Raw genomic sequence first — 245974 nt, 5'->3', positions numbered from 1 at the left:
CTATTAATCTATTATTTTGGAGAACCTCCTGAACTCTCCAAAATAAGGGAAACCCTTATCAACAACCAGCTTCTGGGCTTTCTATAGGGCTTGCGCCGTGGTCGTTATACCTTTCACATAGATTAAATTGAGGCAATTGAGTGCGAGGGGGACGCGCTAGAGGTTAGTTTGTATATAGCGCAAGACTTAGATCGGGTGTCGCATTTTGCGCTACTTTCAAAACTTCCAGCCGCAGCCAGTTCCCAAAAAAATATACAACTGCCTCCAGCCATTGTTACAATTTAAACATTAACTGCTCATTTCCAATCCGCATTGATTATATTATGCGTTATTTCCGCTAAAAAACACCCTTTGTCACTATACCTCTTTTTGATCACACTACTCTTCTCTACTTAAAGCCTCTGCTATCATCGGGATACTGGGCGTTGACATATCAAATGACGTTCAGTTTCGCGGTCATTTGGAAGGAAAAGCTCAGTTAGGCTGTAAGGAGCTTGGTGTGCTCAGCCAGGCGATACGAAACTTCAACCCGGGCCACCGCTTGCAATTCGGCCCCACATGAAGTACTGTGCTCACCTCTAGACGGGAGCTCACCAGTACCACCTCCTTCCATTTGACCATATTCAACACAATACAAAATACCATCCGTATCACCTCGACGTCCGTCGTTCCACAATTGAGCGTTTCTTAAGGTAATTTCTGCCGTGCACTACCGCTATGTGGAACCAGCTCCCACTGAAGGATTTCCGAACCAATTCGACGTAGGGCCCTTTGAGCTTTCGAGCCTTCTGTCAGTGTGAGTGTTCATCATGATCATCAGATGAGCCTCCTGCCTCCTGTAACATACAAAAAAGGACTGGGATACTCTACTCTACGACACTGGCCGTGCAGATATTTCACAGGCAGCTGTTGATCAGTATGGAAACAAACTGTTGTCAGAAGTTGAAACTCTATTACGTAGAGTCTCGGACTAAGATTGTCTTTATCTTTATCGCTACTCCTCGAACGAACGCGTTCAGTTTCCCGGTTATTTGAAAGGAAAGCCTGATTTGGCCTTCAAGATTGTCCTTGGGTTGTGTTCAGAATTGTTCGGAAAAATACGTTTACTGAGTTTCGTCATCTGACGATGATGCAAAAAAATATATACAAAAAATATAGTAAACATATTTATATATATATATATATATATTCTTTCCACGATGGAGCTTCCTGTCGAGGTGTTTCCGAATAAATACGTCTTAAGGACTTTCAAGAAAAAAACGTCCCAATAGTGAAAACGTCAGCTACGCCCTAGCCAGCCCTGTAGTACTAAGAGTATCCATATTATTACTTAATATTGGGTGAGCCTTCTGCCCCTTTTCTCCCCGTATATAAATAAACATACAACTATCAAAAAGTATAGACCGTATGGTCTGGTATGGACCGTATATACTTACCTTTTGTAGTTCACAGTAAATATCAGTATAATATTTGCCGTCTCTTTGTTAGCAAAGGAAGCTGTGTGTGCTTGAGCTTATAATGGGTGTTAAATGGGTAAATGGTGAAGGATGTACATGTATGTACATCCTTCACCATTTACCCCTGGAGGACCAGGATGCCATTCCCGAAGTATGATTACTTAAGTACTCTAGTGGCTAGCCACTCCTTTGTGCCTGAATATCAACTTTGGTAGGGTCAGTATAAAAAAAGAAATGCCATTAAAGAAGATGTTTTAAGTTAGATGTATGCTAGTTACCATCATATTATAGCTCCTATTCTTAGAAAGCTATGGCTTCAGAAAATACGTCTACTTTTATACTTAAGTTGATATCAAAAGTAAAACAAAAAATTTAACATTACTTCTATTAGAATTTTTTTTCTAATAGAAGTGATCTTAATTGAATCTGATTAATCGACTACTGTAAACGGAATTTTAAAAAATCAGTCTTCTAACTGGAAAGTAATAAACTTCACTAGAAACCAATTACCGCCAACCACGTTCCGATCGGAAAAACTGATAAAGTCGTTTACCTTCATCAGAATAACTCTAATACATAGTAACACATAAAATGTTTAGAAAATGAAAAACGGCTTAATGTTGAAAGTTGACAATACTTTTATTGTTTGTCGAAGTTAATCTCCGTTCCTCTCTACACATCGTCGCATTCGATAGAACCACTGGGCCCATTCTTCCTTAGGGGTATCTTCTATGGCTTTTTCGTAGTCATTCACCGCTTCTTCAGGGCTCGTTCGTACTCCTTGTTTCATCCTTGGTTCTCAGTCACAGGGTGCCAGGTCAGTACTATATGGCGGATGACTCATTATCTCGACACCTGCCATAGTGAAATATTAACCAGTCCATGCAAAGGTGTTTCTGGTCGTCGGTTAAAGTATGGGGAATACATCTGGTACAAAGGACGTTAAAGGACGTCCCTCACGCGGATCATCATCAGATTGCTACGTCCACGCTTAAACTCGTTAAACCAATTGTAAATAGTGGCACGAGATGGAGATTCATTAAGAAATGCTAATCGCAGCCTATTATAGCTTTGTTGTTGAGTAAGCCAACAACGAAAGTCATAATAAATCATTGACAAAAAAAATTCTTGCGTTAGGTTCATTTTCACGTGTAACAAGAGTTTTAGATTTTCCGCCAATTCACAGAAACAAATGAATGCAATATATTACATTAGGTTATAAAATTGTTATAAAATTGAAATTAAAAAAAGTTTTCATTAGCAATGTTTCTAAACATTTTCAGTGTTACCCACGTACGGATTCGCTGGAGCTTATCGGAATGCCCTTAATGCAAGATCTACCTAATAAGGACAATACAAAATATCCATTCATCGTGGATGAAGTTATTAAAAGAAAGGAAAAGGAACATTGTTCGTCACCAAAACATTATACTATCCAACTATATGATGGAAAAAATAGGATATGAAGCTCACGCACAAGCACAGAAGTACTATAGCTCGATCTGGGGGCTACCATGAGCTCTTATTTCGAGCCTATTGACAGCCTACAACTGAGATGCTTGCATACCAAGACGTCGAATAAACCAGCCAGTTAATGTTTTCACGTGACGTTTCGATAAATAAAACATTTATTTTGTTAACCAAGCTATCTAAATATATATGTATGAATTTATTATATCTTCTAATTTGTCATATGCAACCAATATATATTTTTACGTTAGCAAGTTTGACAAAAATTAGTTCCTACCTAGTAGGTACATGACGTACAAAATAATAGTATGTTTAAGTTTTAATTTGCTTCATGTCCGGAGACAAGCTGTCACTTGGCGGACAGCTAATAACTCATCGGTGGCCGTAAAAGCATCTAAAGATAAACATACTGTCAGTAAATAGAAATACGCCATTATCCATATAACTGTGTACCACGTAAAATATTTTACGATAAAATATAATAGGTACCTACTGAAATAAAATTTTAGCTTCACAATGATAGAGGTTATTTATTACCGTGAAGCGTATATAAATCATTGGTGGCCCTTTTAAACTTTTATATTACTCTTTATAATAATTATATATCACAATTTTATAATACAATAATGTATCCCGGTTCCATTATATCGTAAGCATATGAAAAATGATTGTACTGATCTTTGTTAAAATCGTACCTACTACCTACTTATAATTTTATATATAACGAACAAGAAACTTCAAACAAAAACCACAATTTTTTTTTATTTTAGTTTGAATTTCCGTAATCTGTTGGTAATTATTATTTCCCTATTAATGTTTTTAAACTCTTATTTTGCATTATCCTTTGGATTAATCCGCGAAGACCAGTAGTTATATAGTCAGTAGCATTTCTTCTTAATAGCCTGGAATGTAAGAGTATTTTACAAAAAATATACCTACCTACCTTAGCCAAGAAAGACCTGTTATAGGTTGCTATAATTAGATAAAACTTTCTTTTAAATGTATCTTATGTATGTATGTTCTTTTAAAGTTATCCAAGCTAGACTATTTTATATTAGTAGGCACCGAGCTGATGATCTGATGACATACTTTTTTAATATATAAAAGAAACTATACTATATACATATATCTCTCTAATAAAACTAGAAACAATGCTAGAGAGTTTCTATAATTAAGTATTGTTTTCGCTGGTTCAATTGATGATACTAAATATTGTGGATAACCATTTCAAACTAATTGTATCAAAATAAATATCAACTTCATTAATGTGTGCGAGCTCGCCTAGAATACTTAGCTTTCTCCTAGGCTCACCGTCCTACGACGTCAATACCCGTAAATAATTTATTAAGAAGTGTATTTTTCATTTGAAATCAGGCTTCTTTCCATAATAACATCGCCAAATAGAGTAATTATACTCTAAACTGAACTGCAGAAAAGATTTATGATAACATATTGTTTAGTTCCTACGAGTATATACCTTCTAATTTGTGTGGGTATAGCCAAAACTATAAGTCAATAATATACTTATGACGGACACGTACGCTACATAATATTCATACTTCCAAATATTATCCATATTTGTAAGAAGTGTAGGTTTTTAACACAGAAATATTAAAATGAACCGCAAAATACAAGGGGCCATAAACTTTACAGCTTTCGTTAAAAGCAGCTGCATGCAGCGTCATCCTCTACTAATTTACAAAAACAAAAGTAACTGTATTATCATAATTTGCTACTTTGGATACAATAACTTTTCTATACTTTCGGCTTTTGCCGAATATCAATCATATTTTATTGTTTTGGTAGGTAGTTCTGGATAACGATAATTGGCACGAGTCGTTAGATGTGCATAATTAGGTTTTAGGTCGAATACCTACTACTAACATTAGGTACACGCGCGTTGTCCCTACGCAAAACTAGGAGTCATCATAAACATATTGGATTATAACATACGGGGATTATAGTTCGCGTTGAGGTTGATATTTAGAAAGGATTTAGACCTGACCTACGGGAGACATAATTCACACAAAGTCTGGTTTCTGAATTCCAATTTGTAGTAATATTCCTCAATTACTTGAACATGCGAATACTGTTTTCTCCCTCGGCAGTTGAGTCGTTATATGGGACTTTGTATGTGTAAGAAAGTATATAGGAAATATTAACGTATCATTTTGTTTTATGCACTGAAATATCTTTGCGTTGTCATTTACACGAGATTACACGAGAGTCGTGTAATTTTATAACAATTAGTTTGCGGTAATCTATTCATTTTTATATTAAAGTACACCATATCATACATAATGATATATATGTATATGTTACAAGTTATATTTTCTAAAAGACATGACAATTATGATGAATATGAATGTAAAAAAAACCAATTCTAGATTTTACTACATCAAAACAAAATGAGTAGTATAATAGCGGTTTAGGCATTTAACGATGCTTTTTTAAAATTAATCAGCCCACTACCGAATATGTCAAGCTATGTAGTGTTTATTCCGTGATATTCGTGAAGAATTCGTTATGTATCTATATCATTAATCTGTGATATTATAAAAATTGTCTTGTTGCATTATACATTCACATTTTATTTTTAACGTATACCAACTATAGGTTACAATCTACTTGACTTACCATTAACAGATAGTACTCTGTCAGAGCGCACTGAGCTGAAATCCGCATCATTCATTAGAAGTCACCGCCACGAGGCCTGCGCCGGCTCATTCAAAACAGATGCGGCGTTTCAAAGGCCCGTCGTGACATAAACCAATATCGAATAGTAATAATATTGGAGGTTTTTTGCACGGAATGATATCATCTTATTTAATTTAACAGACTAGCTAGACCTCGTCTATATAATAGTATATCTATATATATATAAGGAATTTTATTACTCTTTGTAAATTGTTACAGTGAGGAACCGAAAGATGACCTACTTGCCATGTGTATAATGTCGAAGTACATGTTTTGTGGGTGATTTTAGAGTAGAATCTCGCATTATTTTTTATGAGCACAATCCCATTAAAACTTAATAGCTATTCTTAAATTACACAACTTTATTATATGATATAGAGTTCATCTTTACTTATAGCAAAGATACTTAATTCCTTGATAAGTACATTATAACAGGCCGTATATAGTTGCCAGTGTATAACACTGTATTAGTCATAATATCCGTCAATGTCGTCTTTTGTTTATTGTACATAATAATGCACATAAAGCAAGAGAAAATCTTTGAAGTTTTACGTGTTAATTCTAATTTAAAAATAAACACTTTGTGTGCAATGAAACGGGCGCAAATATGATACAAAATTTTATATGCCGTTGATATCTTTGGTACTATAGTCGACCGGAAGAGTTAAAAGTATCAACGCGACGCTCATTTGCTTTCACAGTAAATATGATTATTATTTCACGACGATTCAAAATATTCACCGCTGAAAGACCGTTATATAGACTTTAAAAATATCATATGATTCAGGAATCATGCAGGTCACACGCACAGGGGTCCGATCTATTTTTAACTGAGTTTTTCTACCGATACTTCCTGACGCAAAAATTCATAAGAAATAAAATCGTGCATTTTGTTAGTTGTATTTAAGCAGAAAAAAATTATGATTAATAATAACTAAGTAGTATTTTATTTATTTCAAAAATCCCGAAGGTCCTTCTAGGAAACAACCTTATACAGAAAAGTTTTAAATTTAGTTAAGCCAAAGATTTGATTATGATTGCCCTATGATCCTTTATCAGTCGGTAACTCGGCAGAGTTTGTCCTTTTAAATAATAATTATATTAATCGACTAATAAAATATGGTTTGATGACTGACACTTAACAGCGGGATGTTAACATAGCAGTACGAAGTTTCTATGAATGTTCTAAACGAAATCTAAAGTTTATGTACTTTTTGTGATTATCCGTACGTTCTTCAATCTTATAACAAACTTATTTAATTGGGTGTCAGTCAATAACTGGCTGCTACAGACCTCAGTAAACCAAATATCATAGCTTTTTCAAGTTAGTTTGCAGTTATTACCAAAATACCTACTACTTTGAGTTAACGTGCGCAGGTGCTGAGCAAGTAGGAGTACTAAAATTAACTTTGCGATACACGTTGCAATACGTGGCAATAAGTCAAAGATACGATAATGATCGTTGCATAATTTGAATATATGTGTACAGTTTCGACTACAGTAAATATTTATTCCACGAGCAGTGTTGGCTTAGAAGCTTCATAATGCATCTCTTATCCCTGAGATCGTAGGTTCGACCCCTTCTGTGCACTAATGGACTTTCATTCTATTTAACATTTAACATTCGCTCGAACGGTAAACGAAAACATTGTGAGGAAACCGGCTTGCCTTAGACTCAAATTCGACGGCGTGTGTCAGGCACAGGAGGCTGATCACCTACTTGTCTATTAGATTTACAAATGATCACGGAATATATACAGAAATCTGAGGCCCAAACCTAAAAAGGTTGTATAGCCACTGTATTTTTAAGGATTTATTAATTTAAATTCTAAAGATCTAAATTATATTTGCATTCTAATTTAGACAGTTAGAAAAGTGTCTTTGACAATTGACGTCAATTTGGAAATAATAAAGTAAATGATTTACGAATTTTTTTTGTATTTTGCAAGTTAGCTAACGCTGCCCGCGTTAAGGACTTAAAACTTTATTAACAAACGCGGATTTATTTCTTTTACAACTTTCCGACGTTTCGTATGCTTTACGTGAGCTTTTAGTAGCTATGTTTTAACGGATAAATAAACGAATTTATTGTATTACAGCAAGATACTTGTGTAAATATAATTATTACTGTATAGATTCTACCACATGCCATAAATACCACGGATCACAAGGGCGACCTGGTGGGGAGGAACTATTGGGAAACGATACAGAGTAATTAATGTAATGTAATTGAAACTATTCTCATATATTCTTTTTAATTATAATAGGCTATGTTTTACCTGATTTAGCTAGAAATAAAAGGCTTTTTATTTTATTTAATATTTTATTCTGTGTATGGTGTAAATTATTTGATAAAAAATACACGTAAAATGTTTGGAATACAAGATTATTGAATTGGATTCCTAATATCTACACTCTATGAGCGTATATTTAGTTGCCATTTGGCTACGTTCCGAGTAGGTAAGATTGATAGGAATGCTCGGGGTAGCCTTACCTAAGAGTAACGACTGAAACAAAACAATTCGTGTGAACCGGACAACACAGGGAGATGGTGTGACCATGTTCTAATCTTAATTAGGACTTAATAGAAATATCAACAACACAAATTATATATTCCTATCAATAAGTTATTTTATTTATTAATTTGATTTCTACAATAACCACAGCTCCACTTATAATATCTACTCAATTATACAACACATATAAGCCAAAAACGGTATACACAGCTAACTAATATATAAAATGTAAATAATTCGCTGAAGCGACAATAGGGCAGTTAAACTAATAAAATTAGCATGTAAGAACATTAGGTCGTTTTATTTACGTCTATATTATATATATACAAATATATTAACTATTATTATATATTGGGACATAGATTTTGAGTAGGCTGAGACTAAAAGATCTTATATTGAATTGAAACTGATCAACACTAATAAAAAATATGTATTATAATAAATATATATATATATATTTATTATACTCACACTATAGATATTAAATATTAATATGTTTTGAGTTTGTAAACACAATTACTTTGTCTATCTAACATTGAAATATATATGCGGAAAAAGTAAATATTATTCTAGTAATCCAAATCCATCGAAAATAGGAAATTAATAAAAGTATTTACACATATGACTCATTATATTGGCGTGCAACACAAAACAATCATTATATACAATATTATCTTACTTAAACGTACTGGTACGCTTATGCTAGCGAGTACAATTGTGAAAATTCCTACATATTTAGTATATTATGGTCTTAATAGCGAGGAGCTTCAGTCGCCACACATGGGACACATCTGTGCGATCACCGAGCCGCTGGAGGTACACCCTGAAACGACAATATATAGACCGCGCAGATTATTTATAAATATTTATGATACATTTCTATTTGTCTAAATATAAGAACATTAAAGAGACAAGTAAGTCAATTAAATGAATTTGTTTCGTTTTGTTTTATACAAAAAATGTTTAAATAATATCTGAACACCATAGACATTCGTCGACTTCTATGAAATCTATGTATTCCATAGGTTATATCTATCATTGTGCATAGATTATAGTTTCGACATTGCTTATTGATTTATAACATTTATTAAGTAACTAGACAAAAACGTTATAACGTTTTTCGATCGAAAATTTACAATATACGAATTAGATTAAATATTTACCAAAATGATACTAAAATACAATTGTAAGAATATTTTCCATGATTACCTTATATTATTTTACCTGCTTTCTCCCGGACTGTTGCATAAAGAGGTTCGCCGAATTGTAGTGGAATTCACAAATAATCCGTTTCCAAAAAATGGCAACAGATGTTTCGTATTAATACTCTAGAACAATGGCTTATCAGTTGAAACAGGTAACCGCCTGGACTATGAATTGCTCTCGCGACGTATATTCTCAACCCAGCTGCAGTTTATGACTGAACATTTAAAAACGTTATTATTTATTGCAGTTTAGAACCTAATCTCCATTTTACTATCCGAAATAAAACAATGGTCAATCGGTCACTATTTTGGCATACTGCGCGCAGATGTTTACGTGGGAAAGTAATAAGACAAAGTCGAGGAATAAATGTTTTACGATGTAATATTAAATGTTGCTTTGCGTTACTTCAAAACGCTCTGCCGAAACACACCAATGTTTAAATACCACTAGGTAAAATATTAAGTTTAGCCTTATGTGGCCAAGGATTGGACATATTTTTCTTCTTAGCAAAGGAAAGATTTAAGCGGTTTTGAAAAAGTACTAAAATTTATCTAAGAATATGCCATGCCGTATATGCCTGAAACTACTTATGATATTATAATAGTAATTAGCATCTATATCTTTTTATAGTGACAATATCCTGTATACTAGATGTATATAAAATATATACTCAAGAAATTAAAATATGTTTAATAAGTAGTAATAGATCACTGCTGAAATCATCGAAAAGTGATAAGATAGATCATAAGTATTTACAACATAATTTAACATAAGTGTAACTATGTATCTTGTTTAGTATTTTCGGGTCATCACTGAAGGCAGTACTCGGTCCTTTAGAAGGCTTACGGGACACAGGTCCAACACGAAGAGTCCGTTTTGTGACTCACAATTTTTAATAGCATGACTGTACTATGGCATTATCCCATTATAGTATTAGTAAAATATAAAATTGGCAGGCGGTAGCTGCGGAGGATAGGCTCTCGAAAAATTATTATTATTGAACTTAGTCCCTACGGCAGAGATTCATTAAAATATAGGTTTATTTTACCGCAATACGTATAGTTGGATGAGATTAATGTACTTGAACGAATGTCTTCGCTAATTCTTGATTTCAGATATAATGAGCAAATGTTTTATTGATCATAGACTTTCTATATATTTTCCTTCGTATAAATAAGCATTTGTTCATTCTTTACCTTGAAAGTTAAACGAGTAAGCGTTACCATCATTGTCTAAACGGTGTTCTGGAAGATGCTTGCAAAAAACTGGTCTTGTAAAAATTACGAGTATGCAAACACTTTCAATGCGATAAAATAATATTGTTATCTAAATCAGGTGTCACTTTCAACCGCGAACCCGAACAAATAGAAAATAAACTAAGCCGTAAAACTCTTAACAAAATAAACGAACGCGTTAATCTCACAGTTAAAACATCTGTGTTCTTAAAACAGGGGGATGACAGGATCTTTACCCTACTTTAGAAGGGATTATCGTAATCAATAAGTACCTAGGTAATATAAATTTCACTAAAATTGATAATAACTTAATCACGTATCTACCGTTTGGTCTCGATATAGTCTTTTATGGGCAATAAATAATTGCTAAACAATGGCGTGTGTTGTAATAGTGTCAGCAGACAATTGAGTTAATAATCCTGAAAACCTCCTATTTCTTTCCTATACACAAAAATACAATATTTATTAACACACTAATAATAATAAAAATGGATAAATAGAAAATTTGGTCCCTGAGGCAGTGTACCATTAATGCTTACAGATATATCACGAAAAGTATATCTCAGGTTACAAAGAGCATTTTTCATCAAATCCGTAACAATTCTTTATCATCCAGATAGATGGCAACCTCCTTCTTCGGGAAGTCTGTTGAAAATTGCAGTTTTCTGTTCTATACGTCTAAAAGCATTACAAGTGTAATAAATATGGGAAATTGTCCAAATGCAGGCATTTCTATTCTAGAACCAATGGCGCACCTTCTCACATCTCATAAATAAATCAATGGCGCTACAACCTTTTTAGGTCTACGACTCAGATTTCTGTATCTGTTTCATGATCATTTGTTAATTAAATAGGCAAGTAGGTGATCAGCCATCTGTGCCTGACGCACGCCGTCGACTTTTTGGGTCTAAGGGAAGCCGGTATCAACACGATGTTTTCCTTCACTATTCGAGCTAATATTAAATGCGCACATAGAAAGAAAATCCATTGATGCATAGCCGGGGATCGAACCTACGACAACAGGTATGAGAGTCGCACGCAGAAGCCACAAGGCCAACACTGCTCTTACATCCCATACACGTAAAATCTATGAAGTATTTTATTCTTACCGCAGATTGGTTAATATTATTTTATGATACTAGGTTGTTAATTCGAAGCCTAACGTAATAACACATGCAACGACACCTACTTAGTAGTTTCTTTTTTTAACGAGAAATGCTAGTAGCAGGTAGTAATTGAATACCATTTTAAGGACAAACGCGGCTTACGGTACAATCGGATTACAGGAAATCTAAGACTAGAGCAATAAAACAATATAATTCTTGTCATAGATTAAAAATTTCAAACTACATCCACAAGATTTATTGGCTTCTTATTTCCAGTAGTTTTAAATACATTTCTAACAACTATGTTATATGAAATAAGCTATTAAAAGTTAATTATGAAGCCGACTTCTTTCGTGTGGAACATATCCGTCATATATTTTAATTATCGTACTTGTCTGTTTTTAATATGACGATGAATTTTGAGGCATGTATGTAATACATCATGTTTCTTGGTTGTATATGTGGCTGCGTGATCGATATTGATTCATAGTTGGTTGTTCTATGAATACATTAATGTAGAATAAAATGTCATATTTGAGTAATGTCTTTGGTTAACATAGCTTTTACACATTGAAAGAAAACAATTTTAAGTTTATAATAATTGTATAGCTTAAATCCGGTTAAAAAATTGTTTTCTTTCAATGACATATTTTGTTCGCTTATACTGATACATTTATATTTGTAAACGGATTCCTTTAATTCCGCCTTGTTACATATTGGACATTCAAATAAAACTGCTTAAGTAACCGAACTAGATGTATCTCTTCGCTAAGAAACTGGTTTACTTAACACATATTTTATTATAGTGAGGACTCTACTGAGCACATAGTTTAAATTAATCAATTCCAGTAATCTAAAACCTTTTTTTTTATATGCAGAAAGAATCGCGTCGAAAGTTGCAAGGACATGTCCGACCCACCCATGAATTTTTGCTATTTAGAGACTGGGTTAGCAATATCCACTAAAACCACCTCACGTTGTGACTACAGCCGCGTTACAGAGGCTTCAGGGTCGCTCTCGCATTCGACCAGGACCTCAACGGCATGTTACGCTCGAAAACATCCGGTGCAGTACACACTACATAGGAAATAGGTGATGTTCATATCTTCTCCTATTTACTCCGCGTTTTCTAACCCTAAGTTTGTTCTATTCGTCCGCTGTCTCCTTCTGTAGCATTACTTGTTGACATAAGGATAGCACTGAACTCCATACCTCGTCACTGCCGACCATTTTTCGGACAACACAAGGCAGAGCAACCCATCACAGAACAAATATTATAACGTATAGTATTGTCTTTTGTATAGCTTTTACACATTAAGAAAACACTTTTGCACGCGAAATGTCGGAAAAATTTAAAATTATATAATAATAATACATAGCTTTTTCTTAATTATGATGTAGCACAGACCACCGCGGAGATATTCTAAGACCTAGATTAGACGTTTGGGTATCTATTTTCTACATAATATGTATACACCAAAATCAAATTTTGCGGTTTATTCGTGATAAATGTGGCAATTGTTAATATAGTATTTACCTACATACCTAACACAATATTCTATATGTACAATTATAACATTTTTCAAGCCCTAATTACAACTTCATTGACAAAAGTTTATCGGGGTGTTTAAGTTTTAAGATAACGGTATAAGTATTATGAATGGAAGTTATAGGCAAGTGTTCAACAGATGTTGCAATGAGTCAATGCAAATCTCCGAGAAAATGCGCTTAATTTTTTTAAATCATTTTGAAAGGACTTTGTGATCACAATCTCTTCGCATTACTATAAATTAGTTATTTGGACAAATGAGGCATGGGATAGATTAGGTTATTGTTCTCTCATTGATCATTTTTACACATTCGTGGTCTGGAAATCGCATTATGTACGCGACATATTGGTAAATATTTTTTGTCTTAAGCCGGTAGTCGTCTTGCGTGAGCTACATGTTATGACGCTGATAAAATAACAAACAAACCAGTAGCGCTACAACCTTATTAAGTCTGGACCTTTCAGTATATTACATGATCTTTAGACAATCTAATATGCAAGAAGGTGATCACCTTCCTGTGCTTGACACACGCCGTCGGCTTTTTGGGACCTAAGGCAAGCCGGTTTCCTCACGATGTTTTCCTTCACTGTTCGAGCGAATGTTACATGTGCATATAGACAGAATGTCCATTGGTGCACAGCCGTGTACCGAACCTACCATTTCCTAGCCTCTAGGACAACACTGCTCTGTTATTCGCTGATACAGAAACTTAAAGGCGTGAGAATATATAAAATCGGAATTACAAGTATATCAAAAATTATATAGTGTACCTACCAAAAACTGTATTAATTGCGTAGATTCTAAAGAAACATCAAGCCCTACTTCAGCACACATTTTTTTTATTTATCTGTAGCAATAACCCGCTTTCAAACACTTACAAATACTTGTGTTACAAGATTAAAATCTTTGGTTATTCATACAGAATTTTTATAGGTAATCGAGAAATACGGCATTGTTTAATTTTAAAAATACAGTATTGAATAATGATGCTATTAACATATCGTCACTCGTCGATCCTGCGGTTGGTAATTATTCCCGAAATATACCAAACCCCTTTTGGGTGTTTTATATTTGGATGTTTATATTTCATGTTTGAAAGTTTGATAAATCTTCAACCGAAGTTCAAGGTGGGTGATGTGATGAAAATATTTTAGGATATTATTTAATAGATACAATGTAATTGAGTTCTACATTTAATTAAATCTTCCTTAGTGCATATGCCAATTTATTCATCCCCGCGATCTTCGTTTCGCCTTCATATGATTTATGCAATGATAGCATATGGAACATTTTGCAATGTTCGCTATTCCCAACATTGCAAAATGTTCCATAGAAACTGTTCGCTATTCCAAATAAAATACGAAAAAAAACATATTTATTCTTATACATATCTCCATAAAAACCTTCCCTCAGAGTTCAAGGAATAAATAAAATAAAAATTACTCGCATTGAACCAGCCGTCTTTGAGTTTTGAGCTTGGGAACATATTTTGCGATTTGTATTTAAGTATATAGGTTAATATAACTTGATAATTTCCTATGTTGAGAGTGTTTATAGATAATTAGTTATAAGACAATTTTTGTTGTTACACATGTTTTAAATGTTGAAAATTTATTCGTTTGTATTATATAATCTTCAAAATCTACGCTTTCAAGAAGGAAATGATGTTTTACGCAAGACAGGTGTAGAACTGAAATATAGCTTTAAAAAACATATTGATATATTACTATGATATCAAATATTAAAGGTCGTGTGTGAGTAATTATTTTTATCGTAATCAATTGCTGAAATTAGTTTCACCTACTACGCTTTACCTATATTTGGTGTACTATATTAATTGACTATCAGACTCTAGTAGTTAAACTCGCATGGCCATTATAAAATGTCAGTCATGTAATAACACTATCCAGACCACGTCAAGGCGATCTGTTAAGAGTTAGACGATAAACATATTAAATATTTATATTATTGTAAAGCTTGGGTCCGTGGGATCCCTGATTACGTCAGTATTATTTTTAGTGTAATCGGCGACCGGCCGACGAGACACATAAAAACTTAGAAGCAAGGGTGGCGCCGGAACTCTGTCACCTAGGCTAAAAGTTAAAAAATAATATTTAAGTGTTATTTCAAGCCCTATTAACTTTGCAAAACAAGCCTAGCCGTTTTATTCAGACAACTCATTTCGCAATGTCTTATGCAAGTTAAAAACTGAAATATAATGCCGGACTGTAAATCAAAGACAGGATGCTTTATTGATGAAATCAATATGGCGTCCGAGCAAATATACGAAGTACATAATATAGGTAAATGCGACCCTAAAGACGGACAGGACAAGATGAGCATTGATGGGCCGTATCGCCATCTCGCTCTAACGCATTCAACCCTGCAAGAGTGGGAGGTACGCCGAGCGGGAGGCGCTTGCGCCGAAACCGGTCCGTTTTTTTGTCTTGTCAATGAAAAGATCGGGCAGGGGCAGGGCGTCTCAAGACAGTCAGTCAGTTCTAGACGCGCAATAACCGCACATGTTGCACGACGCTACCCACCTTGCGCCCGCGTTTCAAACTATGAGTTACGACTGTGAAAGAGTGCCTATCAAACGCGAAAACGAATGTCCTGAAGAGGACGAATACTACGGTTACACGCCGGTCCGAGTCAAACGTGATACGGAAATGCAGGGTTTCGTGTCATCGTCACCAACACACCTCATGGACCTCAGCAACGGCTCTGAACGACCGCTTCAACAGCCTTGGCCTGCAAATGTTATATTCGATAACGAAGAAAGGGATTACCAACAACAGTTCGCATACGATCCCATGTACGGACAGCGTCAGTACCGAAACTTCTATTTTGAAGACTCAAATTCCCAAGACAGACTAGGCCCTTACTACGAAGCAGAGGCACCTTCCGCGGAGTCAACGTACCGCGCGTCCACTGAAGAACACAGCGAGGAGAGCGACGAGCATAGACGAACAAAGAAAAGATCATCAAAATCGTCTCGCAAGAAAACGCATTCCTTCGAAGAGATGCAGATCCAACGAGTGATGGCGAATGTGAGGGAGCGGCAAAGAACCCAGAGCTTGAACGAGGCGTTCGCAAGTTTACGACAAATCATTCCATCTCTGCCCAGCGATAAACTATCCAAAATACAGACCCTGCAACTGGCTACCCAATATATAGAATTTTTGTATCAAATCCTGTCTAACAGTGAATCTACAAGTAGCGATAGCAGTGATGCAGGGAGCGAACACGGGAAATACTTAGCACAAGATAAACTAAGCTACGCGTTTTCTGTATGGAGGATGGAAGGCGAGTGGACAAATGGTCAAACGTGATAGTGAACAATACTTCTGTATTGTGTAAAAAGACGTTATACGGTAAATAGTTTGTAAGGTAAATTGTGATAGTCACGAACCAAATCTAGCTTTTAGTATTAAGCTTTACGCCTGCATACCAAAAATGTAATATTCCAGTTTTGTACATTTTATCATAAGTAATAAAAAATACTTTCATAATTTTTATCTTTTATTTATATTTGATTATTATTTACAAAAAGTTTATACAAACATTTACGTAAAATACATTTGTTGCATACTTATTACAAATTTCATTCTATACAGAATTCAAAATGTTTAGATATATACATACATAACCAATTGAATATTTGGGCACAAAACAGCACAAAATAATACGTTACCTTCAACAATAATTGAAACATTTGGCAAATTACAATATGTCCAAATATATTTCATACGGATAAATGACGGTATTTACGCTCATGAAATCAGAAAGTGTTTTAAGATAGATTTTTTTAGAACTTTCGAGATGTTGAACACTGAAACTTCTTTTTATATATATACTCTTATTAAAAACATTGTTGACATGTTGATTGTGATACCAATCAAAATTATTCCGATATATCTATATATAAAACAACTCCAAATTTCCAGACTTTAACACAATATTTCAAACAATTGATTTTCTATACAATTCAAAATTTTAAAGATAAAACTAATATAAAATATAAGTAACTCGAGTCAGTCACTATGCAGTCAAACATTAGATGTTTTCTAACAGACGTTTGCAATAGCGTCAAATTATACTCCGACATATATATATTTAAATGAAAATCCCGAACTTATTAAATATCCAGCGCCATTATCAGCAAATTCCAATAGATATTATTGAATAGTTGGAATTCGATTTAGTACTTTTAATATCATCTGTAGCAATTTATAAACGCCTGGTAACAAAATTGAAATCGCCGTAATAATAGACAAAATGCTCAGAATATATTAGAAATAAATTATTCGTTTACAGATTTCATAACTGTCAATAATTACACAAATTATCCCTTGAGTAACAAGTTAATAGTGTTCATATATACCAATTCAATGTTACTCAGGTATGTCAAATTTATGGATCACACACAGAAGTCGTAGCTGTAAGTCACGACTCATCCATGGATTAATAGAAAGGAACTCTTTTGAATAAAACTAATTTTTTATAAAAAAAAAATATTTGTTAATCATAATTTGCATCTTTCAATGAGAGTAACTGCTTACTTGTGAACTTTTAGATCATCAAGTTACTACGATGAATAACACTTGATCTTTTTTTTTAAATGGAATCTCGCTGTTGGCCTTAAGGGCCTTTACAGTTACAGTTGGCCTTAAGGGGCTGTTTTGCCGAGCTCAGCCTGAATTAGTAAAGGTCCTGAGGTACGTCGAAAAGGTCCTCACATTCCTCGGTGAAGGCGGTTTTTCCATAATCTGATTAAATTGGATTACAATTGATGTTATTTTGAAAAGTTTATATCTCTCCTCAATTTAAATACGCGTTGCAAAACTTTATATATACCTGTCTCTTTTCATCACAGCGTATACACATTTGGCAGAAAGAGACAAGACTTTCGTTTAGAGTTTATATTGATTTTATGAATTTAGGAATAAGAATTTTAATATACAACAACATTTAACTTATATTTGGGATATTTTGGTAATAAAATCAGAATTATCAACTGAAAAAGATAACATTTTTAATTCCAAAATTACAATTTGTAGACCGAAGATAACAAGAAAAACTAATGAATGGTTTAGCTATAAATTCAGTTAAGACTTTGTTTATGAGAATTCACTTACAAAATATTTAACTTATAACAAGTTCAGTCGAATTTAATTCGCTTATCTGAAACAAAAGCTAATATTAATTATGTAGCTAATATTAATAAGCTAATATTAAAAAAAATGTGTGCGTGTACTAGTGTACACACGTAAGAAGTGAAACTTCTTTATGACCTAATTTTTGAAAAATTATCTACTATTTTGCAACTTTACAGAAATTGGTTAAATAAAGTTTAACAAAAGGCTTTTATTATCATAGACATGAACACAAATAATACAATTATTTCATTTTACCTTATTACTACTAAGATTATTACAAAATTTCATTAATTGTAATAGAATTATTATTATCATTGTTATCGTTATTATATATTTTTGTTATTAATGGCTTCGAATCAACCGTGGTAGGGACAAGAAAAAGATGGCGCATAACGGAAAAATGTGACGCGTAACCGAAAAATGTGACGGTAATTTTTTTTCCAACGCCGATCAAGAAGTTTCACTTCAAAAGCTCGAAGATTTAATATTTTTTTCTATGAACGAACAATTTAAGTATATTCAAGATATACTAACTTCAGTGTCTTGTGATTCAATTCCTTCAGTTTCGTCTATATTTCCATCCCAAATCAGTTTAGTCTCTTTCTGTTCAACCTAAAAACATATAATGTTTAGTTTCATAGATTTCAGATCTGTATGTTTTTGTAATATTCAAGAGTTCAAATGATCAGACTTTTGTGGCTTACATACGACTTTGTGGTTAGTCATTCATGGCACTTAATGTCTATGGTCCAACACTATTTAGGGAGCGTTCAAGTATTACGTAACGCATTTTTTCCTTTTTTAAAACGTTACGATGCGGGGCGGGGATTGAACGCGTTATTGTTAATATTATTTTTCCACTTTCCAGTACTTTACACCACATAATGGTAAGTTTTAGGTTTAAAAAGTCACTGGAGTTGGTCACGAAACGTTTTACTATTGGAAACAGAAACGTTATGGCTCGTTTCATGGGGGGGGGGGGGGGTGTCAAGAATCTCCAAAAATTAAGACGTAAAACATACAAATTTAACCAAAATGTGTTTTTTAAGTGACAGCGCAGACTATTCCTTTGCTAATCTGAGTGTCTCATTCCATGACCATAATTGACAGCTGACAATTGTTATATGACAGTTAATAACAGTTGAGATTTGAATTGATTGTTTGTTCTGATGAAAATTCGTCTTTTTTGGTTAACGTAAATTTTTGTAATACTTCGTAGTGAAATCTTATGAAAACACATTGATACTATTTTAAAATATATACCCAACGCAAATGTTATCTAAATTTATTCATCTACTTTCTTTTGATATGTGTGCGTCTCGGGACGCCCGACAGAAGTTGATATTTAATTCTGTAAAGTTCCATGGATAATCTTCGGTTTTATTCATCATTTTTCTATAATAACTTTCAAAAACGGTGGTAGTTAGTTTGAGGTTTGAGTAGATACTTTGAGGTTATAATATACTCACTGTCAACAATCTAATTCACACAGAGAGAGGGGAAAGCGTCTGTCCACATATGGCTGCGGGTTAGAGTGAGAGGTCTACCGATGCCTTATGCGTGAGAGAAATAGAAGATAGTCGACTGGCGCCGTAACGCGTTACGTAACGAAGCAGTTTACCCTCCATTAAAAAGTCACCACTTCGAAATATTGATAAGTGTTTTCTACGAAAACAAAATGGTATCTATTACACTAAAAAGCGTTTTTTTTATACATTGACTCTAAGGCTTTTTGTATTCTCAATATTCAGTGTTTTTCGTTTTACATCGTTGGCTGGAAATTATTAGCAGAACAAAATACTCACCATATTATCAACACTGGCCTCTATGTGGGAATGTGCCTGTTTAACATGGTCCTTAAGGGCGAAGGCCCGAGCGTAACTAGCACCACACTCCGTACATTTGAATTTTAGGCTGTTCAATCGCGAGTGTACTTCCATGTGTAACCGTACCGCGTATAAGGACGCGAATGGCCTAAAAACAATTTTTTTTTAAATATAGAAGAGCAAAATAAAAAAATAATCAATGACGCTATATCCTTTTTAGGTCCAGACCTAAGGCCCAGGCCTCAGATTCTGTATCTGTTTCATGATCATTTGTTAATCGAATAGGCAAGTAGGTGATCAGCCTTCTGTGCCTGACGCACGCCGTCGACTTTTTGGGACTAATGCAAGCCGGTTTCCTCACGATATTTTCCTTCACCTTCGAGCTAATGTTATGCGCACATAGAAAGAAAATCCATTAGTGCACAGCCGGGGATCGAACCTACGACCTGAACTACGAAATGAACTGTTTTTTCTCGTTTTTTTACAATATATATTTAAAAATATATACCAGCCCTCCGCCCCTATATTGAATATAATGTAAATTACAGTTTTATTAGCTTTACATTTACGATTTTTTAAATCGCTTCGAGGCAGAGAAACATTTCATCACCAACATCACAAAACATTCCATTTAGCTCAAAACTTAGTAAGTAATAAAAAAAGTTTAACTTATGTAAGCAGTAATGAGTAGTAAGAAAAGTAATCATATCGTAGCGACATCTCATCATCATCATCTCAATCATGACGTCATACACTGAAACGCGCACACAAGTTACTCTGGCCGCTATGTATATATCCTTCTGGACCTTCAGGTCAATCAGTGGTTAGACAGTTACTCCACAAATACATGGTACAATTTAGTGTGTGGACTATATGTGTGTGTGTGTGTGTGTAAAACTGAATAAGTGAAGAATTTCCGTTCTTTCTTGATTAAATTAAATAAATTTAAAATTATTCCCAATTACCTGTAATTAATTTGCTTCTACAATGTTTTTAAGACATTTTACGTTATTTTACGGTAAATTGCATACATATATATTTTCCATAAACATTAGTTAAAGATTAATTTCTTTAAAAAACTTATAGCTTAAGAATCGAGCACAGGGATCCCGTACTATTTAGTTTATGAAAAACGAAGTTAAGAGTCTATCTATATACAATAGAACCCGTTTAAGACGATCACGCTTAATACGATTTCTCGCATAATACGCCACTTTACGCCAGTCTCTGCGACTTGAGACATATTTTCATACATTTATTAACGCTTAATACGATTCGTCATCCCGTTTAATACGCCCAAGCCCGAGCCGAGAGGTCTAACCGAGCGCTCTAACTCGAGCCCCCAGAAAGGCACCCCGCCCTAACGTGAAGAACCCCAGATTCTGATGGTTTTCTTGGATATTCTTCCATATCAACGTACGAAACTCAATCAATTGAAGATCTTATTGAGGAAGTGAATAAAACACAAAAGCCGGTTTTGTCAAATGTCCAGGCTGTTGCTGTTGATTTAATACGCTATGTAGCTTCTTTGGATCAAAGCGAAGATGTACTGCAAAAGTTGAATTATGTTCAAAATCTTTTAATTGCTAATGCATCAAAATCTTACTGTCAAACCAAAATAAGTGATTATTTTAAATAATGTAATTATAATTACAAAACGTATTTAATGTTATACATAAATGTATAATTTGATACCTATATATACCAAAATTAGACCATAATAGTATGTAGTACGTTTTATTCTCCCTATCCCGCATAATACGCTTTCTCGCTTAAGACGCGTTTTTGGTAGGGTTACTGAGAAATCGTCTTAAGCGGGTTTTACTGTACATTTATTGCCAGTTCTTCTCTTCCGTTCTACGCCCTACGAGAACTGGCAGTAAGTGTTAAATTAGAAGGAATTAATGAATATTTCTTTTTTGACGTTCATAAGTGTACATTGTGTTACCTATATGAATCAATGATTTTTGACTTTGACTTTATTCATTACAAAAAAAAAACAACTATATACATACCTATTACAAATTTGGCACTGAAAAGGTTTTGTGTGAGAATTTTTGTGTCCGGCAAGTTGTACTGAGGTCTTGAACGACTTTGGACAGAACGGGCATTTATACGCTCGTACGTCCGAATGCGATAGTATGTGGTGGTGGTATACGCTATGCGCTTTGAATCTGTAAAAAATATACAAATATACTCTATGGTTTTAAATCAGTAAATTAAATGTAAGCTCGTTACCAGACCATAGACATTTTAAACTACTCAGTGACTTAAATTAAAAACTTAATATAATAATAGACAACTCTATATTCTATGGTTTGTTTGTTTGTAGAAAACAAACAGTTTATAATTCATAATATACAAGAATCAACAGAAATAATCCCAGTCGTTTTCACAATAACTTACTTTTTATTGGTTTCTATAGCAGTTGCTTAAACACTTAAATAACATTCGGCCTTTGTCTTTGGATTTTATGTATTTTATAAACATTTGCGACCTCTTCAACAATATATTTTTCAATCAATTTACAAATACCAATGAGGTATTAACATTAATAGTGAAAACCAGTTGAATTTTCAGAGACAAACAGACTTCATCACATGTAAGGTTTATACTCTATGGCCACACGTCGTGTATCTGTGGCTGTACCACAATTGACAGGCATTAAAGGATACTTCAGCAACTTCACAAGCAATGAAAGAGTCTTGCATCAAAATATAGTCCCAGCAAATCAAAGAACGTACAAGATATAGTCTATAATGAAGTCTCTTTCGTATTTAGAGATATAAGTAATATAGTATTGTCTTTTATTAACATAACTTTTACATATATAAAGAAAACACTTTTTAACGGATTGAAGATATGTATTATTATAAAATTATAATTATTTACATAAATTTAATTTTTTCCGACATGTCGCGTGCTTTACAGCGTGCGTGGTCACGGTGACTGAAGACAAAAGGTGTTGAATGTCTGCTGCTGTGATACTTTTTGAAATTCAACACGTTTTGTCTTACTAACAGTAATACATAGCTTCAATCCGTTAAAAAAGTGTTTTCTTTAGATGTAAGTAATATTAAAAAGAAGTATTAAAAGCTAATTTAAAATATTTGAATGCAAAAGCTCTTCTGTCAAAGGGTAATAATTAATAACAATGCTACTTAAGCGATTGCAAATTAATAAATATTTGGTCTAAACCGAATTGCATTGTTACAATGAAAACATACCTTTTAGGACAATGAGGACACTCGTATGGGCGTGCGCCCGTGTGCGTTCGCATATGCAACGTAAGACAATACGAAACACGAAAAGATTTTCCACAAATTTCACAAATATGAGGTTTTTCACCTGTAATTTTAATTAATTTATAGAGCGTATGTAATACGTACTAGAGAGAAAGTACCCAAAACCTACGAGCATGCATAGGAATGTCAGGAATATATCATATATCAGGGTTAATGTCGTAGCGAATGAAGATCCGAGTTGATCTGTCTATCCCTTCGGGAAAAAGGCGTAAATATATAGATAGACATATTATTAAGCGTTCTCCGCATTCCTCGACTAATGAAGTATACACATTTAATTTAATGGGATCCAGTTATTTCTGATATTTGTATTCCCAACAAATAAACACATCAGCTTTGGGATCATCGTTTCTCAACCATTTTTATGCCGCGACCCACGAAAAAGCAATGTATATAGCGCGCTCTAATCTTTTAATCTATACGTAGGTTGTACGTATTATTCAAAAGACTGCGACCTACTTTTAAAACGACCCCGCAAGGCGACTCCCCGCTTGAGAAACAATATTTTAGATTAATGGATTTCACGAAAATTTTAGCAAAATATGTAATTGGATTTACTTGCGGCACGTTAGAAAAAGTATCGAGAAATTGCCATTAAAATTGAATATAGATTTGAAGAAAAAATATTTTGGGCCTAAAACACACTGACGACTTTTGGGAAATGCGCACAAACACAGAAAATACATTGGTACAAAGCCGGGTCGAACGCTAAAGCCACTAGGCCAAGACCAGGAAATACCATAACATGTATACTGACCAGTATGAATCCTCTCGTGTTTCACCTTCTCGTGCGGTTTCGCAAACTTCCTCACACAATAAAGGCACTGGTATCGAAGTTCATCGTTCTCTTGCTTTTTTGTATTTATCTGAAAGAATTAAATAAAATGTAATGCTTACAAAAATGGAAGTAATCTTTACTAACAGTTCCCAAAACAGCGGAGAACTTGCAAGAGACACTCCGGCATCTTTTGTAATCGCTCTTGGTTTACAAGGAGTAGACATCTCCCAAGAGTACTCGAAGGAGTTATTCGGATTAACTGCGGCTGAATTTCATCGGACGTCGAGGCAGAATACCGTATACGAAACCCTCGATGTCCGTCGTCGTACATTTTCGTTTTTAAGGCATTTTTCCAACTGCCTACTAAAGTATTTTCGAACCAATTCGAGTTAAGGTCCTTCAAGAAGAGAGCGTACCAACTCCTAAAGATTGACAAGGTGAGTGAGCCTTTTTGTTTCATAACACTTTTTGAACAGATTATCCAGGTTACTCTTAATAACGCTATAAGCCTTACATTTTGATGTCGATTTTCCATCAAAAACTTCTCTATGCGGGACTAAACATTTCATAAACATACATAAAAATCCGGGTTGAATCTTAGAAAACTGTTGGTAATGGAAATCCCTGCAGAGCTTTCAATGATCACGATGTACCCACCACCCGTGGAAGACCCCCCCCCCCCCCTACCCTGCATCTCTATCGAGAATGGATGTTTTTTTGAACTAACCTTATACATATTATGTACATTCGTGTGCATCTCGAGCAGCTCCCGCGTTGAGAATTTCTTATTACAAATATCACAGGTCAAATCATCAGACAATTTATGCGAGTTTTGATGAATTAATCGATAGTGAACAGGTATCTCCTTCTTGCAAATGGGACACACAAACGTCTCTGTATTAGGGCCTGTTGATCCCACCGGTAACTGAATAGGACGAGGTCTGGAATTGATAAGTTTCTTTCACAATATGCACTTCCAATAGTTCCACCACTTCCGAACCAATTCAACTTAGGTTCAAGAATAGAGCGTAACAATTCTTAAAAGGCCGGCAACGCACTCGCGAGCCCTCTGGCATTGAGTGTCCATGGGCGGCGGTATCACTTAACATCAGGTGAGCCTCCTGCCAGTTTGCCCCGATTTATAAATAAAAAAAATCTCTGACCCGAAGACTCTAGATAGACGTCAATTTACATATATTCTTAGCGGCGGAAATAATTGATGCTTTGCTTGATGTTAAGTGGTATACCTATGAAAATTCTCAATGCCAGAGGGCGCGAGTGCGTTGCCGGCGTTTCATGATATGAGGTCATCACGGTGATCAAATGGCATAGAGGCTTTACCTATCAACCCTCAAGGAAGATTGTGATATCTTAAGATCTTTGGCGTGTCTCGGGTGGACCAAAGAGTAAATTTGATGTGACTTCTAGATATAGCCTTCGTAAACATAAGCCGTTTCGGAAGCGGGTTTTGAATAATAACGATATTTAGTTAATATTTGAGATCCTAATTGTTCCCCTCACAATTTCAAATAAATTTTCCTTGAGTTTTAATTTAATTTTTCTTATCTGTTGTTGTTTTTTATCTGATGCTTGTCACATTGAAAATTGTAATTATTTTCCCTTTTGTACCAATGTATAGGAACTTATGGTATACGTAAATATAGACCATATTCATAGTTACTATATGGATAAAAAGTTTTATATCAGGTTGAATAATTTATCGATGAGGTTAAGTCATCCAGCGATATGGGATGCGAGGTTAAAGTAAAGAAATATAATTGAATTGAAAAAGGCATGGGAAGAAATATGCAATACATTTTATTTATTGAGAATTTCACAAACAAAACCGCAAGTGAAACAAAAAATGTGAGTGTGTACTAGTGTACACACGTAAGAAGTGAAACTTCTTTATGACGTTATTTTTCGAAAAATTATCTACCGAATGCAACTTTACCGAAGTTGGTTAAATAATATTTAACAAAAGCCTTTTATTATCATAGACATGAATACAAATAATACAATTATTTCATTTTACCTTATTACTACTAAGATTATTACAGGATTTCATTTATTGTACTAGAATTAATACTATCATTGTAATCGTTATTTAATTTCTGTTATTAATGGCTTCGAATCTCTTCGAATCAACCGTGGTAGGGACAAGAAAAAGATGGCGCGTAACGGAAAAATGTGACGCGTAACCGAAAAATGTGACGGCAATTTATTTTCCAACGCCGACAAAGAAGTTTCACTTCATAGAACTAAGAACAGTGTTTCATCAGAGTCCAAAGTGAAAATTTGAACTACTACGATTTTCAAGCTAATGACAGCGGTGCAACTGCAGCGTTGCAGGCGCCCTTATAGTCAAACAATGCTAGCGATATTTAAAAGTAATCATTTTTTATATAGATAAAAGTTTTTATTTAAAAAATTGTCAACCTTATCGGATGTTATAGAGCATAAACAATGAATGGGCAAGATAAACAAAGAATTTTTTTTTAAGATAACTGACTTACTTAATGGGATAATGCATTCGCCTGTGCAGCTTGAGGGCCTTGGTCGTCGGAAACCAGGTGTTGCAGACCTCGCAGTGGCATTTAGTGCTCCGCGCGGTTGAGACACAGTCAGCCGCTGTCAAAGTTAACATATGTATTACGAAGGACTAAGTGCGTTTTTCAGTCGTAAAATATAAGATTCAGAAACTATACTTGACGGTAACTGAATTCAGTACGTCAAAAATATATACATAAGTAGGAAGTCATAGTCACTGAACATATACAGAAATCTAAGGCCCACATCTAAAAGGTTGTAAGCGCTATTGGTATATATGTCACAGTGAAGTACTTAAATCAAAGAGTTAATTGAATCTCTAGACAGTTAATTAAAGATTCAATCAAGTCGCTAGAATTTTGATTCGAAAACGTTTAACCATCTATCTGGCCGAAAGCCAGCGTGTTGATTAACAATGTAAAGCAAGACTCCGCCATGATTATTGTATTTGTTATTGTTATTTCGGTGTGATCGTGAAGAACTGAGAGCTTGGAAATTCCGTGTTTTGCTTTATTGTAAATGGTTAGGTTAGTCTTCGCCCTTGGCGATCTAAAGGCATCTGTCGGGTTTTAGTGGCTTGAGTTTATTAAGTCTGAGTCCCACATTATACCTGCTGGAGTAAAATACCGCAGGTATATGCGTAAAAGCATTTCCTGACGTTAAAAAAAAAGGTTAGTCTTGTTGCCTAGGAACGTTTAGGAAACTCGTTAAACGTTTCGTTCGCTCACTTGTGTAACGGAACTTTAGCGACTTGATTGAATATCGATCTTTAATTAACTGTCTAGACATTCAATTAACTCTCTGATTTAACTATTTTACTGCCACTTGCTATTATACTTAATGTATTTAAGACGACATTAGTTACAAATTGATACATAATAATAACATATAATGTTGTTTTAGTGTATATATTTCGGTATTCGTGTTAATTGTTTTCGACTGCCGTTTTCTGTTAAATATTAAAGTTAGACAAGATTGAGTTAAACTTACATGGTTTCTCCTTATGAACTTTCATATGCGCACACAGAGATTTGGGATTATCGTAGCCTATCGAGCAGACTGTACAGGTATATTTTGCTAAAAAAAATATTATTTTATTTTACAAAGTTTGTCTTAAAACTTCAAAATGGTTTTTATACAATTGTAATTTAAAATTAACCAAAACGTCACGACAACCTAATATATATGTCGCAGCCAACTAGATTAGCCCTTCAATTAACAGCCTAGCCGTTTAACTAACGGCCTGAATATTTAGCCATTTGACAAAACAGCTAGGAAACTCACTTGGATCGATGACGTTTCATAATTGCCTAGCATGTTGAGTGTTCATTTAGATTTTATTCCACTTTCTGCCACTCTCAAATACAAAACGAAACTCTTCAAACTGTCAATATGGCGTCGGCAATAATGATGTGAATTTTACTTAAGCAATATAATTTTAAAAGAAATATTTTTTAATATTTATATCGTTTTCTTTATTGATGCCAAATAATCACTGTATCGTACGAATAAGCATTAGCCAGCCCGTTTATTAAATGTTGTAACAAACGCTACGGCTAATAATAATATCTTTCAGGCCGTTAGTTAAACGGCTAGGCTGTTAATTGAACGCCTAATTAAACTAGTTGGCTGCGACATATATACACAATTAAATTTTGTTTTATAAAATGATTGATCTTATAAATAAGTTGTTAATATGGTCGATGTACGAGGTATTTTTCGTCACAGTTCCCATTCGTTCCACATATGGTTTGATGGTTATAATATTATAGTGTATATGTTACTGGCTTTAGTATATACGTTTATTATTTAAATAAGTTCGACATCCTGGTGTACGGAAAACTGTGTCCAGTTTGTGTCTGTCACACCAACTTACTTTTCCCTAAGATCATTTATACAAAAAATAAAATTTAAAAAAAATCACGAAATCAATACATACTTAAGTATAATATAAGTATATATATAATTTGACAGTAAAAACTATTTCCAAGGATTTTATATTATTTATGTACGTTGTAAGCCTTAGCTTAACTATTACATAAAAATGGATTTAAAAAGCTCATTAAATAATAATTTAATTTTCTAACAGAGAAGAATAAAAAATGGTAACACACATACACTTAATTAAAAAAGTGATTTTGTGAAACATTTTCGTATTAAAATGAAGTTTTATCAAAATATTTTGTAAATAATGATTTTTTAAACTTACGAGGTCCATTTGTGTCTGTACTGAGCGTACAAGGTAGTTGCTTGAATTCAGCCAGCGAAGAAACCACAAGATTGCAGTACATACAACTGTAAACTGTACTTTTCTTGTCATCCGTATGAAGTGTTTTTATAACTACCTTGTGGTAGGTGGGATCGCTATCTTTTTCTGGAAAGTGAGAATATTATTATATGAGAATAATATTTTCTATTAAATTCAATATTTGAAACTTTTATAAACAACCATAATAATGTTCTTATGATTTTAAATAAAATAGATAAAAAATTATTAAAACCGATTTATGATACTTAGTAAATCTAAATTAGTTCTTTGTTTGAATCAGTAAACATCGTTTTGAAACTCTGATTTTTCATTCCATAGAATTCTGACATTTCATAAGTGTTGCTACTAAAAATATACACCGAAAAAGTGACAAATTTCACCCATTAGAGGGCAATAAAACAAACTGCTACATATTTTTTATGTTTCGTCAAGAAAAAGGTACATCTAAATATTTACTTAGTCAAGCGACAAAACTAACAAATATTCCAATATGACGAATAATGTATTGAATTAACCACTTTATTTTATTCTTTAGCTGGCATCACTGCCTACTAATTCCAGGTTTAGTAAAACTTTTAAAAAAATGTTACATTTACTTGTGAGTTTTTTACGGTTTGTAATGAAATTGTATCACTTTCCGTAAAACCCACTTTAATGTGGAACCATTTATAAAAAATGTGCCCGGCCAAGAAGGTTTGTAATCTCCGACAAATCAAAAATGATATAGTTCTACGGAATTAAAAATCAGAGTATAATTTATTATATTTTTCCTAAAAAATGGAATGACATTACTAAACATTTGACAGATCAACTTAGTCATAGACAATAGAAATCACATAGTAAGCTTTAAGCTATCACTTTTGTTTCGCCGACCAGTGTAGTACAATCCAACTTATGTAAACATTAAAATTAAGTGACTCTAAATGTATTTTACCTTTAGAACTAAAATGATGGAAATGACGAAGACAGGGAATTGGCAAAAACCTCTCCACCCCTTAAAATATAAAACTTACCAATCAACATTCTCTGTTCTTTTAATTTATCATTTTCATTTATATTTGATTTATCAACCATTTCCAACCGGACAAAGCATTTCTTGTTTTTTGATTGTTTGGGTTTTACTTGCTTGGCAACTTTTTGATTTACTGGCACTGGAAGTTAAATTAAACGAATTTATAAATGTTTTCAACAACAAACGCATGCACAATTGTTTGTATGGTGAAGGTAATATGGAAACCAACATAGACGGTAAAATTAACAAGAATTAGTAAGAAAAAGTACACCTACTTGAACAGTTAAAAATATACCATCGATTATAATTTATTACATAATCTAAGAGTTGTGGCATATTTTATTTCTCTGAGTATCAACTACCAAAAGAAGAAATTGTTGATAAAAGTTTTTAATAAAATGAAGAGTCATTAATTAATTATTCTCATTGTTCAAGTTTTGTAATGCAACAAATGTTCAAATAAATAAAAATCATTATTAAATCAAGTAATCTCAAATATTTATATAATATACTAGTAAGCACAAGGACTTACGATTCTCTTGCGTCATATCCTGAACAATATCTTCCGATATGAAATGGCTGTTGTCTTCTGAATCTTCATTATAATTTTGATATTCCTGTATGGCATTAGAGTCAATTGGTTCCTGTATAAAATTATTATTATACTTAAATGATCTTAATAGTAAAGAATGATGTCACATTCAATATATCAATGAATCTATCTTAATAAAGTATTTTGTTTAAGTTTTGTTGTGTCAGCAGCAAAGATTTGGTACATAAAAATAATATAAACTCAACCCAGCTGGATTTCTTCAGAACCTCATACCTTCAACAACCCTCTTTAGATTTTAAATACCTTAAATAAACATTAACAACAATTAAGGTGTTACCTCAACAACTACATTTTGGTCTGTATGATACTGCTTTATATGATCAAGAACAGAAGAGAATGTCATTGAACAAGTGTTACAACTGTATATCTCTTCAGATTCCTCAACACTGTCTTGACTTTCTTCTTCCACTTTTGTTACCAGCTCAGCATCTTCCTCTATAGGTTGTTCAGCTTCTGAAATTAAATATTAAGCAATTTAATAGTACTTTATTTAAAACTAGTATTACATATTCTCTCAAAGTTAATGTTTTATGTCTTACATTTTAGTATTGAGCCAGATAATATACACACAATGGTTATAGGCTACCCATACCAACATAAAAACTTCTCTACAATGGAGGTCACATTTAAGTCTTAATTAAAATTATATACAAAACAACAACCACATACCTTCAATTTTGTATGATATAGTACCATCCTCATTTTGTGTTGACACAAAAGTATGTCCAGTATTAATTACTGAACCTTTATCATCTATTATTACATATTTCTCACCACACTCTTTTACAATCCTCAATTCCTGTATATGTTCTTTATTTAATATTTCTGTATACAATGTGCTGACTTCAGAAATATCTTCAATGTTAGTTTCTATTACTTCAGTATTATCAGAATTTTGAGTTTCTGTAATAAATAAACACATTTCCAAACCAAATTTTAAGTATTTTATTAACATATTGTTTTAAATTTTATTGTGATAACAAAATATCAAAACAGATATAAACCTAGAGCAATCATATTCTACATAAGTGGTAAGCCATTGCTTAAAGCACTGAGCTTTCATGGACATCTCAGAAAAAGAGTAATGTTAATCTTTGAGGCACATTATGCATTTATATTTGTCTGTGTATTTCCATAAGCAATAGGTACTCAACCTTTATATAAGTCAGTTAAAACCAATCTCAAAATATTATTTTATTCATGATTTCGTCAGTCGTTTTACCACAATTTTAGTCTTACCATTGCTTATTGACTCCGAGTTATAGTCTGATTGTTGTACAAACTGGTTCTGGTGGAGGTTAAAAACTATTGCGCCTATACAATTGTTGCTCTTGAGATGGTCAATAAGACAATCAATTGATGTTATATTGACTGAGCATATCGGACAAGGTATATTATTGGTAATTTGAGTTAGATGATCAATGAGCAATGCCTTGGTTTTGAATGCACTACTGCAACAGAGTGGACAGGAGATCATTTTGCCTAGCCTATTTACATAAAACTCTACTGGCCCTATAATTTGCAATGTTCTTTCTCAATAATAATTTAAAACATTGCTATGGTGTTTATGTCATTTATCATAACAACATTCCGATTAAACTGTTTTGAAGAACTTCAGACTAATTTACTAACTCAAAATTTTGCACACAATTCACAACAATCGGACTTAGGAGTTTACTTCACGCCATTGAAATAATCTTGAGATGATGTTTGAAAGTATGAGACATAGATCAAATAGAGTTAAAAGTACGAATTTGACTTAGACGTCACAACCACAGACTAGTGAGACACATAATAACAACATTATTTTCGGAATTTTAGTAAATTGTAAAAAAGATGGAAAAGAAAATCATTTTGGAGCTTTGGTGAGGCATCTATAAGTGTGCTAAGATATAAATACTAACCAAGTGGAAACTGACTACTAATAAAAATGAAAATAATATATGCTATGATCTTGGTTTGGCCTATTAATAAGTAATTCAACAACTTTAGACAACAGCAGCCAGATACTTTATGGATTGGAAATGTTCGCAAGGTTCTATGAGTACAAGCATGCTCTCTCAATCGGATAATCACGTGGCGGGATGCGGACAAGAAAGCTACGCTCTTAACGTGTCCTGCCCTGGGTGATTACTGGTAGCGAGTCCCAGATGGCATATACTCCTTTCAACAACGCAGTCGTGCAGCGGTAGGGTTGCGTAACGCTTCTCTGTCGAAAAATTGTACGTCCTCGTACTGATTGTAGGCGTCACGACTTACATAGTCTTTATTATCATCATCATCCAAAAAACCAAAGCCAAATCTCGGGTTGAATATGTAGTGGGTAAACGTTATTGTCTGTAATTATAAGGCTCTATGGTATACATGAAAATTATCCGATTATCTTAATATCGAGTGTCGACTAAGTACTGACTCCCATTACTGTATAATCTGTATTCTGTGCGAATGACGCAGTGACACCATTTTGTTTTTTTACGTATTTCGTTTTGTTAAGTGATTAATTAAAGAAGTCTTCTATGTAAATAATTAATTTAATTTCTTAGTTAGTATTTTTAATTTTCGCTATTATATGAATGTGTGTAAGATATAAATTGTGAGAGTCGCATAAGTTGGCATTATTTATTTGGTTTGTCAAATTGACTTGAACATTGTGTATTTTATCGAAACATTTACGCGGGTAAATAATTAACAAAATGTTAGGTAAAAGAATGCATCATAATAGTAAAGGAAGATTAGCAAGTAAAAGTCATGATAACGGAAAACCGGCTAGTCCTGGGTTGTCGCCTTACAGTAAACCACCTAAAGTACCAGGTTCTATTTCTGTTGGTAAAACTAGAGCTGAAATATGTCCAATACCTTATATAAGACAGCAGGATAACTCTATTATTCTGCCGAGATTAACAGCAATTTCAGCTAGATCAGCAGATGAGCCCATTGGAATGGATGAATTAGATGCTTTACAACTAGAGCTAGAGTCGCTGCTTTGTAACACTGCACTACGGATTAGATATTTTCAAGGTGAGATTGAGAGTATTGATACCAATGAATCAAAGAGAGAGAAAAAGAGTAAATCTGCTGGAAAACAGTTACAATATCCAGGTAAAAGAAAATTTACAGATGACAAATTTGCTAAAACAAAGGACTATGCTAAGTTGTCAAACCAACCCAAAGTACCTAAATTCAAAAATTATAATGCATCAGGAACTTCTCAAGGATACTCAAATGATCCAGCTGGGAATTCTGACAACTCAGTTAAATTGGAAATTTCACAGCTTGCATTACCTAAGAACAATATTCCATACAAATTCTGGAACTCAGTAGATCCATTCTGTGCACCAGTAACGATGGATGATATGAAATTTTTAGAATCACTTCTTGTTCAAAGTAGTAATACCACATTGCCACCAATACCACCTCTTGGAAGACACTACTCTGAAGTTTGGGCAGATGAACATATATCAGAAGACCAAAATGCCTCAAATCCAAATAAGAAATCCCCAGATGTAACTAACATTAGAAAGAAACTTGAAAAGTCTTCTGAAAATATGATCACAGGCCCTCTAACACAGAGGTTAGTCTCTGCACTCATGGAAGAAAATGTTATGACATATGATATGCCAGATATGAAAATTAAACAATCCACCACTACTAAGAACAGTTATAAGAACTCTTTAACATTAGAAAAATGTTTGAGAAAGGAACTCGTAGAACAAGGTATTTTGGACCCTGAAGATCTTCCTCCATTGACAAACCCAGCTGATGATGAAATATTAGCAGAAATAAAGAAGTGTCAAACTGAATTAACAGCTGTACGCAAGGAAAATTGCAGAAATTTAAAAAATTTAATTGGATTATGCAAACAGGAGATGATAAGACTCAATTTGAAAAAGCAATTAGATCAAGTTGATATGGAATGTATAGACATTTATAAGAAAATGGTTGCAGCTAAGCAAAAGAAAAGACCAATCACTAAAAAAGAAAAAGAAGATGCTTGGAGGGCTATCAATGAGCAGATAAGACTTAACAAAGAAATAAATGCTTTACCATTAACAGGACCCAACTCAAGTTAATTTTATGCGTAACATTGACTTGCACTTACATCCTACTTGTCTCGTGTACATTGAAGTATCAAAATAAATGCATGTTAAAACTAGATGCACAGAGTTTTTTTCCCTAAATGCTGAAATAGCGTATAAGGCATGTCATCTCAATGCAATTCCCCCTAAGCTTCTTTTTTAATTTACAATTTATAAAATATATTTAATATGTAGCTGTAAATTAGAAAATATTGCATTGAAATATCACATTTGTCACAACTATATTCTATTATAGTATTTGTTAAAAATTCTGACACCATATAGAAACATGAAACAAAAAATGATTACTTGTTTATAACCAACTGAACAACACAAACTTAAGACATGCTAAAATGTAATTATATGCTTATTAAAAAAAAATGTTGATTTTCTTTTATTTCGACTTGACTTAAACCAAACGGAAAGGGGTATTGTCACACGAAAAATCGTGACGCTTCGTCGCGATTAGACACTTGTAGGTTGCAAGTCCATGGTTTATAAACCTATATCGATAAATAAAACGGTTTTAAATTTAGGATGCATAGCGACCTGCAGTGGTGTAAACTTAGCTTGCTTAACAAAGGTTTATTTAAAAAAAATATGAAGATTTCTGACGAATGAGACAACCAAGTCCTATTACTTATCTAACAAACCCATTACTTATAAATTTATATCAATATATTATATGTTTGAATTTGTAATTTAGGTACGTCTTAGGTCTATCGATTATTATCCGATGTATCTCAATAAATACTTAAAAACCTGCATCATGCGTAATCGCTTATAAGTTAGTGGTTTATTAACCTTTGTACATAATTACAACCAAATTCCATTGAAGACAAACAGAGGCGTACAGTGGTTTCTATAGTCATAAAAAACTGTTTATTGTTTCAGATATATAGAGGGTATCTTACAAAAAAATCTGAGGTTGAATTCATTATCGACCTCAATGATTCAATAAACCATAACTCCTATAAGTCAAAGTACACTTAATTTATTGCTTTGTATATTGAAATTATTTTGACTTAGTTTCATGCAGATTAGAACTATGAAAAGTATATGTGTGAGATAAAAACGTCTCAATCGAGAGCAGTGGAGAACGCTAACTTCGAGCTTTATTTACGATGGGTATAAAATACACGGAGAGGAGTCGAAATAGTTCGAACACATTACGTTTTTTAAATTTATAATTAATTGGCGTATATAGATTTATTTATGACACATCTCATAGTCCTAGCGATATTGATATCTCGGAAAATATCTCCTGTCCTACCACTTTAAAGGGCTGTTGGGGTCGATCTGACGATTTGACTGAAGGGTCTCTACACCTTTAACTATCAGCAAAAAATCTGTATTCCTGAGGGTCCTTTATAGTTGCGCCAAAGATATCTGAATCCAATCTTTTGTCAAATGATCAATTGTCATATTTGGCAGTTATCAAATAAATGACAAGAAGCATCCATCAAGTCGGATTCAAAAGTTTAAATTTTAACGATCGAGTAAAACAACTGACCCAGCTGCTATTTATTTTGTAAATATATTAAAAGTATCTTATTTCTTTTCCATTCAAGTAAATGTGATTATTAAGCCTCTCGTGAAAAATGGACGAAAATAACTATTTAACACCTAGTAAAATACTACGTTTACTTCATTTGGCAGAAGATAGATCATTTAATGCACCTAGGACAATTCTAAACTATGACGATGAAATTAATAGGTAAGATATCCTTTATGTCCGAAATATTGTGACTCCTCCTTTAAATTAAAATCTACTTTAGTATGTATTGGTTTTTAGAAACCTTCAAAACCCATCCCCTTATACTGGAGAGTCGTCTTCTGGTATTTTGGATTTGGAACGATTAAGAGGTAAGTTTATATTTTTATAACTAGTATTATTTAAATGTGAGTTAAAAGCATATAGCGTAGTACTACATCAAAACTGTTTGCGTTTTTTTTCGAATTTAAAGATATTTTATATTTTCAGGCTTTGGTGAAACAAGCACACTTTCTGTAAGTAAGATGAAATTGAATAAATATGCTCTAATGTTGTATGCGTAAAAAACTTAATAAATTGTATCTAGTTGTCTTGTCATCATAATCATGTCATGTCTTGTACATTTAACAAATAACATTAATTTACTTAAAAAACTCTGATTTCAGACTGCATTCAATCCAGGTGAAATGACTGGCAGGTCCACAGAAGCAGTTGATCACAATGAAGCATTTGAAAATACTGGTCGGCATTCTGTTGCTCTGGAAAGCTTGACAAGCCACATGGAAAGACAGACCCAGGAGGTTTCCAAACTTATAAGGCACTCTGTTGCAAGTTTTTCATCAAAATACAATGTGGGTAACTAATTTATGGCCAGTTATATTATTTTAAAACATGTTGACCTAATCTTAACTGATGCTACTGCATTTGAAAGCAAGCACAATTCTGCATCTATTACTAGTAGGAAATCTGTATTCTTAGCCAACCCAAAATAGTTTTTTAATTTATATTAAAACAGCCCTAATTTCAAAATTAATTGTATGTGAATGTCTTTGAAAGTAGATATTTTTTATATAAAATCAATATTACAGGTAGATCTAAGCGCAGATGAAAACCAATTAATCAAGGAAAAATTCAATTCACCCCTAGATGCAACAACAACTTCCGAGTTAATTAAAGATATGCCTCAAAGTATGGTGAATCTGCAAGATGCAAGCGTGTAAGATTCTGTATAATTAATCTAGTATAAATAATTTTTCAATGCTTGAGATTTAGGTTTTTGATTTGCCTCTTAAGAAATTTGGTTCAGTTCATTTTTTGGATCATGTTTTGCATAAATAAGTTTACAACGAAAAAAAATTAAAAACTTATCTATGTCGCTTTAAAATATTTTCAGGGTAAGCAATTTCAATATGTCTGAAAGAGAAGTGTATTTTAAACAGAAGTGTCCTAATTTCTCTGAAATCCTTGGAAACGCAGATAGTCCAGACAGATACATGAGGCCAAGCATTTCTGAAGGTAAATAATATAGAATAATAGTAAGAAAATATAGATAATTGCAATGAAATATTAAATAATGATTGTTTACTTAAGAGATAGACAATTAAATAAAGTATTGATTTTTTCATTTTTATAAAAAAAAAACTATACATACATTTAACTGACGGAGGAACACAATTTAATCATAATTTCTCTGTCTACTGAAGCATCAAAATTAATAACAACGTTATTATAATACTTAATATAAAATTTACTACTGGCATTAATTACTAATTTCTTTAAACTTAATTTAAAAATCCTTTATTTAAATAAGGCATAATTATTGGTTTACAATCTTAATGTGTTATGCGCAAAGTGCGACTATAGGAACCCCTTATTGCCGCTAAGTGTAAAGGTACAAAATATCTTTAAAGGTACGTAAATATAAACGAATAAAAAATATAAATTTTGATAAAAATAGTAATAGTTAATATGTAATAATTTTTTAATTATACTTTGTTTTACCTTTATATGAAAAAAATATTTATAATTTTTGGTAAACTAATGTTTCCAACATATTCAATTTCAGTATCATCTCACAAACCAATAGATACACCAAAGAGGCAACACAATACATACAATGTTGATCAAACTTTAGACAAAGTGCCAGTGAGACAACCAAAGCCCACCGCTTTAATAAAGCCAAGTGATTTAGCCAGCTTTGAGCCAGAAACATCGGTTATGAGTGAAATGGGGAATTATTTCCAACAGGGCCCAAATTATTCTGTCACACCGTCCTTTAAGGGTCAAAAGAAAATAACACCGACTGATATTATGTTAAATAATTTGAAATCCTCATACCGATTAGTGCACGAGGATACGGAGACTTCTCCGGATGAATCTATTAGTGTGTCCAAGATTGCTGATTTTTTGAGTAAGTTTATTTTTAAAATTTTTGTTTACAAAGTGTTTTTTATCGACGCGAGAGGTTCGCGTCTATATATGTTGGTCAATTTACGCGCGAAAATTAACGAAAATATCACGTATTATTAACATGACTTTATATATATAAGACTTTTTACTATACATTATCTACAAAACTCGGCGTTTATCAAGAGTTTAAAAACATTGTTATGAGCACTTGAAACGTCGAGGGCCAGCTACTCTTCTAACGGGTTCATAGTTCTCTCTGTATCTTCTACAGTATTTACAATGAGAGTGTTGAGTTGTTCGGGTATACCTGCATCTGAGGTTCATGATCGAATGTCGCGGCAGAATACGAAATTCTACCCGTATCACCTCGATGTGCGACTAAGTTAAACCCGAGTGTATTTTAAGGCAGTTTCTGCCGCGCACCACCACTATGTGGGACCACGTGCCGTCGATGTATCGTAGATCCGATTAGACTTAGGTTCCTTCAGGAATAGAGCGTACTAATTGTTTAAACGCCGCCTTCTAGCAATGTGAGGGTCTATGGGCGGCAGAATAACTTAAACATCCTGTGAGTCCATTGGTAAACCTTTTTTAAATAAATAATTGATCCAAACTCAGGTATGACAAAATCCAATAAATTTTAGACACACACGCAGTCGTACTCAGCACTAAGTCTCGACTCTGAATCTTATCCTTAAATTATTTATTACATTTTTCTAAATTGGTAAGAGATTGGTAATATTTTGCCTGTGAACGTGTAAATTTTTTAAAATACTTTTTTTAGAGGAATGACTTTATCAATTTGATTTCAGACCGACAGTCAACTATATGCAAAGTATCAGATATAATTCAAGTAAATCAAGTGAAACCAAATAAAAAACCGTTATCAGAGCTTCAAATGAATATAGATCAAGATATGTATGTCACGAAATTGAAAGATACAAAAAAGATGAACACTGCTAGCTCCTCTGGAACACTGAGCACTGTGATCTCGTTGGATAATTTAAAAATATCTGAAAAGATACCAGATGTGATTGTAACGAAGGATTCCCTAACTATGGAGAATGAGAACCGAAGTAAGGCATCAGTGAAATCAAAATCTCCTTCCAGTCAGTCAACCCGAACCACTGTACAGGAAAATAAAAGTTTCAAAACATCGAACAGTCCACTGCATTCCAGTAAAGGTGATAGTGAGTATTTTCAATTCTCAATTGTCATTTTTGGTTTCTTCAATTGTATATTTTGTTCAGCTTTTGAATTATCTTCTGCAATTTTCTTTCTATTATCATATATCATATATTATCTATATCATATACTTCGCATATTTCTAATAAAATAATGTAGATTACACATGCATAGCAATTTTTTTATTGCACTAAGATTAAATGTAATATGTCCGAGCAATGGCGTTACTGTCAGCTGCCATTGTCATTATGTCTGATCTCATAAATTAACAACATCAAATTCTAATGTTAAAATTATTGCCATAATAAAAAAAACGTCAAAGTCAAATCAAAACCGTTATTAGTAGTTTTTAATTTTCCAATATTGCTAGATTTATAAATTGAGGTCTATTCAATGGTCGATATTTAAAAAAAATAACACAACGCGACTATAAAGTCGAACTGCAGTTGTAAAAATATGTATGTAAGTTATTACTTTAAGTTTCAATGGTAATAAGTGCTAAGTGCTCATTATTATTATGAATAAGTCATTTATTATTATACTATGAATCACTATTGGGCATTTCACGTGAAGTGGACAGGGAATTTTTTTAGGGTTTTTTTTGATATTGGTATTCTAGTAGGTAGTTAGATACGTATCTAAGAGCTTGCGCTAACAGCCGCGTTTTATTACTTATCACAAAATTTGTTTTTCAGTTCACGTAAAATAAACAATAAATTAATATTATAACCGACAATTAAATATGTTAATTTAAAGATCTAGTAATACTAGCAAATTAAATAAATTACTAGTACCGGTTTGGAACTAATTTGACTTTGTTAATTAAGTGTCTATGACACATAACAAAGTCAAATAATATAAAATAACAAAAATAATGACAGTGGCATCTGACAGTAACGCCATTGCTCCGACATTGATATCTCGTTATATATTTATCTATTATATATTTAATACAGTTGTTGAACACTGTTTTAGTTAAATCACATTTCGTATTAAGTTCAACGGTACATCTTAAAACAAATATATTAATTTTTATGAGACATTACACTCAGATATATTGATAGCATTATCATGAATCAAAAATGTTCACTTATTTTTATATGCGTCTGTTTGTAAAAGTAGTTATTTTCAGGCGAGGCTAATACATCTCACATTCCATCCCCAAATGTCGTTTATAAAGAGTTAGAACAGTCAGTTGATTGGCAAGACGTGATACAATTGAAACGTTACAATGAAGAACGCTTTGCAAAAGGTTTGTGGGCTCTGCATGAGACTAACACGGCTTAATAAACTGTGCACTCGTATTATTAACATCTCTATAGTCGACGTTTTAAAAGCAATTTAAGGTTAAAGGTCAATTTATGTTCTATAATCATTTTATATTTATTTATTTTACATTTAGTTATTTACACTTCGTTATATTGTGTACATTTATAATTAGGTAACAATAAATAGGGCGGGACTTTTTATCTCTAACAAACGAGCCCTTCCAGGCAATCTTAGAAAAGACTAAATACTAAAGGGAAAAGTGCAAGTGCGTAACTAAGTTACCTAAAATAAAATTACAAGTAAGAATTACTAAACTAAAGTAAACATAAACATAACTAAACTACACTTAACGTTCATGAATAACAAGTTATGAAAAAAAATGGTAATTACAAAATCACCCATGAAAAGAAAGGCAATGAAGTGAAGAGTTTTGAAGTAGTATTTTCTATTTCTTATTCTACACCGATAGTTGATATGACGACGGTGAAAGTTCGCATAATTCAAATGTCAAAACGATTATCAAAATGAAAAATAATGCATTGAAGAAAGATATGCAAACGGGAGCTGTCAATGTACGCTCTGACATATTGAGTCAGAGTTTGATGCCTTGTGGAATGTCAATCAAACTTCTAGATTCGAGAGCCGTCAAACCATTGAAATTTGACGGCGCTCAAGATGAGATTATGACATGAGATATGAGATAGATTAGGTACGTGAGGCCACAGTTATTCGTGGCGTGCAAAAATATATAATACTAATCATAATTGAGTCCAAAATAATTTAATTAACAACTCAACTTGACACTGTTTTTTTTTTATTAAAATACTAGCTGCCCCCGCGAACTTCGTTTCTCCTTCATGTGGTTTTAGTAAGCCTTAATACCGTGACACGAAATAATAATTTCACTGTATTATCGTCACTATAATTTGAATTTGATTTACACTTCGGTCTAAGTAACATGTGGTTGGCTATGCTAACACCAAAACTTAAAGAAGTAGAAATAATTGAATTTCACGGTATTTCGTTTACTACAAAATAAATTTAATTTATACTTTAGCCTCAATGACACGTGGTAATCATGATATTGAATTGTAGCTTATATCAATTGATTACTTACGCAATCCAGTCGAAAAGTATCGACATCTGTTAGAATCTTTTGAAGCTAACAGATAATTGTGACCGTCAATTAATTATAGATAAATAATTTGCAATTAAATAAAATTGCGACTATAATTAAAGATCTAAGTTATCCTATCTTTTAAGTTGGACCAGACTGCTCACGGTGTGCCAATTTAATTTAAAATCTTATTCAGAAAGAAGTTTTATTCAGAAACATTTGTTAACTAAAATTATTTTCAGCTCAATGGATCGACATTGTGGCGATGCCTGTTCAAGGATACGTAGGTACGTAAGTTTTTTTCTTCATATAACAGTGGGCAAACGGGCAGAAGCTCATGTTATGTGTTACCTTCGCCCATGGACACTCAATGCCAGAGGGCTCGCAAGTGCGTTGCCGGTCTTTTAAGAATTGTATATGTAGATAAACAAAAAATACTATTTTGTATATGTAGCGTCAGGCCCCGACATTGTTAAGATAACAAACACAAAGTTTTCTCCCAATCACTTGATTTATTCCAATTCTAATTTCAGTGTCTTAATTCAATACGATTTCAATAAACAAATTCAATAATTACGTAACGTGTGCACCGGGCAATGGTCGATGAACGACTGCTTGAGTTGTGCGCGCGCGCTGCTTTCTATTGGTTCTGTAGTGGGGATCGAGTGACACATCGTACGATCGTTCGACTAATCGCCCGTTGCACGTTGTTTTACAAAACATTGATAGTGGCGCCGTCGTATATATTAATTATAATTCAATGTTTCATATAACTATCATATAAAACTACCAGTGGCTACAACTCGTTTCTTGACACACGTCAGATTTTTTTTCCGGTTTTATTACCCTGCCATTCAATATGCCAGTGTTAAATTTGCATTGACAGAAAGTCCATTGGTGCACAGCCGGCAATCGAACCTACGACCTCAGGAATGAGAGTATGTTACCGCCGACTTTGATATTTTATCATAAATAGTTTACATGTAACTAAGATTCTCGTGTCGCATCAAAATTCCAAAGTTTTTTAAAATCCTATTTTAACAGGTATTAGTACACCTGTGACTATAAACATAACGACTCGTGTAGACAGCTGGCTGACCGCGAGATTCGAACCGAACGCAGTCAAAGATATAAAAATTGAATTACCGCGACAGCCGTTCCTCCTATCACCTGGAAAGAACGAAAAATTCACATTCAACATCACATGCAACAAGGAAACGAAACAAATATTACCATTCTCCATACATTTGAAGGATACGTCGAAGGATGAGATGTGCGAAGAGAAAGACGCGGTCGAAATTGATGTTAAGTTGCCATCAATACAGGCAATATCGAGAGATGGAATGAACAAACTTATATTTCCGATGGTACAAGAGAAATCACATATAACTAAGTATTTTGTGATTGTCAGCGATTGTCCGGCGGAGTTGGAGTTGGACATGACAGTTGCCTCAGATCTGTTCGCGATAATGAACGTTCAGGAGATTAAGAAGAGCGAGATGAGTAAAGTGTTGATGGAGTCTAATCTGCTCCAGGGAAAACCGGAGGTTGGAAGGAAGTTCTGTAGGCTGAGTGGGGGCAACGCGGTTAAAGTTACGGTCATGTTTAAGGCGCCACAGTTAACGGATTTGGATATTGGTGAGTTTATTTATGAGACAACGTATATTTAAATAAAAAAAAATAAGAAGCGAAACTTCTTTATGACCTTATTTTTCGAAAAATGATCTACTATATGCAACTTTACAGAAATTGGTTAAATAAAGTTAAATTAGATAAAGTTTTTCAAAAGGCTGTTATTACCATAGACATGAATACAAATAAAACAATTACTTCATTTTACCTTATTACTACTAATATTATTAAAGAATTTCATTAATTGTAATAGAATTATTACCATCATTGTTATCGTTATTATATATTTTTGTTATCAATGGCTTCGAATCTCTTTGTATCAACCGTGGTAGGGCAAGAAAAAGATGGCACATGCCGGAAAAATGTGCCGCGTAAAGCGATAAAGAAATTTCACTTCAAAAAAAAACCAATACGTAATATATAATAATATCTGAAATAATACTTAACAGTATTAATCTTAACTTTTTTTGCTATGTATGGTATATAAAATGACTTACAACATAAAATGACTTCAAGAATTCAAACCTAAACCCAAAATTAATAATAAACGAATACGAATCTGTGTAACGAATCTTACAAAGTCACAGATACATAGAATTTAATATACATAATTTCACAAGAAAACAATTTATCAGCGTCTAAACTTTTTATGAGTGTGTGATATTTTTCCAATGTCCGTTAAATATATATGTGTATGCTGGTTAATCAGTACATCCAAAATACAAAAGATTATTAAAACAAAAGTTTTATACCCGTTTCAGATAATTGATTTATCTTTAAATATATAAATCTTCTGTGCGTGTGTTGGTGCAGATGGCCCGTTTTCTTTTGTTTTTATGACGTGTGGTTTTGTAAATTTTATTAGTTAAGTGATATTTATATAACACATTGGTTTACAGAGGGCAAAATGGCGACGTTTACCGGAAGTTTAAATATTAACCTGACCGGTGTGAACACTGTCCTAAATAGAGTGGATCTCATTGGAACTGTTGGCACTGCGCAGCTCGAAGTGAAGTCAGCTGGTAAAGTCCAAATTGCTGCTGGTAAGTAAAACCTTTTTTTCTCTTTTTATATGTTATTGGTATACCAGGTTTAACGTGTTCAATAGTGTAAGGTATTTATTAAACGACTTGGATAATCATTCGACTTTTCAGTAAAGCAGTTCTTTAATCGAAATTTCAATTTCAGAGCCGACCCCTATAACAGTAACGAATATAGGGTCATTAACGGGTGTATGGCTTGTTAAGTTCAAGAGTTCTACTGTGGAAGAAACAATTCCTTTTAAAGTGTCTCCGGGCAAGTTTGAGCTAAGACCGGCTGCGACTAGAGTCCTGCAAGTTGTTTATACGGGACCACCCGATGTGGTTTATGAAGGGTAAATATTTTATTAATTGAATTAACTAATAAATTATATTTAACAACTGTATGAAGTGTTAAATTGTGTTCAAAGGCAATGTGTCAGGAACGAAAAAAATGTGTGCGTGTAGTAGTTAGTGTACACAGTAAACAAGTGAAACTTCTTTATGACCTTATGTGGAACCAGATGCCCACTTCAAGAAAAGAGCGTACCAATTATTGAAAGACCGGCAACGCACTTGTGAGTGTCCATAGGTGGCGGTATCACTTAACATCAGGTGAGCCTCCTGCCCGTTTGCCTCCTATTACATAAAAAAACCTTATTTTTCGAAAATTTGATCTCCTTTATTTAACTTTACAAAAATTGGTTAAAGAAAGTTAAATTAGATAAAGCTTAATAAAAGCTTTATTATTATAGACACGAATACAAATGATACAATTATTTCATTTTACCTTATGACTAATAAGAAGATTATTACGGAATTTCATGAATTGTAATAGAATTATTACTATCAATTATATTATAGAATTATAACATTGTTATCGTTATTATTCGAATCTCTTCGAATCAAGCGTGGCAGGGACAAGAAAACGATGGCGCGTAACGGAAAAATGTGACGCGTAACCGAAAAACGTGACGGGAATTTTTTCCAGCGCCGATAAAAAAAGTTTCCCTTGATATTAACAATTAATAAATAATATAAACTATAGTTTAAAAAGAGAACTGTATATGTTTTAATGTGTATTGTATTCAATTCATCAATTGGTTAAGGATCGGTTATTAAGATTTTTTTTAATTTCAATAAATGGTTACCATGGTAACGGACAATATTATCGCTAGTCCAGGTTTTATATTCTCTTTATGGCTTATATGAGCGATATGGTCAATTGTACTCGGTTTCTGCTAAGACTGGATGCTAAGCACGATATCAAAAATTAAGCAGTTCAGTACAGTACGCTGAATCTTAATATATATGAATTACGCGTCACGTTGTTTGTCCGCTATGTACTCCTAAACTACTTAACCGATAGTCTTTTGTTAACATAGCGTTTACATATTGAAAGAAAACACTTTTTAATCAGATTGAAGCTATTTATTATTATAAACTTATAATTATTTTACATAATTTTAAACCGTGACCGTTAAATTTAAAATTATGTAAAATAATTATAAGTTTATAATAATACATAGCTTCAATCCGATTAAAAAGTGTTTTCTTTCAATACTTAACCGATTTGAATTGAATTTGCACACCGTGTGCATATATAATTCTACTGTACGTGTGTTTGTCACTGAACTCCTCTTAAACGGCTGGATCGATTTGAATTATTTTTTTGTATGCGTTTGGGTTGAGCCATGGATGGTTTAGATTCATTCAAGCCGAATGATGGCGATGTAGTCAATTTTTTTTGTTTAATATCCTAATCCCTTGAAACATCATGCAGGACAACGTCTGTCAGTTTCGCTAGTTATTCTATAAAATGTGTATTAGGAATAAGTGTTAATACATAAGTGGAATAAATATTGAATGAAGGGCAAAATTATATTAGAACCTTGTATATTACCTTCGACCAAGTATGGTGTAGGAAATCGCCTGGCTAGTAATAAAAAGTTGTATCATAATGTTCAAGTTGCAATATTTTTTCAGTTACCTCATATTGGAAGAAACAACAACTCTCGCGACAACTCATATCTTGATAAGTGGCGGTTCCGAAAAAGTTAGAACATTTCCCATCAAAACCAATTTAAACAATATCTCATGGGTCAAAGCGGGGAAGAAAGAGCTGAGTTTGAAGAACTCCACCAATAAAAAAGTGCAAATTCGCTGCCATATTGTCGGGGAAGGATTTTCTATAGGTATGTGATTAGTAACAATTTTATGAGATGGCTGTGATCTCTGTAAAAAATTCAATATTTAAAAATAAATACTAATGAAAAAACTGACAAGTTCCCAAATCATATTTCAGTTTACACTCTCATATAACTAGAAAAAAGCTTTGACAGCTCTTGAAACTAGATTTGGTATGTTTTCTAAAGAACAGGTTCTAATATTGCTCCTTGTAGGAGGATTCATATTTTTTTAATAAATACAAAGATATCATTACTAAATGTCTCCATACGCATATATCATTAATAATTATCTATTGACAGTATTGACAATAGACATTCAACCGTTCTATCTGACATACGTTGTTTTTTTAATTTTCCTCTAAAAGACGCGTTTTGCATGCGAAAAATTAATTGCGCATATAGAAAAACCCAGGGCGCTTACTCTGTTATTGAACTAAATTGGTAAAACACAAGGAATACAATACAATGGAGTACAATAATTGGGAATCGGCGATGTGTCATGTTATCTAATGCAAAGCTTAGATTGCGCAATTTGTCTAAGAATAATTATCCCGTAAAATAATAGGTTTGTTTTTCAACCTATTAATAATGTTTTTTTAAAAGATTTTTTTGGTTATTTTATGCCGTGAAATTAGTAAATACTTAATAATAATGAGCCATAGAATTAGCTAACGTTACACATATTGGAGTCGTCTTTTTCCAATTATTATACAAATTTATTTTTAAGTTAAGTCTTAATATAAACATGGACTAAAGATTTGTTACCATAGATACCATTTTTAACGAATAGTAGTAAAATAATTTAGGCTAAAATTCAAAATCGAATTATGTTTATGTTGACTATAGTAGGTTTAATTCAAAGACATTTTGACATACTACATTCATGCTAAGACACAACACAACTGTTGAATCTTTCTCTTTACTCCATGTTATGTAGTATTAATGATCGCAGGAAGTAGTTATACCAAAGATAAACAATTTCTCAAACAAAAAAATCAATGTCCAGAATCTTCGGGATCCCGCACATACATGATGTCTTTGGGTAGTTGCGAGTGTCGTCCGTTGTCTGTGGTTTTCTCGCCCATTTCAAACACACCACACGTGGCTGCCCTCCATCTAATTTTGGATAAAACGACTCAACTTTCCAGAAAGGTAATTTGTAAATATGCTTATTTGCGCGATTATTTTTTTTTCTGTATTTGACTGTCGGACTTAAATTAAATGAAATCCCACGAATGTTCACTTTCCGCACAGAATGGAAAGATTTTACTCAAATAAAATTTATTTTATAATTGCTTGCTTTAATATTTGACATTGTTTTAGAAAATAAGAATACAAACTACTCCTTTGTAACTAGCAATTTTACACATATCTTTCATAACAAGGCCTTTTCGCGGCACATTATATAAATTTTTGAATTATTCTGATAGATCAAACTTCACGGATGCGTAAGCGGTGATCCAATTCGATGGTCTGGACTAGTGACGTATGGTGAGACAGCGTTAGTTCGCGCCGTATTGCGTCGGCCTATTGAACTCACTCTGTACAATCGCGCATCTGTTCCGGCCTTTATTTCTGCTACATTGCATTTCAATTGTAAGTATCAGTGTTAGTGAACTTTGATTCTCGTCCAACTTCTATTGGACGAAACTTTCATTCGTTGTCGCTTAGAGTTATATACGGAAACTTTTGAAATCGTAATTACGTATTTATTAGTTGGTATTAAAGTGTACTTTATAATACATAACGTTTTAAGTATATGACTTACAGCCTTTGTTACCCCAATAATAAGAACTTACATTAAAACAGACATAGAAGTATGTCTGTCTACATTCCGGAAGGCTAGATCTTCAACAAATACCTATTATTTAAGCTCAATTCATCAATGTCTTAATTCCAGTACAATACAGATGTCTGTCATCAAATGCGGAATTACAAGGTGCAAGACGTATAATGGGAAAACGTGGAAAACATTCCATAATTTTACGGGTGGATTGGCCGCGACTGGAACGGAGAGCCCGTGCAGTTGAAACCACAACCCTGGCTACACTCACTGTACTTACCGGACCGGAATTTACTCGAAGGAGGATACTCAAGTAAGGCATAGTTTATTAATAAAATTATTTATTCAAAAATCCAGGAGTTTTACAATTCAATGTGTATTTTTCTTAAATATCTTAATATATATTTTATGTCTCGCGTGCCCTCTATAATCTATGAATACGCCGAGACACATTTACTAGATCATATAGCGGTTCTTATAGCTATCAATTTTAATATATGTGGTAGTATTATTAATATCATCAATTGAATTAATAAACGTAATGTAAACTACAGTTAAAAATAATCCGGCCCGAAGGACCACGTGCTGTAAATGCTGGCAGACATGTTATAAGGATTAATTTCATGAAATTGTGTTATAATATTTTTATTTAAATACATTTCTATTCTCGTATGCGTCTAAAACAAATTTTCGCTATTTACTGGCTTCTGTATCTATTTTTAGATTTTTTTTCTTAAACATTCATATGATCAGCCTTTTGAGTCTGATACTGGTTAGCAAATATTTACATTGACCGACGTCTTATCTAAAAATGCGTCTGTGTTTGACAGCTTAACCAAATTACAGATAAACAATAAATGAATAGTGTTGCCAGTAAATAAATTATCCTGCTATAACAGTGTAATAAAAAAAACTATATATTTTTCTCTTCTCCCGTTCTCTCAACCAACCACTATCTCCCATAAATGTATATATATATATATAAACCGGAGTATATATATAGGGTAAATAAAGTAAAACCTATTGGTGAAGCCAGGGGTTCAAATGCACCAGTCAGGATTGACAATAACTTTAGCAGTAGGCTAATGTGAATATAATATTGAATTTTCAGAATACTTCGCGATGAAAACAACGGACTCCTAGATACTTCGTTATTGCCGGAGCATCTGAAAATTTTGGCGGAACCTTTTGATGGAGAGGATCCTACTTTGGATAAATATTTGGAAAACTTCAGCGAGACAAAGGTAATGTAGTAGGTTTTTTTTATTAATTTGTAATTTTAGTTGATGAAGAATTTTTACAGGCAGCCTTACACGGCTCCATATGAATCCATAATTTATTTTTTAACATTTATCAATAAATAATATACACTTTGTATATTTCCAACTCTGATCCTTGGGTTTCATCTTTTGGTGAATTTTGAGGCATTCAAAGGTTTTTCGCCCTTGATCTTTGGATAGGCACACAATTGGACAGATTCAAATTTATAAAAATAAATAATAAAGTTACATGATATAATAAACTGAAATCTCTATATATCTTTAGAAAAATCTAACTTTTATACAGATTTTTTTAGATCAACATATATAGGCACTGTTAAGTAAGTTTAAGTTTGGGCCATCTCTAGGGTCGTAAGACCTATGCTTTTAATTTAACAACCGAAAATGGGAAATATAATGAGTACGGCATGCCTTCGAAGGCTCTACCCAAAAGTCGACATCAGGCACAGTAGGTCTAGTAGCCTATTAGAAAAAATCATCAATCCAGTGATCATTTATTATTTATATTTAGATGTTAAACTTGACATTTAAAAATTTATTTTAGGCATCTCTGAATGAGCTTATTGAAGGCCTACAAGAGCTGACAGCTCAAATTGACGTTCCACAGGACTTCGTCGATGACAACACCACTATTATTAGCGATGACACGATGTTAGAACATCACACACTTTGTGAATAATTTATATCGCCTTAGTAAAGAATATAATTTAACAACGCGACTAGCGGAATGTTATTATTTTTTATTTTAATATTAAATTCGTTTAGTTTACGTAATTACGTTATCGAGTTCTGGAATCGAGTCCCAGCGAAACAATTTCGGCTTAACATGTTTGTGATTTATTTTAAACTTAATATGTGTAAGCCTTATGTCAATTGAAATTTGTTTTGAATTATTTTACGCAATAGTTCTTATACAGGCGTTCTTTTTTCACTTTAATTTTTATGATTAATTTACGTATTAGATTAATCCCCGAAGATGACATGTACTTATTATAAGCTTTAACCATAAAAGACTGTTATTTTAATTATTAAACTCATACATTCCCTCTAAAAGAATGCAGAAGACAAAAGTGTTTTTTTATCTTAATGTTGCCAATGACAAACGGTGATTTGATTTTATAATTTTTAAATAAATGTATTTAAATTAATTAGTATTTTCATTTCCACCTTAGGGAGCGTTCAAGTATTACGTTACGCTATTTGACCCCCCCCCCCCCATGAAACGCGCCGTAACGTTTCTGTATCCAATAGTAAAACATTTCGTGGCCCCAGTGACTCTTTATATCTAAAACTTACCATTATGTGGTGTAAAGTACTGGAAATTGGAAAATTAACAATAACTCGTAATTCAATCCCCGCATCGCATCGTAACGTTTTACGGGAGGTAAACAGGTTACGTAATACTTGAACGCTCCCTTACTTCATGTAAGAGTTTGTTGAACTTAAACTAACCGTAAAGATTGAGTTGGCCAAGAAAAACCAAGTTGAAGATTAATTTTAGTATCTATAAAGTATTTTTGATACTAAAAAGGTAGATTACGCTATACGTTTTATCTCGAAGTCAGTGGTTCGACAACTGAGCGTTTCTTAAGTCAACTTCTGCCGCACTATCAGTATCTGCTACCTACACCAGTAAAAGGTACCAGCTAAGTTGTATTTGAGCCTTTGGGGCTCGACTCTAGTTATAATGCCAGTTATTATAAATATATTCCTTTTAATTCTGTTGTATAATAATTCCTTTATGAATTCTGTGACTAGGCCGTAATTTTTAATATATGGAAATGGTTAATGGGTGCGAAGATCATAGATAAAATTAGGTATTTAAAGATAAATTTAAGTATAAAATAGCCATAAATTTAGCTTTTATTAACAATATAATAATTATTTCATAAATTTTTACTTTTCTTAGTTACTAATGTGTCAGTGATAATCTTAACTTAGGAAAAAACTACTTCGTAAGATTACATTTTAAAGTCGAAAAAAAGGAACGTAAAGGGGCAAGCCGAGAAATCAAGATTTCAATCAGAAAAGTGGTAGTTACAACTGTTGTATTTGGTATATGTAAGTACATTTAAACTGAACTTTAACATATATAAAAACAAATGTTAAATGGGATCATAGCATTGGTGTTTTCGATTTTATATCCGTTAAAAAATTACCTATTTCGTAATAAAACCAAACAAATGTTTAAGAATAATATTTATTCATTATAATGTTGTAAATAACTCCAGACGTATTGAGAAACTTCCCATTTCGTTGGCGGAGATTCAAGAACGACGACACAGGAACCGGCCACTTCATTCACTCTTATCGTTGTATCTCTCTCCGTGTACATCACTTTTGGCTTTTCATCTTTAGTATCTCCCTTTAAAACCTCAACCGACGTTACATCGGACACAGTTCTTGTAAAAACGACTAGATTGTCACCTATAAAGATTGTTATTTAGGTAATACTTTAATTAAAAATTAAAAAATGGGTAATTAAGCGCTAATTTTGACACTCAATCGTATGACGTTTTGACATACGGGAGTAGTTCGTGCCTGTTTTAATAGACTAGTCTAAGACTATAAATCTTAGGGTAGGTGGTATGTACGATTTTGAATAATGATTATTTTAGATGGGTAGATATAAAAGCCATAAACAAGAATTGAATATATGGGTAGATGCAAAACACTAATCACTTTCTATTATCAGTAATTCCGAAGTAGTATAGTAAGTCCTGTAAAGGCAACTTATCTTTCCTCCCTTCCTTTTTCCTATTAATTTAATTTGTTTAATTATATCAAATTTAACAAAAATCTCTTTACTTGATTAGCATGAATTACCTCTTTAGTTGGTATAAGTACAGAGTTACTTGCATTACCAAAATTGAGACAAAAGTTACTTACGCATATTGCACATAGTCGATGGAGGGCTCGAAAAACAAGTAATTAATTCCAGCTTTTTATCTATGCCTGGCCTGAATCTATATAAATTGCTAAAATAACTTTGTATACAATATATATATTTTCTATATGACCTCATACAACTCATTCTTATCTCGGTACTTATTACAGTTTTCCATAGATCCTTTCCATTACCCTGGTCTTCATATTGGTAAATATTTTTATGTCCAGCTGCATAAATAATGTTGTCATGTGAGCATACTGCTGGATTCTGTATGGAGTCTGGGAATTTAGCTATTTTCCTAAATGCTCTCTGTTTTAAGTCATATATCATTGCTGTGTCCAAAACTACCCTGTAAAAAAATGTTTCTCTATATAAGACAGAAGTACTGGGAATTTCATAATTACAAAGAAATGTGCCTTTGTTAAAAAAAATCTAAGAATATTACACACTAAACATTAAGACAGTTAAGGAACATTTTTCTTTTTAAAACTGACCTAAACGCACCTACTCCTCCAATTATATATAAAGAATCCTCTATCACAGCACAACCGGCATGCCTTCTATGAGGAAGTTGAACTCCATGCCATATCCAGTCTTTTCTCAAAGTGTCATACACCTTTACATCTCTCATATATATCCCTGTGCCCCGTCCATGTTCACCACAAACAAGAACTATTTTACTTGGACCCCAAGACACAATACTCCAACCCCATAGATTCTTTTCAGCCACCTCCAACCATTGTTGAAATTTATTCTCATGAGTGAAAGAGAACAGATAATGCGGTAAGAACTCTGGTTTTGTGTCTTTTAATATCCAAATAGGTATTACTGGAGTGTACAACAGCTTACGAACTGAGCTATTTCTTATGTTATTTAGTACTTCATTATAGACACGTTCTGTAAACTTTTGACAAATCATAGTCTTATGATCCTGCAAGGTCCTGCATGACAATTCCCAGTTTTTGTCAAACAAATCAAACAAGCAATCAACAACTTTGGCAGCCAAGCTATTCTCATATTCCTTTACCAGGTTCTTGATTTCTTTTAGCTCTGTTAGGGTAATTCTTTTAATATCCAAACATCCTAAAATTATTAACAAAGCATCTGCACCAGTTTCATGATGAAGTAACCATTCATAGCCAAATTTAAAAATTGCTGCTTCACTTTCAGAATCCAAAAATGGGTGAGACAAATACCAAGCAAGTACATGTATAGAAGGAACATACTCAGGTTTCATATTTTGAAATGATAAAAGTCCATGCACAATTGCTAGCTTTTCTATCTTGGCATAAGAACATTGTTCAGATATTGACATTATTTGTATCCAATTTGATACTGAAATTTGAAGGTCCAATATGTATTCAATTTGCTTTATCAACTCAGTAATCTGCAGAAAGCTGGCTGCGATTGCAATCTCGCCTATAGTCGTTAAAGAGTGATCGGAAAGATCAATTAGACCCATGTGCATATATTTTAAAATAAGTTCCATCGTGTCCGGCTCTAGGGTCTGAAATAATAAATGCATATTATACATATTACAAATACGTTTCTATTTAAATTATTTAATAAGTACTTACATCTATTTTAATTTCTTGTTGTTTGTTTTCCACATAGTTTCCACTAAACATAGCCCGAAAGTAATCGCTATATTCACAGAGTATATCTTTACTTACATTAAAAATTCTACCTTTTATTGACAATGAAATCTGAGCCATTTTCTATAATTATTTTAAAACGCATTCAATTGTAATAAGAATTACAGAAGTATTCTAGATTTGATGTTGTTGGTGTTCGCGCCATTACGTCTCATGTCAAATTTTATTTATTCAGAATTAATTGATAAGTGCAAATTGTCATATAGCTGAATTAGTTATGGAGAAAAAGACAGTGCTACTGTGTAAATCTTTGCGTGTTAAATCGTAATCTATACAAATACTATTTGTGTTTTTGTATGTAAGTTTGTAATGTTGCCTATCCCTTATAAAAAATGCAATAAATGTCGTCGCGTGCGCTGTGGAAACAATTGTTGATAGAACAAAAAAATATTGTACAGTATTATAGAACGTATTATCTAACAAAATGAATGTTTTACCCATGGGCAATTGTATGTTGGCCTATGGCCTATGGCCTATGGCATATGGCCTATCCCAAGTCAGAACACCAAAACATGAAATTATTTTGCTGCCGCAAAACAAAACTACATCAAATGTTGTGTATAGGGAAGTTCTAAGACACTGAAGTTCTACAAATAAGTCTCTTATCTAATGAAATAGAAGAAACATTATTATTTTGAATTTTTGTTTTTATTTTTAAATTTTTTTAACAATCAAGCTTAAAATTCCTCACTGATTAAATCTGTATACCTAATAATCGGAAAGGAAATAATTAAAAACTAAGTAAAATAAAACTTTTATGATAACACAAATATACCCAGTTGCCTATTCTGATTTTCGTCCCATTTTTATCCTACGCTTCCTTTCTAAGGTTCTTGAATTCTTGTATTCTTCATCGGTAATTAGCTATCTTGCTCAACGAACACACCCTTTTAAATTCTTTTCAAACCGGTTTTCGTTCTCGGCACAGTACGGCTATTGCACTCACTAAAATTACAGATGACATTAGGAGTGGCATGGATACTAAAAAACTCACAATACTTACCTTACTTGACTTTAGTAATGCCTTTAATTCGGTAGATATTGATGTTCCTCTTGTCTTTCTACCTACTATTAATATGTGTCCATTAGGGATTAATTGGTTTAAAACCTATGTATCCGTTCGTCACAACACACGTCGAATTAAATTAGCCGCCCGCTTTAGCTCTAGGTCTCTTTAAAGCATCATTTTATGTTCCTCTCTGGCGGTGATTTTGATTTGCATTCAATGTAATTCTTGAAACTCGTACTCATGAAACTGAATTCTATCACTCCTCCTTTACTGTGCAAAGTATCCTACTATAGAATTCCTTACCTAATTATATTAAACGAGCTCAGTCTTTAAATTTATTAAGAAAAAAATCTTATCATATCACAGGTTCTTACCTAGTTTGTAAACCAGTCTCCCAATACCTTCTCAACTGTTATCTTATTTATTGTTGTAAATATTATACGGGAGAAAATAAATACTTAGTCGAAATAACTAACATCAAACATCGTTACCTTTTTATACTGCAGAAAATCATATCCAAGCACTAGGATCGTTTAATGAAAGTAAAATAAATATAAATTTGTATTATAATATCTCTTATCAAGCTTACTTTAGCGATTCTAGAGATTTTCTTGTAAAAACGTAATTATGAAAGATACCGCACATACAAAATATTCTCATAACTGTATTGACTTGTCAAAGTCAAAATATGTAATCCTTTAAACTTCCTTCGGACTGGCTCCCGAGGAATTATCCCCGGATGCGGTTTATGCGGATTACCACAGATCGCTCTTATAGCCCGATTTTGCACACCATATGACATAATACTATGAAAAAAAGCTGAAATAAACGAGCTTTGCTGTATTCTCATCAGTAATCGCGTATCTTTTTCACTGCGAACGCTGCAATACTTAGCCAATTCCAAAGACCTATGTGCAGGCCCCACTGGAGTTTACTATGTAAAGTAATTCCCAAGAACACGGTATTATCAAGTATATTTCCTCATCTTAAATTATTAGTAGCATTAGTACTTTTTTCATTTGTCCTTACAGATTTAATACATTCTGTCTTCTTTTCGTTTAGTTTAAGATTATTTGTATTAAACGAGTGAACTACACTGGAGATGATTACATTCTCAAGTGATGAATTTCGTCGTTTCACTTTAAATAAAAGCGAAGTGTCATCAGAAAACAGTACTATCTCGTGAAGCTCCTTAACAAGAAATGGTAGCTCATTTATATAGACGAGGAATAAAGGACCAATTCTGGAGCCTTGCGGTACACCCATAGTAACGTACGATCGATGTGATATTGTTCCATTTACATTTTGAATTATATCGCTCAGGTATGAATCCATAAGTTTTAGCGCTTTTACGCCAATGCCATAGTGTTGAACTTTTATGTTAAAAATTTCGCGATGGACACAGGATCAGAATTTTCCTAAGCATTAAAAATCTCGGAAATTAATTTAATACCAGCTGTGGAGCGATCTCTCGTAAAACCATACTGCTGGCTATGCGTACGTACGATTGATCAAGAAGAATAATTTTTTCAAAAATTTTACTCAATGATACGGTTCTAAACTTTCCGTCAGAAGTTCTGCCCGTTTTGAATAACGGTGTGATTTGACTTAGCTTCATCTGGTCTGGAAAGACTCCACAATCTATACATTCATTAAATATTATAGCTAACTTTGAACTGATAACAAATATAACTGAATGTAAAATGAATACATGAACCATAAAGATTTTTAGGACTTTTTTTTAAATTTGAGTTGTGTAAATGATTTTATAATATCATGGCTGCTAGTGCGGCTAAATATAAACTCATGATTGCACACAGGAACATTCTTTTGCAATAATAACAGGGCGGCTGATAGTGAAGAGTTTAGAGCGTTGGTTGTATTAATTGGAATGTTAGTAAAAAAACTCTTCAAATGCAGAGGCTACTTCGAGGCCGGAACTAATCGCTTCAATACTCAAAAGTCGATCATTCTGACACATCCAACTATCGTTCAATAGCCATAAGCCCTTGTACTCCAAAATAATGGAAACTAAGCTTGCAAATATATAAAGCGCATATTCATCCCCATATGCAGTACTAGTCTCACCTCTGGGAGCTCCCCAGGACCATCTCCTTCCACTTGACCGTATTCGGCGAGAAGCAATTCCTTTTGCATTGCGTGGATATATAGGGTCTCTCTGCATTGTCTACCATGTATGATTAGAAAAGTTGTTCGGATTAATACCTGCAGTTGAGATTCATTTTCGGACGTCAATGCAGAATACAAATTCCACTGGTAACATTTTGTCGTCCGTTCACGACGTTACAGTTATTTACTTTAGATCCTTCAAGTAAAGAGCGTATCAATTATTTAAAGGCCGGAAAAAGACTCTTTGAGAAGTTTTTATGTAAAAAAAAAGAAATACTTTACAGACCAGGATAAGATAATAGCGCTACTGGTGTTTTGATTAGAGTATGCGTTATTCCATACCAACAATTTGAATATTTATGTCATCGAGGCATAGTAAGAATGAATGGGAAAAGTACAAGTTTACGCTTGTAAGACTTTATGGTGGCGTAAATATCATGGAGGTGAATTATCTATGGGAGCATTCAAGTATACGTAATGTATTTGGGGGGGGGGGGGGGGTTAATCACGCATTATTTATTATTTTCCACTTTCCAGTATTTTCGTATTGGATAACGAAACGTTACGGCGCGTTTCATGATGGGGGGGGGGGGTCAAGAATCTCCAAAATTTGCGTGACGTAATACTTGCTTGCTTATTACTGTCAAATTCTTAATTTTGAAAGCCAATTTATGTATCAGTAAAATATAATGGCAAGTAAACTAAAACTAATGCCACAGATGCTGCATATGTTCTTTTTGACGCCTTCTTGGTTTCGCTGATTTAATTGCATTATCTAAATAATGAAATATATAATTTGTGACAAAATTTCATATTATTTTTGAGGTGCATGCTCCAACGTCTAGTTTTCACTTAATTAATGACAGTTCGAAGGCATCTAGGCTAAATTTGCAACTTAATATAATATACGGGTTCTGGATTGGCTCAGTAGACTGGTTTAGTTGGAGATACTCACGTTTTCCATACTATCGTAAGTTTGATTTACGTGTATATATGTCCTTATATTTATTTAAAAATGTTTCGTGGATATGAGGCTGTAATGTTAATGGTTTTGTACTAACCGAGCGCTCAGCAACTAATCTTATGCAGTAACGTATTCGTAAAAAGTATGTAGTGATTATTATTATTTTAATAGGCATACCATTTGGCTCAATGGCTGCAGAATATGAATTTATTGGGAAAATAAAAAACATTATCTAATTTCATATCATTTTATTTCTTAACCAGTTATATTTATGTATCCAATTGTTTTGCTATTTCTCAATCATTGTATCTAAGAGATTCGAATACCAATCTGAAATCTGTTTAGACATGACTTTAAAAATATTGCCTACAACTTATAAAACTAAAATGCATTTTCACTTATTAATAAAGTCATTGAACTCCGCAAACGATGTTTATTTTATATACAGGACTAACTGCTGTTCATAGAACTCAAATAATAATGTATTAATGTGTACAATCCTTCCGAGCGTAAACGCCCACATGATGATGCAAAAACAAAAATGCAACGTCTTGGTCGTGAGAGCATCTCAAAGGATTTCGACAATGAGTCGTTTGGTGTTTTACATTACCCATTTTTATTATCTCTTACACAACGAAAATTACCATTCTAACACACACACGCCGCATTACTCACACACTCATACACCATACGTACAATCGCATTTGGCAGTTTCATGATAACCCCAGAACCAATATTCATATCGCTCAAAATAAATCACACAAAATCATAGCATATAAAATATGAACGGCCGAAATGAATATTGGCCATTGGCCCGCGCGGTCCTACATGCGACATAACCTACGAAAGAAATCTATTAAAATGGAAGTACTTATTTTACACGTTCATAATAACTAATTTGGATCGAAAATGGCTGACATTTCGATTAGTATTGTGCTTTAAAAATACTATTCTCATTAATTTATTGCGTTTATACCTAATCTTATGTCACAACAGAAGACGTTATGAAGACTTACTCGAAATTACTAAACGATATTAAAATCGGCGATTAACGATTCGAGTATGCGTAGCCGGATAATATATACATCACACTCACACCATTTTACAATAGGAATTAATCACCTAAACTAAAATAAACCAGTCACTTAATATAACATAGTATTATCGCCAACGATTACACTGGCCTGTAGTACTAACGATAAGATAAACAATGACATTTCTTATTTTTAACGCTGGCAACTCAGGGAGCGACCTTCACTCGAGCGCGTTCCATTTTCAAACTCAAAGTCAAATGTCAATCGCTCCTCGAACGTTCCGGTGCGAACGGATACTTCTAGTTAAAATACGATTCCTGCATGACTAGATGCAGACCCCATACTGAGATCGTATCGAAAATTGAAAAATTAAATAAGTTTTGGTAATTTTCAGTGTCGCGTCTAACTTAAGTCTACCACAAAAAGCAATATAAAATTGTAAAAAATCGGTTGTGTATTTATATTTTTAAACTGTCATCCATTTAAAGTATAACTATCACAGACAATATAAAAATAAAAAATCGAGACAATGTATCAATTAATCGAATCGAAATTATGCTATAATATTACTAATTATGAGGATTGGAACGAAAGCGATTTTAAATATCGAACTCCGATAAGCGTGAAAAACCTTCGAGAAATAACATATGGAAAATTATTTTATTAGTTTCTATATCGAAGATACCAGTAAAAATAGTTAGTAGATATCTATAGTCAGAAATGGGGATTCCCCCTATAGAATAATCTAAGTCCGTTAAAACTAATATCTTTGATATAGAAATCAGGCATAATAAATTCTTTTTTTATTTTCGCTATTTATTTTTTACATCAATTCAAAGCCTGCGGTCACGTGACTATTTCCATACATTGTTCGCGGGTCACGTGACTCAGGATTTTCTTCCTTTTCTCGCAGAGAATCTTTCAGTTTCGAGTCTTATCTAGGTTCGACTGGTTGTCTCCACACTGCTATTGAAAAGCATGAAAAATATATAAATGAATAAATTAGCAATGTAAGGACAACTTCATAATGGGTTTTAGCTTTACTTGCTTGTAGGTAGCTCGTGTATTTTGTAGGCACAGCTTTACATCTAAACACCTGTAATTCTATGTCATCGCTATTATACATTGTATGGCCTATGCGCTTTTTGAAAATACCGTATGCGAGAAATTCAAACTACCCGATTAAAACGATGTAGTTTTTAATTCAAATGTTTTATTCTATCTTGTTTAATAGCGTTTTAACCCCGTTAAACGTGTTCGAAATAAGCTCTCGCTTTATATAAAAAGCCAAATATGGATAGTTCAATTTGAGAAACCGGTTTCTCATATACGGTATTTTAAGAACTTTATACTATGCAACGAAAATCGATTGTGACGTCACACGCTTCGCCGCCAGTACCACCATGAAATATATTTTAAAAAAAAGTTGCAAGTTTTTTGTCATAAAGTTTTTTCTTTGAAACACAAAATCAAACATAACCTCACTGTTTCGGCAAATAAATGTTTTTTCACAAACTCTGCAGTAATGGCGGTACTTCAACGTCCACGGACAAGTGTTTCAGGGCTCGGTCGGTTGAGGCGGTCAGAGCGTGCTTGCAAGTTCATGTGCACGTCACTAGCGTGCATGTGTGCGTGCACGTCACGTGACGTCACGTTTTGTGTCAGCACGCGCGCGTGTGTGTGTGAGGGTGTGTGCTACGGCGCCCTGTAGAGGAGGTAGGCGGTGAGGGCCGGGGGCAGAGCGAGGCGAGACGCCGCAGCCCTGAGCCGGCTACGACCCACGCGCTGTCTTATCACGCGTCTGCAGAGCTCCATCAGTGGGAGCGGTTCGGCTGAAACGAGAGTTTGAGGGTTAAATACTATATTGGAATGGGAGTTTCTGGATCAATTTCCCGACAGTAATCTAATTGGATTATTGCGTGGCTTTAAGAATATTAGATGAAAAACATTAGTAATAAAGTTATTACATATATCTTGAATAACAAATATATAATATATTATTTGTTATACCGATTAAGGTATGCAGTCATGTTGAAATTTTGATTTGATTGAATATTGTCATTCATTTGACAATTAGACTCAAATATATATATCAAAATTATCTCGCAAATAGTCATAATGCTGAAATATACTCACGATCGAGTCCGCCAATGTATTTCATAGTGATCTCGGCGTGTCCCCATACAGCGGAAACTATGGGGTACAGTGTCTTTCCGCGGAGACCTCTAGCGGCCACGCCCAAGTAACGACCATCAGCACAAAAGGCCAGAGTGCCTTCATCCATATCGAGGACCACTAGTAATCGGTCCGGTACTAGGAATTGTTCATCCGGTCGTAGGAGAGCCGGATACGTGGTACCACTGCTGCCTGTGCCTTTCGCATTGTGGTACACCTGAAGTGAAAAAAAATATTTACATTTTGCACTGTTACTTTCCATACACAATTCTTAGTATAAACCAGTATGGAGTGCCACCGATGGCTGATCACCTAATTGCATAGAAAAATTTCCCAAGATGGTGCCCTAAAAGATAACGGGTTGTAGCCATTGAAATTAGACTTTCACTGTACTAGACAGCTGCATATATCAAAAGATTGAAGTTCAAATGTATTGTCCGTAAGAAATATAGCGGAGGCAAGGCACAAGACAAGGCCAAGTTCAGATTCTTACAGCCCTTATTACACAGGCGCTAAGGCTTGCCGGAGACAAGGCGGAATGGAGGCAGATATGCGACACCATCACGACCTTCAATGATGAAGAACGCGACTCAAGAACAAAATAAAATATTCACGGGATAGGCGGCGCATGAGAAAAGGTTTAACTTAACATTTAGAAATTATAGTATTGTCTTTGGTTAACATAGCTTTTACACATTGAAAGAAAACATTTTTTTAAACGGATTAAAGCTATTAGTTATTATAAACTTATAATTATTTACATAATTTTAAATTTAAATAAATTTAGAAACGATATAAATAAAAGAACTAAAGTTTTATCTTTAGACATTTCCTTTATGGTGTAATAGCTGCCCCCGCGAACTTCGTTTCTCGTTAATGTGGTTTTCGTTAGCCTTAATACCGTGACACGAAAGAATAATTTCACTGTATTATCGTCACTATAATTTTAATTTGATTTACACTTCGGTCTAAGTAACACGTGGTTGGCTATGCTATCACTAAAACTTAAAATTGAATTTCACGGTATTTCGTTTACTACAAAATAAATTTAATTTATACTTTAGCCTCAATGACACGTGGTAATCATGATATTGAATTGTAGCTTATATCAATTGATTACTTACTCAATACAGTCGAAAAGTATCGACATCTGTTAGAATCTTTTGAAGCTAACAGATAATTGTGACCGTCAATTAATTATAGATAAATAATTTGCAATAAAATAAAATTGCGACTATAATTAAAGATCTAAGCTATCCTATCTCTTAAGTTGGACCAGACTGTTCACGGTGTGCCAATTTAATTTAAAATCGGGACAGGAGATTTATATATATTAAGATGATATGTTAAACGTCTCTGCAAGTAGCTCTGTTTACAATTTTTTCCAATATGCATATTTAACGTGCGACTATCTCCAGACCGTAGGTTCGATGTGTGCACCTGATAATGAACTTACTATCTATATGCGCATTTAGCTCGAACGTTACAGAAAACATCGTGAGGAAACCGGCTTGCCTTAGACCCAAAAAGTCGACGGCGTGCGTCAGGCAAAGTAGTCTTGCATATTAAATTGACAAATGATCATGAAACGGATACATAAATCTGATTTATTTTAGATTGTTATGTGGAGCTTACTGTGATCATCAGATCTGTTGACTGAATACAAGCTAAATGATAGCAAACAATTTGTTGTTAATACTCCAAGTATTAAACACATTTTAATAGTTGACTTATGTGCATGCTATCGCCTGACTCAAGGCTAGTTCATAATCTACTAAGTAAATATAACTTTCCTTAATATACCATTATACTGTAATTTATACTGAAACATTTATAAAGAACTTATTGTTTTGAAATGTTATTTTGTGACGAACACATTTTTGGCCAAAATTCGAATCTTAGGGAGCGTTCGTACGTAACGCATTTGGTGGGGGGGGGGTCCTTTTGTAAAACGTTACGATGCGGGGCGGGGTTTGAATTACGCGCCACATAATGGTAAGTTTTAGGTTTAAAGAGTCTTTGGAGTTGGTCACGAAACGTTTTACTATTGGAAACAGAAACGTTACGGCGCGTTTCATTGTGTCAAGAATATCCAAAAATTGCGTGACGTAATACTTGAACGCTCCCTTAACGAAAAATATTGCGGAAAATCTAGATATAATTTATAAAAAATAATAATTTTCTTGTTTATAACGTCGTAAAGATAAGCTGCCTCTTAACCCTGCAGTCCACACACAATAGTAACCGAATATTTCAAGATGAGAGTGTATTTTTAATCCAAAGCAGAGGGTTTATGTTCTAAATTGTGCTCTTGAGGTATAGTCATACTTTTCATCACCTTTATAAGAATATAAAAAGTAAACAACAACAATCATGATCGTTACCTATCTTTTTGGTGATTAAACCACATTCGAAATTCAAATCACCCCTTTAACAAAAAGCTTGTTCCATTAGTTTTGTCTAAGTAATTATTACAATTATTTAACTGTGTCGGTTATAAAATATTGTAAATACATACAATACAATACAAGAGAATATAAAAGTATTATTTTAATTGCACAGTATTTCTGCAAAGTGTAAAAATTATAAAAAATTATTAATTACCTTATTCCTACCAAGATCCCATCCCCAGCTCTGATCGGTCGCACCCACCAGGCTCTGGTACCCGACAGAGTGAAGCGGCGCGTGCGATGTTGCCACACCGACGACTGCGTGCGTGCCTCTCTGCCTCGCGGGCCATACGACCTCCCAACAGTGAAGACCTCGTGAGTAGCCGACTCTACCACGGATGCAATCCGTACTTTGGGCTACTGGGTGCCGGTGGAAGGTTAAAGCGTCCTCTTCTTTCACGAATATGTTAAGCGACCTGGAATTTGATTGGTTAGAGTAAGTATAATATTTTGTATCGTAGTATTGATATGCGAAGATAATACATGGAACAAATTGTTATCGTGATGTAATAAGGTCTTTTATAAAAAGTCACGTTTGTCAACCCTTAAGCAGATTAATTTAATAGGGCATATATCATGAGGACTAACCCTAAAAATGATGACTTTTAATTATAAGAACAGTGAAGAAAACTACTTGTCTTTTTTGTAGTTTATCAGTAAATTAAGGCAACTTAATTAACCAAGAATTTTAAATAACCACACACTAGAATCACTCTATGTATTTATAACATTATTCGATATTATGAATTTTGACACAAAAAGGTTTATCTAAACGAGACGAAATCATCCAAATCGATTGATTAATATATAAAAATTATTAATAATTATTCGTATGATATAAATTATGTTCCATTGGTAAATTATTGTCAATATTAAATTATTGTGCATTAATTACGAAATGAAGACCCATTGACCTACGACTTTATCGATAAGACAACCTTGTGCTGCCAAATACGTATGAGGAGAATTGGCTGTTAAATGGCAAGCGGCAAGGACACATTTGCGAACGCATACAAATAATTCTTTTTCTTAGCTACAATAGTGAAGGGGAACACACAATGGTATTGTGTAGTGGGAAGTGGCCAAATATTCGAGTGACTTTTCTCTTTGTACAAGGTTTAACGGAAATTCTCAAATTAAATTACCACGAGACTACTAGAAGAATATATTTTTTAAAAATCGAACATTACTGTGGACCGAGCTTTTTTTAACTACCACAGATACTATAAATATTTTTTTCTATAGAACGAGAATTTGACAGTTGTTCTTTCGCCTGTCATTGTAATTAAAGCGTATCGTAATTAAAGTAATATTTTTGAGAGACATGTCATTGCGAATTGTTACACACTGAAAGGACAAAGGAAAACTGAACCGCCGACACAAACTTCTAATATATAAGACTTGTGTAATTGGAAACTTAAAGTTCGAGTTGACTTGGATGCGCAGTGTGTTCAGTGTTTGAGTCAATATAAATATCCGCTTAAAAGCCGGTGACTGAAGAAGTAGTTTTAACGCATTCCGCTCGAATAACACGTGAGAACTTGGTGTTATGTTAAACGTGAAATATTAAAGATTTGTGCATACATTATATAACGCGATAAACTATTTTATTGTTTTATGTAACTTCACTGAATGATGAGGTGGAAAAAATCCATATTAAACTTTGCGTATTATACAAATTTTACATGCGATTGCGCAATGTATGTCAAAATTCAAAAACGTTAATAATACAGCCGTAGAGCGTGGTACCTGTTTTCATAGAGAATATTGTAAAGGATGATATGCCAGAAATTTCATAGGGGAACTATCCGTGACAATAGTTAGCAGGTAAGGCAGGTGAGACGTCAATCCTTCCCACGATATCTCTTTGAGACATTTCCTGAAGAACATTTGACAAAACTTGTCGGGCCATAGTTTAAATGTCAAAAAAGTTCCAGACCGAAATGAATTGTTAAAACCTTATGTATAATATTTACCTATCATCTGGGTTCCAGGCGTGCTTGACTTGCGTGTCAGGATGGGCGGGCGGCGCATCCAACAACGCGTCGAGCCTCGCTGGTCTAGGCGGCTCCGGGGCTAGTTCCCTCGCCACCACTGCTTTGAAGGGGGCCGTGCACTCGCGGGGCACGGACTTAACACCGCCGGAGAGCTTTTGCCCCATGTTCATTACCCTGCAGCGGGTTCGGGCGCGCTTCGGCAGCGCCTTGAGGCCGCCGCGCCGCCCTTCCTCCCCGCCACCGCCCCCGCCCCTCACTGAGCGCTCCCCGCTCTTGTACCTGGAATTTTACAAAGTAAACGTTAACACAATTGTCACAGTCTTATTATCTATTTCCATAACCAACTTTCTATACTGAGACAACGAAAAGAGGTTTGAGTGATTGTTTACCTAACAGCATATTTTTATTACATAACAATACCGTGCCCATGGAGAGAAGAATACAGTAAGACAATAAATGGAGCTGTTAAATGTGTATGTAAGAGAATTATGCTTTAAAAAATTAATGGCGCCAGAACATTTCTAGGTCTGAGCCTCAGATTTCTGGTTCTGTTTCATGATCATTTGTTATTCGAATAGGCAAATAGGTGATCAGCCTTCTGTGCCTGACGCACGCCGTCGACTTTTTGGGTCTAAGGCAAGCCGGTTTCCTCAACATGTTTTCCTTCACCGTTCGAGCGAATGATAAATGGGCACAAAGAAAATCCATTGGTGCACAGGCTGGGAACGACCCTACGACCTCAGGGATGAGAGTCGCATGTTAAAGCCAACACTGCAATTGTGAGTTTTAACAGTTGACAAATTATTCTATAAAATTTTAACTATATCTGTATAATTGCTATCAATGTAGCAAAATGCACTAAGAAACGTAACAATCAAGCTTGGTTATTGATCTCATTCGAAACTAAATTTTCCGTTCTTATTATAAAAATTGACTCAATTTCATAATATATTAATAAATCTATAAAAAAAACCGACAATAGATTAACTACTGACGTGTTACACATTAAAAACGTCTAACCACTTTGCCGGTTCGGCTAAGTCACTCAAAGACCGGTTAAACAATCACATCGCGTTTAAAAGTCGAATACTGACGTACTTTCATTGTATCAATATCTATATTCATAATGACTTATGCCAGCAATTATGTGACATTAAAAAACCTGTTTTCCAGTGTTAAGTGAATGGCGATGTCATCATATGAGATCGCGTTCGTCTCTGACACGAGCGTCCATCTTATGTAAGCGGTCTAACCGTGAAAGTCGCCGCTCAAAAGCCAAGGTTATCGTGGCCCTGGGTCTCTAACACACGCTACGAAAACCACATCTAAAACATTCGATTTTTTTGCCACCGTGATGTCATCGGGCAATTGCAAATCATTACAACAGGAAACCGCTTCCAAAAAGTGCTAACAACGAATTGTATGGTGTTAGACGTATTACACCATGCTTTATCGAAGGGATGCCTAGAAGGTATACAAGGCCAGAGTCTGGCTACAGCGGTAAATAAAAGCAGGAAGTGAAAGGCAGTGAATGTACTAATGTCGCGTTACCTCCGACAGCAAACCTCTTCAACCAAAACGACAATTCTTTTGAAACCCGTTTGTTCAACAACTCTCAATACAAAGTAATAAAATATACATCACCTCATCACTTCACATGACGTTAGGTAAATAATCAGACGTCCTCCACGTGACCAATTATCGTGAATATGCCGGAACACGACCACAACATTCGTCACTAATTATTTGAATAATTGAAAAAGCCAATGAAGTAATTCAGTACATTGGAATCGTTACAAAAAAGGTCGATGACTCATAATCACGATCTGTATCGTGGGAAACGTGTCTTGTCAGGTGCTATCGATAAGTTTAAAATTGGAATACGAAAAGTAAATGTAGGACCGGGTGCGGCAGCATTCAACATAACCGTTCACGCTCGGTGAGAGGTGAATGGATTCGAGCGTTGCTAGGCCGACTACATTAGCGTGTGCCAACTGCCAACGAACAATGAACTAGACAAATGACGATCATTCGCTGCACACCGCACGAGTAAATATTTCAGTTACACTTGCTAAGATAGCAACGCCAGAGGAAATCGAGCTACATTTAACATTCATATGTTTACATACGACCACGCTGTGCAACATATGTGGGTGATTTACAAACGTTTGAATTTACTTCTACAATTCCTATTAAGCGACAATCAGATGACAGATGTCCAACAACGGCAGTCCTAATAAAAAAAGTACTGTTTTATTTATTTATTTACACTTCATTTAAGTAACACAAAAATATTGTACAATTAAAATAAATAAAAGTGGGCAACTGGCCTTATCGCTTCCGAACGATATCTTCCAGGCAACCTCTGCAAGTAAAAAATTACTAAGATAAAACTAATGAAATAGAACAAAGCAATTAAAACACGTTAACAGCGAAAGGGACAACAATGAAAAATAAGGAAGATATTTCGTTTTGTACTGTACAACTAGAAACATTATTTCCCGATTAATCAGTGTAATACGTGACAAAATTGTCCTACATGTTATAGTCTATTCATCGACTGTCGAAACCTAGGCCCTGATTAGTGGTAAATACTAAATACCATTGGCATTGGCAACAACGCGGTTAGCCGGCAACGAGCCAGCACTCAAACGTCGTTAACTTTAAGCATATTGACTGCTTTACAGCCTCACTTCATTCAGTAAACCAATATTCATCGCCCATATTAAACCTATATTGGATTTAGTACAGATTCAAAATTTATTGAATGATCATATTATTCCTGACATTTATTTCTATAGCAAGAATAATCAGTAGACAATGCTTCACAACCTTATTGGTTTGAGTCTCAAAGTTTCGAGACACACGCCGTCAAATTTTGATGCCAAAACGTGCGGGTTTAAATGCGCACATAGGCAGAAAGCCGATTAGTACACAGCCGGGGATCAAATCCACAACCTTAGGGATGAGAGTAACACGCTGATCCACTATTTTAACGTCAGGAAATTCTACGCACCCTGCGGTATTTTAACACAGAAGGGGTTATGTAAGACTCAAACTTAATATTTACAACACTGTCGGACGCCTTCAGCTCATCAATGTACGGAGGCGGATAACATCACACTGACACACTATGCCAACACTGCGAAAGTCGTAATTGACCCTCTTCAAGACGAATCTTTAAATTTACTAAGCATCAAGTAGCAGAATATCCAGTTCCTTCATTAAAATTAGTACGGTGTCAAATCGATAAATTATGAAAACTCGGGCCATTTAAACGACACTTATTAAATACACCAATGTAAACAAAAAATGGCTCATTCATATCACAATCTTATGCAACCTCCTTAACAAGAAACAGCAGTTAAATGCTGAATAAAATTTTGATTGGCAACATGGCAACGATTAATTCGGAACTCAAATAAAAACACAACAGAAATTGAAACGTCCGAACTCGATTGAATAACGAGAATCGAGCGGATTTATTAATAATTGGATCAGAGAACCGCTTCATACTTCGATTAGGCATACATTATTCTTAATTAAAGGCTCTGATCAAAGCTCAACCCCTATCTGTTAAATATGTGTATATGCAAATGTCGAAAAACAAAGACGAAATTCAAATTATTCAAATTCAGAATCATTTGTTCATTTTGATAACACAATGTAAACTTATGAACGTCAATAAATACATATTAAACCCTAAATATTACATTTACCGCCAGTTCTCATATCAAGGGGAATGGCAGCTTGTTGATGCTGGACAGTGCTACATGACCCACGGAGGCAATTACAGCTTCCCTTTAGTTATTAATTTCGATACTTTCCCCTATTAATTCAGTACCAATAAACTTAAACTGGCTTAACACTTGCTTTACCATGTATGTAGGTCAGATTACAGCAATTGCAGACTGAAAGCGATAAATTCTCGCAGGTTTAAAGTTCAGTTTAAAATCTTACATAAAAGAGCATTTCACATTCGAAACGCGGAGAAAGTGCCGGCTCAAGGGTCGTCTTACGAAAGATTTAAACTTTGGGCCGGCCCATTACGAAATCTCATTCAATACTCAAATCGATCTGTTGTATTAACTTCTTGATTTAAACAATACAACAAACATTCACCATAGAAGGCACAGTGCTACGTCTCAGCCATAGTCGATCTCTACCATGTGGGTCTTAAAATATATTTCTATTCAGTGAATAAAAAAATAGATTCTTAATTTAGAGCATTATATTATAAATACAAAACCCCGTCTAAAAGCACAATTTTTTTTTAAATCTCCCCATATATACTAGAGAAGGTACAAGTTAAAAGTACCCATAACAGACGAGCATGCATGGTGATTGTGATGAAAGTTGATGAAGCGAGAGAGTAAAGAGAAGCATGTCAAGATCTGTGATCTCTGCCTACGCTTTCCGGAAAAAGGCGTGATCAAATAAATAAATTTAGTTTTGACGTTTCTAATTTATGAGCACTCTGACGTTTCTGATATTATATGCTGGCAGTTGACTGTATTGCTGTACACACATATATATATATATATATATAAATATTTTGCGGTTCTGCGCTAATATACAGCCCGATTAGTAGTCGTGAACCTGATCCTTCTTAGCCTGAACTGTGACTCCTGAATGTCAAAATTAAATAAGTTTTAGACATACTTAGCGCTACGTCTCGTATCTATATACTATAGTTTTAAGGTACCTACTTATTTTACGCAATAGATTTTTATAATTCAGCATAAGTGCGAATTACTTCCTTTAGAAGCGGATCAACCAATTTCTGTGAAATCCGGAAAGATGTTTCAGTTATAAATATATTCCGTGCAACAATTTTAAAGGTAAATGTTAATCAATAAATAATTACTTTTAACACATCTTACGTTTGTTACTTAAGAAAATAAAACATTTCCATAATCAAATGTAATCTTTATCCGACTTAGTGTCGTTGATTTAATGCAAATTAAGAACAAATTTTTACTTTTCTACGAATTATTACGAAAGCACAAATTAATAAAGAAACAAAATCTTACTTTTCAGAAAAAAAAACAACTAGTTTAGAAACAATTGTAGAAAGTTCGTCCTAATAGTTATGACTTACCTAATTAAGTACATTAAGTGCTTTCACCTAAGGAACTTCTGATTAGATTTTGTATTTTTTTAAATTCATATGAAAAAATTCAGGCTATAAATACAAGTTAATAGACAACAATGGGCAACCTGTCTTCCTTCAGTCTGTTACCAAATCATCCTGACTTGGATAATATTGTGGTGACTGGTATAGTGGAAGTCACGAGACTCAGACTAAACTTGACATCTGTGACGTTGAGAAGAATTGGAGGTAGAATATATTATCCGTAAGAAACTAATGGATAGGTAGAGTGAAAGGCACGAGACTCCCAGGCCGACCCACTAAGGGCATATCAGACCTTATTACACAGGCGGTGACACTTTCCGAAGACCACAGAAAGGCTATGCAAAACCAACACATTCACAATGAACAGTATAATATATATTAGTAATGTCACATACAACCAACTGATATATTGAAAGTTAAATATATGTTAACGGCGCCCTAAATCCTTTATCTCAAACTAATTCGCGAGTTGAACAAACTTTGTAATCTCATTGATAAGCCCCGGTATGATTTAGTTACGATGTTTCGATTAATATTGATGACTATGAGCGCAAACGATGTGTACGGGCAACTCGTGTGAACTTTAGTAATCCTTGTTACATAGCTTGATAATAATTATAACATTACTTAAGACACACACACTCACATGCACCATCACTCACACATGCATTCAGGCATGTTACGCATCGCGTAATTACTTTTTGGTTGGGAGCTGTTGTAAACAATAAAAAAATTTACAAACTTTCTTATGGAATAAAACATTAAGTTTGTTATGAAAACATGTATTTTTACTTAAAAGAGTTCGCAAATCTTACACATAATGCATTGCTATAACGAATAAATACATTTTATTTCATTTTACTATAATAATAGCTCACGATCTTTTGGGCGATTGAATGTTTTAACGATGAAAAAAATATACCAACGAATACAATTTAATAAAGTTGCTAAAATCTATTTTTTTTATTTCTTCAACATAAACTCAACTTCGCTGCCTCTGCGACCCAAAATCGATTCATCATCCCCCTTTATGTGATGATGAATAATAATAGCAACAATTAGTCTGATTTGGAGTTACTTCTTCATAACACCACGGCTCTAATAGGAAGATTGAAAGTGGAAAAATAGTGCACAAGAAAGTGTCTTCCTCTTTAATAAAGACGTAGTGTTATTGGACTATATCTTATATATATATACATATACACACATATATATATATATATATATATATATATATATTCATTTATATATATATATAAATGAACCCCTATTTCCCTTATTGCCTATATATGTAAGCCTTGATCATTATGTTAAATGGATGCCTTTGTACAGAGACGATAAAAATTTTTTTTACCAAAAGCGACATCAATTATACTTGACATACAAGGTTTACATTTTCTAAAGTTGTGATAACTTTCAATTTCATTTCATTTTACCTTCATAGAAAGTTAATCAGAAAAAATAATTTCTGTCAAAGATCGCTGTCCTTACGCGACATGACATGTGACAGCCGCTTGAACTCTGACAACGTCATTATCTGTCTGAAGTGTCCCTTTTTAATAACAATTAAATAATCGCTAGGGCGTGTCGCTGCAACCTTGTATCAGTTGCTACATTACAACAGAGCCTTGTGTCAAGGAAAAACCTACTTAGCGGTTTCCCTGGCCCTGAACGGACCTACAAAGTTATTTTCGCGAACTCTGCTATTAATACTAACTAATAAATACATACGTACCAGAAAAGCATAAATAATGCTACAACCTTTTTAGGTCTTTTTAGGCCTCAGATTTCTGCATGGGTTTCATGATCATTTGTTAATCTAACAGGCAAGTAGGTGATCAGCCTTCTGTGCCTGACACACGCCGTCGACTTTTTGGGTCTACGGCAAACCGGTTTCTTCACGATGTTTTCCTTCACCGTTCAAGCGAATGTTAAATGAGCACATAGAAAGAAAATCCATTGGTGCACCGCCGGGGATCGAACTTACGACCCTTCAGGGATGAGAGTCGCATTAGTAAACCTTAAATAAATAATTAGGCTACTATGTATATACATATATATAAACAATTACTCTCATAGAAAAATATATAAGTAAGGTATAATAATAACATTTCAACACATTTACGTTTATATTATATCATTATTTTTAGGTGTGCCCATTTTTGGCAAAGGCCTCCTCCAAATCCCGCCATTCCTGTCTACACAGTGTCTCGTGGCTATGAAAATTATGTATCCACAAATAATACTATATATACTAGCAGAAACATTTTTCATTTATTTAATCTCTTAACACGATTAAAATGTTAATACCACTTTCAATTTTTAAGTTATAACAACAAGAGCTATCATTGTGGTCAAGCGTGTGATTCTTAGCACTGTTATACGTTCGAACACACGTTACTTATAGATAATTCCTTTCTAAATACTCATTCAGGAATTGCTGAAGGAAAACACAAGGACCAGCCCTAAAAATTACTTAGAAATGAACGAGAAATCAAAAGTGTTCGCGCCAAGTCTCGTTTCTGAATTTTATCCCATTTATAACATTATTTTTTTAAATAATACTTAATTATCCACCGTAAGCCCGCATCACAGGCCTGACATGATTATGTTAAATCTGAGCATTAAAATTATAAATGCAAGACGTGTATAGCGAGTAAATGGAGGTCTTTTGAGCGTATCTCTTGTCAGTAACTACATTTTCGACCTTGGCCTGAGCAATTATGAACATCTCCATGGAAAACTGTTAAAAGATCTAAATATTAATATTAATAATAAACTCATTCATGTCATGGGTTAACATTAAATTAAGTTTAAGAATAATAAGTTTATAACAACTTGAATATCAAAATTTATTTTCGTTTACGAATTCATACCAGCCCGTAGACTGTTGTAAGAAAAATACAGAATTACAAACTTTTGTATGCGAAATAAGATCAGAATACGAGCAATGTATGTATTAAGACTTCCTTTAAAGGAATTGTATTAAATAAAGAATCAATACAATCTTCTCAAAAGGCAACTGACGATTCACAAAAGTATAAACATCATTGTGATGAATTCCTAACATACCGTACGCGTGATGATAGCTCATGTTATGATATGAGTAATAGGTAATATTTATGTAATGCGCCTGCGCCGGTGGCGAGCCTTGACTGCAATGCGCAAACGCCGTAGCATGTCAAGGGAGCGCTGCTTTCGCTGCCACGCCTCAATCTAAAAGGTGTCGCGAAAATTTAAGATTATCTAGACAAAACTGATTCAAATTTTGCCAAAATATTCCTAGTAATATTCCCTCCATGTTACCTGGTAAATAAGGCAAAATATAAATATACAATTAGAAAGGTTATCGAAATGTTCAAGTCCAGTCATATATATATATGTATATTTGGATTCTCATACCCTATTCACAATTTTAATTTAGCCAAAATGGTCGTTTAGGTAATGTTAAGTTTAATATAGGTGAGAGACTAACTGCTTTATCATCGCTTCTAAATAATAGTAATTTATTTATTTTCTCCCATATAAGATTTGAAACAAATAATAAGATTAGAAGGTATTGGGAGACTGGATTCCAAACTACCAATCCTTCCACAGCAAAGTCATACTGAGTGGTAATAAAAAGTACACTATGTGGGTAGGCAAACAAATTTAAAGTTTTAAATAAGGAAAAAGAAAACAAAACAGTCAACTAGTTAGAAGTTAGTAGAAATAAAGTTGTATGGATGTATGTGATAGAGAGAGAGTTTGAGTACGTGTGTGTGAGTGTGTGTAAGGAGGCCAAATATAACATCCAAAGGTAAAAAGGTACCTTTAATTCGAGAGATTCCTACTAAAATTGAATGTTAAGTTATTATTATTATATTTAATACGACACGACCTCCAAAGAAGCGAAGGCCTCCATCAAATTCTGACACTTGTCCCTCAACTTCGCATGTATTTTGCCGCCCTTCTGGGCGTTGAAAATCTATAAAGTATGATTGTGATTAACGTGACAGTATTAACACACGCCTCAATTTTGTCTCACAGTGAGGACCTACCCGATAAATAAAATGAAAAGCCAGCGTTAACAAAGGATTTAAGTAAATTGATTTAAGTTGCATTCAGTTGCGAAAATTGTTGAAAAAAATCCAAACGAGGAAATAAAACTTTGACAGTGTGAAGGAGAAACTGGGTCATTGAGTGTTTGACTGAACATTGGCGCACAATAGGTTATAACAACGAGCCGAAGGTAAAAACAATTTAAACATGACCTCCGCGCCTGGTTATTGTTTGAGTAGGCTTTAACGCAATGCTGTATTATCCGTTTGTTTGCGTATGCAACTATGTATTTTTTTTTAATTTAAAGCATCTTGACACTTTTAAACGCACACATATGAATGTCTCTTTTAGTTACCATATAACATAATAGCTAATATCAGCATTTTATGTTATTATTAAAAAGAAATGTATTTATTTATATATATATATATATATTAATTAACGTTCGTAAACATTGAGATAAAGTTTTTTTTATAGCACAGGGGGTAAACGGGCAGGGGGCTCAACTGATCGTAAGTGATACCACCCATGGATACTCTCAAGGCCAGAGAGCTCGCGAGTGCGTTGCCGGCGTTTTAAAAACTGGTACGCTAAGTTATCACTTTACTATGTTTCTTCTATTCCTTAATAGAATAAGAGCGCTCCACTATAGACCAGTTCTTTAAGTCCAGTATAATATAATTCAATAATTCTAAGTATTGTCCATGTCCACTGAAGGGCGTATCACTGTAAGGTGCCTGCTGTCCTGCTAATGATATCTCTCCACTTTGTTTGGTCCATAGCTTCCCTTTTTCTGCTCCTAACAGAAGACCCCGAACTTTTCAGGTTCCTAAAATTAGCTTCATACAAAGTGACTGGCGAGCAGTTTTTAGGTCACCAGTAGTATTCTGTCCACACTGTGCCTGGTGCCAGCAGGTGGCCAATATCAGCTTTCACACCATACGACCTAGATTTAACATAGCGCCGGGATGTAGCCGTGTGACATACATTTACATTCTCATAAGTGTTACCTTCCATGTGCTTTACCCTTGGCTTCTGCACAATAATTAATGAAACAGTAAAATTACGTAGTAGCAGTAACATGAAAATGTTCATTTATTCATGTTCTGTTAATAGTTAGTCTCGTCTTCCCAGTTGTCTAAGACACTATTCGGCCAGCGAATAACTAGCGTACGTATTTTATACAAAAATGTGTTTACTCATTATAACAATGCATTACAATCCCAGAGAAAAGAGATCCCAGCTCTTCCATAACAAAAGTTAATATCTTTATATATATATAATTATATTGTACGTGTGTATGTCACTGAACTTAAACGGCTGAACCGTTTGAAGGATTTTTTTTGTATGCTTTTGGGTGGAGCCCTGAATGGTTTAGATTCACAAATTAGCCCGGCAGATGGCGCTGCACTATAATACTCTGTTTAATATCCTAATCGCTTGAAATATCACGCAGGACAACGTCTGTCGGGTCCGCTAAATTACAATTTTGTTTTTACTTCTTATTTAATGATACTAATATTGATGCACGTAAAACGGTCCTTTGGATTGCTATAATTCAGTTACACTAACCCACAGATACAGAGGCGAGGCCTAGCGCTGTGTGACAATCACAGACTACAGACTGTGTACAAAAATACGTTTTGACATACGGGAGTCTGTATTCTATATTTAAATTACTCCACTTATTTTTCCACCACGGTTAGCGCATAACATGTTATCGTTAGACAATTTAATCTCGCTTATGCATATATATATATTTCAATTTTTATATAATAAATTTATTATACTATATTCCCTTTGTATTCACACCGTAAATGATAATGGCAGTCCTGGAATACCTGTCTCTGATTTCGGAACGAAGCGCTCTACAGACATGAATAATTCATGTACTATTTACCTTAGTCGTCACTCGCCTAATGTTAAGGCACATTCAACGGAAGATTAAAAAGAAAATGTTCAAGCTGATTTTTCGTATAAAATAATGCTTGGAAATTTAATAAACGTTAATAGATATTAGCCAGGCAACTATTAAATCGCGTTCACTATTGATAGAATTGAAAATTTATCTTTTACGGCCCTGTACTTCCTGAAATCAGTTGCAGAGGAAGACAGAGAAGAAGACTTTTGTAGAAGAGAGAAGGTATTATATTTAAGCTGCCGTAAGAGTGTGTGGCTAGTGGCTACAGTTTTCGACTCTTAACACTTGGCGGTACAGATGAAGAGAAATATCGTGAGACCAGCAAGCCTTAGAAACAAATCACCACAAAACATATAGAAATCTTAGTAGGTCTAAAATCTAATAGTTCATCTGATTTTTGAGACTACAACAAATTGGACATATAAAAAAAATAGAAACTGATTCAGATTTCTGTATCTGTTTCATGATCATTTGTTAATCCAATAGGCAAGTCCTATACCTGACATACCTGGGCCATTTAGCAATACTAGAAACTCAAAATATTAGCATTTAAAAATAATTGTTACGATGCTTCATACAAAACAGAACAATAATGTTAAATTAAAAAAATTAAACATATTATGAAGATGTAGTATAGTAAACTTGGAATCATTTCGTGTTGTGGCACGTTTGTAAAAAAAACAAGTGACTGTTTTGTTCGTTTTCTTTGTGAGTCTGCGCTGGAAACCGGTACCGCATGCCGTGGTCGGATGGGCCGAGTACCGAGCAGAACGTAAAACTTTACATTCTTCATTATGTATGGCGTATTGTATACTAAACCAGTTACATTTGGTACTAAGGGCCCATGCTAGAATTTATCAAAATATCAATAAGATTCGGTTGTGAATTGTAACAGAAACATATTCCTTTGAAATTCTCCATTTATAGATAGAACAAAAGCCAAATGAAACTTCAAATAAAAAAGATCGATTTTTGCAATGCACCATAGAGAATTGAGATAAAGGGCTAAACGAATCCTGATAGCATAATAGACAAAGGGCAAAGTATGGTGTGGCGTATAGGGCTGCGAGTGGGGTCAATGACACGCACCCTGGGTTAGATATACAGGACGTGAGTCACTACTGGGGGTTAACCAGCTGCTGTGAACAAAAAACCCACCCCCGAGTGTAATAAACACACGCATGCCCGGCGAATCTCATTAGAAAATATAACTAAGCAAAATCATTATTTTGCATAATCAAGCCATTCGATTTATTTCAAGAATGAACAAGAATATAGAAAAATATATCTAATTGGACCCAAAAAAACGGTAAATAAAGTCTTATAAGGAAATTACAAGTTTCATTGTGAACCCAGCATGTCTAGAGTTAATATTGATAATAATTCAAAGGAAGCATTGATTGTTTGCGATTAAGTCTGAAACTTTGAATACTACGTAACAATGATTGTGATGCAGGGAGTGAAAGCGGCAACATATGCCGGCCTCATTTTGTAAAGTGTGGATCTGACGCCATATGGTTACTACACTGGGTCACATAAAATCAATACCGACTGCTGTAAAGCACACAAGTTTATGGTGCTTTTAGATACGTTGCCGCTGAGCAATATCTTTCGCAAACTAGCGATGAAATATACTTGTCAATGAGCTTCAAAGTGCGAACAACTGTCGACCTTCACCTAGGGCTGGATGTACATCGATCCTACAGTTCTCGCCGGACGAGTATATTTATAACTTTGGCTGAGAATGTGAAAATCAACTTAATACAAGACAAAAAATTAACAAGTGGCTTCAATAAGGACATTGCACTCCGCATGGTTATTTGAAAGACTTTATTCCTATATATCAGATTGCTGACTCACATTAGTAACAAAACTTTAAAGGCGGAAACTAGCTTTGCAGTGACGTAATAGGCATTGTAGTTATATCTTTGTGAGAACGATCGCACTCAAGGCGACAGACATTAAAGTGATGTCGAATCTATTTGTTACGAGTTCCCATGAGGATTGAATAGTTGTCTCGAGGCGTCAATAACCTCGCCGGTACGGATCGTGGAGATTGCAATAAATACGACATCGGCGGCACTGGCCTGGTCAAGAGCCTTTCAAGGCCGGGAGGCGAGGCGGGGAGCGCCCCACATCTGTAGCAGAACCACTTGCCTTATTACAATCTCCTACATACCAGACGATATCCAACAAAAGGACTGCACTGGGACACAACCAAATCAAATTCTTGACCACGCTTTTCATCAAGCATGTGCTCACTTGGATACCGATTTCATAACATTATCAAGGTCGCGTACTAATGGTTCTGTACTTGAAATCGTAAACCAACTGGAAACTCATTGTAAATTAATTGAAGTAAATCCTTGTAGATTTAATAACACTATTATACGCTTCCTCAAACGTCTTCGCGATTAGCGAAACAATAACTATTATTTTGTAACGATATCTATTGTTTGCACTTTTCAGAATTAACACAAACACAAAGCATATGATTGCAGGTGGCCCGCGTGCGAGTGGGACGGCGTTATCTCATTTGTATGTCATTTGTATGTATTGTCTCATTTGGGAACGTCTTCACAGGAAGTGTACGGACTCACCGGAGGGCGAGGAAACGGGCAGCCTTTATTCTCCTTTCACAGGACATTGTTTTTGAATGGACACACACAGCGATGTCACTTCACAACGGTGGAGACACCATGCTCACTAAAGCGCGTGCGTGCGCGCACCTCGGACACTACCACTGGCGGCGAGTGAACGCGCGCACTGACGGGCCGACAATACGCGGGCCTGGCTACCTGCTTGGCCATTTCCGTGAGGTGAAGCGGAGGTGCGCATCGCGACGCCAGGTATACGTAGGTGCGTGCTCGCCCGCAGACGTCTGTCAGTCCTGACTTTGAGACGCATTCGTTTTGCATATTTCCTCTAACTAATTAGAGCGGGTCGGCAATCTACATGAATTTGGAACAAAGGGTAAACGAGTATTTTTTTTTCTAAAGAACAATTTTTTCAACTAGTACTTTTTGGATTTCTAAATGTTCGCTTAAATTTACTAAAAGTAGGTATCGACACAATTTCATTAACTAATGACTCAGTCGGCTTTCAAAACTCTATTTAGCGTACTATGTTGAAATGTAGTTAGAGTTCATTAATTCAGTAGTTAAAAGAAAGTTACACATTATTACCATTTGCAATTGGCCTAAATAGGTCGGCCGGTGACATTTGCCTCACAAGGGTTCACAGCTGTTTTAAATAGCATTACGAAACGGTTTTAAAAGAAAATTTATGTTATAAATTTTAAACATAAGTGCCTAGATTAATATCCATAGGTATAAGGTGTTTTTTTTTAATAATAATAAATCGTTTATTTGCAAAGAATGAACGTGATACTGTCAGATTGATAAATTTAAAAACAAACATCAGCAAATAAATACTTTTTTAATTGAATTAAATAGTCATGCTAATTATTATAATTTCATAATAATCAGAACACATAAGTTATTTATAATTGTTGTCAAACCTTATGGTCTAAAATCTAAATACTCTCAAATGATATAAACAGAAAGCATTACACGGAAGTGATTTATAACTTATGGGAAGGTGGTAAAATAGTTATTTATCCATGACGTAACAAATTATTAAATACATCGTGGTGGAACAAGTCTTTTGAAGCAGTCTAAAGAAACTATTTCGCAGATATAAATTTACAAAAAGATTGATGCAAAATAACATCATTTTTAACATAGGCTCCACCATCACCTGAATGTCAAGGATATTCAACCCCGTGACACCACGGGCTTAGTGAGAGAAGACTGAAAAGGACAAAACCATTTGAACTAGTAAATTAGTGATAGTGCGCGTTAGTATTAAGTGCTAAACAGTGAGAAAAATAGAACACAAGAACAGAGTGTCTTCCCGTTAATATAGACTGTAAGTAGTGTTATTGGTCACTTCCTTATATTAAAAATCCTTTTTAGTAAATTAGGTTAGACTTAAATTACTTATTAGAGAATTATTCCACGATGTCTTAGTAACACGTATAAAAAATTAACAATTAATTTGTGACATGAATTTTGGTATTCAAAGCAATCAGCTATATTTAAAAAAAAACGAGAAAGCAAAGGGCCAAGAGAAACTTGACTTATTAACTTTGTCCTAATTTGCATGTAAATATTGTTTATTGAAATATGAGTCATTTCGAGGGCTCGGCCAACTTTCACCATTGCTCGAATACAATTAACAAGTGAACGGTATGAATGATCCGAGTTGATGTTGCATTATTGTATTTTGAGTTACACATTTGTAAAGAAATATCGAAATGCATTTCACTATCAGTATTGGTGATGCTAGCAACATTAATATTGAAACACTATGTTATGATATATCAGATATAACTCATAATCTATATAAATAGTATTTTTTAAATGTATTCTTTAAGGAAGGTCACCTAAACTCGTAGGAAAAAAAATATTCAAGTTCAAGGAGTAGTATAGCAAAATGTTCCATATGATGGTATAATTATCATATTAAGGCGACACGAAGTTCGCAGAGTATAACATAAAGCTTATCATATGGTCCTGAATGGTCAACAAACTTTTATTATACAAATACTGCAGTGTCTTTAGCGCCTTGTACATGTAGGCGAGCAACTATTGTAACCTACCAAAGCTTGCACCTCTTCCGCTGGAGGCTTATTGTAAATTCTTGCGTATAACCCAGAATTTCTAGCTGCCTATATTCCATTTCGATTCATAGATGCCTGACCTGGTAGATTGCTAAGCCATGAGCCATCTTTATGAATGAGCACCGGACTTGGGATTACAAATAACAGCACAGACTATATAAAAATTGCATGAAAAAATGTCAATGCAACAGAAGGTAAAAAGTACGGGCTATTATACAAGGTTGTCTATTAAGGAGTGGAGTTTCAAATCAGAAATGTTTTCTCACTCCAACACATCAAGCCAAATTCACAGCCGCCGAATCCCAATTTCGTAAGACGAAACTAATCCCGAGGGTGTCGAAGGCTTATTTTTTCCTCGAAATATCATCGCTTGAAGTAATTTACTTTATTTTACTTTGTGTTTCGTATTTTCAAAGAGCAAATCTGCGCCAAAACGTCCGTAAACAAGTTCAGAAGGCGTTTCGGGTTGATAATTTTGAAAATAACGGCGTTTTATAGCCTGGCTATTTGAGAAAACTGTTGAAGAATTTACGAATAAAATATACGGTTAGCTTTTAATTTTTATCTTATACAGTGATTCGTCTACATATTGGAAATTTAAAATCTCAGTTCTGGGGTTTCATAAAAAGAATCAACATTATTTCTGAAAATTTTCTCCTTTCAATAATATAACAGACCTGCCCAAAATAGTATAATATATGAATCATAGTTAATATGTATATTGTATTACATTGGACTAAGTTAATATGTATCACCAAGTGCTTAGTTGAGTGCGCGGTTATTAGATGCCGTAATACATACTACGTATATATATGTAGTATGTATTATAATGTATTTGTTATTACATTGTTGCGACGTTGCAAAACACGTACGTGATCCACAAACACGGAAATTAGATATTTTAATATTAACTGCGTTTTCAAACGCATAAAATCACGCTTTTGCTAAATAGACATTTAGATATTCTTACTTGAATTAATTATAAGTTCTGTATTACAAATGAAAATTAATTTTTTAATGAAGTAATCATAAATGTAAAATGTAAGCAATACATACAACTTCTGTTAAAGGAAACTTATCTAATGTACGAGACTGCTCTGAGAGTATCTACCACCATAAATACCCATATATCTATAACCATAAATAAAGTCCCAACATCAGGTACGAGATAAAAGGTCAAACTTTTGTCTAGAGTTTCGTCAATTTCATTGATCTATCTTTTTAGGTTCGTTTTTAGTTCTTTCAATATGTTAATGTTTAATTGAATAATCGAAATTGCCATTAGTATTATAGAGTACCGGTATCATATAATATTCTTTATAAATCATAAACTTCATAAAGATACTTCGATTATTTGTATTAGAAATTTATTGACAGACAACACGAAAAATAATGTTGTAGTCTGCATTTTCAGCTCACGCAAAAGAGCTATTAGAAAATGGGCGCGCCGGCATACGTTAACGATTTCGCTGGGCGGCCATAGAATGGGGAAAATTGCGCTTTCCAGCGAAATGAAAGCCGCTCTGCTTACAAAATTCTTCAGATAAAAAAGCGTATAAATTTTCGGAAGCCCCTTTGATATAATGCACCCGTAAGCCGCAATATAGGCGTTGAAGTTAAAACCTTGGAAATTCCAATAGATTATTATATTACTGTTTTATATATATGAAATAAAAGGTATAAGAACTTAAATTAGTTTTAAAAACGCCGCATGTACACATTTTGAGACTGGGTTCATTAGTGATTTGGTGAGCGGCCTTTAAAAAACATTTCCTTGAAATACGTAATTTCCGAACCTATTAAACTAAGTTTTTCAAGAAAAGAGCGTACGCATTCTTAAAAGGCCTGCAACGCACTCGCGAGCCCCCTCGCATTGAGACTGTCCATGGGGGCGACGGTATCACTTAACATCAGATGAGCCTCCTGCCTGTTTGCCTCCTCTTACATTAAAAAAAACTCATACTTATTTCGCTAACAGCACCTAGTCTAGGATGGCACCTTTAATCGATTAAGAGGAGTAACAGTATCCTCAGTACTGGTGACTCAGTTGCAAACTGTAAGACATTTTGTACGTACAATTCTCGACCGTGGAAAACACGTGTAAGGCCATCCTTTTAAATAATTGTTTTTATGTTACTTTAAATAATTATAAAATACCGCGTCTAGTAATTTATACGACTGTCTGGTGTCAATTTCAATAAAAAATAAATCAATGCCGCTACAACCTTTTAGGTCTGGGCCTCAGATTTCTGTATCTGTTTCATGATGGTTTGAGAATTGAATAGGCAAGTAGGTGATCAGTTCCTGACACATACCGTCGACTTTTTGTGCAAGCAGGCAAGCAGGTTTCCTCACGATGTTTTCCTTCACCGTTCGAGCTAATGTTAAATGCGCACAAAGAAAATCCATTGGTGCACAGCCGGGTTCGAACCTACAACCTCAGGGACGAGAACCGCACGCTGAAGCCACTAGGCCAACACTGCTCTGTCAATTTCAATACCTCTGCTTTTTATAGTACAGGGGCAAACGGACAGGAGTCTCACCTGATGTTAAGTAACACCACGGCTCATGGACACTCAATGCCAGATAGGTCGCGAGTGCAGGCCTTTTAAGAACTGGTACGCTCTTTTCTTGAAGGGCCCTTTTTTTGTATGAGGTGAAAATGCGCTTGCGCAGGCCCGCGCCAAGGATATCGAGCTTGACGCGGGGACTGTGGGGCTGGCTGGGCTCTACACTCAAATCCCTCTGCTATTTAGAGGGGTAGCGAGACCCGACCCACTAAAAACACCTCAGCCCTTCACACGCCCTTAAGATGGGCCCTCGTGGTTCGCCAGGCATTCTACCCAAGGTTCTTGAAGGGCCCTAGACGGCTCAACATAGTTTATCCAATTTCCTCAATTCCAAATAATTCTTTCAAAATAAGCTTGATTAAACAACCAATTCTCAACTATCACTTAGAAAGTATGCACCAAAAACCTTTACAATTTATTTTAAATAAATGTTATCAGCACAAAAGTAGGGCTAACAATAAAAATGTAAATAAACAATGAAATGGCGTGTTATTACTAAAGCTGTGGCACAAATTGAAAGAAGTAGTTCAGTATTTGAACAAAAGCGAGCGGCTTCAGTTTTAAATGGACCAGGTATCGTGGCTAGAACAAGGAAGAGGAAACTTGAAGGCTTGAAAACAATGACCTAATATTAACATTTTTTTATGTACCGAAAGTATCGAATAAAAAGTTTTAGTGGTCTATTTCATAGAAAAAGACTTATTTTACATAACAAATACATCTACAAGGGAACGAAGTGAGAGCGCGGCAAATGCCATGGGCGTGTTCAATGTGACCCACCAATTTGTTAGCCTCCTCCATAAAAAAATCTCTTTTGGCTCTGTGCCTGGTCTAATAGCTTAAGGTCCATGATTGGGACAATTAGGACCCACTGTCTCCTTAATACACATTTCTTTGCCCTTGGCGCGACATTCCATTGTGTCAATCAGTCACCTATGTCGTCCTGGAGTGCGTGGATGTGGCTTCCCAACGAGCAGAAATCTATCGAGCGGTGAGGTCGCTCTGTAGAGTCTGTGAAGTGCCCAGGAAACTAATTAGCTTCTGGAAGGTAGGCTGGCTTAATTAGCCCTTAACGTACAACGGACCAAATGGGCTTCTAAATGCGAAAACCAAGTCCACACACCTAGCCTAAGGTAGATAGAGTTGGAGGCACTGTACTCTACGTGACTACCCTTGGTACCATTGGTTCTAGTAAAACTGAGATTACTTTGGACTTCCTCGAATACCTAACCTTCAGAAGAGCATCAATGCGTGACCAACTACGCTCCACCTTATCTAACCGTTATTTTAGTTGCCATCTAAACTTATTTCTTTACAATGCATTTAATTACGGCTACTATTTCCTAGTATTTAATTATACAAGTACGAAAGGAAATTACCTTATTATAATCATTAATTAAAAAAAAACACTATATAAGCCTAGGCGAATAAAAAAAACCTAATTTTAAAATAAGGTTAAGACAGTTTTTTTAATTGGAAAAATAATTTTCAACAAATTCATTCTAAAAACTCTACATATATTTATGCTTCCTTTTCATATATAATGGCCGATACGGTATAAATTATTTTTTTATTTAAAAAATTTCTTTTTCAATAGGTTTTTTGGTTACTTATTTAATTTTAAAAAATATCAGAGAAACTGATGCAACTGACATCAGCGACAACATCATACATTTTACTCGCAAGTATCAAAACAAGTAGTACCAAACCTTTTTAAATATTAAACGTATCCTCTTAACGAGTTTAGAGTCATGTAATATTTAGTGAGTATAATGAGATGGGGTCTGAAAACACTAAGTTCGGTGAACCCACGTATACGTGAATATGTTATTATCACTAACATAAGTACAGATTTTCCATTTAGATTATATTACGTCTTTTACCTAAGATTATATATTTATATGTTATAATCCATTGGTGCTACAACCCTTTATGATTGATGATGCTTTAGATTGCGTCAGTTTCTCCATAAATTAGGATATTTTTTTTATATAAAACTGAATGTATCACTCCTTAACGATGCAAAGTATCCCGTTTTGGAACTCCTTTCCTGTTGAAATCTTCTTGAGGATTTCTACCTTGTAATTAGGTGTATACATTATTTTTTTAAATTTTGGTTTAGTAGAATCATTCTAGTGTTATTTCATTAGTTTTTGTGAATGTAATTATTATACTGAGGCTAGCCGTATTTATTTTTCCGTACGAAGATTACCTGGATCAAACGCCTGTTAGCGATAACTGCGTCGCCTAAATTATGAAACCTGTTTTTTATATGTGTAAATAAATATTTCTTAGGTGCCTGGGTTAGATATGCCGGTTCACAACATTTACCCTCATGACAATCGCGTACATATACATGGTCAACCAGGAATTAAAAGCAGGGTTAATAAACTCACACTTGAACTAAGCCCTCTATAGCCACCTCTTTATTCGTAGACAAATAAATCTCTAATAAATCAACAAATAATTCATATTTACTATTGACGTTCGTCTATTATCGAGAATGACGTCAAAATCGTACAATCTCATGTGGCCGTACCGAAACTCGCAACTCGTCAGCCAAGGCTTTCCACTTTCAACATCTACTCAATACTGTCGAATTGTCCCGTTTTAGAACAGCTATTATACATTTAACACTTAAAATGGTAGTGGCGTTACAACCCTTGGCATTAGCCTCAAATATCTGTTTTCTTTAATATGCCACTAGGTGATCGGCCTTGTGTGCCACGCCGTCGACTTTTGCGTCGCAGCGTAAGGGTACGAGAGCGAGTGTTGAACAGTGTACTCCTTTGCAAAAAGAACCAAATGAGAACACTTAAACAATCACCATGACAACGGGAATCAAGCGATATCATGCAGCCAGGTTAGGTTAAATGAAATATGATAAGCGTAAGAAAAGCTTAAAATAATATACAATAACTTGAACAATAGAGAGCAAACTTTAATCCCCTGAGAAGCCTTTACGTCAAATCATATTTTTGAACACAACTTTCCCTCATTTTTCATCGTGTATTTTCACAAATTGTTCAAATGTTTCCCTTGGTTAAATCGTGGGTACGAATTAAAATAAATTTTATGATAATAATATAACTGAAAAGTCTCATTTTTCATACAACAAATCTTTTACATCCAAAGCTTCTAAAATATGACAAAGATTGTATAAATTAATAATTTCGTACCTGAAGGATCACACTTCATAACGCCAAAATGGCAAACCGCCATTTTATTGCTTCCTTAATTAAATATATTCTTACAAACAGAATGAAAATAGTATATTTCCGTAGTAATGAGCGCAATTAAATATATAATTGTATTATAGAACGTCTCTGTGTGGCCAGACCAGCCAGAGAGAGAAAGGTTCGATTCCCGGAAAAATAAAACCTAAATTCCTTAGATGGGTTTTGAATATGTCGACATATATAATAAAACTGTTATTAAAAAAAACTAAAAAAAATATACATTTGTTCGGATGGCAGTGTCGTTCACAAAATTGAAACAGACTCAAAAGCGTGTCTGTCCATTAGGACAGCTCCATTATGACGATTACGTCATAGTGGAGCTACAGCTGAGAAGCTGTAGGCTTCAATAAATTTACCACGCACGTCCTGGGCAGAGGTCGATGGGAGGATAAATTCTTCATACTTCTACAACTTCTCATAAATCATTTTTTGTTGTTAAGATATAACACAATTACACGGGAGTATTTTTTGATATATTACGATTGTGATATATAATTAACTGTGGTCCGAACGACTGCAACAAATTTGATATTTTTTGTCAGGACATTTGCCTTATAGAAAACAGTATTATTATCAGTCATTATTCAAGTATAATATATTGACTAATTAGTGGATAATCAAGGAAAATATATAGTATATTTCTTTACCGAATGAACGAGGTTGAAACCGCAACGCGAAGGTAAACAAATATAGACAATAGATCTAGTAACACTGTTCAGACTGAAGTACTCATTTGTCTCTTTCTGTTATATTGGTTTTACGTAGTGATGAAAAAAGACAACAGTTGCTTCACGGTGTGTTATAAAAACTACACCTATGTGAAATGTTTGTATGAAGAGCGGAACACGCATTTGTCATTATTCATACATATGTCAAAATAATTTCCAAAAATAAAAGCAAAGAAGAAACATATTCATTTTTTAAATTATTTAATATTTGGATTTCTTAACCTATTGTAATATTTCTTTCTGTTTTATTGTATGTTGTGTCACTATCGTGTACCTTTAAAAAACTGATTTAAATTATCAACAACACCTAGAAGTTATTGTTACTATTATTAAAATGTCGTTAAGTCAGCGGTGTAATCAGTCCGTATATTTATAAAAAAAACCACAAAAAATTAAATTTTTAAAGCAATAAATAACATCGACTACGTACGTTACTGCAATGGACAGGGGTCATAGATAACAAAGCCTGACGGTCCAGTTTTGTTTTGAAGATAACATTATCACACTAAACGCTAATGTAGATTATATTAAATATTTCTTCATTTTACATCTTCCGTGTTCACAAGACCAGAAACAATAAGCATTATATTCATCAAAGTATGCATTTATATTGGAATATTTTAGTGGAATATCTAATGACTTAACTATGAGTAAATTGAGAAGTAATGTGTTAATTAATCTATTCACTAATGACCTATGATTGCAATCCAATGTTCTCGTACACATTATGAACACCTTTAAAAATACTTATCAGCCTCAAAGTGGTATAAACTAAATGTTTCGATATATACATTCTATAAACGTATTTCTGTACCTTGTTTTCAAGTTCAATCGCAATATTTGTCGAACCATTTTTGTCTTAAGCAATTTTCACTGTCCTATACTTAAGATAAAACATACCTCGCAAGTATAATAGTCCACACATGTCGTATTATAAGCACATAAAACACAAAACGTCAATAGCACTAGATACAACACGTAATGCCAACGCGCCGAAAGCAACTGGGACGGTCTATTATAGCGGTCCGTGCGCAGGTTGACGGACCATTTCCCCCACACTGGCCCGTTAGATTTTGTCGCATTGATTTACGCTTACTAGATCGCGAACGTAATTACAGAAATTAGTTCCATATTCAAACGATAAGCAGTGTTTGCCAGTTAAAATTCGTTCCATTTTCGAAACACCGTAGAAAATTTTCAATTTACTTTATTACATATGATTTTTCTCGATTTCTTTACGCCAACATACAGTGGTATACTAAAGACGTACCACAAAACAAGTAATTTCGAAGGTATTGTGATCATTTAACCGTAGGTAGAATTGAATCGTACTTGAACATAATTGAATTTTGAATACCTGGAGGTATTACACTAAAATTAGTTTTTAGTTCCTCATTTTAACATAACTTATGGTATTATAATTAAATCAAATTGTATGTATTAATATATTGTTTTGAAGTATAAAACATACGTTATTTTATTTTTAAAGTATATGTGTACTACATAACAAACTAACTGAAACTTTTTTTAACGGACAGGCTGATCTGATGTTTAGTAGGATAAGGCTCCTAAGTCAAATTGGTTCGGATAGACATGGGTGTTAACTAGGTACTCCTGACGTTTATGATACGATTAAAGAAAATCTTCTAACGCGAATAAAAGATCTCTTCATCACACCAGAAAGGCATTATTTGGCACTTTAGTTTACAGTGTCTTAAAGGTCGTGCTTGTCTTGAAAAGTAAATAGTACAAAAGTAAGTAGTGTAAAACTGTTTAATTTATAAGGGAATTTATGATTTCGTATCTGATCAAATTTGAATCAATTTACAGACAAAGTATATACGATTCTTAGATTGTTCTCGTCTTTTAATCTTTAAATGACGCTTGATTCAAAATATCAAGATAAGTTGAAGACCGTGAAAATGTTACTTTTACATTCGACTTTTAAAGAAATATGTTAATAAGACTTGCATGCGGCTTGAAAGTGATAGGACCCTGAGCAAGAAATCTTTCGGTAAACATATGAAAATGTCATATGTAATTTATTTTACGCCAAAATTTGTTCATACAATCACCACGAAAACGAAAATTTACGGATTAATTTTGTCGTTACCAATAATAATAATAATTTATTGCGAAGAATATGGTACAAAAAGGTGGTACAATAGTAAGTTCGCATATTCTGCCACACACAATGGCGCACAATTGTCTTTAAAGGAGTGTTACATTCTATATACTAAATTTATATCAACTACAGTGTCTCACGCATATAATAATTTATTCAATAATACATTTTTCCAAAAGCAATACACCAAGTCGATTTTTAAGAAATTTTTAATTATTTGGGTAAATTAGTGGTTGCCTGGAAGAGATCGCTGGAAAGCGATGAGGCCGCTAGTTGCCCTCCTTTAATTATGTTCAATTTTTTTTATATTGTGATGTAACGAAGTGTTAATAAATGAATAATAAATAAATTATTGTAAACCTTAATAGCCATACACAAAAGGTGTTTTTCCTAAACAGTTCCAGATTGATTTTTGGCACAGCCAATTGCTCCCCATGTCTACTTCTTACTTCGACTTAAAAATATGTATGTTTCTGTGCACGAATACGAGAACCTCCGTTTCGTTTAACACATACAAAAAACAACTAAGCATGATTGTTTAATCCGTGATAAATACATCTAACATTAAAAGTAAATATTCAATACTTGATGAATTGTAATGTAATATAATATGCAATGTAAATAAATTATTAAAAACGTTAAAAAACATCTTTATGAAAAATAAAACAGTAACTAGATTACAAAAACTTAACATACACATTGGCAACATTTACAGGCAGTTCATTCTTATGCGGTGGTGAGTTTTATTGCACGAAGCTGATTGTTTTCATTAAAAGCAAATATATTCTCATAACTATTCGACTTTGTGTGTCTCTTTTAGCACGCCTGGTCCAGAAGAGACCTCTAAACATTACAGCTATACCACTTGATGTGCGTTAATAAGTAACAGTATCTAGAATACGCTTTGTAATTGCCGACGAGCTACGAAGGAGAGGTTCTGGAATAATGCCAGCTGGCCTGTACTCGCTACATCCCTCGCCCTTCTCACAAGTGCGAACCTGGATTCGTCGAAGATCCACAGAAATTTACCATCACCTATGGTAGCAAGACAGGGACTGAAGACAGTGAAAAATGGCATTGCCAGCTGTAAACTCGCTAGTGACTTTCTCCACAAAACTAATTTCAAAATAATGATAGGCCACGAATACGGGCCACTGTGTCCCTATCTCTTCTCCTAAGCGCGACAGATGACAGACTAGCTTTGTGCAGAAAACTCAGCGCAGAGGACCCTCGTAGTCCAGAATCCTCGGAGCAGTGAGGTAGCTCCGTGAAGCCTGCAAAGTGCCCAAGAAACTTCTAAGCTTCTGAAAACTTTACACCGTACTAAATGTGTGTCTAAGTGCGGAAATTGAGTCCACACAACGCTTTGTAAGCTTTCAAACCACAAATACTAGAGGCAATGCAATCCCATATAATAAACCAGTGTACTGAGGAAACAAACGACATGCATTTGCAGGGAGTTTAGTAGAGCGATTTGCTTAACCGTTATATGCACAGGCAACTTTTTCCGATGCATACGTTCGCAAGGCCGTTATTCACCGGTTCAGAAGCAGGTGCGACAGGGCTGCGTTCTCTTGCGCGTTCCAAGACCCATCCAAGTAAATGTTAATAATCACATCTAAAATGTTTGTTAGCTTAAAATCTTTTGAGTATTAAAATCTACTAATTTCAAATATATTTTTTTTTTATCTTAACATCGCAACATGACTGTTATAACTAACCACTAAAACAACAATTATGTACTTAGAGATATTTGATCGTTTTGTTTGTACTTAACAAAGAAAAAACATGTCGTAATAATTTAACATACCTATTTGGTAACAAAATTCGAACTCATTTTTGTTTTTATAGAGAGCAAACGGTCATGCTTATCAAAGGGCTTGCGAATGCGTGGCAGACCTTTTCAGAATTGGTACGCTCGTCTGCAGGACCAACTATTCACACCAACTGCAAACTATTATTATTTCTCCGTGAATCAAAACAAGACCTTCCAGTGAATACTTTTTGTTCTTTAATAGCCAAGGAGGCAGTAACTATACGTATAAAGCCCACACGAACGCCTCAATACACCCAGAACATCATGTGTTTCATTAAAATAGCAAGTATAATTACCTGCATTGTTCATATCAGTAGTTCTGAAGGACAACTTGATCAATTTATCGCCAGAAAAACCACATAATTTAAAACCTGACGATTCTTTATACGGCCTTACGACTTTCAAAATATTTTTTACCTAATGTACAAGAAAACCTTGCGACTCAGCCTCGGTGGCGTGTTAATAGAATTCATAAATTTTTGGTGTTGCGGCATTAATTATGTTATAAAGTATATAAACTTAATCAGTAATAATAATAATAAAATATGTTTATTCATTTTAAGTACAGTTTCATTACAATGTGTACGATTTGGGAACCCTTTTAAGAAAAAAATATACCTGTGTCAAGGGTTCCAGCTCTTTCATAACAAACTTAGTTATGCATTCCTTAAAATATTTAATTTATATATAATTTAGTTAAATCTTTTATTAATTTTTTTTGATTTTAAACTGTTATCAACACGCTTGAGTGAATAAGTGAGTGTGTGAATGCAAATGTGTGAGTGAGTCAGTGAGTGAATGAATAAAGTCTGTAACTATATACTAGGCCTCAGAAGAAGCTCTAACTCTGCGTAGGGTATGTTCATGAGCCAGTCCTTTAGTCGTATTTTTAGATTGTAGACGGTAAGCGGGTAGATGTTAAGCAGCCTATTTAATTTATTATAGATGTAGTCTGCTTCAGTATCAGTACATGTATATATAACCAAATACCTTTTATATATACGAGCAGTGATGGCCTAGTAGCTACAGCGTGCGAGTCTCATCCTTCAGGTCGTATGGACTTTTTGTCTATATTTAACATTCACTCGAACGGTGAAGGAAAACATCGTGAGAAATCCTGGCTTGAGATTGCTTTAGCCCGAAGAAGTCGACGGCGTATGTCAAGCACTGGAGGCTAATCAACTACTTGCCTATTAGATTGACAAATGATCGTGAAATATACAGAAGGCTTAGACCTAAAAAGGTCATAGCGGTTCGAAGGTACTGATTGCAGCACAAAATCTCTGTTCACGTCAGCATGTCATATGCACTCTACTCTAAGTTTTTTCTTATAACCATTTCTTTTCGATCCGTTTGAAGTCCGTAACATACCTGAAACAAGAAAATAAATTTGATAAAACCTGCTTGATTATAATAAATTAATACATTTTAAAATTTAAAATTTGCGTAACAATTTTTTTGTGTTTTCAAGTCGAACACAATCTTAGGCAAGAACAAAGCTACTCAATAAAAACTTAAAAGCTTTAAATTTAACTATGAACAAATTTGCATACTTAGTAATAATGGATTTCCATAATCTTAGATTAACATAACAAACATGTATTCCAGACTGATTTAGTAAGAACTATATTTCAATTTCAGCCTGGTACTTAGTTATATATATTTTTGGTAATAAAAAGAATTAACTGCAATTTTATTACAAAAAATCATATAATGTAACAAAGGCAGTTTAGGCAGGAATTATAGTAATATATTAGGAGACAGAAGTTATCATGTACACGTTTTAAGTATTAAAAAAAACAGCTAATTGTATATCTAAACCATTCTCAAAAAAATTATCAAATCCAGCCGTTGATTACACACACGCACAGAAGATTTATATATAAAAGGATTATGATTCAAAATATTGTCCATAAAGTTTTTATTGCTGAATCATAATAATCTATAATTTAGAAAGATTAAAAGCGGCAAAAACATTTATATAGCAAAACTAAGTAGCAAATTTGTTCAATGTCACCGATGTGTTATTTAAACATAAAAATCACGCTTTACGTCAATCAGCACAAAACAGATGACGCCCGTTAATTGCACATAAAACATGTTTTGTAAGGGGGTCAAGTTCGGATAATGGCATTGGCTATATAAGCAATAGATGCTTGAGGCGGCAGCTATCTCTGCCCACAAGTGAGTCAACATACAACCGCAAAAGATTAACACTTGATAACCGCGAAAAAGCCACCCATTTATCCTCTATAAACAGTTTTTATTAAAGTTCATATGATCCAATAAATTATTTTATATACAACGTATTTCGATAGAAACTGAATCAACAATATTGGGCAATCATCATTTTGTAACTTTCCTGACACCGTGATGTCACGGTCACGTCCTTTGGATGTAGCGAGATGGAAATGTTAGTTCATAACACACAATGTGAAGAAATCAAACCTTTGAGAGCGTGTAAGATGCAATAGTTATGTTATAAGCGGAATAAGACATTCTGAGTGTGTCTCTAATAAAATGTTGGGATGACGAGAAACGAAAAATGACTCATCGCAATAATACGATTCCATGAATTGTAATGCCTTTACTTACATTATTACAAATGTAGTAATCCAGTAGTAGTACTAGACCAATGTAAGGTTAAGTTCCTATATCAGTAGCACGACATACTGTATGCATACACAAATTTTCCCTATATACCGATCACTATGCCTACAAATATCTGTGCTAACCCGAAACATCCAAGCGTCAATCCAACCCGTATGGTTTAAGCTTTACTAAGCTTTTAAGACTCGTTTTCCATAAGACAGTTTCAACTCGGTGTCGTCATAAAGAGACCTTGTGATACGAGATGGTAAGCGAACGTTGCAAGGTCAGCAATCAAGAACAAACGAGGGTTACGTATGAAATAGCAGCTGTATTACCGTAATAGATACTCAATAATTATACCTAAGTTTAGCAATTATAATCTTGATTACAATACAATAATACTTTAATATAATTTGTTTCCGAGGTTGCAATTTTTTTTATTACAATTAATAAAAAAAGTTACAATAGTTAAAAGAGAAGGATTTCACTATTTTCATTTGTTTAAATGAAACTACTATTGCTCAAGAAGAATGCTTACCGCTCCAGCACAGGACAGGACTTCAAAATATAGTGCGTTTTTTGGGTAGATAATATTATGTAGGTTCACGTTGTGTATTGTGTTCGCTATTTCCTGGCTTGTTGGTTTTGTGACGTAGGACCTGTCCAAGACCTCCTATATGTCAAATTTTGTTTAGTAAATATGTAGTGCGTGTATTTGCTTTGGGTAAATAAGATTCGACATTGAGGACAATAATAAAACAGCTGACTAAATACAGCCAAGGATTTATCCTTAATACACTTAACAAATAACAAACGTTATGTAACCTACCACCTTAAATGACCAAACTACATTGAATTTACGCTAAGCTACGATGGAACGTAAATATCATAAACTGTTAGAACCTCTAGTTACGTTACTGTTAATTCGATGTATTTTTATTGTATTAAGATATTCAACATTGACCATGTTTCGTACGAACGAATTATCTGTTTTTAGCTTACTTACAATACACTTCATGAAGTAGACATTTTGCACCTTACCAGTGTGTGAAATATTTGAAGACGCGGGAGGACTTTGACTTTATTTAGCAGTAATTTCTTAAATTGAGGAAAATGAGCTGAGTTGGCCTAGTGGCTATAGCGCGAGACTCCCATCCCTGATATCTTAGGTTCGATCCCTGATATCTTAGGTTCGATCCCCGGCTGTGCACCAATGGACTTTCTTTCTATGTGCGCATTTAACATTCGCTCGAACAGTGAAGGAAAACATCGTGAGGAAACCGGCTTCTCTTAGACCCAAAAAGTCGACGGTGTGCGTCAGGCACAGAATGCTGATCACCTATTTGCCTATTCAATTCACAAATGATCATGAAACAGATACAGAAATCTGAGTCGTAGACCTAAAATAAAAGGTTGTGTCGCCATTGATTTTTTTTAATTTCTTCAATATTCATTTCAGTTTTTTGTTATTAATGTACTTAATTTTAATTGACTTACGTTTTCTTTCGTATATTTAATATACTTGTTTTGGTTTTATATATTGTCTACGTGTTTTCCTTTACAATATGTATTTGTGTGTAAGATTACTTATAAATAATTAAATTAACATAAAGTATTTACTCGATTTATTTAAAATCTAATTAAACTTGAACTTAACTCAAAAACTATCAAATAAATGTAACTAAGAAGTGCTTCTTCGATTTTGAGTATTTGACAAGGAATGTTTTATTAATATTCAACTCATAATGGACCTATTCTACTTGTTAAATTCTAATTTCATCCATCTTAACACAAGCGGTAGTCTTGAAAAAATTCAGAGCCGTCAAGATGGTCTGAATACCATAAGATGTCATCGATACGGCCAAGTGCTCACTCAAATTCTTGTGGCCGCCTCGTCGCTTCTGTATACGTATACACGAGCGTGCGCGCGCACAGCGATCAATATCCATGACTGCGTTACTTCGCAAACTAAAATTTCTGAACTCATTTGCTCTTAGTGACAATATGAAACTCAAATTTTAATGACCGCATCGGCAAGTGATACGTCGGCACTTAACTTTACTTGAGAGCGATACTTGTAAAGTCGGTTCCCTATCAGCCCGTATGTTCACTTAATGTTTCGTAGTTTTAATATATCTCAATACTCTCATGTACCAAACTTTAGCGAAGTGAATCAGTTTTAGGAATAATAATAATCTAATAAAGCTACAACGATACGGTCTTGGCCACAGAATGCATGCGGCTCTTTACCATTCCGGCACACACGATCAAACCTACGACCTCATGGATGAGTGCCGCACAGTCGAGTCAGTCCAACACTGGTTCACCTTTAAGGAATATTAGTCTTATTTTATGCCAATACGACTCAAATCTGTTGCATCTAGAATCTACTACAAAATATGTTTTACGCCAGAAAATATATGTTTCGTCTTCATTTTCTAAATTACACCAAACATTCAATATTTAAGCTTTTAATGAAAGGAAATCTTGTAAAAACCCATTCATTATTCCTACTTAAAAATTGTCACTACTGTTAGGAGAGTTAGAGAAAGATTTATTTTCGGCTTTTAGTCACGACAAACGTGGATTTCTATCAATATTTCGGTTTAACATTTAACACTTAACTATTTTACAAATATCAACATGTGTCAGTGTGTGTGTACATGTGCGTGTAAGTGTGCGTCAGGAAATATACCTAGCATTCATTTCTTAACTGTCTGATGAGTAAAGCAATCAATACTTATTATTTATTATTCATCAAAATAATAATATAGTACTCTTAGGTAAAAGTATTTACTACTAAATAATATGCCTAGATTAATCGAAAGCACTATCTATATATTTTCTTACGACTAACGAGATATATATAATATAATTATATTATAATTTTTTTATATTTAATTATTGCAAATTATTATGCGTGCGTACTCAGCAACACAAATACCTTCTCTTAGTAGTAGTAGATTATCATTTATACACAAAATATTCAATACTATGCAAGAATATTACGATAACATATAAAAATTAATTACTCTTTCATTTCACAGGAAAAATGGTCCAGTAATTTGACAGAATGGTTTTCACATTAGAAAAGGTGTAGTAGAGGAAATGTTTGGCGGTGAGGCCTTTCCTTGACAAGCGGATGAGGAGCTGGTGCTTGATATAATATCATGTATAAATACTCAATTATCCGAATAAAATGCTTTATTAACATCGTACAAAATTTGTCAACAGTCTACGAAATTTTTTTAAACATCCTCATTTTTAAAAAAAAAAAAAAACGACGCGAGCGTTTCCGATTTGGTACACGGCCAAGATGTCAATGGTAAAGTTTAGGTATCTGAGGGTAATAACAAAGAGTCGAGGCTATGACTTCCGTATGTCGAAATGTGAAACGTTAGACATATAGGAGTCATACTTAGCCCCGGATTTACAGTGTATATAAATATATATCTACTTCTAAACATATGTATCAGTTAAAATTTCATACCACGCATAACAAAAATGCTAAGTTTATATTGTATTAAATTACATTTGCCTTAATACGATTAATTTACGTATAAAGGTTAAAAAAGAAACATTAACCCTCTTGTAAATAAATGTTATTAATAAACATACTGTAGTAGGTTTGGCAAGTTCAGACTTCATTTTACAGGCGTCAAATCATATGCCTACAAATCAAGTGCCTTTTTAGTCACCTAAATTATTATATAAAAACTAAGTAGGTCCAAAAAAAATTTAAAAAAGGCTCTTTCAGCACAGCGTATACGTAAGTTGACAAAGTGACAAGATTATTTAAACGAATTATTTTTTTTAATATTTTTAAAATACGAACAAACATCAGCCAGTTACAAATAAATACACAATGGAGGTACGCGTCACCGTCATAATGACACGGGTGGGCGACGCATTGGGTTCAATGACCGGTGTTGTGCATCTTCCAGGTAGTTTTAAAGTGAGCATTCGCACTTTCAAGCGATACCAAAAAGGAAACCGTCAAAGCTTTGTTTCGTCACCTATCTATCATTTTATAAGTTCAGTAATCACTTCTTCAAGTAAGGTCAGGAAATATTAAAAATTTAATATGTATTTACTATATACAATATGTATCGTTGCTCATTCATAGATACATAACTCCTAATACAGATAATAAAGTAACTGTTGTCCTTTATAATATGCCACTTAAAAGAGACACCTTAAAGTCGCCGATAAATTTAAAATTAGAAAACACAAAGAACTGATATTCAACATTTTCAGAATATCAACCTTTCTCAGAAATCAAACCTATAGACTATCGTGAGTTTCTTTTACATTCTTGAAAGTTAAAAGGGATTTTAAAATACACGTTTCCAATATAGCGCTCTCCAACTGTGTCGTACGCACGTGGTGTCGTAGTTAAATATAAACCGTAGGTTCAACGTACGAGGGGGCGATACGGCTAACCTACAATGAACACTCCTTCACTATACACTAATCCATGTTTATTTACTCCCGTGTTTCGTACCTGCGAGAACTATTTAATGGCCTTTACTTAAATCTGAAACAAGTATAGTAACGCTGAAATTTATAATTAGATTACCTAGCTATAACTTGGCTTCAAGTGGGACTTATCAGGACTAAATTTTGCATGTTTATACAGTTAAAAAATAATAGATATTTCGCTTTGTTGGCCTGCCTATACTACTAATTTAGTGTATTGTAACGTAATATAACTCACAAATATCTATTTATTAACCCTATCAATCTTTTGTCCCTGAAAAAAGTCTTATGGTTAATTTATCTATATAGATGATTTTGTGATCACAAACAAAAATATATTTGAAGCTTTGAATCTATACCAATATTATGAAGAGGTCTCTGTGAGGTTAATGGATGTAAATAATGTAACTTCTGGATCTACAAAACTGATTTTGGAAATCAATAGAAATTCACGTTAACACGAGAACTTAAAAACTTTTGTGTTAGTAAAATTTGAAACGTATAATACGGAGGAATGACATTTCTTACAAACGCCTAACGATGAGAGATATATGACTGAGATCTAGGGGAAAATAGAGCTTGATAAGGCCTTTAAAAAGTGAACGACGCAGTCTAGCATTTATATTATATTTAAACAAGTTCTCCGCCATATACGTCGATACATTTGTGATTTTCACCAATATCAAGATAAAACCCATATTCATGTAAAAGGTCTCGGTATATAAATCTTCAATTTTACGGGTTTGCCCGTGCTAAACTGGGGTGTGTCGCTAGTAATGAATAAGTCGACACCTCAATAGACACAATAATTGAAGATAGCAGTTGGCCCTGTTCATCCAGAAACATTAGGAAAAGATTGGACTAACTTCGCCATTCAATATTTTTATTATAATTACTTTTTAATTACGCACATTATTTAATTTACGGTGGAATAAATACAAAGACATTGAGTTAAAGGATAAATTGTGATTTATACAGTATTTCCGCAAATAGAACTTAAATTGCGAAGCGATGACAAATATTTTAATTACGCACATTTTGTTAAGATACTGATTCAATGTTTTATATATAATGACTATTATATATTATATTCACGGAGATACTACAACAATTATCCTGACTATAGATCAAAAGATTATATAAATGTATGAAATTTGTTGATATTGAAGTGTAAAAAAATAATAAATAATATTAACTGAAATACTAACTTAACACACAGGTTTGACAACATGAAAATATATAATTACGTTGCGTTCTCATTTACTTTAAAATTAATTAAGTAGTGTACTTCTTAGTGAAACTGAAGCCCAAGTGGGCGAGTGCCTAGTGGTTAAGAAGAACTTCAAAAGTGTTCACAGTGCAGTTGCGTTCGAACGCAGGCTGTAAATGAACTTGAACGAGCAAAGTTCTCGCACATATCGTAAGGAAACTGGTGTAAACTCGAATGAGTTTCAAGCACATAAGGCTTCTTACTTAAATAAAAGTAATTGTAACAAAAACGCGTCCTTGGTCATGACTTTACATAAACTTTTAAAGTCATTTAGTACTTAGTAGAAATAACATTTAAAATGAACAGAAGCTAGAAAAGATAAATGGATTTTCATTTCAGTCACGTCCACAAAGGATGGTTTTGTAATAAGGAATTATAAAACTTAAAACGAACACAGACAATTCTAACATTAGTTTTAAGTCTAATACAGAGTTATTCAATTAATTGAATGAAGTAGGTTTCAGTGATTATTTTGAATAATATGAAAAAACATCGCTGGTATAAATATAAAAATGTTTTTTTTTTAATTTTACAGAAAACGTCTAATTGTTAAATATCAAGGCTTCTTCGACATCACAGATATTGCAAGTGTTTGACTTTGTGATAACGAATATGTGTTAAGCGCAAATAAAAATACAAAGGTACAAAGTCTTTACTTTCGAGTGTCGAAGGTAAGTACGCATTCCATATCAAACCCAATAGCTTTCTGATAAACGGGAATCGTACTTAGCGAATATATGTTGAACGCTTATGAGCGTATATAAATAAAAATGAATTCCAAATAATACTAAGCAAAACTCGAAGACGCCTACGACAATTCTACTAAGTTTAATTAATTAATTATGGAGAGGAAAGCTGGAACGCCTAAAAAACCAGTTTTTATTCCGGAAGAACGCACAGGTTCTTTGCGTTAGAATAGTGAAATGTTTCATATGTTAGTATGTAGCTACTAAAAAGGTAGGCTACGAAAAAGGCTAAGGAAGGTAGGTTAAGGAAAATCACATTAAGGCGAAACCAAGTTCGCGAGGGCTAGCTAATAAAATCATATGTTTATTTGTCAGGCGATAAAAGTGTAACAATGAGTAAAAAGTAAAGTGTAAACTTTGAATTTGAGGGTTTGTAAGAAGTGGTGCTGGTCACTTTTTAAGTTGAAACTTCTTTTTAACTGATCAATCTAAAGACAATTTATCATCTGATGTAATTTAAGGCTTATAAAACTGCATAATATAAGGTGTTCTACTGTGATCATAATAAAATAAAATTTAATACCAATATTAAAGTACTGTGAATATTTTCACAACATGATAACATCAAAATAAAAATATCATTTATTCATATAGGTTAACCTAATGTACACTTATGAACGTCACTAAACAAATGAATATTTCTAAGTTTACATTTAGTGCCAGTTTGCAAATCAAGGGCGTAGAACGGACGAGAAGAACTCCGTCACTCTTTTAAATAACTTTTAATTTTTGTATATAAGGTAACCATATTTTCCTTGTACATATTATGTTGTTCTTAAATAAAAAGTTGCACATTTTTATTAGTTTTATTTGTCTGCAATAAGATGACTTACGTATGCGAAATATAGACAAAGAACTGCGCATGACCTTGCTTCGTAGCTGCTCGTGCTTTGCGAACACGGAAGTGGCCAACGAAGCGACGCCACAAGTTTAGACACACGAATTAACAATTATTTTACTATAGGATTCTCGTTATTAACTTTTCGTACTGTAGGAAAATTTTGTGTATTTTATATTTATCATTTAAAAACCCTAGGTAGGTTGTGAAAAGGCTAGGAGGAGGACAGTTCGCGCATATACTTGTGCTAACCTCAAACCTCTAAACCGGAAGTGCTTACCTCCGTCTATTTGCTGTGTGCCCGACCTATGAGCCTGTTCTTGAAGGACGTCGTATCTGTTCCGAAATAACTCAACTGGGACCTGGTTCCATAAAGTGGAAAGCGCCTTAAGAAGCACTGTGTTGGAGTACATATAGATGCACGCTTTTATTTTCAATCAAATCAAAAAAATCGTCACAAATATTAATTTATTTTATTAAACAGCAATTAATCTTATAAAATACATAATGGGTTTTAGATAGCGGCTTGCGTATAAATTGTTCGTGTATATGACATGACATGACATATTACAAATACATCAATATCTATAATTGCAATATTCGGAACGTGCCTCTATCGCTAAGTAAAAATAGATTGGTATATATTTCGTAAACTTTTCGAATGATACAATATTAGTCACGTCTTGCAATATAGGCGAAAATAAATTTAAATGACAATACAAATGAGCAACAAATATGCAACTTTATATGTACCAATGTCCACTCTTATCTATGATGTCATCTACAAAATAATGAACGTACATGTATTTATTTCTTAATTCCATATAACAATTATATAAGAATCTTCCCTTTGAGCATTTCTCATTAGTTACTAGCTATTTATGAATATATATTAATTATTACTGATTAACCCTTAGATTAGTCTATTTTTCTTAAAGATTTTAGTTTACTTTAATTTAAAGTAATCATTTGGTAATTATTTATACTTCCTTGGACTCCCTCAGCAGGTCTTATTATTTATATTTCATTTTCTTGGAGCTAGAAAGAAATTGCTTGTTAGCGATAAGACTGCTTGTCCTGTCATAAAAACTCATTATATGAGGTTTTTATATATATGTTTAAGGTAACGAAGTGTAAATAAATCAATAAAAAATGAAACATTTATTGTAACTATTACTTTGCTTATTAACAAATGAACAAAGGTAATTAATATTTTACGTAACATTCTAAATAAATTCATAACAATGTATTTTTTTAATGTATTAATTTACGGAAGTATTTGCCAATAGAAGATAAAAGTGTCGATAAAATCGTTAAATATCTTGATTGTAGAAATTGTTAGAAGCTCGGAAATACTTTTGCGGAACAAGGAATATGTGGAGTTTTATTTGACACAACTGTTCCTTTGAAGATGGTGAGACTTAACTTTAAAATACTATTAAATGGCTCCTATTTCTTCCCGAACAGTATAAAACTAAAGGTATTGTTTATGTAACTTCTTATTTAACCTTTTTATGGATAAGTTTTTTATACACAGAAATTTAACGAGTTACCACTTTGATGTCGTACTTGATTAATAAATATATTTATAACAAAATATTAAGTTTTTAAGGGTTTAGGCCACGCCATCCAATAACGTGTACGATCTTTATGGTTATAGAAAAACAATATTATTACATAAAAGACGGTTTAGTAGGATAGTCCATGAATCTTCATGACGCTTTAACTTATTAATTTAAGTTAACATGTTAATGTTAAGATTTATTTTAGTTGTATTAAATCATATTATTGTAGACTATTTGTTTATTGTTATTTTTAGAAATATCCTTTACTAATTTGTTTTATTTTACATAATACTACAAAGTGCACGAGGTACCAGGCTCACATATGACGTGAAGAGGTTAATATAAATAGTCTAATACAAATTTATCAGTGCGACTCATTCTACTCATACACTGAGTCAGACTGCGTTTATGTTAAGAATTCAGTGACATTGCGTTTTTAAATTTCGAATGCCATTCAGTTTCGTGTTTACTCTGCGCGTACACTGAACCCGGCTAAAATATAACTAGTTCTCGGAAACAAAGGGACTTAATGGCGTCCCTTATTTAGTGATGATAATGGACGAAGAGGGTACCGCCTTTGGAGTTTGTAGATGGGTATAGAGTACCTTACGGTATCAATAAGAAAAGGGTTTATTTAAAAGCGAGATATAAAAAATTATAAATACCAAGTATCAAATTGGATATTACAAAGTTTTTGTATACAATTTAGATACTTAGATACAACGTCTGCCGCAACTTGGAATCGTGCGATACAAAACGAAAAGTACAAACCGCCCTATCAATGCTACACAATGTCGCAATACGAAATGTGTGGTATAAATTCTCTACACTTGATTTATTGATACAACTTAAACAACCCTTACATCATCTAGTGTAGGCCTCGGAGACACGAAGTTTGCCTTCACCGTACGAGCAAATATTGCATACATATAAAGAAAATTCAATTTTTTTTTATTGACACTCTCAAACATCATACGTTAAGAGTTAGGACAATTAAATGCTTATGAAAATATATTACAAAAAGGATATACACGTGTGAAAATAACATGAGAACTTCCAGATCGCGCTAACCAGATCCAAGGAGTCGCCCGCAATACTTGAGCACACAATTCCCAAGAGGAATCTTTGTATATATAAATTGCAATATCTTGTCAAAACAAAATAATAATAATAGTAATTAGCACTGCAAGGTGGCAAAGACACGGCTTCAGGGTTGAAAATTTTCGTGTTGTTCCCACGAGAATGTAAGTGCGTGCTCCTATTTCACTATGCCTCCAGCTGATAGAGGATCATTGACAATCTGAGACAAATCTTCGTTATTAATTAATTTTATTTATTACATAGGTTGTCATGTGTAATGGTTGTAGCTTCTTACAAACGTTGTGTAATACAAAAAAAACTTGGCAATTAAAAAGCGAGGCGGAGAGTTTATTGCCAGTTCCTCTCTTCCGTTCTACGCCCTTGATTTGAGAACTGGCAGTAAATGTAAAATTACAAGCATTTAATGTATATTTCTTTTTTATTGACGTTCATAAGTCTATCATTGTGTTACCTATATGAATAAATGATCTTTGACCTTGAAAGGCGCACGCTAAACTTAAGATAATTGTTTGTTATAAGTTAACCTATCAAAGGCCAAGTCATTACAAAAAACAAATTAATAAATAAGAGCATTTCTATCTCGCTTCTGAGTTCCTAGTAAGTGGAGTCACGAAAATATAAATAATACTATATTACTTATATAATAATATAGTATTTATTTACTTTCGAATTTCTGTGTATATTTAACATTCGCTCTAACGGAGACAAAAAATATAAATAATACTATACTACTTCTTTTTTTTTGTATGAGGTGAAAGTGCGCTTGCGCAGGCCCGCGCCAAGGATATCGAGCTAGACGCGGGGACTGTGGGGCTGGGTCTACACTCAAATCCCTCTGCTATTCAGAGGGGTAGCGAGACCCGACCCACTAAAAACACCTCAGCCCTTCACACGCCCTTAAGATGGGCCCTCGGGGTTTGCTAGGCATTCTACCCAAGGACTATATTACTTCTAGTTAGGTTACCTTTACCTCGATTTAAAGTTTGTTTTAAAAAATATTTTTGTAAATAGATGTAACATCAGCTCAGTAGTAAAATGATTAATACTTTGCTCATCCATCGCATACCGGCTCATAATAGATCGCGTGCCGCCCTCCACTTACCAACGTTTTTCAGGTGAATTACCTTCAATCGATAAATAGCGTTTGTACATTACACTATGAATTATATTCCATGCGTACATTTACTATACATATTTAACAACCTGTTTCAAATAACGAACATTGCATAGAATGAATATTGGCAATATTAATCATGTACATACAAGGCACGATACAAATCAAAAATAAGAGTACTTCAGAATTTAGTCCGTTTTGTTTTTAGTCTTTAACATTAAAATTGTGTATCATAGCTACTTTCACAGAGCTATGTCCTACGGTATTCTACTGCTGCTGCAGAGATTCAACCCATATTTGTGCTGCAGAAGCGCGTTGTTCAAGGTATTTGTGTTTCCCCAAGGGAGTCGGTACGGAATAACATTAAAGAATTAAATATTATGATCCTATCTGATCAATATATTCTTGAAGCCTTTGTATCTACAAAAAAAAATATAAACGATTTTCAAACAAATGGTGACTTTCACTAGTATAATACTCGAAACGAACTAATCTAATTGTACGACCAACCAGACTCCAGAAGATAAACCACTCCTTATATGGAAATTGTATTTGTTTTTACAATAAACTCCCAAGCAAAATTAGCTTGAATAAATTAAAAGCTCTCTCTCTTTATAAATTTAAAGAATATTTAAATGATCTGAATCTTCGGGATTGATTTGCTCTAGTTCAACAATTTGCATGACTGAAGACTTGGCTTAAAAAGAGTGGCGGAGTTTCTTCCCCGCTCTTACGCCCTCTTGCGTACTGGTAGTAAATGTAAATTTTGAATCAACTTAACATCTTTTCTTTTTACTTATATGATAAAGTTATTTCGAGTTTAAATTAGGATATTATACATGTACGTTAAAGAAGTCATGGATCGACATGACTTTTACCGACTATGACACACATACATAAACCAGAGGCCTCAGCCAGAACTGGTGGTATTAAGAAAACCGACGAGCGATATATCAATGGAGAGAGATAAATGAGAGTATAAAGAGTGTTTTTTCGGTTAACCCTTATCAACAATACCGTTGTGTCCCGCCTTCAAATCTGAATAAACTCTGAATTTTGCGTGGGCGACAAATCTAACTATCGACAGCCGTGAATAGTTTTGAATATTTATTTATAAGCTTTTATGAAATAATAAGAGCATTCGCTCGAACGGAGAAAATAATCAATGTGAGGAAACCGGCTTGACTTAGACCCAAAAAGTCGATATCTTTTATGATAAATATTGCGACACTTGTGGTCCTCGTCAATTCATCATTGTTCAGCTGAGCAGTGTTTTTCTTTGTCGATCAACCTCAAAAATACCTACTATACTGTTATATATATTTTATCGCATCACAAGAATTCATATAAAGCCTACAAACACTCGTTATCAAAGTAGAGAATGCTAAAATCGACCAGCAAATATTAATTCTCAATCAAAATTCCTATTTTAGCTAAAAGGCTAACTTTAACTTAATAAAGCCAAGATGAGTTCAGAAAATTGGATTAGGGCCTCGGTAAAAGGGATACAAAGTTTTAAAAAAGATACCACTGCGCTGTAACTTTATTACTATAAGTTTAATTAAAGTGAACGATAAACCTAACACTACCAGCCGCACTCAGAGACGTACATTATTTATAGATTAAGGATACAAATAAGTTCAAAATAAATTATTAGTGCTTAAGGAAGAAAAGGGCAGTACAAATATCTTAGGGTTTTTGTCTTGAACATATACATATATATATATTTATTTATTTGATTACATTTAATTAATAATTCATATTGTGTTTTTATTCATATAAACATTGACATAAACTGTTCTCTGAGTGAAAAAAACAGTCCTCTGCCGCATTTTTTTACAAAACTGCTTATAATTCGAAAAATAAGGGAAAATTACAATGGTTTCTTGTTTATATGTATTTATATTATAACTATCTATCGACTTAACATACTATATTTTTAATTTTCTACAAAAATAGGGTTGGGCCAACTGTCAATAGACAAGTTTCCATTTAGTAGAGAAAGGCCCATATAGCATATATATATAGAATAACAAATCGAACACAATTTTAACTAAAAAACCGTCATAATTGTGATAAATAAACCCTAAGATTAGTACATGTTTTTTAATATTATTTATTTTGTATTTTAGTTTAGTTTGAGTTAGTGTTACATATTATTTTATGTATGTATGTATTGTAAATGTAAATTACCTACCTACCCTCTGCAAATATTTATATAAAACCCAACAATACTGAGGCAGAAATGCGTCTTCTTCGTACCTCGATTTGCAAGGACATACATTCTTACACTAAACTGATATTTAAAAAATAATTGCGAGACTCATATTCCAGACCTTCGGTCTCTCGTCTCTTAACTATTAATTAAATTAAAAAGAAATAATAGCCGATACCACGTCAATTAAATACATTTAAACGACATTGATCGTTCAGTATCCATATTACTCAAACCGCTCTTAATTTTAAATGCCACCTTGCAAGTAGCGGATCTTCGTAATCTATGCATAACCAAGAGAATAAACGTAATCAGGTTTCAGATAAAGTGTAATTTTATTCATGCATAGTTAAAACGTTTTATAAACAACAAACTCAACGGTTCACGCTACTTGAACGCTACGGCCTCAGAGAACCGCTATTTATTTAGTACTGTTGTGTTTTGCCTTATATTAGCTTTAAAATCTTCAAGAATTGTTATTTTCGCGTATTGTTTGTACTGTTGTAACTAGTTGTCCCGTAATGCTGTCGTAGCATTATGTTATATACCTTTACGCTTAGCTATAAACTAGACCTTCCTTGATACATGGACTATACAAAACTAAAACAAATTTTATCCAGTAGCTCTGGAGTTTAACGCGAACTACACTTAGATTAATATCATCTGTATTAGATGTAAGAAAAGTTTATATCGTTTAAAAAAATGCTTCGATCGGAGTTATTATATTGATAAAATACATATCAAATAATTACAGTCGCTAATTGTTTGTGGCATTAATCTTGAAAATCCATGGCCAGTTGTGAGATAGATAAAGTCCCTGGACACGATGGCAGGGAGTAGAAAATTATTAATAAATAAATTAAAAAAAAACATCGGACATACTATTACACAAAAAGCGATCACGCTACGTTATAATTCTGAGAAGCCAGTCGTAATTGCCAATACATTTTTCTCTATAAATCTAATCGCATCTATCTAAAAGCAAATCCTTTGATTTATATCTGGTAATATATGGAATGGAACAGGTTAGAGAGCAAGAGACACCCAGAAAGTAAACAATTAAATTAAGGATGACCGCATCAAAATGTTATTGTAAAATTGCATGTATTAACACTATCATTAAACGTGCCATTGTTATCCAACAATTGAACTTGTACAAATATTGATTACGTCATGTATATATGAAACAAATTACATAAGGGGGGGGGGGGTTCCCCCTCTTGTAAAACGTTACAATTACAAATAAAGCGTTATTGCTAATATTATTTTCCACTTTCCAGTACTTTACACCACATAATGGTATGTTTTAGGTATAAAGAGTCACTGGGGTTGGTCACGAAACGTTTTTCTATTGGATACAGAAACGTTACAGCGCGTTTCATGGAGGGTCAAGAATCTCAAAAATTGCATGACATAATACTCGAACGCTCCCTTAAAACGCTTATATCAGATGGGTAGAACATTAATATTTTTTTCTTATAGGCAAAAAGTCTACCATTTTGATTAAAAGAAATCGTCTAAAAAACTAGTTTACTCAAAAGTACCTACATAAGTGTTGCGTACAACACCGTAACCATTTGACGTATTGCCGAGTTTAAAACATACGATTCTATTATTTCTATGGTGTATTAACAAAAATAGTTTTTATATATTATGACAATACTATAAGAAGGTCTCGACACGGTGGCATATTTTTAGTGCATCAAATATGGACACGTATGTCTATACAATTTTTATTATCGTTTGTGCTTTAAATGGATAAGACGTTGTTTGAATACCAATGTGTATTGACATTTTAACATTATTTTGCCTTAATAGACTTCAACAAAAACAAAAACTTTTCAAACCATCAACAAAATCTCAAAAAGAAGGACTTAATTAGCAATATTTTATCTTAGAAAATAGACTAGAATGTCAAATTACTATTATTTTTAACTAACAGACCCTCGTTCCAAACAAATAATATGTATTGGTACTATATTATTTTGTAATATCTTATTAAATATATGTAAAAAGTACTACTTATTGTAATTATACTAAAAAAAATACAATTATACAAACCCAAAAACATATAACCATGTCAAAATATTCCTTAACGGAATATATCTATATAAATAACATTTAATCGCATAGTATGTTGCCAAGTGCAAAACTCAAAGACGACTGGACCAATTAGAGTTTTATTTTTAATAAGTCATATAAAAAGAAATTGCAACCAGTCTTTATGGGGCAGCTTAGAAAAATGTTCCATATGTTGGTATGTAGCCACTAAAACAGTAGGCTAAGTGAAAAACGAAGTTCGCGATGGCATCTAGTTCAATAATAAAATAAAATTTAGGGTTACTAGGCGTCGTAAGTCGAGGAGCAGACATTGCTAAATGCTTATTTCCTAGTACAAATTCTCAGAAGACTATAACAATTAAGTGATAATTTACAATAGTTACAGATAATAACTAGTTTCCTTATTACAAATTATCTCAAAATATTACGCAACACGTGTACTCAGAATCAATTCTATAATTAATATCAGTCGATGTAATGCGTCAAATAATAAAGCCGGGTGATCCATGGCAATAAACAAAATGTATATAAATATTTGGTCAGAACTGGCGGCCTATCCAATATTTCTTACGCCTTCAATACATTCGAAATCTATTAATTGTATATACAGCATAATCAACTATTACGGTAACATCCTACTTTTCAATATAATTTAGACAAGTGTGTCCAGATTTAGCAAGAATGTGTAATTACGACTTTGAATAAGCAACGATGAAACAACAAAAAGCACTGAAAATTACACCTTAACACGTATAAATAAAGTGTATTTTACATTTTAACTTTAAAGCATTCCAGCTTTCATATGACTAGGCACCTTGGTTTGAGGTTTTCGGTTCGATTTTGAGTCCAGACCACCAGACTCAAATATCTGGGTCACTGATTAGCAACCCAGTTATGTCATATTTTATAACCAAGTCAAATGAAACGCTTTTTTTTCTAAAAAATAATTAACATACTAACATTCGGAGCAGGTATAAAATCGTAAACTCTAGAATAAGGAAGGACAAGTTTTACAGTATTTTAAAAGACGTCTATTTTATTTATTGCATACCACAGGATCCGGCTTGCAATAATAAATAACGATTATAGAATCACTAAGTAAATCGTATTATTTAAGATACAAGGTGTTTTGAAATATGTTTTGGTTCCTACCTACTGTAAATATAATAACATAATAAGGATATTATGAAATGATATGATTAGAGTCGAGAATCAACGTTGAATGTTATGTCGTATATTATTGCAATTGGAATGTGTTTTACAGTATATTAACAAAACCACCGTTATCATTATTTAGAACACAGTACTGTTGCTAAAATATATAAAACGCAGATTTATGTTACATTTTTAAATTAGTACGTATATAAAAGTTTAACCTCTTCATTATTGCAATATAGACAACAAATGTTAAATATTTTACAGTAATACACATCTAGCGGCGAGTTAATGGACTTCATATTCCCTGATTCAATGATAATATTTCTTAATAGACAATCGGTCAGCCTTTTGACTAAGACATGCCGATGTCCTTGACTATACCAATATATTAATCGACTTGTTTTAGCCAGGAAACAAACCACCTTTGGGTGAAGAAATCACTCGCTTAACCACATACACCGTAGTAATACTTCTTTATTACGATTACTTATATATCCCTACATTACTGTAATAATAATAATTCAGTTATAACGATCCCAAAACTTCAAAGTAACGTTTTCGTTATGATAACATTGACGTGATAAACGCAAGTATTATTCCACAACATGCATTTGTACTTACGTAATTTATTTGTAACTAGTTTTATTGCTGGGTTTGTTTAACAGAAACATTTTATTAATTTAGTCTGATTACTGTTAAGTAAAGGACACGATTAATATTTATTTTAGTTCTAATAAAACCCAGTGGCGCTGCCCTTGGTCTTGGCCACAGTTTTCTTTATCTGTTTCGTGGTAATTTATTTTCTATATAGGCAAGTTGGTGATCAGACTTTTGTAAAAAAGTTCGTTGAGTTTTGGGTTTTCTCATGATTTACTTTTACTGTACGAGTAAGTGTTAAATGAGCATAGAAAAAATTCAATTGGTGCATGACCCGAGTTTCGAACCTACGACCTCAGGAATGAGAGTCAAAAGCCCAAGCTACTAGGGCTACATTGCTCACTTGTTAGTTTGAAGGACATAGGATTAGAACTTGAGGTGTTATCGATAAATTAATCTTTTGATATCACATTGAATGGATATACAGTACAGAATTGATATAAGCAGTGACAGCTCATAGTGACTCAATTACAATTATTACCTATCTTTAGACTAGCTTTAGTAGGTTAAATTTTTTTTACATATTAAACCTAGACATTTAATGGATTTCATAATAACCAGAACGGATGATAAATCAAATGCCGCTGAGCGTGCATTTAAAAATGCTTATAATTTTCTATTATTTATTTCTTATATTTGATTTGTAATTAATGTAAACAACCGTGAAGTGTTTATTTGTTTTTGACTCAAGATAAAATATGATATACGGCAAATATTTAGAAAGAAATAGGACATATAAATATTAGACTAAGTCTACATAATACACAAATCAATTACTATTTAAATACATTCTAAATTATTATATTACATTGCTTACAGCTCTAAGTCGTTTCAGTTAGTTCTCGGTTATCTATATATAATAAAATTGTGTATTGACTGTGTAAGTACCTAGAAAGATTAAGAGCAGCTGGCATTCCAGCCGGAACGAGAAGACGGCAGCGGTGTCCACATCCACTGCCCCCACACCATGTGTACCACGATCCAACACAAATCACCACCCGCACTCGGAACTATTGTGTCAATGTCAACGCAGTGTCATGGTTCACAGATTCTAATTGACCCGAATATAGATAACGGTGACGCAAAACCGTTTGGCAATTTACGATATGGAACTTTCCGGCGACCAAGGATAAGTGACAGGCCAAGAAAACAAAGGGAAGGGAACTTGGTCAGTCGGATAGGGAAAAATGTGTGACACAGTTCGCGGAGATCGTGGATTTAGGGGAGCGGAATAGGGAGCGCGCAACAGGGGTCGGTGTGGGGTCGATAAACTTTGAGCTAAAAAAAATGGGGTCTGCCGAGCCAGGGATCTGGCGGGATGTGTGTTTGCGAGGGTAGATACCCGGTGTCGCGTGACGCGTGACGGCGCGAGGCGGTCGTTCGGTGCGTCGCTCCGAATTCAACTGCCGCACGCGACGCGCGTAGTTCGCTGCAGTCACTCTTCGCTAGCTTCGAGCGCGTCTCGCCCCCGCAAGCCGAGATAACACCCCAACACCATAATATCTAATTTAATGGGTAAAATATCTTTTGAATACAGCATCTTATTGATTTTAATTAGATCTGTACCGTTTCTAGAATTAAAACTCGTGAAACAAACGTTTACAATATAACTCTGTTGTATTGTATTATTAATGTAATTACTAATATTTATGTGCAATATGGCCTGACAGTAGTGAATTCCAGTGAGCCAACGACCTTGAATACGCCATACCTAAAACCACTCGGATATCGGCCTCACCGAACCGAATTCGATTTGAGATTCAGAAAATCGACAAGAATAAAATAAGCAAACAAATTGCAAATTTCCAAATCGTATCAAAAACGGCGTTCAGTTTTGAAATTTGAATGTTTTAACTCAATATGTAGACACAGAGTGTATTGGATACTATCTTATGTTAATTATTATTTTTAGAAAATAAGGTAATTTTAAATTACTTATTAGCCTTAAGGTAGGTTAGATTGTAATGTTAAATAGTGTGTTTGAGCAGAGACATTTGAAAAAAAAAACACAATACTACTATAGAACGAAAAATCCGTTTAGGAAATACCCTTTGATCAAATGCATTAGATTTCAAGCACAAAGAACCACAATTAATTCCTCACCGTAATGCAACTTTTATAAGCTTAATCTAATGAATTTTTGTATAGAAATATATAGACATTGATTTCCTATCAAGACATCAGTCATTCTGTATGAAGTGTTTGTAGCAAGCCAGGAGTGAAATATTGTGAAATATTATATTCGACGAGAACCATCTTTAGCAATTTTTATTTTAGTTGCCATCCAGCCCACCCGCGCCGCGTCGTTCGCAGGATAAATATAAAATTTCTTAAGCACAAAGCACATCAACCGTTTTTTTTATACACAACACGATTGGCTTACTTATAAACTCCTTTCAACAAGTCAATGATTTTACTTATGATCCGTTATTTATATTTTACTTCGTATTTTTCAAACCGAAAGAAACATTTTTTTTTTTAAATTAGTTGTCAAAAAGATAATGATTATACCTACGAACTGCCTTCGTAGTTGTTAAAGTACAAAAAGTATTCACTAGGTCTGGGTTTAATTTACGGAGAAACACATTTTTTTTGTTAGTGAGACTAGATGGTACAATTCCTTTATAGGGACAGTTCCTTTAAGAAAACGGCGTACCAATTGTTAAAAGGCTGACAACGCACTCGCGATCTCTCTGGCATTGAGAGACCATGGGCGTTGCTTCACTTAACATCAGGAGACTAACATACTAAAAATATTAAACAATATAAATTTATTTGTTTTTTATAAGCACGTAATTGTAGTAGCAAATGCATTATTATATATAATTAAATAAAAAGGAGCGCAACTGTCGGCCACATGGCTTTCCAGCAATCTTTACAAACCACTATACAATTTAACAATATTAAACATCGGGTTACGGTACAACAAATCTATTGAAATGTCATTAATTTTTCGTAAAATTTACACAAATAATGAAAATTAACAATCATGTCATTGAACAAAGTTGCAATCTTGCACGAAACTCTTATTTATTATGATTATTTTAATTGAATGACTATTGTTTTTGTGTCAAGGAGTGTTTTGGAATATAATAATATAAATACACCTGTACCTACTGCGTAACAAAAAGTTTATACATATCAGATGTGGCTCCACCTTACAATAACGCACATGGCGCCAGGTCTTGGATTTGATAACCATAGTATTGACGACAAAAAAATGGAAGGACCAATAGAGCAACGATTACATTCGATACAGCTAATAACTATTTTTTTTCCTTCCAACCGGTGTTACGGTCTACTCTATAGTTAAAGAAATAAAACCAACCGTGACCTGTCAACTTCTGGGTGATGTTCAGGCCACGGGGGAATCTCATCTCATCGCATCGACACAGATTCAGAGTTAAGCAAATGCTGTGTGTCCTTGTAACAATACAGCTGAAGCTACGACAGGTACAATATTGAACAAATGCTATTTTGCTAATATCTATACACACATAAGTAAACTATATATATACTTCTTAATCTTGGGTTCGATTGCGAGATGAACGATCCAGAACGACATAAGGTATATAAAAAAATCCCTATCACTCCACGGCCACTAGTAACGATAAAACCTGTCTAATAAAATCAGCGATCGAACGTTCGTTTCATGAAATTGAACGGGACACAAAATATTTGAACGTAAATCTAAAATTGGCTTCGAATTATTGCTTTGTTACGCGAACAGTGTTAGTCTGTGCAAACGATAAGCGTATGGCCCCGTATTCAAAGGATTTATTATAAAAATATATTTCTACTAAAGATTAGGTCGGAATCGCATCATATTTCAGCTGTTTAGTTTAGTATCTAAGAATAATGTAGATATTAAGAAGGAATTTAACTTTTACGTTTTTTTCATTGTGACCAATCTGATGAAAACTAATGAGGCGTTCTGGTATTTTTGGTATATTTTTACAATACCTTAGATTAATGTAAGCCACTGGAAAAGTGGTCTGATGGAGTAAAAGACAGTGGAGTATCTTGGATAGACTTAGACCGAGAACAGAGCGAAATGGAGCCGCCTTAAAATTAAGGATTTACTAGGTTCAAGTTATTTTAATTTATATTAGTTTAATTTTGATTCTATGCCTGATGCGATACATTTAGTTGGATACCGTCTCTAGGTATGCGTCATCAGATTCAGGTAAGACATCATACATGTTGATAAATAAATGCCTAATACAATCAATCGAAAATGACTCATATGTTAAACAAAATAAAATCGAATATTGCATAAAAAATTAAAGAAATCTGAAACCGACATTTTCCAATAAAACTAATTTCTGCACTTTGTATACTCGCAATTTAAGTACTGATTACAGGTAAAATGACAATGTACAATGATTCGAATTTCAAAAGGAAAACGAAACAATACATTTGGGTCATGTTTGCGATTCCATTTTGTCTTTTGAATAATTTTAACGGTTTTGTATGAACAGAAATTGTACAAATTACTTTCATACAAAATATCTTCACATAATTTTTTATATCATTATAAAGACAACATAAAATAAAGACAAAAATTCAAACAAAATAAAACTGAAAATACTACGAATGTCTCTTATAAAAAATATTTTTCTTTTACCAATACAAACAAATGTTCTGTGCCTTAGAGGCGTTGTTAAAAAGCAGTAAACGTTTCATTGAATCATTTTGTATTATATTTGGTGCCGGCAACAAAATTATAAATTCGTTTTAAGTATAACATCGAAACGGGAATTATGGTGTGGTTTGACCACAGATAACGACCACACTATTTGTATGAATTCCTATATAATCGTAAAATTATATTAAACGTGTATTGCAGTGCAGCGTGAAACTCTCTTCCCTGAGGTTGTAGGTTCGAGCGCCGGCCACCGGCCACGGGAAAATAGTAAGCAATCCGACATCCCCGAAACGTGCAACACGAGGGGATAGTTAAAGGGTAAAGTTAAATATATGAATATTCGAAAAATTATTAAAATTATTTAGGGATTCAATTTCAGTTTATTATTGTTTTTAAAATTTACTTGCTGTGTTGCGTTAAATTTTTTCCAATAATTTCTTCCTAAAACCATCATTCAAAAAGGCTAAGGTGGTGGACGGTACAATGGTTGGAAAACACTGCCTCAGACCTAAAAACTACGGTTTTGCCTACTGACTAAACCCTAAAAGGTTGTAGCGCCACTGTCTAAACATTGTCATCTACACGTGTTCTTTAATATGTATTTTTCTCTCGTAATTAAAACAATAAAATAAAACCTTATATATATAAGGTCTATTAACAATATAGATATATAGCAAACTTCGTTTCGCCTTAATGTGATTTTTTAATAGCATACCAATAATTGTTACGTATGTTGGTATGATACAATGCTATAGACTGTTCGCTTTCAGGGAATAAAAACCTAAGTACTTAGTAAAACAACAATTTAATTTTATATTAATTATATATTTATACTTTCCCAGTTTCTTCTCTAAAAAACCTTCTTCAGAGGTTTCTTGAAGAAATAAATAAAAAATAACTCGAATTGGACTAGCCGTCTTCGAATTTTGTGCTTAGCAACAATTTTGCCATTTATTTTTTATTTATACAGATCACGCGTACTCCTAAATGCAAATAAATAAATAACAATATTCCTCTTGAATCGCACTATCAAAAGAATTAATTAAACGATAATTTATATACAGGCCAGGCAAACCTATTAATCTAATTCTTGGAAGTTAAAAACGGAAAATTAGCCTTGCTTAGGTTTTTTGTGAAGTCCGTAAAAAAGACCAACTCAAAGTAATTTATAACTGCTCAAAGTGTAGGTATAAAGTTAATTCGAATTTATGAAATATTAAAATACGATATTAATAAGGAAATAAGAATTTTGCTAAGCAGCGTAATAAAAAACTTTGATAAATAAGACTTCCTATATTAAAATTTTTAGTTTGACGACATGAGGAACGATATTATCGTGTATAATATTTGAAATATACAATGACGCAATTTGATGTTCTAATTGTACAAATAGATAGATCAAAGCTCAATGGATATAGTAGCCATATTTAGATTCCCTCAAGTTCTAATTATTTATAAAAAAAACTATATCTATCTAACTATGTTTATATATGCGTAAACTGAGTATAGACCACGTCTAATGTTAATCAATCCGTCAATAATAATGAGCGAGTATGACATCGTGTTTATACTTTATGGCTTATGATTTCTTGGTGTCGTGACCCTACGATTTAGAAAAGCCCTGAGACTTTTAAAATATGTAGATTCCCCTACAATATGCATAATCATATATATATGTTTTTTAAATATATCATATTTAGTTTTATTGCATAACGTGTATAATATGTATTGGATTTGCATATTGTGCTATACCTCGACTTTTTAAACTAAGATCTAACCCAACTAAGAACTTAAAATTTACGATTCTAAAGTGAATTTAAAAAGTTTATTTTAATGAAGCTATTCACGATGAAGCCTAAACTTTTTCATACTACACGTGAAACGCAATGCAAATTATTTTTCTAAAGGTTCCACTAGGTTGAAAACATTTCAATAATAAATAGAACCAATTTCATGAACTTCTAGTTAAGACAGCAAAATAAATACGGGGCTTGTAAGGACATTTTAGATCGATGGAGGTAATAGATGAGCTTTGGAGTTCCAACATTACACGATAAAATTCAGTGGCTTTTTAAATTTGGAATAGGTACTCTATATACGGTAAACAAGTTATAGCCCGTATATATTTCGAACCAATTCGACTTAGCGTCCTACAAGAAAAATCGTACCAATTTTTAAAAGGCCGACACCGCACTCGCTAGCCTCTGGTAATGAGTGTCAATGGGCGGTATCACTTAACATCAGGTGTGCCTTAGCTAGGGGCCTCGTGCCACTGTTCTATAAAAAACCCGTAAAACATAAATATTATTATGTATGTAATTTAGGTAAACGAAAGTGGAAACTTCATTATAAGCATAGTTATAGGTAGAAAATTAATATTAAAATAAAACTTCTGGTTACATAAGTAAAACGTAAAATCAAGTTCAATTTTACAAGAAATTAACTACAAACAAAAATTAAAGGAAAATAATAATAATACCAAATTAATGTAATAACGGAAAAAACTTCCAAGGGTTTATTATTATATTATAATAATACTTAGGTACGTCAGAACTACTTGTAAACACAGTAATTTTTAATTTTGCTTCAGATTTAGACGGCTCAGGAAGCAAACGAACACGCGGGTCACAATAAGTTAAGCGCTACCGCTGGCATGGACATCCGAAAACCAAAAAAATACGTTGATGGCCTATATGGTGGTACGCTCTTCAGTTGTTCCATAAGATACGGTTTCCTAAATACCTGAACTGGCAGCCGTTACCATATACTGCTGCTGGCAAGTCGTTCGTTCGTTGTTTCACTGGAAAATACTTTGTAAGTTTTACGAATAACACAATATGTATTAAAAATACACTTTTGTCTTTGTATTACGTCTTAAATCGTATAAGAACGGCTAAGAAATCCTCAAGAGCGATATCCAACAGAATTCCTCATTTTATACGATAGTCAAAAGAATCTATACAAACACGTCGACATATGCCCTTGTATAATTTACCTCCAACCTTCAAGTCCACTTACAATTTGAGTATACCGAGGTGGTATTGCGAAAGTACGAGCGTGAGGCGCATACGCACGTCACTTGACCATTTGCATTGACGCTTTAAATGCATTTACAGTTCCATGTGTAGTGCCATAACATAAATTTTGTGACGATATTTTTAATATAAAAATACTTTACTTATATATCGTCATAATCTTTTATTTAACACAGTTATTACGATAACCACAATAAAGAACAAACAAAATTCATTTACCTCACATCACTAATCGAAAAAGATTTGTTCTCCGATTATAATTTGTGCACTCACCGGGAATGGAACGTTGCAGGATTTTGACGAAATCGCTTAGCCGTGAAACCCCCAAGAGAAACAATAAATAATAATCTAGTTAAGTAGGACTTAATAAATACGATACGATTTCGGGACATCACTCAGGGAACTCGGGAACTCACAACCTGGTGGTAAGAGAAAACCCGATAGACCGATACTGTGGCGTTGGTGTGTTGGAGTTGTCAAGGACGTCGAAACAAAAGGGGTGCGAAGTCGGTCGTAAGAAGCACGAAATAGATTGCGATGGTGAAACAAACTCGAGGGTAAGGCCCACAAGGGCTGTGTATCCATTCATGATGAATAAACACGAGTCAATAATAAACCTTCAATAAAATGAATTCCTCCTCGTATCGCGACTTTTATACTCAACAATAAGACATTATACTTCCCACTAAACAGAATTCATTGTTGCAACAACGTTGTGTACGGTGGGTGGTCCATTAGTTCGAATGTTACTATAACTAATATAAGGAAAATCGGAAAACGACTTAAGTATTAAAATTCAGTGTTTCTACTATACTTTTTATATATCTACCTACATCATTAGCAAACCTGTAAATAAAATAAAAATATAATGCAACCGTAACGAGTCTGCCTCATTTTTCTTTTCTAGACAAGGAAACAGTAAACCTTCTATGTCTAACATACATCACACAAGTAATTCAGATCCCGGAGGAATACCTCTGTCTCAGTGAAGCATAGTTCTACTCCAGCAATCACCAGTTCCGCATATATAGCTACTTAACCTCGGTTCTGCACCAGAACTATATATGTGGAAAGACTGACGAATCTAAGGTAAATTAGTAATATTATAACTATTGTTTGTAAATATCAAAATCAAAACTCGAGACTTGGTAAGTATGTCTTGCTTAGGTCAAAAACGACTTGAATTTTGATGTGCAGAAGACTTTCGTTTTAGTCTGCATCAAGCTCCAGGACAAGATGCCTTTTAGCGTGTTCATGACGCACATAGAAGAACAAACACCATTACTTTTAGGTCGGGATTCAAACAACTGTTCTCACTACTCGTCCACACGTTTCAGTGAATAACCTTAATAAGACTTAGGGTCTGTTTTACAATGTATGCATAAAGTACCAAATAGCAATGCAACATAAATTATTTCGAAGATAAAAGCTCCGAATAAGAAACTTCACGTTTTATCAGAGTCAATAATAGTGTTTATCCTATCAATAAGTAATAAATAGCTTATTTAGAACTTATCCGTACATTGTGAAACAGACCCTTAGGTAAACAGTTAATGATTTTGTTTATCGAGCTAATAATTATTTTTAATATATACGTACAATTTAGCTGTCAAAGTTTTAAAATTTATTGCTATTTATTTATTTTTACCTACAATTCTCTCAATTCCATACATACCTCACCCATTCTTGTGCTCATATAAGGGTATAATGCAATCGAATACCTAAGACAACATTTTTAAGAAAATTAATTCAATATCATATATAGATAAAGTAAATAAATTAACAGGGAATCTCGTGTATGCTATTGAATACAGAATGACGGACCGACTTAGAAGTCATTGTCTTTAGTAGTCTCAAATGAGGAAAAGTTATTAGAACAATGTATGTGTAACTACATACATTTATATAATTAAAATTAATCGCAAAATATACTGCAAAGCTCAAAACTTGAAGCTGGACCAATTCGATCTATTTCCTTTCTTGAACTCTGAGGAAGGTTGACATAGAGAAATATTGGAAGAAAGGCGAAATAGAAAAATCATAATCAAAATAAATGTAAAAATTAGGAATTCGCCTTCTTGTCGATATTCTTATAGAAATATCGTCAATATCGAAACCAACGCTTAGTGTATTAAAAATATATCAAGTTTGGTTAAAGTTTTTAATTTTTATTAAATTAATAAGATTAAAGGTTTCGTTAATTAAAAGTAATAATTCAATTTAAATAAATAACTGTTAATAATTAAAATTAACATTGCTAAGATTCTCATATTTTGGTGAGAAAGTCGGATACGCATGTATATCTGTATACGACCTAAAGTGGAAAATAATCACTCAAATGCAACTATCATTTGATTGTCATTAAAGATGCCTACAATAATGTGTTTCATAGTAGTTGTTCCACAACTGAGCGTTTTCTAAGGCAGTTTCTGCCGCGCACCACCACTATGTGGAACCAGCTGCGCACTGAAGTATTTCCGAACCAATTCGACTTAGGGTCCTTCCGATATCTTTGGTCTGTCTTAAAAATGTATTAAGTTTTGACACAAATATATGTGTTATATTCAATTGTACACCTGCGTTAACTAATCAAACATATATTGTTTGTCATGTCAAATAAGAACGTAACTATTTTTCAAATATATTTTAATTAATTGGCATATTTTATTAAAGATCTTCAAGGTGATGTATATCATAATTTTGCGTCGACAACTTGCGCAAGAGTCGATTATAATACGCCATTAATTAAAGATGTATATAGTTGTATAGTTATGTACATATATAAATGTGACAGTGGAAGCCTCTAAAGCCTATTACGAAATACTGTCCTCATATGTGAGTTATAAATACTATACAAACACACCGTATTTATCAATTTACATGCAGATCATTAGGAGAAACAAATCCAATGCAATGTTTAACAGAAATCTATGGAATTGTATGAGAAATAACTTCGTGTACAAACAAATAGCACCGAAGTTTATATATATAATTATAGGAAAAACTCATTATTAAAATGATGAAATGTCTGCCAATGTCACGTAGGCGGTTTGGGAGCCGAAAGCTCTTGTAATTGTCGTAATTATTGTTAAAACACGTGTCCGTCTATCATAAATTATCGTCAATATCAAATAGACAAGATACTATTGCGGAACGGAGCAATTGTCTACAAGTCACCTAGATACAATTGATCATTAATTGTCTGTCGACAACTTTCAAATTAATGCACTTACAAGTTTGGTACATATCTGGGGTCATTGCGATATCTGAAGTCTAGATGTCAAAATGTTCATTTCCTACGCGTTGTGGTTAAGCAATTTTTGTTGGAATATACAGATCTAATTCTTAATCAATCTGTTCATTTAACCAGACAGAATAACGCAAATCATACAGTAGTTTTTTAGTACCAAAAAGAAAACATGAATTTATTAAGTGGTAAAGTTCCTAGAGAACATACGTGTAAAACCTATTAATTTATTAGCTCAAGAAATTTATTGTAACAAATCAAATAAAATAAAAAATTGTTTATCGTATTGGTAAAATATTATAATTCACATTGTATACAAAAAAAAAAAATATGCTATTCAATTTATTTGTTCACCACTATAATAATTACAGTCTCACATATCGGAGGTAGAGGAAAATGATTTGAAACTTATCAAAATAACAATTATTTTTATATGTAACAAGCGGCTTTGTTCGTGTGCAAACAGGAATACACAAATAAATTTTTATTCATATATGTATTCCTGTGTCATCACAGGAATTGGAGCTTGCATTCATTTGTTTCATACTTCTATTTGTTGCAACTTGATCATTCATACAACCTAAATTGCTCTTTCGTTTCCTTCTGTCAAATTGTTTTTACGCTGCGATTAAGTGACACATGAGTACTTCAGTTGCAATTAACAATTTATTTTTAATCAATAAAAAAAAATCAATGGCACTACAACATTTTTAGGTCTCACAGTTCTGTATCTGTTTCATGATCATTTGTTAATCCAATAGGAAAGTAGGTAATCAGCCTCCTGTACGTGACACACCCCGTCGACATTTTTGGTCTACGGCGAGCCGGTTTCCTCGCGATGTCATTCCTTCACCGTCGAGTTGATAAATGCGCACTTAGAAAGAAAATCCATTGGGATCGAACCCACGATCTCAGGGATGGGAGTCGCATGCTGAAGCCACTAGGCCATCACTGCTCTCTTGGGAAAATTTCAGGGTAATAAAATTACCTATATTTTGTATTTTTGAAACATCATATTAGTAACTATCTATTGTACTTATTAAAAAAAGTCTCAATTGACAGACCGGCGACAACACATTATAAGAATTTCTACGCCAATCTTTTTTTATCGCCAAGTTTTGTACAAGGAATATTTCGGGAAAACATAACGCCATGCTTCAATTGACATATTGAAACAAACATAATAATACAAACGCTTCAGCAGGCAAAATATAAGCACCCGTATATATAAATTCTATCTAAAAGCAATCCATGATATATGTTAAGCCGTAACACGTAAGTAGTTAACGAATTCTATAACAGAAAACATTCATAAATAAAATAAAAAGAAACAAATATAATTAAATTAATACATAAAAAAAAACTATTGAGCATCTAATAACAATATCGAATAACTGGATTCTAGAGTAAAATAATATATATTATAAAGTATACGGAGACAATCAATTAATGAATACGGTTTCTACGTAATTAATATAATAGCCACATTGTCAGACAAGAAATAAGTTCAAATATTGGCTTTAAGCGTTTGTTTAACAACCAATTAGGTTCTCCGAAAAGAAAGACTGAAGATTCCACTTAATGGAAAAGGTTGGAGCAAGCCTTTGCAACTTTCAAATATTAGAATAGTTTTTTCAAACTTCTAGTACTTAGTTTAATTTTAATTTGTAATTTTTAGTAGTATAATGAACTATGTTTATGTGTGTACCTAAGTTGATCTGATTAAAGGGCTATACAGTCAAAACCGTTTACGACGACATCGTTTAGAACAACACCGGTTATATTGACGAAAATCAAAGGTCCCGCCGAGTAAAAGTATTAGGAACTTAATAACAACGTCATCGGCTGTTACGACTATCGGTTTTTGCCACCAAATATCCCTTCGATGTCGTTATCGTCGTCCTACTACTGTTAAAAAAAATGTATGTATACGGTTTCTATGCAAGAATCATATATTTAATTTTTACATAGCCCTGTTCGCTATAACTTTGCTGTTTAATATGTATTGATTTTGTGGACGTTTTGCTTCGACATTAATATTTTTTAAATAATTTTTTAGAATAGGTTGAACGTCCTAGACGTAACCAAAGACTTGGAGCTGCTAGATGGTGACCGCATCTTGGTTCAAGGGCGTTGGGTGAATGCCACTTGTTATTTTTTGCTTTCAAAACTTAGCCTACCAAAACCGGACTTGTACCATGTCAACTGTGGCCGAAAATCTACCCTTAATATGTTTATTGTTAGGAGATTTTAACTATCGACTATTATCGACTTAAAAAAAAATTAATATGATATCACTGTATGATCGGAGCACTTTAGCTGGTTATACCTTCTTATATAAACTGCTAAATAATCATATACAGAGCAGTGACCTCTTACAAGATATTAAAATTGTCGTCCCGTACTCATTCCCTAGGTCTAAAATCAGAAATATCTTCCAAATTCTTCCTACAAAAACCAACCTAGGAGTCCAAGCACCTCTCTTTCGACTTCTTCGTGATTTTAACGGAATGAATAGTGCTTATCTGGAGCTGGATATATATAGATATAGTGGGCTGATCGGTTTTAGAGAAAGCATAGTTAGGTGCCTATCTCGAACCTAATTCGCTGTTTTGATGATTATTTTTTTGTATTATATGTTTTAATTGTATTGTTTTATGTATGTGTGTATTTTTTAATTTCTTTTTTGAAACACTTATGTTTACTTCAATTGTCTTACATTTTAGATGAATGATTATATAAAATATGTAGTAGATTAAGTACAATGTATGATGTAGTAAGCTTTAATAAATAACAAAAAATAAACATAATGTGTCCGAGATCCCGGCATGAGTATGAAATAAAACTTTTCGTCTTATAATGCATATTGTCCTCTATTTATATAACCCCAATTCGTTAATCCATTTTTCTCATTCTGTTGACGATTCTACTATGCATACAAAATATTTTAAAAAGTTGACTCTCGTTTTCTATATATCCATGCCATATATTTCGTTCGTACAATTAAGTGTAATATTTTCTAAAATAACTGTGACTCAGTTATTCTGAATATAAAATGGGATGATGCACAATTTCATGTGCAAATAAGAAAAACACTAAGTCTACATAAAGATAAGTCGCACCTGCGACGTGGAATAACTATAACTAGGTAAGCCTTTGTTCTTCCAAAGCAGGGCTCTACAAAAATTATCCTTTCTTTTTTGCCACTGCCCGAGCAGGTAGGCTGAATACAATAACACTGTAAGGGTAACTATGATATGTTATGATGTGTGTGTATAAACTAAAATACTTTTATACGATAAGTATGTAGGTAATAGTAGTATGATTAATTTTAATAAAACACATGAGCTTTCAATTTAAAAAAAAAATCTATATCTCACTGATTATTTGCTATTAACTGATATTTAAAACGGTTTTTTCACTAAAAACCAAACTTCTCTGGCTTTTTGTATTGTACATATGTTTTATACCATAGAGCCACAATAGCAATAGGTACCTAACTTATAATTGAGATAACAAGGCTGTCCAAATTAGCCAAGAGGGAGTAATTTGCCATAAACTAAAGGTCAAACAATCAGGAAACACTGTATAATAATATGAGTTATGTATTATAAAAATCTTTGCAAACTGCTTTGACTACCTGAAAATATATCTATAATAAGAAGTCATTAAAAACATTGAAACCAATGTATTCAGAATTGTATTAAATATTCACAGCCACTATACAAATAGTAATCAAAAAGTAATTATAAACAAGGTAAAGACAATGGAATTATCAGTTATATTTTATAAAAATTATATGCAAACAAAATTATGGAATAAAGTCGTTATCATAAAGTCATTCAAAGGATCATTTTTTAGCAATCTTAGAGGTCATCTGTGGGTAAAGTGACTGTATCAAGGCCAGCAGCAAACTTAACAGTTTCCTTTGAGGGTTTAAATATTTAAATTCAACCTTTTGTTATGATAATGTATCTGATACATGTGTGACTAAGTTTGGAGTTGGATTAAATTGGACTCAAGTACAGATTTCGGAAACAGATTTGTGTGAAGTCCTTTAACAAAACCATAATGTTTGCATACAACTCATTGAGCAATCATTCAAGTGAATTCCCATTACACATTCCTAAGAAACACAAATTACTATTATTTTTCCCAAGGAATCAAAGTCAGGATGAACAACATTTATGCCTCAGCTACAATACAATGTATTTATATAATATAATATCTTGTATATAGTTATGTTTGTATGAACATAAAATATATTTGCAAGACAAACCAAATAATCATTTAATTTATTTCTCACTGTCCACATAAACATGTTCATAACATGTATATAGTACTTGCCACTTAGTTAAATAGACGAATTATGTACTTTTAAAGTATATGTTAGTCATAAATCCCTTATGTAAAATATTTTAGATTATAAGATTTGGAAATTTGATATATGTAGTTTAAAATGGTATTTAACTAAAGACAGTCATACTTTGCATTTCTCTCTATAGTCAGTAATAATAAATTAACATTAACTGTTTACTAATTAAATATTTAATCCCAATTAGCATAGAGTAGATAAAAGAGGACTCAATACCACAAAAAGCTATTACAGTCATAAGATGTCATTGCAAATATGTAAACAATAATTATATGATATTATTACTCTAACCATAGGTACTAAACCTGTTTAGTTTAATAACAACAATTTATAATATACTAAGATATAAATTTTATCTATAAAATATATAATTCATTTACCAGATGCTCTGTTCATCAAAACACTATCAAATTATTTAAGCTTTTGTTAAAATGATTTTTAAACTAATGATATTCCAATGTATATTAAAAATTAATAATCACACAGATTTAAAATTGCATTAATATAATATTTTATAGTCTTACCAAGTCATGTTCCTAAATTTTTATTCAATTTTACGTTAAGTATTATACGAAATAAGGTCTTATTACTTTATGAAATACCTAAGTGGTATTTTTAGATATATTTATAAAAAGATTACGGAGCTAATTCTACCTAACGTCTATTAGAAACATTAACTATAAACATTAAAATTATTTATATTTTAGATGAACATATTCTCAGTCAAATAAGATTTCAGCATTTGCAGCTGTCGGATCGATTTTCAATTTTTTCTTTGAAACCCAAGCGTCAGTAGAAACAATGAAACTTTTTTACCTTCGTTTTTGTGACTCCACGATGCCGCTTTAGGTTCCCAGCACGTACTACAGTTATTCACAGCACTTATCATCACAATTCTATAACTAGTTTGATACCAATTCTACCATAAAAAGATAGATGATAACTTATATATTCAAATAAAATAATATTTTAACTTAAAATACACAAGCTGGATACAAGCAAGGTTTCGAACATGACACAAAACCAGTGTTGCCATATGAGGAGTCGCAATTACCTATTAGTTATTACACCCAAGTAAACAAGCACCTTATAAAATAGCCAAGAAAATGTTTTTCATTTAATAACGTACAACCTTTAACTTAAGCATTATTTAAATGTTGATATACCGTATAGTATAGTCTTCCAATAAGCAAATTTTGATAATACACACTCTATTCCGATTTATAGTTATACCTAAATCTTGTTATTTTTCTATTTTATACTAACCAGGCACCAAATTTTTTAATTTTGTTTATATTTCCTTTTTATTAATTTTAATTAACCATTTTTTTTATTATTATATGGGCTTCAAAAATGTAAATACTGTGTATTTGACTGTTATGTTAACTAATACACATTTTTTTCTAAATGTGTAATTTAGTAACTTATTATTAAGAAAATATGAGAAACGTATTCGAAAATGTTAAATAATAATCTTAAATTAGAAAAAATATTTTAATACGACTTATATTTCGTTGAACCTTTTTTGATTGGGAAATAATAAGGATTCTAGCAATTAATAAGGACCTGAGTTTTGAGTGGAAAAAGTTAAGGTGGCAACATCAAACATAACAATTTAACGAAAAAACTAAAAGAGAACGACCGGAATACAACGCGCTTGCGTCAAAAAAATTTAAACTTTGGTCGGTAACGCAGTACATTTACAGTCGGAAGAATCGGTAAAACAGTCAAAGATTGGATACTTTACACAATTTATAGAAACAGCTGATGAACAGAAGACATGAGATGTATTTTAATAACACTAGTACCTTATAATGTGGTACTACTATAATTGCTGACCTAAAAAGATTAATCATTTTATATGGTTATAAAAATAATATACTCCTTAAAATACAAACATAAAGCTAACTTATCTTGAAACAATTTCAAAAATCCTCGTTAGATGTCACTCAACAAAACATAGCGATAATATAAGGAAACTTGGTAGTACGTACCTTATATGATAGATGTCGCTATCACAAAAAAACAATATACGTGGTTTAAAGAAGGTTAAAAATTCATAGCATAAATTATTGCATTTTTAATAAATTTATGATGAGCTAAATATGTCATTACAATTATTGTATATTAAGGGCAACTATTATGTATAATTCTTTATTCAGTTCGACGAAAGATGGAGCTATAATAACCGAATATGTTTGTCACCTGGCAATAAATAATTTTAAACAAAGTACAAAAATATTCGTCCATATTTTACCACATCTACTTTTTTAAGCTTAATTTCTAAAAAATATAAACACAAGATTTCTAGATACTCTGATAAAAAACATTTCAATATATCTTCCACGTGTTTGTCATACTATCTTTTACGAGCTGAACAAATGCTGAAATGTTATGAAATATGAACCACATTTTATTTATGGGTGTGCTCAATTTCATGCTTAATTAACTTTGAACATCCGACTCAATAAAATTTAGTTGGTGGCCAAAGTTATGGCACCTTGCATGTTAAATTATTAAAATATATACCGACGTTAAACCGAGTAAATATTCTTAAATTTGAAAATCAACCGCATTCATTACACAATTTTTAAATGGAAGAAAATGTGTTTGTGTACTAGTGTACACACGTAAGAAGTTAAACTTCTTTATGACCTTTTTTTAGAAAAATGATCTACTATATGCAACTCTACAGAAATTGGTTAAATTAGATAAAGTTTAACAAAAGGCTTTTAATATCATACATATATGTATACAATTATTTCATTTTACCTTATTACTACTAAGATTATTACAGAATTTCAGTAATTGTAATAGAATTATTACTATCATTGTTACCGTTAATATATATTTTTGTTATTAATGGCTTCGAATCTCTTTGAATCAACCGTGGTAGGGACAAGAAAAAGATGGTACGTAACGGAAAAATGTGACGCCTAACCGAACAATGTGTAGGTGATTTTATTTCCAACGCTGATAAAGAAGTTTGACTTTAAAAAAATTATATGTTTTCTGTTAACGTTAACCTAATAACAAAAATACATATGTACTGTTTGCCGTAATTACAAAATAATTTTCAATTTACGCAGCGCCTACAGCGTTATCGGAGTAGTTTTCACGCCTAAAATCAACACATAAAAACATTTCAACTTAGCTTTCTTTGTACCGAAATTTTTCGCTGACGCGTCAACGTAAGTCGGCGAATTGGCCTCGTTTTATGGGCCACGTCAAAGGACCAAAGGGCGTAAGAACGTTTGCTTCCTCAAGTGGCCTTATTAGGACCTTTGTTGAGTTACTGAGGTTTAAACGATGTCTTTGAGATAAATTGGGTCGGTGTTTGAGACTTGATCAAAGATAATGTTCCTACTTTTATACGGCTATTAAATTGCTTTAAATGACAAACTTAAGAAAATAATTACTCTGACATCAGGTAAAATTTGTTGGAATTTATACAGACTGCGACCTTTATACCAAACATATATAGATTATACTTAAAGGTAAATAAAGTGGCGCTACAATGTTTTTAGGTCTGCTCCAAAGATTTTTGTATCTGTTTCATGATCATTTGTTAATCTAATAGGCAAGTAGATAAGGCATGTCCTGTGTGTCCATACACACACCGATTTTAGGTCCAAGGAAAGGTGGTTTCCTCACGATGTTTTTAACGTTCGAGCGAATGTTAAATGCACATAGAAAGAAAGTCAATTGGTACACAGCTGGGGATCGACCTACTACCTCAGAGATGGGAGTCGCTCGCCTAGTATTTATTTTTAAATTGAAACGAGTGAAAATCTCAAGGACATAGTTATGCAGTTATTAATAGGGGGTACATATATATATTATGTTAGATAAACTAATCATTATTACACTTACTGCAGTATTTATTTGGTAATTAACTATTAAAAGACGGTAATCAGCTAGAGTTAAACAATTAACGGAGTAGATGTATGCTAACGCAGCACCTAAAGGCGCTTTAGGTGGTGCGTCGAAATCCCGTGATTTCTTCTATTTGACGATCGAAGGCCATGACGATGTCAGGAGTAGATGGATAAGTACAAGACTGGGTAAGTACAAATCTGTAACATTGGAACACTGGAAAGTGTATGATGAATATTATGTTATAATTGTGTCAAGAAAAAATGTTATTATAAGAAAATAATAGATAATATAGACGTTACGAAATTAAACAATATAGAAACTACGTTTTCTTCACCACATTCCTGAACTTTCTACTATTATTTCCAATGTGTTGAAGAAAAAAAAATAGATTTCTATAGAACATTAGTTAGGTAACATGTATAGACCTATTTAATCTTTGAAAACGTAGAGAACGTCATAATATTCTACTATAGTTAAATCTTAAACTTTAAGAAGTCAAACCGCTAAATACATAAGCATAACGTAATCCTATTCCTTAACACACAGTTTGCCTTCTCGGAATTAATCTAAGCAGGTTCAGTTAAGGCTTCGAATGACCTGGATACGTGAGGAGGCTGCATCGCAGGGCAGGGGTGCGGCGAATCGATGCGTTGCCATAGCAACTGCGACGTCTGCCGAGGAGCCTGCGCTCTACTATCCCTTTCTGTCTCGCTTCGATAATATCATATCACCGTCTTGGATCGAAAAACTCACTTAACCCTCCCAAGCTGCCGCTACGAGCGTCGAATTAAAGTTCAACGACGGAGGTTCTATTTTCAAATAATTCTACCTGCACTTAGGACGTTTGTTGTCGTAACATGCTACGATATAACATAAAGAAGAAACTGTTTCTGGAGTCAATAAAGACAAAAAGACAGTACAGTTTGAAGCATTTCCACTTTTAGCGTATTGGATATAGGGTCGAGTTTTATCTTTGTGCAGATGTGGAGTCACCTGTGTATGTGGTTAAGTTATCCGGACTCGGTGGGTGGCTTTACAAGATATTTGGGGCTTGTTCCGAGTCTGTTAACATCTGGCCCCTTGAAGGGTGAAGTCTACGTTTCAGGACGGTCGCTGTAATTAATTATTTATTTTCGTTTCGGTTTGTTTGCGGTCTAATTAGAAAGGGTAGATTATTACTGAGATTCTGCAATATAAACTCAATCAAATCTTAATTGAGATATTATATTTGTATGGATAGTATTTGTCTGTAGTTTGACTTACAAATATGAAGATTAAATATCACGTGAATGTCTAATTTATTTGCAATAGTATGGTCTAAAAATGTTATGGTGGTACAATGTAAAGTTCGTATATTCTGCCACACATAATGACGTGCAAATTTATCTTATATGCCACATATAATGACGTGCAAATAGTTTTTTTTTGTATTTTAAGTGACAGGAGAAGCGTAACAACATCTGCAGCTATTTTAAAAACTCGTATACAAATAAAACCACTTTCTCTGCAGCTGTGATACTTTTGACATTTAACACCTTTCGTCTTCAGTCACCGTGACCACGCACGCTGAAAAGTACGCGAAACGTCGGTAATTTTTTTTAGAATTATGTAAAGAACTATAAGTTTTAAAAATAATACATAGCTTTAATCCGTTCAAGAAGTGTTTTTCTTAAGATGTTTAATTGATTTTAAATTTACATTTACTAGCAAATTGCAAGTCAAGGGCGTAGAGCGGGCAAGAAGAACTGGCAAGAAACAATCAGCACTCTTTTTAATTGATTTAAAGAGATAAACATTTGAATTATCTGTGCTACATCTCAGAATATAAGAAAATGAGTGCCTAAGGGAAATATATTTTGTATTCGCTCCGATGTTACAAGCTTAAAAAATTTCCAGCTTTAGTAGGCTGGAGTTCAAGCTACTCCTACTGTACACAGATACATATTATTTATAACAAGGACTACGTAAGTATAAAGAAAGTAGCTTTTGTTCTCTTTGGCTAATTCCTTAACTATATTGTTTAACTATATTATATCAATACGCCATAAGCAAAATATCATTTTTAAAGTATGACTAGGTTCTACTTATTTAACAACTTTTTGTATACAGTATTTACAATTTTCTTACCCTACAGTATTAATATAAATAATTAAAAACTAATGATAACAAATGTAAAAAGTTTGGTCACTTGGCAGGCAGCATTTCCTTGATGTATTGCGATACTTATTCGTTGAGCGAGGGAAGCATCAGCTCTTGTGTTACCTATCGGTATCTAACATGCGTCAACCTAAATCTTTAATTAGCGCCTGTGCACTAAACCCCATGTCCCAATAGTCTCTACTCCAAACGTAAAAAATCGAAGTTGGAGGAAAGACTTGACGTATGTATTATTTTTGCAGCTAATTCTAAAAAGTTTTGACGGTTGTCCTGCTCACCGTAACACTTGTCCACTGATCGGTTCAAAATGTTACGTTATTTATAAGATCGAATTTAAAATAAAATACCAATATTTCTTCACCCAACGACGAATCCGATATAGTTCTATCTGTGGCGCTGATGTCTCAAATCGCTTGAAGCTGGATTTAGAAAAAAGTAAACCATTTATGCACACATAGATACAAAAGAAATACAAACATTTTAATCAGAAATGTGTCCAAATCAGCTTTAAGTATTTTCCAACAGCAACGCCGATTTTTAGTTGACCGATACCATCTTGGAGCGCTACGCTTAACAATTTTTTTAAATACAGAAAAACAATCAAATTACAAACATTTGTTTGTGTCTCATTGCATTATCTCATATTTTATGATCTATAAAAGATCTGTGACACCTGGGACATTCCAAAAGACATCTACATTTTATTATGAAAGACGTTATCAACGCATTACGTTAGTATGTCACGGATTGGAGGTTGTTCCAGCATTTAGTGCCAGCCAATCAAAAACTACCAAAAACACTGATCCTTGTTTGAGATGAATATTTTTATCCCTCTTGTATGATACGGTTGGCTTGTGTCGCCAGTCTATCCAGTACTATTGCTGATCTGTGCACTATCGAAAGGAATAAAAATATGTCTTTAATATGCAAACATAAATCATAAAAAAAGACAAAGCGATATCTACGATCGGGCTTCATTAAAAAGACGGAGCTTCGTAATGACCACACAGTCGTGTGTCACGGAACACGCTAATATTTATGTAAATTGCATAGAATATGATTAGTCCAAGTCGCCCCCCCGATAATCATATTTACGACGTCACCCCTCGTACCGCCTCAAGTAACACCGCAGACTGTTATAAAAGTTTAAAAGGTTTTTGTTTTTTTTACCTTTTAACTAATTTGAAATTTCGCGAATCTTCTAGACGCCAAACATGCCATCATCCCACTTATCCAGAGGAACGTTTTGGTCAAAACTTATCGATATCCAGATTGAGCTAATCAGATGCGATGGGTCTGAATTTCCATAGTTGATCGCTATTTGAAATCAATTTTAGTTTACTTTTATTGAAAGAAAAAATTTAACCAGATTGAAGCTATGTATTATTATAAATTTATAATTAGTATTGCCATTTGTTAACATAGCTTTTACACATTAAGAAAACACTTTTTAAACGGATTGAAGCTATGTCTATGTATCGGAAAAAAAATTAAAATTATATAAATAATTATAAGTTTATAATAATAATACATAACTTCAATTCGTTTAAAAAGTGTGTCCTTAATGTATAATTATTTTACATAATTTTATTTTTTTTATTTTATTTTTTCGACATTTCGCGTGCTTTACAGCGTGCGTGGTTACTTTTATTATTTAATTATTTAGTATAAATTCATTTTCTCCTAGTGTTTGTACTATTTGCCTATAAGTGCTACTCACATTTAATATCATATTTTATTTTTCATGTACGAAGGAAACAGTTTACCGATCGTTGGCAAGATTTTATAAATAAATATACTGTTGTGCAATATGGGTATAGTTCTAAAACGAATCCGTTAAAAACCAATTCAAACGGTTTATGTCTCATGAATTTTTATATTTTAAGTGGATTAGTTTTCTTCTAAGGGCATTGGAACAGTCCAATCCAATCCAAGTCAACAAAAATACAGATTTTTGTTAAAGGATAAATCGCGAAAACGCTTTTCGATTCAATGATCCACAGTAAAAAAAAACATGTTTGGGCTGGATGTTACGGAAACCTTGATAGCTGGCTCCCATTACGTACATTCAAGACACAGGTCCTGAGTTTTAATCCTCATGAATAAAACAAAAAGAAATCCCTAAGGTCATAATAAAATTTCATATTATATAATGGTTGTCTTTAAGTTTATTTCATTTTCGTAACAAGCATTTTTTAAGCAAGCAAACGTTACTATTATTATGTTTCAATTCAGTTACGTTTTAAATGTTGTATATATATACAAGTTCAACAAACTATATATAATCTACACATTAAGAACTTAATAATTGCTTAAGTTATAGATTATGCAACAGTACATGTTTCGAACAGATTGCATTAACTATCCCAAAACAAATATATAACACTTCTAAAAAGATTAATACACAAAGTAGTACATGTTATTTAAAAGTACGAAGTACATAATAATTTCTACAAATGTTACTTTTTACAATCACAACCAATGATATTATAATCTTTAAACGAAACGGAGAAATTCATATTCAGTTTTAAGCGAAATAAATTATAAACTTAGTTTTGTTTTGAAGATATATCTTATAAAATATATTTAGTATTACAGCAAAGAAAGAAAAAAGGTAATGTCTTCCGTAAACCGTGTCGAGAGGCGGGGTGCGGTGAGGCGGCCTGAAATGTGTAACTCAGTGACAGTTGAGAGCGGTGGCGCGCGAGACACCGCGGCCGGACACTATTTCCCGCGTGAAAATCATTTTCCCGCGCGAGAACCATTTTCCCGCGGCCACAGTGCCACCACGTGAGCGCAGTGTCACGACGTCCGTCTGCGGGACACGCCGCGCCATCCCACCCATCCTACATCCCGCCCGCCCAAACGCGCGCGCCCCAAGTATTCAATTCAAAACTTTTTAACTGTTTTGTGTCATCGATTTGTCATTACGGCGACGGGCTCGGCGATGCGGTCTAAGGCAGTCGCGAGGCGCCTTCATTCTCAAGGTAAGATTATAATACAAGACCCAACTAAAGATATGCCCTAAACAAACCTAAATAGGACAGAATACAGAGATTTTTGTCTGCTATATAAAACATCTATTTAACTATGTGTATGATATTTGTTTACACGAACATTTTTACGCTAACAACACAACATAAAACTGGTTACTTTTGAACAATTTATTAATTATAAGTTATGATCAAGATTGTTCTAAAACATAAAGCAAAGGAAATAATATAGAATACACGTTATTAATAATAAAAACTAATTTTATTCTGCTATATATACAGGGCCTTAGACCACTTGCTTCTGCGCGTTCGTTCGCTACAACTATCACAGTGTAGTTACAGAGTTCTAATGCTGGAAAGCCACTTTTATAAACAATGTATTAGACAAAGCATCATCTTGTGTATATCAATTCATTAAATGCAATATAATTTTATAAGTGGATATACTACTCGCCATAATACCTATAATACAAGTATAGTGAGAGAAGGAAAGTTGTGTAGGTATCAATAGAATGATGCGCAGATAGTGCTTCGCTATTGGCCAACGACTCCCCGCCTGACAAGATAGCAGCGGGCATCCTCGTTTCGCGATTCCACAGTAATCGACCATATGTACAAGCAATAAGGTGTAGTTTTGATTGTATAGCACCAGAGAGGGACGATCCCTCTAATGTCATTTGTCATTGGATGAGCACGCGGGCTTTTCATTGTTTATATATACTATATACTGTTTAGATTCTGCTCTGTTTTCAGATAAATTTTAATTTATGCAGTTGATAGTTCCAGTCCGTAATAAACTAGATGTTAGTGACTTTACTACAAGAATTTATTAACGTAAATTTTTAACACGTTTTTTCAGTTCTACTTATAAAAATATAAATAATAGTTTTCTAGTAATTTAAATAAATTTTTGATACCTTTTTGAAAGCAAGCGGCTGATGGTCTTGTGTAAATCTAAATTCATGTATATTTTATGCGCAATTTACACTGCAAAGGAAAACATAACAGCAAGGACATACTCTGTGACCCGGCTAAAGATATATAAAGCATCTTCTATGTAACCTATTTCAAAGGATTTTATATAAATTAAATGTTCTGGCGTCGTATACACAGCGCAATATCAATTTTACGACACATTTTATTGTTGAAATCTAAGTGAAAATATATCTGTGGTATGAAATGTTTTATAGCTGTACAGTACATACAGTATTTTTATATAACTATTTCTGGATACTTAATTACTTCTTGTTCAATGTATCTAATAACAGCTAGTCGTTATGACTAAAATAACGGACTCTTTTGATAATCTACGACTGCAATTACCATTAGTAGCTTATTAAAACTAGGAGTTCGTCCCACCAAAATTCCAACAACAAATTCAATATTCGTAATAATTCAACGGCATAACGTTAAAATATATTCAAGTTTTATTTTCGTGTTACCTCCATTTTTTTACAAATAAAAAAGTGTTAAGATAGTTTTATTGTGTATCCTAATTTATCTCACTTACTCTAATAATAAAATAAATAATGAAAGTCCGCATTGTGACATTTATTTACAATTATTGCTTACAAACGGACATTTAATACAAAAAAATTAACATTTAATACTAATCATAGAATCCCTTTTCATTAAGTTTTTAACTCTATTGTTTAAGTTTCAGTTTCTTTCCTCTTGACCTAATGAAGTAAATTTTTATTCACCGCGTTCAACTTTAACTTCAGTATTGTGGGTCAGGTTGTGCACTAGCTGTACATAATTGTAATGATTACGAATTTGACTGTAGACCTTATTTGGAAATCTCAAAGAATATAATGAGCACTGTCCAAAGCGTCGCATACATACAAACATACAGGAGAAATCGTTTGACAGCTCTGGAATATAGGCCTACGGTTGTCTCTGTAAAAAGGTATCTTAAGTTCCGTCGACCACAACAATCCTACTTTTGACATTTCGCATTCGTCAACGCCAAACGAACGTTTAGATCATGCCTGAGGCACGCCGTCGACTTTTTGGGTCTAATGCAAGCCGATTTCCTCACGATGTTTTCCTTCACCGATCGAGCTAATGTTAAATGCGCACATAGAAAGAAAATCCATTGGTGCACACTCTGGGATCGAACCTACGCCTTCGGGGATGAGAGTCGCACGCTGAAGCCACTAGGCCAACACTGCTCGTGGTTAAGATGACTATGGTTGATGCTATTTCAGTAGCAAGAAATATCCATTCCTGTTCCCTCAGGGCTGAGAATTAATTACAAGCCTTTCTAGTATAGGTCTCTCCACAAGAAGTCCGTATGCAAAGCAGCATTCTATTTCAAAATATTTGAAAATAAAATCCTGCGATATTTATAAATTTAACTCAAAACATACAATAAAATTCCGTGCACGTCTTTACGACCGCCATAAAACTGGCCATATCATCTGAGTGTCGTGAAATTTGATTCTGTCCCTTGTGATTGCCATTTCAGTAAATGGTCACCTTGCACAAGTGTGTGGAAGGGTTCTTTTAACGTATAAGACAAAACACGCATTCATTTGCAAACGTATGGAATACTTATACGCAATACTGAAGTCTAAAGCGCAAATAGAAACTCCTAAGACAGGAAATAATAAACGTAAAACGTCAAATCCAAGTTCCAGTTCTCTGGACAATGCTGATCTTCCGAAAATAACCAGAACAATATTCAATAACCCGATGTTTTCCAAGAATAGAAGTCGTAAAGCCGGCAGACATACCTATGGATCCTCGAATCACAATAACGCTGGAACTCAGCAGAATCCATAATCTTATTTTTGTACCGCACCACGAAGCGTGATTTTCGCAATTACGCGAGCGGTGACGATGCACACGAATAACCTCTCAACAGCTCCAATTTTAGTGGCGATTATCCTTTGCCGGTGCTCGCTGAAAATAAACACTTCTTGTCTGTACACGTGCGAATGTAGACTTTATCTCGGAGACGGAGTTGGCCGGGAGAGGTTTTCGAGCGCTTAAAAGCGGACTCTCTGCGTTCGGAAGAGGGTAGAGTCTTCGTCGCAGTTGTCGCGAGGCGATATCCATTGTGTTCCCTCCTATAATTTTATCGAAGCTGATTTACGATCGATTGTTCGGCCGGTGGACAGCGGCGTTCGTGGTGTGCGTGCGTGCGCGCATGTGCGTGTGGTGCGTGCTTCACCGGCACTAACTTACCTGCAGATGGTGATCGGGTAATGACGATTTTGCCACACAACGCCGTCGTAAATTAACTTTAAGCTTTTAGCTTTATTAGTGTTGAAGAATGTCCTGTGAGCTAACAATATTAGTATGAAGAACAATTTGCATTATTTGATTTCATACAATGATGTTTATACAAGGAAATTGTTTTCCGGCACAACTGAGTTACGGTTTCAAATGGCACATACCTTAAGGTGCAATCGATAAGAGCTGAATAGGTAACTTAAAACATAGAATTCCGCAGTTGACAGGCGTTTATAAACAGTTTTATGAGATTTTTGCTCCACAAATGCAAACAAAACTTCGTTGTACACTAGTTAAAATAATTTTATTATGGGTGATATTGGGTGCTAAGGTATTCCAGATTGAAGGCTATTATTGTATAAGCATTAATTATATTTATCACAATATAATATTTATTAATAAATAATATGTGAATCGCTAAAAATTATATTCATAAATGGGATGACAATTAGAACTATTTCTCATTGTTCTAAGCTTTCTGAAATTGGTTTTAAATTACGTCACTGAGTTTGATAATGATTAATCTGTTATTAGAGGTATGAAAATTCTAGGTACGGTTAAACTATTGTACTATGTGTCTTTAATTATTGTCCGCCGTGCTACAACTGAGCGTTTCTCAAGGAAGGTTTTGCCACCCACTTTTGAGCCTTCTGGCAAAGCCCGTCTGCCTCCTATTAGAAAAAAAATTATGTACCAGCCACAGAAGCAAGTAATCCCAAGTATATGAAAACAATTTATTGAAGGTTGATTGCGCCGTAATAATGTGTTAAAAGAATAAAGTTTAATCAAGCGTCGTCGAGTGACACTTTATTAATTAAAAGACAGTTACGGGGTCATGTGGGTGAGAGCTATAATTACTGAGAAAATGAGGTCGCCTCAACCTCACAGGGTTTCTGCGATTTTCAATTACATAACCTAAGAAAATAATTATTTATTTGCAGACTTTGATTTAATAATTTTCGCTTGTTAGCGATAAAGCCTTCATGAAATGAGCGTACCAAATATTCTATCATCTTTACAATTTTTTAGTCAATGGCAGCATACTATATGTCTTCTAGGTATTTATATGGCGAAAACCTAAGCCGTTAGTTTTCTAAGAACAAAGTTATATAAACGTCAACGAGAATGAAGACATTAATTTTTGTCCAAGAGGAAACAGTTATATGTAAAAAACGTTTATATATAACTGTTCGGTTAAAAAAGTTTAGAATACCATAAGTTTATTTATGTTTTATTATTAAATCACAAAGATTCTTTAACAAAGCAAATGATAGCATACATTTGTGTTGTAAGCATTTGTTTTGTAAAAAAATTCTACATATGGAGCTAATATTTATATTTTAGATTGCTTTTTTCAAATAATTTGTTAACATGATGTACATTAATGAATGAGAAAATAAAGTATCTTTGAAATGAATATTTATTCACATAAAGAAATAGCGCGCTATGGACATAATGGAAATTTCTTAATAGCAAAACGGTGATCTCAGCAAGATATGTTATCTGTGACTCATAAACCAATGTTTCATGCTTCAGATAAACGCATAAGCTACCGTATTTTCCTTTGTACGAGATTATATGAAAGTAGGGCATATAGGTGAGCCACTATCGGCATATAAGAATACTGAAACACATATTTGTTACCTAGGAATTAAAGTCATTAGTGAAGTATGCGGAATTTTGGAAAATTCTCATCCAATCACCTTTGTCCTTGGACTCCTCCGTTAATATAAAATGCGAACTTTTTTTACATAGTAATATACATAATGCAGTGTATATAAATACTAAGCTTCTCGTCTCGCATAGATGTATTCTGTTATGTGGTAAATATCGAAACTTTTTCTAGGCTTTGCCGCTAAAATCAGTCCAGTTTCAGTAACATACAAAAAAATTCTCATCCATTACGTAATACAAAATTCAAACTACAAATAAGCATATTAAGAGTTGACTCTGTGTAGGTAAAAAAGGCCGTTAAAAACAAAGCAGCTGGAGACAACCTATCGTTTCAATGACAGTAGTACATTTCCAGTGGTTCAAATCAATATACCAAAAAGGTTCTTTCGGACCTTGACATTAAACGATCCGTCCTAAGTGTGACCCCCTGCAGTCAGATCGACTCGCGAATTACCTCCATTGGTATATTCACTATACGAAAATGAAAATAGCATATTATCAGCAATGCGTTGGACATTTGGTCAAAGATTGGTTGAAGGTCAACGAAAATATATTACCAGTAGATTTTGGGATTGCCTATGTATGTAATCATTTAATATATATCTCGTTACAGTTAATATACAATATGAATTTCAAATAAATAATTGATAACGATATTGATTAGTATCATTAACATTGTTTTTAACATTCCAAGATTTACGAGTACCTATATCTAATAGATCTATAGATTTATAGATGTGATTCCTATTACAGTAATACAGTACAATTAAAATAATTCAAAAAAAGAAAGGCGGCCTCATCCTTTTTTAGCGATCTCTTACATACATACATACATCTCTACAGCTTTATAACATAGTATGACGCGGTAAATGTAAAACATTACAGTAAACTGTTTTTTTTTATCACAAAGTACATTTGTACATATACGTTATACAGACACGTATAAAATTATTTTTTTTATTGCTACGTGAGTATAAATTTCATTAAATCAAAACTTTTTTGAACAAAGTTGTGACGTTTATTTTATTTTATTTATATTACCATGCCTTTACCTCTAAGGGGTAGGCAGAGACCACGTATCTCCACTTGTAACAATCCTGACATACCTCATCCACTTTCATTACATATTCACTTTGCATAGGTACATGTCCCATCTCTAGTACCGCCTGGATTTGGTCCAGACAAGGCCTATCAAAAGAGATCTCACCATCCAGGGTACCCTTGTACCTCATCCTACTTGTCATCACCGTTCATCTATCCGTTCCAAATGATCAAATCTCCCAAGCATTCCCTTTCGTATGCGTTTCGCTGCGTCCTTTTAACCCACACTGCAGCATCTTTGCATTACACATTACGCAATTTTACACCGCACATACTCAACGATCTCATTTCTTTACAGTTATTGTACTTTCATTTTTCCACACCCAAACATTTTCGGTTTACCGTTCTATACTATCTCGCAGCTTCTACCGCGTTGATTTGGTGTTAAGATAAGTAATCAAATAAATTTAAACCGAGCTAATGTCTTGTTGTAAAAAAACATGACATATACGTTAATATAGGTATATCTTTAGGTTATTGTCCAGTGCGCGTAATACGATGTTATCTGTTGACGTCGCCTGCTTTGATAATGGCTACAAGACACGAACTTTATTAAAGCTTGCTAGTTTATGGCAATTTTCTTCATATTAAGGAATATTAAGTAGTATAAATGTATTTTGAAATTATACAATCTATGGGAAACAACAAAACGCTTCATTACGGGGTTTGAAGGAGCAAGAAAAATTAAAATTAACATATAAATGCAAAGATATGCTTGCCCCTAAAACCTTGCATGGAATATACACATATGTCCTACAACACAAATTAATAGAATAATTCAAGAAAATTGGAATTTAGACACGATTCGATCTCATCAATAAGTGTAGTGGAATATCAAGATGAAGGTCATCCATCAGTGGACAAAGCCACTCGCCCCATCTATCACTGATAAGGCTGATAACAGTGAGAAACGATCTTCTATTGTCAACTTGAAACTAGTCTGTGCACGTCGCAAACAAGGAAAGTGGAAGTGTGTTATTGATTTAGGAATTGATTGTTTGATCTGTGACGTTTTTCATTAGATAAGTTCCAGTTTATAAGTTTTGAATACATTCCTAATTTGAATCTCAACTAAGGTGGATTTTTAAAATTAGAATTTTTAATTTCTTTATTGGTTCTTTAATCTGTGGTGGTTTTCATTAGGTAAGTTTTGTATAATACTCGTAATTTGTATATTTTAAATTATTAGTTTTTAATATATTCCTTTTTTGAATCTTGATATTTTAAATTAAGATTGCCTTGTTCTGTGGTGTTTTCCATTTTCAATTGTGGTTTATATGACATTCTTAAAAGATTCTAAATTGAATTTATTACTGTACTTTGCAAGTAGATACATATTTATATTGTGTATATGGTCTGTCTTAACAACTACGATATCATAAAATTACAGATAAATAATCTTCTTTCACATTAGAATTTTGAAAAAATACAATATGTATTCGAAAATCCCTTTAAACAAACAAATAAACGTGTCACCCGATGTCTTCGAAATAATAGTGACATGGGAGAGTTAAAACCTCACAATTGATGGAGCCTAATCCAACGTAGACAAAATAATCGCTTATTTTTACTAGCAGCCAGACCAAACATTTCTTATTATAAAAAAGTCACGAGCGGATCAAATTTAAATGATACCAGTAATTCAAGACTTCGTCGTTAATATTTTTTAGCTAGTCACAGTCAGAAATGGATTGAAATGTTAATGAAGGCATCGCAAGCAAAAAATACTAGAAGAACTATGATGAAGAATTGTCATTATAATTTTTTATTTAAATTTTTTGTAATATTTATGTTCATCATATTTGTCATGTATTGTAGAATAGATACTGTATTACTATTAATAGTATGCATTATATATGTGGTGAACTGAAACAAACAAACAGTGAAATAAAAATCGATTTCGAAAAACTTAACTAAATAAGGTGAAAAATGAAATGATGGTTTTCAAAGTAAAGCTACAATACTCCGAAAAGAATCCAAAAATATCCCCAAGCAGGCGTTTGATTGGAACCCGCAAAATCCTGGCCTAGCAAACCTAGCGTACAGTTGTAGATGAGGCAAAGGTAGCTTTTAAGACTTGCTAGGTGAAATACGAAGCTCAAGAAGCAACACTAGGGAGATTAACTGGACGCCCTCTGCCCCATCTAGGGATTATAGGACCTTAAGTCAAACCAGCCTATTTATTGACGAATTTTACATAAATGGAATTTGTATCAGTGACGTATGGCGTCTCAAAGTTATGGGACATGAAGGGATTTCCTTAAATATCGTAGATGGGGTATCTCACTGAAATACTGCCCTTCAAGTCCCAATACTTTGGTACACCCTATACATAGTACTTATGAGTAAAACTCAAAGAAAGACCACACAATTAAGGTTATCTGGCCTTTTCGTAGCGATAAGCCCAAAAATTGCGTACAGAAGCGTAAAATATTAAGGACTGTATATAATCATGCTAGAGCCGAGTTCACAACGTTTAGCCCTCACGCAACAGATTCTACTGATAATTAATATTTCGTTAAATATTTATAAATATTCATCAGATTAAGTCCATGGCTCTGGTCTTCTAATGCTTTACAAATTATGTATATAGGTCAACAGATCTGTACAGGAACAGATTTCAGATTTTTATATCGAAATTTCAGTTATTTTTAAGCACTAAGTATAAAATATATAAATCTATTTATACATATTTAATGTTTCCGTTTCAAATAAAAAATAACTTCGAAACTGGTATTGAACATGATTGAAACGTTTATTAACTTCTACATAATAAAATGGGAAAGACGCTATTTTGGGCAATTTACAGCTTACACTAGCTTTTCTTAGATAAATAAGTCAAAAACAGCTATTTGAATATTATGCATATGTATCAACTCTTGCACTTGGCCTCAGATTGCCTTTAATAGGTGATCAGCATCATCTTACGCATTTTGGTACGTTGATTTTCAAGTTCAACGCCTATGAACCTATGAATTAAAAAAAAAAAAAACTATGAATCATAAGCTTGCTTTATCTTGACCAATTTTTATATTTGGGATTTGTCCGTTTGTATCCAATTAAAACAACAAACAAATGAACGAACTATTGAGAGCATCGTAAACAGTAATTGGTGGTAAAACGAGTAATTGGACGGTTATCGGCGCACACGCACTAATTAAACAAATCCTATATACGATATCTCAAATGCTCTATTTACGGCAAGCATGAATTTTATATGACAATTTGTTTCGTTTAACGGAACTTTTCATAACGAATTTACGAATTTTGGTTCCAATTGAAAGTCTTAAATTTACTTTCCTATTTCCAATTAGAACTTTTTTTAATTTCCAATCATGATATCAGATCTGGTAGGGAATAGAAAGAACTAGCGATCCAGCACTTGCCATTCATGTCCTCAACTGGAAATGTTAGGATAATGTAGTTCCAATGGTGAAAGATTCCGTCCAGTATTTTAGTTAAACAAAAGAAGTTCTCTTTGTATTAGTGATATATAAATTATTCATAAAATCTAAACTAGCCTAACCGGAGTCTCTTTCTGCCAACTGTCAAAATATTGTATGCAGAGACAGATGGTATCTTATAACGTATAAAATGGAGAGCGCTCTGAAGAACTGTTTGGACTACCTGCTTATCATGAGACGTAGAGACAGAATGCAAAATTCCTTTCCACCTGCTTGACAACACAGCAATTTTTAAACTCTTTCTGTTTTAACGCAGTTTTCAAGTTTCTACCATTTCAAAGGTCAGAAACTCGCAAAAAAGCAAGTGTCCATGCGATTTGCACTTTATTCAAAGTAAAGCCCGTTTGCTGGCGTTGTGTCTCGTAAAAAAATCAGTTCTTTATATAAAACTGTTTAACAGAACTGATTTATTTCTTAGAGAAATATTCCTTCTAAGTTCACCCTATAAGACATTACGTTGTATATAGGTTAAGTTTTTGATAAGCTTATAAGTGCTTAAGCCAAGTCACGTCAATTAACGTTAACTAGCTTCGTGACTTTTGACTTATGGCCGATCTTCGATGCGTGGTGGGCCGACGATACCATCAAAACTCATGAAATGGGCGTACCATAATAAATAAGACTATGTCATGTTGGGTCAAAGATATTTTATTACACGTAATTATATTATAGTTGTTCACGCAATTTTAGTTGACGTCCCTGGCTTAAGGATCTAGCTTCTAGTTTATTATTTATTATTGCACCACATGGTCACGACGTGACCTTCAAAAATGTTGGTTTCAAGATAATGAGACGAATGTAATTGTAATTTTTAAGTTAAATAGAAGATTTTTTTTTTCGTATTTTTATTTCAATTTTAATTTTTAAGTTTAATATCAATATTTAATTTTGTTAAAAATTAAAATAATGAAAGTGTGAAAAATCCTCCTCAAATTTTTTCCAGTTGTGAAATCTGCTCTGTGGAAAATGTTTATCTGCCTGCTTCTCATTCGTTTTCCACTTAACACAAAAGCCATAGTCTAGTTGACTGATTGCAAGTTAAAATATAACTCAACACAAAAATTAAATTTTTTAAATCAAATTTCCTGTACTTTACCCTCTGTTGGTGTTTCTTCTTTTTATTGTCCCATATTAGGGTTGCCTGGAAGAAATCGCTTGTTAGCGATAAGGCCGCCTGTTGCCTAATAACTTATGTAACCTACTTACTTTTTGTTTTTTGTTTGTATAATTATGTGTATTATGGTATCAAAGTATAAATAAATAAAATTTCTCTGATTTCGTCGTTTCTAGTGAATTTATCTTAAATAAATTGCAATATTTTATAAATTGGTTTAATATTTAAAATTCAAGTAAAGTTTTCAATTATTTCCGAACCAAAACAAGGTTTATATAAAATCGTCTTAAAGCAGATAAGGATATAATATTTTGCAATTATATACTACTAAATAAAGATAGAAAATCGTAATTCGGGCCATGGAAAACTAAATTATTCTTATCTTCTTTGAAATGTACGATATTATGTATAATATCCGAAGCGATGTCGCAAAAAAACTCATTATTAGGACCATGAATGGTAGTTAGAAAGGCTTTGTTATTCGTCATATCATTTTCAAATATCTATTGTCTAACATGTTGGTAACATAACCATTGACCATGATTTGTAAAATATACACCAATATAACTACGATACACAATCCCGCTATATAAGTAATTAATCGTTAAGCGAAAGTAAAATGTTCTTTATTATACTAAATTTTCTCGTCTTAGAAACGTGTACACAAGAAAATCTTAACAGTCTTCATAAAGCCTCAGCTAGCATCAGAATACTGGGCGTTGACATACTAGATAATGTGTCACCATGTCCATAGTTCTACAACTAAGTGTTTCTAAAGGCAATTTTTGCCACTCACTGGTGTGGAACCAGCTACCTACTGAAGTATTTCGAAACCAATTCGACTTAGGATCCTTCAAGAAAAGAGCGTATTAATTCTTAAATGCAATGAGAATGTCCTTGGGCGGCAGTATGACTTAATCAGTTGAGTTTCCTGCCCATTTCGGCTTATTTATTTCTATTTATAACAAAAATATAATTGCCTATAAAGTAAAATAAATCTACGAGTTGGAGCTATAGTGGATTGTAGCTGGATTATTACAGGTCAAGGTAAAGAAGTACAAAGAAAACAACTCTTTAGGCGGTCGTTTTTAATTAAAATATTTTCTTGGATAAGACACAATACGGACGTTACACACAAAGGTTCACGTGAGTAAAGGTTGTTAAAGAAAAATTGCCGAGTTTTTAATAGTTGTGCTACTTAAATACAATTTAGTCGTGGCAATGTATATCGTGCAATTAACTTTCAATTTGCAATCTTGCGCAAACAAAGGGATATTGGGAACGCGAAATTTGCATCTTGTATTAGTGTGTTTTTCTATGTAGTTTTACTAATAATTCATGTAACAATAATCTTATTACACAAACGTAACTTTTGAATTTAATATTACTGATCGAAGTCCTCAGAAAACTTACAAATTAATGTTTTTTTTACAGCAGTGAGCGTAGGTTTTAAGCAGTGGGTTTACATTCTATTTATGTATCGTATACCACATTTTTTTATTACCAGCCAACACTTTGTAAATAGTCTAAAAAGTTTCAAATTCAGTTAACAAACTTGGATATCCGGATTAAAATAGCAGACGGAATTCCTAATTCAAATGATGTTACAACTATTAAACGTTATTACAGCTAAGTGGGCAATTTTGGAAGTATTCGAATTGAATTTTAAGTGGAGTAGACAGCACTGGCGGTATTATCGCTTATCTGTCGAGTAATTTCGTGCCATTTTCTTACCTTCCGTGTCGGAATGCGGAATTTTCTTCCCCCATTTACACTGGGAGTTAAGTGGATTATTCACTTCTTTTGTTTGGTGAATTGGACACTTAAACCGACAGTACATGAAACGTTTCGAGATATATTTCAGTATTTGCGTAAACCGAAGACAATTTTATGAGATTTTATTATTTAAATAAATTTGAGTAAATTTATTTATTTGATTATAGCAAAACCTTTTTTAGGTAGCTCTTGAGTTCATCAGATAGATATGCTTGGCTGAGATTTTATAATTTCTAAGGTATTCGTCAGTAGAACATGATTTTATATTTGTACCTACATTATTTTTGAATTCATACGTGGAATTGTTGCAACAGAGAATAGATATAATTATTTCCCAATTCCCAAAAGTTCCTAAAAATATAATAGTCATAGACATAGACAAAAATTTTATTAGTAACAAAACAGACGCACAGAAATACATAAAATAACAATAATAAAAAAATAAATAAAAAATAATAATAATAGAGACATACAATATTTTTAAAGAAAAAGGTTTAACTGTGTAATGCGTGTGTGCTGTGGTTGTAATTGGCCCTGACTCAGCATTATGCTGAGGACCATAATGCTGAGCTATTCCATCTGGTCATTCTGCCAGAGACCACAGCAGCTAGTTTGTTAATAATATCTCAATTTTTAAAGTCAGCTGCTTTATCGGAGAATCAGAACTCAACATGCTAAAATCCAGATAATTCTTTATCTCGTTTTACACTCATAGTATAGTATAGTTTGCCTCCGGAACTAAACAACGATACCTTTGCGCGCTACCGCTTACCGTGTCTGCGTAGGTCCTTTATCACGACGGGGTCTTTCTAGAGAGTCTGTTCCGCCTATTTTAATATTCCAATCTTATCCCATTCAAGATTCTTAAGGCTTTATTTGCACTTCGCATTTTTGATATAAATAAATATAGTTATCATAGTATATAATAGAATACTATATGGACAATCTATTACATTTTATCTTGTAACTGTAATATTTAATATCGAGTCATCTATCGTGATATTTTTTTATGTATGTAAAGCAACCTTTGCGTGAGTAGTACCAGGATATTTAAAGACGTTATTATAGCCTTTTCTAGAATTGAAAGAAAACATGGTTAACGTGTGGCTCATTAAGCTTCAAGCGTGTAGCGCCACCTATCATACATACGCCTGTCCGCCTCTTGGTCTTTGTTCAAACATGCAATAAGTATAAAACCATGTCTGTGGCTTAAGAAAGAGTCATAATAAATCAGAATAAAATTGAAAATCCCTTCAGGACATCGCAATACCACCGGGAATCAGCAATGTAATCTCTATTTGACTTAAGTATCTTCGTGTGTGCCAAATTTAGAAACACACAACAACTGTCAAAATATCGTTCATATTAAAAAGTGGATTTAAAACTCGGAACCCTGCGCGTAATCGTAATGGTTGAGATTCCGAATCGATATTAAACATACCCTTACATATAGTACATTAGCGGACATCTGGAATCTTAGAGTTCGATGGTATCGCGATGCTTTTCTTTACCGAATAATCATTCTGTATTGTATTTTCAGCTACAATGTTATGTATAAGGTAGTATGGGCGGCCAGTTTCATATACCATCGTTCCATTTGCTCCCTGTTTATACAAAAAGTATTAGTATATTCGCGTGTGTGCCCGCGTAAATCAGTGGATTGTCACTGTGCTCGACTTATAATTTTATTGTCGGCCCGACACGCCGACACGCGAGCCTCGATCACACGACATGTCCAGTCTTTTGTCCCGTTTCTTGTACGAAAATTATAGAATCTATTGTTGGTAATAAAAAATTGGTTTACTAACTTTATACATATCATCCTATTAGTGAAAACCGCATCGAACGACTTGTTTTTATTAACAGAATGTACACTTATGAACGTCAAAAAAGATATAATAAATGCTTCTAATTTTACATTTAGTTCCAGTTCTTAAATTAAGAACGTAGAACGGAAGAGAAGAACTGGCAATAAAATCTCCACCGCTCTTTTTAATTTTTCGGGTTAATACATAGGCTATCACACTCACAAATAAAGAGGCTTTCTATTTGTAACAAAGGCTTTTGTCACAATCCAGAGATTACACCTTACTACATCACAAACTTTATCTCGTTATTGGTCAGTTTTTAAAACAGTTTTACGTCAGATTAAAACCTAGATTGGTAGTCTAGACTGGCCTTTGCAAGTTAATTATGTTTAACCATCGTGGTTATTAAAGCAGGTGATTATAGTTAAGATATTAGTCACGTCAACGGTAGCAATAACCAAAAGCATCATGTCAAATATTAGTTATAGTAAATATAATTACATAAATTTTAACTCTTTGTGGTACTAATAAACTTCTGTTCTGGATTCACACATCTTTTGAAACATTTTATAAACTTAGTTTAACCCACTGGAATTTAACTATCCCAAATCGCGAACACTTTGTGTGTTCGCGATGACCTCCATCGGAAACTTATTTATTTATAAGTTCTAAATAAACACAATTATACAAGAAAATATGGAGTCACAAATATAACACAGACATATATTATATTAGAACAAAAGTAACCTAGCAAGGGAAAATAGCACATCGTCAATACGATTGACTGAGATAGCTGGAGCTCAACGAAAGCTCCATCATCATGTTTACACACCAAATTCAACTTCTTAACCACACGGGCCTAGTTAGAAGGTTGATAAGGAAAAACACCTTCGTTAGTGAAGTAGTGTTAGTGTACGTTGGAGTTTACTGCTAAACAGAGTACAGAAAACAGTGACCTTCTTAATATTTAAATTGTGTTTGGACACACAGACATTATAAGCTATAATGTCTTACTTCAGAGACAAAAAACTTGAGAATTTCGTGTTGATATTGTAATATGAAAAATTGCTTATTTTAATATAAACAAATTAATGGTCGCTTTTCCGTCTCCTATTAAGTTATTATTAGCTGAACCTCGAACTTCGTTTGGCCTTAATATGATAATACTAAGTCTACCTTTTAAATAACTACATATCAACATATGGAACATTTTGCTATGCTACCCATAGAGCCCAATTCGACTAAGGTGCCTTCAAGAAAAGAGCGTGCTAATTCTTAAAGGGCCGGCAAGGCACTTGCGAGCTTTCTGTGTTTCTGTGAGTGTCCATGGGCGGCGGTATCACTTAACATCAGATGTGCTTCCTATTCTTTGGTTTTATGGAATAAAAACCTAAGTTCTAAATAAAACAAGTCTTTTCTTCAGTTCAAGGGATAAATAAAAATAATCCTCGTATTGGGTCGTTCGTCTTCGAGTGTTGCGCTTAGCAACATATTTCGCGATTCAGTTTTATTACGTACGGTAGTGACTTCTGCGTGCGACTCTCACCCCTGAGGTCGTAGGTTCGATCCCCGTCTGTTGACGAATGGATTTTCTTTCTATGTGCGCATTTAACATTATCTCGAACGGTGAAGGAAAACATCGTGAGGAAACCGGCTTGCCTTAGACCCAAAAAGTCGACAGCATGCGTCAGGCACTGACTGATGAAGGCTGATCACCTAATTGCCTATTCGATTAACAAATGATCATGAAATATATATAGAAATCTGACCTATAAAGGTTGTAGCGCCATTGATTTATTTATTTTATTTTATGTATGGAAATATTCTTGCTTATAAGCAATTGGACATATTAAACTAAATATTTATATATAATATACAATATTTTATTGAAGTTATTCAACAAATTCACCATCTTCCAGTGACGTTACAAGGTTAAACGTTACTTTTAGATCTGGACCTCAGATTTGATCTCTTACGTGAGCATTTGTTTTTTTGTAATAGACAATTAGGTAGACCTCCGCCTGAAATACACTGAATATTATGGAAAAGACTCGCAAGGTGTAGCTTCACACTGCATAACTTTGTAGGTCTTATAAAATATATCGGAGTAGAAGCACCTCACCTAACATAAAGCAAAATTCGTTCAAACTTATAAAAACTTAAAGTACTTTGCAGCAACGCAATTAAAACGTTTGACATAACGTGCTTCGAGCCCACTGAAAGTAGGTTGTGTTCGCTCCGCCCATGATGCGGGGTTATTATGCGACAGGATGGCGGGCTCTAATAGATGTCATTACCGTGTTCTGAAATTGCCCTACTATCGGACGTAACGTTTATAGGCCTAGATTACCTACGTCGGCCTATAAACGTTTATTTTATAAGAACTTCTACATTTATTAAGGATTTTATTTAAAATTGCCTTTTATGTTTTGAGAAAGTCCTGTAATTCCAATTGACAGACAGTACCGGTGACGTCAGAGCTGGTCCTTTCCTCGCTCAACGAATAAGTATCGCAATACAGCGACGAATAAGACGACATATATTGCATTTAAACACTGCCACGGAGACCAATTTTATGATATTTTGTGTTATGTTTGTTTATTGTAAATTACTTTAATTTAAGATTAATTATGTGCCATTTGTTTGAATTAATTTATTCAATAATTAACTGTACGTTTTCATGGGTTTTCTATGATTCGTTGTAAAAAAAAGTGTAATAGACACGTAATAAGTGAAACTTTAACTAACTTTATGACCTTATTTTTCGAAAAATGATCTACCATATTCATTGTAATATAATTATTACAATTATTGTTATCGTTATTATGTATTTTTGTTACTAATGGCTACGAATCTCTTCGAATCACCCGTGGTAGGGACAAGATATAGGTCGCGCGTAACGGAAAAACGTGACGATATTTCTTTTTACAACGTCGTTAATGAAGTTTCACTTCAAAATATTTTAATTGAATTTAATTACGCATATTTTAAAGAACATAAATTCTAGAGGTTAGAGATTTTTTTATTGAAATGAAAGCCTTGACAAATGGTACGTGAAACGAGCAATAGGATACAGTGGCAACAATATTAATGTATCCCATTCATATTCAAACTTCCGAATATGGTAATGAGTTATGATAGCAACACCACGGGTGATATATACCCACAGATTAGGTAAAGGGGTGTCTTTAGCCGAGATAGTAGGACCCACGAAGTCTCAAGTTACATTTTTATATGTTATATAAATGTATGTTAAGCTAGATACAGTATTTGTGAATGCTGATTAACTAGATTTGCAGTTTGTTATTTTTGATAAAATGTATATATTTTGACCCGGTAATTAATGTTTTTATACAATTATGTTGCCATATATAACAATAGTTAGACATATGTTGTTTCTAGGTGTTAGAGCTCTACAACTTTTGTCTAGAATTAGGTCATTTATCTCGCAATGTTAAGGCAGCGTTTTCGTTTAACCGTTTTTGGTTACCGCAAATTACAACAATCCGAAATGAAAAGGTATATTTTTTTGGTTTGGTTAATATGTAGAAAAATAACGTGGCTTCCTATTGGTGAATTAATTTTCAAAATCGGTTCAGTAGATCCAGAGATTATCCTCCACAAACTTCATCTCTATCATTTCTCGGAATTTTTTCATTAATATTAGTATTAAATGATTCGTGAAACGATGATAAACTTAAAATCCTGAACAGATTTATTGTTACAATTTCTCCCCCCCTACCCCTCCTCTTGTCAGCAGAAGTAAGCAAAGCTCTCAAAAATAATATTACATAAACGTATTAGTTTTTTTGTAGGAATCCTCAAAAATGCATTTCGTTTTCAAGCAGATAATGTGTGGGTAATATGTGCTAAAAAGTAAATAATTACTGTTCACGTAATCACCAAATAAGATAACCAAAATATACCCCCCCCCCCTCACCCTATAGTGCTTACGTAATACTTGAACGGCCCCAACAATAATTTAGAAAACGCTTTTTTTTATTTAGTTAGGAAGTAACACGGGGAATCTGAATTTTAATAAAATTTTGAAATAAACTGAAATTCAAAGAAAATATCGTCAAACGCTTAGAATATGTTATCTGTAATTAAGTTAATGTTTATAATGAATGTGAGGGAAATTATGTTTATGGTATTAAAGTGAAGTAGCAAAAATAGCAAATAATTGTCACCATTGTTATGAAATTAGATGTAAAGATACTAGATGTGACGAATAAAAATTTGGTAATAGCTTAACTTATACAGGCCTTTTATACTTTTAATTCATTAATAATAAAGACTTATTTATTTGAAACAATATTATTTACTTAAGGTACACACACACCTACATTTGTACATAACTAACTATATTATTCTCTCATTTAAGAGAAGACAAAGACGAAAAAAGAGACGGAATGGCTTCCTTGCTATGACAAAAGAACAGGGCGAAGATAAATAAAAAAATCACAATATAATATAAGTAGAGTAGCTGGCCCTACATGGTTACGGAAACCTAGACACCTTACCACACCACCAAAAGCGTGTCTCTTAAAGGAGACCAGGCCAAGGACAAGCTGTAAACCAAAAATAAACCGGCTTGTCGATTAATTATTAGTGTTTATAGTACTTCACATTTTTATTTACTAGGATAAGTATATAACAGCAATAAAGGCTATTTATAAAAGTATCTTATTTGCAAAGTCATCTTAAAGAGTAAAGGTCTCCAGCCAGTTCTTCGAACTTGATCAGTTTTCTACGTCTTCGTTCGTCTCACTTGCAAGAGGAGAACGTCCCTAGCTATACCCTGGCGGGTCTTGCCATCTTATTACCTGAAGATTACCGTCTTATTATATGAAGTCTGGATGAAAATGATTATTTACAGGAATCATATGTTTGAAGCAATATACCTCATTTATTTCCAACACATAAATATACAGTAGCAAAGAGACCAAACTTTTTAAAAATGACATAAAATTTTCAATTAATAAAATTTTATTTATGATTATTAATTTTACTATGTGGGTTAAGAATATTGTAAATACTGTATATTTGCACAACTAAAATGATTTTTTTGAGTTGTTTGTAAGTAAAATTTCTGTTCATATGCATGGTACATCTAGATTCTCTATCGTTACGTTTTGCCCATTAGTTCATTTTAGGGGTAGATGATGTTTCAGATAGGAGGGGTCAAGTGTCCCCCGGGGGGCGAAATATCCATAAAGGGGGCAAGGGGGCAATTTCTGACCGCGTCAGATTGAATATTATGATAACTGTGGTGGAAAACAAGACAGCGGTTTTATGTATTCTGAACGGCTTAATTGACTTGATATTATCGTTATTAAATATTGCAATTAATTTATAGGGGAAATTTTTGTATTTTAAGTGTATCCTATCAGATCACACTCATTCACTCCGCTGTCTTAATTAAAAAACTGTCTTGGCTCCCTAAACAAGGACTTCCGAGTCCAGTCACACTTTCCGCCAATTGCTAGCTTTCAGCTGCAGCAGGTCGTGCACCACTGTGTCGATCCAGTGGTATCAGAGGGTTCAGATTTAAATTGACACGTGGAGCAGACGTGTTTCACAGCGCTGACTATCCTGCCGGAGACCACAACAGCTTGCGTTTCAGATGCAAAAAAAATGTAATAATAATAGTAGAAAAATAATAAGAGTAAAAATTAACAGTGTCAGTAAAGAAGTCTTGGAAGATTTGTGTGTAAAAGTATATATTATCGTATCCCTAGCTTTCTTACTAACTACTAACTGACGTGAGACTTATCTTAAATTATCGTGATTTATGTGTCTTTTTACTTTTTATTTTTAATGTACCATCTTTTTAGTTTAATTTGTTTTTTGTTCCTGTTTAGTTTTGTCTAAATAACTGTGTGTAACATGTATTTTTGCACTTCTTGCTTATCTTATGTAATTTAATACATTTTTTCTTTACTCACAGTGGTTGCCTGGAAAAGATCGCTCGAAAGCGCCGCCAGTTGCCCTCCTTTTGATTTAAATATGTTAATTTTTTTATATTGTAATGTAACAAAGTGTTAATAAATAAATAGTAAATAAAAAATAAGAATAATTGTATATAAGAGTCATTAACAAAATTATAAAAATAAAATTATTTAAATAATAATATAAAGAAATATAACAATTAACACAAACACAAAACATGAGACAGTGTAACTAAAGTTTTAATCCAGCCGACTTTAAAATACGACTTTTTATACTGAAATACTTAATGCCTTGGATCTCGCGAAGGTGTCAGGTTGTTCCAGCATTTGGTTGCATGTTATTTGAAAGAAAACAATTTTTTAACCGGATTAAAGCTATTTGTATTATTATAATCTTATAATTATTTACATAATTTTAAATTTTAATTTTTCCTACGTTTCGCGTGCAAGCAATTATAAGTTTATAATAATATAAATAGCTTTAATCCGGTTAAATTTTTCTTTCAATGTGTAAAAGCTATGTTAACCAAAGACAATACTATGTGCATGTTATTTCTCAAGTAGTGCTTGACTTGCAGCGATACACTTTTAATAAAATAATAAATAAATCAACGACGCTACAAACGTTTAGTTCTGGGCCTCAGATTTCTGTATCTGTTTCATGATCTTTTGTTAATCTAATAGGCAAGTAGGTGATCTGCCTTCTGTGACACTGAATCTACCAGGTCTGAGTGAGCCCATTTATATTATACTCCAAAAACATTACTTGAGGTTTCCTATACAGCAATCATGTTCAGCAACTTCCAAAAGCTGACAGATTGATATTGCTAGTAACTAATAAATTTATTTTGTTGCCATTTTATAAATATCTACTTCCGTCAAAATAACATCAAAAAGTATGTATAACAATATAAAAACACTTTACAAATCTTTAAAACCTTTTAAAAGCTCACACCGCCCCTTAAATATTGCCACTTACAAGAAACTATCACATTCAATAAGGGTTGTTTTATAGGTTCGCACAGATGGCGCATGTCATTTAAACACCCCATGGACCAGCGAGATGGAGCTCCCAATGTCATGGATACATTTATATAAGGAACTTACACAGAAAATTTAGTCAAACACGTGATGCTTTTTGGACTTCGAATCCTATTCACGGACGTGAAACCCTTAAGGTGTTCAAAGATACTATAATAATAAAAAATAACGTACATATAGATTTTTGCTGACTGATATAATAACTATTCATAAATAATAATCCAGTGTTACAGCCGGTCTTGGATCAGATTGCATCCGTTTCTTTGATAATTTTTATTTTACAAAAGAAGAGGTGATCAGCCTTCTGACACAATTTTTGGATCTGACGGCCGGTTTCCTCACGATGTTTTCCTTTATGCAAGTGAGTGTTAGTGCAGTGTAGTGAGGACTCAGTTGCCGTATTCAAACGGCCATTTGGTCCGTTGTGCTTAAAGTCCTGGCTAACTAAGCCACTCTTGCTCCTTCCAGAAGCTCAGAATATTCCTGGGCACTTCACAGGCTCAGCGAACTCACTGCTCTGAAGATTTCTGTTGGGAAACCATAGCCTCGCATTTCAGGACTACGTCGGTAACTGATTCCTCTGCACCGTCTATTGGTGTCCAGCAAGTAATCAACCTTAGAGAAGAGAGTCACCACTAGGCCAACAATACTTCATGCGAACGATGCACATAAAAACCCATTAGTATAAAATACCGATATATATCATTAAAATATTATCAAGCATAAATGATCACGAATATCTGATATGAGAGGTCAACATAATCTGGTCGATGTCAGAACAGAGGTTAGATGTCAAAGAAATCTGCCACTCAGTTACAACGGCAATAAATGTGCGTAATTGATTACTGGATATAACAATATCATCGGTCAACGTGTTACATAGAGTATAGACAATATTATAGTTATCTATGATGATATTTTAGAAATACTTTTTATTTTGAAATAATTCTCGAACCATAGAGAAGAAGTGCAAAACAGGCGATGTGGTAATTGTCCTTCTGATGTTTTGAAGTCTTTAAACGGCATCGAAAACATATTTTTTATACCGTAAATTGTGAGGTCCGTGTACTACCAAGTCGGTTAATTTATTTACTTAGTCCCTAAGTCTCTTTAGTCCCTACTTAAAGGACCTTCTGTATTAAGTTATTACGTAAAAAATGTGTGCGCGTACTAGTGTACACACGTAAGAAGTGAAACTTCTTTATGACCTTATTTTTCGAAAACTGATCCACTATATGCAACTTTACAGAAATTGGTTAAAGAAAATAAAATTAGATAAAGTTCAACAAAAGGCTTTTATTATCATAGACATGAATACAAATAATACAATTATTTCATTTTACCTGAGTAATACTAAGATTATTACAGAATTTAGAAAAATTGTAATAGATTTATAACTATCATTATTATCGTTATTATATATTTTTGTTAATCTTAACTTCGAATCTCTTCGAATCAACCGTGGTAGGGACAAGAAAACGATGGCGCGTAACGGAAAAATGTGACGCGTAACCGAAAAATGTCCGGCCATGGATTTGCTTTGTTGGACTTGTTTCTTACCGTAGTCTGGTCTTGATTTTGTTTTGCCGCGCGAGCAGCTTTTAATATATCATTGGCCACGGTGATTGGATCCAGATCCGTTATGACATCTCGGGGCCTGGCTAAGTTCGATAAGTTATAGTGGAATAACTTCGTATGCACGTTTTAGGGTGTGACGTCATCGCAGTCATTTGTAAGCGGTTGTCGGTGTCGTTACTGGACGGATCAAACACTCTTACAATTTTAATTATATTTAAAAACTATATGTGGAGCTACAATCTTTTTAGGTCTGGGACTCAGATTTCTGTATTCTATCTGTCGATTTTTTGGTTCTAAGGCAAGTCGGTTTCCTCACGATGTTTTCCTTCACCGTTCGAGCGAATGTTAAATGCGGACATAGAAAGAAAGTTCATTGGTTCATAGCTAACCGAACCTACGACCTCAGGGACGAGTGTCACACGTGGAAGCCAATAATAAATACTGCTCTAAACTGCTCTCTTAGGTATCGCCTAAACATTGTGTCATATTATGAAACCGTGTAAAATTGCGTTTTTCTTTTAATTGTTAAAATTTTATATCCTCCCAACGCTTGTCCTGCGGAACTGTATTACTCATATATTGTTAAGCGAACTCGCGAGATTTTGGGCCAATTCTCAAATAATATTCCTAATAGATTCCATTAGGAAATATTCCTAGTTAAGTCCCGACTATTCCTGTTACGGCTTCTAATTGGAAGTATAAAAACACACGTTATTAGCTGGAACAAACCAATTTCAGATCGCATGCCATTGTACTATCTTATTCCCCTTAATGACACTGTTATCAACTTTCAGGCAATTTTGTTTGACTACACTAATTCTTAAGGATGGCTTTATTCTAGTAAGATATTTTAAATGTCTCTAATTATTTATTTTAATGTTTAAGGCAAAGGGGATTTTGTTACAGCTTATCTGATAATTCCGCATTTTAAAAGGTCAGGCATTTTCTAACAAAAACTTATATGGACGTTATTTTGCTCTGATTAATTGAATGAAAATTATTAAAGGGCCGGCATCGCACTCGCGAGCCCTCTGGCATTGAGTGTCCATAGTTGGCGGTATCATTTAACATCAGGTTAGCTTCCAGCCCGTTTAAAACCTGTTACATAAAAAAATATAGGCAAAAACTATCTAACATCGGCGTAAACATTCAAATTACATCGAGATGAGAATTGGTTCTCCAAGTCGTATTTTAGAAAAAATAATTTCCTCAGAAGTACTTAAGATTTTCTAAACAACAGGGGCACGGTCAGACCGAGTGTTAATTAAACAATAAATAGCCAGTTCCAACGATTATTATATTCAAAAGCGGCAGCTTTGAATTCGCATCACTCTCCGGTAATGTGTCAACAGAAACGCTAAACGCCTTATTCTGGATTGTTCTGGACGTTAGACAATGAAAAGATATTTAATTAGTTTTAAGATTGGAAATAATAACGATATTCTTGGATGTTATATGTTTGACTTTGTGCTGAAAATACTCCTTCAGTATAAACTGTAATCAAGTGTAATATTTATTTACATGTAAAACAAAGTACGAATTGAAGACCTCATACTTGGTTTTTTGAAGTATACTACATAAGATTAGCAAGTACTTACACTAACAGACGCAACAGTCAACAGGAAGCTACTGTCTATAATTAGCAACTTCAACAGATTTATTGAACTATAGTCAAAAGACATAATGACGATTTTGACGCAATCACATTTCCAAACTCAAAACGATATCGTAACGTTATCGTCTAGTTCTCGTCTCCAGAATAACGTCGCACAGTCATTAAGTCAGCTCGTTACCGTTCCCTAATTGCATCGGGTTAATATAGACTTTGTTAAATAAAATCTCTCATCTCCCCTCCAGTTCTTGTCGAGTTTTTTCGTTATTTACCGCTCTGCAGATGCCCTTAATGACGCGTTCTGAAACTTACGATGACACTTGGCGTTGCTCGGCTCCCGGATGTTAATTGCGCAAGAAATTAAAGAATTTTCATTCTTAATGCGAAGCCCGGGGTAACGCTTTATTCGACAATAGTGCGACTAGTGCTTTGTTTTTAACGTTTACCTGTTAAGATAAGGTGTTGATATTTTGTTAAATACATGTACGATACATCTTTAGTAACATTTTGTAAATACTTTATATGTACTGGATAGAAATTGCTACGAAGTTTATGGTTTGATAAAGTAATATTAAGGACAGTTAAATTTAATAAGCTTTCGATTGGAAGCTTGGATCTCATGGAATCAAGGACTCTCATCCCTGAGGTTATAGGTTCAAATCCCGGGTATGACCAAATAGTTTGTCTATGTGCGCATTTAACTCGTACGGTGAAGGAAAACATCGTGAGAACATGCCTTAGGCCCAAACAGTCTATGGTATGTCAAGTAAGGCTAGTACCTATACGTAGCTTCCCCTTAGAAAATCGAATGATCACGAAACAGATACAGAAACCAGCTTTTTTGGTAAATTTAATTGAATTTAATAGTATTTTCTACCTAACGTGTCTTTTTCGCAATCATATACTTAAGTTTCGACAACTTATCCTAATGGGCAAGTAGGTCAATCATTACGTGACGTAATTTTTAGATCTTAAAGCAAAATTCAGTCTGTACTTACACTCAATTCTTACCTATATCTTAAAGATTACTTATAACAAGTAAGCGCGCATAGAAAAGAATCTTTCCCAGCCGTTGCGCGGGGCTAAAGCTATCACTGTTCACTTGATTAAATTAATTAAAGGAAATTCAAGTGATTCGATGCGTACTTAAGATTTGTGAACGTGTAGTTGCGTTACGGAGGCAGGGCACCACGTGGTTAGAACATTATTCCGTCAATCGCGATCCGAATGATCCTTCTCGATTATTGCCGGGGCAATGACGAGGACATAGACATGAATATTATAGACTACCAGTTCAAGACGAAGCTGTTATTGACATTAGTTAACTTAATGGACACCTGTATTGGCCCAGCTTTATTTATTCTTGGTCTGTGGGCTGCACCTGTGTAGTACTTAAAACAGTTACCATGGGGTGTGTTCGGAGAAGTCTTTACATCTGTACGACGTCCGTCGTTAAACAACTGAGCGTTGAGCAGTCCACGGAAGTATATTCGAACGGAATTAAAATATTACCACAATATTTGTTGGTGGCGTAAATTTCGTTAGTATTCGTTTTTGGTTTGATAAGAAAACGGTGCAGTTATAAGCTTCTAAGTAACGTAATTACTACATCTTATCGTTGAAGGTAACAGTATCTCGCTGTTGTTATCACAATTTATATGATTATCTCAATTCGATTCGAAAATATACAAATTATGATTAGTAATATATAATATTAAAAAATGTTGTCTAACGAGTTCTTTATTTTCATACAAATTATGAATCCTGCGGCTTGCGACCTTAGACAAGACTTTGGATATTACGATGATATTTGGCTAGATAGGGAAAAACCTGAAAAATAAAACTCACATAGCCGATTGATAGATATATATTTATAGACTTTTAGGGATAGGCCTCAGATTGTGTTTTTTTTCCTAATAGGCAAGGTGGTCAGCCTTTTGTTGTGTGACTTGGTTTCCTCACGAATATTTCCATCATCTTGGTTAATTATTTTGTAACTATAGTCAAGTCTATTTATCGAAGCTCTATATCACGATGGCAACTAAGACGTTCAGTAAGACTGAATCGTGCGAAGTTGACGACGTGATTGGCGCCCTACTTAATTAATTCAAGGGCCCTCTCTAATTAATAACAATAATTCGAATGCGAGTTGTCGCTTTGATCCAACAGATGTCGCTCACTCGACAATCGACATTATCCGCGACGGTCTCGAAAATTAACTTAATTATTTTGAATACTGTTAATTGGATAAACTTTTGGGATGTAAAAGCTTCAGACGGTTATAACTTCTGGGACTTAGGGAGAATTGTATTGATTCCTTCTTAAATGGCGCTAAAACTGTATGTTTGGCGATATTTATCAAGGTGTATGCAACATCTTATAAATTATTAAAATATATTTGTATTAATAAATGGGATATGAAAATGTTAGAATTCCTCGTTCAAGTTTGTTGTGTTCAGATGAGTTGCAGCTGCAAGGTAGAATACAAAGTCTGTAACACCTCGACATCCGTCGTTCCACAACTAAGCATTTCTTAAGTTTTTGCCGTGGTCGATCACTATGTGGAACCAGCTGAACTGAAGTATATCCGAATCAATTCGAATAGGTCTTCAAGAAAAAGCGTACCAATTTTTAAAAGGCCGACAACGCACTTGCGAATAAATGAGGCACAACAGGGAAGTACAAAACCTGATACAATGAATGAAGAATGGTAATGTATTTCATATCAAGAAGCAAACAAGAGGTATCTTGAATTAGCAGGCCTCGATTTGACCTCCATATAGAAGATTATGTCATAATCCCCATGCTTCACAAGACGGCTTTTATTGATAATTTTCAAGGCAAGTAAGCCGAAAAAGGAATTCCCGCCAAATTTATTGGAACGCCGTGTGCGTGAAACGGAGTTGGTCTCTAATAGGTCGTGTAAGTTTTAGTCCAGATATCAAATCAGATCATATAAAAAGCTTATTTAAAACCTGAACGTATGTATGTAAAATAGATTTGTTTATAACGGTTTCTAATTATTTCGACAAAACCAGACTTTGTGGAGTAAATTGCGTATTTGAGGCCATACAAGTGACGAGGGTGATAGATCAAAGGGCTTTTGTTTTATCTCCACACGACAGACTCAAGCTTTCTTGGCTTCTTCTCTTTGATTTTGAAATTTTATTTCCATCAAGCTTTTTTAGTAGTTTAACGTCATCTGGTTATATAAACCTATATTTTTGAGATATTTAAATCATCCACATTTAACGAAGTATATATTATGTTATAATTTTTCTCATAACTATAGCTATATGTAGTAGCTAATAGATGCTTTTTGGAAAGTCTATTTCACAGTTTATCCATCTTAGGCAATTCGTTTAGGATGTCCGCCATTAACTTCCGCACCAATTTACATTAACATTTTTTCAAACTCTTCTACATAAACATTATATCCTGCTCAATCGAGGCTTTGGTAGTTCATGTATTTCTTATTTTAATAACAATACTGAAACCGTTTTCATTTTTGCTATCAGAAGGCTTCCGAAGCGAAGTTGCACGAAGCGATCAGAAGTGCCTCTATCTGTCTTATTTGCGTAATTTATTTATTTATTAACACTTCGTACTACTACAATATAAAAAAATGAACATAATTAAATCAAAAGGAGTGCAACTGGCAGCCTTATCGCTTTCGATCAACCACTGTGAGTAAAGAAAAAAATAAATAAAAATGTATTAAATTACTTAAGATAGGCAAGTAGTGCAAAAATACATGTTATACACAGTTATTAAGGCAAAACTAAACAGGAACAAAAAAAATCAAACTGAACTAAAAAGATGATACATTAAAAATATAAATTGAAATATAGATCTTCGAGCAAGATGGTTTAAGTAAACATAACCAAAAATTTCGAAACAAAATTGAAACATTTTTTATTTTTGCTATCAGTAGACTTCCGAAGCGAAGTTGCACGAAGCGATCAGAAGTCTATCTGTCTTATTCGCTCTACTTTGTGAATCGTATTTAAATCACGAAAACACATATAAAAATAAGTCTGTTCTTTGATGTATTTGTTAACACCAAGAGCGATTAATAGGGTCATTACATATAATGGATGCATTTATTTCATATCTATATTTGCACGGGACATGTGTAACTTAATAATTTTATTGTTCGGGGTTTGGCCCACAATTGCGTGAATTATTATCAGTAGCGAGACCATAGGGCTTACTAGGGTTGTCAATCCATAAAATTATTAAAATACATTTAACCAATTCGGAAGTTGTGTTGATTGAATTTGTACAAACCGTTGCCACACTGAATATAATATAGTTATAGTAGTTTTGTGTTAATTTCAGGACAATTTAGGTTAAAGTCAGAAATTCGTGTTAACTCTCTATATGAACCAATTATTGAACTATGAGGAATACAACCCAGTATCTCCAAGTAAAGTTCACTGTTCTACCCACTTTATACACTTGATTTATTTATAATTTTAAAAATTCCAAATAAATGCGTATGTCAGTTCTGGCAGCCCCAATTTCTAATACCAATTCGCACCCCTGCTCGCGGTTTAAATGTGATAAATGATGAATAGAGTAACAAGTTTTTGTTTCGGATACTAATTTTTATCTTACATTCAATAATATATTTGATTGCGGTATAAAATGAACGTCTCTCATCTGATCACTACGAATTTTTGTCTTAACGGCCCAGTAGGAATTATTACAAACGATTGTTTTGTCTCTTTCAAAAATTGTGTCATATCTATAAATTCTATTAAGATATAGACATAACATTTATTAATCTAAAAAATAAAGAATAATAATAGAGAGATAACGATTTTTTTAAAGAAAAAGGTTTAATTGTGTAATGCGTGTGTGCTGTGGGTGTAACTGGCCCTGGCTCCGCATTATGGTGAGGAGCAGAGTTGTTCCACAGCGCTGGTCATTCTGCCAGAGACCACAGCAGTTAGTTTGCGCATCAGTCGCAAGAATAAGAATCTAATAATACTAATTCTAATTCTACATTATTATCTATAGAACATAGTATGACATACTATTGGTATTGAAAAAATATTGTTATAATATAACAGCGGCAAACGGGCAGGAGGTTCTCCTCATGTTAGAGGAGGCTTGCCAATGGACACATTGCCAGAGGCCTCGCAGGTGCGCTGCTGGCTTTTGAGAATTGGTTCGCTCTTTTATTGAAGCAATCTAAGTAGAATTGGTTTCTGTAATATATCGCTGGGCAGCTGGTTCCACGTAGTGATTGTGTGTGTCAAATCTGTCTAAAGATCTGAATGCTGTACTACTCTACTAAGGTGATACGGGTGGAATTTTTTATTCTGGCTCCATTTTGGATGATGAATGATCTTTGTTTATACATGTAACTTTACGTAGATATCATGGAACATTACGACCTAACTTAAGACTATAAAGTAATTTAAGTCTAACCGAATTTACTAAAAAGGATTTGTCACATAAGTAATTGTCCAATAACAGTCTCTATTAAAAAGACACTTTGTTCTTGTGTTCTATTTTTCTCACTGTTTAGCACTTAATACTAACGTGTACTGTCACTAATTCACTAGTTCAAATGGTTTTGTCCTTTTCTGTTTTCTCACTAGGCCCGTGTCACGGAGTTGAATAGCCTCGACATTCACGTGATGGTGGAGCCTATGTTCGTGGGCTCTATCTAAAATATTTTGTATGAGAACAACTACCGCGCTTCAGTACTTCACTTCCGTTGCCTACATAACCCCTTTATTCAAAATAAAGACATGGTATAGAATTTGTACAACAAAACATCTTTAGGCAACTTTTTAATGTTCTAGTTTGAAATAGTCTTATCTAATCTTTGTAATAACTTTAAGCTATTACAAAGATTACCCCTTCCTTACGAATTAATCTAAAAATCCCAATTACAGGATCATTACTCTCGCGTCTCTAAATCGACAATATCTGTATCGTCGCGTGTCTCGTAATCCCTCAACCGCCCACAGTCGCGTGAGAAGTGATTCGCGCCGGGGTCCTATCGACCACTTAGCTGATCGTGTCTTACTTGAGGGTTGAAAGTTAATTCATGTTTGATGTCATTTAATGTGATAGGGTATGTCACTTCATCAATTCCATCTTAATAGTTTACTTACGAATAAACGCGACTGTAAGACTTTATCGTTTGCCCCGGGGAACTAAGTCGTAAAGCATGACTCGACTGTGTTAATGTTTTCTCATTTTTGACTTCCTTGGGTTATGTATAACTGTATTTTTTTCAAATACTTGCAAAACATTTTATTATAAAGGAAACACAATGTCTTTATTCCAGGGAAATTATTTTGTGCCTAGTCTTAGTAATACTTGTTTCCTGTAATAGATAGTAACAACCATATATACAGTTTTAGTTTAGCTTGTAATTCTAACAAATATTCATAAAATATAATGCGACATTGTCTTAGTTTCACCAAGCTATCATATATATCAAGACTGGTAATAAATCATTACGTTCTAGACATTCGTCAAAATTACCATCGTAATGTACGGTTAAAGTGTCACGTTCGTAATCATATTTAAACAGTAAAACAATCGTGAAACGTGTTTGCGTCAGTCTTCTTTCAGTCAAATTAGATAAACATTTTGTTTTTTAAACTATGTACGCTAAATACATAACAACTATAATCGTAGAAAATATCTTAAAGATCCATGTAATGTACTTCGTATCCTAGTAATAATAGAATACCTTCTTTTCTGAAAAGAAGATTTTACGACTTTTTAGACGGGGAAAGTGTTATATAAAATAAAAGGTCACTAGTTTTGATGATATACTTTCCTAACAACCTTAAGACAGAGTCTTTAAGACGACATATAAGTTTGATTTTGTAGACTATTAAATCAATTTAATCTATCATCGGACATCAGTCCATAAATAAGCGTTTAAAGTATGCTCTCATCTACACGATTGAGATGGCTTTTTTGGCTGTTTTTAGAGTTTGATGATAAGTTGTAGTGTTTGTTAGTAAGAACGTGAAGGTGAGTTGTGTCTGAGATAGGTCTAAGACATGCAGTATTTCTTTGAGTACCTTGAAACTATTAAGACTTAAGTTTGGCCAATACCGTTCTTAATTTAAAAAAATGATACTTGACCTATATGACCATCACCAAAAATGTATCTGTGTCTAGTGGTATGGCAACTAGAATGACAAATTGTGAAGCGCACAAATGCATTTGCATCAATCTATCTGTTGTAATTCCATACGATATACATCGTTATTATTGAAAACGTATCAAAATTATTATCCATACGCTTTCAAATATAATAATCGGCAAATTTTTGACAGACAAGCGTCCCCTTTATTTTTAAGTTTTATTACCCTTTAACATATCGCGAGGGTCATGAGGGATCTTTAAATTAGCTATTATTTAAACTTTTATAATAATTTACATTTTTTATACTAGTTGACCCGGCACGCTTACGTTTTGCATTATAGTCTCTAGTTTATGGCAAAACCATGTTCCATAGTTTATAAATTGTCGAGCCCTGAGAGTCATTAACTCTCAATACTCTTACAATAATAATTGCACAAATACAAAATGTAGTACTTTTAATGGATAACGCGTCGTTTCGAAGGAATTTAGTTACAAACATGACACGAGATATACATAAAGACCAAAACCAAATATTAATTTACATTTATTAGTAATATAAGAAAGGGTTTTTAATAGACAAAAGGAAAATATATCGAAAAAAAATTCAGAAATAAGTTTCACATCGCAACTGCAAATAAATATACATTTTGTCCTGTCCGAGTAAAATTTTCAGCCAAAAAAGCTCTCTCTGAAAGCCGCTGAAAGCTGATCAATGGAGTTATCAATAAAACAGATGTAGACATGTGTGTCCCCTGTTCCGAATATCAACATATAAAATTAGGGTGAAAAGCAATAATATTGTCGTTTGATCCGAGATGACAATAAATCATCTAATTTAGCGGCTAAAAGCGAATTCCGAACAATTCACAGTCGGATTTACCTTCAAATGACAGTTACACATGCTTATTACAATTTCTAAAATTAATATAAATGTTAGGGCTTTAGTTGCAGTTCGTAATACTAAATTTATATTATTATCTGTTTAAACCTCACCACAGTTTACTGTCTGATTTGTCTAAAGATTTATATTATTTATTAACAGATGTATGGCCAAATTTCAACTGAAAATATGATAGAACTATTAAGTTATTTTTATAAAATTAACAGTCAAAACAAATAGGTCGATGTCGGGCGAAGACTCTAGAAAACTTAAAAAAATATTAGCAAATCAGTTGATGAGGTTTGAGATAGGCACTTAACAAAGCTTTCTTTATAAGTGACCAAGCCATTACCGAATATTAGGTGTGGGTGTAATCAGAACGGACGCTTGTTGAAGCTGGACAGTGTGAGTAGTTGTACTCAACAAGCAAAATATTAAGCCAAATGCCTATATCAAAAAAAGTGGCTCAAAAAAGATATTATTTTATTTTTATTTATCTTACCATTTTTTTGTTTGTAATCAATAGTCCGAGAAAAAAGGCTATATTTATTTGATTCAATGCTTCACTAATATCAAATTTTAAAATACATTTAATATCAATAATACTACTGACAAAATTTTACAGTGAGTAGATTTTTCATCGTTTGACTGATATTTATTTTAAAGTACACATATCTATGGTATATATTACAAGTTATTATATCTAAAATATATGACAATTTTAGTGAACATAAATGTTACAAAAAACTACTGGTAAAATAGCGGATAACGTATAAGATAGACACTTAACAATTCTTTGTTTTTTGATTAGTACCAAATAAATCCAGCTCCGGATAAGTACTGTGACTGTGTACTGTAATCGATTACAATCGCAAAGAATTCGAAAGAGAGATGCCTTATATTGGATAAATACAATTCAGAAAGATAAAAAAAGCAAAGAAGCTAATTTTTCTATAAGTGTTCTAGAATCGATTATATAAGTGTGCATCGGTACGATCGCTTGTAAACATTGACTTGAACAATGGGAAAGGCGTCGATACAATGGACAATGCTCGATACGAAAACTACATCCATCTATACGTGCCATAACATTGTGTAATATGGGATCACGTTGCTACTTCAATATATAGAGCTATTATAATGGACGATAAATTAACAGTAGAATGTTGTTACCAAACTTCGTTAAAACAAAATTGAAATAAATGTTTTAAGACGAACGAACTGTTCAAGTCCAATTAAATCGGTAGATAGTCTAGACATAATAAAGCTTAATAAATAAATAAATAAATAAATAATAAATAATCTAGACATAATAATTTAATAATAACTATTATTACAATACTTAAAACTACTAATTGAGTGAAATACGAAAATTGTTATTCTTGTCAAAATATATAATATTTTTTTATCTTTCTACATTGCATTTATATCATTAAATATAATTACAAAGTATTAATACAGGTATGAATTATGATTTAGAGGGAAAATAAGATGTGGCATTTTTAAGGACTGAACTAAGGATACGTTTCGTGGTGATTTGTTTTTTCTAATAGGCAAGTACGGGCGCGTGTTAAATGCGCTTATATGAAGTCTATTGATACACAGCCGGTGTTCGAACCTACGTCCTTAGGAATGAGAGTCACATGCTCCCAGTAACACTGATCGTCAGATTTTAGAGAAAAAATACCCATTCAAATAATATAGCTGTTAAAACTACAAAAGAAAGTCCCTATAATTTGCAATTTTTTTATTGTAAACACAAATCTCAAGTATTTATAATATTCTTAACCTACATGGTAGTTATATAATAATCATAATTCTATTAATAATATTATATCATTTCGGGAGTGTTTACCATGCCATATTATACTCTTAGTTCCTATCTTTGTTAGTGACAGCTTATCACTACGACTGCCAATAGTTATTTTTTACACTAATTGAGTTAAATTAAGCGTATCTTGAAGTAGTCAGGGCTTATAATAGTAAATTATGAAAAGGTCATTGCACCGTTCTGATATCGCTATTTTCGTATTAAGTTTTTTCTTTGTTTTCATTTGAGCCAATAATAACAGATGTCTATAAAAGCTAATATTATCGAAGGCGTGGTCGTAGTAGATAAGTAGATTTGTGACAGTCCGGTAACGACAGACATAAATTTGTGTCGGTAAACATCGTTACTGGAGCTTAGCTTCCGTGCAAATAAGGGCCGAGCGAATGATATTCGGGGGTAAATATTGCAGCTAAACTGATGATATATATGAATAAAATACGTATGTATATATGAATTTAAAAAAAACATTGTTTTACTATTGAGGAGGAGTAAGAGGAGGGTAATCCACAAATACAATAATAATTAAAAATACAGACATTTATTATTAAATATTAGTGAGATAATTCATGATATAAATGAACAAGCGCACTAGATGCCACTTCGGCTTTCGAAGGTTCCCTGCGATTTCTCATCCATCATTAGATGGTATTCAAACTAAAATTGAATCATCAGAATCTGTATATAAACGACAAAGTTAACGAACAAATTGAGAAGCGTCCTTTTGTGAAGTCGGTTAATAGGAGTTGAACGATAAGAGTCTGTTGTAGCATTAAACAATGGTGATCCTAGATTATACCTAAAACGCATCATCGCTACGTGACAATTAGATTTTTTTCTAATAGGTGATCAGCCTTCTGTGCCTTAACTCACATGGCAGTTACCTTACGATGTTCATCATCACCGTACGAGCGAGGGTTGAATCCGTGCATAGAAAGTCCAAGTTTGAACCTACGACCTCAGGGATGAGAGTCACACGCTGAAGAACTAAGTCAATAGTACTCAAAATTCCTCAAAAATCTACCTAAATACGTAACATACATAAAGAATTTGGTTGGATCTCATCGAGAATGTTTAAAATCGAAAAATTAACATATAATTTGCATTTAAAATATCGTCCATGGTAACTAAGATACACACAATCGACATACCAAGAATTAATTAAAAAAACCTTCAATCAATACAATGCAAAAAGAGCAAGCGATCATATCCTCTGAGTTCCCTGACCTGGTGCAGAGGAAGACGAAATGACCCCACAAAAGTTTAAAAGAACATCCGTATTGCATACCGGAGCGACGCGTGCGCAATCCACAATGCAACGGAAGACTACCGCCCCCGGCAGATGGCGTGCCATCTTGAGACGGGTTTCTAATAAACTCGGTTGCTAAGTGGTTCTGCCAAACCGCCATTAAGGCTTTCAATAGTAAAAATGAATTAAACACATTTCTATATAAGTCTAGTAAAATAATATTATTCTAAATAAAATATAAATAACAATACTGCAAAAATAAATTAATAACTGAAATATATTGTTAAATGGAGTTCCTTTAGGCACCGAGATAGTCGTTTGTAGTTTGTCCGAGATTGTCCGTCCGTTGTATGACTTTTTATGATTCCTTTATTTATTGATCATATTTTATTGTTAGCTGCTTCTGACAATTGAATACTCTTCACGCCATCCAAGTACCTATAGTCCTCTCTGTTTCTTTGCTTCTTGTGCTTATGCATGTGCTTACATTTGTGCTAACACTCTTATTTGTGGTCTTCTCCTACGGAGACAGGTGAAGAGACGGAGTAGTTACTATCGGAGAGTTGTGTTTCCACATATTTTGCCCCTCGGTGTACTTTTCTTTGTCTTCAACGCTACAAATACTGTCATTAGGATACTTATTAATGATGTAGTAGATTAGTATTTACTTTTTCCTAAATGTTAGTCGCCTCTGGTTATGTCTCTCTATCCTAATAACCAATAGTCTGCTAGTATTTTTTCCTATTTGGCGATGAGGGCTGAAAACCTCCGGCAAAATGTAATTAATAAAATAATTAGCCCTCCCCCTAATAGAGACAGTTGCTCAAAACAGCTATATACTGATTTCCAATAAAAAAATTATAACAATTTTAAATATGTAGGCTATGTAGACACCATTATATAAGTGTGAATATATAGCTTACTTCTAATACCAATCAATATTATTTACCTATATATATATAATATATATGTCACAACCATATGAGTGGATATCTATTACATACCATTATACTCAACTGCATCCTAGTTGTAATATACAAAAAACGTACATTTATAATGATTTAGTTGTTTCAAAAATTGTCAAGATTTCGTACTCAACCCCCTTCCTCCGTAACTTCCAATAGCAATTCCTTTATAATAATGAGTTTTTGTTCCGATCCCGATTGTGTCTGCGGATATTGAGAGAACTATATCGAACATACAAAAACGTCGGCATATGTACCTTTCTTGCTCAGTATATAGTTTATTAGATTATAGAATAATTTGTATTCAAATACTAGTTAGAGTTAGAGTTATTGAGTACATTGATGTGATATTGGATTTAGATCCTTTGCCATACAATACACGGGAAAGAAACTCTTAAGAAAGGTAAGTAAGAGCTGAGGGCACAGAACATCACTGTCACTATATTGGCTTTCCGATATAGGCCATACATATAACATACGATTATTTTTAATACATTATTATTGGTCTAGATTTTATGCTTGCCACCTTGATGACATTTTATAGGAGGATTATAGAAAAGTGCTATGTATGACAAGTTTAAAAACCTCACATTATCAAAATACATTCTATTAATTGCTAACTAGCCCTTTTTTATAGAAAAGGGGCAAACGGGCAGGAGACTCACCTGATGTTAAGTGATACCGCCGCACATGGACAATCTCAATGCCAGAGGGCTCGCGAGTGCGTTGCCGGCGTTTTAATTATCGGCGGGAATTATAATATAAATCGTTTTTATAATATAAACTGATATGAGGAATCTCTTTAATCAAACACTGGAATATATACATTCACAATCGCTATTAATTACAATTTTTAAAATTCTTAAAAAGATGGTTATTACTAAGATAGTAATTTTTTTTATTTAGCTTCAGAATAAGGTCATTTTATTATTCGTTAGAGCAATGAAGACTGAAGACTTTGTTAGTTAGGAATTGCTAGTTGAAGTAAAAAAAAATGTGTTGTTCCAATAAGGACGGGCCATATAATCAAAATCATGTGACATTATTCTAGTTTAAATCTCCTAAAAACTATTTAAATATAAACCTTTTGAGTTTGACTTCCCACTTTTTACGTTAGTTAATTTGACATGGGATGATGATGAACAATGACCTCAGAGATACGGTCTTTAAATAATAAACCGAGCTCATTTATTAGGTGAAGTTTTCAATGGGAAAACGCCGGGAAAAGTTGTTATAAAAAGGATAAACACTTTCAGTGAAAATCTAAAACGTCTTCTCAACCGGTCCTATGCCAAAAGTATGTGCACAGCAATCAACAACAGTAGTTTAAGTATAAAATTGTAAAAGTCGTAAATATGTTCAATGGAACAGACTAGCTGCCTAACACAGACAATCCTGTATGTATGGATGTTTTTTTTTTAATAATCTTTTTTTATTGATGTGAAACTTTTTTATCGGCGTTGAAAAAAAAATTACCGTCACATTCTTCGGTTACGCTTCACATTTTTCCGTTACGTGTCATCTTTTTCTTGTCCCTACCACAGTTGGTTGGAGGAGATTCGAAACCATTAATAATCAAAATATATATTGACGATAACAATGATAGTAATAATTTTATTACACTTAATGAAATTCTGTAATAATCTTAGTAGCAATAAGGTAAAATGAAATAATTGTACCTATTATTTGTATTCATGTCTATGATAATAAAATCCTTTTGTTAAGCATTATCTAATTTAATTAACCAATTTCTATAAAGTTTCATATAGTAGTTGATTTTTCGAAAAATAAGGTCATAAAGAAGTTTCACTTCTTACGTGTGTACACTAGTACACGCACACATTTTTTAATGTATAATAAAGTCTTTTCTTTTTCTTTCTAAAACTTAGAAACGCAATCAAACGAAGAGTTATATAGCTATCGAAATGTAAGGTTCACTTTTCTTTTGTAGTTGTTCTACTTCCGGCACATTAATTTTTATATGTTACAAGGAGAAGAGGAAGACAAGAGGCATGTTTACTGTGACATTGATTTGACAGCTGCTGCTGGAACTGTGCATACTTTAAACTAAAGATTATAAGTATAACATTATTGTAATTATTTATCATGTACTCGCCTATAATCAAACCATACTTGAGCATATACTTTATACAAATAGTATTTATAACCAAGACGTTTCCGCCGCGTATGACATGAAATTACCTTTCACCCTAATCCGAAACTGGTTTATCATAGAGCGGCACGCGCAGACAAATGCGTAGTTACAGATAAGAACACGCGCCAAAAATGAGTGCCGTAATGAATGAGGTACAAATACAATGCGGACATCTTGTATTACAGCGTTTTGTATAAAGAGGAAGTAGGAAGGCAGCTGGCTCGCGTCTTTTTCTTCGTTTTCGTAATGATGGTTTGTAGTGCATTGCTTTTGTTTGGTACTCTTGTCGCGTGCCTTGACTATTTGAGTATAAGTGGGCGGTAAAGGTGTTCGGGCTGTATAGTCAAGATGTTTTGATAGATTATTAGGGCAACTGTGACTTGGCTAACGGTCGACGGCTGATATAAACGATTTTGGAAATGGGAATAAAAAAGTAGGATTCTCGAGGTTTCTTTCTAGAACGTGTTATAGGAGTCTCCTGTGCGATTTCTTGGTTCTTTAAAAAATGTTCTTATTTTGTGAATTATTGGCATTTTGCAAATATACACAGTATTTAAAATATCAGATGTTTTTAACGCCACACACAACTCCATAGCGCCACAATAGTGCCATTATATTTTGTTTTATTAACAGTTTATTAACTAAAAAAGCCGAGCGGAGATGGCTTATCATCGACTTGCTTATAAAAAGTAATTATTATCGATACAAATGTAATCTGAGATAATGCATGATTAATTAATTTGTAAATAAGATATACAAAATTGTATTTATGTTGCCTTGAATCCTGATGAATATATAAAAAAAATGTTCTTTAATTTCAGGCAAAGGCGAAGATGGAGAAGCAAGCACTGTTGACAATGAAGCTGGTATGTACTAAATCAATAGGTTTTGTATTTCTAGCTATAGTTTTTTCCGATACCTCTCAAAACAAAAGATCCCACTGACAGTTTTTTGTTAGCCAGATTTGATTTCTATTTATAATTATTTTTATTTTTAGTTTTGAATTATTTCCTAATACACATTAATCTAATTAGAGTTAGTATATATCTTTTACAGTTGATGGATGGCGTAGTGTCGCTCTTTGGCGAATTTTGTAAACGTTTTTGATATTCATAAGCATGCGCTGAGACACATCTAAACTGATTGATCTGATTTTGATTTATGAGTTAGTATGTATCACGAAACCTCTCCGATAAAGGCCTTCTCCAAGGATTGCCATCTTTCTGTATCCTGAGCTATTTGGATCCATTTAAACCGCAAGGTTTTTGATGTCATCATTCCATCGAGTATAGGGTCTGCCTCTCTATGCTTTGCCTGGTGGGCATTGTCTCCATGTAGGTGTAGTTATTGTTTTCGTCCACATATTACTGAGAACCTTCTACGGTAAAATATTTTGCACCCGGTATCAATATCTATCCATCAGTGATTGCTATGTCAAAAAATCAATAATGGCAGGCAACGCATTCGCGAGCAACTATTAGAAGAAACTAATAGTTTAATATTACAAAATAACTAATCTATAATTTTTATACCACCTATCAATTTAATGATTTTGATAATACATTTGATATTAGGATATGTACATGATAACAGACTTTATTATAATAAACAATACTTAATTAATAGATACAAAAACATTTAAAAATCGCAACGGGTGGCCTTATCGCTAACAAGCGATCTCTTCCAGGTAACTCTAGTAAGAAAAAAAAGTATGTTGGACAGGTCTACTTAGCTTAGTATATCTCAATACCAAAAATTTGATACAATAAGCTGGACATTATACATTCCAACTCATCTTTTCTCGTACTCGTCGACGTCCACAGCTGTAATAATTTCCAGTACATCCGATTGTCTCTGCAACCATTCGTACTAGGCTCTGCCTGCCTGTGTCGTGGTGTCACCATATTTCACTGATCCCAGTTTGTTTGCTCCAACGGCCATTGATTCTTCGGGCAATCTGTGCAATAAGCTCGACCTGCCCACTGCTGGGAATGATTGTTAATATGCTGCCTTCTGTTCATACTCTGGTATAAGACATGCCGGTTTTATCATGATGATTCCCTTCACCATGCGAGCGAGTGTTGGTACTCAGCCCGGGATCACACGAAGGCTGAAGCCACCAGTCCAACATTATTCAGAAAACACGTTTCACGTTTCAGTTTTATTACAAAACAGCTTCATTGTCAAATTTATAAGTACATTATGGTTTAATCACAATGATAACGCTTTTTTGTGTATCTTATATGTATTTGGAAGGATAAAACTGAGATACGCCGAAATTATCCTTATGTTTTATCTTTTATCTAATAATTTATCTTATTGATAGTGGATTCGCCAGTGATATTTTAGTTACAATTATAATAATTTAAGTGCGTGTTGTGTTTTTGAATCATTAAGGTATGTTTAGATTAATATTTAACTAAGTTATAAAAACATTAGGGTTAGTCTATGTAAAGTCGCTGTTAAGTTATATATAATTATTACAGACACAACGCACGCATGTACTCTCAGCTACACTCACAAATACAGACGCACACACAAACACTCATAAATACATATGCGTACTTAAACAAATTTTTCGTTCTTATACGGCTTTTGTTTCATTAGATACTACAACCTCTTCTTAAAACATGTTTATTAAACATGCACCATTTACTACGGAATCCAGATCTCACACGAATTTTGACATAACCGTTACTGTCATACATAATGTTACAGTGGCATATTAATAGTACATTAATTTGTACACATAACTAACGCTGGCCATAGACGGACCGTATGTTGCAGTCCAGACCGACTGCTGTAGAGCGGTTGCGTTGAAGTCGTACACGACTGCAACACGACCGCATAACGCAAGACTACGACTGCTTGGAGCAGTTGTGTTCGACCGCAAAAGAATACTGATGCTGCACGGCAGCAACCGCTTGTAGCTTTCTGTGTATGGTGGGTCCGGCAGCTCTAAGCAGTCGACCGCAGAACGACTGCTCCGACCGCTCAAGAACTGCTTGAGCAGTCTGTGTATTGCGCATATGAATTTCGCATGGAAACTGCAGATCGTCGTGTGGCGGTTTCTATGGACAGCGTAAGAATATACATAAGAAAATGTGTCCATGAAATGCAAACATATATACATAGAATTCAATGAACACTTTGGCTACAGATTACAACCAATAAAAACATTCTTAATATGTAATTGGAATAACAAATACTTATTTAATCTAGATTTTTACTTCAGTTACGTATTACACTGTTTTATTTATATACAGATGAAGGCATATACAGAACTAAACAACTATTACTTTGTAGATTAAGAAAACTGTAAATATTATTTAATTGTATATATTACATAAATGATAAGAGTTAGCAACAAGCCGTTGTTAGTACTCTTAAAGCAGCTGTCATATATGTGTAAGCTGTGAGCTTCTCAGTACTACCAGGCGCCTGCCTAACAAGAGTTACCCCTAAGTTGTACCAAGAATACTAGCTCAAAAGCTCAAGAGCTGAGCTTGAGGATTAAATAAGTGAATATATTTCGTATCCGATTATCTAGCAGCCATGTTTGCAAAGCATATAAAACGTAATGAATCACTCTCTCTGACTATAGTTTTGATAAACATCGATTTGTCATACCCCATTGAAAGGTTACACTTCAGGTTTTATAATATCACTGATATTGTAGATCGTAAAAATAGATTACACAAAAAATCACGGACATAGATACGTTATCATTCAATGTTATTCGTTTAGGAAAAACCCACGAAGTCAGGAATATGTGATTCCAGCCGCTTGGCTTCATCACTAAAAATGTAATATAAATAAATCTACCAAGATTCAAGTAGCTGAGTTACTAATTAGTATTAGTTAGTTCTTTAGATGTATTTAATAAAATGGACAACTCAGGGACGAAAAAAGCCTGGTTGAAGGACACAGATAATATTTGTATTACGTGAGACTTATCTTGAATTATCGTGATTTATGTGTCTTTTTATTTTTTATTTTTAATGTATCATCTTTTAAGTTAAGTTTGTTTTTTTTGTTCCTGTTTAGTTTTGTCTTAATAACTGTGTATAGCATGTATTTTTGCACTTCTTGCCTATCTTATGTAATTTAATACATTTTTATTTATTTATTACTTCTTTACTCACAGTGGTTGCCTGGAAGAGATCGCTCGAAAGCGATAAGGCCGCCAGTTGCCCTCCTTTTGTTTTATTATGTTCAATTGTTTTTTTTTATATTGTAGTGTAACGAAGTGTAAATAAATAAAAATAAGATAAATATTGATAGGGAATTCAAAATAGGGGATAAAAAAACATACGTGACAAATAAATATATGATAATTTGTTTTATCAAATGATTTATCAATGTGGCGAAGGATAAGAAGTTTCCTTTTTTTTTCAATTACGGTAATTACATTTATTTTTCATTATCGGGCATTATCTCAGAAACATCTTTTAAAGTTGAGAACATGCCAAAGAGGAATGGAAAGTGGCATGGTGGATGTAACACTGAGACATCAAAAAAGGCAGAAGATAAGATCAACGACTATAGAGGATATTATAAAGAAAATAAAAAATGTAGTTGGACCGGATACATGAGGAAACATTGTTATGTTTCCTGTTGGTTGAAATAGATAAAAGTTATTACAGAATGGCAACAACGCGACGGAAGAGAGCAAGAGATGGGTAGATGATAAAAGAGAACAGAAAGTACATGTTGGACAAGTAGAGCTAACATCAAAAAATCATGGAAGCAGCTGGAAGAGGCCTATGTGTCACAGGACATGCTGATTACCAAGAACGGATTATACGATCTATTAGATTAAATTAGGTTATGTAACTTAAGTAAAATAAATAAATCAATCAATGGCGCTACAACCTTTTAGGTCTGGGCCTCAGATTTCTGTATCTGTTTCATGATCGTTTGTGAATTGAATAGGCAAGTAGGTGATCCTTCTGTGCCTGACACACGCCGTCGACTTTTTGGGTCTAAGGCAAGCAGGTTTCCTCACGATGTTTTCCTTCACCGTACGAGCGAATGTTAAATGCGCAGATAGATAGAAAATGCATTGGAGCACAGCTGAGAGTCGCACGCTGAAGCCACTAGGCCAACACTGCCCTATGTAACTTAAGTAAGTGTTAATAAATTATAATGGGTGTCATCTATAAAGGCTTAATAATAATCGGTAAAGCATGTATCATTATGGAAACAAAGTCGGATTGCGTAATGTTACACACCGAAAGTACACCTAGAGGCATTTATACATTAATTGAATAGTATTTAAATTTAATTAGCGGCATATTATAGTGAAAATTATATTCTCTATAATGTAAAGCGTCTCCCTGACCTAGAAACTTAACATTTGGATCTTTGCTGAAGTATTTTATTGCCTTTAATAACACATTTACAAGTAAATAGAACACAGGTAACTCTTGCCATACTAGCCGGGATCTATATTCAATAGTAATTGAAAAATAATAAAAAGGATTTATTGAAATAGTCATAGATCATAAATATAAATAATATAGTATAGTGTACGATGTATTTCATTTCCGGTTAACTATTCTACTCTAACTATCTACTCTATTCAATTTAGATAAAAGATAAATAGCTGGTATTATTTTGCGAGTACGCAATAATTATATTGATAAGATTATTTAGACGATAAAAATCCAGATACGCTGGAGTTATCTATACTAATACTATAAAGAGGAAACATTTGTGGTTTTGTATGAATTTTTTTAATGTTTAACACAAATCTACTGGACCTATTACATAAAAAAATAGGAATCCCTAACAAACATTCATAAATAATCTAACTGATTAAAAAATGCTTTCATTGCCTACTTGAAATCAAGATGTTTTCAATTTGCTTATGTTGGACGTTCAACGTAAATGATGTTAGGAAATTAAAAATGTATTAGATATATATTCGTTGTAAATTAATATCTGTATATTGATTAGAATATAGGAAGTGTGAATCTTATAATCTCAAAGGAATTAATTGAAACTAAGCCAAATAAAACTTATATGATAACAAAAAAAAATTCTATAGTCCGACTTTGTACGGTATGCGCGACTGCAGGATCGGTATGAATGTTCGGGGCATTAGTATTATATAAGCTTATTGACATGACAGATACATATATCGTTATGACGTAGGACTTCTCTCTACTACATAGCATTTCATTTAGTAACTTTCTTTTGTTTTACTTCTGTGATTGTTGGTATCGAATGAAGTTTCCTATTATTAAAATCAAGAGCTGTGACTTGACCGTGTAACCCTTAACTCTAAACTCGTGTGTTCGAATACTGGCTGGGACTAGACTTATCCTTTTATATCCGCAATTAACTCACGTTCACACATGTTCTAGACAAAATAGATAAATCTGGGGTCTTCACAAGGATTGTAATGCCACTGGTTTCACGGCAATCATTTGATCCAGGAACCCATATAAAAAAATTCATATAAATTACATAACCACTGGATCTCCATCTTTCGTTCTCTTTCTAAATCCTCATATAAAAATTGCGGTCGTTGAGGTCGTCAATTCTCTTCCCGGTCGTTACCATGTGTCATTAATGTTGCTCGTAAAACGGCTCGGGTCGCAGCAACCGGAATGCAGTGTAGGGCACGCGTAGACGATAAAACTGTCTTATACAGGGTGGACTCGATCTTAGGCAGGAACAATATGGATATAAGGCATCACATACAGGATTGTATTCAAAGGCTGCCAACGCACTTTTGAACCTTTCGTGTTTAGCAGGAGTGCAGCGCAGTTCTGTTATGCATCGTTACAATAAATGAATTATACACAATGTGGCGTTTTCATTCAAACACTTGATTTTTATGAACGGAATAGATAAGCCTAAGTCTGTGTCATTCCTAACACACGGTTAATTACATTTTAATGTGATTTATAATTTCGACGCACAACACATTTGCATCATTAAATTCATAAGGGTGCTAGCGCGGCTTTATCGTTCACAAGCAATATATTCCAGGCCAATACTAAAATTAAAACTTTATAAACTGTATAAAGTCGTTATTGCAATTACATTTTTAAAATAATTTAAAATAAAAGGAAATCTTTATTAACATTATTAATATACACAATAATAAAGACTTTATTGATAAATGTTTATGCAAACATTCCTCTAACAAAATTCGTCATGGCGACTAATTAAAATGAAGAGCCCGAGACGCGATAAATTGTACTCTGCCAGCCGTATTAAATTTTATTTAATAAAAAGATATAATATATAAAAAAATACGATGTTATATATTATATGTAATGTTATGTAACATTAGTTAAGAGATATTGACACCTAGAGATGAGGTCGAATGCCAAAATTTCATCATGCACTAGTTAGTCTTCTTAATAGAGACTCGTGAAATTGGACACTAAATGTATTAATTTGTAAATTATGTTTAAAGTACTTATTATTGTTGAGTTAGATCTTAATTATCAATGGTGTGGAAACACAATGAATAAAAAAATATATTAGTAACAGTGACCAAAAATTGCACGACATCTGTCAGGAGTTAGTTAGTTACCGTTTGGGCTAAAACATTTCGTGTAATATGCTTACGAATATAAAATAAAAAATACATAGGAATTACTTATAATTCGAGAGCTTTCCAGCAGTTTAAGTGACAAAGTTTAGCGAGAGGCGACAACGTAAGCAAATTCTTGTCATTTTAAAGCCAAATGGATTTTACATAGTTATTTTTATAAGATTAGTTAAATTGCGTATATAAAGGGTGACGCGTGCAACAGTTTTACATGAGAACCAGCACCAATTAAAAGCAATACCCAAACCGTTTCTCAAGTACCATCATTATCTCGGCAGTTGCGTGGCATGTTAACTCTTCTGCCCCAACAATTAGGCAGAAAATCCAATAAAAAATTCACGGCTTTTCGGAGACAAGTGGAGTGAGCAATCCTGGAGTATGGGGTTGGGACATAGTTAAAGCGTTTAGGTCGAGAGTCGTTGAGGGAACAGCCTTTTGTGGATTTTTCTATCGTTTTTGAGGCAGAGCCATTTTATCAATTCGAGGGGAGTTTGACAAACCGTGAGGGAACATTTTCTGTCACATTACATCGTACGTTTGAGAGCTATATACACTAGACATGGGTAGCTACTAATATATCAACATAAGAACACGGTAATATATCTATAGCTATTTGTTATGTACAATATGATACTTTACTGTTCACCGCCAGCAGCACTTAAAAATAAGTTGTTTTTTTTTAAGTAGAAAATATTATTAATTATTTATGGTATGTTAGTCTATAATAATATAGCGGCGTGTAAAAAAATATTTCTTTGCCGTTAACGTGATGAAGATTTACAGCAATTTGTGATTACTTACAAATTTACGGTTAACACTGGCCTTAGTGGCTTCAGCGTGCGACCTCATCCCTGAGGTCGTAGCATCGATACGCAGCTTTGCACTTTTTTATATGTGCGCATAACATTCGCTCGAACGGTAAAGGACAAATGATCATAAAACTAAAACAGAAATCCGAGGCCCGAACCTAAAGAGGTTGTATTTAAATTTCTTACAACATCTGATGCAAAAAACTTTTGGAGGGTAATTTGCTAATGAAGGGATACTGACCAATCGTTGAGGTGATTTTTTTATGTGAGAGAGAGAGATAGAGAATAAGTTTGAATACTAAAGCATATTATCGTCTCGTTATTTAGGTAAAAGTTGTGTAAGTAAAAACTAAGAGTAGTATCAAAAGATGTACTTTGTATTTGAAACTAAATGGAAGCAATGTTCGACTAACATGGTATAAAAAATTATACAGATATTGATCGAGCACATTATTTTATCATTGTTTCACAACTGTGCGTTTCTATACAGTTTTTGCCGCGCATCATCACTATGGGAACCAGCAGAAAAGAGCGTACCAGTTCTTAAAATGCCATTGTGAGTGTCCATGGACGGATATCACTTAACATAACGTTAGCCTCCTTCCCGTTCGCACCCAGTTACTTACATACAAACACAAAAACATGACATTTATAATATTTGTGCCCTGTACAATTTCTCAGTTCGCATAAGCCTTGAGATCATCACGGTTCAAAGACTCAATTAAATCTCTATTGGCAATTATAGTCGTGATTGACTCGTATAGACGGAAAACAAAAGATTATAAAATATGAAATCTGTCATAAAACTTAGTTAAAATAAGCACAAGCATCCGTACTGAAGCTATAAAACCTATAATTGCAGTGAAGCATTCCACCTTTGATTGGATACCTATTTCTGCTTTATACGATTCCCATGTATCCGTGTAGCACGTACAACACCTTATAAGAGGAAGTTTTCGTATTTTTTTTAATTCTGATAAATTATATTTATCTAAGTTTATAATCGGTCTTTTGATATTTTACGCGTATGTAATTAAAAGCTATGTCTTATTATGCTTTAAAGCTAATAGTAAAGCCCCGTAAGGGCCTAAGCTTGGAAAGGCTACAAAACAGTTCAAGCTTCTTTAAATTCAAACAGAGAGAAAAGAAAACATTTTTAAATCTTTAATTTCTGTTAAGCCATATTTTTTGTCATTGAATCCGATGAAATATACTACTAAGTTGAAGTCTATGAAAAGGAAGAAGTCTAGAAAGAGGCACTGAACTCTTATTGTCTATTAAATAAATGCATACGCGTGCAATGTACGGTCGAAACAGTATTCTTATTTTTAAAATTAGAATGTCATTTAGTTTAATTGTTTAACCAAAGACTAACCCAAAATGGCGGCAAATGTTATTCCACAGAGTTAAAATATAAAATACCAGCGTATTTGGATCGTATCAAGCCAATTATCATTAAAACGCAAAAAACGTATAAACTCACGCATGGCCGGTAATTATTAAAGACTCTTCACGAGGGAAATGCTTGTTTAAATAATATTTCAATTTCATCAGTTCTTCCCATACTCAAATAATGGCCGACTCTCGTATTAAACTGTGACCATTGTTTTCAGCTTTTGTTCGTGCCCTTTGTTCGGTCCCGACGAGAAAAAGATAATTCTACATTTTTCAATGCAAAATGCAATATTAAGTGCTTTTGTTTTAATTGAGAGCATCTTAATTTGGTCGTATATGCAGGTTCGAATTTAATGTTAACATAACGATTTCAACACCTTTATTATTGTAAATTTATTTCGTAATTCTTAACAAAAATTATACTAGAGATATAGCCAAAGATGGAATACATAGATAATATTCAAACATTACGAAAATCAATAAAAAATATTAACCTAATTCAGCTTTGCTGTGTGATACTGTGAATGTGAGGTGTGCTCAAGATGCAGGTGATTTAGTGCTATGGATGTTGCTAATACTCTTTTTAAGCCTAATCCGCCATAGCTTAAACCTATAGTGGTTAGCCTATAGTGGTTGTGTCTGGGTTGCGCGATACAAAAAGAATTTTGAATACATTATCAATAAGAAATCGTGATTGTAAAAAAAATTGTTAATTTTTTTTCACGTAATGATCACGCAAAAGCTACAACCGTATATTATATACGGTTGTAGTTTTTGCATATGTTGTCATCTAGTTAAGGAGTGTGTAGGAAATGTGTTTGGTAACTAATATTTTATTGCGAGGGGGATACTGACTTTCAATTGTACGGTAATCACTGTCTAAATACAAAATATGCGGTATACATACTTTACTCATATATACATAAAATATCAAATATTGAAATACATTTTAAGTCTCAAATTCTTATTTTGTTCCAATTTACAATTTTTAATATTTAGTCACCTCAAGACTAAAAAATATGATATGTTTTGATGACGGAAATGGGATAACTTGCTAGCTACTTAAATAATGAAGTAATTTGTAACAATGACTTTGATGAAAAGGCAAACAAACGATAATAGAATGGAACCTGTGCTGTTTGTTAAGCTAACTAATAATCTACATTGATATTATAGAATAAAACCATTTTTTGTTGTGAATTCAAAACCACGTGGTTTTTATGAGAAACCGCAATACCGCAGTCGCTTGATCGCACTCTAAATTATTCTGGCTATATTTAAAGACTCAATCAAAAAAACTTAACGCGTAGGATACTTTTATTAGAAAATGAAATAATTAGAAACAAATGAAGAACGTATTTTGACATGCCTTGTGTCTGTGAAGTAAAAAAACACTAAAGAGATGTTGATTAGTTAAATTCCCATACTTCATAGATAAACATGTTCGTTAATAAAGTTATCGTATAGAGCTAAGCTGTTTGCGGTAATATGATTGTGTACATACGCCACGTGTCTTGGTCCGCTTGTTGTCAAAGGCCGCGGGCTATGTGAAATTAATTTCAACTGGATTTATGTACTTTGTTACGAACACTGGTAGAGGCTTGTATATGAGTTGTACATGGAGTTAAATGGTAGAATCTTTTTTTTTATAAAATAGGGGGCAAACGGGCAGGAGGCTCACCTGATGTTAAGTGATACCGCCGGCTCGCGAGTGCGTTGCCGGCCTTTTAAGAATTTGTACGCTCTTTTCTTGAATCTAAAGGAATTAATCTCGTATGAGGATTTTATAATTTTGGCTTACGCAAGTGAAATTACGCAATTTGGAAGCTGGCTTTCACCGTACAAGCGTTGGTAAATGGAATATTGAAAGGAAAATCCACACAGCCGGTATACGAACGCGGGACTTCGGGCTTAACCACTAAACTAACACCTTTACTAAGGTTTAATAATATGTTGATAACTTCCTTATCATTTAAGTTTAAATAATATTATTTTCCACTCTCAAAACAAACACATGCGTGATAATATTTTTATTCAATTTTTTTACCTTTTTTATATATTATAGTTATATTTAATACAGTGAGAAATATTTACACTTCCAATAGAATTGTTTCACTAAGTAGCGATGGTAACTTGCGTAAACAAGATCTGTTGAGCCTGAAGTTTAAATCACTAAAATAATTATAAAATTTATAACAAGCTATAAAAAGTGACTTTTTGCTAAAAAGTTCATTAGCGACAATATGCTCGCCATCCTACAGTTACAATATCTGGGGGATATTAACTCACCGTTGATATATTATCTACTTTCTAGTAATTTTGTTTATGTTATATTGTATTGTAATACAGAATGTGTAGAGCAAAACATTATTCAATTGTTTTATTTGAGTTAAATCCCAAACGTTCAAGATAAAATTAACAAATCTATTATCAGAAATCCACTTTCAATTGTCACCCACGTAGTCCTGGAATGCGAGGCTGTGACTAAACAACGTGCAGAAATCCTCGGAACAGTGAGGTCGCTCCGTGAAGCCTGCGAAGCACCCAGGAGGCTTCTGTGCTTTTGGAAGGAGTTAGGCTGGCTTAGTTAGCCAGGACTTTACGCACAATGGACCTATTGAGCGTCTAAGTGCGGAAACTGAGTCCACACATATGTACATACATACACTTTCAATTGGAACTACACGCCTTTTTCTCGAAGGGGTGGGCCACTGACCTCCATTTGCTCTCTCTCGCATCATCCACTTTCATGACATTCAAAATGCATGCTTGTCGCTTGTTGCTTGTATACTAACTTCTGTTCTGATAATCGTTACTAGTAATGTATAAAAGCACTAAGTAGTGTTGGGCTAGTAGCTTCAGCGTGCGAATCTCATCCCTGTGGTCGTAGGTTCGATCCCCAGCAGTGCATCAATGGACTTACCGTCTACGTGCGGATTTAAGATTTGCTCGAACGGTACAGGAAAATATCGTGGAACCGGCTAGCCTTAGACCCTAAATATCGACGGCGACTGTCAGGCACAGGAGGCTGATACCTAATTTCCTATTAGATTGACAAATGATCACGAAACAGATACAGACCTAAGAAATCAGATTTTTTCATATAAAATTACTACTAGAGGACGAATAATTCGTCAGCTATCAAAAAACTTTGACCAAATTTTATAAAATGGTTATTATTTAAGTCAAGTTTTGCAAGTTTTTTTTTATTATGCAAGTCCTGTCTTAAGAACGTTCAATAAAATGACGGCGATGCTATTGCGAGATTTTTGGTAGTATCACGGCGGTTATATATGCGCTGGAGAAGTTTTATTAGTATGTTTTGACACATCAAATGTGTATTATATATGAAGAGGTATAGACCTAACAAAAAATATGTTTAAAAATCTTTTCATACGTTAAATCTTAAGAATCAGCTACGCACGGCTACAACTCAGACACCTACAAGCACACATTGATCCCTCAGCTTTTAAGAGGAGTGGAGAGCGGTGTAGCGATAGGCTTCACTGCTCACCCTGACTGCGACAGTAAAAAATATGAGCCCCCCGCCATCTTGAAAAACTTTCTCACTTGTGGTCACAGATCGATGCTACGTAGTTCGTAGTGGCATTTTGTCACCTCGTTGTGATATTTTTGTTCCTACTATATACCGTTTAGTATTTAAAAACAAACATCTTAAGGTAGAAATACGCTTACGTAACAGGTTTATTCAACACGCTCTGAACTAAAAAAAGTCCAAGATTAATGACTTTAATATTACAGCAATTTTTAATCTAGATACAGTCAATACAAATAAACCACTGTAAGAATTATGTACGTCAAATGAACGCTATCTGGAGTGTCCACAGATTATATCTGATTTGATCTATATAAGTTTTATCTTAACATTATATATATCTATACCTCACTTTCCTTTTAAACTTAAATACGAAGCAATACACAGCAGACATGTATAAATAAACAAAGAGGTCAAAATATGTGTTGGTTCACAGAGACAGAGATGAGTAATAAACAAAATATTCAAAACAATTCTTTGGCCACAAGGCACGCTGTTAGATATATTATTATTACGGCAAAATTATTTGGAGTGGATGTTGTCCACAGATTATATCTGATACTACTCACTTTGTAGTAACTAAACGAAGCAACACATAGCGGACATATACAAATAAACAAGGTAAAGATATATGTTAGGTTACAGACACATAGATGTGGGTAATAAACAAAAGTAAATTTCTTTTATTTTTGTTTTATTTTGTCTATTAATGTACTTATATTTCATATATTTTATCATTATTTATCAATGTAATCTGTTTTGGCTTTGTATATTGTCTATGTGTTCTGTTTTATAATATGTAACATACATAAAACTGTTAGATTACTAATAAATAAATGAAATCGACAAAACTAGGTTAGATATAGCACATATAAACCAACTAAGTCATGATATAATGCTATTTCTCTAAATTAAGTATGAAGTTGCCTCTGAATTTCCTTGACTTTTAAATAACCATTAACTGCTATGCACATAGCAAAGATCGTTATAGCTGCCCCTTTGACTTGACTTTTGTCATTCAAATGATAAACACTAAAAGGATTTCTAAGGAGTTATTCACATCACTACCTTTATAGATACGCCCTGTGGCTACATTCTATAAAATGTTAAGGGATTTTAAACTTTAATTACGTTGTAATAAAGGCGTTTAAACTATAATGTGGTAATGACGTGACTCTGGACGCCTATGGATCACAGCGTGTGTCGAGTATGCGAAAGTTTTTATCTTTATTCGTGTGAGTTACATGAAGAAATTTTTAATGTTCTAGATGGAAATTTAAAGATTAACATATATATTATAGTTGACTTAAAAGCATAGATGTATACTAAATAAGGTGAGGAGACGATTGCGTAAACATAACATAGTACAGAACTAAGAAATAAAAATTCTTTAAGAATAGAGAGTACCTTATGGTGTTGTTACCGTCTTTGGACGTCAACTCCAGCCCGTTTTCTTCAGGATTAATTGGACAAGAAAGTCCAGGCAACCGAGTCTAGATATGTGTTATGATAGAGATATTTTATTTATTAAAAAAAATCAATGGCGCTACAACCTTTTTAGGTCTGAGCCACAGAATTCTGTATCTGTTTCATGATCATTTGTTAATCCAACATACAAGTAGGTGATCAGCCTTCTGTGCCTTACGTACGCCGTCCACTTTTTGTGTCTAAGGCACGCCGGTTTCCTCACGATGTTTTCCTTTACCATTCAAGCGAATGTTAAATCCGCACATAGAAAAATGTCCATTGGTACACTAAAGCCACTCAGCCAACACTGCATTCTTTTTAATGATTAAAAAACATTAATGTATGTAATGGTGGAATGGGTCACAATTTCTCATTCTCAAGGAATCATTACTATACTATTATAATAGGTAAATTTGTCGTTTTAAAAACACAGTTATATTTGAAGTAATTCCTAATTTAAATTAAACAAAATAGAAAATTCAAATGAGACATGATAACGCCTGTGCCAAGTGATAGTTATAAAAGTAGATCGTAACAATATCTACAATTACTCAGCTAACCGATTCAAATAAGGTTACAGCGTGAATTACGCAGATGTCAGTGACACAATTTTTTACCCTTTTTTTGTAAAAAAAGCGATTTTTTGTGCCGTTCTAATTTCGCACGGTTAGTTATGACAATCAATGTGTCAGATGAATACAAGTAATTTCGGTTGGCAAAGGGTTATCTTCGTGCTATCTTTAAAGGGTTGATCCCTTGACCTCTGGTAAAGGTTATTTTTTTCTTAAATCTGTGAATCTTCGGGTTAATCAGTGCCTATTGTTGTATTTTATCTCACACCTTGAATTAAATTGTTACGACGAATAGTTAAAATAAATTAATTTATATTTTAAAATGAAGGTACTCATAGAATCTTTTAACACATCGTAATTTTTCTACGAATTGCTTTTGGTATTTATATATATCTTATATTGATATAAAAATTGTATGTTATCAATGTAAAAGACTAATTGTTTTCAATTAGTATTTTTTATAATACAATTAAACAATTAATTTTTTTATTATTTTATAAAAAAAGTTTGAAGTGATTAGAAAACTTATTTATATATAATTTAGTTAATACTGCTTAATTTAAGAAAACACTTTTTAAACGGATTGAAGCTATATATTATTATTAAAATCTTAAAAATTTACATAATTTTTAAACTTTAAAACTATGTATATAATTTTTTATTTTAGTAAAATAAATGCACTTTAAACAAAAAATGAATTCCCAAGAAAATCGAGTAATTTAACAAATAAACTGTGATTTTATCAAGACATCTTTTGTCCTGCGATTCATTGGGGTAAAAAACAATTAACAAGAAAGTAGGTTTGATTCCCGACCTCGGCTCACAATGTTATACGTTTATTATTTCAAGGGCTTCATCAAGTTTAGTTTTGTTCTTCGATCTATATACAAGGTGTTCCACTACAGCTGCTGTTAGTTATATAATGTTATGTGACTGTTAGCAAGTTTTATATTTTATTTGCTATAGCTGAAAATTTTACTTATTTTTATAAATACAGAAAACATTACTTTTATACTTTTCGGGAGTTTTGGCGGCTAAATATCATGACAGAGGCTTTTCTCAAATAAACTCATTCGAAACACATATGCAAAATTATCGTTATGATACGTTTCATAACAATGAAATAAAAACAAAAATTCCGTAACTCAAAACATTATTCCATATATTTCTAAAGCAAATCCTCAATGAACACACTGTTTGGCCTGACATAGGTAAAGCATTAATTTAACTTTTTGTTTATTGACTATTTTCTTAAGCAGACACTCGACTTTGAAAAGCAATGCGTTCAATGTATAAAGAACTTTACCGCACAGTAATACGAGTTAATATCAACTGTCCATACCTTTCAAGGTAGGGATTGAGATGAATAGATATGGGGTCGACTTTGCCGATAAATTCTTTTGATTGCAAGAATCGTAACGGACCCCAACGTATATTTGGACAGCAACCTGAGAGGTTTGAAGTGGGCCCGTGGTTTATAATTACGATAATTTGACGGCAGATGACGAAAACTATATCATTACAAATACAATTGATTTTTGACTGACCGAATATTCCGTTTTCGCCGTTGCATTCAAGTGTCGTAGATTATTTTGTAAGGGCTATAAAATTCACTTTATAGAAAGCCATAATAATAATAATGAATCCATTTTGTACTTCTATATCCTTAACTTCCATTTCCAATGTTGCTAGTTTTTACTTATTGTTACATTTTAGTCGTCTGTGGATATGGCCCCTCTTAACGGCCTCCTCCACCCCTTTACAGTTGTCTCTGCTATATCTAACAAATCAGCATAACTTCTTTTTGGCCTACCCACTCTTCTTTTCTCGGATGGTTGTGTTCTTTAATTTCTAGACATACTAGGTATTGTGTTACATGACCAGCCCATTGTCAATTTAATTTCAGAGCTTGTCAGGCACAGAAAACTATAGTATAATATAACTAGCTATAGAGAGTTCTACTCTGCAGTTTCAAATATAAAAAAGCTTCAACCACTAATAAATAACATGCTAAAAGCCTTATTATTGATTGTTTCTTATTACAAATAAACAAACCATTTAACTTTTTAAATTACTTTGTATATTGCAGTCCAACCTTGTAAGGACCTCTTCACGAGGCCTTCAGATGACTCCATCTCCATTCGCCAAGTATATTTAAGGGGAGAACCGCTTGTCTCTCATATCTCTTACAATAACTAGTACTAATATAGTATCAATTTCATCATCATCGTACGATGATGATAAATATCATCAGGCATCAAACCGACATTTTAAAACTAGAAAGTCGACGGCGTGTGTCAGGTATACAAGGCTACTTGACTATTTAAAAAAAACAAATGATCACGAAACTAATACAGAAATCTGAGGCTCTGACCTAAAAGGTCGTAACGCTGAGCAAGAGAGGGCTCGTATGGAACTTGTTCCTAAGAGGCAAGCCTCTTACCAAGAAGAGACAAATAAATATCTTTGACTTTTTTTTACAATAAAGTACACATAGATTTTGACTTCTTCGTTGTTCTATCTGTATTCCAAATAGTAGAGTCAATACTCTACAATTAGTAGTCCAGTCAATAATCCATAGACTTATTTAGTCTGTGACATTATTTTTTCAAAATGAACGAATAAATCAATTACAAAACAAATATAATCAACCGGGAGTTCGCCTGAAACGGATTTTATTAAAAATGCGATGAGCTCCGATGATATATGGATGCAAGGTATACAGCGTGTTGTTGAACATATTTGAAATTCATATATGTATATAAAATTGTGTATACATTAAATATTTTAGAATATTGGCATAATGCAATCACTAGCCTAACTACAAGTGCTGTCAGTTGATATTTAGTTCGATTTCTATGGCGTTAATTATTGTACCATTACAATATACAAATTTCAGGATTAAAAATAAAGGAATCAAGTTGACATACATTTTTTTTCATATAAACGGGCAGGAGGCTCGCCTGATAAGAGATAACGCCCACCCAGGGATACTCAATGCGAGAGGGTTTGCGACTTTTTAAATAATTAGTATGCTCTTTATTGAAGGACCTTTAGTCGAATTGGTTCAGAAATATTTCAGTGTTCAAGTTCCAGATAAGGTACACATACGCTGCTTTAAAAAACGCTAAGTTGTATCTATGCAGGTGGAAATTTGTCGTATGATAAAACCGTAATGAAATGTAGTGCTCATGATATTTTATAGATTATTAATATGTAGTGTTATTTTTTTTTAAATAACCTTGCTTTAGACAGCCTGTAGAGAGGATGGAGTAAAATAAGCAATTTTTCACGGATCACGCGTCGCGTCATGAAATGCTATCGAGATTTTGATTTACTGGCGCCGACTGTGTGCAATATCTGTTTGAGTTATAACTTTTTTATTATCGTTATGTCGGTTTAATTAATATTTTACATGAAGTTTGAACATTGGTGTTTGCATATAGTTCTCGATTCAAATTCCAAACAATAATACTTTAAACGACGAAGATTTGCTTTCATTTGTTTTTCGGGGTGTAAGATATTGTTTACTTTACTACGAGTAGTTCTAAGTCTTCAAACATATGTTTATACCTGTAATAAACTACAAATATTTATTTATATATACAAATGTATTATGTGTTTTTGTGCATTTAATTCTGACTTTCCTTTGACGGCCCTATGAGGTAGATACCTGGAATTGCATCGGTTATGCATTCTGTTTTAGACAGCCTTTGATGCTCAAACAAGTTTTTTTTTTTTTTTTTATAAAATAGGGGGCAAACGGGCAGGAGGCTCACCTGATGTTAAGTGATACCGCCGCCCATGGACACTCACAATGCCAGAGGGCTCGCGAGTGCGTTGCCGGCCTTTTAAGAATTTGTACGCTCTTTTCTTGAAGGACCCTAAGTCGAATTGGTTCGACTTAGGGTAATAAGAATAATGTAATGTAATAAGAATACCTAATGTAATTGACACCTAATGTTCAAATAGAAAGGTGTGGATGAAGAATCTGATTTATTTTTCAATTTGTCGCGTTCCTTTAAATTTATTCGTAAAATCGTCAACCACATATGACTTTAGGTCTTTGTCTGAGGTGGGTAGACCAGCCTTGAACAGTTCTTTTATATAATGGAGACTCATATATAGAGAGATATATCGCGCACCCTATATATACCTAATGCAAATGAAATTATCTATTTAATTGAAAATTTGTCGGGTCACCTGGATTGCATTGTCATAATTAGTTTTTTTTTAAAATTAATATTTACTACATCTTATATGTAATAAATTTTGTACAGTATGCTACATGCTTTCTATTCTAAAATACGTGACAATTATGGTGAACATAAATGTCACAAAAAATAAAAATTATACCTTTTCAATTTTTTTTAGGAATTTTTTGCTTAACAATGCGGATTAGGTACCATTGCAATAATGCTTATAAAATTGTTTTAGTTTTCTTGTTTTATATGTGATATAATGTTTAGTTAATCTGAATTAACTGTCCAAACGTTTCACAACATTTACGGTAAGCACAGAGTTGCTTGTTAATAAACGTATAAAAAAATTATTTAATATATGTTTTCGATGACATTATGAATGCTATAACTTAATTTAATTAACCTAAAATCATTAATCTTTTGGGGACAATTAAACATTAAAATAAGATCAATGCAACAATTCGTTAAAGAGAGGCATGAAGATGTAATTAAGCTGCCAGAAGCCAGTCTTTATTTATAAAATAAAAATCATTTGACGAGGGTTTGCCATTAATTTCGGCAACAATGTGATAAATAATAAGAGAGGTGTAATGTGGGGGCGGAATCCCTCTAAAATGTCACTTTGATGGGCTGGTTTTGAAGTTTTGACGGCTCACATCCTAATTTTCTTTTTGACACCCGAGAGAGCAACTTTTCAATAACAGTATTCTTTGATATTCCAATTTTAAATTCACCAATCTCTAAGTGATTTTTTTTTCAAATTTGGAATTAGTCGGTTAATCAATGTAAAAGTTATACAGTATTTCTGATTAGACTCCTACATTATGAAGTGAAAAATAAAATATGATAAAGAAAAATCAAACACAAAATCACTACTGTGAATGTACTCTGCTAGCATATAATATGTTGCGACATCATTCAGTAGGCACAACGTCTTGGATAACGACTATCTGTGCAACAGACAGTTCGAAAATTTTGCGCTTCTATATAAACTATATACGTTACAAATAAATTATGTAATAGAGAATTTAAACAAAATTAAAAAGTTTGATCTGTCGCAGTGTACCTGTTAATGCTGGAATAACCTCGATGTACTTCTTCGTTGAGTGAGGAAAGCGGTGGTCTTCGGTACCATCTATCAGGCGTCAACTTAACTTAGTATTATAATGATCTTGTAAAAGTAACTACAGCGAAACCACTGTGGTTATTTCTCTTTACGACCTCCCACGATTGTTAAGGGCAATAAAAATTCACCGAATCAGAGGTCACAATACAAGCTATTGATAAACCATTAAAAGATAACAATACAAATATAAAATTTAATTAGCGTGAACATGTCAAAGGTCGACGACAAGGAAACTAAAACATTAAAATGACGCCATAAAGCGGCTATTATTTTTAATCGTCCGTTATCTGTTAACTAACGGTTTTAATTACGGGAAACTGTTAATCATCAAACCGGCTCGTTGACAATTTATCTTTATATGTTTATAATGAGGTGATAATTTCAGTATTAACTGAATTTTAAGTTATTAAATTCAAGAACGATAAAAAAAGTTGGAGGAAGCCATCTGTATATCTTAATATATTAACACATAATTTCCTTATATGGAAATTGTATTCGTTTTTACAACAAGCGACATTAAAGAATTACTGAAGAAATTCAAAGTCCTCGTTAAACGTAAATAAATAATATTTAAATGATCCTAATCCTTGGGATTGATTTGCTCCAGTTCAAACAATCGGTATAGTCATACATACATAGTCATAGAGATTAAAATAATGACGAAAAGTTTCTTGCCAGTTCTTCTTGCCCGCTCTACGCCCATGACTTGCGAACTGGTAGTAAATGTAGATATACAATTAATTTAACTTCTTTTATGACGTTCACAAATGCACTTGTTTACCTATATGAATAAAGTTTATTTATTAACACTTCGTTACACTACAATATAAAAAAAATGAACAGAACTAATTCAATCGGAGGGCAACTGGCGGCCTTATCGCTTTCGAGCGATCTCTTCCAGGCAACCACTGTGAGTAAAGAAAAAAAATGTATTAAATTACATAAGATAGGCAAGTAGTGCAAAAATACATCTTTAACACAGTTATTAAGGCAAAACTAAACAGGAACAAAAAAAAAAACAAACTAAACTAAAAAGATGATACATTAAAAATAGAAAGTAATTAATCACGATAATTTAAGATAAGTCTCACGTCAGTAAGTAGTTAGTAAGAAAGCTAGGGATACGATGTGGACAGGTAATGTTTGTACAGAAGAAGTTTAAAGTTATTATTATTATTGAACGATATCGTGTTATAATTTCTATGCACTATGTTACTTTGAGACTAATGAATAAGATTGATCCTCACATTCGAAAGTTAGCATTAAGACTGACTCCCGTATCTCAAATCCAATACTCCAGTTATACTATAAGCTAAATCTCGACTTGAAATCTTAACCCTTACATTTGGCAATGAAAACGTACACTGAAGAGAGAGACAGAAGATACAACTCTCTCTCTTCAATGCTTTTCAGAATGATAGTATCGGCATCCTGAGACAAACCAACACTTACAGGTAGCAAAAGCAGTAAGTAAGGAGAGTTAAGAGTGTCCGATAAATGTTGTTGCCGGAAACGCGAAAGATCACATTTTTAAAATTTGACACAGACGCTATCAAGAAAGCGCGAAACAAGTGCGAAAGTTAATTATTTGAATATGGAACAAAAATACAAAAGAAAATCAAAATCTATTTCATATAGAAGAAATGCCAGTGGAATTCTAGAAGCCGAATTCGAAATTCAAATCGTTCCAAACATTGTACGAAGAAGCAATGTCTAATCATTTATTATGAACCTTATTATTAAGGCGGTAAGGTCAACTATCTTTTCGGGAGAGAAGTTATAATTGAAGGTCGTAAATTAAGGTGACATCAGCAGTCCTCGCTGGGGTATGTTGCCAATATTTTATCAAAACGATAATTATTTGATCGGAAGAAAATCCCCTTTCTCGCGTTATGAAATTTATGATTGATTGAAGTTCAAGGTTTGTTTACGAACCAAATATTAATAAGTAACTTAAGAATTGCGTTTAGATGGTGCGTCCAGTCTTCTATATCAAGTCAACTTATTCATAAAAACTTATACTTATTCGTATTTAGTATTTTTTAAATTCATTAATGCGTCTGCTTTATTTTTTATTCAAACCGCGGTGTGTCTCTGTTATATATGTTATATATGACATCGACTGGCTCCAGGTAAAATGGTTTTAGCTGCTGACCATTTCTATAAAAAAAATCTTCACGCGGGTTCTATATTCAAAATTACTATGTAAAAGTATAGCTTGATGCACTTTCTGTAGAATGACCGAACGAGACGTATGGCTATTATAATTTGAATTTAGAACTTGTTTGTCAGAACTAGCCATCGGCGAATTAAATACGTTATCATTTTCGCGCCTTAATTTCACTCCATAGCTAATAGACTAAAGAGTGACATGACAAAAGAACCGGTTATAACCAGTTCCGATCAATTGCGCGTCACCTCTGAAGCCTCCCGCTGGCTGATTTAATTCGGGCGACAAAACCCTTTCACTCGTTCGGGGATGACAGATCACAGTGGGTTCCGTTCACCCTTCATTCTATCATACAGTTAACCGATTTTGGAAAGTTGAAATGTCAGACTTCTTATATAGGTATGTATATATTTGTTTTTATATACTGTAATAGTGGATAAGAACGTTTAAACCACGTGGATAAGATGTAGTCTTAGATTTTGAGTAACAATCGTCGTGCATCTCTTTCTCAATCATTGTATTATCGAAATAATCTTTGACAGCTAGCTAACTATAGAGTATAAAACCTAGACGTCAATAATAATAACACGGGAAATTCATAACCACAAATATCTCAAATGAGGCAATAAATATTTTTTTTATAGGTGCTAATGCTAAGTGAACCGCCCATGGCAACTAACTTAAATTGCTCGCGAGTGCGTTGCCGGCATTTTAAGAATTGGAACGCTCTTTTCTTGAAGGACCTTCGTTCAGAAATACTTTAGTGGGTTCCGGCAAAACTACTTTAAATAATACTAAGTTGGATAGTAGACACATTGAAATTTTTGCTTAATTAATGTAAATACTGATTATGATAATGATAAAATTTTATTGTACCATAAAGTGGTTATTGCATCCTCTGTCACCTATGACCAGGAAACGATAAAAATATTTATCGTACTTAATACTTAGTAATGTTTACAAAGTTATTCTATGAAGTTCGGAAGCGGGGTTAAGGTCATAATTCGATATCTCATAGATAATTTTCACCGAACATTCTATGGAATTGATATTTAATCTGTACAAAGAATCTCTCTATAAATTGTTTTAATCTATATTTTAAAACTATTTACGTGAATAAAAATCTTTTTGCATAAAAAATCTGAGTTAAAACACAAAACCGCTATTAAGTTATGATAACCATTTTTACTTTAAGTAATTTTTTATCTTTGCTTACTTGTACCGCAATGTTAATAAAATAACTGCGTTTTGTCGCACTCTATTTAAAAGTATCAACCAACACATTCAAAAATAGAATATATACCAAGACCATGGATTGTAGAGCCACAGATTGTTCAATATTCCCTTATTTGTATTGTTCTTGTGTTACCGTAGCACTTCTTGAACTTCATCAGTTATACATTTCCTTAAAAGACTTACTTTGAAGAGATCGAAAATATTCATATATTTTCGTTAATAAAATCCGTGTCCAAAATAAAACCTCTGTTTGAACCAGTATTTTTTCGGATCACTTTTGAATTTGGAACACATTTTAGCCAACGCTATGGAGAATTTTTGAATTTGGAAACATAACCCCTTATGACGAACCACTATAGTTTACGGAATATTTTTGAATTTGGAACATATTTTTAGCCGATACGCAAACCTAGCAAACCTAACAAAGAGCGAACAACGGACCGTTTCATATCATATTTCTATTAAAAAAACACATTGTCATACAAATGTATCTGTTGTTAGCAAATAGTAATTGCTGGGTTTGCGAGCAATTTGCGAAGGGCTCGAAGTCAATGGTAGTTATGCATTGTTATAAGGCGATTTTAGGGGTAGTTAAGATGTATCGAAATTTTAGAAACACAACCGCGCCCTCATACTGTACAAGCATTTGTAACTTCTTACTTCGATCATATTAAGTTAACAATATTATACGCTGTATACAGTTCAATGCTATCTTATATATGGTCCCCTATTCGTAGGTTTGATTCCTTGATGGTTTGAAGCAGTGTTGAATTGCTGGGAGTCAAACATTGTACCATACTGTGTAATGTGATAATAGAAATTAGTGTATTAATGATTCAAGGTCCTATTACTCTAAAGGACAAATGGCATACAACCTTATTAGGTCTCGGCCTCAGATTTCTGTATCTGTTTCATGATTATTTGTTAATCTAATAGGCAAGTAGCTGATCAGGCTTCTGTGCCTGACGCACGCCGTCGACTTTTTGGGTCTAAGACAAGCCGGTTTCCTCACGATGTTTTCCTTCACCGTTCGAGCTAATGTTAAATGCGCACATAAAAAGAAAAGCCATTGGTGCACAGCCGGGGATCGTACCTACGACCTCAGGGATGAGAGGCGCACGCTGAAGCCGCTAGGCCAACACTGCTCGTTCCAATATTAATACTTAGTAGATAAATTATACCATTGATGCTTTGTTAAGGGTTAATCTCTTTTTAATAATATTTTTTTATATATTTAAGCAATTATACGTCCATAAGGTTATTATTGTTATATTTATTAATTATGTCATAATTATTCACAAAAACAACAACACAGTTTTTTTATTCACAGTCCATTGCCACCCATGTGAAAGCATATTATCTGTACATCTCGTGAAGTCATTGTGCAAATTAATAGATAGATATATCTATATATATATACATTCACTGTCTCCCCTATAGACCTCAAGACATTAGCGATTTCCTTTAATGACTACTAAAACTGAAGTGAGGATAACGGCCTAAGTGGTTTTATCAAAACGCTGTGTTATAAGTGACAAGCGAGAGAGAGAAGACAAAGTATATTGAAACTAAATTATGAAAGAGAGAAGATAGTAGAAAAATAAAATTATATAATCGAAGACAAAGGTTGGTTTTAGCAGTATCATTTAACTGCTTAAACCAACCTTCCAGACAACCCAATAAATAATATAAAAATAACATACATCCCTTAAGGCTGATTTACATTTGCTATAAATTCCGTGCTAATTAGCATGGTTTTTTTAGCATGCTAAACTAAAGGGGTGCTAATTAGGATGCCGATATACATTTGCTATGCTATTTTCATCACAAGTTGTCTCAAAAGCGACGAAAGCACTCGCATCGCAAGTAGAAAATATGGAGTCTCTAATTAGTTTAGTTTAGTTAGTTTCACATCATTTATATTTATGTTTAAAGTTTTTTCAATGTCTGCATATGCATTATCTCTAAGAATTTTGTTTTTATAAGTTTCACTGCACGAATCCCGTAAGCAGGCATGTTTTTCGTATTCTGATAACAATTTAGTTGTCAGATCCCGTGTCCACTTCACTTGCGACGCCATTTTAATAACCGCACTTTTTTAAAACCACAGATAACGATCAAAAATCTGACGGTCAGTTTTTTAGCGTGCTTTATAGCTTAGCACATTCACATTTGCGAAATGTGTGTTTTTTAGATTTCTTGAAAAAAGAATGCTAAAAACGTATTAAAAACTAGCAAATATAAATCAGCCTTTACCCCAGAGCTAGTGCTTTCTTCGCTCAATAAGTATCAATACTGCGAGGAAATGCCAGCAGAAAAGGTTCACAGGGATCAAACTTTCTTAAAATCTTCTATGTTAGTATAACGAAGCTTAAGAGTATTAATAGTGTGTTTATTGTAATCGAGAAATTTTTAATATATAATCTTTTGAATGTTCCTTTTTTGGTAATATGATTTCGTTTTTTTGCAATTAGACAATATTTTTTATAATATTAGTAAATTTATGACTTATGGAATTATACTTTTAAATAAATTTTCCGCACAAAAACACAGTTTAACATTAATTAATAAAGTAATTTATAAAAATAAAGTGGATCTATTAAGGGGAATACATGTTTTTGTAGCACTCAAGACGAACGTAAATGGTAAATAATTCCCAAATGTTGTATTCTCGCATAAGCTTATACTTTGAAGTCCACTAGGGTGTGGTGATTGATGAGACGCTCTTGTTCTGCGATCGCTAGTTCAATTACACAATTATTAAATTAGACATGATACTACTAATCTCAAATCATTTTGCGTTTTTAAAGACTAATATCTAGTAGATCTAAGAGGTGGCGTAGACTGTATATAGTTATTTTTTAACAATGGTAATAAACTTAGATGCAATTTTCTCTAATATGGTCTGGAAGATCACTTAGTAGAGAGAAGATCAGCCATTGCACAGTTTGCTTTTGATTTTTGTATGTGCAAAGTAGTGTTGGCCTACTGACTTCAGCGACTGATATACTTGAGGTCTTAGGTTCCATACAATTGCATCAATTATCTGTAACACTCACTCGTACGGTGTAGGAAAACATGATGAGGAAACCGGCATGCCTTAGGCCCACAGTGTCGACGCTGTGTGACAGAAATCAATTTGCCTATTAGAATTTTTTGTTTTTAAATTTAAAATTTAATCAACGCATAAGTATATGTTAGGAGTTATAGAAGCAACTATTACTTGTCGTAACTATGTTTAAAAGTTGTTGGAATTGTATAAGAAATTAAGTAAGAAATATTTAGTAAGAATTGTTTTAATGTTAAACATTGTACTAGATATGGGCTCCGTCTTTTAAATAAACACTATCTCCATTTAAAAGTTCAATCAAAGTCCCTTCCAACAATCTTTTACAATTCCAGATAGATCTTTAACAAAAAGACCTTTCCAAATGGCATAGAAAGCGAACTTACCAATGCAAGTTTATAACCTCTATAAATTCAATAGATCGGGGATCGGCTATCGGCTCTCTTCGTTAAATTGAAATGGCTAAGCTATTGTTGGACCGATTTAAAGTCGACATTTTAAACGTACTTTCGGTGACCGATAGGGTATCGAAATGATCAAATTTATATTCGTGCTACGATTGCTTATCAATGAACGGTGTATCTTTCGATTTGAATTTGGAATTGTCACGTTTCGACAATGACATTTGGTGCGCTTATTTTTACACAATCTAATTTAAATTTGTTGTGACTTGTCAAGTGTGTCTTGAAGATAACTATAGATATAATTATTGGGATTTCATAGATATGTATGTATACTTTTTTATACGTCAGTCACTTGAAACGGGCATTGATTAGTCGAATCGACAATTCACGCTCACTTGACGTGCGACGCCATCTTGCATGTTTTGGCGGTTTATTAAAAACACTAATTTAGATTTGTCAAGTGTGTCAGGTCGAACATAGCTATAGTTATAATTATTGGGATTTCATAGATATGACTACTGTAAAAATTAATTTAAGAAATCTGTCACTAAACAATTACTTTTTTATACGTCAGTCACTTGAAACGGCCATTGATTAGTCGAATCGACAATTAACGCTCACTTGACGTGCGACGCCATCTTGCATGTTTTGGCGGTTTATTAAAATGAATATTTGTAATTTTAAAATCAATACTTGAAGGAATTAAGAATAAACTCTAAATAACCTTATTCATGTAGGTAACCAAGTACACTTAGGAACGTCAATATAACAGATATTAAATTGATTGTACATTTACTTTTACTACCAGTTCGGGCAGCGGGCAAGAAGAACTGGCAAGTAACTCTCTGCAACTCTTTTTAATCGCCAAGTCTTTAGCCATACATATTGTTTGAACTGGAGCAAATCCCAAGGAGATTTGAATAATCGCTTATAATAAAAGCTTTATTGATTAATTTACCTTTAACAGGAGTTTTCAATGTACTCAGTGATAATTCTCTAATTGATGAGCAGTGTTGGTCTATTGACTACAGCGTGCGACTCTCATCTCTAAGGTCGTAGGTTCGATCCCCGGCTGTGCACCAATGGATTTTCTTTCTATTTGCGCATTTAACATTAGCTCAAACGGTGAAGGAAAACATCGTAAGGAAACCGGCTTGCCTTAGACCCAAAAAAAGTCGACGGTGTGTGTCAGGCACAGGAGGTTGATCACCTACTTGCCTATTCGATTTACAAATGATTTACAGATACAGAAATCTGAGGCCCAGACCTAAAAATGTTGTAGCTCTATTGATTTTTTTAAAATTCTCAAATTACATATACATAGATATGGTATAGTTTTCAAACACATGGTATCATTATAAATAGCCCAATTACACAGTAGTTATTTCTACTATAAAATTCGCTCTTCTAAAACGTATATCATAAGAAACAATAAATGTAACTAAAAACCGAGGGTAGGACCGTAAATAATTTCGAATTCGCATCTCGTCTGAAACTTTGTTCCCATGTACTGCGCCATGCTACGTTACATTATTTATGATAGTTCTTAGTTCTCTAGGTAAGCTTACAAAGTTCTTAATGTGTACGCTTTTGGATAATTAACGTTTAGCTTAGGAATTTGTTTGGAAATCCATTATGGCGTTAGAATTCTGCATTGATTTATACCAATTTATATATTTTACTATCGGAAGTGTGTTTCGAAAACGAATCAAAAGAGTAGCGAGGCAAAATTCCTCTAAAAATCATATCGGACGAAGAGGGAGAATACGAGATTCCGCCCGTATCACCAAGACCTCCGTTCCATAACTGAGTGTTGCAAGTTTAAGCAGTTTTTGAGAGCAGCACCTCGTGAATCCACCCACAGGAGTATTTCGAACCAATTAAACTTAGGGTCGAATTTAGAGTATCAATTCTTAAAAGTCCGGCGACTAGTAGCGCACTTGCGAGATTTCTAACAGGTATTAAGAGTTAGTACTCTTTTAGAAGGATATCAACGCACTCGCGAGCCCTTTGGCGTTGAGAGTATCAATTCTCAAAGTCCGGTAACGCACTCGCGAGCCGTCTGGCATTTAGAGTACCAATTTTTAAAGGCTAGCAGCGCACTCGCGAGCCTTCAATCAGGTTTTAAGAGTACTAATTTATGAAGGATGTCAACGCACTGGCGAGCCCTCTGGCATTGAGAGTATCAATTCTTAAAAGGTCGGCAACGCATCTACGCAGTACAATTTAACATAAGATAAGTGCCCGCCCGATAAGTAATATACTAAACATACATTAACAGGCCAACTTCCGTTTTTCACGCGATTCGCAGGCAAACTTTGAACTAAAGATTCTTTCACGTTTATCACATAGTAAATTGAAATCATTAAACTTCACTTTGACACATTTAATAGCCAGCGTAAAATCGATTAATTTGACACAAGAACCAATTATCAACTATCGTGTCTATTTCGAATCGATTTCACCCGTCACCTTAACACCAGGCTTTATCTAAAGCCTAAAACTCTGTTAACAATGTCTGAATTCAAAGAAAAATTGAAAAATCAGTGGCGCTAAAACCTTTTTAGGTCTGGGCCTCTTTCTGTAACTGTTTTATTATTTGTCAATCTGGCAAGGTGATCAACATCTTGCCTGACACACGCCGTCGACTTTTCGAGTCTAAGGTCAGGATGTTTTCCTTCACGCAGCCAGGGTTCGAACATACGACCTCAGAGATGAGAGCACGCTGAAGCCACTTAGCCATCACTGCTAAGTTTTTTGTGTAATTTTGTATTAGATATAAGTTAAGAATTAGTATCTATACGCTCCCGTAGGAATAACAAATACATTAAAAAATGATGATTTTTCGTAGGGTCCTAATTTTTCACTGAAACAGACAAAGACAGGCGAAGCGGTCAGCTGTTTTTGAAAAACAACACCGAAGTGTTTTTTTTGGAGTCGAATCCACGACCGTCCTGTAAAAAGTGTTTAAAATCATTAAACTATACTAATACTAATCAACAATTGTTCATTTTAAACAAATTGCATTGCAAACGTATATTTAAGAATCTCTATTAAAAATTTGTAAAACATTTACCTACGTGAACAACAAAACACATAAACAGCTTATTTATATTTGAATAGATATTAAATAACCTATAACCCTATCTTTAATCTATTTTGCGTACTACTAAATTATACATTCATAATTAAATCAAACCCGAGCGAGAACGAGCGTTTCAGTCTGAAAGCGTACAGCATATATACATAATATTATACGCTTACTTGATGGGCGACGCAGGTGCTACAGACTCCGTTGACAGACAAAGACGCAGATAATAAGGAGCATCCCATTGGTGCATCCGTCGCGTGGCCACGCCCACCGCAAGCCTCGGCCAATCGTAGCCCGCTACACATCTTGAATATTATCTAGTTATCTGCCGTCTCACTTGCGGCACACACGACGCTTTCAGACTGAAAATGTATGTTACATCACGGTTGTATTTCTAGAATCTATGGTACTCGTATAACAACTTCAATACGACGCAAATATGGCTACCGTCTAACGATAGAATTTGACACGATAAGATTGTTTAAATTTTGTTTTCATAATCAGCTATGAATATCCACTGTTGGCTGACCTGCTTTGTTTTTAGTCGCGCACGCAAAGTCTACGCGAGGGGTCGATCAGGTGAACGTAACGGGGCCAAACTATTCTGGTCTGTTGTATTAGCGTTCTAGGAAGGAAACAAGGGCCTCATTTTAACAAATTGAGATTAATTGTTCTCGTATCAAATTATGTGAACAAAGGAGCATAGACAAGATTTTCAGCTACCCCGTAACTCGTACGAAAGAGAGGGGTGTTGTACAAAGACAGCCGGGGCGCGAGGGGAGGGGCCCGGGTCGGCGAGGGTATGATTCGGGATTCTAGGGATGAGCTCTCGCCTCCTCTCGTTACTCTGGAACCGTTCGTCGCGGCCGTCGCACATATCTCGAATAGCGATAGCGCATCGAATGCGTATGCGTGATATGACTAGACAATTCCAAATTTAAATTTTTTCGTGCAGTGATTTTTCGGATTGACAATTGACATTTTTTTTCGTTTAATTGAAGTTAAATCCTTGATGTGTGCGTGAAAGTCATGAAAATATTTTCTACTGTAATTGTTACAGTGATTGTGTGAATATGAAGATGTCTGGTAAGTTGATATTGCTAATGAAGTTATTCATAAATTCTTAAACAATACCTTTAAAAATAGAATAATTAATGCCTATCGAATCAAATGATATGATCTAATTGTAGTCAATATTGGTAGCTAATATTAATGGCTATTAATAAAAATAACAACAGGTATTTCAACAAAAATAGATCTCTATATCTGTTGAAATACCTATATAATAATAAATAAGATTCACGTATTGATAACGTCTATATTAATTACTCGTAAAAAAAATTGTTGTATTATCTATAGTTTTATAAAAATTTAAACCCACTTGCTTATTGAATATTTATAATCAAGATTAACATTTGTGAATTTGTTATGAACACAAAGGAGTTAGGGTTAATTAAAAGTAGATAATGAAATGCCAAATTAAATCACATATATTTTGCTTGAACTATTTTAACTATTAAAACATGGTAAGAAAATTTAACGCACCTATCCGCTTTAATAGTCGATAGTAACATATTGTTTAGAATAATAAGTGATACAGTAATAAAAACATAGAGTCTAGATTTCTAAACAAATCATAATAATCTATGGTATTATTAACTTATAAATTTAACATAAACGTTATAAAAAATAAACCTCTTCGATATAATCTTGTCAAACATTATCTAATTCTGTCAAGTGTGTGCGAAAAGACCCGACCACAATTTGATTATTTGTCTGTGGTAAAATGGCGGGTGTCAACTTTTGGCGGGCGCCGCCGGGTCAAAGATTATTTGTATTTCTTATTTGTCACAGCTTATGTTAAGGGTTTTATTTACATCATCATGTGAATGTTATCTGTGAAGTGATTTATTTAAAATGTTTTTTTATTACTATTAAATTCTTATTATAGATAAATGTAATAGAAATAAACTATGCTATGTGAGAGTTTGATAATAGAAAACGTAAAAAGTATTGATTTAAATAAGAAATGTATTGAACTAATAAAATCTGTATATTATTGTGATTGCGTCACGCTGCAAATGTTTCTTTTACAACCCCTGTTTATGACAATATACATCTTCTTAATAACGAGACATGTGTCAATAAATAGTATGAATACTATTTAATTAGAATTTTTATGTAATAAAAATTAAAATGTGACACATATATCTAACAGATATACCAATTAATTTTAAATTAAGAATATGCAAAAACGATTACCCAAACCAATTCCACTCTATGAGCGGGACAGTGTGAAATATGAACAGCCATTAAAATAGATTATACTTTATAATCTGTGTTACGTTCTCTAAACTCTATGCCAAATTTCCACAGCGTAGAAAATTAGAAAGCTCAACTTTCCGCGAAGCTAGCTATTGTTATTTTGAATACCTATTTAGCGGATCTGTATGTCCGATGAGTCTTGCGTTTTGCGGTTCTTATTCACTATTTATACTAATATATACCTTATGTTGGTGGAATAAAGGCGTACGGCGTACGAAAGACATTATTGTAAATATGTTTAGAGAGTTTTATGATTGCGCCGGGCCATGAACCCGGGGACTAAAGCGCGCATTGTCAGTGCCGTGACTAATACGTGAAATCGTTGTGCTAGGGTCTTCGGACAACGACATCTGTGTGATATTTGCTGATTTTAATTAAATTTTGCGTCATAATTTCGTACAAGTTTACACTTACGAATTATGTCGGCTAAAGATGTTGTGTCTCTTTTCTTCCTTTATGAATGATTTAATTAATTTGATTAAGGATTGTCACGTGTTTGAGGTAGGTACCTACCTATTTATTTTATATGTGATAAAAAATAAAAGTTGGAATATTTGTTCATATCAAAAAGCTTAAAAAGAAAAAACCTATAAATAAATCGTAAATTACACAGCTGATAAGTGAAGTACGTTATTTAATGTTAAAACACATACTTGGAACAACTCCACGCCATTCTATATCCAGCTTATGTTCTTATTTAAAATCTGGCGCGAATTTCTGCGGAAACCAGAAATTTAACGACAACTCTTCTGCATTGTCCCCGCACGAAGCCAACATTCAAAACATCAATGCTCGTCGCGATGACTAATTTGAATTTGAAATTCGAACACATTTTACGACGTAGTCCTCTGTCTTGGTGGCCACAAACAATATTTTTTATTCATAGTCTGTGGTATAAAATTAATAGCCTTTTGTTTTTATGTTTCTTTAATTTCTATTCTGTATATCGTTAAATATCTGTTTGTCATTCTATAGATAAATTATTTACTAAATTGTATCAATTTATTGACTCACTTTTATATTTGTGTTAATAAAAAGTCTAATTCACTATAAGCTAACTTTTATCCTATTTCCACATATTCAATATATTCAATTCAAACTATTATTCATTAAATGATCTAAATTTATGTCATATAAGTTTTAAATTTCGAATTCCAACAGACTATACTAATATTGTGGCGACAGGTGAAATGAGCATAGCAACAGACTATAAAGGGTTTTTTAACGTACATCCTGATTATTGTACTGCACTTTATAATGCAAAGTAGTCTAGTGATCTATGTAACGTCTAATTTTATAGCGTTTTTTCGTCGCCACGTGCTACTATGGACAAGATAGGGGTTGTTTTAACATCTATATTAGTTGTAATGGGGTCGTTATGATTTATGAAGTGTCTTTTACAGTGGGGTAGTTTATTGATGACACGCGCAATGTAATTCTGTTTCCTTTACTAAACACACATATGATGTTTGTCTTTGAATTTTTTGTTACGTAATGGCCGTAATGGGCATAAATGAAATTGATGGTTACCATTTGTCATATACATTATTCGGTTCTGTCATGCTTAAACAAATGTGTTAGGAATCTACCGAATAGATTTATTATGAAATGATCACAGATTATTAATTCTATATTAATAAAACTTTCAACCATAGATAAGACCATTATTTATCTGTGGTACAATAGAACGTGTTCTAAAATTAATAAATCCGCGAATATTCATAACATTCTGAATTTCTTTTATTCATTAAGGATAAAAGAAACAAAGACATATCTTTATGTAGTTCATTTGCATTTCGGAGGGATGCTCCGAGACACAAGAGACAAGCGGAAATGCTTTGTTGTCAGCGGAAATCAGGCATAATGCCACCATCTTGCATTCCATCATTTTTTTATGTCTGTAATAAGAACGCGTCAGGATGCTTGCGATTAAGATAAAGGTATTGGCGAATCTCTTTAGATAAATTCTTGGACTATAGACTATCAGAAGGTAACAAAGTATTATATGCACGCGTGTTTAAACACATTATCAACATTTCTTATTAACTAAACAATTCAAAAGAGTGATATGAAATTTTGATGAATATATAGGTGATTTAAAAAAAAATTAAGTCCGGCAACGCACTGGTGAGCCCTCTGGCACATAGAATGTCTATGGGCGGTGAGCCTCCTGCCCGTTTGCCCCCTGTTCAATAAAAAAATAAAATAAACGGTGCTTTGTAGATAACAAAACAGAAATACAGCGAAAACGATACAATATTAATGAAATAAAGTTTTGGCCTAGTTTTGGTGACTTCAGTGTGCGACTTTCCCTGAGGTTGTAGGTTCGATTCCACACTGTGTACCAATGAACTTTCTGTATCATTTAACACTCGCTTGGTAAAAGATAATATCGTACGGAAGCATTCCCTTAGATCCAAAAAAACCTCTGACAGAAGGTTGATCACCTACTTAATATTAGAAAACGCAAATGATCACGAAAGAGACACAGAAATCTGAGGCCGAGACCTCACCCCAGAAATCACCAATTTAACATTAATGTATACAAATTGTGTGGTAAATGTATACAATTTTTAACGATTTTATTAAAATTAATTTTATTTTCCTTAACAGCAGCAGACAGCCAGGAATCTGGCAGCCCACCGCCAAGTCCGACTGAATCCACTGCATCAGAAACTGCACCCACCCTAGTTCACATAAAACAAGAAAACATGGTACCCGGCATTGATAGCAGGGAGTACTATGGAGCTGACTTTGGTCTACCCGAGACATACCTACCACAGAACTATAGCGACTACGGGCGTTTGTACAGCGACATGCAAAACCCAGGGTTTCTAGATCACGATTTGAAAATACCGAACGGAAAGGATGAAAAGGATGATGATACAGATAAAGTTCCACCAGAATTGATATATAAAACTGGCGGTATTTACGCACGTTTTAACGTAACTAGTGGTACGAAGTACGGGCCGTTTAATGGTAAATGGGAAACGCAGCCGATAGATAGAAGATACGCGTGGGAGGTGAGTTACCTTTGAATATATAATAAATATGTACAGATAATTAGTATAATTAATGCGATTACTGAAATGTCAGTTGTCAAACACACAATTTAACACATGTCAATCTACAGTTGAATCCTATAACTATAAGTTTGATTTGAAAACTATAACTTTCAAATCAAATACGTAAGCAGTCGCAATATTGTAGGTCCAGTTCTATAGATTAGAATCTTTATTATTAGATGTTAAAATGATATGTAAAAATCCTTAATTATAGTTATTACCTAAAGAAGTGTAAATTCATGTATTTTTTTAAAACAAAATAATTATGTAAACAAAACTTTTACTGTAATAAAATAACATAAAAATAATTTGGTAACCGAAGATAAAAGCTATTTATTAATACTACAACTTACGCAATTATAGAATCAACACAAGCTACAAGAACCATTAAAAGGTCGGCAACACACCACTGGCCGAAAAAACACAACGAACCTATTTGTAGATTGCTTTTGTTTTTTAAAGGTGACAGCTGATCCTTGTTAACCACTCAGTTAAGTGTCGAAACGGAATAAGTGTTAATAAATAATACTCAAAATTTGGTAGTTTTGAAATATGTCGGAGAAGCGCAATAAAGTCCGTACTTTATTGGTCTCAATTCAAGTGAGCAACTTAACAGTTTTTGTGACACTGATCGTTTTGCCTAATTGGTTTTGTTAGTGACAGGATTATTATTGTGTTTGATAATTATTATTAGACTGACTTCGCTTGTGTATAAGTACCTGCTATTTGATTTCGTATTTTCTCATAGTAAACAGATTAAGCCAAAATTTTAAGTTTTCTAAAGCTTTTCGCTTTAGAATTGGTACTTATAGTAAAAATAGGTTGACAATAAACAGTAGAAATTTGTAAATAATAATAAACATAGAATAGGACTCAGAGGTGCTAAAACTAACACAGACACAACACACGATTATAACAACTCTTAGCTAAACTATCAGATACAGGCGCACACACAGACACATTCACACATACTTAATGTCTTATAAGACCTGTGTTTGATTAGTTGTAACACTAAACCTACCTTTTCTCAAAAAACTGTTTTAGTTATGTACCATGTACCACTATCTATCTAGCCCCACAACACAAGGACTAGTGAGATATGAATTTCTTCATGAAGAAAGTTTTTATTATTTTAATAAGATCTAACTTTTAAATAAAAGTCAAATGACTTATTACAAAAAACATTATTAAAAAGACAACAATTATAAGGATATTACCAAATAAAAGCGATCTCATAAACGCGACTAGCCTTTTCGCCATAGACATCACAAAACCATAGTTAAATAAACCATAGAGCAAGGACCGGAACTGAATTCGCGCTTCGACTCATCACAATGGCGTGGTTTGACTGCAATGCGACACCAACAATTATGAGATGTCTCGAATATCATTGAAAAAGTATCTTTTGTATTCTAATCGTGAAGAACAAAATATTTGTAAGATTGATTTATTATGTAATTTAATCTAATCCTAGTACATAAAAATATGAAGTATATACTATAAACACTAAGAATTAATAGGAAAGCAGGTTTTATATATATTAAGATAAATTATAAAGTTAATAACGTATGTTAAAAACTTGCGGATATATTTTAATATATGATAGACCATAACTATACGTCCACAACTGAGCGACTTAAGGCTCCAAATTAGGACGTCCAAATCAGACCACGCTAAACTTTTGTGTTAACATATAAAATTATTAATTAGTATACCAATTGAAATGGTTTCTAGAAAAATCTCGGATAATCCCCAAGACAGCTTTAAGCTTATCAATATATCTTTGAATTCGCGAATGTAATTCAATACTTTTGCTACATTGGCGTAATCCTGGAATCGCGACAGACAATTGATTTCCGTTTCCTCCCAGAAGATAACGCCACGCCTTGGGGTTCTTGTTAAAGAGAATTCACTAACGATAGTTGTGATAGCATTAAAGATAATATTAAAAAAGTTTTGTAAATGATTAGGAACTTGCATCGGTTTTTAGTTCTATTTTTGAGTCATACTTAGTTGTCAAGTTGCGCTTTATATATATTACTAAATTTAAAATACATTTAAATTGAGCAATTTTTTCCTCTTCCTCCTTTTTTTGAATGAAACTGGGTCGATTGTAGTTCATCCATACGTGTCTTTTTTGTTAAAGAATTTAAGTTAAAACAGTCTAATTACACTCTTTTAACTAAGGCACTTCATTATCACGAACGGTGTTTACGCTGTAATGAAGAGACAGATGACCTTGAAACCGACTAAAATGAACCGACTGTACTACGTTTATTAAATTCATTATTAAAGTAAATAGTTTCATTCTTTATTTGAACGTGTTATACCAGTAAATACGCCAATTTACGTCTGTGGTCGCTGACCAAGCCATTTCCGCTCTATTAGAACCTCTTTGATGGCTTTAGCTTTGTGATGTCTGTGGTTATTACAAAGGGGAGTTGTCAATTACAAAAACAACTTGTAAATGTCACGTATGACCAAACTCATTTTTGCGTCTGCTTTAATTATTAAATTATTAATGAAAAATAAGAAATATTTTCTAAATAACCCCTAATAATAATACTTTGCAGCTTACTCAAAAGTTTCTATAAAAAGACATTCAATCTTTATATTTCTGGAAATTAACAAAGATGGTTTAAAAGGATTGGATTAAACCCTCAAAGGGGTACAGTTGAAGCCACAATTTCACAGATATCTCAATAAAGATCGCAAAAAACTCTTCAAATGTCAAAGTGCAATAAAAGGTTGCGTACAAATAACGTTAATTTTGGCCGAGGCGTGACCCCCGTCAACATTTTACACTTTTTCTAAAAAAAACCACCGTTAGAAATGACAATGCGGGATGTCATCGAATTTGTACTTAAAAATTCAAACTTGATTGGCAACTTTTTACGTCAATTGTCAATTGTCAATTCGAAATCACCAAAAAGTTCTCACGTTTTAATTTTAATCGCGTAACAGATATATCGTATCTTATAGATATGAATAATTTAGATATGAATTAAAATAACAAGTTTATTGGCAAGTGTCAATCAAAATTAGAATTTTTAATTCGATTGTTCATTTAGGGAGATAGAGTTCGATTTGCAAATGTTTTTTGTTAATTGCAATATTTTGAATAAATTTGCTCACAAAGGATATTGGTTATGAATTTTTTATTTGTTTACTTTGCCGCGTCGTGTTGGAGCATGGAAAATTCTTTTTTGATATCAATACAGTTCGCTCTGTTGAATTAATTTTTTTAATTATAAATTCATATCCAAATGCATTTATGGTAATATGATTATGTTAATATAAACTACATTTAAAAAAGTTTTTTAATACTGTTCAGCGTCCTTAGTAGATCTATTCTAAGTATAAAATTATAAACAAATAGTAGGTAAATAAATTTCAGTAGAAGTTCTAACTAATAATTTTAATAATTTTCTAATAATTTTATAGAGAAATAAATTTTAAATAAAGCAGTAATGTATTAACTAAACGAGTTCTAATGTTAATCAATCACAATTTTAAATTTCGAATGCGCTAATCTCGGCCGCATGGAATCCGTTGCATTAATGTCAAAATATCTGTCAAATTTGTGTGACATCTTTTCATAACTAGCCACCCCTTCAGTAAAGGATTAAGGACCCATTACATCTTCATTACGGTAGGCGGCTGACACTATTGTACTTGCAATAATAATAAAAAGCAAAAATATTAATACGATCCGCATATCTCCGTTTACAATAGTGCAGATGGTCTGACACAGTTGGATTTAAATGCAAAAGTATCATTTTTGGCATTCATTTCAAACAGTATTCGATATTCAAAAAGTAAACAGAAACACTATCCCTCTGTTTCAACATTGTTTATCAATTTTATCTGTGGTAAGACAAATTAATTTTTTTGTTTTATTTTTTAAAATTATGACAAATCTGCAATCCATGTTGAACTTAAATTAACATTCATTGTCTTATTCGGTATATTCCACCTATTGTAAGTTATCTAGGTCTAAAAATATTTGCGTAAAATGTAATTGTCATTGTCTTAATATTCATTATTTTTAATGTAACCTTCTAAAAAGGTCGGGCAGCAACTTCTAACAATTTAAAATTCATTAATAGGTTTATAATCTGTGCCAATTACAGTCCGAATAGAAAAAAAAACTTTAGAGTAATTTTAAAACAATGTAATTGTCATATAACTAAGTATTAAGAACTCCTGCAAAATTAAATAAAATACTGTTTTTTTAACTATCGTAAAATCAATTACATTACAAATGTATGGCCAATTTCGTCTGCAATTAAATTGTAACCACTTCCACCCCATCGAGTTATCCAAACATTATTATTAACAAGAAGACACTTATCTGTTAATCTTTCACCGTTGTACAATGCCAGCTAATCTCCAGGCGTGATAGAAATTTATCTTGGTAAGGGATTTCACCCCAACTTGGGAAATGTTTTATACTTGGGGTTCGATTTGATTAAAAAACACCTATTTTCGTTGCTCTGTGGATTTCAAATGTCAATTCCATTCGAAATTCGAATTTTAATTGTAACCTTTTTTGAGAAGAATTTGGCCTTAACATTAAATAATTTATTACGCGTGTATAGAATAAAATCAGTCTTCATTTTTTTTATTTATTTTAAATTAATATAAGGATAATATTAAGAATAATTCCACAGATAGCCCAACTCATTAATAATAAATTAAACTAATTATTTAGTCTCATTATTTCCTTAAAGATTATATTATTTACCCGTTTGATGTTCAATACATGTGTTTATTTAACTCGCGAAAAGGTTTGTATAATGTTTCGATTTGTTTCGTTTTCATCTGTATCACCTCGGCCTAGCATCCAGCGGAGCAAACCTTACCTAGATTCAGAAAATATAATCTAAAACTTACTATTTTAATGTACATACACGTCGCTATCAGTCGTCTTAATTTTAGTCTTCTAGACTCTGATATGTATCTTTAATGCCTTTCTGATTTGGTTAAACGCGCTATGTTACGGATTTAAGATGGTAATTTATTAAATAACTGCACACCCGCATACTTAATAGACTTCTTCAAATAAGTATGAAGCTTCGATAAGATTAGCAAACTCGCTCGTGTATTTCCCTTAGATTGTACCTATTAATACATTTAAAGTATGAACGCGCTTCAAAAGGATACAACATTTATTCATGCAGCGTAATAATTAACCATTTTATATGAAATGGATGTATACAAGTGTGGTGCAATAAAATCGCATTGCGAAGTTTACACACGGCCCTGTCTCTGCGGCTTCTTATTTTCAGAAATATTTTTCGTTCGCAAAACAGTGCACTGGAGCAATATTTCATCTGAGCTGGCCAGAACAATAATAGCGTTTCGAGTTGAAGCCACGGCACGTTCGAACCACAATGTAACCAGCCGCCCACTGTTTCCTGACCTCCCTGCCCACGTTTCTCCCTTGAAATTCAATCCTAGCCAAACACGGCTTAGAGATTTGCGAGTTCATTTTATTCTGGCCACTAGAATACCATCGCCAACATCCATGTAGACAAAATAACGTATTATTTCGAAAGCAATGCGATATATGCACCAATTATTGAGTAAGGTTAAGACATGTTTACAATTTGTGCTTTGTTGATGCGTGGGACGCCAAGAGCTTTACTTTGACGCAATATAACCCTATTGGATGTCAAAATACTATATTTGTTTACGTAATTGAAGGGTTTGTTAATAAAAATATTCAGTTATTTTATACACTTGACAGATATTTAAAGATAAATTAATTTTAATAGATATAGGAAATTGATTAAAGCGACCGTTTAGTATTACATAAAAAAATTGATTCGAGTACTGCATTAGATTACAAGTCCATGTCATTAAGTTTACCAGAAGCTCTTGAACTCCGACGGAGTGAAGGCCACCTCCAAGTTCTTCCACTTGTCTCTCATCATCGCCACAATTTTCCAATCGTTATCCCTCTTATTCCACCTTGCCAAGTTTCTGGTGGGCGTCCTCTCCTTTTAATTTCGTAGTTCCATTTATCAAAATACCTAAACGGTTTGTGTATAATTGAATCTTGAGATAATTGAGAAATTATTTAAGGACGTCCTATTGAGCTTTAAGTTGAGCAAAATGCGGTGTGTACTGTTAAACCCATAAAATACATCCTCATTCACCCCATTCGTTACGCGAAACAGGAGCATTGATATCCAAAAAAAGCTCACCGAATAATTCGGGATCTCAAAAGTTGTCACGGCGACGGTGTCTTTGACTGTTTTTTGCTTGTAATCTTCTGGTTAATCCGTTTTAACACGTCCAGATGTGTTCATATGAAGAAATTAAACACTCTTTGTGTCGTCTTTTAATGTTGCGAAGAAAGTTTTAATACTACTACTTTTCTGATGATTTAATTTCTACCTAACAGATATTTATATTGTATTTATGGATTGTAAGTCATCGTCTTGGTTTAGGAATAAAAATAACTACTAAAATTTACTTCAGTAGTAATATTTTTCGATATAAACTTTGGATTACTGTTTGGACCGCTTCCGTATCTTACTGTTTAAATTTATGGTATGTATCTGAATTGTACCAATCAATAAATAATAATATTAATAACAATTATTTGGGTAGGTTTCCAAACACCAATAAAAATTTACACCCTTGATAGAGTATATATACTCCTTAGTAGTTGTAAATATATTATCGACATTCGTTTTTGTTATTTTCACAAACAAACAGAAAAATATCCACAATAGCGGTGGCGATCACTGAACAAACGATGGACGTTCATTGTGCCAATCTCTAGGGTGCCATTAATACCAGATGAATGGGACATCAAATTTTGACACCCACGGCTGATAAACAAAACAACACCCCTAATAATAAGGTTCAAAATCGTGTAGCATTTCACCGCAAAACGGATTTTTTTTGCGCAATGATATCGCCAGTTCGTGGATATTTTGTCGCGTAAGGAATTAGGTCGTTTTGTCTCCGTTTAATGTTCGAAACGTGACCGAAGAAATATATTCTAATTTCTCAATAATTTGTTCGGGTGACAATGACAAGTAACAAAGCTTTCGATAAAAAATACGTATTTTTCCTTATAAAAATAGCGGTCGCTGACAGAGCCGGAAGTAATACTTTTTCCTGCTGATAGCGAAGACAAGTGAAGGAAACGCGCTTCCTCACGCTGAAATGTGGCTTATAGAAAAACTTGAGGGTTACAAGGTACTTTTTCATGAAGCGCCGGAAATTTTAACGTAATTTAAATTAGTTAGTTTTGTAAAGCGTTTGAAAGGCTGAGTTGGAGAAGTTTAGCTAGAAGACACTGTATTTTAATGTGAACTGCATATTTACCTTTTCAACCAATTTTCGTATGTTGTATGTTGGTTATGACCTACATTTTTATTTTTGCTACCTTCGCGAACTTCGATTCGCGTATATGAGTTTTTTACTTAGCCTACCTTTTCAGTAGCTACATACAACTAACATTCTTATGTTATCTTATAGACACTTTTCGCTTTTCCGGAATAAAAACCTGAGTACCTACTAAATAATTTGTTTTAATATTTTATCTACTTTTCTCTCCATAAAAACCTTAACCTCCAAAACACATAAATTGGGTCCAGCCGTCTTCGGTTCGCGCTTAGAAACATATTTTGCAAATCATTTTTATTTATTATATATATTTGTGAAATGTTTGTATATAACAAACATTTCACATTTTAACTTAATAAATATAGTATACCTATAATATTGTCTTTTGTTAACATAACTTTTACACATTAAGAAAACAATTTTTAAATGGATTGAAGCTCTGTATTATTATTATAAACTTATAATTATATACATAATTTTAAAATAATTTTTTTTCGACGTTTCGCGTGCAGCGTGCGTCACCGTGGCCACGCACGGAAGTTTATAATAATAATACATAGCTTCAATCCATTTAAAAGGTGTTTTCTTAATATAGTATATGATTCAAATAACAACTTTTTACTTAATGAGACATTCTATGTCTGAGATAATTTTATAAGACAGTTACTACGAAAATTGTTAGATTAGGTCTTTTAAAAGATTCCCTTCTAGCTTCTTACGTTAGATTAAACAAGTATTTTCCCCTACAAAGTTTAAATTAAATGTATATTCTTCAAACGGGGCCACATATGTAGTTGGTCCAATTTGGCGCAGGCGTGCACGGGTAAATAACCCCGCACACAAATTGTTATCTTGTGAAACGAGACGTATGATTCGCGCAACGACGCGTGGTAGCCGCTCGTACCAACCGCTCTTCAGTTGGGGCTAGGGATGCGCCTTGATCGATGTTATACACAGAATAGGCAGATATGATAATAGACAAGATGTAGATTTTGCATGTGTTACAAAGTTTATATTAGGACCACGTGACAATTATTGTACTATTACTGCTATTACAATCATAAGAACGCTTTAAATATTTATTTTAAAAAAAATCAGCGCTCCGAGCTTTTTAGGTCCAGGGCTCGGATTTCTGTATATGTTTTATGATCTAATAGGCACGTAGATCAGGCTTTGTAGACACGCCGTCGACTTCATGGGTCGAAGGCAAGCTGGTTTCCTCACGATGCTTTCCATCACCGTTCGAGAAAATTTTAAATGCGGACATAGGGAGAAAGTCCTGTGGGTGCTCTTGTAGTCTTTTGATTATATTTATTATCAGAAAAATAAAGAAACAAACATATAAATAATACTCTTCAGGACAAATCTATATCTCTTGAGATCATTGTTTATGTCTACACTTAATCCACTTTTGATTCTTAGAAGAAGTCATAATTGTTATTAATTAGAAATAAATGCTTATGTTGTATTTTAGAAACTAAACTTCGTATCTTCTATTTCAGTCTACTTTATGCAGGTTTAACTATTACAATGTTAGTAACATTAGCGAAAACCAAACTAACAATAAACATCGATAAATGTTCTCGTACATCACTAAAATTTATGAAATGTAATTTTCCGGCGCGAGTCGCGAACATTTGTAGCTTTTCCGAGTATTCTGGGAAATTGCGATCTCCGCGGAAAATATGAGATCTACCGCAGTTCGTTTAAATTACAAAACTCAGTTTTTATATTAATCTGCAGTGCGGCTTCAGCTTGCGTTTATACGGATGATAAATACCGCAGAGTATTTTATATTTAAACCATTTTGATATATACTTTGTTTTTCTTATGTATTAAATCTCTAACAATGACGCAAACTTATATATTAGACAATCTATTAGATTAGAAACAAGACCTATAGTAGTTGGCCTACTATGTACTTAGTTTTGAGGGTTGGTGTGGTCCCAAGTGTTCTCCTAGAACTAGGTTTCGTGAGCGGCCACTCACATTGCCAGAAGGCTCGCAAGTGCGTTGCCGGCCTTTCAAGAATTGGTACGCTCTTTTCTTGAAGGACCCCAAGTTAAATTTGTTCGGAAACTTCAGTGGGTTCTACATAGTGGTGGTGTGTGGCAATAACTGCCTTAGAAAACTCTCAGTTGTGGAACGACGGACGTCGAGGTGATACGGATGGTATTTTGTCTAGACGTATAGTCAGTACAGTCTGTTGTACAGATCCCCATAACATAAACGTTCCGTTAGTGAATGTCTCTGACACTATCGACATCTTTATATGTTAATAATAGCGATATTGTGTATATTATATTTTTATCCACACTATCGTATTCGCTTAGTACTATAAGGGTAATGTATGTAATTTTGGTGAATAAATAAATATAGACGTTAAATATATTTGAACTTAGCCCCACCTACATTCAAATTCTAATTATTATCATTCTGGCATTACCATTTTAAGCCACTTGGCCGTCAACGAGGTATCTATTTGAATATTCGAATTTTAAATTCAAATGACATTCGAATTTTCCGGTCCAAATGTAATTAACAATGTCCATCTATAAGTGTCGTGTACAGCGGACACACATATTTCAGTGTCGCAGTGTCCGCGATTATCCTCTGCCCACTGTACATCGATGACTGATCGCTTGCATGTGCTGCTTCAGGTCATCAGAGAGCATAGGGTTGACCGTTTTGTATTAAAGTTTTAAACAAAAAAAAAATACTTCGGACGAAATTAAATCGTCTAAGATTAGTTCTTCAAATTGGCTGGATGAAGACACAACTAAAAAAGAGTTTTACAATTGCGTTTTCTGTTATTAAAACTATTTGTAATGTATTTATTTTAACTAACATTACCTATCAATTCAACTTTTAGACACTTGTCGACAGACGGTAAGGTCAACATTCAAAATTCGAATTCTCAATTTTAAAAACCAATTTAAATATGTTTCAAAATTCTGTAGATTTGAAAAGTACAAATTATTACTAAACAATTCATTAATTATAAAATTAATTCTATATTCGAACACAACTTTACATATAATTTTATTGGTAAAACTGTTATACAGACAGAGACGCAAAGGTCAACATTCAAAATTCGAATACTTATTTATAAAAACCAATTAAAAACGTTTAAAATATTTTGTAGAAGTACCATTTTTAAAACAATTGATATATCTTTTATAATCGAACACAACGTTTTTACATAACTTTGTTGGTACTTAAGTGTGGCACTTGTCAGGTCAACCGAATTCGAAATTCGAATCTCCGTAAGGCCAGCCCTACCCAAGACGAGGGTTCTAAGATAATTATCTTTTTTACTACACCCGACGTAGTTTTAATAACGTGATAAATGCTGCGTAAAGGCTTGCCGTTGACGCGTAAGGAGGGTTTCAGAACCTTTGATTAATACCTTACTTGTTATGATATCTTTATTGTGTAACAGATGCTTTTTATTTTTCGAGTAATTTTCAGTGGGGATCGAGATTTAATTTTACGCCTCGTGAATTCAATTTGTCATTAGTTATGTCTTATCAGTTATCGTTTGAGTGTGAACAAATTGGTATTGTGTTGGTAACTTTTCCTTCATTCTTTAAGACGTAATTAAGACGGTTAGACTTATGAGATAGGTGAATAACGAAGATAGTGTTTAACACAACGGCACTGTACAGTTCCTCGGTTGTTTTAAACAATAAAGTAATTTATTTTTGCTCTATATGAATGAATGCAATATAACAGTTGCAGAGAGCGCCTACGAGGCGTAAATCCGTCGATTTAGGAAATCGCCACGCTTATAAAAGTGGCTTCAGCGTGCGACTCTCATCCCTGTGGTCGTAGGTTCGATCCCTGGCTGTGCACCAATGTACTTTCATTCTATGTGCGCATGCAACATTAGCTCTAACGGTGAAAGAAAACATCGTGAGAAAAGCGGCTTGGCTTAGACCTAAAAAGTCAACGGCGTGCGTCAGGCACAGAAGCCTGATCAGCTACTTGCCTATTAGATTAACAAATGATCATGAAACAGATGCGGAAATCTGAGGCCCAGACCTAAAAACGTTATAGCGCCATTGATTATTTTATAAAACTAAGAAAGCCTGAGAGAGCAAATGTACAGCCTTGGCTCGTACGAGCACTGTCTTTAGGACAAGGCGGTGCTGGCCTTTTTTTAAATCTAATTTATATATTAACCAAGTGCTACATTAAACATTAATCCATTTAGCATTTTCAGAAATGTCATCCCCGAACTAACACTTAGGTACCTACTCGTTTGTTTTAAATAACAAACTATATAATCAAATAAAACATTTATAGACATAAAAATCAATCTGGAACTGTTTAGAAAAAATACCTTTTGTATGGCTATTAAGCTTTGCAATAATTTACCAAAAGAATTAAAAGATCTTCCGACTAGAGTCTAACATGGTGTATTACTTATGGAAAAAATGTACTACTCAATAAAAGATTATTTGCGTGAAACGCTGTAGTTGATATAAATTTAATAACAAATGTACGATACAAACAAAATAAGAATTGACCGATTTTAATATGACTAATAATGTAATGTGGCAGAATATGCGAACTTACTATTGTACCACCTTTTTGTACCATATTCTTGCAATAAATTATTATTATTATTAAAACACTTTTATACTCGTGGGGTATTATGAGCAGTGGCTTGCAATTGTTTGGAGTTAAAAAACATTGTTTCCATAAGATTCTATAAGACGGACCAAAAGCCACCAACTAAATTAACCAAAGCAATAGATCAATTGAACATTACGTAAACACAAACCCCTATAATACAAAAATACAGCCTATTATTGTATTATGACTCAATCGAAATAAAATACGCGATAAGAGCCCCAACTACTATACAACAAGCATTCTTATTCCTTGAATAAAAATTATATTAATACTCGGTTTGCTGTATGCATATGAAGTGTCTGTTGTAAATTGTGGGTTAGAACCCTTGTTTTACTTACGTTTATCTGTAATTTGAGGAGTTGGTGAGCTCATTTTGTTTAGTTTAAAAATGGAATAATGAATGGACGTTAGTATACACCGCATTGGTTGTATTCTTAAACATTTATAAATATTTAAAAATTCACAATAATTCGTACGGTTAGGTAAGTACCTAGTCTTCTAGTTAACTAGTTTTGTGTATTGTCTTTTATTTAAATCTATATATTGATAATATCATATATTCTTAATTATATATATATATATATATATATATATATATATATATATATATATATAGTTGCCTAAAGTTTTTTGATTTTGCTGCATGTGGCTAAGTTTAAAGAAATATTCCGATTACGTTACGGAACTTTACTTGTCGATGTTAAAGTATTTTGTCTAAGCCCTGAAGAAATTATTCCTTCCTCCATATTTATGGATTGTTTGTAATAGCTAATTAATGACTACGATTTTTTTCTGAAACAAAAGAACACAACGATTGTTATATATAAATAGAAAAATAATTCCTCAATTAAAAAAAAACTTGTTCAAACTAAGCCGCCTTTGTATAAATTTTGAATGATAAAATCGTAATAAATAATCGCAGTGCCTATGAAATTAAATTATCAAGGGTGAGGTGATAAATGTACAAGCTGTGACTGTCCGACAATCTTGGCGTGGACTAATATCGCCATCTATTAGACAGCCGCAAAAGTAATTGTATTAATGTCAATATATAGATGGCGCTGATTCAGAAAAAAATTTTTCGTTATCATAATTTTCTTATAATAATAGAGCGGTTTTATCATTTGATATTTATGACAATGTAGTTGTCATTTAATAGTACAGGTTTTAGATAGAATAAAAACAAATGAAAGCGAACAGCCAACTTAGTTCGAACATGCCTTAAAGTGGTCATAGTTCTGATGTATTACACTAGATGGCGCTTTTCACAATATTGAATTTTTTTATTTTAAATTATGAATACGTTATTTAAAATTGTATTCTTTTTCAGGTTCTTGGTAAAAATGGTGTTCGTGGCTGGTTGGACGGGACGGCAGATAAATCAAATTGGCTCAAATTCGTCCGCTCATCAAATTATTCACATGATGTCAACGTGCAGCATCTTCTATTGGCAGGACAAGTATGAAACAATTTTATTTAAAACTTTTCTATAAAAGAACTTCATTAGTCAATAAACGAGTTGAATGAAACTAAGTAACGTACATTAAGAAGCCCATGTCCCGATTAATTTAAACGTGTTTTACAGTTTTCTTTATTGACCGTCTGCTTCATTCAATAAAATAATACAATATATTGTAAGCTACAACATCGGTTGTACCTCAAGCGTCTAGTATCAAGACAAGGAACACAAAAACTACTGCAATTATTCCACGCCGAACAATAATTATAATAATTCAAGTTTAGAACAATTAAACGAATCACAACCCTCATTAAAACCGCGTTTCTCACTACCCCAATAAAATTTGAATGTGGAACGTTGGCAAGTTCCGGTGGCTGAAAATCAGTGTTCCCTCGAACAACTGTGACCCACTTCCGGTCAGAGGGGAGTGAACAGATGTGATGATTAGATTCACTCAGGCCCCTTCAGGTTAAATGCTATTTGATATTTGCCCTATATGTCTGGGAACTTTATGTAATATTAAAAGTTTGAATCAATAGAAAAAATCGTTGGTACCTAATGATAATTACTTTTTAATTTTTATTGCACTTTGGGCATCGATTCTTAAATAGCTCAAATAAAAACTGTTTATACTCACAGATTATAAATAATTTAAGAAATTAATTTCATTTCGCATGCGAATTATTGAACGTTGCTAAACACAAAGTACCTAAATGATTTAACAAATATTCCAGATATGGTACAAAGTAACACGTGACATCCCATCAGGACAGGAACTCCTTCTTGGCCCAAGGACACCTCTGCCGTTGCAAGATGTTTTATCCGCTGGGGGTAAGTGGAACCTTATATGAATTCGTTTTCGTAATTTTAATTGTTGTATTATCTTTACGAGTATGTCGTGTTTGCCTATAAGGGTGATAAAAATTGTATACTGTGGTTATTTTCCCAATGTATCAGTGTGCCGAACGTCGACAAGCTTTTATAAAGAATGCCATTCAAATTAGTCAAACAATGCGTAAATAATAAACAATCAAAGTTTAATATATTTATATCTTTTTATGTATTTATCTTTGTTTATATATTTAGTCCTTTTTCGATCTGGGCCTCAGAGATCAGTATCTGTTTCATTATCATTTGTTAATCTAATAGGCAAGTAGGTGATCAGCCTTGTACCTGAGACACGCCGTCGACTTTTTGGGTCTAAGGCAAGCCGGATCCCTCAACGATGTTTTCCTTCAAGCGAATGATAAATGCGCACACAGATAGAAAGTTCATTCGTAGATATCCGGGGATCGAACGTACGACCGCAGGGATGAGAGTCGCACGCCTGAAGCCACTAGGCCAACACATTATTATATAAAATTACTTAATATATTACTAAGCCGTTTTCGCGCAATATTTATATATATTTAAGTGGAATAAGATATATATATATAAGAATCGGTAGTTTTTATAACGACTCTGAGTTCTTCCATAAGATTAATAAATATTAGTTTTTTTATTTTATTTATTTATTTACACTTCATTACACTACAATATAAAAAAATAACATAATAAAATCAAAAGGAAACTGGCGGCCTTATCGCTTAAGAGCGATCTCTTCCAGGCAACCACTGTGAGTAAAGAAAAAAATTAAAATGTATTAAATTACATAAGATAGATAAGTAGTGCAAAAATATATGTTATACACATTAAGACAAAACTAAAGAGGAACAAAAAAACAAACTAAACTAATCTAAAAAGATGATACATTAAAAATAGAAAAAAAAGACACATAAATCACGAAAATTTAAGATCAGTCACACGTCAGTTAGTAGTAAGTTAGGGATACGATGTGGACAGGTAATGTTTGTACAGAAGAAGTTTAAAGGAAGATAGAGAAGGAGCTATGCGAATAGGGACGGGAAGTGAATTCCATAGCATAACTGCAGAGACCTTAAAGGAATCGCCAAGAAAGGAGGAGTTATGAGATGGGATTTCAAGGGTATAGTTTTCGGAAGAGCGTAAGCTTTATGGGCTCCCAAAAAAATTATATTATTATTATATTAATAAATGCTCCTTTGTCCTATAAATAATTCACGTAAATAAAATCAGAATATATGACAATCGGTGTCATGGAAGGTTGACTTTGACCAGCAGTTAATTGGAGTCACCTGCCACCGCGTGACTAGCACCCTGTGTGTTCGAACAACATATACAGGTTGATTGAATTTTAACAACACTTTTTATTAAGAAAAACACATTTTGAACGGATTGAAGCTATGTATTATTATTGCAAACTTATAACCACGCACCAAGCACGCTGAAAATACCGCGAAACGTCGGAAAAAAAATTTAAATTATGTAAATAATTATAAGTTTTTTTTATAATAATACATAGCTTCAATCCGTTAAAAAAGTATTTTTCTTAATGTGTAAAAGCTATGTTAACAAAAGACAACCCTTTTTATGTACCTATTAGATATATTTCTAAGTTAATAATAAATTTTAAGGCAAGTTGGTAATCAGCCGCAATATTTTGTACCGAAACAATTATTGTTTTACCGGTAATCATTACATCGTTAACTTCAGAGCCTTTATAAATTTCAAATAAACTAACTTATAAAAACAATTATTGAAACATATACAATGTTAACTTCATTGAAGCTCATTTAAAAACAAAAAACAACCGCCAAAAACTGTCAAATTATAAAGAACATTTTCCCATGTCTCTCACACACAATCATGTTTTAGTTATCAAAGTAATGAAGGCTCATACTGTAGAACAAAAATCACAGGGCGGGTGGCACGCGCATACGATATTTAATTTAGATAAATCGCAACGAACGACGCACGTCGTGAAAAATCACGCATGTGCCATATTAACGGTGGGGTCCACAATCATTATTTATCACTGGATACGCCTTATTTCTAAATAATAATAAAAAATGCGTGCGTGTACTAGTGTACGTAAGAAGTGAAACTGCTTTATGACCTTATTTTTCGAAAAATGATATATGCAACTTTACAGAAATTGGTTAAATAAAGTGAAATTAGATAAAGCTTAACAAAAGGCTTTTATTATCATAGACATGAATACAAATAATACAATTATTTCATTTTACCTTATCACTACTAAGATTATTACAGAATTTCATTAATTGTAATAGAACTATTACTATTATATATTTTTGTTATTAATGGCTTCGAATCTCTTCGAATCAACCGTGGTAGGGACAAGACAAGCGCGTAACGGAAAAGTGTGACGCGTAACCGAAAAATGAGACGATAATTTTTTTTCCAACGCCAATAAAGAGGTTTCACTTCAAAAATCCAAAGGTTAATAGGAACAACTCAAGAACTAATATGATATTGAATTTATTTCAATTACTTCTTTCTCCGTTACCGCGTTATTACTAAAGGTTGGCTTGCCTCAACAGTTCCTCGGCGGCTGTGATGCCGCTCCACTCCCGTAGGTTCTTACTAAGAAATCTATATTCTCTTGCGAGTTATTGTCGAGTGATTTTTTAATATTTTGTCACTATCATTTGGTGTAGGAGCCAAATAAATATGATGAAACAAATGTTAGTGTATTATTAGGACACGAATATAAAGTCCTATTAAATACACAGTCACACTTATGACACATAAAACAAAAGCTTTTGAAACCATGCATTTTATAACGAATCGTATTATTTTTTTTAACACAGAAACGAATATTTGAAATAGAGTGGCTTCCAAATTTAAATTTATACAGCCAGTAGCAGTCACATCCAGTACAAAACCATATTTACAAGGGTCTTCAGAACTTCCGGCGCAACTTCCGCTGGCGTCGCGTTCTGCGTGATTTATGCGATCCCAATTGCACGTAATTACCGTTCTGTTTATAAAATTATCCACTAGAGTGTCTATTTTCTGGTTTGTTAGGGTAATGACTCATAGTACAAGGTGCGGCTACAATCTAAGGTAATTGTGAGGATACAATTCGTGAATTTAGCCAAGGTGATCTTAATCTATTTTGCTTTAGATTGTATGATAACGCGCAATCAATGCAGACAATTTGGATATCTCCAGTCACTTGTATGCATTCTTACTGTGGTACATATAATTTATATACACCATACATAAAAAAAAACAAAGTTGATCTAGTAGCTTCAGGATGCGACTCTCATCCTAAAGTCGTAGGTTCGATCCCCGGCTGTGTACCATTAAACTTTCTTTCTATATACGCATTTTACATTCGCTCTAATAGTGAAGGAAAACATCGTGACCTAAAAAGACATCGGCGTGTGTCAAGCGAAGGAAGCTTTTTACTTGATTTCCTATTAGATTTACAAATGATCATGAAACAGATACAGATATCTGAGGCCCAGGCCTAAAATTTATATCGTCTTTTATATTTCATATACTCTATACCTTAATTAACAGTATACATCATATATATATATATATATATATATATATATATATATATATATGTATATAGTTAAGTTACCACAAGTGCCTTCTCTAGAGTCTCTGGTATACAAAAACTTTTTCTATTCTTCTTATTAAGCCTTAAAAATGATATTGTTATAGCTTGTACACATGAGCAATTACAAGTATATAAGAAAACTTACAAACAAGAAAAATTGTATATCATACTTGATGTTACAAATATATTTAAAAAAAATGATATACATATTCCTTATAAACGTAAGCTTTTAGACAAAAGCTATTTATCAGAACCCACCCATATTATCATCAGCTGTTGCACTCGACAGTGACTCTCAAAAGTTATCCCTAATTAGAATCGATTTGCAGTCGCTCCATTCAAGCATTTGTTATAATGCTCCGGGCCTTGCGTAAGACATGATTGATGGGAGTTATCGTGAGATTCTTTCATTCATATTAATTTCGATAACGCTTCGAAAGGATTAATGATATGATGGCACATGCTAGATAAGTTGTGTAGAAATAATGAAATTTTGGATTTGACGGATATGCTTAGATGCATAGAAAATATATATAAAAATGATATGCAACTCGGTTCTTTCGCTAAAACTCGAGAATGGCTGGATCGGTTTGGCTAATTTTGATCTTGAATTATTTGTGGGTTCAAGGAAGGTTGAAACGAAATATGTATAAAAAATAAATGCATAAATAATTGAATTTAATTCTACATCTAAATCTAAATCTAAATCTTCAAAACATTTTATTTTAATAATATATATATCTTAAATGACTTTTTATATGTTCAAGTGGACTTAAGAATGTTTTAGATTGACAATTACATGAATCCAAAAGCAAAACCAAAAGAAAATTTTAGTGAGTTAACTCAAAACGACAATTCTTTTTCTTCTTCTAGTTTTTAATGTACGTTTAAATTCAAACATTAAAAAGTTGCTGATATAGTAACAGAATATATAAATTGAAATACAAATATTTAGTTTTTAAGCCCTTTAGAGATTAATATAGATGTAAAATATGAATAAAATTATAATAATCTGTCTGTCAAACGCAATAATAATACCGAGTCAACCCTTTATTAGCCGCGCTTTTTTCATATTGGCCGCGTGCGCTCATGCGTATAATGAATGAGTGTCGCGTTGACATTTGTCATCGCGCAATTGTCAGATTAAAATTGATGACGTTGCTTTGTCCGTTGCGCACGCGCCTTTATTGAACAGAAGCCGTTATCAGGACCATTATTTTTAGCAATCTGATAACCAATAATTTAAGTCATAGTTAATATAAGAAATATAGAAACGATGTATTTTATAGCTATTAAGATATTTTGATATATATATGTACTATATAAATATATTTAGGTACTCATACTAAAGATAACTATCAATAAATTTCGAGTATTTATTCAAATAAATAAAATTAACATTTTACATAAAATAATAAGAAAACATGTTTCAAATTGGCACTGAAGCCTCCGAACATAGAATAGAATCTAAAGACATAATCGCAACGATCCCTCAAATATGGAATGATTAATCAAAAATTAACCAACAATACCCACACACCCCATTAAACCGAACACAATCGCTCGGCGTCCCACATCGCATATTTATTTTACAATCAAATAAATATTAAGGACAATAAAATAGAAATATTTCAATTTAATATTCCCGCCCCCAGTGAAGGGTTAAATCTGCAACGGGATTCGTTTTTGTTAACAGATTAGACTGCTTATCTAGATGAAACGGGAAATTAAACAATTTTTATAATTCCATAGATAAAAATGCATTCAAGTCATGTGTATTAAAACCTCTTATTTTGGAGATAAATCTAAAGTAAAGCGAATTATAAATCAACTTTCACATTCCCTGATAACCTATACGAAAATTATGACCCAGTATACGCAACGGTAATAAATTATAATGAATTCAAATCTCCGTTTTATCAGCATCCTGCGCCAACGGACAATGCCGGTAAGGGCCGGTTCCAACCGCGGGGTGTAACTGTAAGCCAGGTCGCACCTGATGCGTCAGAAAGTAGCCGCGAGCGCACGCAGGGTTATTTCTAATAGGAAATGAGATCGCGATGCCCATTGTATTATTCAAACATTCTTAGGCTAATAGGAACTTCTGCCTCGTATAATACGTTTAAAGGTTTTCCGTAGTTATTTTAGTATTGTACCTACTATAGATATCGAATTAAAAAGAATCTGATGTCATTTTAGAGAGTATTGGTTGACGAAGGGTGTTAGACATGCGTGTGAGTGATCAGAAGTTTGAATTCTTGTTTTGCAACAATCGATTTTCCTTATAGATGTCACATAACGATATTATGGTAAATAATTATAAATTTTACCAGTCACCGATTGGAGTGTCTATGGGCGGCCTCCTGCCCGTTTGCTTGTTATTTAAATTAAAACTTTTAAAACTGAATCAATATTAGAAATTAGGTTACTTCAATAAAAAAACTTATGTGTATTTGTATGCGTCAGAACTTCCGTTAATAAACATGAAAAATTCAATGAAAATTATCATCTTAACTACGGCTAATACATCGTTAATATAAATAATTAAAGGGTATGTAAACCGCGAGAAACAACAGGTGAGCAAGTGCGGGGGTCACTTATGTAATTTAAAAGATCGGTAAGTCACCGTCACGCTGTCAGTTTACGCCATCAGTTTACGCCATTTGGTGGTCGTGGGAAAACTTAACGTACATACAAACGTACTGTCAGATGGTTAGTTTTGGGAAACTATAACAGTTGAATAATATCATTTTAAATATTCCTTTGATAATGATAATGCTCAATAGGTTAGAGTTGGTCTGTGGTCTCGAGTTTGAACACCTGTAAGCAAACATTTCGAGAAATAACTAGTGACCTTATGTCGTTTGGTCCATTTTTTTAAAGTAAACTGTCAACGACTTATCTGATGTTAAATGATGCTCAAGAGCTGCCGGCCTTTTAAAAATTGATACGCTCTTTTCTTAAAGGACCCAAAGTCGAATTACTTCAGAAATACTTCAATAGGAAGCTGAACCTCGAAGTGCTGGTACGCGGAAAATACTGCCTTAAAAAATGCTCAGTGTGGAACGACAGACGTCGGGAAAATGTTCATGTATGCCATCAGTTATAGCTTCCTTATATTACTTGAGAAAATAAATGCTCATTCTTATTAGAATTGACAATTGCAAACTGTCTTAGAACACAAAGTATTGCAGATAGTTCATCAGAAAAGTTCATTTTACAGGAATGTAAACGCGAACTTATAAAACGCGGAAAACCCCAGAGCTTTTTAAAAAAGCTGGAGCCCTTCCAATTTCGTAAAGTTGATAAACGGGAAAGCCCACGAGCTTTTAGTTCTATAATTACCAAGGGCTTTTGCTGTAGATTTTATATGTGCAAACAACTATACAGGTTACGAGAATTCTTATCTAAACAAATTTTGGGTGTAGAGAACAAGAAAATTATGTTTTTAATTAGCCTTATTTATTATTATTATACTATAGCTTGTAATTAAATGTATTTGTATAGTAAAGGATACAGATGAATAAATATCTTCTATTGCTAGATTGCAGATTATAAGTAATTCGTAACGGTAAAAAGTAAATAAGTGTTATTGCAGTATTTTAACCGATCAGTACTTTAGTTTGAAGTAGATTTTAGGGATTTTACTTGGGGTTGGATGATTATTTTCAAGAACGCAATTTTATGATTAAAAATCAAAAAATATAGTCCATAGAAAGACAATCGCGTAAACTAAAGTCATATTGTATGTCACGCATTGGTGATTCTAAATCGAGTGGGTCAAGTTTTTAACCCTCAGGTGGGGTGGGGGTGGCATAATTCACCACTGGTATTGTGTTGACATGAAATAGTCACCGCTTGACTTTTGAACCTAGTACCTGGTGAATCCGTGCTATCATTATACCATCCTGAGAATTGTAAGATACAAAACGATATTTTTATTTGAAAAATTTATAGTCATGAATTTTGTATTGTTTATTTATCATAATATTTTTATACTATGCTATTATAAGTGTTTTTATACTGTTCCAAGGATTATGAAAGATGTTTGTAATATGAGATCACTATACAAATGTCACAGGGCGTGTTGCTTTTTGCGTGACGTGTGCGCATGATCTTCAAAATTTAAAAGGTCTTTAAGATCAAAGAATCACTAAAATACAAACTTTAAGAAATATTCTCTGTTAACAGGAACTTTTTTTTACGTAGCATATATTTTTCAATTCCAGGTCGTGAAGGCTCGAGTGTTAATTCATCAAGCGGTTCCCAAGCGCTGACTGAAGACGAAGAGAGGGAAGATACGGAACCACGGTGCTCTTACTGCGACGCACCCTTTCCAAATATCGACGCGTGAGTACATATTTATATCCTTTAGAAAATATGTTAAAACAAACTGTGTTTATGTATAATAAGTTTTTCCAATAAAACAAGTGCTTCTTCAATATATAAATTTTAAGGCAGATTTTGCCGCACACCATCACTATGTGGATATATTTCCGAACCAATTCGACTTAGGGAAAGTTCAAGAAAAGAGCGTACAAATTCTTAAGCAACAGCAACACACTCGCGAGCCCTCTGGCATTGAGAGTGCCCATGGGCAGCGATATCACTTGGCGAGCCTCCCGTACATTTTCCCCCTGTTTTATAAAAAAAATACCTAAAGTACTAACTAGTCGTTTTTCTCTAGGTGATAGAAATTCGTTTTACATATTTGGGGCAAAATCTTATGCAATACTTAAGATGAATAGCGTTTGATATAGCAATCAAAGCTCATAATGCCTCGTAGCTAATTATAGTTATTTAACAATATAAAATGTCTTAAGGTCAGCGAGAAATGAATTTAGTTCTTAAGTCCGATAGCTAGAGATGTACCCATTCGATAAGCTTCGTCGATGATTTGTTGCTTGCGACGGTGGCACGCGACGTCGCAACATCTCTTAAATTCCTCACGCTTTCGACATCTTAAGGTGTGTAATTACAAGCTGTAATGGAGTTAAATTGCTATTCGATTTATTTGAAAAATGCCTGCTATCTGGCTTCTTTTTGGACAAGTCTTTAAACTGAGAAGTTTTAGAAACGAGCTGTTATTTTTTCATACTGAAGGCGTCATTATAGTTTAGATACCGAAGGCAAATATGTCTAAAATGGTATTTTAAAGGCATGGTAATTTGATTTTAATTCATTTGAGAATATATAGATGCCTCGAATTCTTACTAAGCTAAAATGGCTTGAAGACTGAATTCTTAAATTAATATTTTTTAGGCAAATAATTGAAGAGCTTGTTTGTGGGTATCGACTGGTATCTATTATTGCTAATGTGTACAATTAAGCCATTAAAGGCATGTAAAAAATAACCAAGTAATGAACAATTGAAATCGTAATGAGAAAAAAGTTTTGTCACGATACAATGAAAAGTCATTGATTTGTTTTATGATATCGCGTGTCATCATATTCTATTGAAGCGACATCGTACTTCGTTAATAATGCAAGGATTTTAGATTATCGACATGCACGGTTCACATATCTTCGCTATCACATCTCTATTAAATAGTTTACTAAAATCAATTTAAATTTTTCAATGAACGGTTTCTTTGTTTTATTGTATATTTATTTATACATTCACACCTTACGTTCTCGACATGTCTCTCTCGCTTTATCCACTATCATGACAATCACCATGCATGCTCGTCGTTTACGGGAACTTTTAACTTGTACCGTCTGGTAATGACTTAATATATTTCTATAATTACTTCTTTAAGAGTGTTATTTTTTCTGGTCGTTTGTTTAATCCAAGAAATGTATTCGACAAAATATTCAACTATGTATTGATTGATTTTATAAATTATAAGATGATTTCGTGACGCGATTTCTTATCACCTATATATATATTTTTGTCAAAATTTAAAACAAGACGTTTAAAACTTTAAAACACAAATTTCTGTAATCACAAATTATCAATTCTTCACTTCTAACAAGTCAAATGTCATCAAATCTTTCCCAGCTAGATTTTCTTGACAAATTCAATTATCGTCTTTACTTATCAATTAATTAGTTTAAACCTTTCTTGAACTGCCACAAATATTTAAATTAGATAATTAGCCAAATCGGTTAAGCCATTCTTGATTCTTATCGAGCCAAAAAACATTTTATATTTTGAGAAGTATCTATTACTTCTACTTACTTATGGCTATATTATTTGTATGAATTATACAGTAAAACGTATTTCTAGATTCTAATTATACATAAACTAGCCATTACAATGCAGTTCGCATTCCACTTTTACTTTGAGCGTCGTAATCTCTAGCATCTCGCAATCTGTCATGTTTGATAAGCGATCTGATGTGACAGTAAAGGATCAAAATTATAGGCCGCATTATATAATACTTTTTAACATTTAAATGTGACTTCGACTCCGAATTTTTTACCACTTTATATATCTAAACGAAAGCAATGTTGGGTTAGTGGGGTCACCTGGAATCGATGGTTCGATCTCTGGCAGTGCACCTATGTGCGCGTTTAACACTCGTAGCCGTAGTTAAGAAAAACATAGTGAGAAAACCGGCATGCCTAGGTTTTGGGTACAGGAGGTTGCCTATTACAAATTATCACGAATCAAATATAGTTATTTCAATGCCATATATAATTTTTATTATATTCACGTGTTTATGTATGCTAAATTGTGTTTGAGCATTGCACCGATTTTTCTATGTTACAGCACTTATTCGTTCGTCAAAGGAAATCATTGTTAGGTATTACTGAAGCCTAATCATCTCTATGTGATCTAAGTCATGACTTCCATTTTATTGGACGTAATAACATTAAAAAGCCGCTATTACCGCTAATTGCTGGCATTATGTAATTGTCCTAGTTCCAAGACAATGTCGTAGTACTAACTAACTAGTCAGATCGTAAAATGTCCGTTACATTAATTTACATACAATAATTTTGATTGATGAATCAGGCGCGCGTGATCAAAAGATTCTGATCAATGATGCTTCTCTTGAGTTATGAAGAACTGATACCGACTACTGGTGACAAAAAAGTTCAAAATTTTTGTACTTTATGCTAGTAATAATAATACAATCTCTGATATTCAGGAAATTTATTTTAAATATTGTTCGAAATACATAATTTCAATTTAATAATTTTTGATGAGGGTGATCCCAAATATTTTTTCTCGGCCGATCGTCACATTTATTAGTTGAGTCATTGTTGAGATTTACTCGGGTTACGTTAGACACATTTTTATTTTGATATATACTTTTTGTTAATTATAATTGATAATAGTTACGTCCACTATTTAGAATTTGTTGTTGAATGTGAGTGTTTAGTGCGTTTTTGAGAACTATCGTGAGGCAAGGTATTAGCATCAGTCTAACCTCTCTTTGTTCCAAAACTAATAGAATTTCTCCAAATCCTTACGGTTGATAATATTGTGTGCTTTTCTTCCTGGTAAGAAGATATTGTAACGAGGTATGTACTCAGGACTTATTATTCTAGTATAAGATTGTGTATCGACGGCCACCGAACTGTTCTTTGTGGTACAAATATGTTATTAAGAAAAAAAATCGAAATACAAATAATCCGCCAAGCGATTCTCTATTTAGCTTTCATATATTTTAGATTCTAACGGTGAAATACTTTAAGATCGGACCTTTAGTATAATCGTTACAAACGCATAGAAAAATATTTAATAAATAATAGAATATTACTCTAATAATACAGCTCTATGGTACCTCAAATTTATGCATGTGCGACATTGTTCAGTTTTATAGGTAAACAGGTTTTCTGTGAGTTTTGGATTTAACTAATAGATTCCTTACGATGTCTTCACTAGCGAGTGTTAAATTGCGCACATAGAAAGTCTATCGGTTTGGTCGGCACAGCCAGCGTTCGAACCCAATCTAGGGATGAGAGTCCCACATTGGAACCACTAGGCCAACACTGTTTTAAGTTATTAGTAAATAATAAAAATGTCAATTCATCTCAGATATCTTCCGCAATATCAAGAAACGAAACCTATTAATTTCTACATCAGATCGTTCTTGTAATAAAACTAATCTGAATAACAAATAGAAATTGCCGATCGGCAGGTGGCTTCAACAATAGATTGTTATTAAAATGTAAGCACTTATGTCGGTAGTGCATCATTAGTGCGTTAGGCGGGTAAAATAGCGCTTTAAACATAATTTACCAATATCGAAAGAAGTAAGTTATGTTAAAATGGATAAAAAATTAAACTGTTCACTTAATACACTTAAATTATAGCTTTTAGTAAGAATTTACTAAAAAAATGTTAAGGAAACACAGTAAATAAATTTTTTAAACGTAATGAAAAACTAAAATTCCAAGTAATTTTCAAATAACTCCCCTTAATAATCAAATTGCTTGCCTGTGGAATGTTCTGAAACACTGGTCTAAATAAAACATTTCATAGCATTTTTTATATAACAGGGCAAACTGTCACGCTCACCTGATGTTAAGTGATACCACTCATTGCCAGAGGGCTCGCGAGTTCATTGCCAGCTTATTGAGAATTGGTACGCTCTTTTCTTGAAGGACCCTCAGTCGAATTAGTTCAGAAATACTTCAGGTGGCTCAGCTAATTTCTATTTATTCATAAACGATAATCTTCGAGGCCAGAGTGATACTTGAACAATTCTATTTGTTCTCAAATAGAATTTTGAAACAACGTCCAATCAATTATCAAAAAGAAAGTGATTCACTAAAACTAAGAGCCGTCAGAGAGGCGATAACCTGAAAATGATTTTCCGCTAAATGAACTTAAAACATATTGCGTAACCAACTAAATCATGATCATCGTCGATTCGACTAATCTGTGAGCGTTCTGTGTCACGTACCTAAAAAAGTCAAATATTTTTCAAGTTATTGTAATCATTTCATAAAAGTATGATTAGTTCAGCAACATCTTACAGCCACATCAGACCTCAGTGGCGTATGTGGGTGGAGTTAAATGATTCTAAGCGGAATGAAAGTTGTTCATTGGATGTTATCAATCTGCGAACACGTTGCTCGTTTTCTATGATCAAGATCTAATACTTCTGAAACTTCTGTTATTTGCATGGAGCACGACAAACGGCGATTCAATATAGATTGTACCGCTTTCATATTAATGCTTTTCAAACAAAAATACGTAAGTCGTTTCTATAAGTTCAAAATTAGGAGACTCCTAGATTTTAGTTTCCGGCAATTTTGGTTAAATAATTCGAATTATTCTCTAGCTGCATACCTATTGGATGAATCTTTGGCTGTTACGGCACTTCAGACACACATTTCTCGTAGCCAAGCAATAGCTATTACAAATGTTTATTTAATTATATCACATGTGATGTGTTTTAATAAGATATATATAAAATAAATTGTAACTAAACAAATAATAACCATAAAACTTTTAGATTTCCTTTCTGGTGTATCGTTACAAAAGCAATTAAGAGCCACACAATACGAGAGTCATGTATATTATTTGCTTGTAAAAATGTTCATGTTAAGATCGGGAGCGCAGATACAATGCGACTTTCGGATGTGTGTTACATCACTTAAATATTACTTTCAAAAGAGTAAGTACAAAGTTTACCGAAAATAAATTGGTTAAAGTAAATAAATCAGCATCTATAAATATATGTAGAATTTATATGACGATTTGGTATTGGTAAAAGAAACGTACAATTTTTTTTAGTCTTGTAATACAAAATAATGTTTTCACTTTATTCGATTGCTGTAGCAAACATTAACATAAATGTAATGATATTATAAATATTCCACGCGGTAAAACATAAAGTAAACATCTAAATTATTAAAAGATAGACCAAGCTAATGGAACACGTCTCTATTGCATTAATTATGCGTGAAAACATCGCTGCTAAATATGGTCTAGCTTAGATTGATTCAAATTAAATAACCACTTTCCCGTTCACTATTTTGATTACCGGTGAAGTTGGATACGCAATGGACGGTAGTACCACTTAGATTTTATTCTGCAGATTAATTAAAAGATATGGCAGCGGCCGCTTGTCGAGAGTGAAAACGCTCCTATCAATGGCAAACGATGTAATCGTTACATATAGTGTAGATGGTAGTATTAATACTGGAGGTAATTTTATACTTGAAAGTAACGCGTCAATGGATTTCTAATATTGTCGGGCAGTCGGTAATGTGGGGTTTGACAGGTGTAACATTAAGAGCAGCCTCCGGCGTGTAGGGTTGCGTGCACTGAACCAGTTAGCGTCAAGGAGTCTTTGATTCAATTTTTGAAAATAATATATGCCTTACATCAGATGTCGGAAGAGGTTACAGAACTGATAATTTGCATTGACATTGTGAGAGTAATAGACACAATGACTTTAAATACTTAAATGGGTCTAAAGTTTTACGTGACTCAGTGACGTGATCAATATTAGTTATACTATGCAATAAAAGTGTGTGCTAGCCGTTGGACAATTTTTTTCTTTAGATGTTCAAAGATATAAAATATTGACAGATATATTAACTTGTAATCAGATCCATAAAATATGAATCATCAGGTGTAAAAAAATTGTTCATCATTGAAATTTCAATTTAATTATTTTCCTCCCCACTTTATAAACGTTTAAATAAATTTTTAATTTTTAATTTCAGACTCGATCGCCATCTTATACAAGCTCACGCGCAGCCAGCAGCAGCATACCATTGTGAGCTTTGCAATCGAGCTTACTGCTCTCGGCCGTTACTTCTTCGTCACCGTGCTCTAACACACACAGATATACGGAAATATCCGTGCGAAAACTGCCCTAAGGTAAGAGTTATTACATATCCATTAAATCCTCATTAAAATGCATAGCACGTTGATCAGCCTCTAGCTTAGGAACTTGTGTTACTTAGATGACACGAACGAAGCTTTATATGTTTTTATATTTAAGTATATTATATTTATACCTACTAAATATTAAAGATAAAAAGGTTCGAATCCTGCTTTAAAATAGATTACAAGACAACTTCCGCTACCGTATAAGTCACGTTACGAAACCTGATGTTATTTATCACCAAGTGAATTCAAATGAAAAATTATATCACGTTCCGAAACCTGACTATATTTCAGGTATTTACCGATCCTTCCAACCTCCAGCGCCACATCCGCGCCCAGCACGTCGGTGCGCGCAGCCACGCCTGTCCTGAGTGTGGCAAGACCTTCGCCACTTCGTCAGGACTCAAGCAGCACACACACATTCACTCCAGTGTCAAGCCTTTCCAGTGCAAAGTCTGCTTCAAGGTAATTATAATTTAAAAAAAAATCGGTAGCGTATCAAATGCTACCTTTTTATGGCGCCTAAAGTAATAATGATTGTATTCTTATTAAGAAAAAAACTTAAACTATTATTTTCTTCTTTCCAGGCGTACACGCAGTTCTCCAACTTGTGTCGACACAAACGAATGCACGTCGCCTGTCGAGCCCTGGTGGAGTGCCAGAAATGTGGCCAATCATTTACATCCTACGCTTCCCTAACTAAACACAAGCGATTTTGTGACACAGCTACTGGTGGGAACGTAAATATGCGAGGACAGCTTTCTCAAGGCCTTCCGCAAATATCACCAATACCCAACGTCATGAATGCACCAAATAACACCAATCCCTTCCCGATGTATAGGCCAACATTGCCACTTCCATACAATACATTTGCTCACTATCCAGCTTTGTTTTCTGCGGCAGCCGCTGCGTGTCCGCCAGAATTCTTAAGTCCTCTCCTCTTCAACGTGCAAGGAGCAAGACTGGCCATGGAACAAAACATGGCGTACAATGCTAATTTAGTGGCTAAACAACAGCAAGACGGGCGAATGTCTGTCAAAAGTGTCGATAGTTCAGCCTCAGTTGAAGAAGTGAAAAGACAAGAAAATGAAGTTGATGTCATCAAAAAAGATGAAAATGAACGAGTAACACCTAAGCCCCAAAATCCTTTCCTAAAGCACATATCACAGTCCGATGAAGTCTCCAAGCATTCATCAATGTCCTCATCGTCATCCTTGGCTCCGTTTAACTTCTCCAGAGATAATATTAAAAGCCCAAATAATTTGTTAAAAATTAACAATATTGACGTAATGGAAACCAAGTCTTCTTCACCGTCACCTACCGACTTATCAACATCTATAAAAGGAACTGAAAAGAAAGCAGGATATTTTGAAGAAGAGGATGATACCAAAAAAGATCAAAACGACCAACCCTTAGATTTATCAATAACTAGGAAAAATTCTGAACCGGAAAATGATGATCGCTCCTTTCGTAACTCATCTGTCAAGTCATATTCCCCAGCAGAAAGTCCACTTGAACGAGACACTAAGACTCCTGAAAATGATACCACTGATGTAGACGTAGAAGCAGTAGAACCCAAACGAGAAGAGTCTCCCCAAATTGTCTCTCCTTCTCTGGCGTTTCCGATGCCCGTTCACCCACAACACAATACCAGTCTCATGGACATGTACCGACCTAGATTTCCTACCTTTCAGCCATCCGAGTCGATCTTAAATTCACACTCACCCTATGTTCCGAGTCCATTTAATTTTTTATCCCCACTTCTCGGTACTGATGGCCCAGAAAGGCAGTCAAATTATGCAAAGTTTCGAGAGTTAAGTGCCGGATCTGGTAAGCTACGTGACCGTTACGCCTGCAAATTCTGTGGTAAAGTGTTCCCTCGAAGTGCAAATCTGACTCGTCATCTACGAACGCACACAGGGGAGCAGCCGTACAAGTGTAAATACTGTGAGAGGTCGTTCTCCATTTCATCGAATTTGCAGAGGCACGTCCGGAACATACACAACAAGGAGCGCCCGTTTAGATGTCCACTTTGTGATCGGTGCTTTGGCCAGCAAACCAACTTGGATAGGCATTTGAAGAAGCACGAAGCTGAAGGTGGAGATTCCCCTAGTTCAGCGGATACAGAGCAAGACGCTTGCTTTGATGATATCAGGTCGTTTATGGGAAAAGTGACCTGTTCACCTGGGGCGAGGTCAACAGCTGATTCGCCGCACACACCACACTCGTCTCACCCGTCCCACGCTTCTCGTCCTCCTCTCGCGATATCCACCTAGCCAACGATGTACCCGATGCCGTTGTGGCATCAGCATTTCGAATAGTGAATTGTATCTAGGTCCTATCAGAAAAGACAGATATTATGATAGAAAAAGGGCAAAAGACAAGAATCAATTAATAAGTGAGGGTATTCGTTCGATGTTTGTTGAAATCGTTATTCAGTGGAGGACATCTTTGTCGATAACATGCAATGAGGTAGATTTAGAATATTATCTAACTAGGGAAACGTAATGATGACTCTCTGGTATAGATAGCAATAGGTTTTAATTTAATATTACTTTGTATTAATGTTATTTGTACAAAAACTATAAGATAAGATTAGATTCGTATTAAAAATACGAAATTTCTGTTCCTAGATTTACTTATGGAGACTCCGAATTTGTAAATAGATAATCTACATTAAGATTGTAAATGACCTACATTTAAAACCACGAAATTGCAAAAGTATTTGTACTTTACGATGAAGTGAAGAAAAAATACACATTTCAGATAATTTATAAACATTTTGGTGTTTTTTTTATTAAAAAAAAATTAAATAACAATTATGTGTTTTAATTTGAAAAGTATATTCTTTTCAACATTCAGTATAGGTTATCTATATTGTAGATAACATGATATTTTTGCAACTTTCGTGGCTAAACTAGCCATATATGTGATTGGCATTAATTAAATATAACGATATCATTCGTTTTAGTCAAAAATTCTACCAAAGTGTATCACGAAAATTCGGTATAATTCGTTGCGAAAATAATTTTTATTTTGTTAAATTTGTTATTTACACGTTACTGTAAAAATTATATCATATGGATAGTTGTTAAAATTAATTTTAAAATGTCAGAATGTATGTTTATATAGATAATAAAGCAATTCTATTCGTGTAATCTAGGATTATTTTACCATTCATTAACGGTTTTATTACCTTAGTGAGTGGTTAATTAGTATTAATATTAGAAAAGTCTTAAAATTATAAAATATCTAATGCAATATTATTCTACCGAACTCTTTGTATAAGGTAGTTGAGGCAAAAAAAAATTGGTTAAAATATAGCTTTTATTAAATATTTTGGTTTTCTTTAAAGTTCTAGTTCATTGGTAATTTTAAATTAGTTTTTTATGAGTCATTGATTGTATTGAAAAATGTTTTTAAAAAAATCAGTTTCTCTTGGAAAGTTTTTATAAACTCTTTTATATGAATTATATTAGTTACATAGCATAATGCATTAACACTCAAACCTAACAGAATATGAAGAAATATATTTTGTCTCAACTACTTTATAGACATTTCACAAAGCACTTGTTCTCAAAACTTGTCACAAATTGCATTTTGTCACTATTTCTATCTGCATTGACTCTTCCTTTTATTATAAAGTATCGAAAAATAAAAAATACGATAAAATTTCTTGTATTATTTTTATCTCTCTGTAAAAATAGTGCTCCACTTAATGAAGAAAACCTTAAATCTCCAGGAATAGTAGAAATTACCTCCACCTACATTACATTACATTAGATCCTATAAATATGTTTGTATATTTAAAACATAGTTTGGATTGTTTGTGTCTTTGTAAACATAACATTATAATTAATCTATTTAATCAATATTACATGACCAATAGAATAAATATAGCCGAAAAATCTACAATGAAAACTAACAAAACACAAACAATAAGAATTCCTGGCTTATAGAAGATAGAGGCTTATCGTTCCAAAAAACTTAACACACATCAATTTTTAATTAAAATATACAGTTGAGCATGACGTCCAGCTCTGTACTTCGAGATTAAACGTCTATAGTGAGAGAGGGTTGAGGTTTTGCCAATAAATGATCTAGCCGGTCAGTTTTTAGATAGCGTAACGTAATACATATACAACGTAAAATAAGTTGAAGAATTATTTTTATATTCATTTGTCGCGCTCCTTACAATACACATATATTATTACATATACGGTTTGTATTAAAAATAAAAACAGTGGCTTCCAAATGTAATAAATATATGTTGTAATATACTATAAAATAAAAATTAAAAAAATGATTTTTTAGTATAATGTATTGTATTCTTCTTTGTAGATTGCAGTGTTAGGCAAGTACATAAACAGTATCCATGGTCGGTAATTTCACTATTAACTCGGCCAGTGAACCAATGACTTTGACATAATACGAGTTTATATGGACACTATACCAGAGAGCTCGCGAGTTGCTTTTTAAGAATTGTTGAAGCTCTTTACTTGAAGGATCTTAAGTGGAATTGGTTCGGAAATATTTCAGAGGGCTCCACATAGTTGTGACGCTCGGAAAAAACACAAAAAGTACAAACAGACGCTATATAGTGCTTTATCATTTTGGCACATTTTGTAATCATACAAAAGCTATTACACAAAGAATTCTCATAAATTAAGATGCAATACAGGATGTGTTTCCGACGTCAAATTACGCGATCGCATTCCGATCTCGCTCTAATAGCGATATTTTTTTACACCCACTATCTCGAATTCACTCAGGTGATTCGCATACCTCCACTGATGTTAGTGTAACGGTCTGGATGTCGTGAATTCTTTTAACTTTTTATAAGAAAAGGCGTTCGTCTTAATAGGAATTAACAGCGAAACTTGATGTTTAGTGATTCATCGTTTTGTAATACTAAATTCTGTTTTTACATGATATCTAAGTAGTCTCAAAGTAATCGTTTGAAAATTTTAATAAAATAAGTATAGTATTTAATTTCTTAATTTTCGTATTACAGCAGTGTAACGATGTTGTAGCTGTGCTCTTAATCTTCAAAAAACTCAGTATTCACAGACATTTTATCTACTAAGAATAGGAGAAAATGTACTAAAAAGTAAATAATAATATTTATTACTTTTGATTGCTTAATACAGAGAGAATGAATTGTTATTAATGACAATAAGTTTATTTATATACAGAAATTAAGTTAAGGCTATTGTAAATCGGTTATGAGTTCTTAATAGTCAGTTGTGCTTTCGAATATTTAATTATTATTCAGATAGGTAGACGATAATATTTATTTAATTACGTATAGGTATTTGTATCAAAAAAATCTAGTAAAATATCTAATAAGTTATTAGTTTAAATCTAGTAAAATATCTAATTAAGTTATTTTGTTGTTAAAAATTTAGCTTTGCGGGCTCTTGTCATTTATAAATGTTTGGTTGTAAAATTTTGTCTTTCGTTTGTTATATATTGACCAATATTAAGTAATATAAATATGGCAGTTAAACATACGAAAGTTACAGATTACGGAATGGACTTGATGATCAATTATAGGAGATATTTAGACAATATACATAGAAAGTAAAAGATTCGGAAGTCATTAAATCGATAAATTTATTAATTGGAAGTCGCATGAAATGCTATTAAAGGATTTATCTTCGTCTGTATTATTAACAAAATATTTGTTTTTATAACTTTAAATACCGATAAAAATATATTACCAAAACCAG

The 245974-nt window shown here is 33.4% G+C and overlaps 7 protein-coding genes across 18 annotated transcripts; 4 read left to right on the top strand and 3 right to left on the bottom strand.

Annotated features, from left to right (window-relative positions):
- Positions 1 to 15704: 15704 nt before the first annotated feature.
- Positions 15705 to 16731, top strand: LOC123713113 (twist-related protein-like). The gene has a single exon (XM_045666621.1). The coding sequence runs from the start codon at positions 15760 to 15762 to the stop codon at positions 16567 to 16569; it is 810 nt and encodes a 269-aa protein (XP_045522577.1). The 5' UTR covers positions 15705 to 15759; the 3' UTR covers positions 16570 to 16731.
- Positions 16732 to 17340: 609 nt separating this feature from the next.
- Positions 17341 to 32471, bottom strand: LOC123713439 (zinc finger protein 2 homolog). Of its 3 annotated transcripts, none has more exons than XM_045667104.1 (15): positions 31989 to 32470; positions 31419 to 31652; positions 31027 to 31202; positions 30669 to 30780; positions 30138 to 30275; positions 29065 to 29229; positions 27846 to 27932; positions 26822 to 26936; positions 25033 to 25246; positions 24285 to 24393; positions 23450 to 23570; positions 22238 to 22396; positions 20202 to 20370; positions 18931 to 19008; positions 17341 to 18421 (listed from the first exon to the last, which is right to left on the bottom strand). In XM_045667104.1, exons 1-15 carry the CDS (start codon positions 32224 to 32226, stop codon positions 18383 to 18385), a joined length of 2154 nt encoding a protein of 717 aa, XP_045523060.1. In that variant the 5' UTR covers positions 32227 to 32470; the 3' UTR covers positions 17341 to 18382. The 3 variants fall into 3 exon arrangements, 2 of the variants coding, with proteins under 2 accessions (XP_045523060.1, XP_045523061.1); XM_045667105.1 differs by lacking the exon at positions 31989 to 32470 and adding an exon at positions 31754 to 31904; XR_006754189.1 differs by lacking the exon at positions 17341 to 18421 and adding an exon at positions 19866 to 20061 and having other exon boundaries at positions 18945 to 19008; positions 31989 to 32471.
- Positions 32472 to 33190: 719 nt separating this feature from the next.
- LOC123713584 (transcriptional adapter 3-A) lies at positions 33191 to 34904 on the top strand. Its single transcript, XM_045667317.1, has one exon. The coding sequence runs from the start codon at positions 33443 to 33445 to the stop codon at positions 34817 to 34819; it is 1377 nt and encodes a 458-aa protein (XP_045523273.1). The 5' UTR covers positions 33191 to 33442; the 3' UTR covers positions 34820 to 34904.
- A 1412-nt stretch (positions 34905 to 36316) lies between these two features.
- On the top strand, positions 36317 to 51345 carry LOC123713462. 2 transcript variants are annotated; one of them, XM_045667131.1, is made up of 19 exons: positions 36317 to 36542; positions 36621 to 36691; positions 36810 to 36835; positions 36986 to 37171; positions 37409 to 37536; positions 37714 to 37835; positions 38386 to 38730; positions 39542 to 39919; positions 41047 to 41166; positions 42543 to 42587; positions 43345 to 43938; positions 44832 to 44975; positions 45121 to 45307; positions 46938 to 47146; positions 48147 to 48292; positions 48571 to 48736; positions 49041 to 49236; positions 50035 to 50167; positions 50748 to 51345. In XM_045667131.1, exons 1-19 carry the CDS (start codon positions 36427 to 36429, stop codon positions 50880 to 50882), a joined length of 3447 nt encoding a protein of 1148 aa, XP_045523087.1. In that variant the 5' UTR covers positions 36317 to 36426; the 3' UTR covers positions 50883 to 51345. The 2 variants fall into 2 exon arrangements, with proteins under 2 accessions (XP_045523087.1, XP_045523089.1); XM_045667133.1 differs by lacking the exon at positions 41047 to 41166.
- Positions 51346 to 52387: 1042 nt separating this feature from the next.
- LOC123713756 (kelch-like protein 30) lies at positions 52388 to 54884 on the bottom strand. Of its 2 annotated transcripts, XM_045667580.1 has the most exons (4): positions 54671 to 54884; positions 53588 to 54600; positions 53093 to 53442; positions 52388 to 52630 (listed from the first exon to the last, which is right to left on the bottom strand). In XM_045667580.1, exons 1-4 carry the CDS (start codon positions 54806 to 54808, stop codon positions 52404 to 52406), a joined length of 1728 nt encoding a protein of 575 aa, XP_045523536.1. In that variant the 5' UTR covers positions 54809 to 54884; the 3' UTR covers positions 52388 to 52403. The 2 variants fall into 2 exon arrangements, with proteins under 2 accessions (XP_045523536.1, XP_045523537.1); XM_045667581.1 differs by lacking the exon at positions 52388 to 52630 and having other exon boundaries at positions 53355 to 53442; positions 53598 to 54600.
- A 4198-nt stretch (positions 54885 to 59082) lies between these two features.
- LOC123712914 (protein gustavus) lies at positions 59083 to 128898 on the bottom strand. 4 transcript variants are annotated; one of them, XM_045666285.1, is made up of 5 exons: positions 128686 to 128898; positions 66487 to 66786; positions 64665 to 64926; positions 62022 to 62277; positions 59083 to 61717 (listed from the first exon to the last, which is right to left on the bottom strand). In XM_045666285.1, exons 2-5 carry the CDS (start codon positions 66675 to 66677, stop codon positions 61581 to 61583), a joined length of 846 nt encoding a protein of 281 aa, XP_045522241.1. In that variant the 5' UTR covers positions 66678 to 66786; positions 128686 to 128898; the 3' UTR covers positions 59083 to 61580. The 4 variants fall into 4 exon arrangements, with proteins under 4 accessions (XP_045522241.1, XP_045522240.1, XP_045522242.1 ...); XM_045666284.1 differs by lacking the exon at positions 128686 to 128898 and adding an exon at positions 113453 to 113973; XM_045666286.1 differs by lacking the exon at positions 128686 to 128898 and adding an exon at positions 89728 to 89863.
- Positions 128899 to 136602: 7704 nt separating this feature from the next.
- Positions 136603 to 243537, top strand: LOC123713422 (histone-lysine N-methyltransferase PRDM16-like). 5 transcript variants are annotated; one of them, XM_045667078.1, is made up of 9 exons: positions 136603 to 136892; positions 176284 to 176328; positions 211069 to 211478; positions 224860 to 224988; positions 225723 to 225819; positions 233671 to 233791; positions 240077 to 240233; positions 240564 to 240707; positions 240830 to 243537. In XM_045667078.1, exons 1-9 carry the CDS (start codon positions 136853 to 136855, stop codon positions 242516 to 242518), a joined length of 2832 nt encoding a protein of 943 aa, XP_045523034.1. In that variant the 5' UTR covers positions 136603 to 136852; the 3' UTR covers positions 242519 to 243537. The 5 variants fall into 5 exon arrangements, with proteins under 5 accessions (XP_045523034.1, XP_045523033.1, XP_045523037.1 ...); XM_045667077.1 differs by having other exon boundaries at positions 240537 to 240707; XM_045667081.1 differs by lacking the exons at positions 136603 to 136892; positions 176284 to 176328 and adding an exon at positions 177796 to 177859 and having other exon boundaries at positions 240537 to 240707.
- Positions 243538 to 245974: the final 2437 nt, after the last annotated feature.

The sequence above is a fragment of the Pieris brassicae genome, chromosome 8 (genome assembly GCF_905147105.1).
Source record: "Pieris brassicae chromosome 8, ilPieBrab1.1, whole genome shotgun sequence".
NCBI lineage: Eukaryota > Metazoa > Arthropoda > Insecta > Lepidoptera > Pieridae > Pieris > Pieris brassicae.
The sequence above is the reverse complement of the archived record's forward strand: the minus strand, read 5'-3'. Positions and strand labels throughout refer to the sequence as shown.

Bases quoted from the DNA above. Each gene is read 5' to 3' on its own strand.
- LOC123713113 (XM_045666621.1), top strand. From the start codon at position 15,760: ATGTTGCACGACGCTACCCACCTTGCGCCCGCGTTTCAAACTATGAGT.
- LOC123713439 (XM_045667104.1), bottom strand. From the start codon at position 32,226: ATGATCTCCTGTCCACTCTGTTGCAGTAGTGCATTCAAAACCAAGGCA. The intron at 31,203-31,418 runs GTATGTGGTTGT...ATTTAATTTCAG, and splicing joins TATATCATACAAAATTGAAG to AAGCTGAACAACCTATAGAG. The intron at 19,009-20,201 runs GTGAGTATTTTG...ATATGTTTTTAG, and splicing joins AGGCCAGTGTTGATAATATG to GTTGAACAGAAAGAGACTAA.
- LOC123713584 (XM_045667317.1), top strand. From the start codon at position 33,443: ATGTTAGGTAAAAGAATGCATCATAATAGTAAAGGAAGATTAGCAAGT.
- LOC123713462 (XM_045667131.1), top strand. From the start codon at position 36,427: ATGGACGAAAATAACTATTTAACACCTAGTAAAATACTACGTTTACTT. The intron at 37,172-37,408 runs GTGGGTAACTAA...TCAATATTACAG, and splicing joins GTTTTTCATCAAAATACAAT to GTAGATCTAAGCGCAGATGA. The intron at 49,237-50,034 runs GTAAGGCATAGT...TTGAATTTTCAG, and splicing joins ACTCGAAGGAGGATACTCAA to AATACTTCGCGATGAAAACA.
- LOC123713756 (XM_045667580.1), bottom strand. From the start codon at position 54,808: ATGGCTCAGATTTCATTGTCAATAAAAGGTAGAATTTTTAATGTAAGT. The intron at 53,443-53,587 runs GTCAGTTTTAAA...ATTTTTTTACAG, and splicing joins GGAGGAGTAGGTGCGTTTAG to GGTAGTTTTGGACACAGCAA. The intron at 52,631-53,092 runs GTAAGTAACTTT...CAATCTTTATAG, and splicing joins ATCGACTATGTGCAATATGC to GTGACAATCTAGTCGTTTTT.
- LOC123712914 (XM_045666283.1), bottom strand. From the start codon at position 80,253: ATGTCCTGTGAAAGGAGAATAAAGGCTGCCCGTTTCCTCGCCCTCCG. The intron at 62,278-64,664 runs GTAATTAATAAT...TTTTCACTTCAG, and splicing joins GGGATCTTGGTAGGAATAAG to GTGTACCACAATGCGAAAGG. The intron at 61,718-62,021 runs GTGAGTATATTT...CTCTCGTTTCAG, and splicing joins ATACATTGGCGGACTCGATC to CCGAACCGCTCCCACTGATG.
- LOC123713422 (XM_045667077.1), top strand. From the start codon at position 136,853: ATGCGGTCTAAGGCAGTCGCGAGGCGCCTTCATTCTCAAG. The intron at 240,234-240,536 runs GTAAGAGTTATT...ACTATATTTCAG, and splicing joins CGTGCGAAAACTGCCCTAAG to GTATTTACCGATCCTTCCAA. The intron at 240,708-240,829 runs GTAATTATAATT...TCTTCTTTCCAG, and splicing joins AGTGCAAAGTCTGCTTCAAG to GCGTACACGCAGTTCTCCAA.